The sequence below is a fragment of the Indicator indicator genome, chromosome 9, assembly GCF_027791375.1.
Source record: "Indicator indicator isolate 239-I01 chromosome 9, UM_Iind_1.1, whole genome shotgun sequence".
In the NCBI taxonomy this organism is placed as follows: domain Eukaryota; kingdom Metazoa; phylum Chordata; class Aves; order Piciformes; family Indicatoridae; genus Indicator; species Indicator indicator.
The window spans coordinates 23,603,067-23,891,424 of NC_072018.1; the positions used below are offsets into that span (position 1 = coordinate 23,603,067).

At 41.8% G+C, this 288,358-nt stretch overlaps 4 protein-coding genes across 12 annotated transcripts; 2 read left to right on the top strand and 2 right to left on the bottom strand.

Moving 5' to 3' along the window:
- Window positions 1–34,370: 34,370 nt before the first annotated feature.
- RHOB (ras homolog family member B) lies at window positions 34,371–36,708 on the bottom strand. 4 transcript variants are annotated; one of them, XM_054383765.1, is made up of 2 exons: window positions 36,298–36,600; window positions 34,371–36,045 (listed from the first exon to the last, which is right to left on the bottom strand). In XM_054383765.1, exons 1-2 carry the CDS (start codon window positions 36,451–36,453, stop codon window positions 35,863–35,865), a joined length of 339 nt encoding a protein of 112 aa, XP_054239740.1. In that variant the 5' UTR covers window positions 36,454–36,600; the 3' UTR covers window positions 34,371–35,862. The 4 variants fall into 4 exon arrangements, with proteins under 4 accessions (XP_054239740.1, XP_054239739.1, XP_054239742.1 ...); XM_054383764.1 differs by having other exon boundaries at window positions 34,371–36,264; window positions 36,325–36,597; XM_054383766.1 differs by having other exon boundaries at window positions 36,016–36,185; window positions 36,298–36,599.
- A 25,361-nt stretch (window positions 36,709–62,069) lies between these two features.
- Window positions 62,070–71,392, bottom strand: LOC128969005 (b(0,+)-type amino acid transporter 1-like). The gene is made up of 6 exons (XM_054383676.1): window positions 70,649–71,392; window positions 68,729–68,862; window positions 66,094–66,223; window positions 63,992–64,116; window positions 63,420–63,507; window positions 62,070–62,303 (listed from the first exon to the last, which is right to left on the bottom strand). The coding sequence occupies exons 1-6, from the start codon at window positions 71,390–71,392 to the stop codon at window positions 62,070–62,072; spliced, it is 1,455 nt and encodes a 484-aa protein (XP_054239651.1).
- An 11,722-nt stretch (window positions 71,393–83,114) lies between these two features.
- Window positions 83,115–144,118, top strand: PUM2 (pumilio RNA binding family member 2). 6 transcript variants are annotated; one of them, XM_054383707.1, is made up of 21 exons: window positions 83,115–83,145; window positions 102,191–102,259; window positions 108,402–108,507; window positions 108,791–108,978; window positions 109,609–109,781; window positions 112,957–113,227; window positions 113,502–113,595; window positions 115,501–115,626; window positions 116,743–116,882; window positions 118,540–118,678; window positions 123,578–123,721; window positions 124,753–125,034; window positions 129,752–129,988; window positions 136,615–136,882; window positions 137,415–137,544; window positions 138,809–138,943; window positions 139,199–139,336; window positions 140,981–141,106; window positions 142,080–142,201; window positions 143,429–143,621; window positions 143,929–144,118. In XM_054383707.1, exons 2-21 carry the CDS (start codon window positions 102,209–102,211, stop codon window positions 144,058–144,060), a joined length of 3,195 nt encoding a protein of 1,064 aa, XP_054239682.1. In that variant the 5' UTR covers window positions 83,115–83,145; window positions 102,191–102,208; the 3' UTR covers window positions 144,061–144,118. The 6 variants fall into 6 exon arrangements, with proteins under 6 accessions (XP_054239682.1, XP_054239684.1, XP_054239683.1 ...); XM_054383709.1 differs by having other exon boundaries at window positions 138,809–138,937; XM_054383708.1 differs by having other exon boundaries at window positions 115,504–115,626.
- Window positions 144,119–163,541: 19,423 nt separating this feature from the next.
- Window positions 163,542–181,406, top strand: SDC1 (syndecan 1). Its single transcript, XM_054383356.1, has 5 exons — window positions 163,542–163,584; window positions 178,653–178,814; window positions 179,861–180,351; window positions 180,560–180,689; window positions 181,232–181,406. The coding sequence occupies exons 1-5, from the start codon at window positions 163,542–163,544 to the stop codon at window positions 181,396–181,398; spliced, it is 993 nt and encodes a 330-aa protein (XP_054239331.1). The 3' UTR covers window positions 181,399–181,406.
- The last annotated feature ends 106,952 nt before the right edge of the window (window positions 181,407–288,358 follow it).

Genomic DNA, 288,358 nt, shown 5'->3' on the forward strand with positions numbered 1-288,358 from the left:
GTTGTCTTTAGACTACTGTGTTAGTAGAGGGTAGTCTAAAGATCTAATTCAGCATGAGAAGGTTTTCAAATCACCTGGTTAGGTCTTAGTATAGTATTGCCTAACTTTCTTTCAGTGGTAACGTTTTCTGCAGAAATATCTCTCGGAGAGGTTTCTAGATAAACTCGGTGGCAGGGGCCTTGGAGCAACTGCCTTCACAACAGAGAAGGAAACACAAGTAAAGAAGAGACTGGCTCATTACCCTAGGAGGTTTCAAAAGGGAAACTGGTGTTCTCCAGTTGGTTCCATCTCTTTATGATTCCCTGCATTCTGATGTTCCTCAAGTTCAGAAGCTTCCTGTTTCTCTGCTAATTTAACTTTTGAAGTTGCGTACAGCTGCATACAACCACACTGGAATTTATTCCAGGGCTGACAGGATAAAGCTCCATATTCCTGAAGAGAATGCTGGGGCTCAGAAACACTGAGATTTATTCCAGCAGGAGTGCAATCCCTGCACTGTCAGAGACAGGGAAGAAGCATTACAGATAAAGAACGAATGGAGTTGAGGCAGCGCTATGCTCTGACTGAACACATTAACTTCTACTGCTTTTTTAGCTCTCCTCACATATCCTTATTTTCACTTTATGGCATTTACTACAGAACTATATGTATTCCTCAAGCAGTCAACTAGCACACTGCTCACTGCAACAATTCCTCACATCTCATATCAGATTTATATGTTTGTTTGCATGAGCCACTGTTTTATGTGAGGGGTAGAAACCTGCAGCCCATAACTCACTAGTTTTGTGGTGCAGGCAAATCTGGTTTTTACTTTTAGGATAGCTACCAGTGAATTCATGTTCAGGACACACATGGCATAATTACTAGCAGTAACTCTGGATTTATTAGCAGTAATTCTAGCTGAAGTACATGACCACCAGTTTCAGAGATGTGAATAACAACTTCCAGACTTCTAGAGAGTCTTTCAAAGGATATATAGACCTTAAGCATAGGTTATATTTAAGCTATGCATGGACCATATACTCCAGAAACTTGGCCAGCACATTTGATGATGCTTACCTTGTTATCTGACTGCTAGAGTGTCACAAATACTATACCAGAAAAAAATAATTATTTTGAAGCAAAAATGTTGTCACTGACGGTAGCAGCACAGTACAGCCTTAGGTGTTTTAAGTTTGTCTCATATCTTGAACAGAATCAGTAGGATGCAGCAGACATTCAACACAACAGGAACATTTACTGCTGGAGATGGTAGAGATTTAAGACTAAATGTGGCCTGAGGATTCAGATTTATAGTCTGGTCTTATGGGAGCTTCTGAGCACTCAGTAGCTTTGAAACAAGCCACCAGTTTCTATGAGAGGTATTAAATGAGTACCTCTGGGCCAGTCAGACACTTGGGTTGTGAGTGAAATGTTTCAGGCCAGGAAGTGCCCGGACAGACACTCAGCCAGAGAGCAAGGACTCCTCCTCAAGCAACCTAGCCTCCACCCACCATGGAGTTTGTTGGTGCCATGCCTGCTCTGGGGCTTCGTCACATCCCTCTACACACATACTGCCCCTTGCAGCTCAGTTGGACTAAACCAGCTGAAACTAAACCCAGCTGAAACTAAACCCAGCTGAAAGCCACTTTCAATCCACACCCACTCCATACAGTTTGCAACGCTGTCTTCAAAAAAAAAGAGAGGTGTAGAAAATATTGCATTTGCACTAAGGCGAGGATCATGTAAGCATTTTATCACATCAAAGCATGTATGCACATCCCACTGTAGCTATGGGACTGAAAATTGGGTGTTGCTTTGGGGCCATTTCAGCAGGAAAGACAGCAATGCTTTGATCAGCTGATGCACCACTATCTGAGATGGCCTTGCAGTTCTCTAGAAATACCTGCTGTTAGTGCATGCTATCTTCCTTAATGTCTGATAAGGTGTAGATTTTTAAATCTACATTACCTCACCTAACCCTACCAACTGAGCATATTCTAGAATTACTTAAGCAGTTTATTTGCAAATCACTGAAGAAAGATATATGAAAATTAAAAAATACCTCAGCATAGAGAGTAAAACAAAGGGCACACATGTGCAGCCCAGGGGCACACCATCCTCTGACATAGAGCAAAAACAAGAACAGGTCCTGCATGTGCAGCCCAGGAGCACCTCCACAGCCAGGAAGATTTGTCAAAAGACAATTTGCTCTTCTTTAGCACAATGCAGTCTAGTTAGAAATTAATCTGAGGGACTGCAGCCACAGGTGACCTACACCATAGCAGGGATGCTAAGAAACAGTTCCATGAAAATTAATTAGAAGAAAAGAACAGTAGAGAAAAACCTAAAGAAGCAAATGGTAGCAGATAAAATGAATAAGTAAAAAGCAGCAGCAAGAAACAGTTCCTCATGTGACACCAAGCTTTTCTGCGACCAGAAAAACTGGGAGAGGCTAACTGTAGCATGGAGTGAAAGTCAGGGAAGTTAAGGCTGGGAATGAGGGATGACAAGTGCTTGATTTTAAGGTGAGTCAGGGGAAGAAGGACAAAAGGTGTTAATCTGTGTCCTTTTTTCTCTCAGTTCTCTAAATCAGTCACCAAAAATTGGTGCTGTTTGGAAACAAATTAAGTAAAAATTCCCAAAGTTGAACCTGTTTTGCCTGCAACTTCCCTCTCTATAACAATCAGTCTTTTATCAAGGAGTTTCCCTATCAAACTGGCCTGATGGCAGAGACCACACAAAGCCACTGTTTATGCCTGCAGACTTGTCTGAGAGGCTGACGGGAGCAGAGTTTTGCTGAAGACTGTATGGAGGCCACTGAAGTCTTAGTGTAATTTACTTTTACTTTACACAGGTGCTTGTTCCACATGTGCTAGGAGACCAGGCACCGACATGGAATTAGCCAATTTCCAGTATTTCTTCTGTGTGGTGGCCATGCTTGCTATGCATGCATCCCTTAAACCACTCCAGTCCAGGCTTGTAGCAGCAATGCAGCTGAGTGAGCCAAGGAGAAACTTCCCTGTACAGAGTGGTAAGATCTGACTAAAGGGCTTCTTATTTCAGCTCTTCTTTACTGAAGCCTGGTGGGTGCCTGATTTCCAGGCTTTTAAAAAGATGCACAGCCTTTCAATTAAATTTAAGTTCATAAACACATGGACACAAAAATTAAATTTTAGCTAACCATCTAGCAATGGTATCTCAGAAACATACCCTCACATTTTCCCTAGCTGTTCTCCCATACTCTGCCACCTTAAGAGACTCAGCACTCAGTTCCATTGCAGATATAAAATGCAGACTATAAATGGCAAAAGAACTGTGAAGAACTCCCACTCCAAATCTCACACTTGTCAATATGCACTGGTTGACCTAAGCAAGATGCACACTTGGTGAGCAGATTTGTTGTGTCATCTTCGTAAGGCTTTAAGAAGTCATGTCCTAAACCAGTATGACATAGTCACTGGAAATGGAGCCCAAAATTCCCATGACCAGATGCAACCAACATACACATGACCAGATGCAATTTTGTCCTGTGGCATGGACAAAACAGGTAGCATTTCATGTGTAGCATGATTTATAAATGCTGGAGGGATGTAATGTCCCCAGTAACACTGCAAAGAACAAGGTGCATGCTGATTTCCATTTGTTATGAAAACAAGTTCACTAAAGATCACCCTTGTAACTAATTCAGAAAAGGAACTTGAAATATACTGAAGTTCAAGGTGACAGTGACCAGAAACTGTACCCTGGGAGGATCAAGTCAGACCCTAGGAAACTTTTTAATCAGGACAGCCCTGCTCTCTCTCATACAGAGAGAGGGTGGAGTCTTCATCTTTAGTGTAAATCAGACTAGCCATGGCTTTGTCTGATGCTCACAATAGTCCCATCATCAGCTTGAGGATGGACTAAAGACCTTCAGAGGTCCCTTACAATCATTCCAATGTTCCAATGATTCTGTGAAAACACAAACTGGAATTGACAGCTGTATAGAACTGCTTGATTATTTGCACAATCTCATCTGCTCTCGTTTGTCTGGAAGTTTACTCCCTGCCTACATATTGCAGCATCATGTCTAAATACTTCTCATCTGTTTTTTCTGAAAACACTGACTATGGTACCCACAAGTGGTCTGCTCTTTGAAGGCTCCCTTATGTTAGGCTGAAGCATCTTCTTCCCTGTGCAGGAATAAGTACAACACAAGAAAACTGATAACCCCCTCAGAGAAGGTGAAAACTTAAAGCTAAACTTAACCCTAGCCCCTAACTCTAACCCTAGCCATAATCATAAGGCCTTAACTATAATGCTAAACCCTAGCCCTAAGGCCCTAGCCCTTAGGCCCTAACCCTAAACTTAAAGCTAATCTGCTTAATGAAGTTTGTCATCAGGCACTGCAAATGTATCTGACCTTTCCAAATATGAGCTCTGCATTGCTACACATTGTTGCATGCCTATGTCATTAACCCAGAGCTCATAAACAACATTAGATAGATTCATGTCTGATCATACACTGAATTTAATGCCAGAAATTGCTAACTGAACATTTGCTGTAGCCTCTGGAATATCCCAGACTTTTACACTTGGGGATGCTCACATAAGGATTATAAGGTTGTGCTTGACAAAGTGTATCTTCCAGAAAGACTTTACTCTTGCAGAAGTCAGGAAGAGCAATCTGCTGTGGCCACTGACAGTCAGCATCAATGTTTTTTCACTCTCTCTGAGAAAAAAGGTGCTCTATGACTAGAATTTCTCTGACATCAGCAGTACAGCTCTTGGTTCTTGTTCTGTCTTTTTCTACTAGATCATTTGGCTTATACATATGGAGTATTTTTTCCTTCATTAGGTTTACAGTACTGACCTCAATCTTTTTTCTTTGTAAAACAGAGATTTAACGCTAAAATCTTCTACTGTGTCAGGGTTTTTTACATATGATTCTGGAATTATTTCTGTACCTTGAGTGATTCCTCTGCACCTTCTCAAGGTTTTCAACATCAGTTTTGAAATATGGAGAGTAGGTCTGTTCCAAATTCCACTGTACCAGTCTCACAATTGCTAGGTAAAAAAGGAAGGATTGTGAGGTGCCTAAGCTTACCAACGGAGATTCCATTATATTGTCAGATGTATCTAAATGCTTCCCAGAGATGCATCACAAGGCAATTCCTTTTGCAGGCCTACCATTTACTTTGCATCAGTGTTGATCTCACTACCAAAACAATTGAGAATCTTGTGCAGCAGCTCTGTCCACATTAGTATTTACTATGTCACTAACCTACCTATATGTTTCAGTATTTCTCACCTGCATACTTCAGGAACAGTGATTCTGCTCCTGGTTCGCATTAGTTGCAGAAGTGGGGAGGCATAATGACTTATGCCTGTCGCTAGGTGGTGAATAGAATTGATGCTCACTATGGAAAACAGAGGAAAATACACTTTGTGTTGCAAGTGTAACAGAAAGAGGTGGGCTAATGCTGCACAAATAAACATGTTCCTGTATTACTCTGCCCCTGCTGGATTTTCCCTGAAAAGATCTGTGAAGCACGGTTTCACAGCTCTGCTTCCTTTAATCTGATTTGCTGTCCTTCAGACCCTCCTGATGCAGAATCCACATAAGGAGACTGAAGTGTTGCAGGAAGAGTGACACCACCGTGTCAGATTCGTGCCCTGTTACTCAGCAGTTTCCAGTATGCCCCATTATGATTCTTTACTCTTTATGCAAAGGTCAGCCATTTCTGAGCTGTGTTGACAGGACTGAATTATAGCAAGGCACGCTCTCTAGATTTGCACAGCTATTCTAAAGATTAAATGTGGTTTAGACAGCTGGCAGGCCTTTCAAACTGACTCTCTTTCAAAGGAACAACACTAGCACAACTCCAGGCTCCCTTTCTGTGGTATGAGAGGGAAGATGTCCAGCTCTACATCTACAAGAATCATGAAATAGCTGTCTTGGAAGGCTAATCTAAAGTCAAGTCTCTTTCCCATGTTTCTGAAATACATTTGTGAAGGTATTTCTCTGTTCCCATAATACCAAAACAGAAAAGTACATATAGTCATTTATCTCTCTGATAAAAAAAAATCTAATGCCTTCATGCACATTTGTTTATGGATCAAATTTAATGTTTTCTTTGGGAAAAAAAGAAAAAAAGGAAAGAAAAAAAGAGAATTTTTTGTCTTTCTCCATATCCTCCTTCCTCCTTCCTTAAAATTCATAAATCCTGCCTGATTTCTCTCTCATAGCCAGTACATCACTTGGACATTTAATTAATAACTTTTTGGATTAACTGTTTGGTTAATGCCACAGCTTACACACTTAGTATTCAGTGGTGCCAGGAAGATCTCTATGTTCCTTCTTAGCTATCTCACAAAATAATTGTTCATGGAGTAGAGTTGGGGGGCTTAAGAAATTGCTAATGAAACACAAAGAATTCAGATTAGGTCACTGCTTCAGAAGAGATCAAATTAGGAGTGTATCTGATCATTCTTGTTACCTGAAAATTACTACATTTGGAAGGCATCAGGAAATTGTTTTAATCTGTGTGGCTTCCTGTCTAAAGCCTTCTCTTTTCTAAGTTCTTTAGCTCTTCATTGCCAAAAATGCTACCTGTCCTCATCCATAACTCTATTCTTCCTGGTTTGTAAAGGAAACACCAGGAAATGGTCACAATCACTGTCCTTACAGGCACATGTTGGAAGCAGATGGGGGACCATGGGCTGGCACCTGCCCACTTGTCTTCCCTGTTGGAAGGATCACTGGATATGCTCATGTTGCACAGTGAAGCATACTGCAGAGATTCCCCAGCCTACCATGGCCTTAATCCTTTATACTCTCATGGTATGACACAGCAATGAAGCTTTCACCATGGGCACCCACAGTACTTCTGCATCACTCTTCCCCAGAGCCAGGCATAGCCAGTATGAGTCTCCCAGCTCTTCTCTAGGTTTACATATTACACAAAAATCTCCCCATACCTTCATTCAGCAAGTCTCCCACAGTCTGCCTACGGGACCTCACTAGTCTGTCTATGACTTGAGTCGTTCTCATTCTGTCACCTTAAAGATACCTTAAGTCTGTCTTATTACCTTAAGCCTGCATGTCAAAGACCAGGCCTGATGCCTGTCTGCATTTCAAAGAGCAATACTGAGCAGGACTTCATTTTTTTTTTTCTTCTTTCCTTTATTTTTCAGAGAACCTTGACTTTCCCATTACGTTAGCTAGTCCCAAGATGTTTTTCTCATGGTTTAGTGCACGTTTTGGAATATATTGGTTTTGTTACAAGGCATAGTGTTTTTGTTACAAGTTTTTTTAGAACTTTATCCTTTGCTTCCTAATCAGTAGAGAGAGTTCAAGCATGTAAACTAATCATAGATAAGAAAAACAGTTTATGGTACAAATTGTTTATCAGGAACTAAAGGTGTGTGAGAAAAACACCAAGGACAGGGCGTACTTGGTGCCATAAGAGGCAATTTGAAGAGGGGGTTTGGGAGACCCCAGACCACTTGCACAGGTGCAGACACACGAGTATTTTGCTAAACTGTGCCCCATGAGTATGTAATAGGTAGGAGGAATAATTATATTAGATAAGCATGACTTTGTAAACACTTGTGTACAAATAGCCACAAGGCTCAAGGGCTGTGGAGCGATCCCCCATGAAGCCCAGTGCTAATGTTTTGTGGTGCAGGTACACTCTATCAGTCCTAAACCCAAAAGATGCAAAGTGGAAGTGACAGCAGCTGAAGCTGCAGCAGAGCACATCCACCTCTGTATGCATCCTTCACTGCTGTGGTAGCTGGACTTCCTGTGAGCTACTGATTTGTATCGTTTGTCCCAGGCTTTCATTTCCAACATACGCAGTTAATCTCACTAAGTCTAACACATGCAATGGCTCTTGGGTTTCCTGAGCTGACAAACAGCCTCAGTGCTCTGCCCAGACCTGGCATTTCCCAGCAGGCTGGCAGACCACAATCAATGACGTCAGCATAATGATCCCATTCCACAGGGAAAATGTTGTAGAGGTCACCCATGCAGAATGATCTTACTGTCCAGAAGCTATGCCTGCATTTTCACCTCAGCCTGGCAAATCCTTCTGGAACCCTGCCAAAAGCCTTCCAAAACAACTGCTTGCTCATTTGCCTGGAAAGCAGCTCTCAGAAGAGTGGAGTGAGGGTTGGCAAAGACAGCTTTTTTGCTCGAGGATCAATTTCATTTCAGGCAAAGTATTCATTCAGGACAGGCCTGAAGGCAAACTGTGGGAGAAATATCCCATTTCAAGGACTGGCCTTAAGGAACAGACAGCTGCACTGCTGGTGGGCAGAGCACTTGCACAGATAAGGGACTATGCTGCCAGCATGTAAGCTGCCAACACCTCTGGGTCTCTGGCATTAGAACCAGCTCCACCAAGGAGGGCAAACAACTTGTGTTGATCACCAGTGCTTGTGTATACATGTTCAGCGGAAGGATCTCTTACCACGTGAGAGAAAGGCAGCACAAATACTTCTGAGGCTGCTGGCAAGCTGAAGATAGCAAGCTAATCCAATCCTGGACATTTCTTAAAGCCAGATTTCCCCATGTGCTTAGAACTGCATGGCGTTCAGCATGTGGCAAGAATTAGTTAAAATTCTTGTCTGTGATCTATCAGTAGTGCCCAATAAAATAGCCAGAGCACAAGAAATGGGACATGGAAGTAGGACTAAGGATCTGATAGTTCCAAAAGGGAAAACAAACATGGTCTTCTGTCAGAGGAGTTGAACCAGGAAATGGGAGAATCATGCCAGGGTATGGGTGTTACACCACTCTCCAGCTCACTGAAAAAAGTAAGTCTGCTCTACAGCTAAATTACCCTCAGAAAAAAAAAAAAAAAGAGAGAGAGAGAGAAATCTACCCTGTCCCTATCTCTGCCTTCTCAGTACTCTCTATTTAAGTCTATAAAAGTATTGTAGAGAAGCTTTCTTGCAATAGCTGAGGTGGATTTCATCTCACCAAATGTATCCACTTTAGCCACCCAGGAATTTGTTTGTGGCATGTTAAGGATTGTTCAGCTCATCTTAAAGGAGTAACCAAAACTGGGTCAGAAGAATTGTTCCCCTTTCTCTCTGGCAAAGAGAGAACCCAGGGTAGTATCTCAAATCAGGCAAAAGGAATCACATTCATTTTCTAGCTTTTCCAATTCTCAGACTGTAAAAGTAGCAAAGGTTCTCATTTCACAGAGAACTGAATGGTCATGAGGAGTAAGTTGCAATCCAGTAGATAAATGCCCAGTGAGAAAGAAAACTTTGCCACCAATTATGATTTAGCAAAACAATTAGCCCTCATGGCAAAGAGACACAAATGCTGCATTTCCTCTCTGGATAAAGAAAAGGAGGAGCCATCTCCTGCAAGACCCAAAGAGTCCATACCAAGTGAGATGGACAAGATGAGCTTCAGCCTTCAACCACCCTGTGGCATGGATAAAAGAAGTTCTGATCAAGCTCTGCCATGTTGATCTGAGAGATTTCATGTCACATTATGGCAAATATAAAAGGTTCTCCTGCAGCTCTGAAAACTTGGCTATGATTGCTTACAAAAGATGTGACTTTTCTCACAAAATCCTTCCCTACCCCTGAGATATGTCACTGCACCAGAAAAGCAGAGCTTGCTTCTAGAAGAATGATATGACTGAAAAACAAACATTTCCCACTAAAGAAAGCCACAAATATCCTTGGGTTGGCACAGAAGAAACAAGATGCTGAATGGGGACAGGATGATGATGGACAAGATGAATGGTGTCATCATGGTCTGGCACCACTATGGTTCATTAAAAGGCACTAAAGAGGGGTGGAACAAAAATACAACACTTTCCCAGTGATTTCATCTCACTGTTAAATGAATAAGGGCATCTTTCATATTCTCAGGCTTTTAACTGTCTGCAAAAATATCAGAAGAGCAAGATGACAATGGTGAAAGATGGCTGGCTTCAATGGATATTAGGAAAAAGCAGGGAGTCCCTCAGGAATGGAAAAAAAAGGGACTTGCAGAGTCTAAAACAGCACCCAACAACCTGGGCCAGACCTCATAAACAAAAAGGGGCAAAAGGGAAAGAATGGGTGTATAGTAACATCAACCCATGACAAGATAACATAGGCAAAGCTTGAAAGCAAAGCTAATACTTTATCATACTTTAAGCAGGATGCTATCATTTGCTGTGTGAACAAAGCAAGGTGGCTAAACAGAAATAAGCACACAAGGCTGGAAAGGGCAGCATCTGAAGGGAAAAGAAGTCAAGGAATCTGATGCATTTGAACCAGGGACTAAGCAATCACTACCCCAAATATTATAGGTATTCATACCATATGAGAAGCTAGGTCTAGTAGCAAGTTTGTCTGAATACATCTGTCAAGGAAGGATGCCTTTTTGAATAGCATCCAGAGCTTGGCTTTCTGAGCCTAGGAAACCAGAGGCTAAACAGGTCTGTAAACTTCTTTCTATAAATACAACAGGGAGGAAAGGGGAAGCAAACAGGAGAGGAAAGGATCCATTTAACCTAAAGCACCACATTGGCAGAAGAACAAATAGGTACACACTGTCCACAAATATATTTAGGCTGAAAATTAGAAGGTTGTTTGCCTCTAAAGTGATCAGGATCTCTTCCAAGGGCAAAAAATACCTTTTCTTGGAAAACAGACCTTCAAACTGAATTCTTTCAAAAGTTTATAAAAGAAATTTCTGTGATAGCAGGGAATTGACTAGTAAACTGAAAAGTCTCCTGCTTCTAAAACCAGCTGTCTAGACCAATAGTTGTACGAAGGTAGTTTGAAAGTATTTATTTTGCATTATTAACTAGAAATCGTTCAGCAATTTTACAAAACCCCATGGATCCCTCCATTGCCTTCAGTGAAATCAAGCCCTGTTTGTGAAACTTCAACTCATCTATAGCCACTTCAACTCCCCGAGAACAAAGGAAACAGGGAGAAGGGCTGACATGAAACCCAGCAGACATATTTATTCCTTCCCCAAGACCACATGGAACAAGACAGAAAAAAGATGTGGCCTTCATATGCTCTACTGTGGAGCAGTAAAGCTGTTCTGAGAGCACTGTATGCACGTTGATTCTTCCACAGTCAGTGCCTGCACAATTACTTCCAGTGCAGTTTTTGGTGCTCCAGGTTTACACTGCACCTTGCTCTGCAACAACTTTGCTGCTGCATTCAGAAGTTTACTAGAGCTGGTCAGAGCATTTGCTAGTCAGGTGCCTCTGACTACTGTCTGAGTATTAGTGCTGCACTGAGATATACAGAACAAAAGCAGAGAGGGACACATCACATGCAAATCTCTGAAGATGCAAATGACTTTGAAACAAAACCACTAGTGGTTAATTTGCCAGCTGACAGCAGTCCTTGAATTTCCTGTGGAGCCCAAATTCTTCCCAAAGGCAGCAGCTTTGCAATGGAATATAGATGAATATTTGGCACATGCACTAGTTTGGGCATTAAGAGTACTTAATAGCTTTTAGAAAAACAGTCCACCAAGTTTGCTCCCTGTTACTTTCCAGCCATTTTCACTGCATCATTTGCTGGCACATTTTATTATGATAGAACACTCATGTGGCTCATTCTGTGTTGTGATATTTTGGTACATTGTTCAAGACACAGCACTTTGCATTTGAAATAAACACTGTGGTCTACTTTTCTGGATTTTTCTTGAACTGTGGCAGATGACTGTCCAGGGCCAAGCTGACCTACACTTCTCAGAGCATTCGTATTTCTTAGATGTGTACAGAACAAGATGTGGTGGCATGTGGGTAGCCCTTCCAGCCATGGACAGATATATCCCCTTCTTTGGTAGAAATTCAGAAATACATTTCTTTAAATGGGGATTTCCCTTGTTCTCAACATCACTGAAGCAGTGCCAACATTGGGGCCTACTATAAGCAGCAGAAGCTGCAATTTGCTCTGGAGCAGTTTTTCCTGCCATACAAGGTTCCACTCTCTTGATCTACACCAGCCACCTGTCCTCAAAGAGCTATGCCTTTTGCTGAACACTGTACTGGAGCTGGGACAAATCTTCAGCACAAAACCCTATAGCAAGAAATGTACCAAAACCAGAACTACTTTGGAGATCTTGCCCAGGGGAAGCAATGGGCAGAACAGTCAGAACACCACTTCTGAGGAGAAAGAAAGCATTCCAGATTGGAAGTTATTCCAGATTAGTTAAGGGTGTTCTAAGTGCAGCCCTTATGTGAGTCCAGACTCGTTTCCCCATTTAAACAAAACAGACTGAGCTCTCACCAACAGCTTTCAGTCCTGGACACTTCTGTATGGGAACCCTAGGTGGTGGACATTCATTCAGACCTGCTGTCCTGGCTAGGGTGAGGGGATAGGTCAGGGCTAGGTGGTAGAGCAAGAAAAAGCCACAAAGAGGCTTTTCAGGATCTGAAGTAGAGACTTCCTGTTCTCAAATCCACATGATCTCTTTCTTTCCTGCTTTTAAAGACAGATGCTACATCTGTCCTTTCCCAAGCTGCAAAGGTTGTCCATGTACTCCAGGAGATCTATAAAATAAAACAAAACATAACAGTTTAGAATTACAGCTTGCTGGCCCTTAGGAATCCTAGACTGCATTTCATCAGAACCTTTCTCATTTGAATCCATCTAACCTGCCTGAATTTAAAGCCTTATAGCTGGTCTCTTAGATCCCTTTCAAAAGCAGAAAGCTTTCTGTTCCTACGCAGAGCACCACTGACTTCGATCTAGTTACCATAAATCTGTATTTCTTATTACCATCAAATTGAGATAGAGAACAATTTCATAGTCATACCAGCATTTGAAAGAGCCTGAAGATCCTGAGCAGAAAGGAAGAATTATCGTTCCGAGTAAGAATTTTCACTTTTGTAATGTTTAATAGACTTTATTGAATCAGATGCTCCAAATCTGTCCTATTTTTTACTAGAAATTACTATTTCTTTTCCTGTAAATTCCTGATTTATTATTACTGCCTATTTGCCTTTAGCATACCAGTCCAAAAGCTGTTTATTGTGGGAAGCATGTACAAGACTCTTCCACTTTCAAAGTGAGTATTTTGGAGTACTGTTTACAAGCGTTATGCAGCAGATTTTTGCCATCTCATGTAGTATCACAAACACCTCTGTGTTCAAAGCCTGTGAGAATTTATTGTAACACTCAATGCACTACTAGAAGATGCTCAAAACAGAGCAGGTGAGCCTGGTATGAAAGTCAGCATACAGCAGAATCAGCAGTATAACTCTGCTTAAGAAATCATGACTTGTTTCTGTTTCAGTAGGTCACAGAAAAGTTACTTACTCAGCTTTGAAGTAACTTTTAAGTCATTGTGCCTGCTTTCACGTGACAGAAATTAATAAAAACACAAGCAAATATCTGATGCTTTGTAGTGTAAGATGCTTTCCATTAAGCCAGGGCAAAATTATATCGTGTGAGCCATAATGCTGAGGACCCTTGGCCATGGCTCAGTATCCCATCACATTACATGATGCACAAAGAAAGCAAACCCACCATCATCCTGCAGCTCACCATTCACTTCAGGACACTTACTTACATTTCTTCTGGTGTTCTCCTGCATCCCCTCAGAAAATTTACCGTGGCAGTGTACCAAGGAAGGAGCCATGGGATCAGACTTGGCTGCAATATGGGATGAGCAGCACAAGGGATTCAACTGAGGCACTGTCCAGAGCACACACTGGATTTCACAAGATGAACAGGGCTGCTATCTTTCATAGTAAAAAATGTCACCTACCTATTAGTTTTCTTTCACAGTCTTTTTTAAAACCCTTTTTTACTCTCTTAACCTTAAAGGCTTAAAACTTGAAGGTTTCCATTATATAAAAAGGGCAATACTGAGTTATTCCTCAGGCAAAGTGGGAGAAAGTAAAAACAAAATTCTCTTTGCAGAAAAAGAAAGGTGGGTAGATTATTGTGTACCTATAGAGGTGTAGACCCCTTGATGCAAATAGATGGACTAGATATGCTTAATCCTATGTCAGTACTATTTATGCTTAATCCTATTCACAGGGAGTTGCACTGCTGGGGCTATATCATATCTGAGCCTACACTGAGCACAACATCCTGAGCAGACAGTTAGTGCCGGACAGAGTTAGTGCTGGACAGAGTTGGTGCTGGACAGCCTAGAGGGACCAGAAGTGAAAAGCTGCAGTGATCTGCACTGGATGTGTGTAATCCTCTGCTCTGCTAAAAGAAAAGCTCCAGTGTGGCCTTATCTAAATCTTGTACATGATGGTGAAGGAAGGAGAGTATGTGCCATGCTGGAGCTGTCCTGGTGACTCACAGGGAGGTTACTTGCCTGTACTTCTGTGAAGGGAAAGTATTTTGTTGTGGGATAGGCAAGTGAAAAAAAAAGAAGGGGAAGTTCTTTAAACCAATGAGATTGCTGTACCGTGTAGACAAATCTTGGTTTTGTAATGCAAGTAGCCATTTGAAACAAGGCCAGACCTCTTAGTAATACTGGCATATTTCTACAGCAAATAGTTACTACCAGCAGTATACATTGTTGTGGCATAGCCAAAGCACAACACAGAGCAGTATTGCTTGAATTTCTGTCCCAATAATGCCCAAGAGCCTAAAATCTTCCAGGATAAGAGTTTATTAATACCTGCAACACACTCCTACTATTGCTGAAGAGAGTTTAAAAGACTGAATCAAATCCACCCCATAAGGCAGCAGATATAACTTGCCTTTTTGCTGGAGTTCCAGCCAACTGTGCTGCACCTTAGTGTGAGAGTTCTCTCTGTCCTGCATTGCTCTGTTCCGTACGATAGCAGAAAACTCAGACCAAAACCTTTCAACCAAGCTGAGGGATCAGCTTCTGCAAAACAGTTATTTCTAGCAGTAGCCTTGTTCTCAGTGAGCTGTTGGCATAAGAAAGATTTGGGTGTGTGAAAAGGTATAACAAAACAAGTCTTTAAATTATCTGTCTGAAACAACCTGGGAACGTTGCTCCATGCTGTGAGCAACTCAGCACTCAACCATCTGAAGTAGCTGCTCTGACAAGATTTTAAGTCCCCATAATTAGGTCTTTCACATAAAAATCTAAAGCACAGCCTTTCAGTTTTAAATAGTTCTTGCATGTGTTCATCCTGCTGCCTGGGTTTTGTGCTGCTCTGCCTTGTGTCTGTAGAGGCTGTGTCATTATCCACCCACAACAGTAGCAGAAAATTTTCTTGGGCTTGAACCTAGCTTTTGTTTTAGTTCAGTTTCCGACACCTAGCTCCCACTCCTGCCCTTGGCAACAACTCCCAGAGAGAATGAGTCATTTCACAGGGTTGTGAAGATGGAAATGAGAAGCTAGGTCTGGTTCCAGCACCTTCCTAAACCTTAGTTTTGTGCAGTCTCAGGGCATATGCAGGTGCAGTCCCAGGAGAACTGCAGCCACCAGACATTCCCTGTCTCTGACTGGGGAGCCCCAAAGTAAACAGGCTTTGCAGAAGTCTCTTTTCCCAACACACACACACAAAGACAGACTGGATTCACTCTTCCCTACCCTCTTCCAGCTAATGTGTGCCTGCAAACAGAAAGGCATAAGCCTGTGGGGATGGGCAGCAGGCAAAGTGACCACTGATGGCTGCAGAAGCTGTTGAAGCTTTCTGGTCTGGTTTTCACAGAGCTCCATCCCTCTCCCTTACCCAAGCTTGCTCAGGTGGCTTCATCCTCTATCTCTGACATAGAGGTCTCCTTACTGCCATACTCCACGTTGCTTTCCTGGCAGCATTCCAATCAAAGAGATGTTGTAACATACAAGTACCTGGGAAGGTGGCAATGGTGCTGTTGACCACGTCCAAGCCCCTGGAATAGTGAGAGGATAGTGGGAAAGTCTCTGGATAGAAGCTGTCAGCTAGGAACTTGCTGTGGACAGAGAAGGCAGAGAACTGGGAGCTAATACCTCCATAAACAGAAGTAAAACGTTTTTAGAGACTTTTTAAAGACTAGAGAAAGATAGTGATGAGGCCTAAACACAATTTGCAGTTCAAGGGAGAACTCAGGTTCAAACCAGATACTTGGACAACTTCAGTGGCAGATGATCACAACTCTCATCCCTAAAACAAAAATTGTTATGTATTTGTATGAGCTTTAGTGTGCTTCAAAGAGAGGTGAGAATTTAAATGTTCTAAATACACATGCAAACAAGGATTATTCACAGAAAAGTGACATAAGGATAACCTAATTGGCTTATTATGCCTGCAAGATATTCTGTCTAGCGATGGATAATTTAGAATTTTAATCACTAAATTAAAAAATTTAGAACTTTAATCACTAAATTAAAATATTTAGAATTAGGGTCTGGACATCATTCTGAACCCTGTCTTTGGAAATGAAGGCTGGCTGCCTCACACAACAGGGCTCTCCTGTTGAGTCTCCTGTCACTACTGTGTGTGTTCTTGGCTAGACATAGCATGAGTGAAACCTGTCTTGTGTGAACATGGTGGCTGTGCTTGCAGTCTTAGCCAGGAAGGCAAACAAAACCAAAATGTATCTGACCACTTTTAAACTTCAAAAAGCATCTGAGGTTAAGCCGTGATGTTAGGATATAGATACACGTTTTAAAATAGCAGCAGTTGGAAGGAATGAGCAAAGAAGCTTCCTGTGGTTGGTTTTTTGTTTGTTTGTTTGTTGGGTTTTTTTCCCCAGACTGGATTTCCTGTCCAAGTACATCCAGTATCAGGAGAAAGACATAGCTGTGTAGACCAGAAGTAAGAAAGTCAAATATGATCCCTGATGAGGAAGGAACAAATAAGTGCTGTGGGTATGACTGAACTCCAGGACTCCTTTTGCAACCTCAGCCTTGAACTGAACTCACTCCAAGTGCTCTGTGGCACAAATGATGTTTGTCATTGAGCCCTCTGACATACAGGCATTTCCTCACAGGCACTTCCCCAAGCGTCCTCTGTGCAACCAGAATCTGCCCATACCTTAAAGTTATACATAATGAAGTAGGAGAGACTGAAAAAAAGCACAGTGAAATTAGACACAAGTGTTCAAATTACCATGTCAAACTATAACATGACATAGATATTGAAGTTAATTATAGAAGTTTCTTTCTTTTTTTTTTTTTTAACGCACCTACTTGCTTATTTTCTTGCTAAGCCCATAACTCAGGTATTCTTTGTCCAGTGAAGCATTATGCCACTTTTTAATTAAAGTAGGTAGAGACTGTAGTCTTAAATTCTACCTGACAGATTCCTTAAGAAGCACATCTACTCAGAGTCTCCTGAAAGCTCACCTGGGGTGTTGGTGACTCAATTTGGTGGCAACAGCCTCATCTCCAAACTAAGCAGCACACAATGTGGCTGGCCATAACTATTGTTGGGAAGGTAGATACCCTCCTTCATCACTGCACCAAGCAGTCTCCATCCTCAGAACAAGCTCTTGGCAAAGCTCTCATCATGTGTTACCTGTGCTTACAGACAGGGCTCAAGTAAGCACAAATAAATCAGTGTAAATTCAGCAGTTCACAGAGCTGTGGAAGGCATCTGTTGGCCCACTTGAGAGGCATATTGACTGCAAGCAACAGCAGAAAAGTGCTTTGGCTGGGAGAAGACTGCTACAACAGATCCAGATGGCAGAGGATCCATGGACTAGGACAGCCAGGAGTCCTCTAAAGCCTGGAGGAACCCTGAGATGGGGACAATCCTGTGTAATGGTGACCATGTGGCAACTCTGCCTTTCCTTGACATAGCTATCTGCCTGCTGAGTCCACCATGGCAGCAGGCAAAATCATCCATTACAGGTGTACCTACAACCAGTATTGAACTCAGTGGTCATGTGGCCACCCAAAGATGGACATTCAGCCCTGAATGCATGAACACAGATGTTGCCTTGAAAATGAAGCCATTCCCCCTTCTTAGGAGAGATGTGAGCTTTGCTATGGCTGACAGCACTGTCTTGTCAGAGGGCACCTGCTTCTCATTTTTAGGGCTGAGAGACTCATCTCTGTCCTATTTCCTTGAATGAGTGCTCCTTGAAGGCTCATGGAGAGGTGAGCCCAGAGACATGGATGGTTTCACCTCCAGCCTAGAAATGCCAGGACTAATAGTGAGGCTGACAGATCAGCAGGCAATAGAAGCACTGAAAATCAGCTCTGTGGGTTTTCAGGAGGAGGCATGAAGGAAAGGACATGTTTTAGGATTGCTGTCAGAGAGGGAAAGGCTGCTTGCAGGTCACCTTAATGTCGCAGGAGCCTGACCAGGTTTCATCATTGCTTTCAACACAGCACAAAGTCTGCTGCCTTGGTGAGGGATGGTTATTCAGACACTAAACTATAAATGCTAGAGGAAGGTCATTTAGTGCCTGAGCACAGGCACATAAATCATCATTCATGTCAAAGAGTCTGAAGAGTTTTAAAAGCCACCTCGTCTCCTCACACAGCCCCCCTTGTGCACCAGTAGAGGCACCACCAGCCTTTGATAATGGAAGCAAAGAAACCAATGACTGGCTCAGGCCAAAAGCTAATTTTTGGCTACCAGCTTCAGCTCCACCTCACAACACAGCTTCCTCCTTCGGCCTGTGGAAGTGGACAAAAGATAAAAACAAAGCATTATCCCAATTATAATGACTCATTCCTTCAAGCCATACTTTGGGGGAATCAACAGTCTGAAGGTAAAGCACATGGAAAATGCAAAGTGTGTCTTTGGGACAAGGTCTCCACCAAATGAGTCTTTAAGAGTGTCCATTCTTGGCTCATTTGGCACTTAGATGCTAAGGCTACTCATGCTTTGTCTTCTGTACCACAGAAAATGAGGATGGTCTGGCACAATGAAGGTCACAGCTGAGTAGCAGATATCTCTGCCACTTAAAGGCTTTAGAGATGGGAGTGAGAATGGCAGGGGTAGGGAGAGCTACAGCGTTACACTGTCCTTTATGCAACACAGAATTTATCAATCAGAATAGCATTACAGCTCCCTTTGCCTGCTGGGAGAAGAAGCTCTGCTAAGAAGGATCATTTTTGCAAGGGTCAGCTGCACCAGTACTGTCCCTGTGTTGGACAGCCTTGAAACAAGGAACCAAGTCAGCACCAAGAGAAAATTGTTCTATAGCTACGCAATTGCTAAAGGCCACTGCTGAAAGTTGGGAATCTCGAAAAAGTTTTCTGCAGGTTTGAAATAAGGCATTCATGAGATGGAGGAAAGGGGATGTTACGTGAGCAAAAGGTGAAGTATAAATCACTACTTATTGTAAAACTGCCTCCTGAGCATGCCCTCTCTGACTAGAAAATCAGCCCTTAAGGGGTTTTGATTGACCAGTGGTTGAGAAGAAAATGACATCGAAGCACAGTAGGATGGTGCTGCCTTACAGCAGCCCAGGGCTATTGCAGAAGATGAGGGCTTTGTGGATCAAATCAAATCCTGTTCCTTCTTACTGAATGTAACAAACCCTACACAGAACAATGGAGAGGAAAACACCCAGATGGGCAACTCTTGAGCTTCTAGGGGAAATCTTGCCTATCCAAGCTCTTTTTCCTCCACAATTAAACTTGTCTACTTTTTAGTTTAGATATCATTCCCTGTAAATATTTCAGAGGACTGAAGAGGAGAGGAGATTAAAATAAAATTAATCCCTCAGGCTGAGAAGGCAGCCTTAAATTCACTCACAACCATGGCTGTGTGACCGCAACTTTCTTGGCACAGCCACTTCAGTCTTGAGGAAAGTCCTCTAGAGAGAAGGAAAAGAAGTACTCTAATGAGTGTAAGGCTCTGGTCTCTCCAGCCTCCCCCTGGCAAACCCCAGCTCTTCCAGATGGCAAACAGGGGGCTCATCCCCCAGGCAGTGAATATAAAACAGGCAGCAAAGCACACCCTTCCTGAGGTTAGATAAGGCTGTCTGCAGTGTCTCTTTCCCTTCTGTTATCACCCATTGCAGTGGGTTGAAAATTCCTCCCCCGATATTAAATTTGCCCAACCAGCCCAGTTGGAAGCAAATGGAAGCTGTATTGGCAGGCAAAACTACAATCTACAATGAAATACAATGAATATGTACAAATATACAGTATTTACAATATTTACAAGTATTTACAATATTTACAAGTATTTACAATTAACAAACAGCACGGAGAACCTCCTGGCCAAAAGACCAGGGGACCTGCAACAACTTCCCTTTCCCTGCCTCCTCCATATCCCCCTGTACACAAGGGAAGAGAGAGAGAAGCAGAGATATTAGATTTAGCCAAAAAAAGCAATGCAGCCAAGGTCAGCAAAGCCAGTTAGTATCTCCCCAGTGAAGAAGCAAGAAAAGAGAGAAATTATTTTGGGAACCAAATCTTATGGAAAATATCTCTCCAATGGAGTTTTTTAGAATAATCATTATTTTCCTTTTTACACCCAATTATGATTTACTTACATTTTACTACTTCCTACTCAAGATCTGTGAAAATTTTTAAAGGCATAGTCTAAAACTACCACAGCCATCCAACCTCATAAAGAATGTGTATTTGTGGTATATTGTTTCTAGATGTCCACCAAGTGACTGCATGTTGCATCACCACTGGTCCATCACAGTGTTCATCAGGACATGGCAATATGTCAAAGCAATGGCAAGCCTGCAAGTCCTTGCTGTGAGAGTGCAAGGCACTGTAGGCAAAGGTGACATGGTGTATATAGGAATAGGACAGGGCTGAGAGAATTAGGTGAGAGCTGCAGAGGCTGAGCTGTGTTGGATAGTCATGAAGCAGAGATACACTGCTGTATGAGCCCCTGCAGAACAAGGCTGCCTGGTCAAGGCTTGAGCCAGCCTGGCCAGGAGACACTACCTTCTGTGCTCAGGCTGCAGTCACAGGTGGTCTGGGCTGGCCATCAGGCTCTGTAATCACACTGTTGAATGCTCACAATAATATTTGCAGCCAGCCACCACAGTCTTGTTTCCATGACTTTCCTGTTTATTATCTAAATATCTCAGCTGAAGAGAGGTTTTTCTTCCTGTCTGGCTGCTATGTACATTAGCAAAGGAAAGCTTAACTAGGCCTTTACAGATCTTCATTTTTCTGTTACACTTGCCGTATCACAAGTTTCATCACTAAAGTGAAAACCAAGGCATTCTTGTGGCATCGAAGCTGCAAATTGGAATGTCAAGTAAAATGAAGACTTATAGGGTTGTGATTCCCCAGGAGAAAAGAGGGGCTGCTTCCATAAAACACTTCTGTCATCTCCTTGGAAATCTTTCCAGCAGGTTCAGCCTCTGAAGGAGGAATTTACAAGCTGTCAATTATTAAAATCCATAATTGTGAAAACACGTAGCAGCCCTTGCCTAAAGGGCTACTTTGGTCCAAGTTGGTAATAGCACAGCTGATGGAAGGCAGTATGTACTCAATACCTAATTTTGTCCACTGTCACAAATGCAGATAAGACTCCATGACAATTCTGGATATTCACTCTGATTGCAAGTTATAGATCTGTCACTTTGCATCAGCACCTAAAACCTCTCAGATTCCATTCCAACAAACATTTGAGATCTAGCACAGATCTAGTTAAATGCACAAAAATGGAGGGCAATACAAAAGGAATGACCAGATTTTGCCTTTCTTGCTCTCATGTCAGGTTTCAGCACTAAATAAATGCGGCAGAATCTGGCTCTTAGGTCCCAAGGATATTCTGAGTTGAGGCAGAAGAGGCTGCTCCTGCTCTGCTCACTGCCAGTTTCCTTCTCCTGTGACTCCAGTCATGCAGTATTCCCCAAATAGAAGTTCCTACCTTTTCACCTTCAGAGCTGGCCTATTTCTGCTCTCTGGTACTCAGAAATAAGTCTCCCTCCCAGGAAGGATTCATGCTATAAATATCTCCATGCAAGTTTCCTGAGTCCTAATGTTTCCTACAGAAGTGTATGGCTCCTTGTCCAGCAGTGACAAGCCTGGCTGGGTTTTGCAATGCTCTTCATGTCTTTGTGCTGGTACAGCTGCATAGAAGAAACAGAGACACATGCAGTAGAATTGCCGTAGTCATGGTGGTCTAGACACCAGCAAGACAAAGTCAGGAAAATCTCTTCTAGCATTAATATTATCACTTTCTTGTTCTGAGCAGTTTTCACACTAAACTAATCCCAGCAGTGTGTGTGACAGGCCTGCCAAAGAGGATGAAGAGCAGAGAAGATGTTCAAGGCAGCTGAGGGTACTAGGCACAAGTAATGAGAAAAGTTTATAAGGAACTTTCACGCCCTCCAGTTTCAAGGCATGAAAAGATGGAGGGGGTATCTTGTGCCTAGCTTATTTCTCCTAAGAAAAAGGTTTTTCACCACAAAACCCCTTCTGAAACGTAAAACCCTCCCACTGACAGCCCAGAGCAACCTATGGCAGAGCCCAAAACCAGCTGCTGGATTAAATGGACGGTGTAGTAACCCATTCCCAAGAAATGTGAGCTCTATGACTAAAAAAAAATATTCGGTCAGAGTATTAAATATTAAACTTCCAGATGGGATTACTAGAGAGAGAGATGGTTCTGTATGTGTTGTCTGCAGTAAGAAACACTGAGGGCAAGATTTAAAGAGCCTGAAAGGGGGAAAACCAGCCAAGACAACAGTGTAAGTATAAGATGGACATCACCTATTCACCTAATGAACATGGTGGCATCCCCTTTGCCTCACGTTTTCAGAGTCCTGTAAACAGCAGGCACTTGCTCATCAAAACGAGAAGAAACACTGAGAGCGGAAAAAAAATTCCTTTGTGAGTCAGATATAAATGAACATGAGGAGAGGGAGGAGAGTCAGATGTCTCTGGGACCTCCTTAGCATCATTTACAATGGAGAAAACACGAACAGGGAGAGATGAGAGTTTCCTCAGCTGTCCAAATATGACATGAGTGGAAAGCAAGCATAATGCAGTTAATGTCTGCAGCCAGATAAGAGCTGTGCAGAGATGCAGATAAAGTTGACATTCCTTATCCAGTTATTAGGCAGTTTGGGAATTTGTCAGGTGTGCCACATGTCTGATGTGAAAGGAGGGGGACAACCTCTCTGCAGTGCCTGGCTGATAATCCTCTCCAGCCTGGGAGGAATAATCTCTGGGAAGGCATAGGCATTTTTCTCTGCTTAAAACAAACAAACAAACAAACAAACAAAAAAACCCACAAACGACAATTAAAAATCATAATGATAATAATAAATTCATACAAACTGCTTCTAGAGACAGTTAAACTGCAAGCTTGAAAAGCAAGGAGAGTCCTGCACACAGTTAATCCATGAACTCACCTAGGAAGCACCCCTTCATTAGGCTAGTGACTACAGCCTAAGTGGAGAAAAAATATGCACCTCAGGTTTGATGGTGCGTTTTGTAACAGGAACTTGTTGATCTCACAATGTGGAGCTGAGATACTCAGGGTGTAGGAGGAATAAATGTTCTGCAGACAGAGTCTAGTTCCATGAGACCTAATCAGTAATAGGCGGTTGCAGGCTTTCACCACTGCTTTTCCTTCCTCATTTAAAACAGAAAAACAAAGCTGTGTTCCGTGACTGACAGCTATGGAAAATAAAATCAGTTGGTTTGGCCACAAAACCAGGCCAAGCATGAGAATTGGCAGTGACTCAGCTCCCTCTCACTTTCCCCTCTTCTGCTTTGGCCTCACTGATTGTGAGAAGTACTCACTTAGGTGGTGGCAAAGAAGGGGGCTCAGGAGTGTGGTTACACCCTGGGATACAGATGATGACACTCAGAGGAGCCCCTGGAACTGCACTCACTGGTGCTGCATCCTCCTCTGCACGTGTCCCTGTATATGGTAGGAGGACAACCTGCAGCTCCCTGTGCTTCAGCTGCCTCAATTGTCCCTCAAAACCATGTCTAAGCTTAGTTACCTTCACTGGCAGTGGAGGAATGTGCTATATTTGTGTCTGTACTGTGCACACATGACAAAAGCTTCATCAAATGATGCTAAGATTGTTCCACCTGAAGAAAAAAAGAAAGGCTGGAGGTGATACAATTAATAGTCCTTGCCTGCTTAACTTACACTGGGAAATGTTGCACACATGCTGCTGCATCAGAGGGATGAGGAATCTCTCCTAGAGATGTTCAAGAGAAAAACAAGGACTAAAATATCTCCACAGGAGAAAGTCCAGCTGAATATTTTCCACCTGTGAAAGTGGAAGCATCCATCAGGCTCCAGTTCTTCCAAAAAACATTTAGGAAAGGACCAAAACTCAGGTGCTTGACAGAACAAAGAATATTTACCTTCTTTCTAAAATCATCAGGTTCCTATACAAAGAGTGACATAAGGGACAGTAGTCAGAGTCACACAGGAATGACTGAGAAGTGCACAAGAAAGATATGAATCACTGCGACAAGCACAGCCTTTTGAGCACAGACTTAAATGCTTCCCACTTAAAAACTGATTTGACCAAACAGCTCCTGCCTGTATAGAGAGGAAATACATGTATTCAGCAATTTAGTAATATGGTTTTCTTATGCCTGGAAAAAGATTCATTAATCTTGGCATATTAAAAAATGGGCAGCTGTTAGTAATAAATAGGCTGGTGATCAGATTCAAGTGCAAGGTGGTGATGCTCAGAACAGCTTTCTGATGGCAGAAGTAGAGGTCAGGGGAGAAAGAAAAAAAATGAAATCTGACAGACTTCCAAAGAGATTTTGATATTGTGAGACAGTCACAGGGGATTAGCATGCCTGGAGTGGAGACAGCATAGAAACTTCAGCTGGGATCCAGCCAGGGTCTGCAGACAGGAATAGAGCTCTCAGGTGCAGCACTGGCTGTGAATGCCCATGCAAAGGGGCAGCGCCTGGGACACCAGGGTCAGCTGTAGCTAGATGGAAATGGGCTCCTGGGCTGGCATGTGTCCACCTGTATTGTGGGTGGGCTGGGGGCAGTTCTAACCTCCATGTCTGCTGAATGACTGATATCTTGTGTGGTCCTGTCCTGCCAAAGGGCAGCGGAAGAGCAGGAGACACAGCTCAAGCACGTGGATCCCTGCTCAGATACAGATGACAGCTGGGATACTGTCAGCCCTGCATGCTGCATGGGGGAATGTGAGGAAAACAGCACTACGTGAGATTTCACTGGCTGCTCAGTTGCCATCCAGAAGACAAAATCATCATGCAGCACGTCTCAGTTTGCCAGCAACCTAAGCTGTATTTATGCATTGGTAATAGGGAGTCACCCAGGCTCTGCTTACACCAGAAATCAGCGTGCTGTGAGGGGCCTGAGCAGCTCAGTGGGTTCCTGACTGCTGGCAGGGCACTGTCAGCTGCACGGACTGTGGAAGAGGTTCTGGCCACAGACATGGACCTTCCTGCTTCACCTCTCTTGCAAACACCTGCAAACTTCTCCTGGAAGTCATGTCTGACTAATGTGATAATCTTCTCCAAGGGCATGGATGGATAGATGAGGGGAGGGCAGTGAACATTGTCTACCCTGACTTCACCAAGGCTTTCAAAAACACCTCCTGCAGGAAGTAACAGGTGGAAGTTGAGGTTGACTCTTCTAACTTTGAGTGACAACTAACACTGGAGTTGGACTCGATGATCTCTTTGGGTCCCTTCCAACCCCTGACATCCTGTGATCCTGTGTGATCAATGTACAGAACTAGAATAATTTAGGTTGGAAGGTACCTCAGGAGGTCACCTGGTCCAAGGGTGGGCTAACAATGATATTAATTCAGGTGAAACACTGGCATAAATTGCTTCTACATTCACAGACAGCTTCTGGTTGATTAGGTCTCTCCTTGGTGGAAAATAATACATCCAGCAAATGCAAAGAAAAAAAACAACAACCCTGGCTCTCGCCACGGGCTGAGCATTGCCATTCAGTGTTCTGCTCCCCAGAGACACAGCCCACCATCTCAGTGAAAGAGTTTCAGAGCTTCAGAGGAAATATCATTAGAAAAAGCAGGACTGATACTTTCTAGGATCTACAGCCCTTAGCCAAGGGACTCTACTTGCTGGAATCAGTCCCAGGGCACTGTGGTAGCCCAGACAGTGCAGCTGAGTGCTGGCATGACTCCTTTCACACTGGGAGATTTTTGCTGAAAACATCTAACAGTTTCTTGAGAGCTCCTAGTTTTTGTGGGTTGGTTTGTATTTTGTTTTGCTTTGTTTTTTACTTCAGGGCTATTATTTTCATAACATCATTTTCAAGCACAACAGGAGTTGTCTAATCAGGCTTGTTTAAAACAGAACAAAACAAAAAATAAAAAAGCTGAAGAATTTTATGAGAGGTACCAAGAAATGCTGCAGAACAGTTCTGAGAGTCATAAATTCTGGAAAATTTAATTCCTGCTGATATTATGAATGAAATCCCATTAAATCTTTCACTGTGAGGATGTTGAGACACTGGAACAGGTTGCCCAGAGAAGCTGTGGATGCCCAATCCCTGGAAACATTCAAGGCCATGTTGAGTGGGGCTATGAGTAAACTCTTCTGCTGGAAGGTGTCCCTGTCCACAGCAGTGCGGGGTGGAACTAGATGATTTTTAAGGTCCCTTCCAACCCCAAACATTCTAGGATTCAATGAAAACAGATATTTCAGCAGGGTTTTGCAGACCTACCTTGTGTCCAAAAAAAAAAAATCCTCATCTGTGTTATCTACAGTTGTGCTGCTGAGACAAAAGACAAAAATAGCCATCTGGGAATGCCTAATAAACAATTTCTTTTTATTTTAAACATCTATATCTTCAATAATAAAAGCAGCTGATGTGGCCCTCTATCAGTCCTGGGCTTTAGTTGAATAAGGACTGGCTGCAGCCTGAAACCTATCTTGTCTTGCCCTGCTTCTTTGCATACCGGTAATTCAAGCCCTCTGTGGCCTGTCCTGGCTGATTTTGCCCTGAAACTTGATGCTTTTTCAACGGATCAAAGGAGCAACAGGAGAAACAAGAAACTTTTGTAGTGAAATTTCAGCCACTGCAGTTTAAGCTGTCTCCAGTCTACGTGTCACTACCAACCAGCTGACTGCTGCTGCCTGCAGAGGAGCCTGCTGGTGTTCCTACTCTCATGTCCTCAGCCTGTTGGCACAGTTTGCCACACTGACACTTGTTATCCCTTGATGAGAGTTTAGGTTTGTGCCCAGTGTGCAGGAACCAATGAGCACACAGAGTTGAGATCCACCTTCTAACCTTTAATGCAGTTCTGTGCACAAAGAGGTGCCAGGCCATAGTTTGCAAACCTAGTACATCTCTTCAGAGGAGTTACAGGGCTTTATGCAGTTTGCAACAAAGTTGAACAATACTTTTCAATGGCCACCTTTTGCTTATAAAAATAATGTTCTTCTACACATAGCTCCCATTAGTGGCTGGTTCATTATACAGATGTGGTCTCATATAAGCATCTAGGGTCTCCTCCTAGGGGTGTGATTTTTACCATGCTCATTAGTTTTAGTTTACTTTAGGTTACCTTCAGGAGATCTCACTTCTCCCTTTCCCATCCCCCTGGTCAGGAGGTGATTCATCTAATTGGTATTAGCCCATCCCCGTGTTATCTGGTGTTATCTTACTGTGAAGCATTACTTTGAACACCACAATTTCCACAGTATGTTTCTTTACTTTGAGGACCATACACTCCTATTTGAAGAAGGATAACCTGCAAAAGGGCAGCTTTTCTCCTGATTGCATGAGGAGTTTTGCCAGTGCAAAAACATAGAATCACAGAATCATTAAAGTTGGAAAAGATGTTTTAAGATCATCAAGTCCAACCATTAACCCAGCACTGCCAAGTCCATCAGTAAAGCATGTCCCTAAATGCCACATCTACACATCTTTCAAATACCTGCTGGGATGGTGACTCAACCACTTCTGTGGGCAGCCTGTTTCAGTGCTTGACAACCTTTTTGGTGACGAAATTTTTCCTCACATCCAATCTAAACCTTCCCTGGGTACACAGTTGTGCTGATAATGTGACTATTATGCTGCTAAACTGACCTTCTGAGATAAACCAATAACCCCAGTGTTTAACAAAGAGTTTGTGAGTTTACCATCATCAGCAGAGTGAATCAATACATTATTTATATTTTGTCTGCTCTGTGGTATAGGGGAACTCTGCCTCCCTAGGAGGCCTTGTGCACCAGTCCCCCCAGCCCTGCATGCCCTGCCAGCCAAGAAGGGGCAGGTGCTGGCACCAAATGCACCCACCATCAGCTGCCCAGAGGCAAGAGCATGTCAGCTACTGCAGCCTCCAGTACAGTGCAGGTAGCAGCCAGTTAGGGGGCAAGCTAGGAAAGAAACTTTAAATGGGCATTTCTTCGGGGGTATGAAAAGAAATGGGTGTCCCTAAACCTGTCAGATACCCTCAAGCTCAAGGAACTCCTTTAAATAACTGCAGACACCAGTTTCTCATGATCAGATGGCAGAAATATGTCCAGCTAATTCTTTTTCCTAGTATGTGACATGTCAAATATCAGAAGTTTACATTTCAAACACATGCTTATGCTAAGTGGATGAAACTGATGTCATAATCCATAGTAGTCCTGCTATAGCCATGTCGCTTTACACATGCAAGTGAAGTATCCTGTCCTCCTTAGCTGCTTCCCTGGCACAAAGAATTAAGAATATTCTTAAATAAAGAATGTGCAGAGGAAGAATGGCTTTTTATTAAACCCAGAGGTACAACTGGAAAGACAGAGAAGCCTTCAGGCACCAAAGCCCTTCTTCCAGTCTGAAATCTTCCCAGATAAATACAGGCTGAGAACAGTTGCTCTGAATTTCACACACCAGTGTTAAATCAGTGAGCCCACCCACAAGCAGAGGCCACCAGGGTGTGGGAGCGGAGGTGGGCTGTTAGCAAGGAGTCCAGGCATTAGACACACCTTTGCTAAATTCCTATCTGCAAGGTAATGATCACAATTTGCTTCTGTTTTTAGCATTTTATTAGTATATGTGTGTCTTTGTCATTCTAGCATCTCATTCTGTTTAATTCTTAGGCATGTTTTGAGCGAAACACAGCAATTGCCATGAGTGCCAAGTGTTCTATTACCATCACGAGGGACTGAGCTCATTTCTGTCCCCAGCTGAAGGACACCTTCTTTTGGAACATTTCTACAGAGAGCAAACATGGGAGCAGTGACATGCATCTCCCTACCCATCACCCCACCATGGGAAGGCAGGTTGGTACAACACTGTTTTGACACAAGCTCTCTCCTGTTTGGTTTCCTTGGTCCTCTATCTAGATGTTGGCAGCTTTAGTGCCCCTCCCACCTGTCTGCCTGAGAAAATAAAAATTAATTATGAGTACTTAATTAAGAGTGATCTGCCATTGGAACGTGCTGCCCAGAGAGGTGTTCAAAAAAGGATCGGACGTGGCACTTGAAGCCATGGTTTAGTTAGTCATGAGGTGCTGCGTGATAGGTTGGACTTGATGATCTCTGGGGTCTTTTCCAACCTTGTTGATTCTATGATTCTACTTTTAGAGTAGCCTGAAATTTGGAGGTTTTTTCATGATGCTTATGAAGGCATGTATGGTTTAAGCATATTACACAGATTATAGTTTCCCCTCATAAAACAAAGAATAAACAAAATCCTCACCTTCCATCACTGACGTTGCGTTACTCTTGCACACCATGCAGTGATGTTCCTCAGGCCCAGTCAGCATGGGTTTATGAAGGGCAGGTCCTGCTTGACCAACCTGATCTCCTTCTGTGACAAGATGACCCAACTATTGGATGAGGGAAAGGCTGTGGATATTGTCTGCCTAGACTTTTGAAAAGCCTTTGACACTATTTCCCACAGAATTCTTGTGGCCAAACTGGCTGCTCATGGCTTGGATGAGTACAGCTGTGCTGGATAAAGCACTGGCTGAGTGAACAGGCCCAAAGAGTGGTGGTCAATGGAGGTAAATCCAGCTGGCAGCCAGTCACAAGTGGTGTTCCTCAGGGCTCAGTGTTGGGACCACTTCTGTTTAACATCTTTATTGATAACCTTGATGAAGACACAGAGTGTGTCAGCAGTAAGTTTGCAGATGACACCAAGTTAGGTGGGAGTGTTGATCTGCACGAGGCTAGGGAAGGTCTACAGAAGGACTTGGATAGATTTGATCCATGGGCCAGCATTAACGGGATGAGCTTCAACAAGGCTAAATGCCAGGTCCTGCACTTGGGTCACAACAACCCAAAGCAATGCTACAGGCTTGGGGCAGTGTGGCTGCAAAACTATCTGGCAGAAAGGGACCTGGAGGTTCTAATCAACAAGCAGCTGAATATGAGCCAGCAGTGGGCTCAGGTGGCCAAGAAAGCCAATGGCATCCTGGCTTGTATTAGAAATGCTGTGTCTCCAACAGGAGTAAGGAGGTGATTGTCCCCTTGTACTCAGCTCTGGTGAGGCCACACCTTCAGTATTGTGTCAAGTTTTGGGCACCTCAATACAGGAGAGGTGTGGAGGTGCTGGAGTGAGTGCAGAGGAGGGCAAAGAAGCTGGGAAAGGGCACAGAGAATAAATCTTACAAAGATCGACTGCAGGAGCTGGGGCTGTTTAGTTTGGAAAAGAGAAAGCTGAGGGGAGACCTCATTGCTCTCTACAACTACCTGAAAGGACATTGTAGAGAGGCTGGTGCTGGTTTCTTCTCACAGGTAACTAGTGATAGAACAAGGAGGAATGGCCTCAAGCTATGACTGGGTAGATTTAGACTAGACATTAGGAAAATTTTTTTTACAGGAAGAGTGGTCAGGAATCAGAATGGGCTGCCCAGGAAGGTGATTGAGTTGACAACCCTGGATGAGTTTAAAGGTCATTTAGATGTGGTGCTTGAGGATATGGTTTAGGGTGAACCTTGTACAGTAGGGTTATCAGTTGGACTTGGTGATCCTGAGGGTCTTTTCCCACCTGAATGTTTCTGTGATTCTGTGATTCAGTATCTTCTGGGCTGATAAGGCTGAAAATGCAAGATGTCTGTTTACTTCTATAAGAATCTTGAATGCAGATGTTTGATTTTTGCACAGACAGTGGTGACTACATCTAGCTATGCACAAACCTTATAAATGGCCCTGGTCTGAAACTCACTCAGCTGGCTCCAGAAAAGGTCAGACTGCCAGTCATCAAACCTCAAAGAACCCTGCAAAGCAGGACCCAATTCTGCAGTCCCGGCTTGTTCTTCTGTAGTCAGAGGAAGGAGTCCCACAGAGCAATGACTATAGGGTCAAACCTCGTTGTATAAAAAAAATCCCAATGAACAAAAGCTTAGGAGCCGGAGAAAAGGCTCTTCCAGGGCTATCCCCTGCCAGTGCCTCCCTCCCCACCTCCCGGGAGCCCCAAGATGCCACCACCCTCCTCTTGCTGGGAGCCAGGAGGGGACATTATCATGCAAATGAGCCCACCAGGAAACTCAGTTTGTTTTCAAATTCCTATCTCCCATCCTGCCACATTAAGCTTTGAATGCAGAAGAGGATGAATGGCCTAAAAGCAAACAGAATTATGCATTTAGTGCAAAATCCCACTCACTGGTCCCCTTTACTTGGAAGCAAGATTTAGCACACACACAAAACCCACACAGACTAGCAGGCTAGGGAAAAAATGTAGACATACATATAGTACATGCTGTAGACACCAATCCAATATTCCCCTTGCTATCCATCTCCAGTTCAGCATAGGTACAGCATCAGTGCCTCAGGTTTTAAACTCCACTCTTACAGCCCCACCTTTTAGTGTGAACTTGATATTTCAATAATGTAAGAAAAGCACATATGCCCTTAGTTATTATTATACCAAATACTATGTCCTGCTGACTTATGGATGGATAACACACTGCTGACACATATAGGCATCTCTTGCAAGCAACCACAAAGCCTCTCACTTCACGAACCCTGTGAAGAACTGGAGAGAGGTGTGCCCTTCTGCACAGAGCATGGGTGCCAGGCCACCAAACTTCATCTATCTGGCTGCTGCTTATCACAGACTGTGGCTTACTGCTCTCACTGGAAGCAAACTCCTGACTCTCAACATGAACTTGGAAAAAATCAAGGGGGTGGGAAAAAAGGAGGAAGAGTAACTCATTCCCTTCCTCTAGTGGCACTGAAAAAATAGTTATTCATTACAGCAGGCTACTCAAATCTGGTGCAGAGAAAAACGAGTTGTGGCTTTGATCCCATCATGTGACCCTGATGGGTGGACTCCCACACAGTGATCTCACTCTGTAGGCTTACTCAGAGCTTCACAAGTAGCAGAAAAAGGTCACACTCACTTAAAACTGAAATGTGTTTTCTTGCAGTTTTTTCCCCCTAGGGCCAGATGCTCTAGCCCTGACTTGGGCAAAGATCCAATTGGAAATAATGAATGTAATTACCTTGTAAGCACCTTAGTGGAAAATACTGGTATAGTTAATTATGCAGGGATTCAATGCTAACCCATTTCCCAGTGTTTAACATACAAATATTAATGCTTTCTCCTTCAGGGTTTGGAGAAGATTAGCTATTGCTGCAGAATTTATACTTTTTGCAGCTATTGCAATCAGTTCAAGCAAGAATGTTCCAATGATGATTTTACCATCTCTGGCTGATACTGCACACAACGGAATGTTTTGAGAGCCTTTGCACGATTGAGGTCTTTGGCCATGTCCCTTTAAACATCCAAAACCAATTTTTTTTCTTTTTTTTTTTTTAAGGATGTTTTAGAAACAAAAAGTGATTTCAGGGTTCTCATACTGAAGATAAGGAACTCACTGTTGGAGTGTCAGTAGAATTGAAATTCTCGGAATTGGATATCCAAAACCCAGGACTTAGGTGTCTTTTAAGAACTCCTGGGTAAATCATCTAACTGAGAATGCCATTACATTTAATTAAGGATCATGTGAAACAGCACAGTAAACACATGGACTGAGCCTGTACTTCAGCCTTTGAATCTTCAGAATGCAAAGCCAGGTACTCCCACATTATTTCTGACTGGCTTTCCAGTTGTCAAATAAGGAGCCAGCTTGTTCTATGTTAGTCTGTCAAATAATCCCCATTGCTTTCATTCTGCAGCTGGCAGAGTCTTCTGTAAATGAATGAGCAAAAGCCACTCAATATGTTTTCTCTGCCTTGGCATTTGCTGACATCTCTGACCAATCCAGTGCACCCTGGCAAATTTTCATAGTCTAAAAAAACAAAAGGCTCAACTTCTTTCTCACATCTCTGCAAAAGCTGTTGAGAGGATTTATGAAAATATAAAACTGTCCTGAGATTTCCCTTATAGGCACCTAAGGGAGTTTTTCTAGAGGGAAAAAAAAAAAAAAAGGGTGGGGAAGACATCAGCACTTTGGGAATATGCCTTTTTGTTCAGTGAAAATCGTGTAATGCATTTTCATAGAATCATATAATGTTTTGGGTTGGAAGGGAACTTTAAAGGTCATCTAGTCCAACACCCCTGCAATGAACATCTTTAATGAGGTCAGGTTGCTCAGAGCCCCATCCAACCTGACCTTGGGATGGGGCTTATACTACCTCTCTGGGGAAACTGTGCCAGTGTTTCACCACCCTCACTGTACAAAATTTCTTCCTTATATCTCATGTTAAATTCCCCCTTTTTATTAGTTTAAAACTATCACCCCTTGACCAGTCACTGCAGGCCCTATTAAAACTTTTGTCCTTCTCTTTCTGTTAGGCTCCCTTTATATACTGAAAGGCCACTATAAGGTCTTGCTGGGGCCTTCTCATCTCTGGGCTGAACAACCCCAGCTCTCTCAGCCTTTCTTCATAGGAGAGATGTTCCACACATTTTTCACCAGGCCACCTCTTCTGCCAGGAGCTGTTGCTGTAGGTAGCACCACCCAGGCCTCCTGCTGCTGCCTGCGCTTGCCCCAGCAGTAGAGCTGCAGCAGGGATCACACCTCAAAGCTCAGACAGTGAGGGCTGTGCTAGGCATGCCACCCTTCTGTGGATCCCTGACACAGAAAGACCCAGACTTTGTACATTGCTTTGGGAATTAATGAGGCCAGCAATTAGGAAATCCAGCTGGGCAGCTTAGGAGACTGCCGTAGCACAAGCATAGCCTCCTGCTTTTGATTCAACAGCTAGCAAAACCTGTTCACATGCTCTGTTGCAGCAAGTGAAGGGGAGATCAGTTATAAAAAACACTTTTATTTAAATATTTTCCCTGAAAAATCAGCCCTATTGCCCCTGCTGCTTTTCACTTTTCTATTTGCTTGCTATAGAAGTCTAAACCTCACCTCAGCCACCAACAGGCAGCAAGGGCATAAGATGAAGGAGCAGCAGGAACCTGAGCTGAAGCTCGCCCTGCACAAGGCACAGAGGCTTCTTGTGCTCTGCAGCAACAAGGATGGATTACTCAACCACCTTGAATTTTGAATATACTTTCATATGCCAGCTCTAAGGAAAACTTAAGGAAGGAGATCCCCAGCAAAGGAAAATGTCTGAAAGCTGCCATACAGGTTTTTTGGCCAGCAGGGAAAATAAACAGAAGCATTTGCAGGCAGGGGGCAAACTCTGGTCTAGTTCAACACCATCCAGGTTTATTTTTGCAAACCAAGGACAGCCTCCATAAATCAAAACACTGCTCTCACAAGTGTCAGCATAGAATCTTTTAATACTTTACATAAAAAAACCTGCATACACAGTCTATAATTTTCTGTAAACATCATATACATCTCAGGTTTTGCCATGTCAGTTTATTAAAAACAAAAACAGTCTCAGTACCACTGTTGAGGGAAGAGGGAGAAAAGTAAACATAATGGATACATTTGTTCTCTGAACCAGAGAAACATAAGATTCTTTTCACCTGGGTTGGCGACCCTGTGAAAGTAAGTTTTAAATAAACCTAGTTTCTTTAAACTGCCCTTTAGTACTAAAGTCTGATGTAATCACTGCATAAGGAACAATGCTTTCACTCTTTTTTTCCATGGCAAAATGATACAGTGGTTTTATTTTGTCTTGTGTTGAAATCAGTTTAAAACAAGACCCAGATGAGGTTTATTGACTATTTCCAATGCTACAGTGTTGTATGCAGATGGCAAGTGCATTGAGTATTTAAAAACAAACCCCCAAAAAATCCACCAAGTTGTGCAAAGTAATTTCTTCTGAAAATAAACTTTTAAATAAAGCCAAATCAACATACTTGCAGAAGACAACACTAAAGGAAGGAGCAGGATCATAATATGGCATATCATCCCCTTCCCCTTTGCTCATCCTGACCCATCCATCAGCGAGGACAGAGCAGTTCATCTTTACTTTCCAGCCTGGTTGCTTCTGCAGCTGGAGGCAGTTCAAGGCTCGCATTATCAGCAGGCATGTCACTCAGGGCAAGTCCCTTTGCACAACACAAGTCTCAGCTGGGTGCCCCCTCCCCACGTCACTTTAAATAAGCACCCCCCGTACTACCCCAGTTTGCACAAGACAGAAAAGGCAAGATATATACAGGCTTTACTTGGGATGACCTTCTTCTCCCAGTCTTGGTCTTCAGGGCACTGACTTCCACAGCAAGTCAGGCTCAGGCCAACACATCTGCAGGAGAGACAAGGATGCTGCAGGCAGCCCAAGAGGTGCAGCTCCTTCTCCAGCCTGCCTGAAGGGGAGGCACATGCAGGCAGGGGGCAGAAGTCCCTTCGAGCAGCTCAACTCCACCATTCTCCTCTTGCAAAAGAGAGGAAGATGTCTGGGAGCTGGGTGCAGCAGGTGGTAGGCAAAGGCGAGGGGCTGGGTGCAATGTTTGGTCAGTCCAGTCTCAGCAGCTTTTTGTCACTGACAGTCTACAATTAACTCACAGGGGTCAGTGGTAGGAGAAGGCTTCTCCCCACTTTATTCCTAAGACTCAGGGCATGCAATCCCCCCCCTCCCTCTGTCCCCGGCTGAGCCAGCACAACCCTTTTCAGCCAAGGCTAAGGGAGCGTGCACCCTCCCTTAGCCCCCACCCCAATTCATCACCAGCCCCCAGCTGAGGGGACAGGCAGATGCCATGTTCGTGCATAACCCAGCTGCTCTCCACCTGCCAACAGGTGACCCAGGCGCTGTGCCCAGCACCATGCTCCAGCCACATCCTATAGGACCTTGCAGCAGTTGATGCAGCCATTCTGGGTGCCATAGCGCTTCTGCAAGGCTGCCCGGGTGGCAGTCTCAAAGACTTCCCGGACACCCTCCTTTGTCTTGGCTGAGCACTCCAGGTAGTCATAGGCCTGGATGCGAATGGCCATGGCGCGGCCATCCTCGGTGCGCACTGGCTCCTGTTTCATGCGGGCCAGCTCGTTGCGCACATGCTCATCATTACGCAGGTCTTTCTTGTTGGCCACCAGAATGATGGGGACGTTGGGGCAGAAGTGCTTGACTTCAGGCACCCACTTCTCTGGGATGTTCTCCAGGGAGTCTGGGCTGTCCACAGAGAAGCACATGAGAATCACGTCAGTGTCTGGGTAGGAAAGAGGGCGTAGGCGGTCATAGTCCTCCTGGCCAGCCGTGTCCCACAGGGCCAGCTCTACCTGCTTGCCATCCACCTCGATGTCAGCCACGTAGTTCTCGAAGACAGTAGGCACGTAGACCTCGGGGAACTCATCCTTACTGAAGACGATAAGGAGGCAAGTCTTGCCACAGGCACCGTCCCCCACCACCACCAACTTCTTGCGGATGGCTGCCATGGCCAGGCTCGCCAAGCTGGCCTTGCCGTGCAGCAGGACGATGGCAGCGCCCTCCTCCCCGCGGCCGCTGCCTCCCCCTTCTTCTCGCTTCTCACAGGGCACCGTGGCGAGCCGGGCCCGCGCAGGCAGGCGGGCGCGCTCGCTCCTCTCTCCTCGCACCGGCACAACGCCCTCGACCCCTGCCTCAGGGGAACGCCACGGCTTCAGGTCAGCACCGCCGGTGCCACCGAGCTCGGCTCTTCGCTGGCAAACGCTGCTGCCACTGCCCTCCACACCGTATCAGAACGCCACCACCCCGCGTTGCCACTGCCGCAAGCTGCCGGCCGGCGCCGCTATTTAAAGGCGCTCGCGACTTTCTTAATATAGCCGACCAATGGCAAGGCAAGGAGTGAGGTCATCCCGGCGGAGAGTGTCGCGATTGGAGGGAGGTTGCGGACGGGAGGCGGGACGAGAGGAGGATGAGGGAAGAACGGGGTGCGAGCGGCGCCCGGCCTGCGGGTGACCGGGCGTGACCGGGCTGGGCTGGACTGGGGCAGCGGGGCCGGTGGTTGTAGGGAGGCTGGAGACGGGCGGGGGGCGGCAGGGCTGGTGGTTGTGGGGCGGAGGGAGCGAGCATACAGGGCCGTGAGGCGGGTGAGGCCGGGCTGCAAGGGGACTCCGCAGGGGCCTCACGGCGCACGGTCGGCAGCGGTGCCGCACCTCTGGAGAAGCCCGAGGCAGGTCCCCCGGGCGCGCTCTGCTGGTGGTGCGTGCTACCCTCCTACCCCGGGGTGGCGGTTTTGCGGCAGGACAGCCCCGCCGCCCAGGATGGCCGGTCTTAGAGGCTGGGCGAGCTCGGGGAAAACGGCGTCTCAGATGCAGTCTTTAAAGCCCAAGCAAAGTGGAACGAAGATTATTACAGGCAGTTAAAACAAAGCTTTCACTGGATATTGGTGGATAAACGCAGGACGCGACCACTTCCCTTCCTTAAAGGAAAAAATTAATCATGTTTGAGTCTCTCTCTTGCAAGCTCTTGGCCAAAAAGCAATGGAGGAACTAGAAGACATGAACTGAAATGTCCTTTTAATCTCAATTTACACAGCAATCAGGAGCCACAGTAATGAAAAAAAATAATGTGGAAAATAAATAAGGGCAAGACTGGAGTTTCAGATTGCTTGGGGGATAGGGTCTTCTAAGTACCTTAATATAAACAGATGGCTCATGCTGGGTGCATTAATAAAGCCATACATTGTGAAGGCTCACACTGTGAAACTGCTGGTAGCGATTTGCTGTGTAGCTATCACTGTGCAACCAGGTGTTGTCTCAAGCTTTTTCGTTGCAAGCGCTTTGACCTAAACGGTGTCCTGTGGGTTGGACAGGGCTGGATCCTAAGTGTCCTCTTTTGCTAACCAGCACTTGCATTAGTGAATAGAACAAAAATGAGTGACTTGGAAAAGGTAGTTATTAAAAATTGTATTGAAAAATATCCACTTGAAGACCAACAGCATCACTGAGTGTCGATCTGCCTGACAAGATAGTTGCAGCAGACTGTTACAGAAGTATGAGTCAATAGGGCAAATCATTCACTTATGGTTCACTTAATCCTAAACACTGAAATATAATTAATCTTCTGTGAGACTTCTGTAATTCCCATTTCTCCCTGTCAAAAAACCATGTGCCTGGATGGTGATGGCTGGATTTGTACCTTGATCTTACATGGTTTATACAGTATATATTTAAGGGATGTTAGTGTAATACATTCAAAGTGATGTCTGGGGAGAAAAAAAAAAGGAGTCATAGACATTGATGTTCTGCAGTCCCCGTGGACTTTTGATGGGCTAAGTTTCTGATTTGCCTTGTCTCCTTACATTTGTTGTCAGTACTGAGTTTTAAATTCTTCATGAAATGGGAAAAGTTGCCCATGTGCAAGTGTTCCCCATGCTGGCATGTCCTTCAGGAAATGAAGCACTGGCAGCTTGTAGCTATTTTCTCTATAAATGTAATCACAAGCATGCAGAGCCGTTCTGATAGGCAGATAGAGCTAATTTGCTGTATAATGTAAGTCTGTCTTCTAAATGCATTTGCTGTTGTAAACCTCTCGAAGCGCCTCAGCGGAATTAAACCGACGTTGTATTTTTCACTGGAGCTCAGTGCCACCTTGTGGCAGTCTGGCCGACGTGGGTGCCCGCCTTCCTTAACGGCTCCCACGCTGGAAAACTGCACCTCAGGAGTGGCAGCAGGAGGAAGCACAAGTGCTTGACAGATCGTGAGAAGTGCTGCTTAAGCATGCTTTCGAGTCCCTTTTTATTTTGCTTTTGGGTGGCACAAAGAATCATGCCTGGATATTTCATTTTGCACTTTCATGCACAAAAAAACCAGAATCACCCAAGCGAGCAGCTGTGCTGATCATCTCATCGGTGCTGTGCCATGAAAGGTAGGGAAATACGCAGATTACTCATTTCAAAGCACACAACTCTCTTGTTCACTCAGAGCGCTGCTAGCAGTTGTCTGTGGTTCTACGTGTAGAGAAAGCAAACCAAGCATTCCACTTCCAAACTAACACTTTCAGATTTCAAAGCAGGGTGGCGTCATCTAAGCAGTCTACTGGTCCCTACTTCTAAGCTATGCTAAGGAAATATTCTAAAAGGTTCAGCTAACCCAAGTCAAACCCACAGCAGACACTCTTCTTGTAACTAGAACAGCACAGACATATTTTAAGTACCCAGTTAGGGTCTAAGCCATAGCTCCCTAATTTTCTGGAGAAGTCTTACATCTGTAGTCTTCCACAAAATCACACTGAAAGCAGAGGCCCTGATGTTTCATATCTCATCTTGGAAGAAAGACTGCAGCAAAGTGTGTGTAATTCCTTGGACTGGGCTTTCAAATACTTTTTTTTTTTTTTTTTTTTTACAGAGGCTTTGTATCAGGAGACCCAGCACTGTGACTCACTTAGACCGAAACCACATTCCACTCCAGCAATGATCTCTAGAGGGGGCATCTAAGTCACTATGGTTATCAGACATTTATTTTTAAATGTGTAAAACTTGGGAGTTGATCATGGCCTGGGTGTCATACTTAGTGTAAAATTGCCACACACCACCTTCCTCCTGCAGTGGATTTAGCCCATAAATATTAGTGCATTATGGGGTACCTGCCCTGAGCTGTGTGAGTGGAAGTGAGGAGGCCCTTAATTTATATTATCTTTTTCCGTTATATATTATTACTTCTCTGGAGCATTCTTTCTTCAGCCCATATATGAAAGCATGAACTGAGCCAGTTTCACAAACAGTAGAAATCCAGAGTAGAGTTGTACATAAGAATCCTTTTCTTCCTGCTTGGATCAATGTATCAGGAATGGTGGGAATCTGAGCATCATGGCAGTGCTGCCAGTGCAGCAGAAAGAGACATGGCCATGGTACTGTAAATGAGCACAGTGAAAGTGCTTCCATCTTGGGGTGGTGTCTGAGAGCAGAGGTGAAAAAATTGGAAACAAAACAGTGAAAAGAGTCTCAGCAATGAGTGGGCTTTTGCCTCTTCTTAGGGAATTTTGTACAGGAACAGTTCTGTATTCAAGCATGGTCATGGTCTGGATGACACTGGGGAGTGTAGCCAGCTCATGCTTTAGGGATGAATTTGAAATTTCTGTTGTAACTTTTATATTTTCTGGTCAAATCTGTATGATATGTCAAACTGCACTTCTTTAAGTAAGCTGAAACTTCACTTCCAGTAATCCCTAACTGTGCATGCTCTAAGCAGAGCATTTGTTCTGCTGTGCCACATACAGATGTATGAGTGATGAAAAAAGTATGAAGTAGAAAAGAAGGCACCACTTTGCTTTCATTGCTTGTGCTGGTGGTTTTGAGATTACAACTTGGCCTTTTGTTTTTCACTTGACTTAATCTAATTTGCATTTTTTTGTTGCTGAGAAGACAATTCTGGTAAATTACTGGTACTAGATTGTTTCTAGATTGTATTCCCCCCTCCATGGCCCTGTTCCTTTTTGCTAAACAGATTTTCTAAAGGGCATGTCTGTAACTCAGATAATTTGTGTTCAAGCATAAATCTGTACCAAAAGCATGAAGGCTCAGTAGGGGAGGTAATCTTTCTTCTTTTTGTCAATAAGTAGGCAAGTAACTACATTGCCTGCTGTGGCATAATGTGCTGAGGGAGCCATATGTGCCAGTAATAGCATACTGAGTCCTGCATGCTAACTTGTTCTATAACACTAGCAACAAGCATCCTGCAGCCCTCATGCAGGCAAAGCTTCTCAGTGAAGTAAGGAAAGCAAGAGCTAGCTAAATATGAGCAGTTCAGAGTCTAGTGTGAAAAATCTCTGAGTAAATGTGGGAGGACAGACAGAAATGGTAAGTATCTGTCTCTCTAATCTGCTAAGATTCTCTGGCATGTATAGAAATCAGACCACTTGTTGTGTGACACAGCAAGTCTGTTGCCTTTCAGTGTCCCCAAAGAAAATTGGAATTTAACTCTCAGATCCCCTGTGATCATGGTCTCAGCAGAACAGCCAGACTAAGCTGCCTAGAAACCAGAATGGCAAGGCACAAAAAAACAAGGTGAAAAAAACCTCTGTATTTTCATATAGAGGTTTAGGCTAAGTAGACTGCAAGTGAAACCACATCATGTCAAACAAGAAATGCCTTCATGATTCTAAAGAGACATATGGAACCCAGTGGCATTGTTCCTCCAGGTAATGAGCACAGTCTGTCAGAAGCCAATGACTTTAGCTTTCTCATGTTTCTGTGGCAAGACTATCAGACTTATACTTGATTGGGGACTCAGGAAATATGGTCTGGCAGAGTAAAGTTAGAACAACACAAAACACTAAAGTGGCCTCAGGTGACCAGCCGACTTCAAAGTAAGCAAAAACAAGTACCTCATCCTTAGGCTAAAATTTTTGTGCCTAAATCCCCCTATCTCAGTTGAAGAACTCTTCTGTAGCTGTATGAAATAAATGGGATGACCACATAACTATATTAATCAGAAGTTAAATATCCACACCGCCAATAATGCCTTTGGAAACAGCTCTCTCTGCAGAAAACCCAACTTAATTTACCTTCAGTTCCCTTTGTTTTCAACTTTTAGTGGCTGTGGGCACCTTTCAGTGTCTGTCTACAAGAAAACTGAGACAGAGAAAGTAGAAGCTACTTGTTCAATGCCAGTAAGTTAGCAGGAAATTTAGTCTTCCTCTGTGGAGTTCAAGATAGTATTCTTAACTCTGAACAGTTCTTTCTCTTTAGATTGTCCACTTGATAGTCTTCATTTCACTACTTTGAGGATGACCAAACACCAGAAAAGGTTGCTAAGAGATGCTGTGGAGTCTCCATCCTTGGAGATATTCACAACCCAACTGGACACAGTGCTGAGCAGTCTGCTGTAGTTGATGCTGCTCCGAGCAGGGTAGGGTAGACTAGATGATCCCTTACCACTTCATCCATTCTTTAATTCTGCAATTCTTTTCTCTATAATGCCTCAGCAGATCTGGAAGGGGATGTTTGATGGTGTGTCTGGCACTCCCAAATTTTGTAAGAGAAATTTTGTTGTTGGATTTCGTCATGTGGAAAGGCAAATATATGTCTTTGTTGCTCTTGTGTGAGTACTATAAGGGCTACGTTTATGTAAAAGGAGGGAAAAAAAATCCCTTTAATCTGCAAAGTGGCACACTTTAAAAAGTTGGATTTGTTTCCTTCTCCACCTCCAAACAGACTGAGCACAGTTCCAGGTTTGAGCCAAGTTCTGGTCTTGAGAAAGGGAAGTGACCAAGCTACAGTTTTTCACAGAAGCTTTATGGTCCAGGGAGGTACAAACAAACTAGGACAGGAACCTCAACCAGCACTACTGGGACAAACACAAAAATGTGTTGTTCAGTGACTCTTACCCCAGCTTCCTGCTAGCAAGGCTTAGTGGCAAGCAGCTGTGCTGTCAAAGTTTCTTAGCATACATTCCCTTCCATACACTTCCTTGAAGGATGTCCTTAGGGAAGGGTGTCTCCACACATGTACCCAACAGTCTGCTGTGCTAATAGCTGTGGGGTTTTGACTAGCAGAACAGGTCTGACTTTATTCAGGACTCGTTTGTAGAGTTGGCCTTGGCTTGGTTCTATAAATCCATCAGGAATGCAAAGTGTAATGTAGGGTACAATGAAAGTAGTACTGTCTCTTCTTCAGGCACAGATAAATAAACTGGAGTAAAACAGGCTGGCTCTGGGGTAGGGTAATCCAGTTCTTGGTAGCAGTTCTTGAAAGCAGAGAATTTAAAAGACCAGACTTCAGTTTCTAAACCTCTGTCCTTATGGTCTGAATATATCTTTAATCTTTCTGTCTTTCCTTAGCACTTACAGGCAGAAGACGTGAAGTAAATGGAATGCCAACAACCACACTCTCAGTTTTGCAAGTCATTAACAATCTGGAAGGAGACATGCTGTCAACCTAAGCAGAAAGATCTCAGAGAATCACAGAGATGGACTAAAATGGAAAGACTTTGGGTGCATCTCCATATTCCTTCCTTCTGTGAAGCACTGATTGCTGGCAGCCCAGGGAACTGAGTTATGCATTAACATTAAAGACACAAGTCTAGAAGTAGGTAAATATTTTGTGACTTCAAGATACAAAGGCATATTCTGTAACACAGTAAATGCACAGAGAAACATTTTAAGGCAAATCCCTTCTGATCCTAAAGTAAAGGTACAGGACTGAGTATAACTGTCATGAACTAGGAGAACATGTAAATCTATTATTTTCTTTTTCTGACTTCCTCGGTGATGATTTCGTCACTCTCGCAGCTTGGTTACAGTTTCCCAGGGAGAAATAAGAGAATAAACGCGAGTTTCTAAACTGATTATGCTGCCTGGAGCTGTACGCTTAGCGAACATTACATCTCCAAAAGTACCCTTCTTCCAGGAATCTCTGAGCACTTTTCAGCATGAATTACCAGCCCACCTCTTGGTGATAAGTAGGTGTTATTTCCATTTTCAAAATGGAGGAATTTAAACTGCGGCCTAAAGTAACCGTGAACCATCTACCTCTTGCAGCTTTTGTTTTCTTGACTTATTTTCCATGCCCTTTCTTCTTTTGCCTTCTGAACCACTCTTAACCTCAATTTTCTCTCCTCTGTCTATAGTAATGCCCTCACTGCAACCTGATATTGTACCCAAACTTTGAAACTTTTCTCCCCATGCAGCTTGAATGTGAGTGTGTGCTTGTACCCAAGTGCTCTCCTCATTCAGGTAATAACCTATCTGCACTGAGCTGTATTTCTGTACATAGGTTTAAATTATTATTTCCATTTTATATGGGGGGGAGGGAGGTAAGATTAGACTGCAGATAAGTTAAAGAACACAGGTGTCTCAGGTGCCTCTGATATGGGGATTGCAGAGAGGTAGTTTTGCAAAGATGTTAAGCACTTACTGCTCCCACCGTTTGGAATGTTCAATCCACTTTGGCAAACCTGATCTTACACTGCCTGTTGCTTAGTAGGTCACTGGTCAGCATATTTGCTGTACCCTCTATTCAAGATAAATAAACATGTGTTTTTCTCCAGAAGGGTGCTTTATTCAAGATAAAGGTAACTCGTTTTGCTCCCAGTACTCACTGTATGTATATCTAAACTAAACTGTTATTACACTGATCTTAGTTTCTGTTTCTTAACATTAACCTTTTAATTGTTCTTGTGTGAAATAAAAAGTTGATGATCTGTTTCCACCACATGCTCCTCTGCAAATGGAAAAAAAGAAATCCATGGGACATTTTTCATCATCCCTTTGCTAAAACTATATATCTTTTCCCCCTCCCCCCACTTCTTTCAAAAACCCCAAATGCTTTTCTTCTTTTTCTCTCTCAGAGCACTTTTTCAGGAGCAGTTTACTATGTGGTTGTTCAAGAAATCCATTGAAGAGTTGTTCATACTTTAGGTCATCTGGCTTCCATGAGAAATATGCAGACAGGACAGTTTCCTTTTTGTTATTTTAGCATTGGCCTGTGATTCAGAAAGAAGGGGATATAGCCCAGTCATCAGGACATTAGCCTTAGACTTAAGTGTCTGGGATTTCTTCTGTATTCCACCACAACCTACTGTCTGTATGGCCGTAGAGAAGAGACTGCATGTCTGGACTGCAAAGTAGCTAGAACAAAGCAGTTCCCTCATAGCAGTATAGAGCTCATCCAGTACTAGTCCATCCTTCCCATTTAAGTTGTGTCTTCAGTAGCATCTGCAGTCTGCAGCACACATATACCCTTCAGCTGATGTTAGACTTCCTACCCTGAGGCCTGCTGGGATAGCGATTGTACTCATGCATGTGAAAAGCTCAGATATTAGCCATGGGAGAGCTAGAAAGTGTGTGATAAGACTAATATGGGGACAATGATACATGCCCATATCTTAAACGTGCAACAAAAATCGATGATAGTGATGAATCTATACAGAAGAAAACTGCCAGCAGTCAATATCCAGGCTAGACTTGAGCCAGAACTGCTCTTCTCTGATGCAAGAAAGCTTCCAGTGTTGGAGAGGAGGGGAGGAGAGGGGAGGGAACAGGAGAAGAAGAAGAGGAAGAAATTATTTAACATTCACATGTCATTCATCAGGACCATTTCTAAGATGAAATATGCTGTTTACTCCCCACCACAACAGTTTAAGGCAGACGTCCAGCTGAGACAGCAGTAGAATTTATACCACATTAGGTGAATACGGTGATATGCATTACAAGTAAATAAGACTTTCTTCAGGATTTCAGTGAGGCAAATATGCAAATAAATGATATTTGTGTCTTTCAGTAGAAATAAAGAAAAAAGAAAGAAATCAAGAAAACATCAGTACATAATAATAAGCCAATATGTGAGAGCCATTTTCCATTTTCAGTGCAAAGAGTTTCTGTATTTCATGCAGCAGTGTTATAGTAGCCTGCATGCCTAATAATATTGTGAAGACAAGGTTTGTAGACAAGGTTTGCTGACTGTTGAGAAAAAAAACACACAAGCTCTTGGATGCTCATGTCTTCAAACACATTTTCCAGATCTCATCTGGCAAAGAACCTGACTTCTCCCTATAAAGCTCTTTGTATAGCCACCATAGCCATGGCTAATTAGGGTGTGTTTTATACAGAGATTTAGGCAGAACCTGTAAGCTTCAGTAACATCTACAAAGTGACTATCAGTATGTTCTTTAGCAAAAGCACGTATCAGTATGTTTTAGCAAAAAACATGCTCTTCCAGAACACAGCACAGGACTTTGAAAGAAGCGAAGTTTGAATCAAAAAACAGCCCCATGTGTTATTTCCTTTTCATTGCCTGTTTCACAGGCAGAAAAGAGAGAGGGTAATACATCTTGCTTAGTAAGGCCATTCTCCATTTTGTGTTAGTTGCCTGTGTAAATGTGTCTTCCTAGTGGACAGTTTATCAGACTACCTACTAATTGGTCTGTTTACTCAAAATTATCATCAGACAGGAAGCATGTTATATTTTATGAAAATAGATTCTCTCAGGCTTTTGTATCCGTTTTCTTCTTAGTACCTTGCCACCTAATCAAACTCATTTTATGAGATGTACTACATCTGTTTTAAATAATTATCAGCTTAGAGTGTATCTCTGCCGTCACTTGGAGAATGACAAACTGATACAAGAGCCTGCAATTTGCTATCATGTTTTGATGGAAATATGGGGCCATATCATGGTATTCCTCCACAGGAGCCCAGAGAAGAGTATGAAAAACAGAAGGACTGCAATTTTATTTGCCAAAACTAAATTTTATGTGTCTCTAAGGCCTTGAAGGCCTCTTTGTTCAGCTTCATTTGTGCTACTGGACTTGTCTATCATTGAAAGTACCTGCACACAGTTGGCATTTCGATCTGCTCAGTTCCCAAACACATTCTTTATGTCAGCTACTTTCTGTGTCAGAGTGAGACAGCTTCTGGAGGGGACTTGTCTCAGCACACCCCTTGAACTGTGCCTGATGAGGATATAGACTGGTAGAGGTAATTTATGAATCACACCAATGACTGGTTTCTGAGCAGTTTGATGCCATTGGAGGCAACTTTGTCAGCTCAGGTGTATATAAACCAAGCACTGTCACAAGATGGATATGCCTAGGTGCTGGTATTTAGCTGCCTGTCATCATCCAACTTTGGTTGAGAGAGTTTGCAGGCTTGAAGGCATTAAAATGAGCAATCTTCTCCCTTTCAATCCTTTTGCTCAGGCAGTAGGATAGTCTTTGCAGAGGCTATCCTTAGCTCAAACACAACTTCTAGCCCAAATGAATAGGTCATTGGGACAAGCTGCTAAATCCAGTGGCCCAGTAGACTCAAGGCTGACTCAGCTCCCTGGCCCTGGGCCCAGCTGACAGTGGAGCTAAGCATGTATTCCCAGTACACATGTGAGCACAAACACAGACAGTACAATCTCCCCAGTAGCTGGACAGGACCTCCTAGTCCCTCTAGTAGTCTTTGCACAGATTTCTGGTACCTCTGTCATCCAGCCCAGACTTCCAGTTGCTTTGATACCTGGTTCCCAAAGCCCCTTATTGTACTGACCAGCTAGTCCAGCTTGGCATTCACCAGTGATTCACCTAGGCCCCCAATCACACATCTGCACTCCAAGTAGACAGTCCCTCACACAGCAAAAACATCTGGAGATCGATGAGAAGACAAGCTTTGCTGACCAAGTGCAGGGCATGGCATCCCATAGTAAGTCCATCCCAAAATGCTTCTTCTCTGTATCCCATGTGTCCTATGACCCTGAGGTAGTAACTTGGCCCCCTCAATTCATAAGAGAATTTCTCTTTAGCTCAGGGTGCTGGTGCCCCCCTGAACCCTGGGCTGAGGCTCCCCTGGGAGAATCTGCGTCAGAAGCTCATATTCCCCACCGAGTTATTTAAGTTCCCTCTCCTGCCCTGTACCGCCACACTCCCAAGCCACCATGGGAAAACACTTTGGGGTTTGCCTGCTGATGCTGGCCTACAGGATCTGCCCACCACTAACCATTGTTTGCCACCACTTACGCCTGTAAAGAGATGAAATGTGGCTGTGTTTAAAGCCTTTGGCAGGGCAAATCTAAATAAATGTTTTTCAGCAGCCAAATGTAGAAGAGAGAGCTAATAAAAATGCATCTTTTGGAAGGCTCCCTCTCCACCAGTTTTCTGTAGGAAGGTAAATTTAAATTAACGTTGCACTGAAGTACTGTTTTGCAGCTAAGAACAATGGACAGGTCTAGGTACGTTTCCAGTGACCTGCTGTAAACACGGTATGTGCGGCATTAGGAGTAAATTACCAACACGATGGTCTTCTGAAATATGATGGAGGCAGCTCAGAATTTGCCTCTCTTCATCCCAGTTTTGTTGGGAAGGGCACACTGGCTTCTTACCCAACAACTGGAGCTCAAGGCCTATAGGACATGGTCAGCCTGTTCTCTGGTTGTCAGAACATTGTCGTGGTCCCTTTCACTGCTTTGCCCTTGAGCAGAGGCAGCAGAAGCCACAGAGGGAAAGCTGAGGGCTTGGGAATGAACAGCATCTAACATCTCAAAACCAAAATCATTATTTTCCTCTGCTACTATCCAGATAGCTGGATTCCCATTACAAGCCAACCTTGGATTTGTGATTAGATGGATATGTAAGACTCTCATGGCAACATCTATCAGGCTTTTCTGACATATTTCTATGACAATAGGCATATGGATCAAAAGATGAGATTGCAAACTCAGGATCATCTTTTTGTTATGTATTTGTACAGTGACTAAACCACACCAGAGGAGGAGGAGCTCCCAGCAGAGGTGCATGGGAGCAGATCCCATGAGATCCCTTGTTGCTATTAAGCCACAACCCAAATGCTTTAAGACAAGAGTAAATCATGTCTGGTTAACTGATAATCAGAGATCTTTCCAGATTCTCAATCTGTGAAATAAAGAGACTAATACAGTACCAGCACCACAGTCACTTCTCTACGTGATCATACATTCAATCTCAAAGACCCCTGAGGAGGAGAAGAGCCTAGGGTCAGTCCTTACTCACTGTGACTCATTGGGAAGCTGCTTACCCAGCACAGGACCTGATCTTGGCACTCAGTCTGCAGCTCTAAATTAGTGTTAAACATAAATGTTTTTTATTTCTAATTAATTATTAAGGCAGTGTCTAACAGCACTCAAGAAAGATCATATTGGTATATGTCTGGACGTAACACGGCCTTCCCTAAATCACGCTGAAGGCTGATTTCTCTCCGCTCTATAGCAGATTACTTCAGGCTGGGTGCTGGTACATAAGGAGAAAATTTGTTACCCTTCTGGAAAATCAATACACACTTGGCAAACTGATTGGTGCTGTTAATCATCTTGATGGCACCATCTGCCTATGTACAAAGCACAGCACGAGAAACACCTCACTGCCTATTAGAAGGCTCTGCCACGGGCAGCTGCACAGGGACCCACGCAGTGGCTGCAAACCCCTGTCATAGCTGGGCTTGCACCTCTTGCTGCAGCTGAAACACTTCTAAGCCCAGCTGAAGTTGCAGGAAGATCTGGGGAGTTCAGAGCTTGTGCCATGCCCCCACCAGGACTCTGCTCCATGAACAGGGCAGTGCCTCTATGTGGTGACCAAAAAGCAGATGAATACTCAGAAGAAATGCAGCTGAGTCAAAAACACTGAAAAAAATCAAGCTGCCTGAGGCATTGCTGCTGCTGCATGCAGCTTCTCAACACCTCACCAGTATGTGGAGGACATAAAAAACCCTGCTGCAGAGCTCGCTGGCTGCGGACCATGGCTTGTCACCATATGAGGCTCTGGTATGAGGTGTGTCCATTGAGGCAAGGTCTTCTCCCTCCTAAAGAAGTTCAGTGTTTCTCCAGAAGGCAAAAGCAAAAAGCTGCAGAAGGACCTTTCCTGCAGGTCCAGAAAGGGCTGAAGAGGATGTAGCTGAACCCCAGGGATGGATGAAGCTTTTGACATGATGTAGCATGAACAAAGAAATAGGCCAGGCTTAAAGGGGCCAGAGCTGCAGCAGAAGTCCTGGCTGCAGCCTCTGGAGATGTGTTTTAGAGCAGCTGCTGACAGCTACTGAGATGGGGAAAGGGCATTCACTGCAAAATGGAGCTTTCTTATTCCATCTACTGGGTCTCTGCCTTCCTCCAGCACTGGCCGTCATCATACAGGACCTGCAGAAAGCCAGGCTGACTCCAAGGAGCTCGGAGGAAAAGGGCAGCAGTGAACAGTGGTGCCTGGCTTCCACCCGCTTGGTATTAATCAGTGCTTTTCTGAATCATAGACTTGGCTTTGTCTCTGGGATGCCAACTATGAGATTCAAAAATTAATTCAGCTTGGGAGCTTTGGATGATTCAGCCTGCTATGAAAACACCCCAGGGCAGAAATGTGATGTAAGATGAATTTGTCCTAGAGGTATCTCTCATTGGACTTTAACTGAGGATAAATTTAATTTGCAGAACTGAAACATGTTTTATTTACTCTAAGTAGCATTTTAAATTGAAATATTCAAATAAAGAATCAAGAGGCTCTTAATGGGTTGCATTTATTGAAAGAGAGTTTGATTTAAATTCCTTAACCTCAGAATCCTATGCGTATTTTTTGTTTCCCCAAGTGAATTATCTGATTCATTTCTTTACTGCACTAATATATGAAAATATAAATTCACCAAATAGACAAGATGACACAATGCTGATATTGGGTTGCCCACAATCCACCCAGCGATTATGCTCGAAGATGTCTGGAAGTCTCAGTGGAAAAGGGGGATGCAGTAGTCATATATGCTTTCAGTAGTTTGTAAAGTCAGAGCTCTTTCTTGTGCATCACTGGGCTCCCAAGGATGGGTCTAAGTTGTAACAGCCCTTGGGGTTCATTTAACTCTACTGCTGAATGTCTGCCTGGGAGAATCACAGAATCTCAGAAAAAAAGAAAAAAAATGCATTTTGGTAGTTGGAAAAATATTGAGGCAAAATATTTGAAATGCTGAGCCACATGGACTCTGCTTCAGCTCTCAGAGCAACAATACTTCACTGCAACCAATAAACACTCCATCAGGCTCAATGCTTGTCTCTACTCTCTACTCCATGTGTGCTTTGAAGCATCATTTCAGGTCAATAAAGCAGGACTGCAGTGCCCTGTTGGTTTCACCACAGGCAGCCTGTGTGCTGGGGACTCCCAAATAACACGGAATCATAGAATGTTTTGGGTTGGAAAGGACTCTTAAAGGTCATCTAGTCCAATCTCCCTGCCATGGGCAGGGACACCTCTCAACTAGACTCGGTTGCTCAAGACCTGGCCTTGAACGCTTCCAGTGAGAGGGCATCCACTATTACTCTGGGCAACCTATTCCAGAGTTTCACCACCCTTGTATTGAAGGACTTCTTCCTAAGATCTAGTGTAAAACTACTCTCCCTCAGGTTAAAACTATTCCCCCTTGTCCTGTCTCTAGATACTCTCACAAAAAGTCCCTTTCCATCCTTCTTGTAGGCTCCTTTCAGGCATTGGAAGGCAAGCTATAAGGTTGCCCCAGAGTCTTCTCCAAGCTGAACAACCCCAGCTCCCTCAGCCTGTCCTCATAGCAGAGGTGTTCCAACCCTTGGATCATCTTTGTGGCCCTCCACTGGGCTCAATCCAACATTTCAATGTCCTTCTTATGATGGGGACACCAGAACTGGATGCAGTGTTTGAAAGCAGAGTGAAGTAGGAGACTTAGTTCTCCTGCCCTGCTGATCACAGCCCTCTTGGTGCAGCCTAAGATATGGACGCAGGTAGAAAGATTACCACCAGTTCAACAAACTTCTGATATTCATATTTTTAAGTCTGGTGTAGAATAACAGCAACTGACTCTCTTCAAAGTCCTGGTAGAGTGCTTTACAGTGGCTTAGTCTTCCCAACACAAACAAAACATTAACTCCTCTTTTTTGACATCACATGGTGTTGGTTTGGTGGAGCTCAGAGGGAAAGTTGGAACGTGAAGGTTTATAATCTCATCACTCAAGAGCTGCATTTCAAGTGGTGTAACTACAATTCATCAAAATTCAAAAGCCTCTCTGTGAAGGATGCCGGGTAGAGGGGCAGTGGGTAGGGCTGCACAGGGAGGGAGTCATCACTGTGACATCACAGGGCCACCACCTGGTAACAGAGGTCACATGCCCCTGGACACTATAAAAGGGAGCATCCTCCTGTGCCTGCTGCCAGATCTGGCCCAGGGGTAGCCTGAAGACATCCCAGAGTAGGTCCTTGAGGAGCAAGTGGAATTACTTGGTGAGGGCTGAGAGAGGAAAACCAGAGGCTAGACCAAAGGTGATGGAGATGAGAACAATCACCAATTCCAGGAAGTGCCTGAGGCTTATTCACCTGGATAGCAATGAGATCAAGGGAACATGTTCTTCAGGAACCCTGCAGAGTTCACCACCTTCATCCCCTGCAGAGGCAATGGAAGCAGCAGCAGTAGCTGTAAGAAATGGGAAGCAGAGATGTTGCCAGGGGTCCCAGTGCTTTGGAGCACCCATTGGTGTCCTGTCAGGCACAGGAAGGATTCTTGTCCTCAAGGTATATCAGGCCAGGGGCATTTACCTACTCTGTGAAGCCACTGAGATAATATCTCCAGGCTGAGGGAGAACAGGGCTTGGGCATCTCCTGGGAAGCATGACAAGTGTGGGAGGACGGAGAAGGTCTTGCTCACATGCTCAGGGAGTAGCCGATCGCCAGTAGCTGATTGCCAGCACTGGGGTCAGGAAGGAATTTTTTTCCCCCGGGGCAGATTGGCATTGGTCCCCGGGGGTTTTTTGCCTTCCTCTGCAGCACTGAGCATGGCCACTTGTTAGAAATCCTCTGGTCCTTTTTGGCTGAATTACTGCCTGCTGTTCATGCACCAAGAAGATGGCTTCTCACACCCTACAGCTAGGGAAAGGAAGGCTTTTTTTCCCTCACAATGGACTATTAAATGTCCCCGGGGGTTTTTTGCCTTCCTCTGCAGCACTGAGCACAGCCCTTTGCCCAGGTCTTCTTTGGGCCATTATGGCCAGGTGCCTGCTGCTCCTGCTACACAAAGGTGGCCTTTGGGCTGCACATTCAGGGACAGAAAGCTTTCTAGACACCCAGGATGGGGAAGATTTTTTTACTTCCTCAGGAGTTGATTTTCCTCTGTAACACTGAGCACAAAGCCCCTTCCTTGTCAAGGCTTCTCCAGGCCACTCTAGCTAGCCAGGTTCCTGTTGCTTGTCCTCCACAAAGGTGGCCTTCGGGCCACCCATCCAGAGGGAGCAAGATTTTTACACTGGCAGGACAGGGAACTCTTGTGCTCCACAAAGTGGCCTTCGGGCCATCCATCCAGGAGGAGGCAAGCTTTCCAGACCATCAGGAGAGTGGAGTTTTCACTTACACTGCACAAAGTGGCCTTTGCCCCATCCATCCAGAGGCAGCAAACTTTCTACACTCTCAGGAGACATAATTGTCACTTGTGCTCCACAGAGGTGGCCTTTGGGCCACACTCCACAAAAGTGGACTTCGGGCCACACACTCAGGAAGAGGAAGCTTTCTAGGCTCTTAGGATGGGGAAGCTTTCTCGGCTTCCTCAGGAGTTGATTTTCTTCTCTGTAGCACTGAGCACAACCCTTTGTCAGAGCTTCTCTGAGCCCTTTTGCCTCAGTTCTTGCTGCTACTCTGGCACCTCTGAGAACTCTGCTCTTGTGTTAGTGCTTCTATGACCACTGTCTCTGAAACAGGTTTGAAAAATAACATAATATAAAATAAAGTTCTGTTTCCACTTGCATCCTTTGTGTTTTGTGTTGTTTAGAGTGTTTGTAGAGCTGGAAGTCCCCTGGCATTTCAGGTAGATAACAGGCTCATGGTTCCTCAACTCATTGTGAGCACAGAGAACAGAAGAGCATTGTTCTGCTGTGTGATGCCAATGTCTGCACCACCAGTTCTGACACAGGGCTGAGGGGTCTATCCAGGAGAGCAGCTTTTTCCAGTGCAGGTCCCCACCCTATCCAGGACACAGAGTCAGGGACAGGCTACAATACAGCTCACACAGGGACTGAAAGCTCCAGACTGAACTGAGACACACCTCTTGGGCCCTTGGCAGGAGATGGAGGGCGTGGGAATCCCATGGGAAGCTGGTTCCAGACATGGAGACCTATGAGCACCCCAGAACCCTGACTGAAGAAGACTTGCACTGCTCATATACTTTCTTTCATTTATGGTTGGCCACTTTGGAAACAGTACTAGACCTTCTCTGTGATGGAGTACTTGTTGTTTTCATGCTCTTGTGGTTTAGTATGTTTGTCCAAGGGAAACAGCTCAGTCACATGTAAATCCCCCTGCAATGAGCAGAGACATCTTCAACTAGATCAGGTTACTCAGAGTCCCATCCAACCTCATTTCTTCCTTATCTCTAGTCTAAATCTTCCCTCTTTTAGTTTAAAACCATCATCCCTTGCCCTGTCATAACAGTCCATATTAAAAAGCTTGTCCCTGTCTTCCTTATAGGCCCCTTTAAGCACTGGAAGGCCACAATAAGGTCTCCCTGGGGCCTTATTTCCAGGCTGAACATCCCCGGTTCTCTCAGCCTTTCTTCATACGAGAGATATTCCAGCCCTCTGATCATTTTTGTGGCCCGCTCTGGACCAACTCCAACAAGTTTGTGTCTTTTTTGTACTGAGGATCCCAGAGCTGGATGTAGTACTGCAGGTGGTATCTTACCAGAGCAAAGCAGATCAGAATCTCCTCCTTTGATGCAACCCAGGGTATGGTTGGCTTTCTGAAGTGGGATGAGGGTTCTGGGTGCCTGGGAGGACCAGGCATCCACTCCCTGAGCTGGAAGAACGGACAAGGAGCAAGCTGCAATGGTGGAGGGGAGCAAGCAGTATTTTGGCCACACTTTCACTTTCTGGGAAGACAATGCTGATAGATCTGGAGGCAAGCCAGGTGGCTGTATATTGTAAGAGAAACCCCAACAGCAAGATCTGGGAAAAGATCTGGGAAAATTCCTTCTGAAAGAAAAGCCTCATGCTGGAGGACACATCTGGATCCCATTTGCTGTCTGCCGTCTCTGGCAATGTATCAGACTGTTCAAAACCTTCCACCAACCTACTCAGCCCATGAGAGACAGGGAGCTGGAGCTGGCTGCATTTCTGTAGACTAAAGTCTGGAACAGGACCAGGGTCTTAAATTCATTTGGGGGGAAAAAGTCAGAGAGGCTTGTCTGTCCTTCAGAAGGAGCTTCACTGGCCTTTGAGAGAAGTTCAGCTGAGGGGCATTTTGGCCTTATATGCCCCCAGAATGACACTGTTACAACAGAGGTGTGCTTTTAAGGCTTTGTGATTAAAATGACATGGTTTTTTTTATCAGGGCTGGGGGTTTTTGCATCACTGCTTATTGTTCCTATTTTCCTCTACCCGTCAGCCAGGGATAGTGCAGTGTGTGGCTGTGTTAAAGGAACTGGTTAGGCCACACCTTGAGTACTGTGTCCAGTTCTGGGCCCCTCAGTTTAGGAAAGATGTTGAATTGCTGGAGCATGTCCAGAGAAGGGCAACGAGGCTGGTGAGAGGCCTTGAGCACAAGCCCTATGAGGAGAGGCTGAGGGAGCTGGGACTGTTTAGCCTGGAGAAGAGGGGGCTCAGGGGAGACCTCATTGCTGTCTACAACTACCTGAAGGGAGGTTGTAGCCAGGAGGGGTTTGGTCTCTTCTCCCAGGCAACCAGCACCAGAACAAGACGACACAGTCTCAAGCTGTGCCAGGGGAGGTTTAGGCTGGAGGTGAGGAGAAAGTTCTTCACAGAGAGAGTGGTTGGCCATTGGAATGTGCTGCCCAGGGAGGTGGTGGAGTCACCATTCCTGGAGGTGTTCAAGAGGGGATTGGACGTGGCACTTGGTGCCGTGGTTTAGATAGTCATGAGGTTTAGGGTGACAGGTTGGACTTGATGATCTTTGAGGTCTCTTCCAACCTTCTTGATTCTTGATTCTTAACCAGACCAGGTGGCAGAGAGGACAACACAAACCTTAAGGTCAGACTCCTGCAGGAAACCAAGAGACTTGCAGCGTGCCCATCGCTCAGTGGAGAAACACAAGCATACATGGGTCTATTGCAGTGCCCTGTGCAGGGCTTTAGTGGCATAGTAGGTGCACAGGGGGCACTTGAGGGACAGTGACAACTTCCCTCTGAGAAATAGACAGAGCAGCTTGGTCACCTAAGCACAGCACTGATTCCTGGTAGACTCTGCCACCCACCTATAGGACTGGAAGAAGAGCTGGGACTGGGGGGTCTACCAGGGGACATCATTAGTGTCATGGTGGAGAGAAGTGAGATTTCCACCCATGAAGCAGCAGATCACTCCAGTGTTGGTACAGCACCATCTGTCTCATTGCTTTGGGAACTGCAGGCACTTTAGGGCACAACTCCCACCATGATGGAGCCACTTCACAGTGGCACTATCTCTACCTACTGTTCACCAAGCACATATGAAATCATACAAAATACTGCAATGTCTGCCTTCTTTAGTCCATAATACGAAGATGCAAGACACTACATGTCATTAGTACACTGAGTTAATCTTCCCCCTTTGTTCTACTCCTTCAACGTTGGTTTTCACCAAATACTTTTTCTCCTTCTATTTGGTAGCTTTAAAACTGAGCTCTTCCCAGCTGATGGTATTGTAGGCTGTGGAATTTTCTCTGCTCTGCCAAACTGTTGGTTCTTTCATCTCTTGGTCCCTCTCTTCCAGTGACTCCAAAAAGCCATACAGGTTCACCCTCTTGTTCTGTTCTCATTTCTCCCTTCTTTTCCTGACTGTTTCTTTGGGCCATGCATTCACCACCAGGCAAAATCCCTGTAGTTTTTCAGCAAACTTCAAGACAGAACCCAAGTGTAAGACAAAAGCACTCACACAAAATGCTGGGATAGTGTCCTGGATGACAGATCCTCCCAGGGATAGTACGCTTAGTGTCCCCAGTGCAACACCAGTCCCAGGCCAGTGGCTTCAGAAAAGCCAGATAATGCACTGTAACCCTGGAGAATTTGCTGCTCAGAGTAGTAACAACGAAACAGTGTCATTACCAGCTCGAAGTAACCTGCTGATGTTCAAAGTGCTTTTAACAAGTTAATTAGCTATAGCTAATGCATTTCATGACTGGCTCACTACATCTGCCCAGGACATTTTCAGAACAGAAAGCCAAAGTTTTTGCCCTTTCTGCACCTTCTTTTCTATGTTCTCTTACAAAATAAGGCAGGTACGTTGGTTTTGCATGTGTTCGTTGCTTTGCAAGCTTTATGATGCCGGTTACATATCTCCATTTCTGCTTGAAGCTGTACCAATACAAGGCATCTCTATGGCTGCTCGTATGTCATGAGCATGGATTCAGGTATTCCCTACAATAGAGACAGGAGATGGAGATACATCCTTCGGGGCAAGCCAAGCTGGTGGACTGATAAATCTTTCTTCTGCCCCAGGAAGAATACCCCAGGAGGGAATGCTGGAAAAGGGAACTGGGTTTGTTTCCCAGACCCGTCTCTTTTAAGAAAACACTCCTGGAGGAAATATCACCCTAAAAAGCATTTCCATGGGTCATGCTTTGCATGTACATTGAATTGCACAGTAAGTGGGACTCCAGGATGTAAACTGCATCCAAAGAAAGCACGAGTGCATTTCTTCCGCACAGTTCACTCATTGTATAGTGCAGTTATGCTGAGATGGTCTCTGTCAAGAGGTTTCACTCTTGAGGGGGCTTCTGCATATGCACAGCACATAGCAAAATGCAGATGCTAATTCGCAGCTATAGCTTCTCTGTGTTATGGACCAACCATAATAAAGAGATGCTAGCTTTCTTCTGTCAGAACACTGAGATAAGAAAAAATTATATCTAAGCAACCTGCTGCAAATATCTCATGTGTTTATTGGCTTTCACTCACCTTGGACAATGCAACGATGAAATCAGATTCACTTTGTGCACAGCTGCACAACTTGAGTGTGGAGTTTTACCCTGTGGGTTTCCAACAAGCCCTGAGCTCAGCTGGGCAAGGTCCTGCATGCTCAAGAAGGTGGTTCCTGCCTCCCAAACAGCTTTGATCTCAAGACAAGGCAGAGCTGGGTTTTTAAAGTGCACTACAAAAGTACCTCTGAGGGTATCCAGCTCCAGCACAAAAGCATTTCATCTGGATTTCCAGCATGGCAAGGGAATGGTTATGTTTCAAACACAGGTATGAATAATTCAGTGTTCATTAATTTGCCTGACTTCAGAAGGACTCCTGCTGATTTCAGCCTGATAAGCTGTCTTCCTTTCTTTTCAGAGAAAAAGCAATGGCCCTTAGGAGAATCCTCCGTCCCGGGGCATGGAGAGGGTGCTGCAGGGCAGGGAAATGGTGCTGCAGGGCAGTAGTTGCAGCCCCCAAGGGAAGTCTCCCCAGTGCTGTACACCGGGTGTTCTGGTGGGTGCTCGATCGCGGGTGCCTGGGGTATAGCCATGTGTGCAGATGGGCACAGGGACAGGAAGCATCACTGCTGAGGAGGGCAGGATCTGTTTCCTCTCCCCAGCTCGCTTCCAGACACAGGATCCCTTCCCTCCCTTGCATGATACCTGACATTTGCCTGACCACGAGCAAAGCTGGTTGATCTCATTCACCTATCCCCAAAACGATGTTTTTTGCTATTTCAGGTAATCGAACCATAGCGCGATACCCCCGAGTGGGCTCTAGGTGAGCAGTGGGCGGCCCACTGGCTGCCTGCGGCTGGCGCTATGAAGTACCTCCCATGGTACAGTAACTAATTTCTTCCTCGGGCTCTTCTGCACAGCCGAACTGTCTGTCCTGCTTCGCTGTCTGCCGCAGCCGCCGGGGAAGAGGCTGATGCGATCGAGCTCTTCATCAGATGGCTGCCACCGCCCTCTGCCGGCATCTCTTTCCTCTGCAAAATCATCTCCATGGCCTGGAGATGCTAGGCTGATGCCCTCAGCTCCAACAGCTTCCTATGCTCCTCACCCATGCTTTGGGGACAATGGCATGGGAGATGTGCACACCCCCGTGATTGAGCTAAGGTTTCAGCCCAAGGCTATGCATCGCCACCATTTTCACCTCCCTCCCTCTCCCACCCTACCTATCCCCCCTGACTGTCAGCCTCACCTGTGTTGTGGGTATTCCCAACTGCCCTTATCCCACCTTCAGGTCCTCTGAGAAAAGTGTTTTCCTGTTGCCTAGGGTTTTTTTTCTGTTTGTTTGGTTTGGTTTGGTTTAGGCGTTTTGTTTTTTGGGTTTGTTTTTTGTTTGGTTTGGTTTTTTTTGGGGGGGAGGGGTTTGATTGGTTGGGTTTTGATTTTTTGGATTTTTTTTTTTTTATTGCATTGCAAATCTGAGGAATGGTAATTTTTTGCACAAATTCAACTAAATGAAAGTGGAAAAACAGGCAGGAGGTTGCTGGGCAGGTTGACAGGATAGCCCCTGGGGTCAGAGAATAAAAAAGACTTGGTGCTGGGGGAGACCAAGGTGAAGTATGGCAGCTACAGACTGAGCAAGGGGAAAGTGCAAAATACTGAACCATTGCTCTGCTTTGTCTGTTAATGGCACAGATGCACCATGGAAAATTCAGATTATGCACTAACAAATAGGTCCAGAATATATGAACAGAAAGGAAAGGATTCACTGCTGAACAAACAACCTTTATTCTGTCATTTCTGAACTTCTGAGCATGTGTGTTTGCTGCTTAGGTGTTGTCCATGCCTGGAATTTACATATATAATTCAGACACACGAGTCAAGCCTTGCCAATACAGAAATTCTCTTTCATTCACTTTTCATTTTCCCGTATCTCAACTCACTCATTTTCTGTCATCTCACTGCATGAAAAGCAGGACATAATCCATGAAATTATACAATAAGAATTAATGACCAACCTTTAGAAGAAAAAGATGATCTCAACCCACAGGGTTTACTGCCTCCAAGGACAAATCTGACATGGTAGCTCAGTTCTAAAAATAAATGGACTCTTTCACTGCCCGTTAGTCTCACTGCTAGTTCACAAGCCCAGGACCACCCTTTTTTTTATTGCATGGGCTTGGGTCTACATCCTTCTGAGGGATCAGTCACATACACAAAGGCCATGATGATATTCAACTAGTCAGTAACTGATAAAGTTCAAGGTACAGATCCTTCTAAGCTGCTAGACTGAGTCTTCCTGATGGGTAGATTTATCACAGCACATCCAAACTTTCTAATACTAGCAGTAACTGCATGAAATAAGGGTTTGCCATTGCCTTCCACTCAAGTCAGATGAAGCTCTTAGACGTGTATACCTCACATAGCAAGCTAAAGCTACATCAATGACTTGACATCTGGTCAGCAGCTGGTAGTTAGTGCCACAAGAGTTGAAACTGAGGCCAGCATTGTTCAGTATCTTCCTGGGCAACCTGGATCATGTGACATAATGTGCTCTCAGCAAATTTGTGAGTGGTACTAAATTAGGGGAAGCGGCTGACATGCTAAATGGTGGAGCTTCAATTCAGAGGTATCTGGAGAAACTTGAGGATTAGGCCAGCAGGATGCATTCTGCAGATCAGCAATGAGAAGCATGAGTCCTTTATTCCATCTGGGGTGGAATAACCATATGAGTCAGCACAGGCTGGAAACTGACTGGCTGAAAGGAGCTGGAGTTCTACATAGTGGCCCACATAAAGAGAACTGCGGTCAGCAGATAAGGGACGTTAGCTATCCTCTATATTGGACACCTGTGAGGGCACACTTAGAATGTTGTATCCAATTTTCTGACCCCTCCCAAGTTCAAAAAGGAAGCGGAGGAACTGGGGAGGATCTGAAAAAGAGTTCCTAAGATGGTCAGGGCCCATGTCACCTACATGAAGAAGCTGAGGAAATTTGGCTTACTGATTCTGGCAAAAAGGATAAGAGGAAATATAGTAGCAACCTACAACTCTGTGAAGACAAATTACAAAATGATGGACCTAACCCCATTGGCAGTAGCAGAGGATACAATGAAGGGCAACAGTCACAAGGTGTGACTTGAGAGGCTGGACTTCAGGCAAATTTCTTTATCGGGAAGGCAGCACAAAGAGCTGGTGGGCTCTCCATCCTTAGTGTTTTTGAAGACTTGGTGAGACAGAGTCACTGGTGATCTGATCTAGTGTGGAAATAGCCTGGCTCCAACCAAGGAGTTGGACTAGAGACCTCCAGAGGCCAGTTCCAACCCACACTTTAATGGTCTATGATTCTCAGAGTTGGTTGTACTTATTTCACCTCTGAAAACAAGTCTACAATCCCCTCAGCATAATGACCTGGAAAGCAAGTTAGCACTGCTGAGAGGATCCCATGAGGCCGGGATTACTCCCTGTGTCCCAGGAAAGAGCAGGAGAGACTGAAGGGCAAACCCCTGTGCACAGGTAGTGAACTGATAAGATAAACCCTGCCAACAAGCAGGTGAGCTGTATTTCCGCAACAGAGAAAAAATAAAATCATTACAGATTCTGGTATGTCTCACCCAAGAGGGAGTTTCTCCTCAGATGATGGTCACTTGAACTTGGGTATATAAGCAAGCCTTATCAGCAGATTGCCAAAGAAGGATTTTCTTTACCCTCTGACACACTGGACTGTCCTTGACTGTCCCCAGGTGTAGCTTACCTCTGACACTTCTGAGGAAGTCAGGAAAAGATCCAGAATACATTCAGCTTTGTGTACCAAGCTGGTCATGTTTCTGACTGGTGGTTGAAGGTTAGCAGCTGAAGTATGGAATTCAATTATACTCAGAGTCTTGAGGTGAAGTATAGATCTTATGATTAACTTGAGGGCAACGCTTGTAGTCTAGTTGTCCTCAGAGCCCATGAAGAAAGGGACTAAGCAGATGTCACAGGGATCTGGAGCTTCAGAGACAGACAGGACCGACATGATCATACAGTGCAACCTGCACACGCAATGGCAGCTATAGAGCTCTGCCTACCGTCACATTAGTTACTGTGCTGTAGTTATGGACAGTAAGGACATGCTGCCTCTTCCTGACACTTGTTTATTATCTTCACAAGTGATCTGGATGATGGGATCAAGTATACCCTGATGAAGTTTGGTGATTACACCAAACCAAATGGGCAAGTGGACACCTCAAAATGGAGAGCCACCCTTCAGGAAGACCTAGATAGATTGGTAGAGTGGGCTAACAAGAGCCATATGAAGTTCAACAAGGACAAGTATAGGGTCTTTCACCTTGGAAAATATAATCCAGGAGTGCAACACAGCCTGGACATAGTATTCCAGATGTGGCCTGACAAGTGCTGAGCAGACTGAGATAATGATGTCTTTATCTCTGCTGGTGATGCCTTTGTTAATGTAACCTAGCATCCTGTTGCCTTTCCTTGCCACAAGAGTACTGGTCACTCATATTGAACTTGTTGTCCACCAGGACCCAGGACCCCTGCATCCCTTTCTACAGAGCTGCTTTCTAGCCAGGTAGATCCCAGGCTGTGCTGCACAGCCTGAAAATGAGGAAAACATGTCCTCAGAATGTTAAGAAAATATGAGGAGTCATGGGCTCTAGTCCCTTTCAGCTAGACATTTTAGTGACACTTTCATTCTACTCATTCTCCCTCACAGAAAAATATTTTCTGAGCCTTGAAAACAAAGGTGCTGGGATAAACTATGAGAGGCAGGCAGCCATAGGCCAGGAGGATGTTATCTCAATTTGCTTCCCTGGTGGTGGGAACAACTTCCAGGAACAGCTGGAGATGTAAAGTTAGTGTCTGTAAAAAGCGAGGGTGCCACTTGAAGTGAATCAGTGGGAAATAAAGAATGACACCACTGAAAATGAACAGGACAATGTAGAGGATCTCCATTTGTGGTTGATCAATGATGGGAGCAAACACCAGGTACACAGCTGCCATCAGCACAATTATTGGGATGATAATTGGGACCTGTGAAAACAAAACATCAGTGTAAAGACTCACATAATCCTGGGCCACTGTGGGCCTGGACAACCCTAAAACTTCTGCAGAAGGCTTTTTAGATGAAACCCCGCTACAACCTGGCATATTATCTAAAAATCCCAATTAATCCAGACATCCTGTTTCCCAGCCCACTCCCACTACAAGGCTGAACCACTGCCACACATGCTAACCCCTGGTCTCCCCTATCCTCTTAGACCTGAAGATTCAAACTACTACTTTTAGTGCCAAGTGCATTCTTGCTATTCCTATTGCCTTGGATCTAAAAGCTGAGCTGTAGACAAAACACACAGCAATGAATGAGTTTACATAAGTGAACCTTAGCACCCTGGGCCAAAACCTTCATTCATGTGTTGCAATCTCAGAGTCTATTCCTGTAAACTTACTCAGTGAGCATTTTAATTTAAATTTGAAGCCATTCTCCCTCAAAGGCTAGTGATTGCACAAGACAAAAGATTTCACAACAAGGTGAAAGTCACCGTTCTGCATTCTCATAGGTCTGCTGTTCCCAGAATCTTTTCCATAAAAATAGTTCCCTCACTCATTGAGCAAGTGCTGCAGCTCATCTGGTTCATGGCACTGGGAAAAGAGCAGGTAATTCCTGATTTTTCTTCCATTCATCTGTTTTGTGGGGAACAAAGCTTCCTTTAGCGATCTCAAAGGACATGGGATATTCTGGCTGAGCTTTTTTTCCTCTGAAAGGTTCTTACACCAGGGCTACCCTCTGAGGAGTGCGACCAAGCTCTGAGAGCATAAACACGATTGCATTGTTGATCAGAATCATCCTTCATTTTCCTCTTAGATCTCTCAGAAAGAATGAAGGTATGGTAGATATATTTTCCACAGTGAGGGGTCAGTGCATTATTAGCTTATCAAGACAGAGAATTCAGCCTTGACATGCCTATATATTCACACTATCTTGCCTCTTGTTGACTTTGCTGAGACAAAACATTGAATTAAAAAAGGAAGGACAACTACACTAAATTTGTAAGTAGCCAGCCCCAGTGCTCTCTTTCTTCATAATACTCTCTTGGTCATTTAGGAAATACAGAAAAATGGTTTAAGGGATTACTATTATTACTTCACCTTGTAAGATCTTGGAAGTTCTGGTTTCTTGATTTTTAAATACAGGAGACCAGAAATAGTCATGCCATAGAAAAGCCATGCTATAAAACTGGAAGAAAACAACAGGGGGAAAAAAAACCAACAGCATTACATTTGCATTTCATTTGGGGTGAGATCTCCAAAGAATGTCAGGCTTGCCTTCAAGATCCCAGATGTTCCAATCTCCAATTAAAAAAGGACAATATCGATACAAACTTAGTATTTCTTCTATTTGTTTCCTTTACAGCACAAACAATGAGAACTTTACAATTATCTAAATATTATAGATTCCTCTCAATACAACGATTAAGTATATAGTGACAGAAGCATTCATGCATTGCAAAGATGATGGTTCCTGAGCTCTTTCTTTCCCCCACCTTCTCCCCTCCACAGTATTGGTTAGAAAGCAATGGCCCAGGCTCAAAAAAAATTACAATAAAATACTTTTAAAAAGAATATACTTCAAAAATAATATACTTCTGAAACAATTTTAAAAGTCAGGATCACAGGGGATGCAAACTGAAACACTATACAGAAATGCTATGCATACATACCTGAAGAAGTTCACGATACTGGTGAAGGTTCCTGATATTATCATAATTAAAGACATAGCAGATGTAAACAGCAGAGCAGGGGAAGGCGTGAGACATCGTACATGAGCCATAGACAGAATGTCTGGCTGAAAGCCAAAGTGAAACAATATACCATCATATCACGTACTCAGACATCCTTAGTCACCCACCTCAGCTGCTGGTGGGCTCTCTGCCCACAGCCAGAGACACATTTTTAATCATCAAACAAGTATTGAACAAAAGCAATTCAACTCTGAGGATTGTAAACCTCTCGCAAGGATATTTTTATTTTGTCTCACTGATATCCTATCAAATATGCTCAGTTTAGGCAGGCAAGATGAGATTTTTCAAAGCACTAGTGCAACAGTCTAAGGAAGTCTGAGGCAAATTAGCATTCCTGATCATCATCAGGACCTTGTGCTTGGGCCTTTTGTCATGTCCCTCCGGGACTTGACTTCTCTTGGGCTGACTGGAAAATGAGACAAGGAGTAGTCCTGAAACGCTTATGCAACTAAACGCAAAGCAAACCAGAACACAGAAAGAATTATTATCTTTTTTATTGTTTGGTTCATTAGGAAAGTTTAATGAGAAAGGATTTTTTTTCTTTTTTCTTCCAACCAAAATATGATGCAAAGATTTCTGCTACAGATGAGTGTTTGGGAAGTGTCATAAATGTTCAGCTTTTAGTCCAGTATGGTCAAATTCAGACTATCTGTGAACTGCTTAGAGCTTTCCACAACACAGCAGATACTGTCATCTGTAAGAGGAGCTGTGAAACCAGCAACCATCAAAACCAGTAACCACCAACCTAGTCATCTCCACCAGCCTGGTCATTCATATACATAAAAGATTCCCTCCTGTGTACAAGGAGTGAAGCTGGTGCAGAGTGGAATCCTTCACACCTGTGATCAGAACTGCCAGATGGCATTGGGAGGAAGGACCAAGAAGTAACAAAGGTCCAGCAGGAACACAACATGCCTGCTCAAAACAAAGGAGGGCAAATGCACCTCAGCCCAAGCACTAAGAGGGAGAACAAGTGTGGGTAGACGTGGAGGGATGTGCCTGTGAGTAGGGGGGTCTGCACCAGCACTTGTAGTGGAGCAGTGGCCTCGGGAACTTGTATGCCCAGATACCAGCAACTGGGGAGATTGAGATCCAGGGCAGTTACTGGGCTGACTGTGTCTGAGCCCAGCTGCTGGAGGGACCCACACTACACATATGTTTGTATACGTTTCCCACTAACAGGCCCCTGATCAGCCAGAGAGGGAACAAGATGAGGCCCTCAGTGGTGTTTGTGTGAGCACTGAGTGTGTCTGTATGTGCAGATCTGTGTAGCCTACTACCTGTACCTGTATATATACATATAAATATGTATGTGTCCGTGTGCATACACATTATATACTTGTGTGTGTTTTGGGAATACATGCTGAACTTAGCAGTTGGCCCAGGGAGCACAGGGCTGCAGCAGCCTGATCTCTGCTTTTCTACCAGTTTTGGCACCATCTAACAAAACCAGTTGAAAATTCCAGCTAGGGAAGATGTAAAGCTTCATGTCACCTTGTAATTGCTATGAATATTGAAGAGCAGAGATATCCTATGCTGTATTTGAACTGAACTACCCCATGGGAAGGCTGAAACACCCCTGAGACCAGCTTGCATATGCAGAACTGTGTGCAAAGGCAGCTCGCCAGTACTGGGATACCTTCCCTGTGTGAGCAAGGTGCCTTATAGTATGCAAGCGTGGCCAGGTTTACCCCCTCTGGCAGGTTTATTAGCTAGGTCACCCCAGAACCTGTGCCAGGTGCTCTAATACAGCAGTATTTCACTTCATTTCATTAAAATTTGAGCTAATTGTAGTTATGTGTTTTCCCAAAATTACACAACAGAAGAAGAAATTCAGGAGAGAAGATAGACAATGTATTTTAAAAAAGATGGGTACAAAAGTCTTTGGGCAAGAAACAAAGTGGCACTAAAAAGCTATCACTCTACCGGTTGAACATACACAGTGTTTTTCTCTCTGTTTTAGTGTCACGAGAAGATAAAGTTGCTCAAGGCGAGACAGTCACCTTTTTTTACGTCCTTACCATATGGCCTTCCCTGGCAGCAGCGTAGCACACGCGACCTCCGCTAAAGAATGTGCCGTTTGATGAACCAAATGTAGAGAGTGCCACCGACAGGGAGATGAGCCATGCCCAACTGCCCAGGACTCTGTCTCTGAGGTAGGAAAAGAGTTCACAGTGTAACATCCAAGCTTGCAGATGCCTCACATACTAATCATAGCACCAGAGAGGTTTCTTCCCTCCATTATTCTCAATTATTTTTTTCCAAAGTCTTTCTAATGATTTAAAGCCTTCTTCTAGTTCCCTTAATATTTAGTCACTCCTAACTTTGTCTTGTACAGAAGAAGCAGCTTTTTGTCCTGCCTGGTATATATATCTACATCTGTATACCTTGTAACGGTGTACAAAGCTGTCACAACAGAAAAACTCCCTATTTTTTTGTGTACAGACGTTGTGATGTGAAACCTGGAGATATTGCTATTACAGACAACAATATTAGCTTGGAAATTGATGGAAAATTGTTCCCACCAGACCTGAAGAAATGTCCTGCATTATAGCCTTTTTCCCCAATATACATAAGAATGTAACCCTGTTAGCCCCCATATGCACATACTTTTGCTACTCTATGAATCATGCTCAAGCCAAAACAATCGTTTGAATTCCAGAAGTCTGTTTCTACAACATGTTCAGACATTTATAGTTTCCTTTCTCCACAACAGAAGAAGCAGCTGGGTTGCAAATAGAGTTTTAAGTAAATATTTGAAAGATCTGATACATTTTTCAGCAAAGTGAAGCTTGTGTTTTGGAATGAAGCAATATGAAGAATAATAGTTGAGTAATAAATGCTGGTGTTTGGGGTAATTATCACATGCATGTGCACACAGATACAAAACCAAACACACTGTTCATCCAATTCGCAAAAATCCAGAGTTCAAAAAGGTTTTCAGAACACTTTATATTTCTGTCCATACAGAATGTCTTTAAGACATGTATCACCTATCCCAAATGTTCAAAATCAAGAGATAAGCTTTCCAAAATCACGGCAAATGCTTATCTACCACAATAATTTAAAAAATGTAGTTTAGAAGCCTAATATCTGGTTTATAGTCCTTCAGGCTTTGATTTATTAAGCTACTTGCAATAACCAGAACAAGGCATTTTCCCGTTTTTCAAAATGATGGAATCTAGGCATTTCCTATGGTCATGAGGCTCCACAACCACAGGATGTCAAGGGAAAACAACATATATCACAAAATTAATAATAAAATCTTTAGCAATCGTGTATTTTGCATTTATGAGATTGGTGCTTTGCCATTTTCAACCTGAAAGTGACACACACTACTGGGCTACTGCAAGTTACTTCTTATAAGCAAACAGATCAGTAGTTGTTAAATCACTGGCATCAAAGAAATGCTGGGGAGAGCTCCTTCTGTGGCTGCACCTCTCACTACTGAACAACGTTTCTCTCTGGCAGTTTTCTTATACATTGAATGCATTTAAATGTCATCTGTCCTGTTCTGGTTTCTTTATACCCTTCCCATCCTTTCTCAATGATGTGTATAGCTTCATCTCTTGCTTGGGAACCACAGCCACTACACCCTCCTCAGCCTGTGGTTATCTACCTGTGGTCCACCCAGGCTTTTGAATGCCCAGCTTTCTGGTTGCTAGCTCAGTGTATTTTCCTGAATTGCACTCTCAGGGTGAAAAGGTTAATCGTGCAGGAAAAGGAGATGTGTTAAAAAGCAGGAAGCTTACAAATAACTAGCTAATCAAGAATGAAGGGAAAGGAAGTGCAGGGAAAGTTCATGACACTGAAGCTTAGTGAGGCTTTGTAACCTGTTCAAACAAAGCACTAGACCTTTAAAAGCTCCTACTTGTAATGACATGAAAGGCTATTAGAGAACACATCCAGCAAGAGCTCAGTCAGATCTTCAAACTGGAGATCTTGTGAAATGCACACAGAAGGAAAGCTGCTGCTGACTTTTTAGGAAGAGGATGAGCAACAACATAATCTCTGAATACAATGTGTCATCATTTCTGCCAGACAACTCATTTAGGGCTATCACGGATTCTGTGTCTTTGGTAATATTTAGACTAAGGCTGGATGTTCTGGTGGAAGATCATCTGGTTAGGAGTCAGTGGTGCTGCATCTCTCATGATGGTCCCTCCCTTCTCTTCCCAGAATCTTTGCCTTGCACAGAACCTATTTAATATCACCAGACACTTCATCTCCCAGTCCTCAGGGATGGATATGAAGCCTCACTGTATCCTCACTGCCTGTGGGGAGATGTTTCTGGTGTGAACTTCACTCCCTCTTTATGACCACTCTCCATGGGGAAAATCATGAGCTGGAGGGAAGCCACAGGCTCATAGTGGGAATGGGGAGTAAGAGGCAAATGGTGAGTAAGAGGCATGCTGTAGCCTAGGTGCACCTTGGAGACCATAGGGGTGCGGGCAGCCTGGGTCTTTGGTTGGGGAATGCTATACACTTCCCTCAAGGTGACAGAGCAGAGACCAGCAATATGCTTTCCTGTAACAGAACCTGACAAGTGCAGCGCCTCCGTTCTTAATGGGAATAGCATCTAAATCTCCTGAAACACACAAGAAAACTCATATTTCACTGGACTTCATTGACTGTGTTGCCACATGCAGAGCTCACCCCCAAGTGACTGCCACAGCTCCTGAAGACAGCAGTTCAGATGGAGTCATGGCTGCTAAGTAGCTCACATTTACCAGCAAATACAGACATGTCACCAAAGGAATGGCAATCATCACAGCTCTGGGAAGTGTCACCTGGAAAAGGGATTGCAAGAGTGTTAGGTGCAGCATATTTATGCCTGCACTGGGATTTTTTTGTTGTTAGTTCTCTGTTTTGTTGTCTTTGCCACCATTCACATCTCTCACTCAAACTCCTTCCTTCACTAAGCTTCTCCACAGAACAAAACTAAGATCCAGATTCCCATGACAGGTTTTACACCAGTTTCTCAAAGATGTCGGGCAAACAGTAAATTTGTACATTTCAAAAGTTAGGTTTTTAGAAAGAAAAGAAACAACAGCAACAAAGCAAACAAAAATCTGAAAATATTTTGGTTAAAAAATAGTGGGTTCGAAATGTCTGTTGATTTATTTTTTGTCAGTGTATTATGTCTCCTGCAGTGTTGCATCTTCCTACAAATGGAAGGCGCATCCACTGACATGGATGAGGTATCAGTGTGTGTTGCATCACATTTAACTCCTCTACAGGCAAGATCAAAGCATGGCTCAGCAATGGATTGGCTCCAGGAAGGAATTATTTTTATTTTTTTTAAGCAACAGGATGCTATCTTGGAACACTACAGATCACATCAAGGATCAGAAAAATCAACAAATACTACTATCTGGAAGATGGGAAAAAACCAACTGGTGCAGTAACCATAAACTCCTAGAATTGTTTAAGGCTGGAAAAGACCTTTAAGATCATTGAGGTCAACCATTACCCTAACACTACAAGTCTGCTGCTAAACCATGTCCCTAAGCACCATGACTATGTGTCTTTTAAACAGCCCCAGGGATGACAGTTCAGCCACTTCCCTGAGCAGCCTGTTCTAGTGCTTGACAACCCTTTCAGTGAAGAAATTTTTCCAAATGTCTGAACAAATTTTTCCTAATGTCCAAAATAGAAAGACTATATATCTACAGGCCTGAAATATGAGCCTTTGTATTCACCATTTCCACCACAGGACAAGATACAGCAGTTCCTTTACTCTGATGCCTCCACTCTGCAAGGGTCTTAATATCAGCATTTAGGACCCTGTGGCAGAGAGTCCCACATGATCCTAGGATCTTTTTTGCACTGAGGTTAATATTTAACTGTGTTCATTTTTTCTGTAAAACGTTGTGTGCTGTACTGCTAGAAATCATAGTCTATAGACTCTTCACTCACACAACTCTAAAAAGGGATGTTCACTGCTGTAGCATCTGATCTGTGAAAAGAGGCAATAGGACACAGAGAGGGCTGATGTGAGATGCAAGTGAGATACTTCAGTGTGTATAGCATATAGAACAATGCCTAAAAAGTAGATATTTAAAGATAAGGGTCATTCAGAGAGTTAGATTCCCTCCCCAGTGCGGTTTGGTTTGCTCTGAAGTTCTCCCTTCATGCAGTGAGGGGAGGTTAGTGGGGTTTTGATACATGCATGGTTCAAGTCTTTCAGGGAATATATGGTGTTAAGAAACCTTTATGGATCATAGAAGTGAGTTCTTTTCTGCATAAATCTAGGTGTCTACAGTGAGATCCTCTAAACACTAAGACAAAACTTAATCCCAAAATAAACCAAGTGCTGCCTAAGCTTTTTGCTAGTCAATGGGGTACTTCAGTGCTTTCTTGTAGATTGGCTATTATTTTGCTTCAACATTCATTTTTATCCTTTCTGGTCACATCCACAGGTTGTCCTGCCCCAGAAGACAGAACAAACCAGAAGGAAAGCTCAGTAGTCTTTCCTCAATGCTCCAATTCTTCGATTACCCATCTTAACACAGTCATAGATGGAATCAAACATACTAGCAGCAGAATGAAGTAAGTAAAACCTAGCTCACTCACCTCAGGCTTCTTCAGCTCCTCAGTTACATAGTTCAGATTGTTCCACCCATCGTAGGACCAGAGTCCCTGGTAAAATGCCACTCCAACTGCCCCAATACCTGCCGTTGTGTTTTGAAAGGCATTTTGAAAATTCTGAGTTTGTCCTTTGGCAAGCAGCACCAGTCCACCCACCACAATCACCAACAAAGCCAAGAGTTTGGCAGCTGTAAAAATGTTCATAATAGACGTTGCCAGCCTCACGTTGAGACAGTTGATGATAGTTAAAAGCAGGATGCAGGCAGCAGCCGTACATTTAATGACAACCTGTGGAGATGAGCATCCTGGGTAGAACGGCGCAACAGCATATTCAGCAAAGCTCAGACTGACAGCTGCCAAACCAGCTGGTCTCACCAGGATAACAGAAGTGTAGGCAAAAAGGAAAGCAGGAAAAGAACCAAAAATCCTCAAGATGTAAATATATTCTCCTCCAGACTCTTTAATTATGGTTCCAAGCTCAGCGTATGACAAAGCTCCAAACATGGCCAGGACACCACACGCTGCCCATATAAGCAGGCTGCTGGCAGGGCTCCCCATATGATGTAGTACCCACTCAGGGGACATAAAGATCCCTGAGCCTATCATGGTGCCTGCAATTAATGACACTCCACTAATCAGGCCAACCTCTTGCTTCAGTCTTAATTTCTCCTTCCCTTCACTCAGATCTGTGGATGAATGAGGTGAATCTATTGTCTGTCTTCTCTTCATTGTGGAAATGTTTGGAGATGTTGCTGTTAGGAGATCATGTGGAATAAGACTGAGGCATTTGAATAAGGACAATCTCAGGCTTTTAGGGTTGAGTTAATAATTACAATAGTCACACTGAACACTGTCAAGAAATATAAACCTACCTTTTGCATTTCACGTTTTCATGACCTGTCTTATCTTGAGAATTTATTGTGGTTCATATTCTTCCAAGGCTGATATCTTTGAGTCTCACTGCCAGTAACCATAATGGAAAACATTCATCCCCACCTCAGAATTACTCTACACCTTACTGGACTGTGTCCCCACTTACCTCACATTTAAATTGTTTTTTGAATGGTGCCTGAAATAAGGATCAAGGAAGCAAAACCCCCATGCAAATCCATACTTTATTCTTTGATTAAAAGGCAATGTCCAAGCACGTGCTTTAGTACTCAATCATTTTTGTCGTTTCCCACTAAAAGTGAACAAACAAACCTGTCACCCAGCATGTTATGGCTTTGCTTGACAAGAAACTTTTCCAGTGTCTTACACAAAGAGACTGTTTTTCTGCACAATAGTAGGGGACAATCGTGACTTTTTCAAATTTTATAAAACGGAGGAGGAGAAGAATAAAAAGGCTTTACAGTTCTTTTTTCACAATGTACATGAGGCATATGCAATTTCACCAGACTATGATCTTCAGAGGACTTTGTCACTGCTCTTCCTACACATATCATGCAAAGGCAAGATAAACATATCACAAGCTTTTGGAAACACCAATAACCACTACACAGATATCTAACACCTAAAATTTCTGATTTTGGAGAGGGTTCTGCTATAAATCTGAGCAAAAGGGAATTTCCATGTGGATTCCTTTGAACTTTAAATAAACTTTACTGTCTGCAGCTGTAAAGAAGGAATCTTACTGCAGTCTTTTGTAGACTGCTGTTGTGATAGCTACCCAGAAGCATGAGTGATACTTTCCTCAGCTCTTTATGGAAACAGCAGACCTTGAATCTTCAAAACTATCTCTCCTCCTCAACTAAAAAAATCATGCGTACAAACAGAGAAGTATTTTTACTGTTTGTCTAAAAATTCATTCTCTTCTCAATAATTTTAATTTCTCTTTACTTTTAAAAACAAAACAAAGCCAAACAAAACATCTCACTGGTTTTGCAGGTACATGCAAGAGTCCAAGAGTTATCTTTGCAAAACCCGTTGGCCCATAAAAATAAACAAACCTACCTATAACAGTAACATAATTTTTTATGCTAAAGCAAATGAGGTTGCACAAATTTTAGCATTTGGTCAGAAGCCTTTAATTTCTTCAAGGAAACAAACAAAAAATTCAAATCTCACTAACAACAAAAAGTTTTTTATAGTGTAAATCTTATTATTAGATGAATGATGAGTTGGACTAGATGGCCTCTAAAGGTCCCTTCCACCAAAGCTGTTATAATTCTATGGAAGATATAATGATAATGGTTTGGGTTTTGTTGTTTTGGTTTGATTGTGGGGTGTGTTGTTTTCTGGGGGGGTGGGGTGTATAAGATATATTAGAAGCTGTCGATAATACCAACTCATAATACTCCCTAGGAAATTGATCCCAGCTGGATTCCTCCTAATTTCAAAGTAATTTACAAAAATTCAGAGTTGATCAAGCTGTAGCTTAACAAAAGCAAACTGTTACTTTATCAGGTAGGTTCTTAAGCCTTCCTGGCAGAGACATGAGATTTGAGATTAAACATGTGCACCTTGTACTGTGAGGGCACAAGTTTAATGCATTTCAAGTTAATGGTTTGCAAAGTACTTGAGAACTTGCAGGGAGGCATCCCAGTAATGCAGAGTATTTCTTTTCACTTGTGCTAAGTTATAGTGCTTTTCTTGTTAGCTGGGTTAGCTATTTGTAGCGTACTGTCTTTAAAATTCCTAATCACAGTGTTAGGTGATGCTGGAATCCTTCAGAAGCCTAAAGGTCTGATTTCTTCTGCACTGTAAACACTCTACTTCTGTGTGCATCCATACATGTATTATGTATACCAAAACCAGTTGACAATGTATTCTCTTGACGTGATTAATCTTAAAGAAAACTTAATCTGATTGCAGGCAGTTAAGGTTACTTCCAGTTAAGGTTACTTCCAGTAAGGTTACAAATATACTTCCATAAGTGCTCTCCTAATGGAGAAGCTTCTTTTCTAAAGTGCAAATGCAAAGTTGTTGGAGGGCTTGAGAGGGTATTTTCAAACCTTTACAGTTCTTGCTCCTAGAAATGAGGAACTTTTAATGTAATGTTGTAGAAACAATCAGAATTTCTTCAAATTTGATCATGTCAAAAAAATATCTGTAGGACAACTCAGATCGCCAGGGTTAATTAACTGGTGAATCAGTAGTCGCAGTCAGTTCCTAAAGGGAGATTTGTTTCCAAATCCAGGATCATTGTTACTCAGTTCTAACTGCTTCTACCTAAAGTAATAATGACTCTAATTAATCATGATAAGAACTTGAGGCTATTCCCCTGGAAGCTAAGATAGTCTGATTGCTTTGGATTTTCTTGACTTGTTCTTTTTTTTTTTTTTTTTTACTGATATTAGCAGTAAGGAGCAGCCATAAGACATTTCAGTCAAAGATATTGTCACCATTTAGAACTTGTCAAAACTGGGTATGTCAAAGGGCATCTCACTGATTCCCTTCAAAGGATGAGTATAAGCAGGCGTAAAAATTAGAGTACTATTTTGTCCTTACGGGAGTAGTAGAGCTTTGTTCTTCAGGCTGTCACATAATAAATCCACTAAACAACTCTCTTTTTTCTTTTACCTTTGACAAGGGTTGCAATGGGTGGTTGCCATCTGCTGGTGTCTGAAGAGTAAGGCAGCCTTGTCCAGCGAAACGCGGCTCAGCCTGCTTTTGGCTTTGATATTTTGCATTGCTGATTAAAAAGAAACCCTACAATAGGTACTAGTTCTTTAATATTAAGGCAACACAAATAGATTATATTCGAGTTATGAATGCAAATTCTCCTTAATGTCCTTAGGACTATTTTTGTATCAGTGGTAGTAGCTCCAAGGACTAAAGAAAACTAATTTAAGGTAAAGGTCAATGTCGGAGGTAAGAACTAGACAAAACATGTGGGCAAATATTTTGCAATATTTATTTTGGGTCCCAGGAGTTGTCTTTGGAAGACAGTTATGGGCCTGGCTTCCCTGCCTCATGTTTGGGAAATAGTTACAAATCTCAGAATGAGGATTAAAAATTACACACAATTTGAGGATGGAGTAGCCAAAGCTGACCAGATTTGCCATAACTTTCTTTGAAAGTAGACACCAATATTCTACTTACAAAATTGTGCAAGGATCAAGACTTTTTTATTCCTATTAAAAACACACAAACAAGCAAAACTACAAACAAACAAAAATGAAACAAACCAAACAAGCAAACAAAAAAACTACCAAACAAAACAACATCAAGAAGTTGTCTGAGATGTTCTAATGGTTAGAGAACTAACCCAGGACATCAGATGTGGGTTCGATGGCCTTCTCTACTTGAGGACAGGGAAAACAACAAATTGAAGTTGAATACCCTCGCCTCCAAAAATGCAGGACTTGAACTGCAATTGCAGACAGATTTGGAGCCTACATTCGTGATATAAGTAGAGATGCCTGCTTGAAAACAGGGAAGAAATAAAGGCTAGGAAAGTGCAGCTCTGAAATAAGTCTTGAGCCTAGAAGAAAAATTGAGAGGCAGAGGGAAAATTCACCCCAGGTGCCCTGTGTGAAAACAGGAAGAAAAGAAGACTCATTAGAGGTATGTGTTGGTTTTGGCTGGGAGAGAGTCAATTTTCTGCATAGTAGCTGGTGTGGGGCTATGTTTTGGATTTGTGCTGAAAAGTGTTGATAACGCAGGAATGTTTTTGTTACTGCTGAGCAGTGCTTACATAGAGTCAAGACTGCTTCTCACAGGGAGTAAACTGTGAGCGCAGGCAAAGCTGGGAGGGGGCACAGCTGAGACAGCTGACTTCAACTGACCAAAGGGATATTCCATTTCATGTGACATCATGATCAGCATATAAAGCTGGGGGGAAAAGGAGGAACAGGGGGATGTTCAGACTTACAGCATTTGTCTTTCTAAGTGAATATTACACATGATGGAGCCCTGCTTTCCTGGAGATGGCTGAACACCTGCATGCTGATGGGAAGTTGTGAATTAATTCCTTGGTTTGCTTTGGTTTTGTGTATGGCTTTTGCTGCACCTATTAAATTGCCTTTATTTCAGTCCATGTTTTTTTTTCTCACTTTCACTCTCACTCTTCTGATTCTCTCCCCCAACCCACTGCAGAGGAATGAGCAAGCAACTGCATGAGGCTGACCTGCAGGCCAGGACTATGCCATGACAAAGAATCTGCCTGGGGAGTGGGTGCCCTATAGAGTCTGACTCTAAGCTTCTATCTTTCCAGTGCATTCTGGCTCTTCTCACATCTGAGCCCTGAAACTGTGCAGCTTTAGGCCTTCACCCCATTGGAGATGACCTGGATCCAGAGGTCCCTTCCAACCCCTATTATTCCATGATTCTGTGACCCACCAGTTCCACTTGTGGCACTGTCAGTTCCTGTGCACCCAGGGGCCAGCAGTGATTGGTTGCCCCCAAGGGACCAGTGCCTCCAGCATTCCTTGCAGCAAAGAACACTGGCTGTGATTGTAAAATTGTAAATGAGAGCTGCAGCTAGCAAAAAACCCAGCTTGGGCTACTGGGAGTAGGCTGGGAGGGGGCGGCAGGGGCGGTATGTGCACAGGGAGCAGGGGTGTGGGAAGGCATGTGTGAGAGCTTCACAAAAAAGGATCATCACTAAAACAGAGCTTGTTTAAGTTTGGACAGTAACTGCTTTTCCCTGTCATGTTACAAGAGTAGACCTGAGCCCAGGGGATTAAGAGGGAATCTCAAAACCAAGAATTTACCATCAACTGGATTAGTGCTTCCTCCCTGGGTCTGCGGATAGCCTGAAGCAGAGTTGCAGAGGTGAGACTGAGAATTCAAGGCTCCCTGGTCTTGCTCAGTAAGGGCTCAGCACATTCTGGTTCTGCAACTTTTAAACTTTGAAAGATTTGATTTTGTTTTACACATGTTCTGCATGAAAATGTATTTGGTATCTCACAAGTTGCCAATCAGATACTGAATATTTTGTTTAGTTATCTTACTCTATTCAAGAGGAATCTACTGGTGTTGTACTGCATGTTCTCTGGGCTGCTCTACTGACCTGGACATAGGGCAGCAACAGTCCCACTCATATGTTGCATTGGTGGGTGCATGCTCAAATAAAAGACCTGTTACAGAAAACAGTGGTGGAATAGTACAAAATGAGAACCACAACTGAAAAGAAAATGACAGCTTTCACGAGTATTGATCCCACTGCTACTTGCAAAGGTTGAGAGTTGTGACAAAGTTCAGTTTACAAAAATTTTATTTTTATTGGAAATAAATAATTATTAGAAATGTTTACAATAAAACTAGAAAATATAATGTTACTTCTGATATGATCAGAATAGCATTCAGGTGCTAAGGAAGCAAGTGATTGCATTTTTACCACTAGACACTGCAAACATTAGAAACCAATACAATCACAGAAGATCCTTCCACCACGGAAGATCCTGCCACCCATTGAGAGCCACAGGAGAGTATCTGTATGAGGGTTCATTCCCAAGACTGCTGGAGCAGTGACTTCAGTTTTCTTAGAAACCAAACCAAACAACAAACTACAAAAATCAACAGTCTCAGATGGATGCTAGCTCCAGGATTCCTCACTTTGGTACGACAGGCAATTACCGTATCAAATGCCATTGCTATATTTTATTTCACCCACTGAGGGAATATCAGACAAATTTCTTTCTTTGTTCATCTTTGTAGCCACATTTCCTGATTTTATTCGGATAGATATATATACACACTATATCTATCTATCTATCTATCTATCTATCTACACACTATATCTATATCTATATATATACACATTATATATATATCTGTATATGTATATATACACAGAGCATTCCCAACCTGTTTTCTTTTTCTTTTCTTAGCAGTACTTTAAATTAACCTCAACAAGTTCTTTGCATTTGTTGTACTTCAAGAACTACATTTACATTTTGGAATTAGTTTTTCCTTTATTTATTAAATCAAGATTAGATTATCTTGTCCAGTATGAAGTCTGGTTTGCAGGACTATTATCAAATGAATGCTGTCAGAATACAAATAAATATTTTCATTAAAACTTTCTACCATGCAAGATTAAAAGCAGAATTAAAACATGGCTATATTTTCAACTCCGAAACTGTTTAATCAGTGAAAGACATTCCTATGTTTATGAGTAGATACTTTCAGTAATACCAAATTATTTTATTATTTTTAAACAAACTTTACAACAAATGCTTAGATCTTATTGTATAACTTTACATTCACTGTTAGTATTTTTCTATAATAAAAATATCTACTGTATGATTCTTGTCAGACATCACATAGTAATACTGGCCCAAATCATTCCAGTTTTCCTTTGGTGAAGAGGGGCTGTAGTAACTGAAAATACTAAACTCAATGTCTTGAAGGATTTCACCAAAACTATTGCCTATGGTTTAATGAAACCCTGGACCAGAAGTGACATTTAAGGCCCACAGAAGGCAACTGAATTCCCCCACTTGCCCCACTGCTGCCACAAAAGCACTTTCATCCTGAAACCCAAAAGACCAAAGGGCTGTTTGCGTGCCTGCCTCTTTCCTTAATTGCTGGGGCAAAAAAGAGGGAACATCCAACTTTGATAGCATAGCAGAGCTCTACAGCGAGGGCACTAGAGGAAGCACTCAGAGGACAACAACCAGAAAGAAAAACAGGGTAACATTGCATGCAGCAGCTCATGAAAATTTTGTAGGCTGCCTCTGCCCGTTTGCTTTCTCTGGGTCACAGTATGGAGTGCAGGGTGGGGCTGGGTAAGCTGGTCCTGCATTGAACTGACACTTGTCAACACGTGTAGGGCAGATCGCTCTTCCACTGCTCTTCCCCCACACTGGGGTAGGATGTGCTTCAGCAGGCAGCCAGGTCCAGTATGAGATCAGGCTTTGTCCCTGCATGCCCAAAACATTTTATTTGTGGTGTAGGTATAGGCTGTACAATTGACTCTGGGACATATTTAGAGCACTGTGAAGTGGATCTCCTGGGATAAGCTTAGTCAGGGTCAAGGAGGCTCAGCCTGTCTCTGTGGCAGTTACTGCCTAGCTTCTCAAAAAGGTAAGACAAGAGATTAATTTTAACACTGTTTAAATACAATCTCACTTTGACTCTGCCAAATAGCAAGGAAAAAAAAAAGCTTTTCTGGAAAAATCACATAGGTTATGACGGTCTTTCACATCTCTGAACGGTGCTTTATGAATTCGTAAAAAATAAGTATTTTGAGGTTAATGATTCATCTTGTACAATGTTACCAATGGGAAAACTAATCATCTCAGTAAGACAGTGATGTGTTGAGATTGTAACTACTCCCATATGTATGCTTTGGTTAAAGTTATAAATAGATATGAATAAAAGGAAGGATGAAATGTATTACATATCTTTTCTTGGTCTTACAGGGGAAGTATGTGTGGGGGCTGGGGACCAGGTTTTAATTCCATTTGGTAAATTTTGATTTGAGATTGTTTGCATAAAAGAATTGCACTTAAAGGCTTGGAAGACTCTGGTCCCAAATCATCATTTCCCAATTGGTCTTGTCAGTGATGTAGTCGGCTGATAAATTCATGGCATAATGAGGATGTCCAAAAATCACTGTGAAGTAGTACTGTTCTCTCACATGCAAATTTGATCAAGCTACAGGTGTTGCCTTCTAATTCTTAGCCTTTAGCTGAAGTGGGTGGAAAGACTCTTATGTACACACACAAACTTCCTGTTTTGCAGTCCACTAACAGGATGCATTACGAGGGAAGAAGTTTCCAGACGAACTGGATTTCTGTCTGGAGCCAGCTCAAGCCAGCAGGCAAAGCAAAGCCCCAGGCTGTGGGGTGTGGTCTGGTGCCTACTTTTCCTGTACCAGGGAAATGGGAATTAATTATTCTCATTGGAGTTAACATGGCTGTGCTGCATTTTGCTATTCAGATTATGTGTCCACTCATGGACATATCTTGTTGCTTGTGGTTGGTCCCCTTGATACTATGTAAGCAATTGACTATTCCTATGTGGACAGCTAATCTCTGCTTCCCACTTGCAAAGCTCTTTGCTCCTAGTGTTACAAGAACATGAAAGGTATAGCCAAGGGAGCAGTGGGTTGCTCCCCAACAGCTCCTGCAGAAAAATGAAGAGTTGCTCTTTCTTCTCACCCTGCCTTTTCCATTTTCAGCTACAGGCTTACCCTTGGGCCCCTATCCAGCACTGGGGCGTGTGGATGCACAAACGGCTGTTGGGCCCTGATAGGAGATTAGCTGAAGACAGGGGTTCTGTATGGCAAAAAAAGGAGAGCAGGCTCAGAAGGAGAACATTAAAAAACCATTACCTCAGCTCAATTAATTTGTCTGTTTTGCTCCAAGCTTGACTAACTGCCTAGGAAGAAAGATGCGTTGGAAACCAAAGAGGTACTTCAGAAGTGTGTAAAACCTGAAGATATAATTAAAGGTAAGCCCACATATGTATGATTACAGTCACTATTTATGTAATACTTTATGCAATACATGCATAACATTGACACCTACTTTTCAGTATTACAGCGCTCAACCGTTTTGTTTATGCTCAGAAAGCAAGTTAGGATTTCCTTTCCCAAATATATCTCTGGCACTGTACATTCACTGTGCTATGCCTTGTTGCTCTGATGGGATGACTGGCACAGAATAAAGCTTGGGTTCTCCACGTGGAAGTGGGGGTACCAGGTATGTCTCCATGCTATAATGGTGGGTCAGAAAGGGGGTCTTAATTAGCTCCAAGCTAATACGGCTGTGCTGCGTTTTGGTGTTCAAATGATGTGTCTACTCTTGTAGACATATCTTGTTACTTGAGGCTGGTCTCCTTGGTACTATGTAAGAAACTCTGGGGAGCTTCAGGTATGGGTAAGACAGAAGAAAATGTTATAGATTACAAGAGCAAAGATGACTTCAGATGTTCAGCATTATCCTACACAAAGTCCACTTGGCACTGGGCTGCTTGTTCAGAGCTCTATGAGAAGAACCTACTGCAGCTGGATGGATCCTTTTTAGGAACAAGTTCTTTACCATGAGGATAGTGGAACACTGGAACAGGATGCCCAGGGAGGTGGTTGGGGTCCCATCCCTGGAGATAATCAAAGTGAGGCTTGACAGGGCTCTGGGCAACCTGATCTAAGCTGAGGATGCCCCTGCTTACTGCAGAGGGGTTTCGACCAGATGACCTTTGGAGGTCCCTTCCAACACAGACCATTCTATGATTCTATGATTCTATGATAGCAATAGGTAGAAGGGTGTTGATGAAACAGATGCAAGATAAATTATATAAGCTGAAGTACTGTCACAGATCTTTCTTATACTCCATAACTGTGTTAATGGAGTTTATCTGAAATGGCTGGAGTGTAAGCAGAGCTCAGCCAGCTGTTAGCACCTCCTTAAAAATAGGAATAGCTAAGAAAAGCATTTTATAATGGAGTGCCACCAAGTTAAACTATCAAAAGTATTGTGTACTCCTAAAGTTTCCACTCAGGACAAAGGTAAGAGAGAAGGACATTTCTTGCACTATTTCAGCCTGAACTTTAATAGCATTATTAAATTATGAGGCATGTGGTGGTGGATTTTTGTTTTTCTTGTTTTAGAATAACACTTTAGAAAATAATTGTATTTCTCAGCTCAAATCCCAAACTGATGGCATTTCTCTTTCATAATGAGGGTGTTTTTTTCAATATTGTGAAACAGGTTGATGTAGATGTCATTCAGGCTTATGTTTATCAAATGCGTGTTAAGTTCTTTCTGGACATGTAATGGTTCATACAGACACCAATTTAGAATAACCCAGGACAAACAGGGATCCCAAAAACGTCTGAGCTGGAGAGCTGGTATAATGCAGACCAGCTGCTTGAAGTGTTCAGGATGCCAAGAGCATACCAGGGTTTTCTTCAGTTCCAGCCAGTTTGTGTGAAGGGAAGGGCTGAATTGGAGGTTGTGACCTAAGACAGTCTCTGAAGGCTTTCTCTCCTCAAGTAAGCAAAGGAATTGGCTTTTCATCCCTGCAGCCTCCCTGGAGACAGCCCAAAGGTGGCAGTGAGGCAGGACACCGGAGATCACAGGGATTAGCCATGCGAGCAGCAGCAGACTGCAGGAATCTGGGTACTTAGATGACTAGTACTAAACCAAAGAAATAATTTTCATTTCTTGAGAAAACGTTTCTATCTTTATCAAGAGCTGGGAACTTTCATGTTTTTAATTATGTCTATAAATACTGAAAACAGTGAGAGGTTTTTGCTTTGAGACATGTCTATTTTTAAGAATGCAGTTGGTAGTCACAGACATTTCAACCCCACAACTGCAGCCACCAGCAAGCAATAGCACCAGCACACATGGTATTCCTGCACCCTAACTTGCCTGCTTTCACCCTACTTGTACCCAGAACGAGTCACTGGCAGAGCCTCCTTTCTGCCTCCAGAAACATGGCCAGTGGCACCATTCTGAATGGCCATTGCAGGACTGATAACCAGATTTCATCTGAAGGTTTCATCTGTGGACGGCATCTGCATGCTGTTTCCTGAAATGGGGTACTCCCCAGCCAGACTTAAGAACTGGTTAGAAAAGGCAAAATAGCAGATTTTCTTGTGAAATCCGTGTTTTAAAATGTCACTAACACGCAGAGGTCTTTTTCAGGAGCTGTTAAGTAAGCAGAATTTACACTCACACTGAACTATCACTAGCAGTGTTTACTAGCTAGTAAATACCGTATTTACCAACAGCAGCCACCCAGCTATACGGGACATCCTGTATTTAACTCGCTCTCCCTCTCTTTGTCTCTCAGGAAATAACTGACTCTTTCCCAAAATCATCACGCAGCAACTACCGGCACAGTAGTTAATCAATAACAACGGCGATGAGTCTGTTTATTGTAAAAACACGGTATCCTGCCCTGCGAGGTCCCCAGGAGCTATCGGGCACCTCTCAAAACGGGCCTCGCCTTCTCCTTTGTCTCCTAACCCCCGGCACTAGGGGTGGGCGCCGCCTCCGGCCGCCACCTCTCCCCAAAAGCGAAAAATGAAAGTGAGGAAAAAAAACCCACACTAACAAAAGCCCCCAAAACCCCAACAGCCAACAAAAGCCGTGTTTTGCCCGAGTTGTTTGATGGAAGGGAAGGGGATGTTTCATTCGCAGTGTGCCCCGCCGGTACGGTAGCATTGAGGGACGGCGGGAGGAACGCAGGGGAGGGGACGCACCGGCCTGCTGGTAGCGCATGCGCGGCGGAAGGGGCCGGGGGTTGCCGTTTCGCTCGTGCTCTCTGCCTCTCTCCTGGGCTAGGAAGCGCATGCGCTGTGGCGGTGGCAGGGGCGAGCGGCGGCGGCGGGGGGAGGTTAGCCGCGCTCTCGCTGTCCCTCTCCCTCCGTGCGCGCCGGGCTCGCCCTCCCGCCATGTTGTTGTGAGCCCCTCGCGGTCCAAGGGGGGGAGGGGAGGCAGGAAGGAGAGGCGCCAAGAGGGAGGAGGAGGAGGAGGAGGAGGAAGAGGAAGGAGAGGGGCGGCGGGCCAGCGGGCAGGCAGGGGTGTCCCAGGGCCCGCTCCGGCTCCATCGCAGCGAGCAGCGCCGCCAGCCAGCCCGTGAGTATTCGCTGGGGCCGGGGCCGTGCTGACTAGGCCGCGGGCGGGCGGAGCGGGCAGGAGGGCCCCCCTTCCTCCAGCCCCCTTTTGTCTCGGGCTTCGGCTGCGCGCCGAGGGAGGGGAGGAAAGAGGGAGGGGAGGAGGAGGGCGGGAGGGGGCCATGTTGTGGCAGGTCACCGGGCGGCACGGGGCCTGCTCGGCGGCCGCCCGCGCCTCGCCGCCTTTGTGTCCTCCCGGCTCACCGGGGAGCGGCGCCGAGGTGGGGAGGGAGCGCCGTGAGGGAAGGCGGCGGTGGTGTGAGGGGGACGGGCGGTGGCAGTGCTGCGGGTGGGGGGCAGCATTGTGTTCTAGGCGAGCCGAGGGGAACGGGGGCATGGGGAGCAGTTTGCATCTCAGTGGGGTTTAGGAAGCGAAGTTGTTGCCTAAGAGAAGTCCGAGGTAGGAACGGGGACGGACAGAGCCCTCGGACGCGGTCGAGGGTTCAAGTAGGAAGAGGGTACTGGGGCGCGTACAACGCGTGAGGGTGACGGGAGTTTGGGGCAGGCCCGGGGAGGCGGACACACGGCGCCGGCTGTTACAATAGGTTTCGGTACGAAGTGCTGTGGGGCGCTGGAGGAACCGTGAGACATGGGGCCGTCGTTTCGGCTACGCCACGGACAATTGCGTGCGTACAGAATTTGGATAAAATGGTCTTTGTTTAAATGTATCGAAAACGTGAGAAATTATATTTTTTATATATATATTTTAGTACTGTACTTCTTAGTACCGTTTTCTGGTGGAGCAAGAAGGCCAAATGCTTTTGGTAGTTAATACTAAACAATGAAGTGTTAGGTTTTAATTTTTCTTCAAACGTGTCTGCACAGACTACAATAACAAAAGTTGAGAAAAATGCCAGCTGCCCTGCGTGGATCGTGCTTACAACTAACAGTTTGGGTTTTAATCTCCTTGGCAGTCATTTTGCAAAGATAAATGGTTTTTAATTTTTTTTTTTTTATTTTATTTTTTTGGCATTGTTTTCCTGTATTTCATAACCTCATACTCTCATTCCTTGAGAGAAAATGAATATACTGGAGATGCTCTCTTTTTTTCCGATTTGCTGTTTTAAGCAAGATTACTTAACACCAAAATGTGTAGCAAGTTTCATATGTAATGTGATAAAGAGGTTATATCAGCTGATTTTTCTGAGTGATGTAGGCGTGTATGAGCTATATAGGTCATTGCAAATGAGAATCAGTAAAACGTCACTTAATTGTTTGTCACATATATGCTACATGTTAACAAAATACTTTCAAATTTATTTTAATTTCTCTTTTACTGGAGTCTTTATTGCATCTCAACTGAGAGTTCAGATCTTTTTAGTTACCTTGAAGTTGATGGTATAGCTCTTCAGGTATGTGGGATATGAATGAATTTGAAATAAAATTACTATCCCATGTTACCATTTTTTACATATGAAACATAGTCTTTTGTTATATTTAGTCATGTCTAGCTTTAAAAACAAATGTTAATAGCAGCTGCAGTTGTGTTGAGAAGCTGAGAGAATTACTTACTGTCTACCTTTCCATGGTCTACAATTTAATTTGTGCCAGTGTGAATATAAATATGTTAGGTAGGTGGGAGAAGGAAACTCGAATAAAAACGGAAATTATAAAATTATCATAAAACTATCAGTGTAGTTTGGGTTATATGCATAGAAATGACACTAAATGACCTAACAAGTTTTCTGAAGTGTTCAGAGTTAAAATCTGGATTTTTTTTTTTTCCCAGCAGAATGGTTAATAGGCAAATGCCTGTGTGAAACTGCTTGAAAGTGAAGATTCTTCACTTCATTAAATAAATATTGCATGTAGGGAAAGTCATTATTAATTTTTTTGTTTTCATAGAGAGTGGTCCTTCTATAGCATCATTATATAGTACTTAATGTTTTTCTTTGATGTTGGGGATATTGGTACAATGCTGAGGTAATTATAATCTTACCTGGTGTCTTGATTGAGCTATTAGTTCATGAAGCAGCTGGCTGAAAAAGTTGGACTCGCTTGTCTTTTGATGAGAAGATCCCTGTTATTATGACAGTATATATTTAGTCTTATGTAGGTGCATGTTAAAAGTTTTATGTACATGTTTTCCTCAAGATTTATGTTTTCAAGTGTTTCTCTGCAGTATTCTCATTTGGCCAGGTATTGCAGATGTTTGGGGCAAGTATGTTAAAAAGACATCATCTTGTCCAGTGTCTGCGAACCAGATCTGATTTCAACAGCATTTTCTAGTTCAGTTTTAGATATTTGCCCCACCACCTTCATTTAATGACGTGTGTGTGCATTGAATAATCACATTTTTTTCTAAAAGCATTCACCTTGATAACTTTTATCTTTTTTTTCCCTTTGTACAGTGTTTTCTATACTCTCCAAATGATTAGACCAAGTTTTGATACACAGAGACAACTAATCCAGTAGATGGTTTGAATTCCTGCTTCTGTGACTTTGTGCTTCTTTTTCAATGTGAAATTATTAAAACATTCAGTCCATTTGCAGTAAAAGGAAACCAAAATTCTCTTGAACTTTGAATTCTTTGAAGTTCATCTCCCTTGAAACAAGTGTTAGTACATTGTACTTTCTAAAGTTTCTAATAGAAATCCTACAAAGGAAACAACGTAAAATTGTAGAGTAGACATGCTTTGTAAGTACTTCTCAGTGTGTGTTTTATATGTATAGGTGAGAGAGTTATCAATCTTCTTTCTTTCCAGTAAATGTAGTTGACAATGCTTACTTCGTTTAATGTGAGTTTTCCCCACCCATAATATAGCTCTTGTCTTGATTATTGCACACAATGCAGCCTTTCCAGTGTTGTCACAAAGCCAGTGCCGCAGCTCTTGTCTCAGAAGTGGGACTAGAAATCATTCCTTTAAAAGCTTGCTTTCTGCCTTTATAACGATAAATGACCAGTTATGTTGGAGTCATACAGTGGAAAAGAGTTTTAAGTGAACATGTAAACTTACTCAGTTGAAGTTACTTGGGTATAGTTTCAAACGAGTTGCATGGAATTATGAAATTTATTTTATAGTAACAGCTTGCATGCCAAAACTTTATAGCAAGATTTAGTTTGAATCCCACTCAGAATACCTGCTGTAGCTTTTAGAATAGTAGGCAAGAGCATTTTCAAGCTGGTATGTGAAATGTTTAGCTTACAAATAAAGACCAGATGTCATCTCTAGTAATATCTTTAAAGATTATATTTCATTATTGGGCAACAGATTTTTTTTAATTTTTTTTCCCCCTAAACATGGCTTTTTAAGAACAGTTGTAGGAATGTAGAAGAAATATGTCTACTATCTTAGGAATTGAGAAAGAAATGTCAAATTCTGATATGTAGCAAATGTATCCCAGTAATTATACACACTTGACTTTTTTTCCTAGCTACTCTGTATATGTATCTATTTCCACTAAACTTCAGAGTGGTGATATGATCCTCTGCCCTCCACTGGCTGTGCTAAATATTATCCCATCTGCAACCTTTCCACAGGGAAGTGTTTGCATCATGTATTGTGTGCATTGGGCTAAGTAATGTGGTGTACATTTTGTGATGTAAATTATTTTCAGTTTTAATTTTTCATACAATTCCAAGGTTATCTCTTGCTTAATCCATGCTACTGAGGTGTTGGCAGAACTCTCAGTTACAGATCATAGGTCTAGTCGTATACTTTTTTTTTTTTCTCTTCGTGTGGCTGGTCTGAAGTTTCATACAGAATTTGTTCACAAATCTCTTCAGTGTTAATTTTTAAAATCTGGGCTGGTGTGTTTAGTTCCCTAAGTTTTTACATGTGTTTACTGATACACACTAGCTGAATACAAAGCTAGATTTCCTGGAGGTGACTTTGTGTAGTTGAGCTAACAGTAGCAAGTCTGTTTGGACACATTTTTCAAGTATCTTACTGTTATTGCTATTATGTTACATGTTGCTTAAACTTGAGTTCTGGGCATGCTACAATGTCAGTCACCTAGTCTGAAGAAGTTGCAGAACGGATGTTAGTAGGGTATTTTTGACAAAAAGCAAGTATCTACTGTAACACTACTAATAAGACAAAGTAACTTTTAGATGTTAGTCATAAACCCAAGACTGCTCAAGGTTATAAAAAAATCCTCCTACCATATAGCTATCTAAGGTTGGACATTCAATAATTGGTAATACTAGATGAAGAAAATGAAATTGTGTAGAGGGATTAGATAACTGTGGGTTTTGGGTTTTTCTACATCTTCAGACCTAAGTGTTCTGTTCTGATTGAATATCTTTCTATATCTGTCAGTTTTTATAATTTGGACCTAACACTTTTGTTTAGAGTGAAAAGAGACATTTTTTTACTTAAAAATTAAATACTTGGGGTTTTTTACTCAGTACTTAGTTAAGATTGCAGGTAGTATTTGGGGGTTTATATATGTATATTTTCATAACAATCTGATAATATATTTGCATAATATAACTGATAGTACATCAGTTATAGTAGATTAAGAATGTGTGGAGATAAAGTGTGTATGGAGGGACAGGTATTTTTTCCTGCAAAAGATTTTGTCAGTATGAGAGAGAGAATTTCACTGTTGTTGTTTCTACTTGTTTCAAGCCAAGACTTAAATGTTTCAAGAATGAGTTGGCAAACTTCATATTAATCCAAGCCTGAAGTCTTTATTTTGTGAAAACCCCAAAATGTACTGTCACGTGGGTTAGAGAAGCTTGATGTCAGTTGCTATGTTGGAACTTTGCATAGCTTAACAGATTTGAAAGAAAAACTGAGGCTGCTGTATAAGAATGATATGTAGTTCAGACAGAGGACTTAGTTTTCTCTGCTACTTTCTATGATTCTATGAAATATATAAAATCTGACATAGTGTGTAACAGAATTAGTGGTTTTACGCATCATGCTGAGTGATGATGTAAAAGAAACTATTCCTGTTATGATTAAAATCACCTTTTTTTTAGTGTTTTTTTTCCTCCCCCAGGGAAATATGTGGGCAAACATTTAGAATCTATGAAACTCTACCATATATTGCCTTGTAAAAAAAAATAAATCTGCAGTTTGTTATTTGTTTGTCTTAAAGGGCTAGCTTGGTAATGATGTTTAAATTTTAAAGCTGCAATCAATCAACATTTTGACAATGAATATTGTTCTTCTATAGCTTGGACTTAAAAAATCCAAATTATAGGAGCTGCAGATTTAAGAGATGTGGGAAAGCCTTTTATCTTATCAAGACTTAATTTTTTTAGGTTGCTATGTGGAATGAGCATTCCACATGTCCTAGGCATTAATGAAGTGGCGTTGTCGAAGACCAGAGGAATGACCTATGTTAACATTGGTCAGGAAGCCAGTGGTGTTGGAATAGGAGTTACCCTAGCTGGAACAGTACCTTGATCAACATCAGGACCAAATTCATCTGGAAACACTCCTCATGCCATCTTTGCAACTTCACAAGTCCTTCCAAAGTCCAAGTACCTCTCAGTTTGCTCACAGTTGGGTGTTCCTTCCAGAGGCAGGCTAGAGGGCAGTTGAGTGGCTACTCCAGCAAACATTGCTGGTCCACATGATTATGTTCATATAGATCATTTGGTAGGTAGTTTATCTCTTTTTCATTGAAATGATTTTTGTGTCTTGTGTTGAATTCACATCTTTATGAAAAAGATGAGTGAGTTAAGCTATTTTTTTCAAAATCTGTAGTAACCTAAATTATAAAACTTCCACTTAATTTTCTTAAAGCAATTATAAATATAAAATAATTTTGAATGTTCAGTTTGAACCGTTCCTTTAACTTAGACAAATGTTTCAGATTTCAGTGAATATCTATTTTTTTATCAGGATTCCATCAAATCATTAGATTTGAATTTATGCAGAACAGTTGGTTTAGTTTGAGAAAAGACTAGTTTCTGGTAGGCTTTATGAGGAAGTAGTATAAATTTAACACATCATCTTACTTGTTATTTGTTCAAGTAAAATAGGAGTAGTAGAGTTAAGCACAGATGAAAACTTTTTCCTTTTGCAGATAATACCCTAGGAGAAAAGAAAAAAATTCCTGTTTTAAGCTTTTCCAAAGTGTTTAATTGATACAGCTTCCTAATTTTTCTTTTTAAAACTTCATTCTGAATTTCAAAGGAATGGATTTTTTTTTTCTTTTTCCCGGGACTCTTGCAGTGTGCCACACTTTAATCCACGAGGGACTTTTTGGACCTTCTCAAGGACTTAAGGAATGTGTGCAAAAAATGTAGTAAATATAGTATCAAATGTGAGTAAATTAAATTTGCTGACCTGAAACGTGGGAATATCTGTTGTGTCTTTTGGGATTTTTTTTTTATGCATCTGTTTTTTCTCATGCCTTAGTCTTACCCCACCCCACCCACTGTTTTTACTGTTTTGTGTGGCTTTTCTTCCTATTACATTGATCTGCATAGCAAAAAAAAAAAAAATATTTGTTTTCCATGGCATCCTGCTTTGTGCTGTATCACATTCTGTATTATACTTGAACAGAAAATGTAAAGAAGTTCCATAAAATCCTGTAATACTCTATTTGTCCACTTGAACACACTTTCTGAATATGAAAATGTTGGGGTTTTCCTTGCCAGTGTTCAGTCTGTTAAACAACCACTGGTGCAAATTTTCACTAGCATTTCCCAAGGCTGATGCATTGTATGGATAGAATTATTCACAGCTAAGTAAATGCTAAGTTACAGTTGTATCTCCCTTCTGCCACCGGCTTTCCATCCCCGGTGGGAAGCAGAGCCACATCTTAATCAGCAGCTTTGTTTTAATTCAGTTAAGTCAATCAAAATATTTCTGCATTCCTCCAGCAGGTCAATGTCATGAATGTCATGTATGTTTTCTGGTAATTTGAGTGGAGGATGCAGGCAAAGTACTCCTGATTTTTGTAAAGTGCTTTGATGTTATTACACATTATGAAGATTTATTAAAGGGGAAGGTGCTCTTTGCTGTGCATTGCTACCCATGTGAAAATAGTGTTTTCCGACTTATTGTAATCAGTACTGCCTTTAATGTTCTGCCATTTTTCACTCTTCCCATTTTTCCGTAGCAGTGTCAACTAATGGAAATCAAGTATAGATCAGGAGACTTTTCCACGTCATTTATGTGATTTGAGTACTCTGTCTTTATCTTTTCTTTTTTTTTTTTAATTAAGACAGAAATAGCTGTTCTGGTCTTGAGTTAGATGTACTGAAGAAATGGGTTTTCTAAAAATTAAATTTGTGCAAAGCGTGGAAAGAGTTGTGACTCTGTTCTCTGTGGATTAATACATGAAAGAAAATTTTTATGCATTTAGAGAGAAGTTGAAAAGAAAAATAGTAGAAGCAAATACAGTGGATAAGTATCACAGAATGGTTGAAGTTGGAAGGATCCTCTGGAGGTTATCTAGTCCAACACCCCTACTCAAGCAGTATGACATAGAGCCAATTGCCCAGATGGTTGTATAGATAGATACAAGAAGACATGAAGGTGCTGAAAGCTTTGATTCAGTGTACATATGTATGTTTCAAACTGTGGATTTTTACATAAATTTTAACATCTCATTATACAGTCCAAGAATGTTAAGACAATGCCAAAACAATAAAAAGGCATTTTAGATAAGCATGGCAAGACTGAACCTTTTTTTGAAGACAATGAAGTGTGAATTTTTTCATGCAAATATAGTAGCAAAAGCAGGTAATTTTCGTATATTGAAAATAAGGATTGCTTAAATTACATCAGGGAAGCCCTGCTAATCTTCTGGCAAGAAACTCACTTAAGCCTGAGACCTTAACAGGTGGATTCAAGTAGAAATGCGAAACATGGAAAAAAATTTGTATTCACTTCCTTACCAGAAGATACCTGATACTTCTGGCTGACTCTCCAATGTTCTGTGGAAGCGAGTTGAAAGAGGAGTTGCTGTGAACTATTTTATTACAAGATGAACATATCAACTTGGCTGGAATCACTCTTGGATTTTGAAGAATCTAGAAATTAGTCTAAGTAAAAGAATAAGCTAATAAATATAGTTGATTAATTCCAAGAAACAAATCCGTGAGAAGACTGAGGAAATATTATTGGCTCCTCTGAAAGCCATCTGAAATGTCTTCAAATGTACGAACCTCTTATTAGGCATATGCCAAGACAAGGTCTTTAGTAAAGATAATTGTCTAGTAGGATATTTAATTTTTACTCTGCTTAAAAGACTGAAGAATTGCCTGTGTGCCTCATAAGGGGTTATTGAGAAATGGACTATGGGAATTATCAGTGAAGTGTCAATACTTGGAAGGCAGTTTCAGCTGTTAATAGCTTGGCTTAACTTTTGTTCAGTCACCAAGTACTCAAGCAGCTGGACTAGAAGGACCCTTCAAACTGGAATATTCTATTCTACATTCATACACAGTAGCATTAGAGGCCATTGAGAACACATGGAAAATCAAGGGGGTTATTCTGGAGTTTCATGGTGGCACTGATTTGGAAATTACTGAGACTTTAGTGGAAAAACTTCAGATACCACACACATTTGAGGGAAGAGCAGGAAGTTCAAACAGCATAGTTGAATGGGGTTCAACACATAATTGAGATGGAAAAGCTTTTTTGGTAAGCGTACATTTGACAGTGGTGTCTAAATGAACTAGCCACTCTGACTCAGGACTAGTGTAACTGACTGTTTCAGAGTGCAAGGCCCAGAAATGTGTGATATTGCTAAGTCCATTCTGTGTTCTGTGGTTGCTTCAGCTGTAGCAACAAATTTCAAGTGATGGACAGCAGTTAATTATATGGCAACAACTTTGGAAAGTTGAACTGGCAGACAAAGACACTACAGAATAATTGGCAGCATAAGGGAAGGCAGAGGCTACAGAGATACTCATTTGCATGGGAGATAATACTCAAAAAAATCTTTGGACACTCAGCTGAAAGAATGTGTGCACAGCTCCTCGGTATAAGACAGGAAAGCCAGAATTGTTGAGTCCAGAGACTGCCATTGTCACCTTTCATATTAAAATAGCAGCAAACATCTAGTCATTGACTTTACAGGATTAAGTGTAAACTACTTAATCTGGAATTAACTGTCCCTGAGTTTCACTCATCCTTTATTGGAAAGAGTTATAAAGGATAATGAGCGTAAGAACTACCTCACTTGGGGTTCTGACTTTTTTCAGGCTCTTTGGTAGCACAGTATCTGAGGAAGACCACTGTCCGTTGTGGCATCATCCTTTTGTTAACATCCCTGTGGGGCTGCAGATAGGCTAGTGATCTGTTCATCATTAATTCTCATAGCTTCTGTAATTAAGAATTGTCTAGGATACAAAGGCTTAGTGATCAGAAGTAACTCCATAATATGAGGCATTACAGAGATGAGGTTTTTGGGAAGCTCAGGATATATTTTCTTGAATGTCAGAATATTTGCAAATGTTCTTTCCATGTGCTGAAGAGCCCAAGATATGTGTCGTCCTTGCCCTATCTACTTCCCTTCCTCATGACAAAGGTACTTGAGCACTTCATCAGTTTAAGCTATATACATCATGTTATTAATTTAAACATCTTTGCTGCTTCTGCTTTTTCTGCCTCCAGTAGAAGGGGAAAGGTAGGAACTGATGGTAAAAAACATTGGAGTCCTGCAGCTAGGTCTACCAGAGCATTTGTCAGACTCTGAAGAAGCAAGAATTTACAAGCAAAATGATGCCAGATTGTAGCAGTCTTGTCAAAGCATCCCAAGGATAGTTGTGCTATAAACAAAAGAATATAGATTATGACTTTGTGCAAAGCTTTGGTTGAGCTGCAGTGACTATAACTCATTTGTGTTAGAATGTGCAAACTTTTGGAGAAGTTTTGTAGAACAGCTGTAACACAGAAATTTTTTTTGCGGGTGGGGGATGTGTGTGTGGTCAGAACAAACAAAAGGGTCTAAGTTCAAGAACTTTAGCACTTCTGTGATATGGTATGGAGGAGAAGCTAAGCATGACTTCCATGGGGATCTATTAGAACTGTAATACAGCCACAAGAAAATATGTGGATGTTCTTAAGCTATTAAAATGTGCAAATGTTTAACATTGTTGCCTCCAAAATAAAATGGAAAATTCCTAGCAGAAATTTTGCCTTGATTTTAAAGACCGAGATTTCATTGGTTTGTTCGGATAAGATATGCTAATGTTTGTGCATGGAAATTGGGAAGTTTCCCATATGAGACCTCACAGTCATGTAGCCATCACTTGGAGCAATGAACATAATCTCAGCATTCAAACTGAGAACAGTGTAATTTGTTTCCTGACCATATAGTGGGAGATGCATTTCCTGAATCATTAATTCTTTCTTTTATAGATTCTACTTTAAATGGCCCCTAGAGATCTAAGTAAGCTTGCAGTCCTTAATTTTTTATTTCCTAACTTTGTTTTCAACTTTTACTTAGGTTCACAATTTTTATTTTTAACCTCTTTAACTTTCATGTTCAGATACTTTTTTCAAGTGCTAAGTGACTATGCAGCATATAAATACTTCCTAGTCTGTCATAGTAAAAGCTCAAGTTTTATCTTAGCTGATGGATTGCTCCTCCTCCCTGTAAAGTTAAAGTCTATCTGAAGCTGTTCTGAAGATAATTTGTCTCTGCAATCAACAGGTTCAATAATTACTTTGTGTTGTCTTTCTGTGTTTCCTTGAAGTGGTTTTAAATTTTTCTATTTTGCTATTTTCTTCAATTACATCAGTGTTTAGCTTTGCTTAACTAAACCCCCAGATTATGAATGTCAAGTGTATGGTTTAAGCAGCTTTTCAAAAACACACTTTTCAAGCCTCACAAAGTAGGAAAAGAACTGTTAGACTGCAAAGATTTTTCCATTGTGTTTAGGGGAGGGCATTTGATTCCTGTTTTGGAAAATGTTGTATGTCTTGTTTAAAACCACCTTGTTTAATAAGTTGCTGGTGAGATTTTTCTGTTTTACTAGTGTTGTGTGATTTGGAAGAAGGATCAGAAGATTTTTCTGGTGAATTTTAAGGTTGTGCTTTTCTGTGTGTTTAAAAAAATCTATCTTATAACCTGCATGCTATAGGGATCACCTTGTTACCAGAAGTAACTTCTCTTTCTCCTTTCTCTGATATGAAGTAGCTAAAAAAGACTATTCTGTGACATATTGCAAGGTGTTTTCGTGTAATTCAACTGAAAGAAAAGCACTGAGAAATTTTCTGTGATATACTTAAATCACTTTCCCGGATGGAGAGAAGAAAACTACAGCATTAAGCTTTGCAGGGACTTGATTTGTATATTTAGTAATTCCAAGCACGAGGGGTGTGGAGTAGATGTTTTAAAGTAAGTGTTGTTAGGACAAGGAGAGTAATTGTAATCACCTGAGTTGCACAAACAATTTTATTCTATGTAACTTCAGTTCTTCAGAGACTCTAATCACCCCTTCCAGTCACATTTGCTGGTTTTATGCATCTGCATACTTTATGACCTTTTCACCAGCATTTGGAACTGCAGCTGATAGTTCAGGCTGGTGAGATAATTGACTAACTCCCATCCACTGCATATTGTTTATTGTGCTATCAATCTGTGAGCTGCTACCCCTTTGTGGATTGTAGCATTAGTTGTGTGTTTATTAAATGTGTTCCCAAGTGTGTTTGTGCTTTCTTCATCTTTTTCGTGTTTTTGGCATATTCCTTGTGATAATCTTTACGTTTTCACATGCCTTAGTGTCTCCTGATACCTCATACTTGTGCATTGGTGAGTGTGTTGATGTGAATGACTACTTTGTCCTTACTTTTCCAGTTCAGTTTCTGATTGCATTAGTCTTTGTAATTTGTCTAACACTTAAACTGAAAGCTCTTTGAAGTAGAGTCCTTCATACTTCAGTGCTTATTCAGTAATTAGCATAAAGAGACTCTGGTTTGATACTACAGCAAAAGAAATAGCATGTGGTCAGCTATGCATTATCTTTAATTTACATATAGATAAATTATTCCATATACTTGTGCAACAGTAGCTCTGTGCTGCATCAGTTCAGATCTGTGAGGAATTATTTCCAGGAGCATGGATGTGAATGGTAGCACTGCTTCTGAAAGTAACCTGGGCTGGAAGCAGCTAGTTCATATTCATGCACCTTAGAGCCTGTCATAATGGGAACCAGAGTCCTGAGCTGGCTGCTCATGGAGACAGTTGAAGTTTCTTCACGTTTTATTCCCGTAGGCTCCATGATTATTATATGGTTCTGGAGTTTTGTCCCAAAGCAAAAACTTGTTTTAAGTGTTCTAGGAGAGTTTTGTATAAACACAGGGTAAGGTGATGGGAGCCAGTAAACTTGGGGAAAAATGACTGCGAATAGTCATTTTCTTCTATTATTCAAGGTGTCACGAAAATAGCAATACTGTAAAATTGGTCAGTGTTATTTATTTTGTTTAATCTAAATTCTAATCTGCAGGTGTAGAATGTAATTTGCTTTCTCTTTTCAGGTGATTAAAATTTAGGCTTATGAAAATGTGTGTCCACTGTTTATTGCATGGAGGAGCTACATGTAGTTTTCTGAGCTACCTTGGTTTGGTACAGTTTACATTAAAGTCAGGGTGATGAGATCCCTTGCATGTCTCTGTGAAGAGTTATGTGAAAGCTTTTTCTGTTCAGTGAAAAGAATGGAGATTAGAATTCACAGGGAGCAAAAGAATGGAGATCAGAATTCACAGGGAGAATTTAAGCGGGGATTAAATACATGAAAAGAAGCAGCAGGGACAACACATAGATAAATAAAATTTGAGGGAATCCTTTGTTTTGGATGTTCTGGAATTCATACATCTAATCAGAAATTTTGCTTGTAAGGTGGCATTTTTATATTTTGTTAGATGGTAATTCAAACATGGGGTGGGGTGAGAGAGAGTGGAAGTGTGGTGTCCACAGTTACTCTTTCTGCCTATCATATATTGTGCTGTTTATGTGCTGATAACTACTTTTAGATATAAGTGCTCTTAAGTTTTTGGCTTTTTAAGTGAAAAGGTTGAAAAATTTGGCTTTAAATGCATCATTGTATTAATGCTAGTCTTTGAACTAATTTTTGTTACAAAGTTTTAATTCAATTTGAATTGTGAACAGCCTACTTTATTTCCAGTAGCTTAATTATCATCAGTATAAAGTCTTCAGTGTTGTTTTAAACTTTTTTTAGTTCCTTTGAAGACTTGTGCTGGCCAACATTTAATGATATATTAATGTCCAAGGCTAAGCTGCTGCTCCTACTGAATTCTAAATGAGCTTTACTGAATTAGAAGTTGTCTCTCTAGCTTTTTTTACAATTTACTGGGTTTTTTTTCCATCTTTTAGGCAATTGTAGAAATCTATGGTTAGTTTAAATACAAATATTATTCAAGGAGGACATTTTTGGGAAACATCTGAAAAAAAATGATAGCAGTGTCTGTAAGTGTCCATTCTTCTGCTGTAGACAGATAAAGTAGAAAACATGCATACTTCCCCATAGTAATTCTTCTAAAATACATTAAAAGAATCACTCTTTACTGTTTTCTGGCTGTCCTTAAGGTCATGCATTGTTTAAAGGTTCAAAGAATCAAGGTAGATTTTGAGACAGACTGGCATATATTTGAAACGTTTTTAATGGCATTTTATGGTGGGGATACAGAGAAGTTGTATGCTTTATCAGCAGCTTTCTTTGAACAACGAGTTACTTATAGTGGAGTGAGACATCTAAAACTTCTTAATTTCTTTTTTGTACTTCTTGTGATTGAGTTCATTGCCTTAAGACTAGGTAGTTCCATTTCTTCATCTCTGATTTTAGCAACCAGTTTGATAAGACCACACTGTTGGAATTCCCTGGTTTCCTCTTGCCTGCTGGAGGAGAATTAAAAAAAAAAGAAACCACAACTAAACAAGAGAGCTTGTTAAAAGTGTACTGGACTATTAAGGGAGAAGTCGTGATGCTAGAAACTTCTAGGCAGGAGAATGACTGGTGCAACTTCAGTTTTTGGGCATTCTTGAAAAGTATGTGCTTGGAACATGAATGGTGGGGTAAACACATCTGCTACATTCAGGAGTAAAGAAAAAGAAAGTAAATGGTCTGAAGAAGGGGCTCACTGTATATCCAGAATTTCTGGGGGTGGGAGAAACTTTTGTGATACCAGTGCTGTAATAGCACCAAGTAGTTTCCTGGAAATTCTGTCTGAGTGACTTTTGTAATTTTCTTTTAATGAGGGGGAGGTGTGGATGTACGTATACATATGTGCAGAATCCTTTTCTTAGTATAACTTACATTGCTTACAAATCAGTTATGTTCCATGGGATTGCTTAAAGTTACATTCTTTTCAAGTAGTATAAAATGCATACTTTTTGAAACAAAAATTAAAAGCTCGGTTCTTTTCAAGTGGGAGGGGGAAAAAGAAAAGTGAAAATTTAAGTATCTAGAGAAAACACATCAGTAAAAACACGGTCTTGATTGCAATGTAGAAAGTTAATTTATGGTGATTTTTACTTGATTCTAGGCCTGTACATTCATATTGTTCAAGTTTTTGTTAACACATTTAACAAACGGTTGTTGACTATTAGAATGAAAGTTAAATGTTGCATTAATCATTGCAGTATGTATTGAGACAAACTGTCCCTAGTTCCTGTTTGTGAGTAGATAAATTTTGGGGTTTTACAGACTTTGATCTTCAGAAAAAGGCAGAGTGTTAAGCCTTTTTTAAAAATAGCATATTGCCTAGAGAGCACTCAAGTTTTCAAAGTTTTTAAATCTAGTAAGTAAAGGTGTTTTGGTTTTTGTTTTTAATGAGAGATAATGATGAAGTAATGAAGGCTGGTGTCTCAAAACAGCTGTGCAGCAAATTAGTGTCACACTTCCTTTTAGAAGTAGCTGTATGGTTTTACTACTGGCAAAGCCTTTCAGTATAGAGTGGAACAATAATGGTTAGAAATTTGTCTCATGAATTCCTTTAAACTTCTGTTACGTCACTGGTAGCACTGTTATAGGGAGGTGATGCTGACTGACAAGCTTAACTAGAAAAGCGCAGATATTTAAAAATAGAAGAGATTAGTTATGTGTATATATATAAAGTAATTGACAGCAATTAAAAAGTAAGCATGTTCAGACAAGAACTGCAATTCAGATTTTATTTCATAGCCTTGTTTTCAAGCTTCTGAATATGTTAGCGTCTCCTTTTTTGTTTGTGTTATATTTGTGCAGGAACATTGGAGTGAGAGATGCAAAATAATATACATATATGAGTAGAGGAGAGGGAAGATTAAGAGACTCACCAAACTAGGTGGGATTTACACCTAAACTATTTCGTGTTGAAGATTAAACCTATGGATTTTCTTTTGTGACTGTTCTTCAGCTTGATTTACAAAGAGTAAATGAGCGGTCAACCCTTTTATAAAAAGGGTTGCTCATTTAAATAATCTTTTAATCGACTGTTTTAATGTTGGGTTTCTTTTAATAATTTCCTGTTTAAAAAAGCTCCAATGGGGCAAGTTTTTAATGGGATTTTTCTTGTTCTATATAATTATATATTGTCAGCTGTCTCTTCTAGACTTCTATTTTACTTCTGCAACATGTCACCCTGATTTGCTGTGTATTTCTTAGAAACATTGAGTGGATAATTTCTTACATGATTAAAAGACTTTGAGAAAACTTTGAGAAGCCTGCAAAGTTTAAACTATATGCCCTACTTACGTTGGAATATGTCACTTGAGCTCTTGAAGTGGAGCAAACACAATACAGAAACATTATTAGTAATTTATGTGAGGCTGATAGTTCTGCCAGTATTGGATTTTAGGGATTAAAATCCTGAGGTTGAGGACACCTGACAGTAAGTACAGAAACACCTGCACTAACAGTTTTGTCCACTCTTTGGGTAAAGCTTGAGCTTGATTAGATGTGCTTAGTTCTGACATTAACTCAGTTTATGGGTTAAACATTGCAGCATTCATGATTGACAATTGTCTTGTGGACATATTGTGCAGTAGTAGTGAAAGTACAGTAGAAGTGAGATTACTCTTACTAGGAGTATTGACAAACAAAGGCTTTTGCATAGGCCTTCAGATTTAAAATAAATTATTTTGTAAATTTCAGGGGGAGAGAGGAAAAGAGTATAAACATTAGGAAGAAGTAGTCTAGTAAAAAAATACATAATTTTGTTATTCCCATGTGTTGAAATGTCTTTCCTAATGCTTTGATGAAAAGTGGACTAACACATGCTACTACATTGCATCCAGTTTCTGTGTAAGACAAAAAAGATCCAAATTATCTATCAGTATTTCTAGGAGAAAAAGTTCATGGATACAGTTAAGATGTTCTATCTGTGTGTGAGAAAACTATTGCCACCTTCTCTTAGTTGGAAAGGCTTATTGGTGTTCAATGCCTGAAAACTTAAGTTTAGGTCAAGCAACTAATCCCCAAAGCAGGTAGGTGGAGAAAGAGGAGTTTTCGGAGTGATTGTACGGGAGAAAACAAAACAAAAACCCAACCAAACAGAACAACAAAAAATGTTATCAACCAGGAAAAAAATTGTAAGTGTTGAGCAGTATATTTCGTAGCCTTCTTTTTGATTTATGAGCTATCCCAGATGACAGAGAATGACTAAAAATAGACATGTATTTTTTAAATGTAATGAATAATTTGGTATAAGAAAGGGGTGTATTGTTTATTTCTGGAGCAGCTTATGAATTAGGTGAATATAGGCATTGAATTGGAGAACATAAGACTTCCTGGAGATGCAGATGATCCTAACCAAAGTTTTTCCTTTTGGAGGCCACTTTCTATGTAGGACATCGAGCATGATGTTTCCGTCTGTTGTTGTAGTGATAGGACTAGCAGTGCAGAAAGCAGATCTTCTGAAGACTTCAGTGCTGCTTGTATTTTCTCCAGTCTGTAAACTGATCTGTGAAAAATGTAATTCATGATATGGGACAGGATTTTGTGGGCTGCTGTTTCAGATGGGAACAGAAATGGAGACTTTATTTGCCACAGTAGGAGGATGGTATTGTTTTTCTTGTTGCTGCTAGCAATAGATAACGCAAACTGAAATTTTATGTGTTTAAGGAAGGGGCCAGTGAGTAAAGTCAAATGTTCAGAGTACTAAAGCTTATCTACAGTTTCTGAAAACATAAGTTTCTTAGAGTTGGCTCTGAACTGCTCAGGAAAAACAGGAGTTAGCTGTGCTGTTACTCTGATTCTTGGCTTGTTTTTTCTTGGGTCTTGGAAGTTTGCATGGCTATGGTTTTGAACTTTACTGGACTGTGGGGGAAAAAAAGCATTTGGAATTGGCACCAAAAGAAGCCAAACCACAAAACCACCACCAATACAAAACAAAACAAAACCAATCCAAAACAAACAAAAAACTCCTCCAAACAAGCAATACCCACCCCTGCCCCCCCTCCCTTCCAACCAACAGCCCCCACTCCCAATAAGCAACAACAAAACCCACAAAAGACATACACATTTTTCAAGCATGGTGAATTCTTACTTGCCACTGATTTGGGTAGTATTTATGATAAATATCATTTGGTGAGCTTTATCTACAAGTTTTGTTTTGGAGATGCTGCTGAGACAGAACCATCTAACTTATTGTTTGATTATAATTGAAATAAAGCTGCATGATTTCAGCATGGGCAGTGGGTTAGGGTAAGATAATGAACTCTCTCAGCCATCTCTGGAAGAAATTCTGTTTCCAGGGACTGCAATATCCACATTCAGCAGTCTTCAATATTTAAATTTATGATTTTTTTTCCTAAAAAATTCCTCTTCTGCAGTTAAATTTTAATATGTGCATGCACAAAGATTTTATTATCCCTTGGAGATGATAAAAATAAGTCTCATATAAATTATAAATATTTTTCATTAATTTGAAAATTACTTTAGCTTCTTTTAAGAATACATGAAATCTACTTTCAGCTTTTAAAAGAATAATATCAACCTAATTGACTTAAATGTCAGCATCAGTAGAAAAAAGGTCCAGGTTCTAATTTGCACACACAACCACCTCCCGCCCCCATCATTCACTGTGAAACTAAATTTGCTTTTCAGTAGCTCACTGAAATTGTTGGGAATTGCTTTCAGAAGTCATCTAAATTAAAATATTGTTCTTTTTGAGGGAGTATTTCTTTGAGCTGTGAAATACCTTCCTCGAAAGTACAGAGTCACTCAACCTTAGAAGTTAATGGCTTAAAAGTGGCAATAACAATATTTTGAGAGTAGAATTTTGAGAATAAAGCATCTCTTGACAGGTTATTAATACTTTTACAATGCTAAGAAAGAATTGGAAACGTTTGTGCCAGAATATTAAAAGCCCAAGATTGTTTCTTTGCCAAGCTTTGAGTACGTATTTATTCAAAAGTGATCTTAATGTGTTATCAGCTGCTTTCTGTTACTTGGCTTTGTTTTATTTGTAACATAAATAGAATGACTTACTAGGTGAAGTTAACTTCTCCAGCAAGACTGGTATTGGGAGGGAAACTTTAACTTTGAACTTTAATGACTTAACCATTTTATCCTGCTGCACTTCACTCTGAAGAGCAGGAAAAAATGCACCCAGTGCATTGCATCTGCATGCTGTAAAAAAAGAGGTGGTTTGTGGCAGCAGCAACTCTTTCTTTAGTGATGTACCTTTTGTATTTGCATCAAACGAAAAAAAAAGACAACACACAGAGAAGGAAGAGTGCTGTTTCCTGGGAGAAAGCATGGGAAATTATGATAATTCAGTCAGTTACTAGTTTTTAAAAGCAATGCATTGCTTGTAGCTTTTGTGAGATGTCTTCTGAGCTTTTCTTTGTTTGCTGCTAAGTGTACTCAGCAAAATTGTGGGCAACAGCTCATATCCTTTTCAAAGTACATCCTATGTTGAGATCTTTAATTTGACTTTTCTTTACATTTGTTGCAAATGTAATATTGGTCATTGTTTCCATTGTAAGTGGTATCCATCCAGACATACAAAGATGAAAATTTTAAGTCTCTTCTCTTGCATGTTATTATATTGGTATGGGTCATTAAATTGGTTTATAACAAACTCAGCTTTTGAAAGTACATTTGACCAATGAATCACTCTTTTTTTTTTTTTTTCCCCCTACAGGTTCGATCTGTGGATGAGATGAATCATGAGTTTCAAGCTCTTGCCCTAGAATCTCGGGGAATGGGAGAGGTAATTATACAGAGATGTGTTGATACATCTTAAAAAGTCTTAAATTATATGACATGAAACAAAGAGCTTCTCTTAAGACCAAATTGATTTTTTCTGGCAGCTGAAGATTTTCTGGTAGGTGAAGATAAGCTAAGTACTTTGCAAGAACACTGGGATGGTTGTTGACTGGATCTACTATGTTACTATGTCAGTCATTAGATGACCGCTAATCTTAGGGAAGTGATGGGGTAATTTATTTGAAAGTTTGTGTAGCTGTATAAAATGAGACACGTTTTCATTGTCATTGTATCTGAGATAGTTAAACAATTGCTTACTACTTTTGAGAAGCAAAGGAGATCTGAAAATAATTTAGCTCCAGAAAAAATGAAACTGGCATACCCTAGCAGAAATGTATGCTATTTTGCTGGTAATTATTCCTTGGAGGATTTTAAACAGGGTGAAGAGTGCTGCTGTATGATTCAGGTAGAGTGGGGGGAAAGGACTTCTTGGATTGGTTTGCTTTGGTTTTTTTTGAAGTCACTGTACTATGTAGTTGGGGAAGTGAGATCATGGAGGATGACTTAACTCCTTCAAGGCAGTTTTGTGACCTGCTTAGACAGTTTAGAGAGTGCTGGCTTATGAGGCACTCAAGATGACCTAGCAATTTGCACTTCCCGCCCAGAATGCCAACTGTATCCTGGGTTGCATCAAAAGCAGTGTAGCCAGTAGGTTGAGGAGGGGATTCTTCCCCTCTGCTGTGGTGAATACTCGGCCTGAAGTGCCGTGTCCAGCTCTGGAGCCCTCAACACAAGAAGGACATGCAAGTGTTAGACTGGGTCCAGAGGAGCTCCATGAAGATCAGCACAGATGGAGCACCTCTCCTGTGAAGAGAGGCTTAGAGACGTGGGGTTCTTCAGCCTGGAGAAGAGAAGGCTCCAGGGAGACCTCAGAGCAGCCTTCCAGTATTTGAAGGGTGCCTACAGCCTAGATGGAGAAGGACTTTTTAAAAAGACATGTAGTGATACGATGAGGGGTAATGGCTTCAAACTGGAAGAATCTAAATTTAGAGTAGACATTAGGAAGAAACCATGAGTGTGGTGAGCCACTGGAGCAGGTTACCCAAAGAAGCTGTGGAGGCTCCAGCCCTAGAAGTGTTCAAAGCCAGGCTGGATGGGACCTTGGGCAACCAGGTCTAGCAGGAGTTGTTCCTGACCACATCAGGGGGATTGGAACTAGATGATCTTTATGTCCCTTCCAACTCAAACTATTCTATGATAATCAGTATGCATTTAGAGTTACTTGCCCTGACAGGACATAGTAATGAAATAAATTCATGTTGAACAAAGATTTCAAATACTGATCTTTTTGTCTTGCTGACTATTTACCTAGTTCAGTTACTAATTGAACCAGTGACAATATTTTGTTTATTTTTTCTTAAAGCAATGATAGGACTGTGATCTTTACAGAAACCATAACTTATTGCTGAAAAACAAATGCCATCTTCCAGTTGCTGAATGTTTCTGGGATGAGACATGGCTGTTATTACTTGCTTTTCTTCTTTAATGAAGCATTTAACCAATCTGTTGGCTTGTCAGCCCTGCTTTGGCCAGGGCTCCATGTTGACTTTCTTGAAGGGTGTTAATAGATGAAACTGTTCTCTAGAAAGCTGAGCAGCCACATTGGTTATACTTGCTTATCCCCACTATCCCCACCCTCACCCAGGTCTTAAAACTCTTTTTGAAAGGTGTTAGTATGGTATCTGCGATAGTACCAACAGTCTGATAGAGTAGATGAGTTTCATATTATTTTGCCACCCACTAAGTACTCTTAAAGACTGAAATCAGTGAATATGAAGGATGACATAAGTGCCTGGAAATGAAATTGAGAGAGAGGTCTGCTCATACAGATCTTTGGTTTAGGTTATCTCAGATTGAGTGAGATGTTTATGTGTTACTATGTTTTTTGTTTGTTTTCATGGTATTCTGTGGGTCTGTGAAAATCTTTGAAAAACCCACCCCAAAACAAAACAAACCCACACACTCAAAAAACCCCAAACAACCAAAACAAACCAATCAACCCAACAAAAACAAACCAAATAAAACAGCAAACCCCAAACACAACACTATATGCAAAGCCATAGTCCTGGTTCAGCAGTATAGCACCAGAAATTGATACTGTATTGTGACTCCATGCTTTTAAAGTTATGTTGCCAGAAACCTGGTGTCTTCCAGTTATCTTGGTCTTCCCCCCTGCCCCATTTGTCAACCAGTATTTGGCATTAGGAGGCTGTTCAATTCTCACTTTTCACATCATTATTAAAATCAAGACTGCCTAAATCCTCAGGCAAATCTTTCTTCCATGTGCTAATGTAAAGGAATATAGAATGAAATCTGTTTTCATTGTACCATAGCACGTTTTGGAATAATATATGCTGGACATCCTTCTGTTAAGTCATCTGTCCGAGCTGCCTTCAGATGGAGTGTGCTATCAATCAGTATTGGGAACAGGAAAGCATAACATAAGCCAGACTTGTTGCTCTCTTTCTCCCTTGCAGTTCTTTGTTAATTTGTTGTAAAAGAAAAAGACCAAAGTTTTATTGTCCAGAGATCTGCTGTATTGCAGGTATCCTTGTGTAAAATTTTGGCTGTCTCCTAAAATTTTATCTGTTAGATTGATTAAACACAGATGATACTTCTGGTCCGGCTTCCAAAAGCTCTTATCACAACTCTTAAGGTCGTGATAGTATTCTGAAAAAATGCTGATGCATGGTGCTATTTCTTTTCTGTAGGCATATGTTGTTTGCTATTTCAGGGCCAGTATAGCAGGTTTCAGGACCCTTTAGCGTAACCTGATACAGGCATACATAAAATTAATTGCCAAACAATATAAAACTAAAACTTACTTTGATAATGTCTATTCTTACAGAAACTTAAAAGGTCGAAGCACGCACAAATCTCATTGTAGAGACTATGTGACCACCGTTTTTGTGGTCAACACTTCAGACAAATTGTAGAAGGCTCTCTAGGGAATAACCTCTGATCTTAAAAAAATAAAAGAATCCTTAATTCAAGGGGCAGTAAATCTAGATGGTGCAGTTACTTATCAGAGCTGGTTAAGAGGCAGCTTTAGCATGATTAGTTATTGTCTATGCATAGAAAAGGGCTTTGTTCATCTGGGAGAGACACACCAGAGATCAGTGCTAACACTGAAAAAGACACTTTTTAGCATACTGTTGGTTGGTTTTTTTTTTTTAGCATACTGTTGTTATTAAGAAATATGACTATCTCCGTTATTTTGAACTAGGATTGTATGAATCTTTAAAGTTTCTTTTTTATTGGATTAAATGCAAGAAATACTGATCAAAATGAATGTTACCAAAGAGTAAAGTATGATGATTTTAGCTACTTATATTAATTTATGATGACTTTTAAGGCCTTTTCGGTAGAACTAATCAAGTGGGGTTATTTTCCTTGTCTGTTAAAAAGGACCACACTTATTTTATTTGTCTGAAAAATACATTTTTTTTTTTCTTTAGTTCCATAATGAAATAGTCGACAGCTGCTAGGGCTGTTCATTTATATGATAATCCAATAGCTAAAACATCTCTTTTAAAGAGCTTAGTGTATGTCATATCCATCATCTGTCAAAAATAAGTAAATAATAATTCTAAATCATTTGCCCTCATGAAGGTGCAAAATTGTAAACTTAAGTAATTTTATTTAAATATTTGAGAGACTTCTTTGTGTGAAATTTTTTTTTCTGTTAAATCTGTTTGATCTTCAATAGGATGTAGTTTGAACTTAGCCTGCTGAAGTATAGATGATGCATTATGTTCTGTGGTAAAAATACTCTGTATTGTTAGAATCAGAATGCTTTAGGTTGGAAGGGACATTTAAAGGTCATGTAGTCCAACCTCAATTTTCTGTGTACCAGAGTACATGAAGACCATGAGTAAGTGAATATATCTTTGGAATTTGAGAGTATGTAGTTAAAAAACAACAACAATCAACCAACCAAAGAAAACACCAAACAAAGAAAACCTACAAACCTCCTCTGAACAACAACAGAAAACCTCACAAACAACAAAAATAATAAAATCACCCCCAAAAAACCTGCACTTTTGCAGTGAGAATTATTGCTGTTTTATCTACCGATGCACAGTTGGATTTTTTCTTGTGACAGAAATCCTGAGAATGAGTTTTAAAATCAAAACCAGTATTACAGTGTGCTCTGCTCTAAATTTGCATATCGTTCTAAACATTGTATTGTCGGAACACCTGTGTGGTAGTGGAATTTACTAAATTTCAGGGTAAGCACACTTTAAAATGATGCTCGTTTTATGATACCCAAGATAGTACTTGTCTTACTCTGATACAGCTGTGTTAGGTTGCGACACTTACACTTTTCTGTTTCTCGTAGCTTTCATTTAAGCTGGACACATTTAAAGTTGTAATAAAATGTAAGTCTCTTTGCGAAACCAGGGTTTCACAGATACCATGAAACGCTTGCATTCTGTTCTGCACTATTCTACAAAAGAAAAAATAGTCAGCGTTGCAAACTTGTTACAATATAAAGCTAAACAGAGGCTGATCTGAAATCTGTACTATTTTAGGTGAATCACAGTTGTAAGACTCCGTTAATTCTTTTCTCCATCCTCCGATGGCTAACTTTATCCCCTAAATTCAGGCTAAAAGTAGTATCTTGGTGCTCCCAAACTATATTTGGTTGACGTCTGGTAATGATTCTCCCATGCATGAGGGAAAATGGGCTTCTCTGTAAGAGCAGGTCACAACAGTCTTAACACTCCTACCAGCACAATCCTATAGTATCATCAATTCTTAAGTTATTTCAGAAGAGCTTGTCACCTCTAGTTCAGTGGTCTGTGAGTGGCAATCTTATCCTCTTTAAGAAGTTTTCACAAGTTCTCTCAGTGTTTTATTAAGAAATACCTAAGAAACTCCCTCGTTAGTTTCATCAAGGCTTGTACTAAGCAGCTGTGAAGTTTAGAAGGAGTTTTTTAAGCCACTTAAGAGGAGACTCAAAACTCCAAAACATGTTTGTTTATTGCAAGCAAAGCTTTATCAGATGACTTTTTCTCCTAAGTTCCCAAAATTTTAACTTGAATGTTACATGTTGCAAAATGAGAGGGATTATGACCCTACTGTCAGATCTCTTCCCTGTGATTGTTTGCAATTTGTTTTCTTTGTAGTTTTCAGTTCACAGATCTTGTAAAGTATGTACTATATAGTCTGGGAATACAGGGTTTTAATTACATGTTCAAGAGTGTGATGCATGTGATATGTAGAGTTTGGTATAGCAGTTGTACTGCTACCAACGGGGAAAGTTAGGAATTAATTACAAGTAGTAAAATAAGAGTGCCAAAGGGGTATTTTTGTTTGTGCAGTATTTCTGTCATGTTGTGCTAAGTCTTCTGTCTTTGAAGTCAGTGAAAGAAATTGTACCGCTTTAGAAGTAGCAATGAAAAAAATTATCATACAAAATCATTAGTGTATGGAACTCAGATCTCAATGTCATGGATTTGTAACCAGCATTGACTTGCCACTGTGGTGGGTTGAAAATTAGTTAGTGTTAGTCCCTTTCTAAAGTTTGGAACACAATGCAGTTCTAAGTGAAGAGAACTTTACAGTGTTCTATTGCTGCTGTCGATTATCATGATCATAGAATGGTTTGAGTTGGAAAGGACCTTAAAGACCATCTTGTTCCAAACCCCTGTTGGGGGTAAGGACACATCCTACTAGACTGGGTTGCTCAAGGCCTCATCCATCCTGTCTTTGATAGTTAAAGGCTAAGCTTTTGAGCAAACGTGGGAAGAAGGCAGTGTTAAAGTTTCCAAGAGGACTGACTAGTTTTGACACAGCTATTCATTTGATTAGCTGCTTTCACAGCTGTTTCTATTTTCTGTATCTCTCTCTTATAAATTCAGAATGTCAGTCTTGTTGGGGCACATTTTCTTTTTACAGCATCATTTTCAGAAACAAAACATAACATGTTTATAATTATTCCTTGGCAATGTGTGCTTCCTTGTGTAAAGCTAGCTTTAGTCTCTAAAATTTATTACTTGCATATCATCTTAATAATATTGCTAAATTTTTTTCCCAGTTATAAGCATATTTTAAATAAAGCCCTTTTCTATTTTGAACAGCTTTTACCTGCCAAAAAGTTTTGGGAACCTGATGATTCAGCAAAAGATGGACAAAAAGGGATATTCCTTGGTGATGAGTGGAGAGAGACTGCATGGGGAACTCCTCGTAAGTGATTGATGTATATACAATGACAGATCAGTCATGTTTACTAAACGTTATTTCAAATTAAATTGATATAAATTGTGTACTAAATTACATTTTGCTTTAATTTTAATTGTGGGAATGTATATTGTGCTGGTGGTTGTGGTGATAATGCTTTTTAAAAGTAGGATTTTTTTTTTTTGGATGTTGGTTCTGTTTAATATTGCCTCTATAATGAAATTAAAAAATGTTACAAGTAGTATTAAAAAACCCACAATAGTTCTGTTTATTTGTTTGTTTTTAACAGACCATTCTATGTCCCAACCTATTATGGTACAGAGAAAGCCTGGACAGGGTTTTCATGGAAACAGTGAAGTAAATGCTGTATTGTCTCCACGATCAGAAAGTGGTGGCCTTGGAGTGAGCATGGTAGAATATGTGTTAAGTTCCTCTCCAGCTGATAAATTGGATTCCCGGTTTAGGAAAGGAGCTTTTGTAAGTAATGCAGTGTGCTAAGCTTGCCTGGTTACCTGCTATGGTCATTCTGTCTTCCATGGTTGTGTTTCCTACTATATTTGTCCATTATCCTTTTTTAATTCTTTGCTTTAGAAGGGAGTGTGTAGCTGCTATCTGTCTGTCGTCCTTGGCTGGAGGGGGCAGAAGAGGGAAGTGGTTTGGGAATCTTGACTAAATGGTTTTGAAAGTACCTTTCTAATACCTTTAAGTAGACAGGAAAAAGATTGCAAATAGCTCAGTATAAAATGTGATGGGCTTTATGCTAGTTCTTCCTATTCTGTCTTTCCATTCGGGTTTGTGTTGTGCTAGATGTTTTTAAGTGTGAAAAATAAACTTACCTAATTCAGTGTTACTGCTTTAACAGCACGGCTATAGTTAAGGTTGAGTTAGCTCTTCCATTATAAATCTTGGCATTCCTTTTCACATTTTGGCAGTTATTAATTGCTTGTGGTTGAAACTTGATGACCAAGTTACCCACCAAATGCAATTTCATTGAAAACAAACTGTTTGTATTGTGTACGTGCACTGTAGTGTAGAATTAGGTCACCTTGTGGTGCTCCTATTGTGTTCTGTTCAATATTCAGAATCAAACAGATTCTTTTTCCTCAGGGCACTAGAGATGCTGAAACAGATGGACCTGAGAAAGGAGATCAGAAAGGCAAGGCTTCTCCATTTGAGGAGGACAAAAACAGAGATCTTAAACAAGGAGATGATGAGGATGTTACTAAAATAAATGGCAGAGGTTTGCCAAATGGAATGGATGCCGATTGCAAAGATTTTAAGTAAGCTTTTAACTGTTTCTCAAGAAGACAAGCATGTCTCCTAAGGGCATTTTTTACAGTTCTGGTTTGTGTGTCAGCTTTAAACATTACCCAGCTGCAGACTGATTCTTCCTATTTCACGTCTTCCCTTTCTCACTGTGCCACATCTTTCTTAGGATGTCATTAATATGTGTGTCACTTTTCATGAAACAAATTCATCTTAATATAATAATTATTCAAAGTAAATGAGTACCTTCAAAATATGGGGAATTAAAGAGGGGTGAAAACTAACCCTTTGAATTTCAAACTAAATTGCTTTTTCACTCTGCTTCTTTTTAATACTCTATGACTTTTGCATCTGATTGTTGTAGAGAGTAAGTCCTACAGAATTTTGATTTTTTCCTTCTAATTTTGCCAGCGGACACCATAGCCTAACACAGCTATTTCCCCACAAAACTCTTTATAGAAATTATGTGAAGAGAAACAATGTATCTCCCAGTTCACACAGTTAAATGTCACCTCATCACAGTATGAAATGACATGGTTTGGTTGGTTTCTTAGGGGAAAATCTGACCAAGCTTGAGCTCTTGAAATGTACACTCCTATGTGACAGCACAACCAGCCTGTTTTTCCTAAACTGTATTTTAAATTGGGTATTTTTAAATGACTAATCTTTGTTTTTAAATGACTGTGGTGCATTTGTAAGTGTCATGCAGAAGAATTAACAGGATCAGAAAACTAGAGTGCTACTCATAATTTTGTATTAACGTGATGAACATGACCTGATAGTTGTGGTTTCATTAGTTCGTAATTGAACAAGTATATTAAAATGCATGTTTGAATCTATATGTAAGTATTTCATACCCTTAAAAAGAAATGTATTTACATGAGGCCAAAGAGGGATTCAGCAAGACTATTTTTCAAGACATATTTTTGAAAAGAGTATTAAGCATGTTAGAGAGCTCCTACAAGTTCTTTTTGGATGCATGCTGCAGTACCTACAGTAGCCAAAGTTACGTTCAATATTACATGTAGAAAATGCAGAATGAATTTTGTCCAGCTTTTTTTTGCCGGTATCTATTTCAAATTTTAAATTGTTGTTTGCAAAGTACATTTTGTATTATTTAAACAGAAAAGTTACTAAAATATACACAAATGCAGAAAAAGCATCCAAAACCAGTAAACCTCTCACACACACACAAAAAAAAAAAAAAAAAGGCCATCTAATTTAAATGGGCCATATGAAGTGGTGGTATAAAGCCCTCCAGAGGTTTATAATTGAAGTTTTGACACAACTTTAACTATAGCAACAGAACAGCACCAATGTAAGGAGCAACCAATGTTAGGTAAATATAAGTATTAATAAAAACCCCTTTGTCCTGTCCTCCTGCTTGTATTTTTATTGTACTTTAAAAAAACCTGAAATATGGACAGAAATAAATGCTTTTTTTTTTGTTCTTCACTTTGTTGATACTGTATGTCACTTGGGAAGAATAAGGAATATTAAGTGGCTTCAAACTCATTTTGTATGTTGAGGGAAGTTGATTGCTGCATTAAAAAAATCTAGTGTAACTGCTTTATTTTAAGTATTTTGTCCAAAGTAGTAGACCATACAGTATTGTTGAGTAAACTCACTAAAAGAGTGCTTTCCAACTGTACAGTCTTTGGATATCAGCAAATATGTAAGTACTAGCAGATTTCTTTGCATTAATCACAAGATTAATGCTTCAGTAAGGAATATATAGTTCAGCTTTGGAGTCTTGAAGACGGAGGAGAAAAGGTAGCACTAAGGCTGTATCTCTATCCTAGAATTATCAGTATACCATAGGCTGTCAGTGTACTGTTGGAAGAAATGTGGGTTCATCCTGCAAGACAGCATTTGGAATTTGAGCCTGGTTTTAACAAATAAAGCAAACTTAACTGGAAGCAAAATATTTCCTGTGAAACAATATGTAATTATTGAGTTCTACAGGCACAATAATGCTGCTAAGGGATCATAGATTCTCTCACAAAACTCTTTTCTAGTAGTTGACTTAGATTTTTGCCTGCAAAGATTGGTAGTCTAAACAGTATGGCCTGACAGAGAAGATGGAGTACCACTCCAAACTAAGGTGCCCTAGATCTAACCATGTAGGCATCTGTTTAGGATGCGGATCTGGTGACATCTCACTTCAGGTGTTTACCTGTAGGTCTTTATAGATGTACAGAAATTCCCCTGTAGTCAGTGGGGATGTAGTCAATACATCTGGAGAAAATGAGAAAACAATTCAGCTTTTATCCTAAAGTAAATACTAGTGGCCAGCTGAGTTGCTTTCTAGGCTCTGTCAATGATATTGATTGGGTTTTCATCCCCTCTGATGGGAATTTACTAGTGCACATAGAGATGTGTAAGTGTAGCTCTGTCTACATCTCAATTGCCACCAGCCCTTCGTATTTGCAAAACAAACTTTCAGATATTTGGCATAATAAACAATTTCCATTTCTATATCTCTCTCTTGCTGTCATCAGAAATCAAACTCCTACATTTGGCTTCATCCTAAACATATCTTCTGGGACAACAGGCTATATTTCTTCTTAGGTAAACTGAAATGAAAGCAATGGGGTTGTATTAGGAACATTTATTCCCTTGACCAATCATCTAATGTAGTGTAGTCTATAAAATGAATTATGTAGGATAAGGCAGTTATTAGTCCATTTTACTGAAGGTAAAAAAAAAATACTGTTTGCCTTTGAAATGTGAAATATACTTGCCATTTTGTATGTTTGTCTTTTCCAGTTGAAGTTTTATTCTCTTCCCTTTGCATGAGATGCACTTAGCTATTTCCTTTTTTCCCTAAGTTTCTCTTCAATATGTTTTCTAATAATTTCTGTTGAATTAAAGAGCTCTCCCAAAAGTTACAGGTGACTACAGTTCAGTCCACTTCGTTCCAAACAGCCTCAAAGATCAGTTTGATTTTCCTCCAAGTGATTTGAAGAGCTGTAGTGTTGGTATTTTCATCAAAAAAAAAAATTATGCTTTGAAATAAAATGTCCCCTTTATCTTGATTCATCAGTGCATGCTGGTTAAAATTCTTAAAATCACTTCCCTTTGTAATGTCTCAGAATTCAGAGATCCTTTTGAAATAAAAATTCTGACTCTGTCCAGGGACAACTGTTTTTAAGCCTGAAGAGTTTGTCTTGAATTATTTCTGAACAGTCGTACCCCTGGAAGTCGACAAGCCTCCCCAACAGAAGTAGCTGAACGCTTGGGCCCCAATCCCAGCACCACAGAAGGATTAGGTCCACTTCCTAATCCTACAGCCCACAAGCCTCTGGTAGAAGAATTTTCAAATCCAGAAAATCAGAACCTAGATGCCATGGAACAAGTTGGTCTTGATTCTCTACAGTTTGACTACCCTGGCAATCAGGTACAAATGGACTCTTCAGGAGCTACTGTAGGACTTTTTGACTACAATTCTCAGCAGCAGGTTAGTACTGGGCTTGAAACACCAGACTGGTCCTTTAAATTGTGCATTATATTCTTTGATAACCAGTCATTTAAGCATATAATGCATTTAATTTTTTTTCATTTATGACATAGTTGAATAAATGTATATTTAATCTTGAAGAATATTGGTGCAAAATTTCCTTCTTTAACTTACGAAGATAGGAGTTTGGATTAAAATCTTTTTTAATAAGTAAATCCCAATATATCATAGCCCTGACTATTAAAATGCATTTTTTTTTTTTCTTTCCCCATAGCTTTTCCAGAGGACTAATGCTCTGACTGTTCAGCAGTTAACTGCGGCGCAGCAGCAGCAATACGCACTGGCTGCAGCTCAGCAGCCACACATAGGTGAGGTTTTCGGTGAAGTACAGCAGGTTCCCCTGGCAAAAGTTGGTGTGTTGCTTTGCTATAATCCATTCAGTTTTACCTAGAGTATTCTAAATAAAATAGACTCTGATCAGTTGACCCATTTTAGCAATTCTGTAAACTGCTCAGAATGACTGTATAAAACTGTCCTGCCCTTAGATTTTTTCATTGTATAAATTTTCACTTACTTTAAACTGTTGTATACAAAGAAAAAGAAAGATATTTTTGCTTGTGTACCACAGTCATTGAATTTTGATGGGAGAAAAAGTTAAAACCCCTGACTTTTCTGCTCTAAGTAATGATAGAAACACTAGCTTTCTTTACTAAAATAGCAGGCTATTCTGTTACTCTGTTGCTGTTTAGTATTCTTGACAATCCAGTTAAGCTATTGTGCAGTAGGATTTTGAAATGAAACTTTTGTGTTGATTAATTCATTCTTCCTTGTTAATGACACCTTTTAAACACCTCTTTGTTCTTGTAGGTATCTTTTTTTGTGCTGGAATTAATTCTTTAGCAGGTTTTTTTTTTATTTCTGTCCCTTAAATTCAGTAAATTAATTAAAAGCATAAAGTTCTTACTGTGCTCACAACTCAACAAGGAGGCTCTATTTCAGTGACAAGGCTTATCTGCCACTGTGGGGAAGCCTTGTGTTTAGGGAGATGGAGGTTGTCATGCACATAGAAGCAATTGGTTATTTGTGAAAGGGAAATCCTCAAATTTTGACACTGTGAGGCAGCATTCCTGTCTTTCCCGTTCTCCTCCACTAGGCTGTTGAGGTCTGCTTCCTCTGCCAGGGAAAACATTCCCTGAATTAGGAGGGCAGGCAGAAATAGGAAGCAAAGGAGCATCGCCAAAGGGGTGTGTCGATGTTATCCTGCAATACGGTGACAGCCGAGTTTTCCTGCTGGCGTGGTGTTCAGCTAGATTGTGAAGTCTATTCGGACTGGGATCAGTAGCCTGTAGCTAGCGTTTAAAAGTGTCAGCTTCTTCGTGTTGCGTAGCTAAATAACAGTTGTAGAACTGAGAATATGGCAGATTAGGATATTTGTTTGTATAAGTTTACTTCTGCCTGTCCTTGACTTCTAAACTGCAGAGAAGTCCCTACTTTGTATAAAGTGCTGACTGAACAGTCAGCTGTATCTTTCTGCTTTGAAATGCAACCTTTTCTGATTTGCATAGTAATAGAAATTTGGCAGGAAACCTCCTATTGGAAGGAGGACATACTTTGATGCACTGGGCTAGTCGCTGCCATGGTGTTGAAGAAAATATGTGAACCTGACTGAGAGGGGAAATTTTTTGATGTTTTGTTTCATGACTGAGTTTCTTCAGTCATCTCCTTCCATTACAATTCTTACATGAAATTTGGATTCTTGAAAATAAGATTAGCATCTCATTTATGACTGGCCATTTAAAATCCATGTATCTGATTGAAACTACCTGGTTAGGTATTTTTAAGTTTTTTTCCTAATGTCAGTGAAAAGAGATTTGTAGCACTAGCAGGTGATTCTTTGGCTGGCTGATTCACTTCAGACACCAGATGATTTGTCTGATACAGATTTAGTTATAAGACTAGTGTAACTTTTAGGTAAAGTTGGTCAAGGTAACTTCCACTTTCAATACACTTCCGTGTAAGGGTGGACATGAACTAAATTTCCTTGGTGTCTGTAGATCCAGCAAAACAAAGCTGTTAGGCCTTGGGATTAGTAAGAGAGAACTGGTGAGAAGACATAGAAGTGTTTATTTCTCTAATGGTGTACCTGCCCTTCAAAAATTCCAAGGTACAAGCAGTTCTGATTTTAGCAGATATGCTTTGCAATTTGATTGGTTTGAATGTGGTGATGCTTGCTAAGTATGTTAGCTATAATTAAACTCTGTTTATTACTGTAGCAGGCGTATTCTCAGCAGGCTTGGCTCCAGCTGCTTTTGTGCCAAACCCATACATTATCAGTGCTGCTCCTCCAGGTACTGACCCATACACTGCAGCTGGATTAGCTGCAGCAGCTACCCTAGCAGGTAACTGAACACTTTCTAGTGTTTTGTCTTGATAATTTTACTGAATGAAATTAGAAAAAAGCTGACATCTATCATGCTTGTTCTCTGTGAACGTATTCCTAGGAAGGAAGGACTTGTAGGAAAATTAATATTGCTCTTTTGAAAGTTTTCACTAAAATGTAAAGGGATTCAGTTTCTGTTATGTATGTATCTAAGTTTCTTTACACTGGATTTTTATATGCAACAGTTAGGTTTCTTCCATTCTGAAAACGCTTGTCCTTGATAAAGTTTCATCTGACATTAGTAGGAGTATTATTTTCAAAAGACAAGACAGCTAGCCAGACTTTCCTTGTATGTTTTCACTTGGTGCCTTAATTTTCTAATTTCAGATTTTTTCACTCCCAGTGGGCATGAGAATAAAGGTGATCTCCAGCATGCTAAAAGGCCCAGAGAAATAGATATCACTGTGAAGCAGCACTGCTGGGGATTCAAGTCCCAGCTAGTGTTCACACCTGAGCATAACATTTAGGAAAAACTCCTCTATCTCCTCTTGATGGTTTCACAGGAAAGGCAGTAGAAAGAACGAAAGTGTATGTGTACATAATGCATTATGTGCACAATACAGTGGTTTAGAAAGTTCATTCTTCCTTTGGTTCATTACCAATAGACTGGTAAAGGTAAGTGTGCCCTTTAAAAGGTGTGATGTAGTAGGTGGGGGAGGCAGAGATGAGCCAAAGAAGCAAACAGAAAGGAGGAGTACTAGTGATATACTGAGACTTGGATCATCTATCAGGAGAATGAATCGTGTTCATTCTGTCACATTCTGAAGTGATCTCTTTTTTCCAACCACTGAAACAGATTTTGGTGTGATTTGGTATACAAGCTTTGATTACTTTAAGGTTTTTCTTTGTCACTGAGTGTCACAAGGGTATTTGTGTTTTCATAGAAAAGTCTGGTTTGATGTGAATCCTTTAAGGCATTTGCATTCGTGTATCACTTCAGCTCATGTAGGAATTCATTTCTTTTTAATTCTAATTTCTGTTTGGCCATGTAGAAGATATATCAATGAGAGATGCTACAAACAATATGAACAGTTATTTTAACTATGAATTGAGTAATCATGTTTTCTGGTTTTAGGTCCTGCTGTGGTTCCACCTCAATATTACGGTGTTCCATGGGGAGTGTATCCAGCCAATTTATTTCAGCAGCAAGCTGCAGCGGCAAATACTACAGCAAATCAGCAAGCAGCTTCACAGGCACAGCAGGGACAGCAACCGGTACGTTCTACACAGAAAGGAGCTGTGCACTCGAAGCCTTACTTTAACATTCCCAGTATATAAGGGTCAGCTTCTAAAAAAATGTTGCCCGATTTAGAAGTTGTGTTGTTAAAACAATGAATACTAAAAATTCCTCCTCAATTTCCTCACGTCACTGATTATCATTATATTTAAAAATTAACTTACTACATACTAAATATTCTGCAGTCTGAATTTTTTAAAAGATGAACAAAAAAACCACCAGCATTAAAAGTAATTCCTTTAATCCAGGTTACTGTGTTATAGTGTTTGTCTAGATAATGCTGCCTGTATAACTTAATTAATCACACTTAATCACAAATTAATGTCTAGTTAAAAACTAATCTGGGAAGCTAACATAAGGATATGAAAGGGGATGTTTTAGTAATTTTAGGAGGATTTTTTTTTTCTTTTAAGCTTGGAAAAAATTGATTTGCATGTTTATTAATTAGCCGGGAAATGGAAGAATACTCAGTTTTCTTTATCTCTTTAGAGAAATGTTACCAGTAGTTTTGTTGTTTCATGAAGAAGGAGGATCACAAAACATATTTTTCTCTAATACTTGTATTGCATCATCAACATGTGCCATATGTTATTTTTGCCTTGATATATCAAAAACAAGCAATTGCTACAAGAACTTGTTGACATTTCCATTTCTTTGTAATTTCAAATGAAGTGCTGATTTTCTATTGTTACTCCAGATGCGTTTATAAAACCATTACATGATCTTTCAGTATAAACAAATGGCATTTTTCCACAAGGGAAGAACTCAAATCTTATAATAATCTTATGCTTGAATGCCTGTAAATACTTTCTGTTTTTTTAACTAGTGATGTGGTTAATTTCAATACCATTTTAATAAATTTAATATGAGAAATGAGTTTCAGTTACCATGAAGTTCTAGAGTAGCTTTGTCACTGCTTGGATATTCAGGTGGATCTTTCCTCTTACTGATTGTTGATTATTAGTGAACTGAATATTTATCATATCTCCAGTATTTTCTCTATAAAATTAATATCCAATTTATACAGATCACATGTAAAATATGTTGTGGCAATATATTGTAAATTGTTTATCTCTTATTTTAGACCTGCTTTTCAATCAGATTCCTAGAGAAATGCTGTCAGAATGTGATAAAATAAGGCTGTGCCTCGTGGTGATGCAGTGTTTTGTGAATTTTTAAACCTTAGTTGGGTGCATTTTTTACAGCAGTGTTGGCAATGTGTTGTTAATTGTCTAGATTAGTTACTACAGGCTCTGAAGTAGTCAGACTTGCATCATTTAATTGCCTAAAAATGTAAACAAATACATTTATCATGGAAGGACAGTTGTTCAGTTAATAACTAATGCAGATCATAAATGTGTCACTCTTAAAGATTTTCTTCCTTACTATTCTATTCATTGCCATGGTTCTGCTGTCCAGAGCAGGTTAGATATATCAAATTCATCAGTAAAATAGTTTATACCTTTTATTTGGTTTTAGATGTCCTTGATAACCAATAAGGTTGAGTACTTCCGAAGTGAAATTCACAGTTAAGTGGCTTCAAATATGCAAAACAACTGCTCTAGACCTTTTTTAGCATATAATGGCTTGCTTTTTTACCTTTTAAGGAAAGGCTGTTGTATTGGTCATTTTCAGGTTCTGCGTGCTGGAGCAACTCAGCGCCCACTTACTCCCAATCAGGGTCAGCAAGGACAGCAGGCAGAGTCACTTGCAGCAGCTGCAGCAGCAAATCCTGCTTTGGCTTTTGGTCAGGGCCTTGCTACGGGCATGCCAGGTACGTGTGTTATCAGTGGATTACAAAATCATAGAAACTAAAATCCTGTTAAGTTTATAATAAGCTGCTTTGAATTGAGTTTTTTATATTTGGGGTGTTTTTTTGTTCTGTTGGATTGAAATACTGGCACAGGATTCTCGAAGCACAAGAAATTCTTCTTGCATTTTTCAATTTGGAGCATTTTCTCTGTATTTGTTGTTACAAATGTATGGAAAAGGACCATCATAGATTTTTGCAGGATAATTTCACATATAATGAAGCACAAGTTGTATTAATTTGTCTTTCTGAAGGTGTTTTTTTGCTTGTAGCATATAATGAAATCTAAAATTCAGAATCCAAAATTAAGAACTCTGAAAGAAAATTTCTTCTTAATCATCTCTGAGGATCACAACATGCTTGGAAGCACTCCAAAGCTTGGAGCCTCAAATCTTTTTAGCATTCATGGCTTCTGACTTAGCCAGGGAGTAGTTATTCTGTCAGTACATGACATTAAACACAGCGTGTTAGCTTGAAGGTCAACATCACTTCTAAGTGGTACAATTTTTTAAGTATACTTGGCCATTCTTCAGTATGAAAGTTAAAATTTTGCATAGTTAAGTCAGATAATGTTGATGGTAGCTGCAAATGCATTTTTCTTGTACAGGCTCTCTCTGTTAGTGCTACGGTGAAATGCCTCACAACCTGTAGAAGTCAAGGTAGAGTATCCAGCGTCAGTTGCTGGATGCTCTGGGACTGCATTGTGTGCTTTGCTGCACATGATCAGATTTTACACCTCTAGCTGCAGAACAAACTGGCTCTTGTGTTTTCCTTGTCTGTTTTGGTTTATAAGGGCCATTTTTATTTTTTCTCGTGCAGTAGTATCTTCATGTTTTAGCATCTTTCGACTAAAAGGAGGAATTAGCAAAGTGTGCTGTCACAGCACCTGTCAAGTGGTGTCTCTGCACCTCATCAGAGCAGTGGAGAAATGCCTCACTGTTTGCAGGCTATCAGAGGTGCTATGACTAACTATATTTGCAAAAGCCTCAGAGGCTTAGCCATATCTGGCTTTGTATGTTTTGGGGTGGATGGGTGTGTTTATTTATAGTTACTTAATAATTCTTGCTTTGGATATGGAGAGCTTGAGACTGTGGAGTGGTCCACGCCTTTTAAAAAGCTTATGACATTTAGCTTGAGTCAGATCAACATCTGAGACCTCGACCCTAAATTTCTCACTTAATTGTGTCTTGCAGTTTGAAGGCATTACCCCTTGTCCTGTCACTACATGCCTTTTTAAAAAGTCCCTCTCCAGATATTCTGTAGACCCCCTTTGAATACAGGAAGGCTGCTGTAAGGTCTTCCTGGAGACTTCTCCAGGCTGAACAACCCCAACTCTCAGGCTTTTCATGGGAGAGGTGCTCTAAGGGCCTGAGAGGGTGTTTCTCAGCTCATCCATATGGCTGTCTTTAAATTGTTTCAGCTGCTTTCTTCTTGCAACAGCCTTCCTGTTGGATTAAATTAATGAGATATACCAATTAAGGGATTGCTTTACTTTTCAAATTGATATTTCAAGTATTTCTGCTTTAATTATTTAGGGAGGTATATTCATGTAGCTCTTAAGACTTCACATCTAATTCTAAGTGCAAAGAGAAAATGTCTGAATTCCAGCTTACTTTTCATGAAATGTTTTTTTTAAGTCTCTTTCCAGAAAAATTCAGGTTCTTTTTTGAAAGCACCAGAAATGAAATATATATTGCACTGGAGTTGTGTGGTTACACTTCACATTCTTCCTTTCAAGTAACAAGGATTCTTAAAACACTGACTATTTCTGATTGAATAAATGTGCAAGAGAAAGTCAGAGGGTACTTCCCATTTCATCATAGTATGATCAATATACATTCTTTTCTGAAGATAAAATCAGTTCTTCTCACAGACAACAGCTAGACTTGGCTTAGTCATCCCAATTCAGGAATCTGCCCCTCACCTCAGTTGTCTTAAAGAGCTGTTGTGCTCAGTGGATGTCTCCTTGGTGCGGTGGCCATACAGAGGCTGCAGAGCTGCTCAGCTTACTCTAAAATAAATAGGAACAGGTGAGCTGAATCCCTCTGGAGGCCTCATTGACTGCACTGGCTGAAACATGCCATGACATACTTTTATTGAATTTATACAAGTGAAGCTGTTAACACTGAGTGTGTCTAGTGTGCAGGTGGGTGTGTAAATTGAATTTTCTGAAAAACATGTACAAAACATTAAAATCAACAATTTCTGTCTTATTTGCATTGTGTTTTTTATTACCTAGAGGAATTAGAACTGTGACTTTGCAATGGGTTGTGCATTCTGTGCCTCCAGGTAGTATGAAATGAAAATCAAATTTGTGGCATGCATACATGGAGTTACAGCATTGGCAAAGTTCCAGTGGTTATAGAAAGTGTTAACGATTTACTGGTAGGATAATTTTGAATATGATTTGTTGGGAGAAGCACAGTGATAAAGCTGTGTGTATCTTCATCAGAACAAAGAAAAGGTTATAGTGGTTCAGGTTATGGTGATCTTGGGAGACAAACAAAGACAGCATCATTTAAGGAAAGATGGAAGGTTAAGACCTGAATAAATTTTCCAGTCTGTATGCAGAGGAAAATAGTTGGATCTTGGGAATGTTGAAAAGGGAGAAGCTGTACACTTCCTACATAGGGAGAGAGTGCTCTACAGTGACTTGTAGGTTGTGCTCCTGAGAGAGAGGTGTCAGAGTGTTAGTGTTAAAAGGGGCAGATAATCAAGTTGGCAGCAAGAAGTGTCACATCTGTTAACTTAAACTGAGTAGAGAGAAGTGACAAACTCTGACATCTGTTTAGGTGTCATCAGGAAGGGAACTTGCATAGAGGGAATGGAGTACGAGATGTGGGCAGAGCTTTGTGCTGTTACGTACTAAAATGTGAGAAGAGAGCGTGAAGTATCTAGGGAAAGACACTGAAGAAATTACTGGATGGATTAGAGCAACACTAAGAATAGGCTGCATGAGCCAAGAGAACAGATTTCCTCTTGTTCTTCATGAACATTTAAGGTTTATGTGAAAAGAATCCAGAAAGTTTCCAGAACCTATGATTTTGGAGACATTTAGAAAAATAATTTCAGCAAAGTACAGTAGTGATTCCCCACTGATCTAGAAACACTAAGTGTACATAGAGCAGTTGAATTCTAAAACAAAAGGAATTATTAGGAACTGATTAGGAAGCAAAAATTATGGTTTGATTGGTTTGGGGTTTTTGGTTATAGTGAAAGACCATAGTTAAGCTTGAATGTGAAGGCACTGAAATGAGCTTTAATAGTTGTTAATTTGGAGGAAACCGCACAGCCACAATGAGGAGATGATGTGATGGAGAGGTAATAAATTCTGAAACATGCAGGAGGGAATTAGGACAAGGTCTGGCAAGTCACCATATTTTTTACGAGAGAAGGATAGGAAACAGGTTTTATCTCTGTGCTCACCTATCTGGGGTGGAGTGCGAAGCTTGTAGAGTAGTGTGGGGGAAGGGAAAGCAGAAGACAAGTTTTGCTGTGACAGCCATTCTTAAATTACTTACTCTGATCTCAGATGGTCTCTCTGAAATTGTATTTTTGATGTCAAAGCAAATAATTTTTTACCTTTGCGGCTGCAGATGCACTTGGCAAGGTCTCAGCAATTTCACAAATAGTCCTACATTGCTTTGTTTTAGTAGATTTGAGTAGAAAGCCAAGCGGCCTCCTATTTTAGGTCAGAATGTATTCATTTCAGAAACTAGAAGCACCCATCAGTTCTCATGTATAGCCTGAACCCTCTGTGATGGACATTATCTTGATGCTTATGACCTATTTTATTATTACTAATTTCAAATGGCCTGTCTGTGGATGCTATCACAGATAGTACCAAAGAAGTATCAAAAGAAATTAGGCATTTTGTGATGCTAAAAGGTAAGTGCTTGTTGCTTCCATTTTTTAATTCAGCAGTCATACTAGTCAATTATTTTAGAAAATCTAAAACTAAGGTATTAAACTGCACTAGTATTAATTCCAGTAAATTTAATTTATGCAATACTGTGCAAGTTATCCTTGGGGAGTTTTTTCCCCCAGATGTTTCACCTTGGAAAATAGGCTTGTTTTCATTGTAGGCAGATCTGCCTGGAAAGCAAAATGAGTAGTTAGCAGTGAGAACAAAGAGTTTTGGAACAATAGTAATAACAAGATTCTATAACTAGAGTAGTGTGTTCATTTCCAGAATCATGAATTAAACCTAGAGATCTGATTTGCATTGCTCCTTTCATGTTCAGTTGTCGAATCCCTTTCATTTCAGAAATTTTTCTTAGTGTGAGGTAATTTGGACCTTGTCTCCAGCTTTCCTGCAGAGCACCCTAACTACTCGATCAGTAGGCAGATGGTATTTCTGCCTCTGTTTTTGGATCAAGGCATCTAGAAGAGATTACACAGATGTTTTTGAAATTGGACAGGAGAAAAAAATTACTTGGAAGTCTGGTGAGGTACTCACCTGGAACTAGAGGCCCAGGTCTTTATGAGAGCTCTGCTAATTCTTGTTCTGAATGCACATGGAAAGTTGACTTAATAGGCAAATCTCAGTTCTTAGACCTGCAAAAATAGATACATGATTTTTTCAACCTTGACTTTTTTTTTCCCCCCTGTCATTAGTATAGAGAACCTTAGTTAACCTTGAAAATAATAACTATAATAATAATAGCATTCCTAAATAACATTTTGTCACACAGTGTTAAAATCTTCACTGTTTTTCCTGCTGATGTCCTGTTGCTGTTCTAAGGCAATGTTGCAGAAATGCTGTTTTCACTTTTGTTTGTTTTCAGATATTTCAAAGAGAGAAGAAATGCTGACTGTATGAAACTCTCTGTACTACTAATTCTTGCATTCTGTGTTGTGCAGGCTATCAAGTACTAGCTCCTACTGCGTATTATGATCAGACTGGTGCCTTAGTAGTAGGCCCTGGAGCAAGAACTGGCCTTGGAGCACCAGTCAGATTGGTGGCCTCAACTCCTGTTATAATCAGTTCTGCAGCAGCACAAGCAGGTAAGTACTTGATTCTGCATGCAGATTTCTTCCACTTTTGTACTGAATCTTAACAATAATGATGTTTGATTAGTATTTGATATTGTTGATGTGGGGTTTTTGTGCACTTGTGAAGTTTTCTAGTTGTGAAGGATATACCATACATGGTCTCTTTCATATTGTCACCTTCTTTCCTCTGAGAGAGACTGTTTCTCAGACATGTAGTTTCCCTTTTTTAATTCAAATGCGCAGTCCTCTCCCATACATATGCAGGCATGTTTCTGCAATTGCTGTTTGTCAGGAACATTTTCCCGTTTCCTCTCCCCATGCATATAACATGCACTTCTCATCAGTCCCCTAAACAGTGTCCTCTAGAAAGCATCATTTCACTGCTTCGGCCTGGCAGAAGATGATGGAGTGCTCTGGGGCCTTGCTGTGCTTTTCTCCTGAAAGTATTTTTTCCTAAAAAGTGTGCAAAAGAAAAAAAAAAACTATAGAATGGACAGCAGAGGAGGAGTATTAGTTAAATTTTTTTTTTTTTTTCTTATTTAGCAGGGGTCTGGTACTTCTTTGCTGAACCATTATATTTATTGCATTTGTTAAATTTAAAACTCAAATTACTAACACCAGATATTAATGAAGTTAATCTGCTCATAAAATCTTTTAACTTAATCTATAGGATTCTTTCTCTATGCATACATTAGTTGACATTAGTAGCCAAAGATGTCTTTGAATGACTCATAGCTGAAACTTTGCTATTGCAACTTTGGGTATAAAAGCACAGTTCAGTAAACAGTAATACCTTACTGAACTCACACTGGAAATTCCCTCAGTTACAAGAACAGTTCTACAGCCTCAATTAGCCTACAACATATGCTGTCATCTTCCTGTTCTCCCCCTCAGGTAATTAAGAATGTGTAATGCTATAAAGACTCTTACAGTCCTTTATTATGTGAATTTCTGCTTGAAGAAAATACAATTTAGATCTGAATAGTCCATTTTCAGTCAGAAATGTTTGAGAGAGTAATTATGATTGAAAACGTGTTTTACAGCTGCAGCTGCTTCAGCTGGAGGAACAGCAAACAATCTCGCGGGAGCCACGAACGGTCTATTTCGGCCACTTGGTGCCCAGCCACAGCAACAGCAACAGCAAACAAATAGTAGCCTACAATCCAATTCATTTTATGGCAGTAACTCTTTGACCAATAACTCCCAGAGCAGTTCCCTTTTTTCACATGGTCCTGGCCAACCAGGAAGCACATCTCTTGGCTTTGGAAGTAGCAGCTCCTTAGGAGCAGCTATCGGCTCTGCACTTGGTGGATTTGGCTCATCAGGTAGGTTGTTAATATAGTGAGGAAATTGTGAGACATCTGTGTTAATCCAAAAACTGTACCTGTATCCAGATATATTTTATATACATGCATTTCTAAAAAGAATGCAAAAATAGGGTACTCATGTTTAAACATATTGTAGGGGAGAAAAGAAATGTTTAAAATTCACTTGGACTATGTATACAAGATGCAGTTGTTTTTTTAAAGAATACCCTGTAGTCATAGATATCTCCAAAACACCTTTCCATATTAAGCATTGTAATCTGCCCCAGAAATTTATTCATTTTTTAGTAAGCTTTTTTAAAATTTATTTTCAAGGCAGACTTCTTTCACTGTTTAAAAATAACAATTGATGACAGTTGACACATGCATTCTTTTGTTGTAAGTTTTGTCAGGAAAAATTCTGATTTAAAAAATAAGAGTAAATACCTTATAACTTTCTAAATTTGAGTTATTATTGAATTGCTGGTTTCTATAACATTTTTAATAAGATTTGTAAAACATTAAAGCTTAATACCAAAGTTAAGACTAAATACTTCTGTGCAAATTTGGGACCTTAAATTGGTTTAACAGATGCTCCTAAATATTATCAACCTAGTTGTATTAAAAAAAAATTAAAATAAAATTGCTGTCATGTTTCTGCTCTACAGCAGAAATTAAATATTCACAATGTTTTGAAACATGCAAGGTAGGTTTTCTTATATTTCAGAGCCAGTATTAGAAAAGCAAGGAAAATAGATTTTCTAAATATTTCCTTCAGCTATGAACATCTATTATTATTATTATTATTATTATTATTATTATTATTATTATTATTATTATTATTATTATTATTATTACATCTGAGCATATTTATAATCTCAAGTATCTGCAGATAGGTAGAAATTGGGGAAATATATGAACTCTTGCAATATTCTTTACAAAAATTAAATTCCCCAAGGGAAATTAAAAAAAAAAAAACTAGAAACGTAAAAAGGGAAGATTATTACAAGATAGCTGAATATGTAGGAAAAGTCACACCCTTCAGTGTTAAAACCTGATACCTGTTCTTTGGTAATAAAGTGGAGGCGAATAGTGGCATCAAATATACTGCATATCAATGCAGCTGTTTTTCATAAAATAATCTGGAAAATTATTTACATTAACAAAACTAATGCTAGGAATTTTTATGCTGATCCACTCTAAAATCTGATTTTTAAAGAGTGTAGTAGGAGACTGTAAACAGACCATTTTTAATTTGGGGGTGGAGGGGGGAAAAGTCAAATTTAAGGCTACTCAGTTGTGTAGGAGTTTCAATTTTTCATTATGTCACAACAGTTAAATCTTAACAAAGTAACTGTGTTATCCAGGTGCTGTATTTTGCAATATAATTTGTCCTGAGCTACTTTAGGATTTCAGTGAATTATTAGCAGCTATGTTTCTATATAACATTTCACTGACAGCTAGTAAGGATATCTGCATATTTAATGCAGAGCACCCATTTTAAGTGTCTAGTTAGAATAGTTTTAAAAGTCTTTATCCAGCATTATCACAAGAACCTCCATACAATAAAAATTTTAGCTGTGTATCTATTTAAGAAGATTCAGCGTAGTTCTTTCAGGCACAGGAGATTAAGCCCTTTTTTTGTAGCAAAGGTCAGTTCCAGAGCTTTGTACAAAGCCTTCAGCGTAGACAGCATATGCTGAAATCTTGCAGCTGTATCCTAGGTGATTTAATTAAATTAGCATGGTAGTTTTCACAGGGAAGCAGGAAGCCTGTGCTTTTGCAGTTTGAGAAGTGCTGATGAAAGGTGCTTATCAGAATAAAAGTGTATGGAAAGTGCCCTTCTGCCAAGTGTAAGTTGTACTTGCCATAATAGTCACTTTAAAAAATGCTTCCTGATTTTTTTTTTTTTTTCTTTTCAAGAGTTCCTGAGCTGTATGTATATATATGAATTGATTTACCCAGAGGAGTTAATGCATGTTCAGGCAAATTGAAACCTAGTTTAATTTTTTTATCTGCCAAAGTTTCAGCTTCTTTGTAACTCCCCACAGTATGTTGTAAAGGTTAAATTTCAGTTAAAGCATAGCCAGACTGACAGCTGACAATATAAATCTTGCCCTTATGTTTTTAGTTGTTGCAGACGAAAAACAGTGCTCTCCAAAAAATGCAAAGGTGAACATATTCTAGCTGAATGAACAGCAAAGTAAGGGCAGGCACAGATAAGCATACCATATAAATGGCTCTATATACTTTACAATCAGGGCTTTTGTATGTTAAAGTTATTGATGCTCCATTTTAAACGTGTAGGTACATTATAAGTTACTGCAGTTTAATAAGTAGCTAAAAATAAGATTCACTACAGTGGCTTTCCAGGTGCCTACTTGTGGCTTACAACAAGTGTAATTGCATTAGCTTAGTGATGGAGGGGGATAGTAAGCAAATTCAAATTATCTTCTTGCTTTTGTGAGCTTTGCTTGTGTGTGAGTGAAAATGCAACTCAGCTGGCTCACGGTAACTTGTTAAGCTGCAGTAATTTATCTAATAAATCCCGAAAGAAACCTAAAGTTTGCTTAGCTTTTTTCATAGTTGGAAAAATAACAACCTGTCATGTATCACTGTATTAACATTCACATGGTTCTCTAGATGAGCCAGAACTTGTAGAGCTAGTCTCAAATTTTGAGGTTTCTTTCAACTGTTGACTTGATTTGCTTTTTTTTTATTTCTTATTCTCAATCTCCTTGCCTAGATAGTCCATAATCTTTCCCTTCTAGCTTCTCCTCTAGTATGTCTTCCTTCCCAGTTTCCAGGCAACATTTATCTCCTTTTCCTCCCCCTCCCAAATATGTTTCTGTTTCTGCTTGTACTATGTGATGTTCCCATCATCAGCTTACTATTCCGGTCTTTTTCCTCCACAGTCACATACACCTTCTACAGCCTAACATTTCTTCAGATCTGCTTTCCTTTCATTCTCAGTCCCACTGGTTTTGAAAATGCTTTTTCTTGCAGTCTCCTTGTTGGCTCCTTTGTCTGGCCTTTCTCTCCTGGTTCTGGTTTGGTTTGGTTTATTTTTTCCTTTTTCCTTGGTCTATTTCTTGTGTTTGGATTTTGTCTCCTCTGCATTCAAAATAGAAAACTTCCTTCCCATACTGCCTGATGGGCTTTCTGAACACAAGGTGGGATCTTGGACAACAGTTTTAGAGCCCGTTTTTGGCATGGCACACAGATGCCTAGAAGCTCAATTGCAGGGAAAACTTTTATCAGCCATATCAGATGTTCTGTGTGTGGACAGGAGCTTATGTCTTCAGCTATGAGTCTGTAACAGACCTGTGCTGAACTTGTATGAGCTGTGATTTTGCTAAGACTTCTAGCTCAATGAAAGAGCATGAAAATAAAGGTCTCCTTGTGATATCATATTGGTCTGAGTACATGAAAGCATTAACTTCTCAAATAATAGGTAGCCAGATTATTTTCTTAAGGATAAAACATCTTTCCATGCCTGCTCTTCTGAAATGGCAGTGTTGTTTGGGCAGAACATCTTTGAAAAAAATGGTGCAAGCCGGTACCTGCCATGAAAATTATTAGCCAAGTTGCTGATGTTGTAAGAAAACAAATTAGCATCTTAAAATTTTTGAGAAGTATGAGGTGACCTTTCTATTGGGCCATGTTGCCAGCTTTAGCAAGAAAGTACCTGACAAGGATAAAGATTATGGAAATAAAAATTCTGGCCTTTTCCCTTTTAAGCTGAAATAGAACTCAGTTTCCCAAACTGACTTTAAGGTGATGGATTTGTATAAAAATATCCATAAGCTTGGTTTTCTTCATGAGTATAATCATTTTTCAGTGTTTAAAATAGGTATTCTAGTTTAATATTCTACTAATACACAACAGATGCTAGAATTTAACATTCCTAAAGGTTTTTTATTGTTCTCCTGATTTATCCTAGACTGCTCATCACCCTGCTGAATGATGCTGTGCAGGATAACCAATCCTTCACTGATATACTGTTATCCTTATCCAAAGCTTCTCGTCTAAATTGACTTTCAGAAATACTGCAAGCAGTAAAATTACATTTTCAGTTTCTCACCTTAATTTTCCTCTCTCTGCTCTGCTTCTCATCTTCTTCTTAGCCTATTCCTTCTTTATAATATCCTTTCAAAACACTTCTTTGAGAAACATGCTTCTCATAGGGAACTTTAAGTAGTCATTTTTTTTTCTACAGGTGAGGGGTTCACAAACAAGGAAGTTCAGAAACTGCTGAACAGCAACATAGCCTATTTTCTGACCCCTTAAACAACAACTACTGATTGTAACTAGCCATTTTTCTGAAATTAAGTATCACTGTCAGGCAAATAATTTATGGTGGAACAAATTTTATCAGAGACTTTAGTGGAAATATTTATAGAATCATTCTATGAAGTGACAGTGTAATCTTATCTCATAAATTTCATAGTTATCCAAAGCCCGAAGGCAGGCGGTTAAAACGGAGTACTGCAATATTACTGTGAGAAGTCTAGAATGAAATGTTGAAAGACATGGGCATTGGTGAAATTTCTTATCAGTGGTATGTTTATACCCACTTAGATTTACTGAAAAGCATGTATGGTTATCACAGTAATTGTCTTTGTCATAACGATTGCTGTAATTGTTGTGATCACATCTGTTATTGCCCAGCTGTAGTTGGGGATAGGTTTTATTCAGTTGACACTGTGTAATTAGGGTCTTTTTATTTCTTCTTCAGTTGGCAGTTCTGCAAGTAGTAGTGCCACAAGGAGAGATTCTCTATCTACTAGCTCTGACTTGTACAAAAGATCTAGTAGCAGCCTAGCACCCATAGGGCAGCCATTTTACAATAGTCTGGGATTTTCCTCCTCTCCAAGTCCAATAGGCATGCCTCTGCCAAGCCAAACGCCAGGACATTCACTTACGCCACCGCCATCACTTTCATCACATGGATCCTCATCCAGTTTGCATTTAGGTAAAAACAAAAACAAAAACAAAAAACCAAAAAAACACTTTTTGTTTGTATGTGTGTATGTATTTCTATGTGTAAAATATATGTTGCATAAGAGATGTCACATTACCTTTGCTGTTAAACAATTTTGAAATGAAGAGGGGCCATTCCTGAAAGTTGAAGAGCATGTTCAAATGCTCATTGATTTGACAGTGGAGGGCACTCAGCTTTTTGCAGTATTGGGCCAACAACTGATTTTTCTTCCCTTGCAGAAGCCCAGTAGAGCCCAGTAAGACTAACTGGTCCTTTTTTTGTTATGCTTCAATAGTATGACAAGCAAAGGTTAATTGTCTTGGTTTCTACTTCTGTATATTACTGCCTTAAGGACATTTTAAGATAATAGTATGTTTTAACAGTGAAGTGATTTTTTTACTACTGTCCCTTACCACGATAAAATAGAAAAATGAGTAAAGCTCACAATGCAAAATGTATTGAAAGGTTATTTTTTTTAATCAGTGAGCCAACTACTTCATGGCCCAGACACTTTGCCAGGAAGACAACAGTTTATCACCAGGCTGGTGGATAAAAAGAAAATGTATTTGTGAAAGTAGAAAAGGCTTTGTCAGTGGTGGCTCTCTGTTATCAGATTTTTATTAGGAGTGATGATGGTAATCTGTTAGAAATTTTTTTGCTAGTTAGATGACATGGGAGCTCAGCCTTAAAAAAAAAAAAGTAAAATAAAATGTAAAAAAAAAATAAAGAAACCCACCACAGCCTACATAATATGTTTAGAAATCAAAGCCTCTAACCTGAGGCTAATTGATAAATTTTCCCCTTTTTCACTGCAAATATTTGTGGTCATTTAATTTGAGTGCAAAAATCATTAAATGAAACTGGATGGTATTTCAAGATTAAGTTGCCTGTTGCTTCGGTAACTATTCAGTGAACAGTTTTGTGCACGAAATAGGCAACATAATCCCCTGTACATCAATTAGTGCGAGTAAAACAGGAAAAAAATGTAAAAGTGCTTACCAAAATAACACTTCAAGTGAAAAATGTGTGACTGATTTGTTTAACAAGGTTAAAAGTTATTAAAATATATTATATTTACAGTTCAGTATCCCCTTCATGGTTAAGTGCTGAATACCCAAAATAAACTGGGCATGGGGATATTTCAGCACGTCTTATTTTTTTTTACTTACCTTTTTTCCTTTTTCAGGTCTACAAAGTGCACCTTTGGGCTGAGACCAAGCATGGAAAGTTTCAGCCCAAATGGAGGCTTTTGAGAAAGTTCTGAACATCTGACAATGGGGTTATCATGGAAATCTTTGTCTTTCTTTCTTACCAAAGTACTCTTGCAATAGTTTTCATATCATTGAAAACTATAAACCAAATTTTGGAAGGCATTATCTAAAATTCAAAACATTTAAAGTTTTGTGTTGTTTCACATTCGATAAATGTTAAAAGACTTTTTTTTCAGTTCTGAGAAAATAAGCTGTGAGCAATATAGAGAATTACCTCTTTCAGCAGACATTTTAAATAATGATTTTTTAATCCATTTTGGACTGTTTGGCAGTGTGAACTAAACATAGTAGTTTGTTAAAGTTGTGTACTAGATCAGTGTGTAAAGGTTGGAATGTTCAGTTGTACTCTGAAAATTGACACAATCTTGTTGGCTTCCATATGTACTACCTACCTTCATCTTCCAGATGAAGTGGACCTTGATTATGGGTAAACTTCTTGCTACCTTACCAAATCAATCTGAAATTTGGAAATGGAAGTCTTAGATTTTTGCTACAAAAATGTAGTTTTTTGGGGTTTGGTGGTTTGGGTTTTGTTATTGGTGGGGGGGGGGTGTTGGGGTGGGTTTGGGGTTTTTTTGTTTGTTTTTTGTTTTTGTTTTTTTTGTTTTGTTTTATGTTTTCATATCTGCACTCTACCTTGTGTCATATCTTTGTGCAGTAACATACACGGTGCACCACTGCAAAAATTTCAAGACTTTCTGCAGTTAATTGTCCTTCAAAATTTATCCTAGTGTGTTGTTCAACCACTCTTGGAAGCATTTGTTTTTTTTTTCTCTCATATAACAAATACAAAGGCAAAACTTTCTTGCCAAATGAGAATTTAAACCTGAAATGTTGTTAAAGTGGGTATCTCAAGAAGGATATGATTATCATGTAGTCACTTTTCAGAGTAGAACAACATTGTAAGTTCATGTCTGCATGCAGTTTCCATTGGTATTCTGATAATGCCTGTCAAATGCAGCTCTCCCTCCACCTTCAAAACTTCTTGTCCTCCCTGCTTATATCAACAGGTTCAGCTAAACGTAACTACTATTTATTTTATATGGACATCAAACTGGGTTGCTCCTGTTTCAACCACGAGAATACTAGAGCACAATACTGGGAAAGGGTGCATGATTTATAACCCCTTTGTCAGACACCACTGCAATTTGTAGCTTAAAAGACCAATTTCCCTTTTACAAGAAATTCATGGTATTTTACTGTTTTTCTCTCTTCTCGCCACTGCTTTTCCCACATCCTAAAACAGGAATGTGCTAATTACTTTTAGTGTCAGTTTTCCTGTATTTGAAGGGATTTGTCAGTTTTCTATAACCGCTTCTGTACCGTAATCGGTTGGAGCAGAAAGGTCATGAATTTGAACTACCCTTTCACTCCCAGGAACAAAAAACTTCAAGAGAAAGTATTTTTCTTATGTTAGCAAAAATCCTTTTAAATTGGTAGTGTTTGCATTGTTTGGTACCTTGCAGCATTTTAAGGGTTTGATGTAGGGTAGGATTTTTAAAATCTGGGCTTTTGGAGGTAATTTCTGTGCATTGCAAGACAAGCTTGTTGTTAGTTTAGATTGATGTTGGTTTATCTTTAGAAGTAGTTGTTCTTGGTAAGCATAAAGGCCTCTTGTCAAGGCAGTATGGGGAACTTTGCATTGCCTTTGCTGTGTACCTGCTCTGTAGGGCTTAAGTAAACCAGGCATAATAAGCACTTGCATTAATGTGTAAAATATACATACATAATGTGCATATGTGTGTGATTCTTTTTCCCATACAAAGATTGGACTTTTCTCAGCTGAGGATGAGATGGATCTACTTCTTTACAGATGAGCAAATACTTTGTAGAAAGCAAATTTAAAGTGTTCATATGCTCCTGCATGCTAGGAAATAGTAATGCTGAGTGATTCAAACAACAGTCACGGTGCAGTAGGTCTCTTTTATGTCCAGGTTAGAAACAATTGGAGAAATACTTTAGTAATAAGTACTAACAGACTAATGATATCTAAATAAATATGTCTAGAGCAGTTTGTAATATTTTTGCATGTTTTCCATCAAGTATGCTATCCATGTTGAAGAGTTGGTAATACAACATGCTTGGTGTCCTTGAAGCTTAGTAAGGCTCTGCTGCAGATGGTCTATATCCACTTTATACCTCTGTGCCCCTTCTTCCCTGTAGAGTAGCCACAGGGATTTAGGTTCAATTAAACTGTAAAACAGTTTAATATTATCCGTTGCATCAGAGATCTTTGTTTTACAAGATCAGAATGATAGCTAAGTGATTATTTGAAGAACGAACTGCATACTTTATTCCCAATGGTTTGAAATTATGTGGCTACACTATACTGATGCCTGGTAACGATTTTAAAACTTCAGTGTTGCACTGAAACTTCAATTTAGATTAGGTACTTCACTCGGTAGGGTATGTTGCCCAAATCATTTATAAGACCTAGGCTGTTACCTTTCTAGGTTGTAATCAGAATCTGTAAAATTGATGTCCTTAGCTGTTGAAGAGTCATGTGGATGCTGTAGGCTATCCAGGAGGATTTGGGTTAACTGGACATAATTCAGATTTCAGTATTTCATTTCAAAAGTTTCCATGAATGGGACCAGGTATCCTTAGTGTTCATACTAATCCACTGATGGTTTTGGACTGAAAAAGTAATGACTACAACATTTAAGAAAATAGTCAATTGTATGCAAAAGTAAGTCTGCATATAGTCAGCACCTGTAACAATGTGCATTTATTTGGGGCATCTTAACTGTTTTTCAGATCTGCAAAGTTGCCACTGGGCTGTAACACTGCTGCTGAAATAAAAGATTACATGAGAAGAAAAGCTAGTTACCTATTCAAATACTTTTTTTTTTTTTTAAGTATATATCTAATAGTGTTCAGGGTTTTATAAGGTTAAGCTTGCCGTGCACTTTTGAACCATGACAGGTTCTTCTAGGCACAGTGGATATGTTTGCAGCCTTGCTGTGTCATGATCTGCTTAACATGATTGTCTGAAGTAGTTTCACAGGCTAGACAGGAGTCTCCCAGGTGCAGCACAGTCATCTTAAAAAGGGATAGTTCCCAAATTAAAATTCAGACAGGCTTGATAATCCTGAGGGTGAAATGTATATGTGCAGTTCTACTACTACACATGTATAGCATGTTTGTTAAAAGCTACCAAGTTTCCATTTTAATTACTGAAGAAATTGTCACATTTAATTTACACTTGCATGAAGACTTAGTTACCACCACCAACCAAAAAAACCCAAAACCTCTACCAAAAAAACCACCAAAAAACAACACCACAAACCTGAAGTAATTCCTGAAGTAAAACCTGAAGTAATTCACATGTATAAGTACATTGCTGTGTTTGCTAGTTAGAGCCGTGCAGTTTGTGAGCATGCAATCGATACTGTCCTGTTAGTTGCTGGCACAGAATTGTTGCTGTGGTCAGTGGAGCCATAGAGGTGCTAAAACAGAGGAAAGCAGCCTGCAAGCCTTCTCTGGAAACACAGGCTTTGCTGCCCTCTGGTGGCAGCAGTGTTACAGGGAGGCCAGGATTTCAGTCCTGTATGTAAACAGTCTAGAATGAGAAGTACCATCACTTCTAGTACATAACTTGTTCTTTAGAAGGCCGTTTCTAGAAGAGGAATGGTTGTAGAGCATCACTCCGCATGCTGCTTCACCTACAGAATGTTTGGGTTCTTCTTCCTTTTTGTCTTAGTATCATGGCTCTGTTGGCTCTTTCCAGGAAATAGCAATTGTCCACGAGAACTAAAAGTGATAATTAAAAAAACCCTTGCTTTTTCTGGTTGTAAAAAATTAAGAGGCTTTAACTTAAAAGGAAACCTAGTGATTTTTAAAGGCTATTGCATGACATAAAGTATTTCCTCAACCTTCTAGTGCTTCTTACCACTGAATTTTGAAAGCCAATTGTAAAACAAATGATAATTGTTTGTATTTTAGGACACAGTTCTACACAGTGCAATAAATGTGATGCTTGGTATGTCTTGCGGAGCATTAGTGTCTCAGATTCTGCTATTGCAATTTGACGTTTCCAACAGGATGCTTCGCCATTAATACATTACCAGCCCACTGTAATACTGTTGTTGCCTGGCCTTGTAAATACTTGGAACCAAAGTAAGGCTTGGCTGGGGCACTTGCAGATGATTTTTTTTTTTTAATTAATTAATTTTGTAAGAGAGCACCATTCAAACAGCACATACTGCAACTTTTTTTCCCCCTTAATTCAGATGTAGGTATTTCTTCTGCTGACTCTGAAAGGGCTTTCAGTTACTGTGTCACTTTCTAGACAGGGAAACTGAAAATACTTTCCTTTTCTAATTGATACTTAATCATTTTAAGGGGTTGGGGTCTTTTTAAGTAGTAAGTGTTAAGTTTTCTAGGTGAGAATTGTCTTACTGTAGTTGGGAAAGATGCTTTGTCTGCATGCTGCTTGTGGTAATTGCTGCCTGTTGTAAAGTGGAGGGGAGAGAAGCCTACTGGAGGAGTTCAGAATCACATGAACTGATTAGAGAGCAGTGTATGAGGAGAAATTCATGGGACTGTGAGACAATGAAGGCTGTAGGTAGGATCACTGGCGAAAAGGAGTAGGGCCTAAACATAGGAAGGCAATTCAGTTTGTAAAAAGGAAAGACCAAGTGTAATGAGTGATGAATGTTTACACAGCAAGGAGAGACCTTTATGTTTCTGAAAGAAACTTTAGTTTGCTATATCTTTGGTTGTTTTAGAGTAGAACATTCTTAGTTACCTTGTTTTGGAATTTGACATACTTAGTGCTTACAAGAGGTGTAGCAGATTAAAAGCATTCAATGCTGAAGTCACCAAGTATCCTGCAGACAGGTACAGCATGACAAGAGACACCATATGTGCCTCTACAAAAATGCCCTTTCACACTGTAAATTGGAAAGGTACCTCAGTAGGGACTGAAGGGTAGTTCAGATCTCATGGTCTATTTTGAAACAATTGGCTAACTTCAAGACTACTAACAAGAGTTTGTCAGTATTACTTGTGAAGTGGAAATCTGCCCACTAAGCTAAGGCCCACCCAGTTCTAAAGTTTCTGTAAATCTGAGTGGGTCCTCACTTTACCTGCTTTGTTATGTTCTTCTAATGACATTTCTTTTCCTGGTGCCCTTCACATAAAAATAAAAATGAGGAAAATGGTTTTATTTACTGGAAGATAAACTATCTAGTTCCTCCAACTGTAATGAGGTAAATATAAATAACAAGACAACCCTGTTGTTTTCTTTGGCTCCGAGGTGTATCTGTAGTTCTAGTACACTTACTGTTTTGCTGTCACTTCATTTCCCTTATGGCTTTTACTGACAGAACTGCTTCCTTGTAGGAGGACTGACAAATGGTAGTGGTCGCTATATTTCTGCAGCACCTGGAGCCGAAGCAAAGTATCGCAGTGCAGCAAACACCTCCAGTCTTTTTAGCTCCACCAGCCAGCTCTTCCCTCCTTCACGCCTCCGTTACAGTAGGTCTGACATTATGCCTTCTGGACGTAGTCGTTTGCTGGAAGATTTCAGAAACAATCGTTTCCCTAATCTTCAACTAAGAGACCTTATTGGACATATTGTTGAATTTTCCCAGGACCAGCATGGTTCTAGGTAATTATTACAGTAAAGTTAATAATATTTCACTGTTTCAATATTAGATTGACATCAAACATTTGAATGTGCTGCTAGTCGTCTTGATATAAAGCATGCCATTAATTGGAGTCTGTGCTCGTGCACTGACCTTTTTCTGTTGTAGGAAATTTCATTATTAAAGTAGTATAAATTCAGCTGCTTGCAGAACTTCTCAGTGTAGAAATAGCCTAATAACTAGACTTGTAAACTCTAGGTATCAAAAAGGCGTTGATAAACAAAACAAAATATCTGGCATCTGGAAAGTAAAACCATTTTTCATTAATACATCATCAGGTACTTACTGTTATTTTCATCTGTAATCCTTTTGAAAGTTTTTTTATTTATTTTTACTAAAATGTATCCTTTTATATGCAAAGGCACTAGTTTCATTTTAATACCTTTTATAAATGTTGAATACTTGCTTTAAAATTTTGAGGTGTCTCATTGAAACAGTAGTTGAAAGGTTTTGCTATCATTTATGTAAAGCATAACTTGCCCTTTTTGCACTTAGGTTTATACAGCAAAAGCTGGAGCGAGCTACTCCAGCTGAGCGCCAGATGGTATTTAATGAGATCCTGCAAGCAGCATATCAATTGATGACTGATGTGTTTGGAAACTATGTAATACAGAAGTTCTTTGAGGTAAGCATAACGCTAAGAGTATGAACAGAAATGCAAATGAAATGCTGTAAAATCTGATTAAATTCAATTGTTTTTTTCTCAAGAACACAGCACAATTCTACTGGGCTTTTACCACAGAACCCAACCTTATAACACTGTGCATGTGTCTGGTGCTGTGTATCCCTTGCTTTTTTTATTCATAGCAGTCACAGTTTCTCTACACTGGTGCATACGCTGGTGAACATTGGTGAATGCACAGGCTGCATGCTTAGGCTTTGCAGGTCTTTTAGTGTAATTTTCAGAGATTTTCAGCAGATTATAGTGATAGGACAAGGGGTAGTGGTTTCAAACTGAAAGGAAACCTAGATTTAGATTAGATATTAGGAAGAACTTCTTCACCACAAGGGTAGTGAGACAATGGAACAGATTGCCCAGAGAAGTTGTGGAGACTCCAACCCTGTCAGCCTTTAGGTGGCCACAGCTGTGGGGTTTGACAGTTCTCTGTGATGCTGCATAGTTACTGGTTCCACCCGGCTGATTGTGCAGGTGATCATTTCTATGTGGTTTCTTGTAGTGTGCCATCTCAGGAGCTTGTGTGGGCATCTGGAAACAGAGTTATATGTATTGTTATGAAGTTTGACTGGCTTCTACTCTGCTCATATGGAGAAGCACAGAAAGTTGTCGTGGTACCATGGAGGGAATAATATGGGCAGGACTTGGCTACTGCTCAGAAACATTGGTGGAATTATACTCTACTATAGCCAGTGTGCAAAACTATTTTGTTTTTACTCTGCAAAGCCCAAGTATTTCTAGATTTCCCAAAGTGCTTATGATAAGAACAATTCTTTAAGCCACATGAAGTTAAGAAGAATCCACTTCAGCTGTTGAAAATTCCTTCCTCCTGTTACCAGTTTGTTTATTGTATACAAGATGTAAGACACACTAACCCATACAAATTTGAGATATCAGGAAAAAATCTGCTTTGAATTAATAAATTACAGTAATTTCTAATTACTTCATGTTAGCATAATTTGTCTAAATAAGTGGAATATTGCACTGATATATTCCCACAGTCAGTCAAGTATAAACTACTTAGATCTTCTCTTTTGTCTTTCAAGGTCGTGCATTTGATAGCAGTTATGTGACTAGAATGTGGAATATTACAAAATGTTGTATTTAGAATACCATTCAAGGCACACAGTGAACCTTATGGAAGTACTTTGGTGTGGTAATTCCATGCTATAATACGTCTTCATTTGTTAACAGCATATTTATTTTCTTTTAGTTTGGAAGCCTGGATCAAAAGCTAGCCCTAGCAACACGCATTCGTGGTCATGTTCTGCCGTTAGCCCTTCAGATGTATGGTTGTCGTGTTATTCAGAAAGCACTTGAGTCAATCGCACCTGACCAGCAGGTAATTGTAAGTTAGAGCAACACTTTTTTTTGTTATTTCTTTTTATTGCATCCATCTTTTTACTTGCTTAAAATTTTGACTGTACCTTCCATCATGAAATGCTCTAAGGACTAAAAAATTGAATTAAGTTGGTGAGATACATAAGTAAACCACTAGTGAATGTGAAGATTGGGCAGGATGAAATGGAACATTTTCTTCCCCCCTTTGATGGGGAAGAAAAAGAAATTGTAGTAAAAGACAAGGATAATCTTTTTTTTCCAGAATGAAATGGTGAAAGAGTTGGATGGTCATGTTCTGAAATGTGTGAAAGATCAAAATGGAAACCACGTTGTACAAAAATGTATTGAGTGCGTTCAACCCCAGTCACTCCAGTTCATCATCGACGCGTTCAAAGGACAGGTAGTGTCAGTTCATTTCCTCTTCTGTGGGGCTGGTTTGATTTGCAGATCTTTTTCCATCATTTGCATAGACAGGATAGTTTTTGACAGCCTGTTTTTAAGTAGAAAAAAGAAGGGATGATAAAATGGAAAAGCTGTTGAAAAAATAGTTCAGATGCTGTAGAAAGATTAATCTGTTGCAGGTGAGGCTCTAGAAAGACTTGTTTGGGTGTATTATAAATACCAGTAGAGGTGTTTGACTTGAGACCAGGCTTTCTGTTTCAGTTTTGTGGTAGGTTGCTTTTTTGTTTAGTTTAGGGGTTTTTTGAGATTTCCTTTATAATTTTGCCATTGTTGATACAGAAATATAAAATATCTGTTCTCTAGTGTATATTTTTCATTAAAATTGCCATTTTCTTTTCTGTTGCAAGTCTTTTTTTCAGTGTTTCCCAATTTATGTCCATCATTAAGGAAATACTTTGAAGAAATACACTAATCTGTTCCTTACATACAAACTAGTGTTAAGTGAAGAGGGGAGGTATTTGTTTAAGGTTGGGGGAGTTTGTTTTGTTTCCAAAAAAGCTGTTGATACAGGATTGATACTGTGCTGCAGGCTTGAGAATATGCTGCAGCTAAATAAGATTTTAATACCCTGAGACAAACTGATATTTTTATAGTCTTGAGAAGAATTGTAAAAATCTTAGTAACTTGGCTGTGTTACTAAATTTTACTTTAATGCCTGGCCAAACGTATTTCTTAACAAAATCTACAATATTTTTCTCTCACATTTTACACAACAGTAATACCTGAATTACTGTTGTATGTAATAGTAAATGGCATACCAATGTTTCTAGGGTCAAGTCCTTTTACATCAAAAAGTGTGTTTGGGTAGATGAGATTTAGTTTCTAAACTGTAAGTAGATCCCCTTGGCTAAAATGTGACTGCTTATTTATTGCACATCTATACTCAGCTCCAAGTAATTATATATAAAATGTATCAGCTAATCTGAAATGGCATATGAAAAATGCCACACTTCAGTCACATCATGTCACAGTATGTATATTTTCCAGCTGCCTGCATGGTTTGGGTCAGTGTCTAAGCAGACATGGTTCTGTGTTCAGTTCTGACCAACACTGACTCGTAAATTTTCTGAACTGATCCCCAAAATACAAACCTGGCTTCTGGAGAAGCAAGCAGAAGAAATAAGCAAGATTTTTAATAATTACTTGCAAACTTTTTATCTGTAACAGGGAGCATGTTGTATGTGCCACCATGTGAAATTAGTGAAAAATCAGCCATAGTAATTGAATTCCTTTGTCAAAATATCAAAATCTCAACATTTGAAAAATAAGCGCAAAGTTTAAAGGTTGAAGGGTGAACAGTGCTTAACAGTGTCATACTGTCAGGCTTTCCTTTACAGCAAAATAGGCCAAAAATACTGTGATGAAAACTTGGGTTCTTAGTTGTATAATAACTGTAGTTCTTGACACACAATCTCTGCATTTTCATCTTTTTCTGACAACTTCTGGAGATGAAATTCTGATACTGGCAGGCAAAATTTTTTATAAAAGTAGTTGGCATGTTCAGTTCCATTTTGAACATGATAATATTCCTGCATCTGTTAACTTCAGTTGGTCTAACTTGAGTTTGCAATCTTCTTTTAAGGTATTTGTACTTTCAACTCATCCATATGGTTGTAGAGTAATTCAGCGTATTCTGGAACATTGCACTGCTGAGCAGACTTTGCCAATCTTAGAAGAACTGCATCAGCACACAGAGCAGCTAGTGCAGGTGAGTGTGCATTCCCATTGTTTTAAACACAGTTTGCACCTTTTTTTTGTTGTCATAATTGATTCCTATTTCTTACTTTAAGAAATAGTTTGAATGCATTTGCCTCTTTTTAGTTTTCTACACATTGATTATTTTGGTTTTTTTTCCTTCCATAGTTTTAATGAAAATGAATTTGGAAGTTGGGAGGCAAAGAAGATATAAAAAGCCATTTTCTTAGGCTTTTGATTGCAGCTTTACTGTAGTTCTAAATGCACAGATTTAGTATTTTTTTATTTATTACAAAGGTTACCTTTTTGCAGATTATCTTGATTCACTCAGATGTCCTTCAGATGGTTTCTGATAATGTCTAAACACAAATACATTGTTGAAAATATAAATGTTGCATATTCTTACACAAAAAGAGCATCTTTTCTAAAAGAAGGCAAAAGACTTTATGCAACATAATTTTCCTGTCTTGGTCTCAGAGAGCAAAAAGAGTGCTACAAATGGCTTTGAAATTGAATCAGTTAAAATGCTGGAAGGGACTTAGTGTTCAATAGGAATTTCCACACAGTAAAAGGCAAGAACTGCCTTTTATTGCATATTCCGAGTCTAATTTTTCACAGTGATTTCTTGTATATCGAAGTCTCCAATCAAAACACAACTGTCTTGGGGAACCAAACTTTAGGAAGATGTTACAACTGTTAAAGAGCAATAATCTTAAATTTTGAGCATTTCTTTCTTTAAGAGGATAAGAGGTACTCTAGCAAAACTCTGGTTTTGCAGATTATTTACATTTTGCATGTAAATTTTGTGGTCCATGAAGTAATTTCTTATGCCATTTCTTGCATTGCTTTGTTTCAATAATGTTGACATTATAGTATGTTTCCTTAAGTGCACAAATAGTAATTTGAAAGTGTACACAAATATACAAAAAGCTGTGTGGATTACCTGATATGAACACAAAAGAAATTTGAAGTCATCTTATTTTCAGGATCAGTATGGAAATTACGTTATTCAACACGTACTGGAGCATGGTCGTCCTGAAGACAAGAGTAAAATAGTTTCAGAAATACGAGGAAAAGTTCTAGCTCTGAGTCAACACAAATTTGCAAGGTACTGCACAGCCTTCATTTGTTTTAAAGTTGTGGTATTGGATTTTTATTTATTGTGTTACAAAAAAGGATATTATAGGGTTTCTTCTGCTGTGTAACTTGCCTTCTGATATGTCGTGTTTTTATAGCGGTGAATGATAGTAGTATTTTTATACTATACTGGGGAAGGGAAAGGGAAAATGCAGTTCTGTAGCAAAAGAAAGAAGATTCCACCAGTTTACTGGGTGGTTTTTGTTCATCATGTACAAGGGCAGGGAATGGACTCTTAAGTTTCCATGTGAGGATCCCCAGAGCCGGGTGAAAAGCTGTCCTAGGACTTGCTTAATACACTGTTAATGATGAGCTGAGATTCCTGACTGTCTTATCTGTCCAGCCAAGCAATTGACAAGTATAAAAAGCCTTAGCTTTAAAAAGCAGTAGTTCATCCTGACAAGGATTTTATGTGTTAAGAAGTCTCAGAGACTATTGTAGGAGTCCGTAACTACTCTAAAATTAGAACCTTAAACTCATTCTTAGGTGCTTTTTGCTAAAGTACAGATTATGTGCCTTTTGCTAAGAAAAACACACCTCAGAATTCTTCTTGGATGATTTATTGAGACTAATCTTGTCATTAAGTACAAGTGGCACTGTAACATCATGGGGGCATTTATTTTGAAAATTGATTGCATGCAGACTAGCAAGGTTTTATCTTTCATTGCCTAAATAGAACTATGCATAATCCTCTCAATAGAACTTGCATAATTTCTAAAGAACAAACTTAGGACCAGTATCACTTTGTTGTCTTACGGTCATTGATTGCCTTTTCAGCCTCTGAGATATCTGGAAAGTCAGATACTTCCTCTACAGAAAAAAATATTTGATGCCATCTCTAATATAGGCCTGCTTCTAGAAAACACCTTTATTCAACAAGCAGGAAGCCTCAGATGTAGCTTGCTCTGTTGTGTCTTAAAAGGGCCCACAACCAAAATAGACATGCTAGAATGCATCTGTAGCCTGAGGTCCAGGGTATTTACTCTAGGCCCAGCAAAAAATCTCTCCTGCAAGAGAAAAAGTATCAGAAAATTAGTTTTATAATCCTTTAATTCCCTCAATCATTACAGACTAACAATTTGGAAATCAGGATTTGATGTGTTTACGGTGTGCTTTTTAGCAGTGTTAAGACACGAACTGCTCAGATAAATGTAAAATTGCTGCTTAAGTCCCAAGATGCATTTGGTTTATTTTTCAGCAATGTGGTAGAAAAATGTGTAACTCACGCTTCTCGTGGTGAAAGAGCTTTACTTATTGATGAGGTCTGTTGCCAGAATGATGGTCCTCACAGTGCCTTATACACCATGATGAAGGACCAGTATGCCAACTATGTTGTTCAGAAGATGATTGATATGGCTGAACCTGCTCAGAGGAAGATAATAATGCACAAGGTATACTTCTATATTGTTTTGTTGGGTCAGAATATACTCTCTGTAGTAATTTTTCTGCTAGGATAACCTTTCCTTCCAGAGTAAAACTCACCACTTCTATAGCCTAGAGCATGACATATAAACACTAAATTCAGGAACACCTGATAAAGCAGAATATATTCAGGTTCAGAAATTGGGTTTCTTATCCTCTTTGTGCCAGCTTGTCAGTGAAAATAGAGTATCTGCCATCTTTATAATTGAAGAAATACGGGTTTCTCTTTTTATTTGGTGGTTGCTGGTGTAAATCCATTCTGTTTTTTTCTTACAGATTCGACCCCACATCACAACTCTGCGTAAATATACCTATGGCAAACACATTTTGGCCAAGCTGGAAAAGTATTACCTGAAGAACACTGCTGATCTGGGGCCAATTGGTGGACCACCGAATGGGATGCTGTAAAAGAGGAAAAGAAATGGAAGACAAAAATTGCATTGTGAATGATCAAAACATACAACTTAACTATAAATGTTCTGATTTTTTTTAAATCTATTTATTGACTTTGTTCATCCATTTGTAAAATTTTTATTCTTGTGTATATTTTTGGGGAGTGAATTGTTAAAAAAAAAAAAGCAGAAAAAAATATCTCCAGCCCTGATCCGGAGACCTATCAGATTGGATGGCTGGCAAAGCACAGAATGCCTGTATATGATGTAATTGTATCAAAATAGCTGTCACATATTTTGTAAATTTTTACCTTGTAAAGTCACTGAAATAGTTTTTAAGGGGAAAAAGTACAGTATTCTTTTAATACACTGGCTTGCAATCTGGTAGGTCTGCCCAGCATCACAGCACAACAGGTTTATAGAGTTGTATATAGAATTAATCTTTATTTTTTTCCCTTTTGTGTGAAGTCTTTTATACCAGATTACAATCGATCAGCTGCATAAACCTTATTTAACATGTTGAAAAGTTAAGTTGTGTTTTGGTGGTTCACAACATACTATCCAAATAACAAAACAGCAGATTGAAGCAGGGAGTGACGCAAGGAGAGAAACTGTAAAAGCCTCGCGTTCGTCCCTTGCTGTGGAGACAGGTTTTTTTAAACGGTGCCCTAAGGTTTTCTCTAGCAATGTATTAAAAAAAGTGCTGTATATACTTATATATTTAATTGTTGTACAAGGCAGAGGGAATAAAATGACAGTGGCATTTCCACACAGTAAAGTACACTGTTGGAAAAGGAGTGAAACCTGTATTAACTGTATTAACTTTACAGTCAGTTTTACCACGCAGGAAGAGTAGAGATTTGTATTTTTTTATTTTGCATATAGAATTGTAAGGGTTTGAAAGTGTTGAGCCTTTATTTTGCTTTCTCACTGTAGATGCAAAAAAATAGGTATTGATGAAAAGGGGCCACTGAAAAGTAAACTTGATAGCTCAACATTTAAGCATGATTGACTAAATATTCAGATAGCCTTTTTTTTGTTTTTTTGCTTCCTATAAATATATGCATTGTATACGTGTAGTTAATAGGTGTAAGTTTACAGTTTGAAAACAGATCTCTTGTTTCGATGTTTATTACAAGCCTTGCTAATTTAGTAGTGATGCTTACCTTGGTTGTACAGATGTACATTTGTAAACCTTCATGCTGTAAATGTAATTTGTTTTACCCCTTTTTGGGACAAAAATTTGCATTTTAGTGTATATTCATATCCCCAGTTCCCTTTTCTCCCTCTGGCATATAGTGTTGTATAATGTAAATTTATTTCAGCAAATCAAGAGTGATTTTTTTAAATTCTATCTTTATATGGTTTCAGAAATATGAACCGGCTTTCTTTTTATCTATTGTGAGAAATGTTATGTTTTGTTTATAACATAGCTGTTGATTCTGTTAATATGGACACTTTGGGAAATCAATCTGTTCAAATTTTAAGTCGGGATAATGAGCATAGTAAGAAATGGACTGAAATATTTGGTTATCACAGAAACCAATGCTTCTTCCATCTTAATAAACGTGGCATGATTTTTTTTTTGTACAGAAGAGTACTGTATTTTTGAATAGCCTTCTCCCAGCGTAAAGCAAATATGTATGATACTGTCAATTTTTTTCTCTGGACATATGACATTGTAACAGTAACATAAAGATGATGTACATTTACAAGCGGCCTTATGTACATTTCCCAATGATCTTTTTAAGGCAGAATTGTGACCATATGTGTATAATTAAAATCCTTTTTAATCCTTTGCCTATGGAAATATTTTGGAAAAAGCTTACTTTGTATATTCAGTTTCTGAAAGATAAAGAAAGTGCTTTGTATGTTGTTGAAGCAAGTATTTTGTGTAAAGCATTCATTTAGATGGCTTTAACCTGAAGTTTTGATCAACAAGATGGTTTGAAAAGAACATCTTGAGCATTGATCAGATAGAAGGCTGTTGTGGTAGGGCTCTGATCAAGAGGAAGGAAAACAGTAGCGATGTAAACGTGTGTAAGGAATTCTGTCTGTTGCTCTTTATACCAGGTATACATAAATCATGTTAAAGCATACATCTGAGGGCTGCTTGTTTGTGTGGCAGTGTGAGCTCATCAACAGGCAAATGGGAAAGCTTGTTCTGGCCTACTTGCTGTTTCTGAATCTCATTTAGTGTCTGCACTAAGTGGTGTAGTAGGCCTAATTATTTTTAGTAAGCACAATTCTAATTGACAAATAGTTTTTGTATGGCAGTTCACAAAATTCTTCTTGCAGGTATAAGTTTTGTCACTGGAGCTAGAGTTTTTCCATAGTCACATAAAGGAGGAATTTTGACCCACTTGCTGGGATGCATGATTTCTCCTCAGTGACTCTCTTTGCCCTGTGTACAGATGCCCTGTGTTGTAACCACAGAGGTGACAATGTGTAAGACAGTAAGTGAGGCTTTTGGGGGATGTCCAGACAGAAGCTAGTAGTGTCCCAGTATTTTGTCCCTGTAGCACTCATGCCATGGTTGAATTTCAACAGTCCTATAACTGTCATCCTTAGTGTTTTCAGTATCTTGAACATGATCTTCCACTTGCTCTCCTAAAATTTGCACATATTTTTTCCAGGAACATGAAAATCACTGGTTTTCCTTTCAACTATTTCAGACTTTGGGTAGAACCACTAGACCTTTTGCTCAAGTATTGCTTTTTGATATAGATTGTTTATGGACCAGTTTGATTAGGTTTGTCTCCAGGTGGCTCATATTGAATAATGTAATGTTCACATGTGTATATACTGTAAAAATCAAAATGAAAATGTGTGAATAACACTGTGTGAAATACATCTGGTCTTGTGTTTTTCCTGTAGGAAACCAGCCGTTCCTTTACATTCTCAGTTACATGATTCGTCTGCTCCCTGTGGAGCTCAGCTCTGAAAATGTAATTCATTTCTAGAGATCTGATGGGCATCAGTCTATTATTGAAGAATCCTGTATTGGATCCTTAAGTTTCCAGAGGCTGATTTTGAGCAGCTAAACCTTTATCTTGTCTTCCAAAAAAAAACCAACTTTATCAGTGTATAGTTAAGGCCTACAGCCTGTTGATAGTTTCTTTGTACACCACCAGATCTAGGATGAGCCCTTGAGCATTTGAGAGGGCTGAGATGTCAGCTGTCTGCAGCATCCTTGGATCCACATTCATTTCTGTAACTGCCTGGGATTTTTCTCAAAGAACCACTTTTAGCTGAAGGTGTGAAGCAAAGTGGTTTGTCTGTCTGCAGGGCAAGTGAGTCTGCTTTAGGGTGTTAAAATAACTCACCTAAGTGGCCCCTTATGGACAGAACAATCTTAACACTATTGCCTCCATTGCTGCCTGCTAGATCCACTGATATGTTTTCATCAGAGTGGGGGGAAGATTGAGGTTTCTGGGATCATTACGACTAGATGCTTTAGAGTGCTGGTGGAGATCCAGAAACCAGCTTAGTCACTTTTCCTCCCTCTGCTCTAAGGAACAAGCATCTGAGGAGATGCTTGTGCGTTCACTGGGTAGTGGCATGGTAATTGATCTATCAATCAGTTCTGTTCCATGAGAATGTTTGATGTTCAGCATATGAGTAGACAGTGGGGAAGTAAAGCTGGGAGAAGAGACTGGTGATCCTGTATCCTAAGAGTGGCAGATGGTTCTGAAGGTTTGTTCAGTGATGATGTAGTTCTGTGTTGCTCCTTAAGGAAGGAACCACATGCTGTAAATTATCTTGGCTGTCCCAGCCCTGGTCCACAGCCCAGGACAGGGTGGCAGGAGCAGCTGTCAGTTTGTTAAAACCGCATACACTGTGGTAGCACTTGATGTGATCCCAAGATCTCATTTGTCTACAGGCAACACTGATGTTTTGGTGAGTGTATGCTACAGGCAATGCTTGGCTCTGCTCAAAGAGCTTCAATTTGAAGTACTTCCTGTGGCTGTAAATGTCAGAAACGCTCACAGCCATTGTCTGTGCCCAAAGATTGCCAATTCAAGCACCTCTTGGCTTAAGGATGAGGAAACTTGGTTCCTGTCAGGGCTCTGCTTTGTTCCCCAAGGCATAGAGTGCAAAATTGAGATAGAAATATTTGGAAGAACTTAGCAAATATAAATCCTGCCACCCAGGAAGAGGCAATTTGAGTGATTCTGCAGGATAAGCCTGGGGTATCAGCACTCCTGTGTGGCAGAGCAGCCCAGACCTCCCTCACTCCATTAAAAGAAAGGGTTAGAAACCAGCAGTGTTGTCATGGAAAGACCAGATCACCTCCTCCCACGTGGAAAAGATGGATGGGTATCGAGTGCCGTTGGCACTCCGGAGTCAGTACAGAATATGGGCTTTTCCCTGCTAGTGCAGTGCTCATATTAAGAAGAGGAGGCAACTGCTTTATCCAATAGAGTGAACCAAAGCCCAATGTGACATGTTATGTTTGAGAACATGGAGGCTACTGGGAAGCTACCACCCTCCAGCAGGGAAGACCAAGCTTAACCAAACTGCTCATATTCCTCAGTGAGGTGGTGCAGGAGCGTTTCCTCCAGCAGCCCTTTGGAAAGAGCCTGCCCCTTTTGTGTGCTGGTTCTGTGGTTAGGGAACTCGGCCAGCAAATTGGATGCTTGAATTAGTTTCCTTCATCAGCCTCAGGGTTTTGAACCCACCTCCCTCACTTCACAGGAGTATGTCCTAACCACAAGGAGCTGGGCGGATTCACTTTCTACTCCTGAATCTGGGCTGGGCTTTTAGCACAGCTTGAGCCATTCCTTGCATCACAAACAGCACAAGATGGAGCATGACTCTTAAAGCACGCAGGTGGGAGGGGATAGTTCTGCTCTCAAGATCCTCGTCTCCAATTCTCCCAGACTCACTTAATGCAAAGTATATCTTGGGAGCAGCATTTCCCCATCATTAAAAAATTGGAAATGCTCCAAGGCCTTTTATATAGCAGCTGCAATGTAGGGAAACCTATTCTAAAGCCTCACATCATTCCATTAGAATGAACACAGAAATAAAATGGTCACACTTTCACCAGCATTAGTAGTCTGGGCACAAGAGGCCTTCTGCCTCTTCCTCCTTTTCTTGCTCAGCACACCCCTCAAGCCCTAAAGCATATATCTGCAAAGAAGTATCAGGGGTAGGTGACACAGCTGATGTACTAGATCATAGGACAGGGACAAACCCCTTACTAAGCTGAGCAGCCCTGGCAAACTTAGTTTGAGCTTAAGACCTGCCTGGAGGGTTCAGATTTCCTGGCAGCTGCATAGGACCACAACCCTTGCCCAGCTCAGCTGTGGATCTTCTTCCAGCCAAGCCTAAGAGAGAGAAGGGAGGGAGACAAACCTTCTCCAGCACAGCAGTGCTCAAGTGGTGGAAGCTGCTCAGGGAACCCAGCCTGCTGATCTCAAGGCAGGTTCACACACCATGGTTTCAGTTGCTGGCTACAGAGAGTATCCACAGCAGTGCAGAGCTGCCATGGTACACAACCACTGAGAAATGTCACCAGTAGGGACTGGTGAGGAATCAGCCAAGCCTGCTGAGTTCTCTCTCCTTTCAAGCTGCAAGCCCACAGTCTGCTCCTGTCAGAGGGCTTTTCATGGTGTTAGGGAACCAGAGCCATTTCAGAGGTCACTTAAAGTAGGTCCCAAAATAAATGTAGATCCCCAAAGATACACAATTGAGAGACAATGGAAACTGCAAGAAGGGGGAGTGTTATGGCAAGGGCAACACACAGGAAAGTGGTAGCAAAAAGCACCAGCCAGCCTGACCTACAAGGAAGACAATGTTCAGAGCACTGGAAGAGGCTGCCCTCTTCCAGAAAGGTTGTGGAGTCCCTTTCTCCAGATGCCTTCAAAACCTGCCTGGATGTGTTCCTGTGTGACATTGCCCTAAGTGATCCTGCTTTGCAGGGGAGGTTGGATTCAATGATCTCTGGAAGTCCCTTCTAACCCCTACCATTCTATGATTCTACAATTCTATGATTCTAAGATTCTATGACTGAAAGGACATTCACAGCTGTATTTCCTTCCCCCATGAGTACCAATATAGGCACCCTATTCCTTGTCTGTCTCAGGAGGAGCAGGAGTTAGATGTTCCCTAGTGGGAATGAAGACGTACCCTTCCTCAAACATATAATCTTTATCTCCCTTTCTCAAGGAAGCTGAAATGCAGTATCAGGAAGTATTTGCAATTCACCCCTCATCAGGATCAATACAGAAAAAGAGGTTTCAGGAGACCATCTGCTCATACAAGCTAGGATCCTGGGGAAGGATTCAGCCTAGTTACTTCTCTGTCAGGCTCAAGTCTGACGGGTCTGACTCAGTGCTGTTCCCTGCTCCACACCTTTATATATAAACTGGCTTCCAGAGGCTGGTACAATAACCAGAGCAATCACTTGTTAAGCAGGGATTACAGAGGGCTGAAGCTGGGCTGAATTGCTGAGGACAGACAAACGTAATGCAAGACACAGTCAATCCCAAACCCTCCACATGGAGAAATGGGACGAATAGAGCAGAGTTCACCCATCAGAGCTCCAGGCTATACACTTATCTCGTTCAAGTAGGCCATCTGGCTCTTCAAAAGCCTTTTTGTTTTAAAAGTAACTATCAGAAGTACTCCAAAATTCACATGATTTCTCCTATTTCCTTGAAATGTCATGTGCCTCATGAGAACCAAGGGTTTGATTATTCATCCAGGTTTGGGAGTCATAGGAGTTTGCATCCTGCTGGGAAAGGGTCTCTCGTCCAGCTCTACCCCGTGTGCCACTCCCTCCACATGTGAGGAACCAAAAGCCCAGAGATCCTATCAGGGCATTAAAGGTCACCCTCTCTACACTTCTGTGAAGTGCTGAACAGCTCTTGCTATCCACTTGAAGAAGGGATACTCGCATGAGGGTGCATCTATAACTCCATCAGCAAGGCTATGGGGAAGACACCATCCCAGTTTAAACACACTTCTGTTTATTGTAGATACTTAGATGCAGACACATGCACTGAGAAGAGATCTTGTTGCCTACTTAGCTATCTGTTGTCATTTGAGCGACCCATGAGCATCCAAGACACTTGGACAGGGCAGGTGAACATCCTCTAGGTGCTTACCTCAGTCTGGCCTCTACCTTCTACTCACTGGGCACCTTCATATAGACAACGAGTCTCTTCACCCAGAAGGTACCAGAAACCCATAAGCAACTTCTTATAAATCAGTGGTTAAAAGGGTCAGGGAAGGAATAGAAGACAGGAATAGCCCCAAAGGGTTTGTTGGGGGTGAAAGTGAGGATGGCTTTGTATTGCAGAACAGATGCAAGATGGGATGAGAGATGGAGAAACAAAACAGACACACACACACACACACACACACATGCTCAAAGGTACTGTAACCACCATGTAATAAACAACCATAATAACTCTTTGAATTATAAATACTGGAGAAAGGGAAGGGAGGAGGAGGAGCACCTTGGGAACCCAATGCTATCTTTAAAAAAACAATAATAGTAGTAGTAAGACATCATTATGCACAACAAACTTTCATTCCAGGCCTCCCATTACAGTGTAGCTATTTTCACAATCATCTAAAAAAACCCAAAACAACAAACTTCCAAAAAGATGATACAAAAAAGCAGGAAAAAAAAAAAACAATTAAAACATCTGTGTTCACTGTGGCAAAGTTAGGGCTGTGCAGAGTGGGGTAGGCAGCATGCACATAAGTCAGACAGAGCTTAAGTGCAAGGTTCTCTTTCTCCCCCATAGTCATGGAGGTCAGCACTGCAGAAACCTGCTCCACAACCCAACCTGAGTTACAGACCTGGCTACCCCCATTAATACACCATACCCTCCTTTATTCCAGATCCTTATCTATGTGTGTCCCTTCTTGTGGGCCCTGCTCTCCTCCTTCTGGCCATGCACCCTGTCTCCCACGTGGGCAGATATTCCCATGGTGGTGCTTAATCAGTAGTAACATTGATGGGCAGACAGCTCAAGCACAGCTTGGTATCTGCTCCAGCCTTTTACCAGCTCCTTCCTTGTGGCACAGAATCATAAACCTGCCTGAAGCAGGGGTTACACCAACCCCACTCCCAGGTGGGAAACAATAGGAGCTGGGCAAAGATGTTCTCCTAATGAATGCATGAGAAGGTCCAGAATGAAGGATGAGGCAGGATGGGTGGAGAATCAATAGATGAATCAACACTATGACAACAAGGGCCAAGAAACACTTGTTCTGCCTAGAGGGATGTGGCAAGTGAAGTGAGACAGCCCTGAGACAGCTAATATCTGCGGAAATGGGTAAGTGGCCTCAAAATGCTAAATGAAGGATGATAATTACAGCAAGATGCACCCTTTTGGTTAATCAGGAAGAAAGCCTGTATGTTATATCATATCAAATTCACACCATAATCGTGGCTGATAGCAAGAGTAAATGATAAAACCTGAAGTTAACCCAAGAGCAGCACTCCTCAGACCTGCAGTGAGTCTGGACTCCAGATCACATCAGCTTGATTAAAAAAAAAAAAAAATCTGTATTTTTCACAATGCTGCTAATATTTGTACCAACGATCAGTTACTGAAATTGAACTAAAACCTCTAATGCAGCCTAACCCTGCTCTCACGACTGATCTGCCACAGCATCTGCTTCTCCCAAGACCACAGCTCTTTTGCATATGTAGGCGTATGAAACCTGCTTTGGCAGAATTCCTGGAGCTATACGTGCTTACTCAAATTCTCCATCTAGCAGAAACACCTAACCCAAGTCACCAGGCTGCTTAAAAGTCACGTTGTTGAAGGACAGAGTTAACACATTTCATGTGGACTGAATGCTTATATGAATTAGAACTCGTGTTTTCTCCTTCATTTGGAACTTTTTAACCAGGAGTACAGCACTGGTTCATGCAAAAACTGATAGCTAACTTCAAGAGCACATTGTTTATATGGGCAGAAACAGGCACTGCATCCCACAAGGACAGCTTTTATTAAAGTTTTATGTGAGTTATTTGAGCATCCAGGAGCCTCTATCACAAACTAGGAGAGTAAAGGACTACACAGAGAAAATACAGGAGTCCTTTGATAAGAGATTATATCTCATTTAACCCGGAGTCTTCACCTCTCCAAGGCAAATAATGGGTCTCTGTGGCACTGCCAGAGCCAGCTGTGGGATTAAAACTATAAATATTTTTATTCTCACAGCAGTCACCAACACGCTGAAAAGGCACTGAGTATTATGGCCTCTATTTTGCAGGACAGCAGGCAGCTATAAACGGTCCAACATCTCACCCACAGCTGGAGGGTTTGCATCTTAAACATCCAACCTGCACGTCTTGGTGTCAGCAGTCCCTGGTGAATGCACTGAAGAAAGCTCCTGTCCCGTGTGGGATCACAGGACTGATAGAGCCCCCATCAGAAGAGCCAGGATCACTGCCAGACAGAAAGTCGGCACATACCAAGCAGGGGTTGCTGTGGAAATAGGGAGACTGTCATCCCTGTGCTTCTTCCCTTTCCTCTGAAGCTCCCAGCAGCAGCAGCAGCCTGTCTGTGTTCCTGGGAATTGTCATACCCCTCTCTCTACATTCATTTTCATTCCAGGGCAAACCCCATTCTGTGTTCAAATTATTTAGGGTCACAAAGGTTGAAGGATCCCACACTGCAAACCAGTGTTAGTCACTGCAAGTGAGTAGTCCTGAGTTAACCACATGGGTAAGTGAATCACAGAAACGCAGGAGAGTCTCTCCCTGGGCAAGGCAAAAAAAACCAAACCAACAAAAGTGGTTATTCAGATGAGTGCTTTGAGAAATACCTGCCTAGTCCATAAGTCCTGAGACTAGTGGGCCAGAACTGTTGAACAGTGAAAGTACCAGCAAAATACCTCATCAAGAGAGAGTGAGTCCATTTTTTCCTTGTGGGCAACATTCATGTAATTTCAGCCAAATCCCACAGAGGCTAATGGGAAATTCCTCTGTAGATTTTGATGCACCACCCCCTGAAATCCTGTTCTGAGGCTCTCTGTAATGAGTGTGCAGAATCTTGCAAGGCCCTCACATGTAGCATCAAAGAAATGCAGCTGGTTTTATTACAGCCATATATGAAAACTATTACAGAAGTGGCACATCGCTGCCAGCTGGGCTTTGCCAAAGGAAGCTCTGCTAAATTAGGTTGAGAAATACTTGGTTAGTGGCACAGACACATTTATATATAGTTTTCAATGTCTCAGTAATGAGAACCAGAAGTTCTCATTAGGACACAAGGAAATGGGATGGAAGAGAAGAAATAAAGCTACCAAATTCTTGGGAGAGGCAGCCAAGTTGATTTGGTTGGTATCCATAAAGCCAACACTGCAGCTGACACTTGAACCATTCAACATTGCATTGTTGAAGCTGACAAAAAACTCAGTGTTTTTGTGAGAAGGCTTAATTCATGTTCAAATAAGCAAGGTCATCCCTTCCATCAGAGCATTGCATGGGGGAGAAGGAGGGAGATCAGAGCAGACATCCCCCCAGGCTGACTTCTCTCTCCACATCTGACATGGGCCATGGGGTTTGAGGTGGGGTGGGTGGTGGGGAGGGGGCCTTCCTCAGTCTCTCACTTCCTGGGAGGGAAAGCCATGAGGCAGATGAAGTTACTCAGAGATGTCTGACTCATTGCAAAGGTGGCTGGACAAAACAAGCAAAATCAGGCATCATTGTGCAAGCCATACTGGGTGGGTCCAGGTGATCCTGCTGTAAATCACAGTTGTCATTTCAAAGGGTCAGAATCAATTATTTCTACATCAGTGCAAAAGGACTTCCAAAGCAAAGCAAAAGGACTCCCCAGGATTCGCCAAGGCAAGGGAAGAGGAGGGAAGAACGAAGAATGACAGTCTTGGGAAACAGGGACCACAGTGTCTAGGTTCCCAGAAGATGAGCTGACATGACTGGATGCCAAATGCACACTGGCAGACAAACTTTGGTAATGCAAGGTTGAAGGTCCAGGCTGCTTCCTCTGCAAACTTCTCATTTTTGGTATTGATTTAAGGAATGAACGGATTGCTCTTCTGTTACTGCATGGAGTCAGAAAAAGGAGGATGTGCTGTGAGCCATGGCTAAGAGAGGCACTGGACAGAGTGACTTTAAATGGAAAGGAGATGCTCTAAGATAGCAGGGAATGAAACTTTGTAAACCTTTCTGGTCTCTGCAGTTTCCAAAGAGACGGCCTCATAACCTCCTCCTGACCCTCTCAGGAGAAACAATTCTTCCTCTTCCATCTCCAGGTTTAATGCCGATGATCAAGAATTCTCATTGCCAGCTCACTGTTCTGAGGCACCATTCACAGGAAAAAAACAGATGCCAAAAGGAATGTCAGTGACAGTACTTCAAGACCTCACCACTTGTTTCAGGTGAATTTCCCACCACACTCTGGGTCAGACTCAATCTGAATGTATTTAAATGTATTTACCATCCTTTAGCTGTTTCATGTGTCTGAAAGGCACCATCTTTCCTCTATGTCCTGTGCAGGAACTCCCATACAGATTCAGGACTTCCACTCACAGCTTTGTCTACACATTATAGCTGAGACATGAAATGTATAAGAAGCTGTGAGTTTCCCACCCTTATAAGCCCCCTTTAATTGTCTGAGTTAATAAACAGGAAAAAAAAAAGAGAGTTTGCTCTTTGGCACAAAAGCAACAACTGAGAAAACAATCATCATCAGGGAAGCCAACTATCTGAAGTCAGCCAGAGATAGCACCCATTAGCAGTGAGCTGTTGATTCCAAGGCCTGAAGAAGTGGGTGGGCATTGTCTATACACTTAAAATATCCTCAATATTTGCATATACTCTAAACTCCCACTGTGTATTAGGGAATACACTCCCCTTCTCCATCCCAAAGTGTTAAGCTATAATATCTTCAAGTAAGTTTTTCAGCAGATGATGTCACTGAGATGTGGTGTATGAACTTATGCTGCTTGATGCCACAGGTACAATCCAGTCCATGTTAAGGAACTCAGAACAGAATTAGCTTTTTCTAACTCCACTCCATCTGGTCACAGTCCATTATTTAACCATCTAAGGACACAAGGCATCAAACTTGAGGAGAAGAGGCAGTCATCTGCTCTGAAAGCTCCACTGCTGCTGGTGGGCAAATGCAAAGTCGGGACACAATGACAGTGGCCACACCCTCACAGACTACTATGGGTAGGTCCAACACCTGGAAAGCCAGGCAGGCACTTCCTGCTTCTGTGTGATGCTCACATTCACTAGGAGTAAGGAATGATGGCTTCTGCTGCAGAACACTGAAGAATGGTGGCAGTTGCCCAAAAGCAATGGTTGTCATCCTTGCTTCCCCCTTACTTGTGGTGGTGGAGGAAGCAGCAGGCTGGATTCCTCCACCAGCTGTGTTTCCCCTCTTCCCATGACAGGACACAGTTCAAACCAGCCCCTTATCCCCAGGGAGGCTGAGTTCAATTGGGCTACACTGCTGGAAGCCCTTGATCCAATTCCGGGAAATCCCCACAGCTCCACTGTACTGGGCAGAGGCAACTAACTCCTATCATCCCCTGAGCTCAGGGCTGCCAAGAAACTTCTTTCCATACAAGTCTCATCTGGCTTTTCAGCATGGAGCTCTTTTGACTGAAACCACAATTCTTAGCATGCTTCAATGATCAAGAAGAGGGCACGGGAATGTCACTGAAAACACTTGGCTTCCACATGCAGCATTGTTCTTCCCTTTCCCCATTCACAGATCCCAACTAGAACATCCCGATCGAGCTCTAAATGTTTTCTAGCAAATCCAGTGACAAGTACCACAGCACTATTTGATCTGCCATCTTCCCCAAGCACACATGCACCCATACTTGCATGAAACCCATACACCACACAACTCCACTGGTGCATCACCACTGCTCCCAGGAGCAGCCCTTGTAAAAGTGTTTCCTCCCTCTTCCATGGCTGCAAGGGTGCAACACATGCAGCCTTGGCCAAACTTGCCTCTGCTACACCACAATCAGCTGAGAAGGCTGACTGTGCATGTCCTAATTCCCAGTGATACCACCACAGCTGAATGTCACAACCTGCCCATCAAGCCTGGGTGACATTTTCAGCCTCGCATTCTGCAGGCCCCAGCACCAACCGTTTCTGTTGCAAGCTGCATCCCAAAAGCCTCATCTCCAGCATTTTGGTTGTGCCAGGTTCAAGATGTGGCTCAAAAAGGCTGCTCCTGCACCATCCCTCAGCAAGACGCTCTCTTGCCCAGGGGCTGCTGCTCTGGCACAACCACTCACCAGGCACCTGTATGCCACCATGAATTTTATTGTGCATCCTTTCCTCAACCTCACCTCACATGCCAGCAGCCATCTTGGCTATGGGACCTCATGGATGTCCACCTTCTCCCTGTCAGCCTCATCATGGGGAGCGGAACATGGTGGTCATGGCTCATCTGAGGGAAAAGCATCATTGTAGAATTCTTTCCTAGGAAGGCTGCATGACTGATTTAAGAGAGAGAAAGAAAGCAAGCTAATTAAAGACATGATAAAATCATAGTGGTTTTAGCCACATTGAATATTCAATTAGGTCTATTAAGCCTTTGGGTCACAGCAGTGGGAAGTGATCCTATGTCTGGCAGAGATGGGTCAAGACCCACCAAGAGCCTCCCAAGTGACCAGGAAACACAAGTTATGGCTCTTTTTTGGATCCCCTCCACAAGCAGTCTGGGGGCAGCATGGTTGCATGCCTGCGGGCTTGGCCACATCCCTCATCCATCCAGCTGCAATGTGAGCATGTGGTGCCCATTGGCCATGCAGGGTAATTCTTAAAAACTGCCTTAATAAAAATTACTAATGTTTGTGCAGACATCCAGTTGCATTGTTTATAGCAAACACTTCAGCATACTCTGGCACAGACACAGGAGAGTTAAAGAAAACCACAACTGAATGGATTGGAAGTGAATGGGAACACAGGAACTCCAGCCCCGACCCTGTAAGCAGCACCATAAAATTCAGCCCCTGGTATATTTTTTGGTGGGATTTTTGACTGTCCCACTTTTGCTATCTACAGTGAGCTGTGCAAAGACCAACCTGCAGCAGTTGCAGAAGTTGCTTTTAACTCAAGAAAGGGTGATTGGCAAGAGGGAGCTCCTTTCAAAGCAGTGCTTTTTGCTACACGCCTCTGGGAGCACTTTTACGCTACCAGAAAACTTGTTCCGAGCAGCAGAAACCGGGTGCTATTGAACCACGGATGGAGGGTGCGGGGCTAGCCCTGAGGACTCTCCAGCAGGAGGGAGGATATCCCCTCCCCTAAATCCTTATTTTTGGGGGGAGAAAGCACCACTGGAGGTGATGGGGAGCCTCGACGCAGCCGGGGTGTCCCGAGAACGCTGCCTCCCCGACCGAAGCGCTCCCTCCACGGTGCCTGGAGCGGCGTCGGGGCACGGGGAGAAGACAGTGCACCCCCATGATTTTCCCACATTGGAAAGGGAAGGGAGGACTTTTAACATTATTACTATTATTAATAATTATTATTATTTTTAGCGAAAAGGAAGGAAGCTCGGCGGGAGCAATGTCGGTGCCGCAGAGGAAATCTGGGAATGCAAAGGGAGGGGAGCTGCGACTGTCGCCAACCGTGCCGAGTACCCGCGTCCCGCGCAGGTAGCGCAGCGGCAGGAAGCGGAGGCGGGCAGCGGGGCGGGGCGGGCCGGCCGGGCCGGGGCTGGGGAGCTGAAGAGTGGAGTCGAGGGGAGGGGAGCGGAGGCGGAGCCGGCCGGGGGGTGGCCGTAAGGTGAAGGTTGTTGCAGTGGCTTCATTAAAAGACGGAGTTGAACTCCTAGCTGCTGCAGAGGGCTGCTGGGAGGCTGTTTTGGTGGCTGGCGAAAGGGGGAAAGAAAAAAAAAAAAAGGACAAAAAAGAAAAATAAATATTAAAAGCGAAAAAGAAGAAGCCCCACAGCCGCTTAAAAGAAAGAGAAAAGGAGAGGGGCAGGAGGAGACAGAAAGTATAGGCTGCGCGCTCCTGAGGCCCGGCGAGGAGGAAGGATGAAGAACGTGGTAGCCGTGTGGCTGATGGCCCTTTGCTTCCAGGCTGCTGTCCCGGTGAGCCTGCTGCGGGCGGGGCGCGACGCACGTGGGGCGGCGGGGCCCGTGTGGCGGTATAGGGCCGGGGCGTTAGCGGGGTACAGTGAGAGGGGCTGAGGATTGGCGCGCCCCGTGAGCCGCCCGATTCCCTCCTTCCGACAGGTTTTGGCAGGGGAGCGGAACTCTGCCCTGCCTTGCAGGGAGTGCTTCGGTGGCCTTTTGTGCTGTCGGCGGGCTCCATCCCGGTCTGCCCCGGCAGCCTTAATTCAAACCAGAATGTGGCTGTTCTCGACCTGCCGGCGGCTCCGCCCCAGTGCGCTGTGGGGCGGGCGGCGCTACCCGGTAACCCCCCCACCGGGCACGGGAGTCCGTCCGTGCGCCCGGAAAAGGGGCCGAATAGGGGGGGATGCTCCCGCCCTCCCTCCGGCGTGGTGCGCCCTGAAGGAGGGCGACCGGTAATGTTTGGGTGAGCGCTCGCATGTGGTCCTTTGTAGTTCAGCTGTGGCGGGGGAGCCTTCCCCGTGGTCACGGGTTACTTACGAAACGGGGGTATTCCTGCGTGCCCCGGCACAACCCGGCGCCAAAGAGAGCTCGAGGTCGGCTGCTCCCCGTCCGTCTTTGTGCCCAGAGAACTTGGCCAGCAGAGGGTACGCTTCGGTGCCTTTTATTTCTGACCACGAAAGCAAAAATCGTAGTGGTCGACTCAGCGCACGACCCGTCCCTCGAGACTCGTGCCGCGCTCCCCCTCCCAGGCGGTGGCCGGCGCGCCCCACCGCTGTCTTCAACCACCCCGGGGCAGCCGAGGGGCTGGTGTGGCTTCTCCGTTTTTCCCCTCGTTAGCACCTTGCTCAGCTCCGCGCTCGTCCTCCTGAGCACGGTCGCACCGCGACAGGGAGGCTCGCACTTTCTCAAAGCCCCGATGTTTCGGGAATAGCTTTCCGGGGATCGTGCGGAGAGCGGCCTGGGCGCTGCGGAAGCCTCTCGGACATGGGAAGCAGCAGCAGCAGCCACCAGATGTCATCCACGGACAGCGGATGGTCCTGCCGCTCCCCGCCGCCGCTCTCGCCGTGCAGATCCTTGTCGCAGGAATCCGGCACCACAGCCTTGTAAAAGCGCTGTGCTGGTGCTCCTGGGCTCTCCCGGGGGCCTGGGCTCGGCATCGGCCCCGAGCCTCTGTTTGGGGTTAGCAAGCTTGGGCTAGGAAGCCTTGCGGCCACTTCCCAAGGGACACAAAGCCGAGTCGCCATCCCTTTCTCCAGTGGTGAGGAAGCTTGTTCGCTGCTTCCCATGTGCATGTGCCAGAGCTTTGGAGCCTTTTTGTTTGGATGAGTTAGAAGGAAAAAGTCGAATGTGAGGCTCTGCATGAGCAGGCAGGATCATCAAAGCCAAAACTGGTGTGAAGGGGAATAATTGATTTGAAACTTGTCTGGAGATGAACTGCAGCAGCAGTTGGATAAGGAGTGGCAGAACAAAGTGCATGGCAAGATCTAAGCTGCTCAAAATACCTCCAGTTTTGCTATACCATTCTGCCTCTGAACTCTAGCTGTAGATCTGGACATGCATCCTTCTGGCCTGCATGGTAATAAGTAGTTCTGAGGTGGCTAAAAAATGACAAGCGTGTGAGTGTAATCGGCCCTGTCTCATGGGGAGAGGGCTCTGCTCATAACTTCTGAATAAGGTTTCTGCTGAATAAAGTGGAAGAACTGCAGTTAATTTGCAGCTTCTGTAGTGCATTTAGGTACAATTCTCCTATGATAAATATTCCTTACCAGAAATGATAAGGACATGAAGTAAATGCTTGTCTGGTGTTTTCCCATGTGTAAGAGACGTGTGGGATGTAGGATGATATTTCATATGGAGGGGTTCCCTGGGTGGGCACATAGAGGAACAGAAGTCCTTGGGGCTCTCTCTTGTGACTCAGCACTGAGGCTGTTTCCCTTCTGGTGATCATGTGCCTTTTCTCCCCATGTTGAAATGTCAGTGACATGGACTAAGCTGCCTTTCCCACTCGTCTGGAAGAATTATGTTTTTGCATCAGGTGGGCACAGAAAGCAGCGTGACCTTAAATAAGAGGTTTGCAGATGCCAAATCACAGTGCTATCAACACTGGCATGGCCTTGTTGGGTTCTTGGTGGTTGGAAAGTGTGCCACCGCTTTTGGCACAATACTTGACCCTTGACTATTGCTGCATGACTTGACTTGTCGATGTGTATTGTCATAGAAGTAATAACCAGGAACAAGAAAGTGGCCAAATGATAAGTTTCCTTTCTGAGTATGCTTACCCACAGGAATGGTTGGGGAGGTGCATATTCTTCTTCAAGGTGACACTTTATTGCTCAAAACACCTCATGTAAGAGTAATTGCTCTCTGTTCTTACGATAGAGGAATTGACTTCCTTGAAATAAGAATGCATCTTGATGGATTAACTTAGTTATTCTCTGAAATGGAAATTTTTACAGCATATAACCCTTTCATGAAGCCAGCTGAGCCAAGATGCATAGCCTGCTGCAGGAGGGCAGTGGACATTCCTGCTTATATCACGAGGGAAAACAGGGGTTTGTTTCATCTGGTGTAGGTGCATGCTGGCAGTTAACACAAACTTAGCAGAGCAGACAGAACCTTCCAAGGGTGATGTCATTGCTATCTGAATGTAAACTAATTAGAAGAAATTAGGCAGCCCATCTTGCTTATTAAACATGTAGACAGTGGATAAGGAGGAAACACTTTCTTCTGTAGAACATGCAGAGCAGTGTCACGTTATTTATCAAGCACTACAAACAGTGCTTCTCCATCTGAACACCCCCTTGCTGGTGGCTGCCTTCCAGTAAAATGGTGCCTCTGTTGTGTCTGGTCAACTCTGATTTGAGCAGAAACAAATAAATTGTGGCTTGTGTCATGTAAGGAGGCTCTTGTGCAAGTTGGTAGTCTTCTGTTCCAGGTTTCTCTTGGTTTCAAGTGTCTAGAAGAGCTAACATTTTTAATGGATGCACTCTGAAACTTCTAGAAACCGAACAATCCTCTGTAACAACCCAAGACAAGTTACAGCAAGCGTGAGAAACCTGTAAGCCTTCTAAAATTGAGCTAGTGCACTAACCTGAAATGTAAGCTGTTGTTTTAGCAGCAAAATTGGTCCATTTTAAATACGTGTTTTGCATTGCTAGAGCTTGGATGTCTCCAGGTGGCCTATGTCCTGCTTTGTCCTAACCTTGTTGGAAGTGGTTCCTGTGCCAGGAACCATACTAATTCCTCTGAGAGGGACATTCCACACTTGTTTGTATCATGTGACATGTAGGGAGCTGGGATTTTATTAGGCCTACTACAGGGATGAGGGAGCTTCTTGGGAGAGAGAAGATAGGACTCCTTTTCTAGGGAGGTGCTGTCAATGATAAAATTGCAGTGCTTCAGCATTGCAGCATTAGTATTCTCATCTTAGGTGTTTCCTACTCTTTATTCACAGATACGGTGCTCCAGAACAGCTGGAGGTTGATGCATTCACTGAGACATAGGGTATTTCAAATGGCACTAGTCACAACATTTGTTCAGTTGATGTTCACCTAAATGTAGGGGGGTGTGTGTGTGTGCTAGGTGCCTAAGCTCTCATTATAGTCCTGGTGATGTAACCAGTGGAGCCAAAGACAGTGATTATCTGACCAGCCCCTGCACATCTACTTCAAGGTGAGTTGCTTTATCGGGGCTGCTTTGACGAGATCTTATTTTGCATATAAGGAGAGCACAGATACTTTTAGTGTCTTTTTCTGCAAGCAATTTAGCTCAAAGTGATAGTCTCTTTATTTGTGAAACTTTATTTTAACCATCTCCACAAACAGACTGGACAGATGCTGTTTCTGTGCCAAGAGAACTAGCAAAGCAGTAGGAATCAACAGCTTTCATGTAGAACAACAGCTTGCTTCTGTTCTAGTGCAGCTGCATCAGTGCCTTCAAATAATACTCTAGTCTTGCTCTGCTAAAGGCTGTGAGAGAAATTAGGGTGTGTAGCTGGGTCCTGTATCAGCATTCTGAAGCAAGGAGTATGAACAGAAATGTAAGTGGATGTGTTAGAGGAGAATTGTAAGGTATTGAGATGTTACAGCATTTTAGTGTGTAAAGGCACTGGTTATTTGTGGATTAGAAATGAGGAACCTTTGTTATTCTCTAGAGTTTGATACAGGCAGTGGATTCACAAAGTGGAAGTTGTTTTAGTCACCAGTGTAAGGACTTCTGATGTTTCTTTCAGGCTCATTTGTCTTCTGAGCTGAGAAGATACTCTAAAACATAGAGAGCATGTTGTGTATCCTTAGGAATGCTGAGTGTCAATTTGGTTAACAAGTCTCTGAAGTTAGAGTTGACAAGCTTACTCCATTTGAACCACTGCTCTGCTGGGCTACTGGTGTACCACAGAAATGAGCTTTATCTGGCTCAGCTGGAAACCTGGGCTAGTGTACTTTCTGCTGTGGAGATGCTAGTGGAAAAGTTGCTGCACTATGAAGCCTTACCTCAAGGTGAGATAACATTTGGACCTCCTATGAGCAACTCTTGTGGAGCAACATCTGCTAATGTGGTGGTTTCCCAACCTCTCAGTTTCTCAAGCAGTGCTTGGCTGCAGCTGACATTCTGGGTCTTGTGGAACCGGCATGGGTCCAACGGAGTCTGTTAGCTTGGGCTTCTTGCCATGCTTGATTGTAATGTTTGTATCTCACCACTGAGACCAGTCCCACCAGTGAGGCTTGCTTTGCTGGATGGGAACCAGTGTGTTAGTGGATTTGGATGGAGTTGGTAATAGAACTTCCCGTTGAGTCACTGGAGCTGCAGTTACAACTGAGTCATGGAGGTGTTGGAAGTCATGGCTTTTCCTCCTAGGCTTCTAGTCTGAAACTCCTTTGGGTATTGGTCAATTGAATTGCTCTTGCTGCTTCACTTGCATGTCTGGCTGCTGTGCTCTCTGGCAGAACCATTTTCTCCATAGCCCTTGTTTTTGCAGCATGGTTCTCTTTAATATCTCATTTTGACTCATTTTGACTCAGTGTTTGGAGCTTTTCTGATAACTGAAGGTTCTTCAGTGTGAGAAGCAAGCTTCAGGATTACTGTTGCAGAATGACTCCTGGCTAAATCAAAGGCAGTGATAAAAGATAGAGAACTGCCTGCCAACCAGCTTAAAATACTCATGGGTATCTTGCCATTCATGGAGGCTCTGTGTCCTTGTCGTATTCTACCTTGTAACTTTTCTGCACTTCCTGTCTTGCATGCCAGTCACGAGAACAAGAGCTGACAGTCTTGATTTTTTTTTTTTTTTTGTCTGTAGGCAGTCACAGGCACACACTTCTGTCAACCAGCCTCCTGTGAAGTACAGCCAGTTCATGCAGTAACCTCTCTGAGTGTCCCAGCTTCATCACCTGCTCATACACAAGCGTAGCTAGAGAACAGGGGCTGCTCTTTGTCTGCCTGTGCCATGTGAGGAGGAGCTTACTGCCTTTTAAATGGAAGGAAGTTTGAACCCCATTCCGGTTGTAAGGGGAATGTTTTCTGGGCAGTGTTGCAGACCATGACTGTCTTGTACTGTGCACAGGAAAGCTCTTCTAATTAGTTTCTAATGCTGGTGGCAGTACACATCCTGGTCAGAGCCAGTCAGCAGCTTCAGCCCAGCCCCTTGCATCTAGGGATTACTTGATGAGCAGACCATATATTGAAGCCAGAGGTGATCAGGGGAGAGTGGAACCAGTCTCTCATCTGGAGAGCAACCGATGATTAACATAACAATTTCCAGATGAGAGCTCTTGTGAAGCTTCGTCTCATAGCAGTGGTACTGTTGTGGCTGTGTTAGTGGGGAGCCTTTGTATGTTCTCTGGGGATTAGTGCTGTAGGAAGAAGCTACCTGGCTCTTTCCCAGAACAGGACCCTATTGCTACCTTACTGTATGCTTTGGGACCAGCAGAGTGGAGAAATACAAAAATAGATACATGTATTTATAGACATCTGCTCTTGTCATTGCTATTAATTGACCATCTCAGAGCACAGGTTGGAGGCTATATGCCCTGACCCTGGGATGGTGATCTGGGAGATTGGATGCCTGTGCTCTGCACAACCAGAGGAGCTTGGAGCAGCCTATCTACCAAAACATCAGTCTTGGGTGAAAGCATCTCTGGAGAGATCTGTTACCCACTGACGAGCTAATAGGTACCTTATTTAGGGACAGAGCCCAGGCTTTCTTTGGTCAAGAAATTGAAAGGAAAGAGGAGTAAACCCACAAAGCTTACTTGAATTCATATCTAACAAAACTACCAGTAGATGCAGTATTTTTTCGTTCTTCTGCTGTGCTTTTGCTTATGAATCTGTAATAGTCTCACACTGGCAGATTTGATGGCCAGTTGAGATTTGTCCACCTCACTGGCTCTGACAGGGTGTAACTGGCACCTTCTTGCAGTTGAAAAGTGGTAGTGAGGCTTGGATTGAAACCTGCCTAACAGCCTGCAGCTAGACAGCTTTGACTTCTGAATCTCTTTCTGTCCTAACGGAGGAATCATCTAGATCGTGACTACTTTCCCATCAGTGAACAAAACGCCTAACAAAAGAGGCTGATTCTGGCATGTCTGGGCAGTGGCAAAGGAGTGCTCTGCTATCAGGTGCTTACATCAACTGACTCATGGCCTCGAAGAGGAGAGCTGCTAGCTTAATCCTCCAGCAGCATCGGCTCTGCTCTCCAGCATGTTTAACTTGCAGAAAGTTCCTCAGTCTGTATCTGTATTTGCACTGAGCTATGAAATGGTGGTGAGCTTCTTGCTACAGATACAATTATGAGTAATTAGAAGTTATTACTGTAGTAGCTGGAAAGTGCTAAATGCTCACTATGTCCCCACCTCCCCAGAGAAAAAGAATTTAAAAGATCCACCAAACCTCCTTACACTGTTTCCAGCAAGTAAAACAGACTGGGCACTGGTGGTGCTGTGGGCAATTTAAATGCTAGAGGCCCAGTTGCACAGCAAATCTTGATATCTGATCTATCCTTAACACTCCCCCCGCACCAGCCTGCCTGCAGGAAACATTCACATGCATTATTTGGGGGCATACCAGTTGGCAAGGCTCAAAACTGTGTCAGAGATCATTCTCGTAGCCTGATGGTATAGATTGTGTTCCAGTGCCTGGGGATGTTCCCTGATGTTGTTTAATTTACTAGTATGGATGTAGCCAGTGGGTCTCTGGCAGCAAGCCCAGAATATTATGAAATTGTGAAAACTGTAGCATCCAGTAAAAGAAAGTGAAAGTTTGTAATGGGAGATCATGACTCTTATTGAAAACTGAACCTTTTCGTATGCTTCAGAAGGATAAGCAACTGCAGTTGCGTGAGAAATTCTGTGTGATCAATCAGCTGAGGTTTGTGAGGTGAATACTACAAACCTGGAGCAGAAAAACATTCAGTGTTGTAGTTGGAGTGCTGGAATGTGCTTTCAGAACTGGCCCATAAGGTGGTTCTTCAGCATTTTATACTCCTCTAATCTTTAGAGATAGATTGTGCTGTCTAGAGTTGGTAGTCAGTGAATAGATCCAGAAGTTTATTTACATATGAAATATCTTTGAACTTAGTGATGTTTGAACAATGTCTTACAAGTTTGATCTCGTTGTGTAGCATTGAGGTGTCCCAATGGTACTCCTCGCCGGAAGCTTGTCTGAACTAAGTGACATGGTGACAGGAGTAACTTGGACCTGAAGCACTTAACCTTGCCTTACAATTTTCAGTACTGTTTTACTGATTGTCTTAGTGTTTGACAATCCATCCAAGGTGGATGTCTTGTCTTCACAGTATAGATGTGTAAAACACAGCAATGTCCAAATCACAACATAAATCTTAGTTGCCATGAGAGCATCTAGACTCCACAAATGTGGTAGCATCTTTGCTAAACTAATGTCTTCAGTTGATTCAGTGACTGCTCTGAAACAAGGCCATGGGGAAGACAGGTGAACAAGTGATATACCTAAAAGAGGAGGCATGAGGTAGCTGAAGTTAGTGAGACTTGGATCAAAGGGAGGCTCTGGTGATTTATCCTGCCTTTGTAACAGTTCCTCTCTCAGGGCTCTGCTGTACAGATGTGATACTAAACAGTGCAACTGAGTGACTCTAGGTCAGAGTCAGTCTAGTCCTCTAGGTGTTTGGTCAAGAAATGCCTAATCCTAATTTCTGAAATGAGTAGAACTATAGGTGACTAGAGTGTGGTTGCAGCAGCAGGGTTTTAAAAAGTACTTTATTTGGTGCTTCAGCTTTGAAATGATACTTCGACACCCTCATGACTCAGCCTGGAAGTACACCAGCCAGTTTCCATAATCTCATTGGGATGTTCCATTATTTAACTGTAAATGGGGCAGTAGTAAGCAACTGCTGTCAAAACTTTCTCTTGCATGCAGGATTATGAGCTCTTGCAAACCTGGATGCAGAGATTCTTAGTGTCCTAGGAAGAGGCACTGAGAGCTTCATCTCTGCATCATTGTATAAGGGCAGATCACTTGCTGGTTATGAGCATGCATATTTCTCAAAGGGGGTTTGTTCAGTCTGAACTGTGCTATGTTCAAGTAATACCATGCAATGTGGTCCAGCCTGTGCCCAAGACCATCTGGCTTGCTGATTATTCTAGGGAGACTAGTAGTTCCTGAAACACATGCTGGTTTTCTTTGGCTCCTGCATTCAGGAACTGCTAAAACTATGTGGAATGAAGGGGTTATGGTGAAAGTGCCTCTTTGAGGAGACCTCTGAGATGGGGGAACAGTGTATTCCTCATCCAAGATGTGGTTCCTGCATCTTGTGGTTATGTTTTAGTCCTTTCACACATAGCTTAGTCATGCTGGTCTGACTGCATCTGTTTGGCCTGGATGGCTTTTGCATTATAAGCAGTCTAGACCTAGTCAACACTGTAAGAGCATGTGGATAGAAGAGATGTGATAGTATGCCTCAATGTAAAGAGAGACTTGATTTCTTCACATCCATGGTGGTTTGCATGAAATTTGTAATGGTGAGGCATAGAAGCAAATGTAAAAAAGTGTATTTAACCTTGTGTGTTAGTGTAAGACCCACCAAGGCAGAGAAGCTGCCCTGCACATGATCAAAACCAAAATCTACAGCTGCGTGCAGGGTCTGTATGAGTTCAGCAACTGGCTTCTGCTGAAGACTTGCAAGTTCCTTATTAACAGACTGGTGGCTGACTGGTGTGAGTCATAGTGTGCAAGAACACAGTTCCTTAGAACTGGTTAGAGCTTAGTTATAGGGAACATGACCAAATCAGAAGTGAGCTGCTGAATGCCATTGACTCATTTTGCAGCCCAACTCTAACTCGCTTCTGTAGCTCCCTTGCAAATAGTCAAGGGCTTCTGTAGCAGACTGACAAGAGCACTAAGGGATCAGATTGTGGGGTGTGACTGGTCCTGCCATCTGGTGTGCACATGTGAGATGGAGACTAGGACAGCGTCTGTTCAAGCTAGACAGCTCTTTCTGGATGCTTCCATTTCCCTGATCAATCAGTTCATCAGTGGGGAGTGTGTCTGAAAAGGGTTGATACTGCTGCTGCAACTGAGATGGAGATGAAATTTATAATGAAATACAACATTCATAGGTCACAGATATCTGGGATGTGTGTACAGAAAATAGATCTTATTAGCAAAAAAGAAAAAACAAACTAACAAAAAACCCCACAACAACAACAAAATATTGCAGGAAATGTATGTGGTGTTTTCCAAAAGTGATCAAGAAGGCCTTGTCTTGGACTGCTGAGTCTCAGGCTGGTTGTAATGATACGAAGGACTTGATGTATGTCCTGCAGCTATGAGCAGATCAGCTGGGAAGCTAAAGCAGAATTTGATAACAACAGCCTTACAGCTGACAGATGTTTCTGCCACTGAAGTGTAAGCAAATAGAAACTAATTTTTGTTGTCTTGTGCTTAGGCAGTTGCTGTAGAATATATCCAGTTGCTATAGGACATATCCTTCTATAAAACTTTAAGTGTGGGTGGTTCCACTGTAACTTTAACTGATCACAATACCTTGTTCTGCACTTTTGTTGTTATAAAGCTAATTATTTGTAGGATAAAGTAGTCTCATTAAGTTTTTACCAACTAATCTGCTTTAGCTGAGACCCTTAGTACTCCAGGGTGCTGAGTTCACCTTTCTGTTGAAGTTTAAGTAACTTCCTAGCTGCTAGGAACCAGAAGTACTGCCAGTAAGCCCTTAGTTAGATGGTATACTAGCGAGTTTTATCAGAAACCTGGATTTCACTGACCTACTGTAGCACTGCAAGCAGTTTGCTCAAATGAGAAACATATATGCATGTCACTAATAGAGTAAAAATGCTTCTGTGATCCTTCAAGAAGATCTTACAGCTTTATATTCTGGCTCCTAGGCATATCTTGCACTAGGTAATTACTAGGCTTCAAGGAGAAGCAGCAAGCTCCAGGAACTGAGATAAGCACTTGGGTCTTCTCCTAGCCATGTGTCTGGATACTGAAGGCTGTTGCACTTACTCTTGCCTGATAATTCATGGAGGCAGGAAGCGCAGGAAGCATTCGTGGCTGCATGTTGGCTCCCTTCCTCAGGTGAAATAGAACAGCTTCCTCCTTTTCCCTCCCCCTTGGCTCTGAATACTGTGTAGCATGGTGATGAGCTCACTTCTGACTTCTGGGAACACATTTGATCATGTCAGAGCACTCTTGCAGCTGTAATGTTGCTTGTGATAGTTTGGTGATCACACAAAAGCTGGCATGAACCTCATTTGAAATGGGTAGTAGTTCCACAAACCAAGTTGTATGGCATTTGTCTCCAGGAAACAGGCTTCCCTAGGACAGAAGCATAGCTCTGTTTTCTTGGGGATGCAGGGAGGCATCAGTGATTCTTATTGTGCATGAGATGCATGTCATGCATTCCTATGGACACTGGTCTCTGGGTTCTGAGCTGGGTCTTCCTGAGCTGAGTGGCTGAAGATGAGAAGAGAATGTTGTGCTCCTGTGGGACCAAAGTCATCGAACTGCTTCTCTTCTGTCCTGGTGTTGGTGTGCTGCACCAACTATTCTGCAGTGATGGCCTTAGCAGGAGAACCATACAGGCTTAATCCTCTTGGCATATTGGCACATGGCCTACAGCTGAGTGCTGACCAGTTTGAGCTGCCAGATCTACTAGAAGATAATCTCATGGGATTAATGGAGACCCTTTGCAGCTCTTCCCTCAAACCTGATCTTGAACTACATTCTTCAGTCTCAGGGCTGTAATGCTAACTGGTCTGCTTTACTGGGAGCTGGGTTATTTCTTAGCTTTATGGGGAGAGTAGGCTGGCTTCTCCAACCCATGCATGCTGTCAAGGAGCAATCAGGTGACCTGAAATGTATTACTGCACTTGCCAGGAAGTCTCTGGTTTTGTAGTGAGTTTCACTCTAGTGACAGTCCTCAGTGCTGGTTCCATAAGACAGGGTGAGTGGTGGCAAGATATGAGGCAAAAGAAAGGATTTTGCACCCAGATGCAGGTGAGACTGTTTGTTCATGGCAAGAGGTTAACATGTAGATGGGAATAATTGACTAAGGACTGGTTTTGCTGGGACCACTGTTGAAGGCACAGTGTCAGTGTGTTGACAGGTGTTGGCTTTCTTGTGCTGTCTTAAGAAATGAATGCCTGAACCATCAAGTATGTTAAAGAGCTGCAGGGAGTCTCTTTAAATAAAAGTAGTTGCAGTGTAAAACTGAACTGGCTGCATCTCATGAGATTAGCTGCAGGGAAAAGGTTTCTCATTAATCTGCATCTTCAGAACACAGGCTGCCTTGAACACAGGGAACAGAAGGCACCCTGCTTTCGGCTATGTTGTGACAACCTGCACTTGCCACCAATACAGAGTTGAGTGCTTGTATGCCACGTCTATGTATGTGTTGACCTATCACTGAGATTCGTAGAATCGTGGAGTCATAGAATCATTAAGGCTGGAAAAGGCAGAGTCCAACAGTAACCCAACTACCAGGACCACTGAACTATAGGCTGAAGCACCACATCTACATGCTTCTTGAACATCTCCAGGGATGGTGACTCCACCACCTCCCTAGGCAGCCTGTTCCAGCACCTCATCACTTTTTTCCTAATATCCAATCTAATCATCCTGGGGCATGACTTAAACCCATTTCCTCTCATCCTATCGCTAATTAATTGGGAGAAGAGAACACTGGCCTCACTACAGCTGCCTTTCAGGTAGTTGTAGAGAGCAATAACTTGTTCACTGGCCTGGGCTGTATTGCTTGGCTGGAAGAAGCAGACTGGCATGAATGAATGAGCAGTAATTTATTTGTTTGATAAGTCCTCAAGGTGAAAATGCAGGAGCACAGACTTGAGTCACTGCTCTGTATTGCTGAAGGACTAACCAGACTTTTAGTGGAGCTAGCTGAGAGAGAACTGGGAGGCAGCTCAGCTCTTCCACATGGGAACTGGTGTGCTCTATACCTCTACCAGCAAGCACAAGTGATAGATTCTCACTGATGCTGTGTGTTGCATAGCCACATGCTTCTCCTGTTGTGATGGCTATAGCTCTGTAGGACTTCAGCTACCCCTGGCTTTGCTCAGCCCTCTCTGTTAAAGACTTGCAATATTCTCCTTATCCTGTATTAAACTGCGGTTGTGTTGGACCTCCTGTAAAGTTCAAGTGGTCCAAGAGAGAAGTAAAAGCTACTATCTTTCTGAATCAGCCTTTGCTGCTGTGTTTAGGAGATCAGGGAATACTTAGAAGTGCTGCTGTCAGACTTCAGAACAAACCTTGCCTATGGTGAACAAACAGCAGAAGTGTGTTCACTGCCTACAACTCCTCTCCATGCTCCTTTTTTTCATAAACTTGTGCAGCCCTTTGAGTCAGACGCTGGTTTGCATGCTGCCTGCAGTCTGCGGGTAGTGGTGTGCATTTCCATAATGCATGGCACTGGCAGGGTATTTTACTGCCCCTCTGCCAGAGGGTAGGTGAATGTGTTTCAGCATCCCAGGAACCCAAGCTCTGCTTCTCTATGAATTGCTCAAGCAGACCTGGCTGCTGCACTCTGCTCTGTGCCAATATAAACACTTGTGCATTCATGCACCGAGCAGGATTGGGGAACTGGTCCTGCTGGAATATTCTTTGCATGATGTTTTCTCCCCCTCCTCCCCAATCTAGTTTGCCGTGAGATTGCAGGGGATGGACCAGGAAGCATGAAGTGACATGCTCTCGTGGGAGGTGGTAGTTTAAAGGGCCCTACTGCTGAGTGTGAAATGCAACCTGATGGTGACAGGCTGGTTCCTTTTTGTTCTTGGCATATTGATTGCTGTGTTTCAGCCCTACTTAATTAAAAAAAGTTGCCCTGTCACAGTAGGAAGAAAATGTAATGCTGATTAGGCAATAGTGTGGTACTTACCAGGTGAGCCTCTGGAAGTATTGAGACTATATCTCCCATACATACAAAATAGTTGAATGTTTTTAAAAGTTCCTTAGCTACTGCATCTTGTTCAAAGGATCAGAGCATACTTTAATAGCTGTGACCACAAAACTTGACAGAAAAGGAGGATCAAAGCCTGGTGGACAGTGGGCAGAGTTTATAGCCTGATCCCTTTTGCCCATAGGGGAACAGATCCTAAAAGCTCTCATCCTGTTTTGTGTAGGCATTGGAAGGTGCTTCACTGCTTGGAGAGCCTGAGTGCCAAGAGGTAGCTTGTGTGTGAATGATCATGCTTCAAACAAAAGCAACTGCTGTTGAAGTTAGTGCCTCTCCCTCAAAGACAGTCTCTTTCTCAAGTCACTATCCAGAAATAGACCAGTAAGAACTTAATTTTTCAGCTTTCTTTTACTCATGATGAGCTTGTAGAGAAGCAGCCAGATTAACTGACATACTTACCTCTTGCTGCTAAAATGGTGCTTTTCTTGTTGAGAAAAAGAACATCCACCTGAGACTGCTTCTCTTTGGAAAGAGAACACTGTAAGCCACCAAGCAGCTTACAGTGGATAGAAACTGGTGGATGCAAGGGTGGAGATGGTGAAACCAGTTGGTGCACAGCAAAAGCTCATTGAGGGAGGGGGGAAAACACCTTCTGAAATAGGAAGGACAGATAAGTGTAATGCTTCAAAGAGCCTTGACTGGAACTCCATCCAGGGATAGAAGTACTGCTGAAATCTAGACTATCCAGTCCATGGGCTGTTTGTGGGACAGTCTGTGGCTGTTTTTCTGCTCTTTGTCTTGTGCTGTTAGTCTGTGTCTTTGGCTGCTCTAGGAAGATAACTACTTCATTAACCTATGGGGTCACCAAACAGCTTAAGCAGTGGAGTAACATGAGAAACAACTAGAAGAGACGTTAACTGAGGTGATGCCACACCGATGTTGATTTCTGATACAGGAGACTTGCATACAAGCTTCACTTCTGAATTGCAACTGTCAGATCTGTTTCAGCGACTCCAGAATTCCTGGCTAACTTAAAACTGAAGGCATGCGTGGTCAGCTTAATGCTAGCAGTCTGTATGCTTGCAAAAGGAGGAGGATAGGTCGGGATGCTGGTGTTTACTGGGTTTCTGTTCCTGTAATCTAAGTTGTCTGATGACTGTGGGCATCTGGGACTGGGATTAATCTTGTGTGTGCTGTTAACTGCAGAATATCAAGGTTTAAAAAAGCTAAAATTTCTTTCAGCAGGTGATTTTTGTCTTCCCACATGCTAATATTAATATTTTGATGTTAGAAGCTCTTCAGGCTCCTCTGGTTCAGATAGCGTTTCTGTTAGAGGGACTAGCCCAGCTCATCACTACACAGAAAAAGGTTAGAGACAAACCTCTGAGTATATTGCAGAGCTGTTCAAACCCTTGTAAAAGTCTTTTTCTGGATGTTCCAGTGCCATATTTAGTAGACAAACCAGAGAGCAAATGCTTGTCTTGTTGTTGTATGTCTCTAGTGCAGAGCAAGCCATTGGTTTTGATTCCCATAAAGCTGGAAGAATTTTGCAGAATGCTCTCTGCAGCCTTTTTGGCTGAGTAAGAAGGATTTATGGGGAGAAACAAATGTGCTGTTTCAACAGCATTACTCAGATAATGGAAGATTTCAAATGTTTGTGAGACTGCTGTAACAGGTTGATCATTAACTCAAATTAATAAGTGGGATACAAATCATCCTTAGCCTATATTAGGGCTTGTGGCAAAGCCAGTGTTTTTGCTTACCTCTGAGAGCGATGTGAAAAAAGCTGCTTTGTTTTACATACACCATGGCTCCAAATTAAAGAAATGTGGTCCCAGTTTGGGTGGGGTGAGACTAGCTAATAAACTGCAAATCTCCCCTTCATCATGAGAGAGGAGTACAGATCTGTGCTCTAGCATGGAGGGAACTCCGTGGCAGCTGATGGGATAAGCACAGACAGATTCATGTATTAAGACTATGATTGAGATGAAGACTGAGGAATAATTAGAAAAAGTTGAGTTTGGCAGCCTTCTGGAGCCAACAATATTGTTAATGAGTTGTGAAAGCCTGTACCATGCTTGATTAAATTGAAGATGCCACTAAGCAGCTTTCTGGTTGTCCCAGCAGAACTGAATGACTATTGTTCTGCAACAATACAGTGCTCAGCAAGAGCAGAGGCTAAAAGTCTCCCTGGCATTTCCCCTAACCAGGCTGCTTTGATACTTGGAGAAGGGAGTCTTCCACTGGTTAATAGGGACTGGTTAATGTATATAGAAAATGCTGTTAACAGTTTTACCCCTTGGGTGCAACTGAATTCAGTGACACCAAATCAAGACAGCTAGACAAGCATTTCTAATCTGTTGCCTGAGCTGCTAATTAAAAGGGGAGGTGGGGGGGAGGGGGGAAAGGTACCTAAAAGGGTAAAAAACCCAACATATCTTAGGTCCAGTATAAGACTTGAAAGGTTTTTGACTAGAATACACAAAATACCATCAGAGCTTCTTCAAAGGATTGACTGCCTGAATGTAAGTGTTCAAGCCTCACTGATATCAATTACAATGTGAATGGTCCACAGATAATCTCAATGGACTGAAGAATAAACTGGGTTGTGGTAGAAGTAATATCTAGAAGTACTTCCACATTAACTGATTATATCTAACAGTCTGATAATAAAATTTTAAGCTGAATTAATGCAAAGTTGTTGGTAGATTAATCTCACTTCAAGCTGGAATTTATTTGCAATTCTTTCATATGATAACCCAGCCTGGTGTTCAGTCTGTTCTGTGCCCCTAATCCTCTTGACTAATCAAAACCTTTCTCATTGGTTTAACTCAGTTGCAATAAAAGATCATGGAATAACCTCGACTCTGAGGTGTTTGTTATCTGAACAGCACAGACTGTCTTCCTAATGCAAACCCACACTAGTTCAATCCATTCCAATGCTGTCCTGAGTCAGTGCTTTATGTTAACCTTTCTGTGTCTGAAATACTTCAGCAGCAGATCATTTCAGAAGCATGACCTTTCTGCAGTACTTGTGTTTTGTGGTGTCACAAGGAAAGGTTACTGTCTTTCATGCTGACTGAGGCTATAGAGTATGGAGCAAGAAGTGTAGTCTTTATATAAATGTAGTTACATAAATGAGGCAAACATTCCTTAATTTTCATGTGTCACAAAACTGGGTGATGTCACAAAGTTACATCATTTGTTGGGTATTCACATTTGCGTAATCCTATACTGTCTCTTGAGTTATTTAGGGCAAAAAAAAAAAAAAGTCAGTCACATCTGAAACTACTGAGTCAAAAGGAGATGCTGTACCTCCCAGAGGAGCAGCTTGGGAAAAGACCTTTTGGGACAGCTAAGCAGAACGACACATTTAGTGTACCTTCGTTAAGAACTCAAGTTAAGCCTTGGAAAGCAGACTTTATTAATCCTGAAACTTGTTTTTTATTTTCTTGAAGTACAGTAGCCAGTCTTGGGGAACAGGAGCTGGTCTGAATCTGCCTTCATGTCTGCAGGATGGCTGCTGAGCAGCAGCTGGGCAACTTTATGCTGGAATAGTGGGAGTCTCTTAGCTTAGACTGGGCTGCACTGGACTTTCTTTCTCTGGGGAGGACATAGCTATCTAAGACACAGAAATCAAACTAGGATTCAAAGAAACACATGACAGAGGCTATGGAGAGGCAGAAGGTGCAGCAGCCTGGAAAGAGGCTGAAAGCTCAGGTGTGAGGAGAAATACGAGGGTAGGCTGGCTGAACATGATGGATAATAAGAGAGGAAGCATGGCATGACTGAACAAGCCTCATTCATTAACACCACAGGGGAAGGAGTGCTGGCTGGGTAGTCACGATCAAGAGTTGCTATTTTGTTTCCTGACAGTCTGTGATCTTTTCAGGAGTGTTGCTAAGATTTGCAGACCATCAAATCAGTCCAGGTGTTCTTGGAATCCTGGAAGGGCGATCCTTGAAGATTAGGATTAGAAGGGAAGTTAGTCTTGATTCTTGATAATGGTGTGTGGTGATATCTTGAACAGTCTCTTCAATGAAACGCTGGAGGAGTAACTTTCTAACTGCTTCAAGGTTGAGTCTTCCCACTGGGAGGAAAATGCACCCCTTTTTGTAATGTTTCCTCCTTTTGTGTTCCAAACCAAGCCAAGTAGGAGAACAAAGGACTGTATTGCCACTGCTAGTGCAAGAAAGGAGGGAGAGAGTCCCCAGCATCCCCCCACCCTCCATCAACCATAATGCAATTTCTGAACTCTGACTTCACTTATGAATGTACTGGAAAGGACACTCAAGGCAGCAGAGTTTGGGAATTTTGGCAGTTCTTCCTGAATTCTGTATGTACCAACAGTTCGTACTCCATGAGACTGTGAGTCACTGACCTTTGACATGAAAAGGAAAATATACAGGAAGTATTCATCCAACCTCCTTTTCCATGGATGAGTGCAAAAGAACAATGCAAACAAGCAGGGGCAAATCTGAAAATCCAAATTACCTCATGACATGAAGCTAAAGAAGAAATTGAAGGTTGATTTCTTCTTAGAATCTCCTCTAGAAATATACTTGCTGAATCCTGAGAGAAAAGCAGTTTGGCTTGGATTTTTTTTTTTCCAGTAGAGAAGGAAAATGCTAAAAAGTTTAATGTCTATTCTTTCTTTCTTGTTATTATTTAAAAAAAAAAATCACCTACCTAAAATGATTGCCTAGGAGGGGTAAAATCTTGGGCCTGATAAGGTTGCTGGCAGCTTGCATACTTGGTCTTCAGAGAAGTTGAGTCTAATGGGCTAGTTGTTCACCTTGGAAACTAGTTGTTCTGTGGAAATGTGGGGAATAGATAAGGGTGAAAGAGAGAACTGCCTAAGCCTGGTATCTTAAAGGAATGAAATGGAGAGGGCAAATAAATACAGCCATGAAGGTAATACATGACAATGAGAGAGCTCAATTGCATTGTTTGACAGATCATACTAGTACTGGCTAACTTCTTCCTGGGATGAAAATAAGTAATTTTTAGATGAAACTGTGTTACTGCAAGCTGGAGAAATGCAGTGGGCTTGGTTGCAAATCTGGTGAGACTGTATGTTCTTCTTTTGGTTGGACTGGATGATCTTTGAGGTCTCTTCCAGTCAGGTATATTCTGTGATCACATCACAGTCCTGATAAAATTCCTGATCAGCTTGGATGATTGTGCAGTGCTGGATAAGGGTGATGGGGTCATCCTGAGGATGGGATAGAAGTCAAAATTATGGAAAACTGGGAATATAGTTAGATGGGGTAGGATCCTCCCTGAGAAGGAAGGGTAATGGTAGCCTTGCAGAAACAAACCTGAGGCTAGTCATGAGCTGAGAGTCAAGTATATTGTACTGACAGGAACAGTAAACATGTAGAGGCAAAAAAGATGCAAGAAGTAATCACTCTGCTGTGTTCAGAGTAATCACTCTGCTGTTGTCTTCGGATATTCTGAACAGCTTTGAACATTGTGTGTTGTGACAAAAGGTGCAACAGAACAGGGGTTTGGCCTCTTGTTTCGGCAACTGAATTTCTGTGCTGTTTAGCATACTCCTCAGCACTTAGAGAGAGGTAGAGCTGTGTTCTCCTACTTGGAAGACTGGCTGCTATCTCAGGACTTAGTCTGAGTGCCCACACTTAGAAAAAAGGAATCTCATTCTACTTCCAGTTAGATGCTGTGGTTTCAAATATGTGAACGATGCTGGAAGGGCTGAAAAAGGCAGAGAAGCCAAATTGTTTTCTCTCACTTTTTTCCCTGCTTCTAAGAAATAATGCAGTAATTCACAGATCATAGATAGAATTGTGGTTGGAAAAGGCCTTCAAGATCATCAAGTCCAACCATTATCCAACCCTAACAAGTTTGGTAGAGACTAAGTGGTTGGTAATCAGCAAAGACCTAAGCTGTCAGATCCTGAATCAGAATGGTAATGTTGTGTAAAGACTGAGCATGACCTGCTACCAGGATGCAGCTCTGAACAGATTCCTTGCTCGCTTCTTTCCCAAAGCGAGCGCAGCCTGGAAGCAGTACACAGAAGGGAGACAGCAAGACTGATCTTTCTAATGCTGAATGGACTAACCAGAACTACTGTTTTGGGGAGGGGGGATGGAATGAAGAAAGATGAGAAAACACAATCTGAACAAAGAAAGCTTGTGTAACCTTCAGGAACCCTTAGAAGACTTCATGCAAGCAATGTGATAGCTTTAATCTCATCACTGACGTACCTTTTCTCCTTCTCTTTAAAGCAAACTACAAATCTGAACCTTCCTCCTGAAGATCTTGATTCTTCTGGTGATGATGAGGATGCATTCTCTGGTTCAGGTGCAGGTGAGTTATTAGCACTTGCACTGTTAGTGCTTGATCCGTCCAGAACGTGGCAATCGAGATCCTGATGATCATCCAAGTTAAAAGGGGGGAAAAGAGGAATCATACACATGCCTGCCCCAGAATGTAAGAGTTTGGAACAGAGAGCCTAACCTATTCATATCATATTGCTTCAGATGCTAGCAGGCAGTGAGATGCAGGAGACTTGAAAGTGAGCAGAAGAAGGTATAAACTATGTGACTGCTAATGTGAGATATTGTGTGAAGAATGTTATGAAACTGCAGTAATTCTTTGCTCATGGAGAAGAGAGAGACCGTAAGGGAGCTTGACCTCCCTTACAAACTGGTAGGAGATACCATTTGAGGGTGTGTAAGCCCCAACGTATCACCATGAATCAAGTGCAAATTTTATCTGTCATCAGATACGCAAGTTCCCATGGGCCATAATTTTTTTTTTTTTTGAAGAGCAGAATAAAGGGCTTATAGGGTGTGGAAAAGGTCTGTTGGGAAGATTACTAAACTGCATGAGATAAACCTTTGGTGTTCACTGCTGAAGTTTAGGAGATGCTGCTGAGGAACGAGCAAGCTATCGAAAGCTAAAGTATGGCATCCTTCTGCTTCTTTTCAGCCATATGCATGTATTATGGCTAAAATTCTGCAGGAATAAGACTCTGAAATCAGCACCAAACGTACCACTGACTAAAGGTGTGAATATATGGGTGACTGCTCTGAACTGAACAAAAAATACTCGTGGGAAAAGTGTCAGATAACAGTCCTGAGCAACTAGGGTACTAGAAACGTCTTTCCCTCTTGTTGATCTGTCCACAAACAGACTATCACTTGTGCCTTGGGGAGAAGTGTATGACTAACAAAGTACTGCTGAACAGCACATCTGTCCCTTCCCTATTCCACTGAAAATACAAGAAATTACAAACTGAACTGCTGTTATGAATGGCTATGCAGTTTAGGCATCCTCCTTAGCGCAGCATCCTGTAGATACTGTTAATAGGTCTCTGAACTGTAAGGATAATATGGTTTTTGGTTTTGTAGGTCCCCTGACTGACCACTCTCACACCTGGAGAATCTCAGGAGAACCAACTAATTCCTCACTAGTGGCAATACCAACAGATTTTGATGAACAACCATTTCCTGGGACTGAGGGCCGAACTGAAAAGGAAGCAGTATCTCCTTTTGCAACTAGTTATGTAGTGACAGAGGAGCCAGTTGTGGCTGTGAAGGATGAAGGAACTGTCCTGGGTTCGCCCGATGAAAAACCAAGCGATGTGGTTACAACAACAGTGAGAAGCCCCACTACTCACTTCCCTTCAGTGGTTCATGTAGATCCTTCAGAAGCCTCAGGCACAGTCCATAATCTCGAACCTAAAATCCCAAGCTCTGATATGCCAGACACTAAAGATGTGCCTGAGCCCCACCCTACCATCCATCATGAGGGAGACGTCGCTGCCATCCTCACGACAGCAGCTCCGAAGGATGTTGTTCCTACGCACGCAGAGGTTTCTGAAGATGGTTCTGGAGACCCGGTGAGGACTAATAGCTTTGACACCCTTTCTGGGAGGTTAAATTAGTAGTTGATTTTGCAGGAAAGGGTGGTAATTGGTTAAAAAAAAAAAAAAAATTAATAGATTACATTGGTGGAGAGTTTTAGATGTGAAGAAACAAAGCTGTGGAAAGTATCCAGTAACAGACATGATGAAAAATGTGAGTAACCTGCCTTTTGTGTTCTAACAGGGAGACTTCATCTTGACTAAAGATGAGGATTTGGTCCCCACCCAGAACTCAGAAGTATTACCTGACTCTGGGAGGAATGCCAAAGCAGCAGGAGCCTCGGGAATTATGGACAGAAAAGAAGTTCTTGGAGGTACCTGGTATTCTGGATTTCTAGCTGGTAAAAGCAGACTCTTGTAGCAGTCTTGCAGGCAGCAGAAGCTGGAGCTCTGCAAGTACATCTCTGAATGTGAAAGCTGATTTTTTATGTTAGATCTCTGGGGGTGAGAATTCATGGTTCTGCATTGTGAAAGCCCTAGTAGGGGCAATTCTTAGTCTGCTAAGAGCAAAGCAGCCACTGCGAGTTATTTGGAATTTTATTTTTAAACCTGTTCATTCACTCCTCTCAAATTAAGTAAAACTGTACTAGTGCTGCCTGGATCAACTTGCTAGAGTTGAACAACACAGCCTTGCATGTTTTGCAGTGTGGCCCAGTGGGAGATCTGCTTCTGTAGGCTTACCTTATGTAGATGAGCAGGCTCTTGGTAATTGGAGGCTGATCAGTTTGGGAGGGGACAAAGGGACAAATTAGTTTCTGGAAGTCATTGGGTGATCCCCAACTTTATAAGAAGCAGTCTGGAACCTAGAGTCGTACTGTGGTGTCTAGAGTAATTTATGGCTTTTTTCCCCTTCTAGGTGTTATTGCTGGAGGACTGGTAGGCTTGGTGTTTGCAGTGTTTCTAGTTGCATTTATGCTGTATAGAATGAAGAAAAAAGATGAAGGCAGCTATTCACTGGATGAACCAAAACAGTCTAATGGAGGATACCAAAAACCACACAAACAAGAAGAATTCTATGCATAAACATTTATCTTCAGGACACTTCTTATTCCATCTTTCTTGGACTCTTCTCTCCCTGCACGTGGACCTCCTAGTGTGCTTTGCATTAAACTTAAGCCATATGATCACTGGGTTATTTGCCCTTACCACTTTGCCATTGGAAAGTTTATAACTACAAAGTAGATCTGGATTCATTGAACATTCCCTGCTTTCTTGCACAACTTTTTTTTTTTTTTTTTTTTTTTTTTTTAACAGAAGTAGGACTGCAAGTTCCTAGACTCACTTCAATTTATCTAAAGACTGCTGGGCAGGCAGTGGGGAGAAGATAAGGGAGCACTGTATGTATAAACTTCTTGATATTTAGGGAAAGGGCTAGCAAGAATAAACAACTATCAGTGCTCAAATTCTGTACAGCAAGAATCCTTCATATTTAACTCATAGATATGTTTTAAGTGTAACTAATGGCTGCTCTGGGCAGACGTTTGGTACATTGCAATCCTTTATCTCTTTTTAACTGCCATATTTGGAGCACTTAATGCCTATGAAACATCAAGCTGAACATGATTTCTGGTGCAAGGAGGTGTAAAGGGCAGGGTGTAAGCAAATGACATTCACATGATTTAAAATAGCTTAGATTTTGGAAGCGTTATGCCATACTGAGAACCAGCTCCTAAGCAGCAAGGTGCATGTGCTAATACAAAACAAACCCAAAAGACCCCAAAACAAAGAGTTAATTTTACCAGTAGCATTGGACTGTCCCACTGCCCTTTTGCTCTTTCTAGGCTTAGGTAAGAAATAGATTTGATTTGATTTTTTTTTTTTTCTCTAAGCAGTTTCATCTTGGACATTCCCTTCTCTTTGGTGCCAAATCTAGACTGGGCTGTCCTGCTGCACATACTCTTATCCCACACTACTGTGTAGTGGCCAGGTGGCTGATGGCATGTTGTAGCACCTACCTCTCTGTGCACTGTTTACGGTGGTTGTCTTGGAACGTGGTCTGCCGTCTATGCCACAGGATACCTTGGCGCACAGGAGTGGAAGGTAGAAAGCAGCATATCATGGCTTTGCAGTGAGGAGCAGAGAAGTCTAGCTCCTGAAACAAGCCTAATGAAGGCTAAGTGTAAGATGGCCTTAAATATATACAACAGTTTGTGTGCTTAACTCTATGGAATGGCTCTTCAGAAGCTGTTCCTGCACTTTGGAGAGAAGCAACTCTAGGGATGTCAGACTAGTAAGGGCTGAAAACACCTGAGGAAAGTCCAGATGCCTGAAGCTGTTGGTGGTCAGTGTGCTGTTAGATAGAAGGCACTGAGGCCTCATTGAGGGTCTGGAGTTCTCCACAGTATCTCAGACCAAGTGAGAGGAAAAGTGTGGTCTTCTGCACAAGCCTTACTTCTGCTTTGCCTTTGGTTAGCTTCTTGGAGTTCAATTCCTCATAACTCAGTGCAGAAAGTGTGAGGTAGATGGAGGAGTGTTTACAGCTGATGTAAATATTTGTGCTGTTGAGCCAGAAGGAATGATTGGAGAATATTGGAGAACATGGCAACAGTTGGTATAAATGTTGCAAGCTAACAGTCAAACTTAAACCTGTGTAGTTCAAATGAAGTATAAAACACTCCTGAGCTGCTATGCAGCTAAAATTGGTGCCTTCTCTGAAAATCCAAGGGGAAAAAAACAACCAACCAAAAAAACAAACACAACACTTCTTGATTCTAAACTCTTTTTTTTTATGCACAAGGACAACCTGTGCATATGTGTAGCTGGCTGCTTTTAAGTAAAGCTGCAAAGTCCATTATGTCTTTTTTTTTTTAAACTGAATTAATTTTTATAGGTTAATGCAATGACCAGATGGTGTTAATTTCAGCTGTAATTCTTTGCTTTGTATAGGAATGTAGAAATGTTGTTTGATAGGTTTATCTATAAAAAGGTTCTTGTAAAGCACAGGAAGATAAAGCAGTAAACTTCAGTTGTACCTCACAACCTTGCTAGGGGGAAAGGAAAAAACTGTATATTTTGGTAATCTAAACTGACAGTTTGTGAAACAAACGTGACAGTCTGTTATTTAAGTGGTACAAATGAAATATGAATTCTAACAGAAGATCCAGAATTTGGCTATCTGTATGCCATGTAAAGGTATACTGCAATAAATGGCATTTTGGCAAGAATGTGTCTGATCTGTGAGCACTGCTCTAGGTAATACTTCACAAAGTAGATGTTGTTTTTAAGACTGCCCAGCTCATTAAGGAATTTGTATTCCAAGCAAGAAATATGAATTTTTGGTGCCGAACATACAGAGATTCAGCTCAGAATTTGAAGGCTCTGAGCGTGGCCAACTTCCCTCTTAGCCTGCCCTGGCTGGCTGGGTTGAGGTGTGCTCCTGTGCCCTGGCGCAGTGGTGTGGGGCGTGAACAGACTGTAGTGGAGATGAACGAAATCTTTGTTGGAACCCTCTAGCATCTCATGCTGGCTCTGATTTTTGGGAGATCTTCTTACTTGTGCACCCAAAAAAAAGTGACAAAAAGTTGTAAGTCTTCCACAAGGATTCCTCTTGGACCTGTTTTATGCCTCCAGGAGTTTGAGAGCAGGGAGGGCTGTAGCAGGAGCAGGCTCAAGTCCTCTTAAAACATCCTTCCCAAGACATATTTGGAGATTACCTCCAAGGAGGGAGGCCATTGTGGGCCTGTCCTAAGTATTCTGCTGTACAACATGAGTTTCTCCGTGGTGCAATGGCTGGAAGAGAAGATGGAGCACATCAGAAGTAGAGGAAAAGGCCCTTCACAAAATAAGGATGTCAAAAGCTGCTGCCTGTCAGGGTGGGTCTTGCTGCAACTTACACAATTACTATCTTTTACCAGGCTTTGATCTGCAAGAAACTTTTTTTTATGTTCTGTGAACTAACCATCACTTTTTTAGTTTGTCATTTCCTCTTGCTTACACTGGATCCATATGGGCTATGTGTATCCCATTAGAAAATATTTGCAGGAATATTGCTAATCAGAATGTTTTGAGATGGGGAAAAAGGAGTGAAGGGTTGAGTTCAGGAGATTTTGTTTCCATATCCAAGATAAAGCTGGAAAGTGCTTTCTATCTCCATGCCAATTTTGCCACTCCCTTAAACTGGGTAAAAGTCTTGTGTAAGATCAGAGTTGACTGTTTTGCATAGCAGTGTCTTACCTCCTATGAACTGTCTTCCTTGGGGGTTCCCAAGGCTTTTGCTTCCACTTTTCTAGTCAGTGATAGAGTGGGAAGTTAAGGTAGCAGGGAGAGAAAAAACTTAATTGCTGAGGGGAGCAGGAATTGTCTGTGTTAAAATTCTTAGAAGTGAAACACTGTCTCAGTCTGCACTTCAGAGAAACTTCGTTGTACTAAGAATCTGCAGAAGGGACAGTCTGACTCTCTTCTGGCACAGACTAGTATGGGTTTCCCTGAGTCAGTTTCTGTATGCTGTGCTTCCTGACTTTCTTCATCCATGCTGGAGCAATTATCACATTTGCTCTCGTTCACAAGTGAGATGCAAAGAATGTGGCTGGCAGAAAATCTGACCTCTTCTTTGTTCTGGAAAAACGAGCTGGAGAGTGTAAATGCACTGAGTATCAAAGAAGGCAAACTACTAGAGGAGGAGGAGGGCTTTTCACAATTCTTGTTTTGTCAGGTTGCATTAAACCCTGTAAAAGAAGCTAAAGCGAGTCTAAAAGGCTGTATAATCTTCTAATTTTAAGTAGAGAACAGGGAAAAAAATGAGGGCCACTCTACAGGGGTGCTAAGAAAAAAGCTATTTCAGACATTTCATCAATGCCTTACCTGAATCCTTATCAGGACTAGTGATGGAGATAAGTAGGGCAATAAAGGTACAGGGTGAAATTTGCTTCATTTGAGGTAGCATGAAAACTAAACAAACAAACAGAACCAAACTTACTTTAAATATGCAGGAGACGAGATAGAAGTTCAAAACTAAATGATTGGCATTCTGGGGTAGTGTTTAGCTCATAAAGCTGGAAGTCTGATGGATAGTATTTTAAATAAACTTGTCAAATTAGAGGATGGCCATTCTAGAGCGCTACAGAAAGGGGGGAGAAAATGTTTGGCCTCAGCAGTATGCAGGATCTTATAAAAGGACTTGAAGGATAAAAAAGTTTTACAGATAGGATGCTGATATGTGTGATAAAATATAAAATAGAGTCACCAAAAGTAGATTGTGCCAAACTGATCAGATCTCTTGCCTTTTAATAGCAGGGTTTTTTTCAGTCAATGTCAATCTAATCTATTTGAACCTCAGTGAAGCGCTTTATCAGCACCACACAGAAAATGAATAATCAGAAGGAGGAAGCTGGGGATTACTGGAAGAATTGTAAAATTATGAGGAAAGGGCTAAAGAGGAGCCTGCAGCAAGTTGTGCAAGACAGGAAGTTAGTGTGAATAAAAGACCTCATTTTGGGGACATCTTTCTAAATATTGTCTGAAATGAAAGGAAATACATGGAACGATACTTGCTGTTGGGAATTTGGGCAGCCTCAACAGTGTGGAATATCAAGAGTAGAATATTTTAATGTTCTGACCAGTAACAACTAGGATCAACTTCAACTGGACAAGGTCAGGCATTGGAGTAACAACAGGAATTTCTGCTCTGACCTGGGAATAAGAGAGGAGGAGAAAGGTCTAGGTGAATAATTGTGTGATGCAGCTGTAAGAAATGGAGGACAAAAAATGCAACAACACAACATGTAGAGGCCAAGGCATTTCCAGCAAGTAGAAGGACCTTTCAGCATCATGGGTATCATTATACAAAGAGCTAGGGAACCCTTCACTTAACATCACCTACATGCTCTAGGTTTAATTCATGCTGGGAAGGAACGAAGGAAAAACATTAAAATTATGTGGGAGTAGAATTTTTCCCCACAATAAACTAATGTGCAGTGTCTGGAGTTCTGGTCCCTAAATCAATTCCTTCACTAATGGTGTTTGGTTTTTTCAGCTTGGAAAAACACAGACTGACCAATTCTACAGTTGCTCTCTGCATGCCTGATGTAGTACAGGACAATGCAAAATATGGAGATGAGCAAAAAAAGAAAAGCTGGCAAGTATAAACACCGAAATAATAAAAATTCTTGAGAATCCTTCCATTAATGATGGGGACAAAAAGTCAAAATGGATTGAAGGGTAAGTTTGATGTTCAGGAAGATTATGCTATGAAAGGATCCTGAGCTAGCAGGATGTCTTTTAGCCAAGAGTCTGTACAAAGAACACAAAAAGCAGTAAAAAAATCCATTCCTCTTAGGTTTTTCCTCCTAAAATCTCTGGATCAAGACTGAAGTTTTTCAGGCTACTTCACTATGAGTTGAGAAGAAAATTTTTTTAATGCAAGATGAGCTGAGCCATATTTCCAGGTGGAGGTTTTCTGAAAGCCACTTCTGTTAAAGGACTAGACTTATTAGGCAAGTCAGTGTCACTTCCAGTAGGCAAAAATGTGTCCTGGGTTTTGCACCAGAAGCTGGGAGGGTGTAAAGGTTTTGACTCAGCCAGCAGCTGAGCTTTCAACACAGCTACTCACATGATTCCCCTCTACCTGCCTCCTGATGGAATGGGAAGGAGGATCAGGAGCAAAAGAACAAACAATAGCTCTGTGTTAAAAAGAGTTTAATGGACTAATACCGCAACTACTGGATTTTTTCAGAAGGAGAGCGAAGTGAGGCAAAGTGAAGGTGAGGCAAGAGAGAGCACAAAATCCAGAAGTGGAAGAAAGAAGAATGAATCCTGGAAACAGGAGGCATCTCACGTCACAGTCTGAACTCCAAGCCCCATCATCTTTTGCCCCAGCCAGCCCCTTCCTTATGCAGTGGGCCTGACATTGGCATGGTAACAAATATCCATTCGCTGCCTCAGCTGCCTGTCTTGGTTGGTATTGCCCCACAGCTGAACCCTGTTCAGAGGGGACACAGCCAGGATGGCTGAACCAAACTAGCCCAGGGGATATTTGATCCCATCCTGATGTCACACCCAGTATACAAGGAGGAAGCTGGGTGGGGAAGGCATGAGCATCTCAGGAAGGTTAGTGGAAGGGTAGGGTGGGGAGTAGTTTGTATTGTGCATCACTCACTTTTCATTAGTATTATTGTTACTACTGTTATTCTTTGTGTTGTTTCACTAAACTTTCCATTATCTCAACCATGGGTATTTACCTTTTTCTCCCATTCTCTCTCCAGTCCTGCTGGGGGAATGTGGTAAGCAATCAGTCATGTGGGGCTCAGTTGCTGGCTGGGTCTAAGCTAGAACAAAATATGAAATAGGTCTTCCTCACCCTGTTTCTTCACACTGTCTATCATTAAGCTTTCTAAGTTACACCTCTCTGCAAACACTGCTGCCAAAAAAATTCCACATCAAACTTTGACCCATCATGTTTCCACACTTGCCATTGCTTATAGCATAGTGCAGGTGAGCTAGGGTTGGATTCTAATAAGATTTAGCCCCAGTAGCATAAGAACAACAAATACAAGAGGAAAGTGTGGGGACAGAGAGGCTGACCCAACACGTAGCCATCTGGAATTGCTTCAGGTATCAGTACTGCTGGGTTAACGAATCGCCCTTTAGTCTGCTCTGTGGTTACACACACAGACTGCCTCATCTTACCCTCATGCAAATGGTCTGCTCTTATTTATCACTTGTTTTGCTTACTCTGGTTTAGTACTCTCCTTCCTCTAGTTTGCTTTAGCAGGGGAAAGGCAGATGGGCAGCCTTCTGGACTACTCTTCCCAAAGCATAACTGGGACTAATGTACTCTGTACATATGTACATGTGCTTACATGTGGGAACATGGATGCACACATCAATATGTGCTAACTAGAAATCAAACCAACAGCTAATGTAAAGGAAATCACTGCATTTTAGTAAGTCAGAAGACCTTATTTCAGAATGTCATAAAGTGAAGAATAAATAGACACTATTTAAAAGCAAAGGTTAGCATTTGTATAGATAGTGGATCCAGTTGAACTAAAGCCATGTGACTTTGTGGTAGAGGTAAGCCCTCAGCAAGAGCTATTTGGCTGAGCCAGCCATCAAAGCATTCCTGGCCCTCAAGAGTCTGGGTGGGGAAAGAACTGTATGCTCAAGCTGTCCCATCAGTCTAGGGGTCCCCAAACTGTGGTACATGTACCAGTGTGGTATGCAATATATTTCCAAATGTTATAAAAATAATTCCAAACAAACTTCCAAAAACAAAACTGAAAATTAACACCTTCCAAAATCTGCCTTGAAACTTCTAACACCTGCTTTATCTCTGGAAGTGATAGGAGCCAGCTAGAACTTGCCTTCTGTACACAGAGCATGCTGCAGGTGATTAAAGTGTGGGGGGACACTGAGGAAAGTACTAGGACAACATGAAAGAAAGTCCTACTGATGCCACCAGTGTATTTCTCTCTCTAAACAAAGCCTGAAAACTCATGTCTCCAGTGACTGGGTAACTGTTTTTCTAGGGTGGTAAAACAGGTTTAATGTCTTTCTGAAAGGAGAGGGTTTAAGTGCCAGCAGAAACTCAGCAGTAGCTGAGAAATGCAACTTCTGAACAAGATATCTTGCTTTTCTGCAGGGCAGTGGCTCTTGACTGCCATCAGATTTGGAATTAATAGGTGCTGAGAGCAAAGGGTTGTTCTTCTGGGAGATGCTCAAGGTTGTTGTGACTCCCTAAACATGAACACATACTGTTTATAAACCTGCTGCTGCCCTGCTTGGGCTGTGTGTTAGATGTTGTTCCCTGCTGCAATGTGTGACCTAAAGGAATCATAGGTTTTTGGTTATTCAAACTGATATACCCAGACTCTTTCACACAAAGCCTTGAGGAGAAAAGTTTAAAAGTGTTAATATATTCTCTGTGCAGAACAAAATCAAACTGACTGGAATTAAGTCTGAAATTATTTCAAGAGGCCATAAAAGCACAGTATTATCTTAAAACAAAAACAGAAGCAAAAAACCAGATTAGAAGCCCTCAAAATAGAGATTGCATAAAAAAGAAGAGAAAGTGTTCATGTATCACAATCAAACAAGCAGATGGCCCTTATAATTACTTATCCATGTATACCTGAAGGATATCTGAAAAACTACCTTTGCTGAGGATCAGAAATCATCTTAATCATCCTCTGTGGCAGAGGTCTTCACAGTCCCGATCAGAATGGACACCAGGGGTTAGCCAGCCCTTCAGGGACTGGCACATAAAGTGAGTGGGACTGTACATGCAGCTACATGAAGCACACAGCCCTGCAGATGGAGGAATCAGTTCCTTCTCATCTAGTACCTCCACACCTCAAGTTGACTTTATAAATAACTTAAAACAGCAGTTCAGTCTTCATGACCCAGAGCAATGGCTCAAGAAGGTCTTCTTGGACTTTGATTGTTCTCAGGGAGGCATAGGGGGAAATTCAGTTGCTTTGCAGCTACATCAGCTGCCTTTTATGTAGACTGAAATTGTGGCTTTCTTATTATTGCTATTAACATACTACTGGTGGAAAAGACAGTTTGCATATGTTCATGAAAATGTTGGTTGAGTCTTCTTTTCCCACTCAAATAGTTAATGTTTGATAGCAGCTGACTGAAAACCGAAAGCCTTTGAACTGTTGTTCTTGGGAGGTGGTTTGTCTTTTTGTTATATATGTATAAACTGGAGTCTCACTGCAGGTTTCTTGTGCATGGCATAAACGATTTGAGTCCTGTTCAGAAGTGTCGTTGGTTTCAAGTATTCTTTTCAGTTGTTACCATTTCTGCTTTCAAACAAAGCCCCTACTGCAGGAGCACAGCTCTGTGAGCTCACACAGCTCTAAGGAGTGGTTGTGTGGTTACTCCACAGTAAGGATTAGTCACACATTAACCACAGCTGTAAAAACATGTCTATGGGAAATTCACATCCAAACACTGAGGGCCTTTGAGCCTGATGCTTATTACTGAAGAGGTGGGTTTCTGTTCCATTTTTCTTCAGCATTGTGCAACATACATGTGACCTGTTTACTTTGCTGTCATGATCACAGCTTTTGCTCTGTCAGCTTTCTACCTCCCCCACTTCCATGGATGAAGGTCTCCTGAGATCTTACAGGTAGAACTGAGTCAGCCAATGTTTCTAAACCAGCAGGTCTTGGCAGGGGGTGACAACTAACACTGTTACAGTATTTAGCCACACTATTTCATTGCTACCTGAGGCAAAGCAGGTGGTGCCAAATGATGACTTAGGGCTCTGTGATTATGACAACTTTATGTCGTAAGGAGCAAGGACACCCTTGCTTACTGTCAAGATGACAGCTAAAGGCTGTATCAAGTTCCTTTGCTTTTTACTCAGTAGAAAAACAACATCCATTACTGTTGTCCTTCTCTCTATGTGTCGCTACACCTTATTCTGCATAAGCCTTCAGCTGAGTATGGATCACACAATCAATTTTCAAGTCCTGCTCTCCAGATCATCTCAGAGGTAATAAATCTAAAGAGCTTAGAGGTGCAGCAGAGGGAGGACAGCAAGCCTCTGACAACTGTTGGCGCTGCAGTATACACTTCAGCGCTTCCAGGAGAGGATCACAGATCATCATCCACTAACCACAGATTCTGTTTTCCCCCCACTGCTGTTGAACTCTCTTGGAAGAATTATAGACCCTCTTAATGTATTTGTTGTAGGGGGAAAAGGTAGTGCAAATGTGAAACACACAAATAGGAATGCTTTCTCCAAAGCTGCTTTGGGCAAAAGCAGTACTCATGAAGAACATGTAATTACTATGTCCTCTGCCCCACCCTTGCCTTCTCAAGAGAAAATTCTCTCTTTATACATTAGTCTGGCTTCTGAATGTACTGATTTGCTCTAGGCTTGTGTCACATGGCCCATTGCAAGTCAGCAACTGACAAAGTCTTCTTCATATAAATAAGTAAGACTCTTTTCAAGCTGCCTGCTGAAAACATCAAGGAGAACTGAGCACTGGGAAGAAGGCAATGCAGCTTTCTGGTATTGTTTGAAGTGATGTCTCCATATTTGGGGACTGAAGCGACTTTTGTGGTCCCATTCTGCTTTCTGAAGCCATGTTCTCACTCTGACTCCTGCCTGGTGAAGGCAGTTCAGGCTGGAATACAAACTTATGTATAACCATAACGTGAGAATCTGAATTGCTCTGAGAAAATGCATGGTTTCTGTGCACTGAGCTTATTTCCCTTCTTACCAAGCACTGTTGCCCTTAATGCTTGCTCCAGCTTGTTTTCCTGTTACCCCAATGGCACATGTTTCAGACCATCCTTCCCTGCCTGCAATGAGTAATAGAAGGTTGCCTAAGGCTCCTCACGTTTTCTTTGCATGGGGCAACGTAAACTCCAACTTTTCTTTGAGCAAGGAGCCCTTACTATTTATCTAGAAAACCCCTTAGAGAAAAAGGAGCTCTGATTATCCTGTGCAGTGGGTTCCTACACTGATCCCCAGTTTCATAAATGGGAAAATAAATGCTGCACAACAAAATTCCTCTGGACAGCTAGGATGCTTTGCATGTTATTTCACAACTGCCTCTTGACAGTTTTGCTTTTGTTTCCATCAATCCTCTAGCACCTTTCTGTTGCATTCATCCATGTGAAATGAGGTAAGACAAATGAGAAGCACCATGGTACAATCTTTATATGGCACTGCTACCTCTTTCCCTCCAAAGGCCAGTTACACAGCCTTCTGTGCTGTGGTTAATGTCCAGCCCTTGCTGCATCTTCTTCAGGTACAGAGGGACTGTGTCACAGCTGGGAAGGCAGAAAGTGTCATGATATTTTAGGAATGAGTGTTTAAACCTTTCTCCCCTCTCCCCTGGCCTCCCCCATTAACATTAGTGACATTCCTGGAACTAAATATTCCCTTGACTATTCCAGAAAGCAAATGTCCTTGTACTGTATGTAGGTGGGGTCACTGGCCCAGCACAAGCAGGCAGTGCCACAGTCCCATGCCAGGGCAGGCCTGACCCTGGACCTGCCCACAGACACTGTTTCAGGACAGCTTTAGCTTGGGGCAGAGACAGGCACTGGGCCTTTCCCAGTTTGGGCCCAAGTTGGAGGGGTAGATATCCAGCTAGGTGCTGATTGGGGTGTACAGTGCCCAACTGGCAGCATAAAGGTCATAATGGATAAAGGCCTGCGACAAGGGCCAATGGTTTTAAACTAGAGCAGGGTAGATTTAGATTAGACATTAGGAAGTTCTTTACTAGGAGAATGTTGAGACACTGGAACAGGTTGCCCATAGATGTTGTGGATGCCTCATCCCTGGAAATGTTTAAAACCAGCCTGGATGAGGCTTTGAGCATTCTGGTCTAATGGGAGGTGTCCCTGCCCATGGCAGGAGTGTTGGAACTAGATGGTCTTTATGGTCTCTTCAAACTCAAATCATTCTATGATTCTACATTTGCGACACCTCAGGCTACCCTTCTGGAATGAGCATTGCTACCCAGCCCCATTCCAGGCGTGAGGGTAGCCCCAGGTCACAGTGGAAATGGTTTTCTGTGACTGTCCCCAGTGTTCCCACCCAGCACAGGCTCCTTTCTAGGTTCTGTGACAGTGCACCATGCTTGTATTACACTAGTAAATACAGACTATGAGGTTCCTTGCAGTTAAGTTGTATCTAAATGCATTCCTCATTCTCAGTAGAAAACTCCCTATACAGCTGTAACAATGATAGCTTGATTGACCAGATTAAAAGAACAAAATGAGCTAATTTCAGTCTGACTTCACTGACTGAAAGGGTTTCATTCAATACACAGAACATGAGCAACATGATCCTTCAGTGTTAGTTAGAAATACTAGTCAATAGCAAGAGTCAGGTAGTAAGTATGACCTGGCTCCTATAGGAAACAACTAGGCATCTTGTCACCAGGGTGACTTTAGTTGGGAAAGCAAGACAACCAAAGATATCTAACAATTCTCCATTATCTGCAGAATACACCAGGTGGTATAGGAGGGACTTACAGCTCCTACTTTACTGTAAACAAGTTTAGATCTACAAACTCAACCTGATGTAATGACAGCTGTCATAGAAAAGCTCTCATATTTGAACAGACAGGTGAATGACCTCTCTGTAACTTGGAGAGCTTGCACTGTGCCCACAAAGTGCATAAATGGTATTAACACCTCAAGGACAACCTCTGCACATATCATCCTCTTAACTTACTGCACAAAGTAATAGAGTCTGGAAGAAGATCTCCACCCTGTCCTTTTGCCTTGGGCCGTCTTACTCTGCTAAAACAAGGCTGGTTTTACATTTTTTTTTCCTTGGCAGCTGTTTTGAACAGTAAATACAAAAGATGGTGTAATATTCACCATCTACTCTGCCTCTTTATTCCCAAAGGATAGTTGGATTAGCAATTAACCATCCACCCTACCCCACTGATATTTGAAGCTTTAATCATAAAACCTCAAGGTGGAGCCTGGCCATGCTGTTGTGGACTGTGAGATTTTGATCCTTGATGTTCAGTCACCCCAGTACTGTCAAATATGAATTCCTTCTCAGCATCTGTGTCCTGGTTTAGGCCCAAGTGGCAGCTGAACCCCACACAGTTGCTCTCTCACTCCCCATCCCACCTCTAATGAGATGGGGAGGGGAATTAGAAGAGAAATGAGATGAGGACAGTGTAATAAAACAACCCAACAAGAGAAGAACCAACAGGAATACTAATGAGATTACCTATGAAGTGAGTGTAGTGCAGCACAACTGCTCCCCACCCAGAACCCACCCACCACCCCCTGCCCCCCTTCCAGAGCTGCACACACCTCCCCTGCCCAGCAACCCTTTAGGTATTGGGCATGATGTCACTACAGGATTCAATATCCCCTGGTTAGTTTAGTTCTGGTATCCTGGCTGTGCCTCCTCCCAGCTTATGGTGAAAATTAATCCTGTCCTAGCCAAACCCAGGACATATTCTGGCAAGTTCCCAAGTGAAAAAGAAGAAAGAGAAGAGCTGTGTGATTCTGCAAGAAGTACCATAAAGCAGTGAGAATACACTTTGTGCACTGGATACTGTGCTTTAAATGGCTAATTGCACAGTGCCCAGTTCTGTTTCAGAGGAACTTCAGTCATGTTATAAATAATTTTTCAGGCTGAGCAAGAGGAATTCACAAAAGACGAGTTGTTTACAGCCCTGTCTCTTCCCTTGTAAGAAAGTTTAAATGGTCACACTGGAGTATTCTGTTCCTTAACAGGTCTGTAAATACTCAATACAACAAATTCAGGCTAAAATAGGTTTCAGTAGAGACTTAGTTTATTTATGGAATGTGGTCAAAGGAAACTAGTCGTGTCTGACACCCTGTAGTCTAGAAATGTGCATAAACATCATTAGGTAAGGGACAATATGAAGTAACTCAACAGTGCCTTTTCCTAATAATCAGACTTTAGGCCCCTCTACTCAAGAAGCTGGTGGCTATTGCTGATCCCAAAAGCATATTTGTCAACCAGTTTGGAGTGGAGTATAATGACAGCAGAGCCTCCCTGCCCAGCACAGCCATTAAAAGTTTGGTGGTGTTGTGCAAAACATCACAACTACTTCTGGTTTTCCCTTACAGTAAAAAGCAGGCCTTTGTAAAACTCTAATGTTTAAAACTCAAATCACCATTAAATTTAAATATCCACACAGTCTAATGGTCAAATCATCCCATATCTTAAAAGAATTTTAGGGCTCATCTAGCTAGTAATCAATTAAACAAGTTTAATAGAATCTGTGATTTGTAAAGGTGTTCATTAACATGAATCAGACAGATATCTTTTCTGGGCAGTACAGACTAACCTATTTTGGATCTCACATGTGGCAATGCTGTTCTCCACCAAGGTCATCATCTGCACATGTAAGATCTTTTCCAGCTCAGGGTAAAACATACAAACCTATGCCTTACAGTAATCATTTCAGAGTACAGACGGGGCTAAAAATTTTTATTAACACATAGTGAAAGTCTTTATAAGCATATAGTTGAGAGAAGACTTTTGTTTGAAAGAATCTGTGCTCAGTCTTCAATATAGTCTCAGCAGTTGACTTCACTGCTGAAGTAAACAAGTGGATGAGTGCCTGTTCCTACAAAGATTATTGTTTAGTTACCACTCTCACATCTGTGGTTGCTGTGAAACCAACATCTGGGTTTTGGTGAAGTCATCTTCCTGCCTTGTCTCTCCTGTCAACAACAGAGCTGAGGTGCTTGGCCATCCCTGGAGATGGCTGGCTTTGTCCAGAATGGGGCAACTCAGAGACATCTGTGTGTCCTCAGAGCATGAAAGTTTCTAAGGGGTTTGAATATCATACCTCTTTTGAAGTAAAAAAAAAAACAAAACAAAAACAACCAAACCCCAACGTGCTATAAATACATAGATGGAAGTATCCACATGTCAAGGGTTAAGGCAGGGCCAGCCACTAGACAACTGACAGATGCTCTCTATTAATCCCTCTACCCTCCCAAAACAGAACAGAAAGGGAATAAGAGAGAGAGGCTTATGGATTGGAAAAGGAAACTAAACCAGCTTTAATGAAGATAATAGACATAAACCAAAATATGTACAAATATATACAAACCCAATATTGAACACAACCACCCTGATGGCAATTATGTCACCATGATGATGTGGACAGGCACTAGGAAAGTCTCAGACTGGACTCAGCAGCAAATAGGAACCACATTTTGAACTGTATTCAGGAGTGCATGGATCAGGATCAAAGGCAGAATGGATGAAATCCTCCTTGGATGATGGCCATTGAAGAAGAGAGATTATAGTCATGACTCTCATCACTGAATGTGATGTCCATGGAATGCAATACCTTTCTGGTCAGTTTAGGGTCACCTGAATTGTTCACTCCTCCCTGCAGGTGTGGCCTCTTACTGTACCACATTGGGTACTGTACCCCCAATGTGGTACACAAGATTTAGCAGTCACCCTGGTCTGCACAGGAGTGAGTATAAGCAAGAGCCTTTCTGCATGCCAGTCCTTGGTACCAACTATTAACATCAAACATTGTTGCTTTCACAAGCAGACACTTTCTGCTAAAATATGCCATTAACTTCAGAAAGTGCTGTTACTTAGAGGAGGCTGAACTGAAAAGTAAAATCACTGAACAGAATTAGGTCTATTCTAGCTCAAATCAGGACACCACACCAGGACACAAAGTTTCATGCAACTTACTGAACCTGAACCAAATGCCATTTTCTTTTCTTCAGCAATAAGCAAATGATCGCGATGGGCCATAACCCATGGAAAGGATTGCAAAGCCTCAGACCAGTCATGCTCTGCTTGCAGTATTTTCCTTTGTCATCTTTGGTTGGAGTCTTCTGCTGTTTCATGCAGTCTGTGTGCATCACCTGTGAATGAAGAACACAGGAAGGAATCTGCTGAGGGGGCCGAACAGCAACCCCATGCCAGCAACCACCACACATTTCCCGTCTGTCTGCCCTGTGGTTTCTGTGTAGCACATGGCTTTTGAAGTTCAGAGAGCTGAGACTGATGGAGCCTGTCCTATGCAGGTTATCATGCTCCTATCGTTCTTGCATGGCTCTGGTTACGCAAGGGAGGAAAGCCAAAAAGCCGTCCAGATTCTTCTGGAGCAAGTATCATGGTGAAATACAACAGCAGCACTGCATGTCTTGATTGCTGAAACCCTTGGTTTTGTCTCTGGAGGCAAAACCTGGCTAGTGGAGCCATATGCATGTCTTCCTTCTTTCCTTCCTGCGAGAAAGCCAGGCTAGGTGGTAGAACCAGTTAGACTCTCAGCATCTGTAGAACAGGGTGTATTTTTTTTATTACTTACACTACCAGATCTCAGTGGTGTTGATTTGCAGGAGAGCTGTACCCATTTCAGAATTCTTGTATGGTCTAGCAGCTCTTCTATATTCCTGGCTCACAACATCAGATGAAGGCTTAGCATGCTTGTTATGTACAGAAGCACTTTGAGAAGTCCTCCTACACTGACTATGACTAGAAGTACAACAAAGCAGATTAAATTAACATCATTAAGAAATACTGCCTTCCTAGGGAATATACCCTGACTGTTGTGGTAGCCTGGTGTTGATAAGCTCAGTCAAGTACAATAGCTACACAAACCCCTGCATTTGGATAGACAGTTAGGAGCCAGTGGTAGGTAGCAGTTACAGCTGCTATGGGTTTCATAGCAATAGGAAAAGAAATCAGACTCCAATAGTGCCTGTACTGAGGGAGAGGCTACAGTCAGAGATCAGCCTGTGTTAGATAACTGAATGAAGAAGGAAAGATCTTTGTAATGAATGCTTCAAACACATGAAAAGACTGATGAATCCCAGTGCTCACAGGATGACTTGTTTTTCCTGTCAATGATCAGAAGACCTTTAAAACACAGAGAGTGGAATCATTTGCAAATGATCAGATAAAGCCAGCAAGAAGACTCTACCAACAGACACAGCTCTGTTGCTGACCTGCTGATGGCCAGTATCAATCAATGCACATGGTCCCAGATATGTTCTACACTGTGTTTTGCATCACAGGTGAACTGGTCTCTGACATCAGTGAGCAATGTCTGTGTTTATGGAGAGTATGGCAGCACACAGAGCTCCTGAAGCCCCTGGCTGTTTTATGACCACCTGGTAGAGAAAACAGGAGCTCAACAGGGGATGCAGCTCCTGGGGAACCCATCTGAGGAACTGAGGGGCAGCCTAACTTTGAGCTCCTCTGGCAGATGTGGTAGATGCCATTTTAACTAATACAGAAAATGTTTAAAAGCTGATTTCTAAGACTAAAATTGTGACATCCAGCAGCTGAGGATAGTGTGACCAGGCTAAAGATGCTCCTATTTTTCATTGGCACAGGCAGGGCCTTGTATGGGATGCTCAGAAATCAATGGTGTAGGCTATGAATTACATGACTTGTAATCTGTCTTTTCATTCCTTTTAGCAATCAAATAAATAAACTGCTTTAAAACCTGCTTCTGCTGCCAATATGTAATCCATTTGCTCTGTGGGATGCCAGCCTATTATAAACATGAAAATTCAATAAGGCACTTTTTTCTTTTGGCGAATGAGTATTATGCAATTCATGACAGACTTACATCTCCAGGCTTCCAGTCTTAGTAATTCCTGAGTTCTAAAAATGATTTCAGCTAAGAACTGATAGAGATACACTTAACACTTGAAGTATCTATCGCTTGCCTCAGGAGAATTGCAGCCTGTTAACTGCTTGCCAGGCTACAGGTGAATGAATCCGCTGGAAAAACGTTTTGAGAAGAATAGAATTTCCTTCCTGCTTTGCTAAGTGCTTCCTAAGAGCCAAGCAAAAAGCCTTACCATGCTCAATCACCATGGGAACCTGCCCGTGGGCTTCAGCTGTCTGGGACTGTCTGGCAAAACCTGGCCAATGTCACCTGCCCACATCCACATTCACACCAAGGTCGAAGCTATCTAATATGTGAAGGTGTTTAGTGAAGAACAAATGGAAAAATAATGGTCTTTGTGGGATTTATGTCCTCCTGACAATATATCAAGCTCATTTAATCCTATTAAAGAAACCTTTCTGGTCCTTGACCATTGGAGGATTCTGATTAGCTTTCTCGTGCTTGAAGATGCAACAAGATCCCAAATTAAAATTAAAAAATGTGGTTTATGATTCTACAGGGCAAAAGTATCTTTGTCTACGTGTGTCACATTTCCTTGGTCAGGTTTTCCTTGACCTTGTACTCTGAGTGTGCTCTGTCCCCTAAGCCATCTGCCTATGTATTTTTTCTGACCTTTCTCACCTTTGCAGATGCAGTTCTTAAGTTTTTCCAGGCAAAGCTGGCAGAACTTGACACCTTTATTGACCATAGTTACGAAGTATATAAATTGAGAATTAATCAGATAAATCATGACATAAATTTAAAAAAAAAGATCAAAACCATCAACCCATGTTACTTAGGAACACATACTGCAAGTATCTACAGTGTGGCAGGGTTCAGAGAACTAAAACTAAACAAAGTAACTCTCACCATGCCCATCCATCCAGGTGTAAAAAAAAAAAGAGAGGCTGTAGTGGGTGGTCAGCTCTGGGCACACAATTGCAGTTACTAACATGCTCCCATTACTGTTGGCTTGTACCAACCATCACTGTCCCAACAATATCCTGGCACCATCTGGGTTACACCACAGGCCAGTGACTGCTCCCAGTGGTTAGTTTTCACTCAGCCACTGTGTATAGGGCCAGAAAGAGAGTTCAGCCATATGGACGTGAGCTGTGCTATGCCACTTCGCCTCAGGGATATCAAATGGTCCCTGGCCTATTTAATTTATTAAAAAAGATGAAGAGATAAGCTAAAACTGGATGCAGTCTGTTGAGAGATTTTTTAAATCAAAGTAATATGTAAATGTGAAATGGGCATTTAAAAAATACTAAGTGTAAATTATTTCTGCCCTATAGACCTGATGAAGGAATGGGAGGGTACACACTAGTGCACATGTTTTGGCAGAGGACAAGCACAGTTAAGAGTGCAAAGCTCCACTCATCCTTTCATTTTGTGACTCAGTTCATGAAAGATGCATAACCTGGTGGAGCAGAGCAAGGTGCACTTACGTGGGCAGATGGGGCAGACAGCTGGATAGTAGCACTGTTCCTCAGTGGGGTCCCCACTGCCCAATCTTCCTGTGGAAACCAGGATATTTCCAGGACACTTTCACCTGAGCCCAGGAATTCAGGGGAATTAATAGCTTCATCAGCCAACCTGAAGCCAGTGTGAGCAAGGGAGCATTAAGTGAATTTTTAAAGTGATGATATATTTTCCTTTTTACAAAAAGATTGTCCACTGGCTTTTGTGGTGCCTGTGGAGGGGCTTTTTCATCATATTTTAATATGGTAGCCAAGCTGAAAAAACATGCTGGGCCTGCTTATCAGCTGTTATATCTTCTATAATAAATGCAAGGCTCATCTTTCCAGAAGCATTGTTCAGGAGAGGATTCTCTTTCACAAAACTCAGCTCAAAATCTTTCAGTTAAGCATCTTTCAACAAAGTTTCTTTTCCTCAGTATGAGCAACTACAAAAAGATGTGTGAGCAGTCTGCAATATGCCAGCAGATAGATAGGTGTTTGGCAGGTGGGAAGAATAAGAACATCAGAAAAGGAGTGACAAAAGGCCTGAGGGATGAAACGTTAGCCCAGGCAATTTTACTGATGCAGTGAAGAGAAAATAAAATAATTTATTCCTTTTTTCTCATGCACTTCCACCCATCTCTTCACAATTCCCTCTCTGCAGCACCTGCTTGAATTGTGCCCTAGTGAGGAACAGTTTCCTTGGATCACCCTTCCACCTTTCTCTCTTGCTGGGAGCTTACCCATGAGGACAGGGTAGTGCCTCCAGGTGGAAGGGGAGAAGCTAGTTCCCCAAAGGGGTTTTCATGTTCCATGAAGTGGGGAGCAGGAAGGCTTGGGGCAGGCAATGGGCCCTATGGATTACTACATGTGAGGCCTGGAACATACAGGCACCTTCTACCTTTCTACTCTGCCCTGGTGAGACCACACCTGCAATACTGTGTCCAGTTTTGGGCTCCCCAGTTCAAGAAAGACAGAGAACTGCTGGAGAGAATTCAACAGAGAGCCAGGAGGATGATTAGGGGACTTGAGCATCTCCCCTATGAAGAGAGACTGAGATCCCTGGGGCTATTTAGTCTTGAGAAGAGAAGACTGAGAGGGGATCTCATCAATGTGTATAAATATCTGAGGGGTGGGTGCCAAGTGGAGGGGGCCAGGCTCTTTTTAGTGGTTCACAGTGATAAGACAAGGAACAATGGATTCTAACTTGAACATAGAGGAGAAACTTCTTTACAGTGAGGGTGACAGAGCACTGGAACAGGCTCTCCAGGGAGGTTGTGAAGTCTCCTTCTCTGGAGACTTTCAAAACCCACCTGGATGCATTCCTGTGCAGACTACCCTAAGTGATCCTGCTTTGGCAGGGAGGTTGGACCCAATGATCTCTTGAGGTCCCTTCCAACCTCTGATATACTGTGAGACTGTGAGACTGTGAAGTCCAGGTTGGGGTTTCAAAGCAGAAGGGAGGGAGACTGCAGATCTGAGATAACCTTGGGTGTCACATCTTGTACCATTTGCTGTCCCAAGTCATAGATATTTGACTGTTTGTCAACAGTGGGATTCAGGCTTCTTGGGGTGCTTGTGCTGCAGCCAAGACTGTCTGCACAAATACAGCCCAAAGGGCTTCCAGTCTTGGCAGAGTTTTGTTCCTAGGAAGCTGCAAAACCTGTCTGAGAAGACAGGTGTGTACCCAGGCCCAAGGCAGCCCAAGTGCTTCCTTAAAAGGCTTTTGGAGACATCCAGGAGTGGATTAACAGATGGGATTTTGCAGAGTGCTCATCTCCATCCTTAAATCTGCTCCTTTTGCAGTCACTAGTGAGTTCTCACTGAGGGTATGTCAGTTCCTGAGAGTGAATCACACAAAAACCTTCTGCACAAAACTTCATAGTCTATGGGTTATTATCTCACTGTGCCATCACTGCCAGCCCAGACAACCATGCAGCCTGAGGCAGCCTCACAGTTCCCTGGAGGGCTCCTTGACTTGGCCCTCAAAGGCAGAGCAGAGGGAAAGTCCTCCTCTTGCCTAAGGCACTGAGCACAGCACTAAGTGAACAGCTCTTAGAAATGATATCTGGTGTCAAAACAGCAAATAACAGCATGATATTTATTACCTATTTATTGCTAACCTACTGTTTCTCTAGGATAGTGTGATAATGAGCTAACAGATTTGGTCAGTGAATTTTAGTTAGCACAGGTTTACTCAGTGATTTTTTCAAAGACCTCAGAGAGTAAACAATGCTAGGTGTATAATTCATTGCATTCTGTCAATGTATGGACTACATTATTTTATACACCATGTAACAGAACATAAAGGATACTGTATTTGGTGGTATGCCTGAGGACAGGATTGAGTAGGACTTCCAAGCTCCTCATCTCATTTTCACATCAAGAAATCTCTACCTCACTGCTGCATGGTTTCTAGCTGTGTATAAAGATTGACCACAGAAATAATTTTGACCATTAAGAAACAGAATCTCTTTCTGAAATGCAGCCAAATCCTAAAATAACTTAAAAAAAAAAATTAGAATCTTCAGCCAGGCTCCCAGCAGTTCAGGAGACAAAGTAATAAACATCTCATTTGCCTGTAACTGCAGGAGAAACAGAGCATGCTGCATGCAATGACCCATCTGGGCATCAGGAAGGAAGCTCAAGCTAGGCCTCCCAGTGCAAAAAGCAAGCATAGTTGTTCCTACAACCACAGCACTTGAGTGTAATTTTCATGTTCCATTCCTAAAACTTTCCCTTTGGCAAAATAATGCATTTCGTGGTTCATCTGTTCATTAGCGATGAAGCCAAATTGCCCCCTACAGTTTTGTGAAGCCAGATTTACTTGGGTAAGTTTTGATGAAATCAAGCAGATATTTTTCCCAAGAATCATTCACCAAGAGACCTGTGCTGAGTCCAGGTGTGGAGTCACTTGATGCATATGACTACGAAAGCTACAGAGTCTAGTAGAAAGGCTGGGGTGTTTTGCAGGAGCAAAGGAGACACCACCATCACAGACCATTCTGGTGATCAAGCTCCAAATTCAGGACGAATTTACTCAGGAAATCTCACACCCCAGGACTGTGTATCTGAATGACATGTTTCAAAAAGACTTCACTGCCTACCTAATGGAGTCGGAAATCAACAATGGGAGTTTGCTACTCCCAAATTCAAATCCCAACTCTGCTTTATACAAACGTTACCTCAGTTTAATTCCTCATTTAATGCGTTACACTTATTTGTTGCTTCAACTTTAATAAAATATTTATTGATTATCACAGAATGGTAAGGATTAGAAGGGACCTATGGAGATCATCTAGTCCAATTCACCCTGCTAAAGCAGGTTCACCTAGAGCAGGTTGCACAGGATTGTGTCCAGGTGGGTTATAATACTGAGTCTGTAACGTAAATAATCATTACATGACTGTTTTATTTCTAACTTTAAATAATGGTGAGCCATTTTTCATAAGATGTATATATTACACTCCCATATACTATTCTCAACTTTAGCCTATATTTTAATGTATTAGAAGACACATTTTACAATTATTAAAGAGGCTCCAGATTTGTAGTTGGTACAAATTGGTAGAATTGCTTGTGTTCAACGTCTCTGGTCTTCAGAGATCATGCAGTGTATTTGTGAAATGATCATCAAATATTGGTCTCCTCTTGTTCCTTTTAAATTCAATGGAAACATGATTGACATTAGTATAGTCAAGTGTCAGTACATTTCTTTGATAAAAAACATTATTTTCAAAACTCCTTCCTTATTTGTGGCCAGGAACAGTTTCTCTATTGTTTGCATAGCTGAAAAGCAGTATAGTGTCAGAGTGACTCATGAATGGAAGTTAAATACATTACAGTAGGCAATAATGCAACCTGAAAAGGCTGGGTAAATATAATCTCCAGAAGAGAAATTTACTGTATTTTCTCCATGAAAGATCAGCTGAACTTTGTGTTTATCAGTCAGGAACAAAACAGGTTCTGGCTAGTTCCTATGATCTAGAAACTTTTCACCCTGCAATTTTGATATCTTGTTTCCAAGCTTCCTGGGAGAACTTCATTTAGAAGTTTTACTTAATCTGGACCCTGTTAAGTTTCTTTGAATAGAACAAAAGTAGAACATTTATTTCAATGTGGTGCTTTTTTTTTTTTTTAATGAAGAAATCAGATTATGAAAGTGTAACTCCAAAGTGCTACTTCTCAAAGCACTTCACATCTGTCCTGACTTGCATAACCTACTCTATGAATCGAACAACCACCTTTCATGAGGGAGCTGTTAAAATGTGCTCTATTTCTGTAGTGAGATGTGTGTTCAAGAAAAGGAAACATTTTCAATTCCCATGACTTACTATTGTCTTTCTTTGTCTTCTAAATTTCCTTTAAAAATATCTTTTAGAGCCGTTTGGCTGCTTTTAGGGGAACAGAACACATAGCCATCCCCCTCTTTCTATTTCCATATATCTCCCTGACTGCCTGCTTGCAAACATCCTCTGTAGGGGGGAATAAAAGAAACAAGTAGATTCGTGCACCATGGTCACTTTCGGTTTGTGCTTTGTCTCAACCAGAATGTACCTGCACACATTTATTTTCCGGTATGTGCTGTGGTATTGTATATGTTTATTCAGGTAGTGGCATGTTGTCCACAGAAACACTCTTCCCAGGAGAACGCTTCCACTCTTCAGAGTAAAAGGACACCTGGATTATCTAAGTGCATCTCTAAAAACTGTTGCATTCATTCTCCCTTTCTGTTGCAGTCAGCCTTCTGTAATACCTCTTGAATCCTCTATGGAAGGTGAAGAGGAATGGAATGGAAGAGGCTGGGAAATTGGCATTATTTACAACTCACCAGACATGATGCACATGAAAATAAAAAGAAAAAAGATCATAATGGGCAAGTAATTACACTTGTTGCTCCTGTATATTCAACTACAAATAATAAAAATGCCCATAAATGGCTAATCACACCCAGGAAAGGTAAAATGCCACTGTTTGTCCTTCCTCATACATTACACTGAGCTTTACATGAATACAGATATAATAGACACAATTCACACTCCAAAAAGCTTTTTTCCCCTTTTGGGGGAACTAACAGTGCTATAACAGAGCACACTGTATATTGTGGCATGAACGTTGTCTGTGTATCAGATGTCAGTTTTGTAATCAGATTTTCAGGAAATTATAGGAAAAAAATACCGGAAGAAAGCTGTGGAAGTATCTAGCCTCCTGCTCAGAGCAGGGCTAACTTCAGAGTTACATGAGATTGTTCAGAGGGTTTGTGCAGGCATGTTTGGATGGCAGACCACAATACCTCCTAGTCTGTGAGTTTTGTAGGAAAAATGATGATTGTGAACTGATCCCAGAGAAATATTTGGAAAATATGTAATTAATTAACTCTCATTACTACTAAGTGTGCATTTCTGGTATAATGTGGGGGATTTACTTTAAATTATTGTTATTGTGCCTTTACCAAACTGGGTTGTATTGTTCTCTGTTGATGCATAAAGGTAAATGCATGAAAAACACAAAGAGGTGTGATGAGTGGTTGAGATAAACTAGGAGATTAGAAGGCACCTGAGAACTTCACCCCCACCCAGCAGATGGATGATGCAGGAGAGAGGTCTATTTCTTCTTCCTTTCCTCTCTGCTGAGCAAGGTTAGATTTAGATCTTACCTGAATGCAGACATGTGCCTGTCATTGCTTTAATGACAGGCACAATCCCGAGCTTCGAACACAGTTATAAAAAGCATTTATTTATTTGTACATTAAAAATCAGCAGGAAAGGGAGTCAACTTTGATGCTATGTAGTCTTTTAATACTGAGGGTAATATAGGTATATTCAATGAAAAATGATACATATATGTGGCATTATGACAGCAGATGAAAAGAAATGCTGAGTGAGAACACGGCTATATAATTATTCATTTATTATTCTCTATTCAAGTAGATATCTACATTAATATTGAACAGGTAACAGACCCGTTTCAGCCAGAAAGGTTGAGGGAGGATCATTCCAACTGCATAAGCTGATGGTGTACTTATCTGAGCAGAAGAGAACTGTGAAAGAAGTTTCCCTGTTCCTTGAAGAGAGACATTTCCCTCATCACTGCAGAAGAGGCAGGCACAGAGCTGTTTGGAGAGCTTGGGGAAAGCAGTAAATAGCTGCCACCTCAGCATTCCCACAAAGAGTGCACCTCCAATCCATATATATATATACACACACACACATATATGTAAATATGTATTTATTTTATATATGCTCTCTAACCAGACTTCACATCCTCCCTTTCACAGAGTCCATCAAAGGTTACCTGAATAATCTTGATATCTTTTATGATAACAAAAAATTCCATTTGGTCCCAGATCCCAATCCATGGCAAACACTTCTCATAATCTCTGAATACTCAAACCCCTTTAAGTACTGAAAGTACATACCAACCACTGTAAGTTATCCTTAAATATCACATGCAAATGTTTACATTTGTGGAAACTAAGTTTCTATTTCTTCCTTCCCATCTTGGTCTCCAAGCCACCAAATTCTTGTGCAGTTATTGATAGCACACATTAGCATCAACAGTTTTATTGTCAGCCCATTATTAGAAAACCCATGACAAATGCTGTGTTGATCTCTTCCTGTTTTCTGTGCTTTAACATGGGCAAGAAGTGTGAAGTTAAGCTCAGCCCACCTGCCCAAGCTGGGCAGGACATCTGTGGTTTCGTGTGGTTATTCATAGCGTGGGGTGCAGCTTCAGTGGGCAGCTTTTTAAATAATGTAATACAAAAGTAAAAGGGCAATGTTTACCAGACCTGTTTCAGAACGGCTGATTAATCAAATAAATGGGCGTTTATTGAGGCTGTTGCTAGGTACTCACTGTTATTGAGATAATTGTATGACTCAGCTAAGACAGACAAAGAGCTCTACTGTTGCTCTAAAGTACCGACTGGCAAAGTTTAGATCATGACACCAGAGTAAAGGGGAGAAATTTTGCTGCTTCTTCTCAGCTTTTTCACAAGACTAATCACTTAGCTCATTTATTGTCACATCATCCATGTTTACAACCAGCTTCAAATGCCTTCCTCTCATAAAACCAAGAAATAAACACTGACACTCATGCAGAACCTGTTCATCCTCAGCACAATGGTGATGGATTTTCATTAAGACACAAAATTTTGGGGACAAACCTTTCTTTTCCATCTTTCCTATATTATCATATAATTATATTATTATATTAATGCCTTTTCCTGTTAAATATCTGCATAAACCATGAGATTCTAGCCAATCAAAGCACTTGTTTAGTAAATAATTGGGCTAACACTTGTAGGGAGAGGCAATCTTTTATTAGACCAAGTGATAAACATGGAAACAGCTGACAGGCTTTCAGGCACACTTATTAGGTCATGCTTTTTTCTGGAAAACCTCTCTTCTTTTCCAACTAGGTATGTGGGGTTTTTAATAAAAGCTACTGCCTCTCCCTGAAATTCTCACTGCAGATACCTTTGATTCTCGTGGCTACAAAGACGAGACTGCTAATATACAACAAACAGTGCTTGATTAGGCAGGCTCTTAATGGAGATCTTATGATAGAAATTACATCATCCAACTCATGCTTCATATATTGCGTCTATAAAACTGGAAGCATTTTTAAAAGTCAGCTACTAATGAGTATAATTATAGGAAACTCTCCTTGTTTCTCAGAAGAAAGCATGAAGTACGTGAAGCCTGATTTACAGAAAGAGATCTATATCTGTAGATTGAGGGGGGACACTGAGAATACATACCTGACATCCAATCAATCTCCCTCCTGCATTTTATTATTTTAATGTAATGGGGTTTTTTTCATTTCAAAGTAGCATGTCTGTATTCTGCTGAATGCAGTTTGGATAGATGAGTGATAAATGTTATTTGGAATCACTGGGATATATTTACTTCAAATGTTTCCAATCCATCAGTCTCAAGTTGTACCAGTCCAATTTTGAAATAACCCTATCAGCAATAGTGTCATTATTAGATTTAAACCAATATATATATGAGAGTAGAATTTAACCCTGGCTTGTCATATGCTATAGAAGGTTGTCTGGTTGCTTTTATTTTTAATCTTCAGTGAAATAAATGATATATTGTAGTGAAGCAGTATTTCACTTGTTCAAGATTGTATTTTGATCAGAAAGTCTTTTGGGGTATATCAGAGAGATCACTGCTTTTTAGCAACAAACATGTTTGCTGCCTGGAAATGCTCATTTATTCAAAACATTCCACCAATACTTGTATTGTAACATCCAGTCATAACTGATAAAATAAAGACTACCCTTTTAAGAGATTCTGGAGGCTTATAGATTAAGGTCTGAACTAGGCTTCAAACCAGGAAGTGGGCTTTGTTTGAACTGCCTAGCCCTTACATTTGATTTCATGCATTAATGTTTTACCTATAACTAGAAGTGTTTTCATTGAACGAAGAGAGTAATCCTGCTGCAGATTTAACACCTGTTACAGTCACAAATATGTTGTTGGGGAAAAACCCAAACCAACCAACCAACCAACAACAACAAAAAACTATAATGCCTAAGGTATCTTTTGGCTTTTACTGGTCATGAGAATAAATCATGCTAAGCATGTATTGGAGTCTGGACTCAGCCTTGCAGACACGATGCTTTACTCATGGGTCTTTGTGAATATCCAGAGTGTGAAAGATGGAAGAAACATCACAGAATCATTTTGGTTGGAAAAGATGGACCTTATCCATCTATTATCTGACTCTGCCAAATCTAATGCTAAACCATGTCCTCATAGCACCAAGAAAAAGCCACTCTAGAGAGTCAGGTTTAGGAGTGATTTGTCAGCATTAAAGTAAGTGAAGAATGGGGCAGAAATCCCCTCCCAAATTCTGCAGATGGATCAGGGGGAAACAAATGACCCTTACCTTCTCTGTCAACCCCCTCCAAAATCTAGGATATCGTCTCAGACTGCTACACTGGTGCAATCAAGAGGCAGTATCACCACTTTGTGAGGTTGAGGTGGTATTGCTCCACCCCTTGGGAAAGGGGAGGATTGTTTCTGTTGAGATTGTTGCTGACAGTGAGGCATGAAACGCAGTGGGAAAATGACAAGTGGGTCAAGATTCAAGGTTTGATATTTCTCTGATTTTCTCCAGAAGGCAGAAGGACTTTTCAAGCTGTGATTCAAGAGACACTTTTGCAAGTATATGTAAAGTGGCCACCACTGGAGGATGATAATGGTGTTAATTGGAAAAATATTTTTAATGTTGGAAAAGGTTAAAAGGCAGCATCTCTTCATCAGGATGTCCCTTAATATGTCTCAGAATTGAGCCAGTTCACCTCCCTGTTGAGAGGCCAGCAAGAGCCTTTTCAAGGTCCCTTATCCCCCCTTCCTGCTCCGAAGAGTAGAAATCATTAGCACTTTTCTCCCCTGTAGCTTTTGGCAAGAGAGAAAACTGTCAGCCTTTTTGCAACCAAATTATTTTACAGGCTAGATTGTAAGTATACATAACTTTTCCCCATGTCCACTAACAAGATTTTTTGACAATGTAATTTACTAGCAAATCCAGTAGCAACAACATCCCCTCAAGACACTTCTCTTCAGGTTGAAAATGTGATTTATAATTATTTTTTTTTCCTTAGAAAAATCTGGTTTTGATTATACTACATTTTCACTGAAAACAGTGTGAAACACCTTTGGTGAAGGAGGTCTAAATACCGAACATAGTCTTTCAGTCTCTTAAGGCTTGGGGAAAAAACGTCATACTTCAATACATAGCTAAATCTTGGTTTAAATTACCAAGGTAAATATCTTTTTTCCTTCTCATAATTGAGCTTTCATTTTTCTGTTTGTGAGTAAATAGAATGAAATAAGCTTTTTCTTTTTTATTTTTTTAAAACAAAAAGTTTCAGTTCTCTCAGCTAAACACTTGCATTTGCCTCCTACATGGCCCAGCCAGACCTTGCTTACAGACTAGAAATCCTCAAGGGATTAATTCTACCAGAGGACACTGATTCCTTTCATTCTTTTGCTGTTACCAGTTCCTTGGACACTGCTGAACAGACCAGGAATGTGGCTACACACCCTTGGTCCTCCTGCTCTACCATTTTCCCAAAGGCGAAGCAGCAGCCTGTTTGCAAGTTGTAGAAATGCTGCCACCTTCGATATGAGCAAGCACAACTGGCTGAACTGGTGAAATTGTTATGGATTTTGGCTCTCTTGGAGGAGCCTTATTATGCCACACCTAGATCATCTACAATATGAACTGTCTTGATGAAGAACAAACTGTTTATTTTTGTTTTAACTCTGTAGTCCCTTAATGCATTTGCACAATTTCAAAAAGTGGGTGGGAAGGAGGGGGTGTAATGAAAGGAAAGCTGCACCAGAACTTTACCATTGCTGAATGGCTTGTCTGTTGAATGTATTTACCAGAAATATCAGGAGTCACAGGAATACAAACCCCAAAATATCTGGTATTTGGTGCCATCTGATCCATCAACCAAATTGGAAAGGTGATTTCCTATTTGTTTCTCAAGGTAGTGTACGTATTCATGTTGTTTGGATTATACTCAAACCATTAACCACCCTGTCCTGGAGCACAGACCATCTCTCAGCTGTTTAGACACCTCTGTGCTGCAGGGAGCACCTACACATGCACTGGGACACATTACTGGGACAGGATCACTGCCTGGAAACAGGCTTGCGAAGGTTGAGGGTTGTGCGCTTCTGACCGTACATGATGAGCCTGTCCAGATCTTCCTCTGGACAGAGAAGGCAAGCACATAGTCTTGATAGCATTAGAGAGTTTCCTTACCTGCAACAGTTAATTTTAGGTGTATTCCTTACTTAACCACAGTGCAAAAGGATGCACTGAGCTAACATATTTCACAAGAGACATGTCCTTCACTGGGCCAGTAACTTTGTTTATAGCTCTAAGCTGCTCTATCTGGCCATATCCTCGTATGTCCTTCTGCAGTTGCATCAGTTCATAATTTTTAACCCTCACCTATGATTAGCTGTCTGAGGTGCTGTGTGTAGTTTATAGCACAGTGAACTGTGGGGTAAAGTTTGCAATATGTCCTCATTTCAACTTTCAGAATACTAACCTCTTAAATAAAAACAGCTGCACAGAGCAATTAACAAGCATTAAAAAAATTAGCTAAACAATCTGATGCAGCAATTCTCTGAAAAGTGTCTGTCCATGCTTGTCTCCCTGTGAACTACAGCCATTAAAAGTTCACTAAACAAATGGCCTCTTGTTTTTTTCCACATCCAGACACAAAATACTTTTTTTTTTCATATAGGAAGATTTAAAAATAAATTTTAGAGACCCATGTATGCATTGCACAAAAATACACAGCTGTGCACTAACCCTAATTAATCTGCTACAGCTCTAGGAAGCTACATTTAGAAAATGGAGACTGTTTTGCTTAAGAGTTATGCTTTGGCACAGTGGTAAACAGTGCATGTGTTGCATGCTGGAGCAATGCAATGCCAAGGCACTGCTCCTGTAGCAGAATTAGTGTCACTTGCATTTATAGTGGCAGTGTTTGCAGCTTGCATTAAAGAAACTAGGGGTATTTTTTAGGTAAATTGAAGGAGTGATGAAAAGCAAGCCCCTCTGGGAATTACACTAGATCTCTTATTCCCATAACAGAGGCAAACACTATCTCCTGATGCCTCTAGTTAGCAATGAAGCAGCATGATGAGACATCCTTAGCACCTTTCAAATGATTTCTCCTCACTTTGCATAATTAAAAATAAGAATGGTGGTCTCAAGCAGACAGCTAGGGTAGAGCCAAAACTACATAGCTACAGCTCTTCTCCACATACTTTCCCAGCCTCCAGCTACTCTAAACCAAGGCGTTTTCTGAGCTTGTTCGTCAAAGCTCTTTTCCAAGACTCTCCATGAAGTCCTGCAACCTTCTTGATTTCACAGCAACTTTTGGCATGAGATGCTGCACAACTGCTATTCTGTGAGTCCAAAAATAGTCTCTTTTTACCTGTTTTGAACCTGGCTCCTGTGGATTAGGTGTCCTGCTTGTTGCTTGAAGATGCTGCCAGCTCTCCATCCTTGCTTGCCCCATAAGCTGTACATGGCTTTGCAGACCTCCAGTATGTCCCTTAGGAGCCCTCTAGAGTCCCTGTCTCATTGGATGGCCTGGGGACCATGTCACCCCCTAGAGATCTATGTCAGATCTTCCTGGCCTCTTTCTAACAAGGCTGGCCACACCAGTTCATGGTACCAGTCTGTCTCCAAGCCCACATGTCTGGGGAGGTCAGGGGACAATATATGCCAGTAGCCCAACAGAAGACATGACTTCTGGCAGCAGACCAGTCCAAAGCATTGGGGACTGTACCAGTGTCTCATGGCAGAGCTGCTTGCAACAGGAGCTAGTGCCTGTGATTTCACTGCTGAACCAGAAAGGGCTGAATTGAAGCAGTGTTGGCACATCGGCACATCAAACTAACTCAACATGATGAAATCCTCCTGGCAGGAGCTCAACTGCCTAGAGCTTCCTCATACAGATATGCAGACACCTGGGAAATGAAATGACATGTCCATCTTGGTGGTGACTGGCACTTACCCACACACATGCAATGAAGGTTGAAAACAAGTGAGAATCTTTTGGAGAATGTCCAGTCTGCTGCCTGGCCCTAGTAGAGGCACCAGAGCTTTTCCTCTGCCTCAGCAGAAGCAACCACAGAAGGCTCTCAGCTGCTGCTTCTACAGCTCTGGGTCCTCTGAGCTCTCCAAAGCTGCCATTTACTCTTCTAAACCGCCCCCAGCATCTCAGTTTACTCCTGGTGGCTCAGGATGAACCTGCATCACCTCCTGCCAGACCTCCTGCCAGTCGCAGTGATCACAGCTCTGGGTACAACCACAGATAAGTCTGCAATGTCTCTGCAGAGAGGGAATGAACCATGTTTCAGCAGCAGCCATCTTGCAGCACAGACTCCTGACAAGAGCCCTTTCCTCTCTACCTCTTCCCGTGTTTTATTACTCCCCTGTGCTCCTTTGCCTCATAGCTGCAGGCTACAATCACTAATAGTAACTAATAAAGAAGCAGAACACCACCAGATGAACCCAGACAGGTCAACCTAAAAGCAACAGTTTAAGAGCAGTCAATAAGCAACTGTCCAAAAGTATTCTGAAAGCAATTATTCTCCAGTTAACATTACCCCTCAGCACAAATAATGCCTCCTGACCTCTCCAAGCCTTTGATTTGCTGCATTTGAGAAGCTCTGCTGTTGCTGTCTGCTTGGCAGGTCTCCCCTTTTTCTGAGCAGCTGACTGGGCTGGCACAGCACATCTGCCAGCACCAGCTCTCCTGAAGTGGGTGACCTGAACGGTGTCTGCTCTTCCATGAGCTCCTGGCAGCTTCATGTGGTAGCGTGTGGAGACTTTCAAGACCCATCTGGATGTATTCCTGTGCAGCCTGTGTTAGATTCTATGGTCCTGCTCTGGCAGGGGGGTTGGACTCGATGATCTCTGGAGGTCCCTTCCAGCCGCTGACATCCTGTGATCCTGTGATCTAGCACGCTTCTTACAGTGTCTGCAGTCTCCCTCCAATACTTTTTGAATTATTTTTACCTTTTCCATTGGGCTCATAAATGTATAAATTGTGCCTTGAAAATTTAAAAAAAATCCCTTTTGGTATTCACAAGAAGAGCTGTCTTGAATTTCTCCAGAAACACTGTAGAAGTTGAAGGAGCCCCTCAGCAGGTCATTGAACAAGGTCCATTTAAGCCAAAAATATCCCTTTTGCTTGGGACATTATGGATGCTAAGCCTTCCTATGATTCCCAAAAAGTAGCCAAAACAATTCTTTACAAGAAAAAAGTCCACAGTGAGTATTAAATTCAAAGTCACTACCTTTGGTGCAGGACACCTCATGCCATGAGCAAGATGAACTAGGAGAGCACTGTGTTTAGACTGGATGAATGTTTGCCCTGGTCACCTTGCCTGCCTACACCAGACAGGGACAGTGACAGCAACGGGACACTGCACTGGGTGGATGTCTGATCTGATGTGGTTGGTGAAGCCATCCTTACACTCTCTTGTAGTGTGCCAGTATGACTGCAGGGGCAAAACCTAGTTGATCTTAACATGATAATGAATACATTTGCAAGGAGACTTGCATAATGTGGTGATGACAATGCAGCATCTTGGACTTGCTCATCTTTTAGACTCTTTCCTGCCGTCGTTTTTCCAGGAGCAGGGCCAAAAAGTGAACTTCTGTGTTTTGTTTGGGTTCAACCCCAGTCTCTCAAAGAGATTAGAGATACCTGAATTTGGGTCCCCACTTGTCCATGTGGTTTACATCTCTCAGGAACCCTGAGGCAAGTGGGGTGGCAGTGTCTGATTTTTGACAAAAGCCTATGGTAGGGAAAACCCTTCTGGTTTTAGCTTAACTCCATATAGTTATCCCTATTCTGAATGGATATCAGTGAATCCTTTAGCTTAATTGTACCAAGTGTTTCATCACAGAGCTCTCTGCAGAGATTATGACATAAGAGGAAATGACAGTGGTTGCAAAAAATGGGAAGTGCAAAAGAGACTTTTAAATACACTTCTGCTCTGTAACAATGGACTGTCATTGTCTAGGTCCCCAGTAGATATTCAGTGCAGTGGTTGCCTACATTTTATAAAAACAAGAAGGTCAGGGAATTAATGAGGGCACAATAGCTGGGTGTTGCAAAGCATTTGTGCTGATTAGATGGGCATCCTCTACTCAAACATAAGGATGAAATGTCACATATGGGAAGCAGCAATGCAAATTTTCCAAATTAATGCCTAAATACAGGAGTTTGGTCTGTAGTAAGAACCTAAATCTGTTGTTTGACCTTCAGAAAAGATGTCAATAAGCAATGCTGTTGTCCAGCATTTTTGAAACTCAAACCACTGTTTAAATACCTCACTGTGGAATTAAGAGCCTATTTAAGGTCTTGTTTTTGATGTCTCACCTGGTAAATATTTGAGGAATTTGCTATAACTTTTTTTTCCCAACTTTTTTTCTCAGTTGAGTATAAGTCAACAAGTCCTGTGAATTGTTAAAGGCAGATGTGTTACTCCCTGCAGAGAAGTGTAGAGGAACTTCAGGTATTTTATAGAACTATTCAGTAACTACAGAGACTCGTATATGAGTTTTTGCTACTTTTTTTCCCTTAAACACATTAGTTAGGTGTTAATGTTCTGATCTTGCAAATATTTATGCCAATAAATAACTGGAGTCAAAGGGGAAATATTGCTTACATGTGTTGCATTAGTTACAAACACAAAAATGTGCAGGACTGGGGTTTCATCTTGTAAATGTTCACTTGGTGAAATTAAAATCAGAAGAGGTCACGATTCTATTAACAGTGTACATTTTGGTGATGTCATTGGGGATATTTTATCTCATTAGGCATGATTAGTAACTTAATGGCTTATTATTGAAGTGGCTCCACTGCAACCAGGTGGCAGAACTATTTGTACCTTCTGCATGAAAGAATACAGGATAACCCGTCTAACTTAGCCTCCCTTGTGTTTTGCTGTAGTTGTCCAGAACTGATCTGGCATCTCCACAACAAAAGCCTGTTTACCAGCAAACATCAAAACTCAACATCCAGTATTTTTTAGAAAAGAGCTGGCTTTGAGCAAACACGTTTTGCCATCTCCTTTAAATTGTCAAAAAACAAACAAACAAAATATTAAATGTAAAGAGGCCTGCTACAGACTTGCAGAGCAGACAAGCACTTGCCAGCTTTCAAGAGCCCTATTTCCATTAACTGGTTTGTCTCATGTACGTCCCTCATAAGGCATGTCCCAAGCCCTATGAGGAGAGGCTGAGGGAGCTGGGGTTGTTTAGCCTGGTAAAGAGCAGGCTGAGGGGTGACCAATGGCATCCTGGCCTGTATCAGGAATAGTGTAGCCAGCAGGGCAAGGGAGGTTATTCTTCCTATGTACGCAGCATTGGTCAGGCCACACCTTGAGTATTGTGTCGAGTTCTGGGCTCCTCAATTCAAGAGATGTTGAGGTACTGGAACATGTCCAGAGAAGGGCAACGAAACTCGTGAGGGGCCTGGAACACAAACCCTATGAGGAAAGCTGAGGTTGTTTAGCCTGGAGAAGAAGAGGCTCAGGGGTGACCTCATTGCTGTCTGCAACTACCTGAAGGGAGGTTGTAGCCAGGTGGGGGTTGGTCTCTTCTCCCAGGCAACCAGCAGCAGAAGAGGACACAGTCTCAAGTTCTGCCAAGGGAGGTATAGGCTGGATATTAGGAGGGAGTTCTTCACAGAGAGGGTGATTGCCCATTGGAATGGGCTGCCCAGGGAGGTGGTGGAGTCGCCATCCCTGGAGATGTTCAAGAGAAGCCTGGATGAGGCACTTAATGCCATGGTCTAGTTGATTGGATAGGGCTGGGTGATAGGTTGGACTGGATGATCTTGGAGGTCTCTTCCAACCTGGTTGATTTTATGATTCTATTCTTACATATACAAGAACAGCCTGACCTTGCTCTTCACTCCCCACATTTTCTAGCTAGTCCCAAGGATATTTTGTACTCCTGACATATTAGTACAAGCTGGGAACTAAGGCAAAAGCATCCAGTACTGTAATGTCTTTAGAAGGGCAGCAGCACTGCACAGCCAGCACATCCATGCACTGGTATCATATCCATAGGTATATGTATGTAGCTAACGAACAAAATCATGCAAAATGCAAGCAATCAATAGACATGCTTTCATGCAAGGAACTCTTCCTGAGATGGTGACTGTTTTTTTAAAGGGAATATAGCTATCTGCCTACCAGGTTATTACAGCATCAGAGTTGCATCATTCCTAAGTACAGTACAAGAGATCACCAAGGTAAAGGCATTAGAACAATGAAAAATGACTGTGAAAAATATTATGTGGGATGCAACTCTTGCCACACTAAGCAATTTGTTTCACATTTCTTTAGGGCAACCTGAGAATGCTCTTCATTCTCATGTAATGTTGCTTCATTATCTAGCAAGATACAGATTACAAGGCTTTTAGAAAACAGCATGAGATGGCAGAAGTATTTTTAATCTATTTAGGGAATATTTCAGTCCCCGGTGAAAATTTGGTTTAGGTAAAGACCACATAAAACCAGATCAGCAGGAAATTCCTGTCAAGGACTTAGAAACAAACAAGTGCTGTACAAAGCATCCCAACTTCAAACACCTTAATGCAGTAATTTGTTTTTAATCATCCATGAGATGGAAAACATGAGGAAAATGTGATATAAATGTCCAAGAATAACAGCAGTTAGTTGTTTGGATTTGAAATAGAAGGAAGTCTCCATGCTGTTGAAGGTTTCCATACCAATGGGTCTGGGTGAACTTGGGATGCAGCAGGTTTCCTTTTGCAGAGATCAGGAATGTGTTGCACTTCTCCTAATCTCCTCCTGCAGCTCTGTGTGCCAGGGCAGCACTGCATGGAGCCATGTTAATGGGGCAGCGTGGCTTCGTATGCTGCAGCAGACACTCCTTGAGGCGAGTGAGCCTGGTTTGAATCATTCATCTTGTCGAGATCATTACCTACTCCCAAAGTTTCACCCCAGCTAAGCCTTGCAGCAGTCTTACCCATGCCCTCATAGGTCTCAGCAGGTGCTGGCATGGTGCTACCCCAGGCCACATGAGCTTGTAGCCTGCTGAGCACTGAGAGAAGTAGTAAGTCTAGGGACAAAGTAATTAGAGATCCACCTTGGAAAAATATCTCTTATTTCCATGATGATAAAAATAAAATGTCTCTTCCCAGTCACTCTGGGCAAGCAGTTTCTCCCCTTTTGCAGGGACTCTCAAGCCTGGTTTGGGATAGAAAAGAATAATTTTTTATCACGGGGAGATGAAACACAGAAAATCTCATATGCACCTGTCTGCTTCTTTTGGTGCCTAAATACTTTTGAAAGTCCTGTCTTGAGTGCCAAAGCTATGATGGATCACACAGTATTTCCTTTTTATTATTGCACAGCATCCTTTGGGCCTCACATTAACATAATTAGGGCCATATGGCGCCAGAATCTCTGTTGGTTCAAACTGATGCAGCTCCTTTGAAGTCAAAGAGCCTGTGCCAGTTTATACCTGCTGAAGATTTGGTTTATGATCTGGGAAATAAGAGGCAAAGGGGAGGGAAACAAAAAAAAAAAAAAAAAAAAGGACCCATCCACTTTTTGTAGTTAATTAAGAATTACATAGATATATTTTTGTCCTGCTTCTGCTGTCCACAAGGACTTGTGCCTAAAGTGCCTTCATGGTTGCAATATCCTTTGCGTGATTATCTCTCATAGTCAGCTGCTATGCCTCTCCCTGTGACTCAGAGTGTTTCAGTGCCTCTAAGTAAAACTGCATGCAGCGAGTCAGAGCCAGCCACCTCTGGGCAGCAATCAAAAACATCCCATTCCCATTCACTGGGTCATGAGGAGACAAAGAATTGCCTGAGCAACTGCAATCTCCGTGGAAAGAAATTAAACTCACAATTTCATTTTACTTGACTTTGTGGTGAAAATACTTGATAGTTATAACAAAGTTAAAATCTTATAAAAATATCTGCAGGGTAGCTCCAAAAAGATATCAAAACTCAATCTGCTTAGAAAGTAAGTAATGTAAGGCCAAAGTATAAGGCTTTGGAATGAGAGCCAGGCAGCAAGGAAATATTGTGACCGAATGAAATTCCTAACTTCAGGAGCAAACATTTACATATCTGAATTCCTGTTCAGGGCACCCAGACAAAAGAGATTTAACTGTCAGAAATGTTGTTAACACATGCACCTACAGTCACTGACATCTCCTAGCTGTGGGCACCTGGAAAACCTGGATAACTGGCACCCTGAGAAATAGGTTTGTGTCTTTTGGGCAACTTAAAACCTGGGTTCGTGTACCCATATCTGCCCAGTTCCTGTAATAAACTTAAATCTGAAACACTTCCTAACTTTGAGGTAGTTCGTATTCACATCTAGCCAAGGATTAGAGCATTTGCAGTTAAGAGCAGCAAACACTACAGGAAGGACTGACTGTCGGCTTCTCCCCTTGCAACAACAGGGCTGTCCATGACAGTAGCAGAAAAACAGCTCACAACAGGATTTCTGGATGTTGCTGGAAGTAATTGAAAGTTAGCAGCTTTCACGTGGGTACTGGAACCCCTCACTGAGAGAGATCAAAATTCATCTGCTCCATTTGGAGCTGAAGACAAAAGTGCAAGGCCTCTTTGGCATGGATCAGATGGCACTTGGCCACAGGCTGAGCTGGGAGACTGTCTGTCCCCTTTTCACTTCTTCAACCAGCACCCCGTACTCAGACCCATCCAGCAGCCCAGATGATCACTACCCACATGAAATGCATCCCTAGGAGTCTCACAACATCCTGAGCTAGTCCCAGTAAGAGTAGGGGCCAAAATTACATAAATAAAACCTTTCTTGTTTTGCAGTGCTATAGCTCATGTGGAGGGTAGGATAATCTGAGTACTCAGCTGTGAACAGCAAATATACAAGCTAAGTCTGGAGCCTAAACATGCCTTGGCCACTCTGTATCTGTTAGCTGAGTCCTCCATGGTGTCTGCCTTTCAAATAACCCCATTCAACAAGCAAGGAAGGCAAACTTTCCATCTCAGAGACTCCTCAGGAGGTGTAGCAAAGCAGGTCTGAGACTGCACTGCCTGTTCTTTCCAGCTCTATCACCTTGTTAAGAACACATACTACGTCTCCATGCAACACATGCTCTTCCTGTATCCTTGGGTGGCAATAGCCACAACAGTGTGTCTCCTGCAGGATTGTCACCTCTCTGCATTGCCAAGCACTATGACTTGATTGAGAGTGCTTATACCACAGGCAATCAGATATAAAGGCATCTCCCAAGAAATGGTTGAATGCCAGCTCTTCCTGTATGCCAGCAGGGAGAGAGCACCAAGGACATGAAGGTTCTGGCTGGCCAGCTCCAGGCACCACAGAGCCCTTGAAGCCAGACATGGGTGTGCCAGATACTGTTGGAGGCAGGGATGCTGTACAGAGGTTTGTGTTTACTCTAGGTGTAGCTGATTTTTCTAGACCACATCTGTTCCTAATCTTCTGCTACTATGTACAGCTAAGTATTTCCCAGCACTTTTATCAGCCAGCTCTCAGCTGGGATTGGGAGCTGGTTATTCTGAGGAATTTTCTGCTTCCAAATTAGACTATCTCAGGGCAGAAAGGGCTTATGTCCACTCCTTCCATATCTCACTGCATGGCAAATTGATTTTGTATGGCTATTGCCCTTTTTTTTAGTGATGATGAAAATCAGCAGTCTTTTGTAGGAAGATATTCAGGTGAAAAAAACAACCAACAGTGTTAAGCTCTGGTTGGACTAAAGAATGGGGATTTAGACAATGAGACCAAAATGTGCACTATTTCCTGCGTAAGAAAGTAATTTCCCAAAAGAAAATTTTAGAAATCTCCACATTTCATATCTCATCAATGCAAATCAGTGTAATCCAAAGAGAGAAAAATTATACCATTGATATGAACAAATTGCAAAAGGGATTTGGTCTGTTGGGAGGGCTTCTAATTAGGGGAGAAGTGAAGGTCATCTGGCACAGCTGTTTGGAGTCACTGGTATGGTATGGGGGTCATTCAGTCCCTCATTCACAGGAAAAGGGGAAGATGTTTCTCAGACAGGTTGGTGGGATGAGGGGCAGTAGCTTCCTCCATTCTCTTGCTCCTTTCTGTGATGCAGAAAACTTGGAGAATCATGCTCCAGGGAGTCTGGTGCACCTTGACGAGGTAAAAAGCAACACAAAAAGTAATTACCAAACTGTAGTGACTGTTTTACAGTAAAATCAACAACTGATTCCTTATAATGTGGGTGATGAGGTTGAATTCATAAGACTTTTTGGACTATCCTAGCTTGGAAAATCCTAGCTTCTGTCCCATGTTTGGTGTTGATGCTACTGTTTTAATGTGGTTACATAACTCAGAGCAATTTAAAGCATTTCATTAAACTTGTTCTGCAGGTTACATATCACTTTAAACTCTCAAATATCTTCCATCAAACCGTCTTTGTACTTTTTTTGTAAGCATTCATTACATCCTGTGCCACTCCAGCAAGGTCAGGCAGCAACGGAATCAGTGATTTGTCAGAGCAGAGAGTCAACTCCTTACGGATTCTCAAAGAGACACAGAAGATTGTTCAGGGTCTCAAAAATGAATAATTCAGACCTGTTCCAAACCAGCATAGAGCTGGAATATTGGAACATATTGAGCTTTGACCTTCAAAAGCCTTTGTGCATTGAGGTTTCAAACCAAGGCACTCCCCTGGACATGGATAACTAGCAGAAGAGTGATAACACTACTTAAAATGTAGGCGTTGGAGAAACTGGGAGTGAGAGTTGTTTTGATTGACTGCAACAGGCCAGAAGACTGGAGATCAACCCTCCCTTCTCCTCCCTGAAGGAGTCTCAAACTTGCAGCAACCCACTGTTGTCAGGCTGGAGATATTCTGTTGGGTGGAGGAAGAAATGAGTTAGCAGTAGCTGGATGTTGTAGAACACAGCTGCAGGTGAGGAGACATGGTCTAGTATTCTGCCTAATGCTGGGATGATATAAACTGCTCCTACAAGGGAAAAACATGAGTTTCCATCTGCCCATGGTTGAGGACAAGGTCATAAACAGAATGGTTTGCCTTTTGCTGAGAGCACTGCTGACTCCTCCCCAAGGTGTGGTGCTTTTGCACTCACTCACTCAAGCGTTGAGGAAGTCATCAATGCTGTGACATGGTTTTCCTGGACTGTCTCCTGGCCTTTGTGCCTTGTGTTAGGACTGCAGACAAATGGCCAGACCCTTAAGTAGACCTTGGAGGCTAACTGAACAAGATGAGGGAAACCACAGAACATGGCATGAGAAATTGTTGAAGATAACAAATAATAGAGTACCTAGGGAACCGTATTCATAATCCAATACAAAGCTTTTTTTGTCTGGTAAGGGAACAGGTGTATTGAAAGGTGCAGCATGGTGGGGCATATCACTCTGTTGATGGCCATGCCAGGCTGGCATAATTGGCAGTTTCCTGCCAGTTTGTAGCACCTAGGTTCTGCCCAAGCTCATCACAGACATCAATGCCAGTGTGTACTCTGCCCTGTGCTTTTTGATCTTGCTCCCATTCCCTTTTTATATCTTACACCAGTTAGAAATAAATACCCAAGTGTTTCTGAAATACATCGGAGTCCCATCAGTGTCCACCTGCAGGTGACAGGACTTCCCAACATAACTGTCCCAAACTATTTCTTGCTTGAGTTCAAGCACACCAAGCTTGTAATCATCACCTCTTTTATCATAATTTGGGCACCTTAAGCCTGGGCCCAGTTCCCTGTCACCTAACTGTCAGCACCAGGAAGAGGTAGAAAAGGTTGGAGCACAGCTTCCTTGGCTTCCTCAGGAAATCATGATGGAAGGGGAAAAACATCAAACCCCTTTGGACCTCATATCACTGGTATAACACTATTAACTGTCTTGGCAGGAGTACCATGAGGCCTAATCAACTGCTGTTTGTAAAGAGCATAAAGATAATTTGGAGTGCAAGTCGATCTATTAACCTGAAGAACTAGTCTAATTAAATGCTTGAAATTGCTAGTAGATATCTCACATTCTTAGAGCAGAAGCTTTATATCAATATTTTAATGTGACCATAGTCAAGGTTTGATTGCCAGTTTTGAAAAATGTTACCATAAAGTTAATAATGGGCTGGTTAATTATCCCCCATCAATTTAAGAATAGTCATATGATAACATAAGGTTGGTTTCTCTGTGTCTTCCATGAAGATATGACTCACAATGGTCTTTGTTTCTAAGAATGAATGCCCAAGCTGAGAACATAGGAAAAGATCCATCTGCTCTTCAAAATTATCTTTCAAAGGACTGTATTAAGCAAACTTCACTCCACAGCAAAGTGGTATGGACAGAGATTTTAATTCCCTATCCAGACAGATTCAATTTTCTGGTATGAGGGTTCATGATGCAAAGCCAAATTAGCAACAACAGCTCATGAAAACCATAGTCCTGTTCCCCTTTCCCATCCCCTTCCCCTGTTTCTCTTGAATCAGTAACAGCAACATTGCCTTCATTGTAAACCAGCTAGTGGTGCTAGCCCATGGGATCAATAACCCCACAAAAAGGGAATAATTTCTGGGGTACTGAATCCCTGAGTCAGCTTACTGTGGAACAAGGTAAGTGCCAGAGCAGTCCCTGATGAGGAGACAGTGTGCAGACAAGGACAGAGAAGACAGCAAAGCAGGAACGTATTTTAAATACCATCTACTTCTGAAAATGGTTTATTTACAACATGAAGCTATGCAGTAAGAAATGCAGCAGCCACCATGCCACACTACCATCAAGCAAAGAGAAAGTAATTAATGGCAATATAAACTGGTTGTGAACAAAAATGCAACTGGTCTCAGCGACCTGCTGCAATATTGATTTGCCATGGACAGGAGCCAGGCACAACAATGGCTCAGCAGAAACCTCCCTCATGCTTCTCTGTTCACACAGCACTCTAAGGAAGTAGGTCAACAGCTTGTGTTTGATTGTAGCACAGCCAAAGCCAAGCAGGCATGCACCTACACCAAACAAGAACAGTAAACATGCATGCCAGCTCCAACCAAAGGTTCAGCTAGCCTATGATCACATTTCCAACAGGGACCAGAAATGGACACCTAGGGAAAAATATAAGGAAAATGCAAGTGTACAGTGACACTTGCCCCACATACTCTATCAGCCTACATGTGCCTATAGCTTAGGGACTCCGCAATAAAGTATTTCACTCTGTGTGTTTTGAATTTACATCTCTTGGCAGCAGAAGCACACTATTCTTTGAAGCTGACCCTCTTTATTCATGATTTTACAGACATGTACCTCAAAGCCCTCAGTTGCCTCCCCTGGGAGATTAATTGAGGCATACACAAGTCATCTCCATGCAGTGACTGTCCTCTGCCTCCCCTCTTCCCTGATAGCCTACTGTGTATTCCCTTTCTTTTGAGGAACCATAATCTTTGCCAAATGGGAGAAAGGACAATTTTCTGCAAGGTGTAAGATGATAAGCATGAAAAAAAAAAAAAGGATCTCAACTCCCAGAGTAGATACAGGTGAGAATACCAAGGATGCTATACATGTCCCTTTACTGGGTCAAGATCTGTCAGTGAGCTACCCTTCAGTCTTCAGTGGAAAACTCCTGTTAGCTTTTCCCTGGGACAAGGCTAATTAAGGAAAATGCTACTATTGCTTTTATTAGTCAAATACCTTGAAAACTTTCCATACAGTCATGATTAGTCACTGCCGATACACTGCATTTACAATGCTCTTAGACCTGTACACCATGGCCGCTCTATGACCTCTTAGGATGTTGTTTGACAAATGTTTAAGAAGTGACCTACAAGCCAAAGTTCTTTTTAAGAGATGCTCCATGTGCTTAAGGTCACATGTTCTCAGGACATGAAGTGCAGGTAGGGCCTTATAAGAATTTGAATGTAAGGGCCACATGTACATCACATGCCTAAGTACTACGGAAAACTGCACTAGAGCTGAAGCATCCATGAGAGTGAAATTAGACTCCTAAGATACCAGGGAAATTTTGGAAATCACAATCTGTGATTTATTTATAAGTATTTGTATTTTAGTTTTCTTGTCATCTCCTTAGTGCCTCCAGCCCATAAGAAGACATAAGAATACATGTAACAGGGCATTTAATAGAGAGAAGTGGGAAGCACTGAGTGAGCATTGCCAGGGGAAAAAAAAAAAAAACAAAAAAACAAAAAAACAAACAGTACTGTTATGCAAAGCCTTGATAAGACGTTGTTTGATCACCCCAAGGTCAGGAAAGAAGAATTCAAACTGGAACAATTTCAGGGAAGAATAGCTTGAATGTCTGGAAAAACAGGGAGTCTATTAGACATGGAGAAATCAAAACACCTTGGCTCTTTAACCAATCACATCAGAGAGTGTGTTGTATAATATGGCTGCAATACAATACAGGAGTACAAGCAAGGGATTGAAAGGATGCTTAAGGAAAACGAAAATGTTGATGTAGTAAAATATTTATAAGCTAGCCATGTATAAGATTAGGCTGGAAATTGGAAGGAAGTTTCTTCCAGAGAAATTATGTTCCCTGAGCCTTTCCCATAGAAACAAACAATCCAGTCACTTTCAAACTTAAATAGTTTGTGAAAAGGATTATATCTTAAGACCACAAGATTATATCACAGCAAGTCTCTGCCAGTCATATTTGCCAACTTACTTATATCCTGATAGAGCTGAGCCAGACAAAAACACTCTGCATGAACAGGGAACTTGGCACAGGGATCAGACTTCATAACTTCCTTGTAAAACTGCAATCAGAAACCTCCTTTTGGGAGCTCCACAGAAGAAAGTGAAAACATTCAATAAATACTTCTGTATTGGGCAGAAAGAGAACAGTGGGTTTCTGTGGCTTCCCAGACCATTACCAGCACAATGGTGAACATATCTGAGAATCAGCAGGTCCAGGTAACTTGAACTCAAAAGCCACAAAGGAGTTAGAGGAGGGAGACTTGGCGCACTGATGATAAACACTGGAAAAGCTGGAAAGTTCAAGAAGGCTGGAAATAGGCCCATATGAAGGCAACAGCACATGGAAATCAAGACTATTTGCATAACTACAGGCCAGCTACCCTGCCACTCTTGGACAAGATAATGGGAATGCTTCCATTAGCAAGACTCAACAAAGAAGGAAACAAAAAGAACATAATGAATGGCAGATGATTCCCTGTCTTTTTTCAGGCTAGATTGATTTAATTATCGAAGAGACTGCAGAATTGAGTGATGATGGTAAACACAGCTTTTTAGAGCTCAGTACTCCTGTAGCATTGCAATTAAAAAGAACAGCATGCAACATCAGTAAATCACACATTATTGGATCATGAACATGCTAATTTATAGGTCTCCAAAAGTGGCTGTCAAGGGGAATCACCTAATGACAAACTGCAGGGATCAGTATATGCTTGATGCTATCCAACATTTTCTGTACTGTTCTGAAAGCAAATACAAGAAACATTGCTGAGATAATTTGCTGTAGGTGACACAAAGTTTGACAGAATGATAGATAATGATGAAGATATGGCTGTCATCTAGAATCATTTGGAGAGAGAACTAAACTGAGCTCATTCAAACAACCTGTGTTTTAAATCAGAGAGATGGAAGATTACAGATTTCATAGCAAAGAGAGCTGACCATCTGTTTAATGAGGCTGCCTCTGAAAAGCAGCAACATTGGAAGGATTTAGGGGGCCTCTCAGACAACATGAGCTCCCTAGCTGATGGAAGAGGATAATGCAATTTTTGTCTGTACAAGCAAGGAAGTTGTTTAGTAGGAGCAGAAAAGACATTTTTCCTCACTAATTGCCTAAAGCTGATCCTGGAAAAACTGTTGCAGTTCTGGTGTCAAAAGTTAAAGTATTCTGGCAAACTGGACAAGTCAAGAAATGTGTCATGGGAATTAGTTAGCAGTGGACAAAAAAAAAATATGAGCTCAATCTCAACAAGCTATCAAAAACAAGTGTGAAAGGACTGATTACAGTACATGCATTTGTTTTTACAAAAACGTAATGTGAAAAAAAAAAACAAAACCAAACAAAACAAAGCAATAGTAAAAGGTAAAAGCCGTGGCTGCACACTGTATCCAGGTGAATTTTGATGAAACAAAAGGTGCCTTTCTAACAGTGTGTGTGCTACAGCCTTGGAAATAAGCCTTGGACACTATGCACCTTCAGCCTCCACCGAGGAGGGATAAGTTAGTGATACTGTGGGATACGCATGACTTGTGGTGTGCATGATACCTTCGAGCGTGCGCCCTTCACGTGCTCATGACACCTGACTTATTTCTAGCTGCAGATCATTGTGGGATGGAAAGAATCAATTTGTAAGTTAAGTCAAATCACAGGATGATGTATAACAGTGCTAATTGAGCCTGGCAGCAGAACACACTCCAAGTGTTGATGAATTCAAGCTCTTTAAAGCACAGGCCATTATCCTCATTACAGTCACAGTTCATGTCTGACTGAAATCTGGTGTTTTCCACTCCCTGAGTTCTCAGGGCTGTGGGCATCCCCGCTACACACCACAGTGGCTACAGAAACTGTTTTGCCCCAGCCCTCTCATAGTGTCTTTGTGTAAGACCTACCTCATGTGAGTGGTCTATGCCCCCTTTCAGCACCACAAAAGTCATAAATAGAAAGTGTAACTTCAGGGGAAAGACCAGGAGAGGCAGGTACAGGAGAGCCTGCTCTGGCAGGTCTGGGAGGGTTGGCACCAATCATGAAGTAATGGGATACTAGAACAGACTTTGCTGCTTCCTCTCCAGTGGGTTCCCAGCATGGGGAACGAGATGGCACTGCACAGCTTGACTGTGACACCAGAAAGTTGTAATGGAGGCTTAGTAAAAACTCCTGGCCAGCATGTCCTCCCCAGCCATTGTTTATTTTAACCATGAGATGCCACTAGATCCTTTAGAAAACCAGGACCCTCAAAAGCCCAATATAAGCACAGAGAAAGACAATGCTCACATGGGAATTTAACAGATCACAGTGAAGAAATTTTTCCATGAATTGTTTGGACTCTGGTTGTGCAAACAGAGCAAAGGACAAGCCTGAGACTAAGCAGCAGAGAGTTCCAGCTCTGAAATTGCAGGAAGGGCAGGCGGACAACCTGAGAAATCATAGTCAAGTGTTGCTGGGGAAAGGGCTCAGTAGAGAAAACCTGGCAAGAGCTCACATAGTTTGGGACCATGATTAAAATAAAGCCAGTTATGCATGAGCAGTAACTTACTGCTCCTGTTTCAGGGAAGTAGGATTTTGTACTTTCTTGCGGCAAACCAGCTGGTACAAAAATATTTGAGCCCATTTTCAGTTTTCTCCCTCTAAGTGAAATTTTTTATGAGATCTTGAAGTTTAGTGAGCTGCTTGAATTAAAAAGATCAGTGTAAGTTTGAAAGCTTTAACTCTGTGCCTGTGTGTAAATCTGAGTTTAGACACCTCAAATTATTTCAGATTCCAACTGAGGGCAGTAACTTTCTCGGCAACATCAGCAGCTTAACTGAAAGAGCACGTTTCTAATGAGAGAAATGCAAAGCATAGAGAGAATGCAAGCAAAGAGAGAATTTAGGAGATACACTAGGAAAAGACAGCTTCAAAATATTGTTAGAAATGAGCTCATTAAATGTGCTTGTTTTGATCTCTGCAGCCCACACAGTACAAAGGGTCCACTGGCTGCATATCAAGGTGGGTGGAAAGATCAATTCCTATGAAGGACATCAGCAGAAGTAAGCAAGGATATAGGTGTCTGGTTTCACTTGTGTATTTTTTTATCTTCTGCTTATGACTACATTTCATTTTAAACTTTGAACTGGAGCAAAAGTGCACAGAGCGACAGATGTTGGAAGACAAAAACATGACCAGGCATCAGGGCCTCGGATGTCACAGGATACAAATACAGGCCAGAGAATATAAACAAGGGGGAGTGGCAGGGTCACAGACAATAAACATGGGCTGTGCAAGGAGGTTCTGTGTAAACATGGTATCCCTAGGGGGAGATGCTACAGAGACTTTTTGCAGAGAGACTGAAGGAGTTAGGTCCCTTTTCCATAGGGAAGAGAAGGCCCAGGGGGCACCTCACCACATCACTCTAATACTTGGGTGGTTATAAAGAGCTCTCTCTTCACAAGGGGCCAAGTGGAAAAGAAAAGGGTCAAAAAACATAGACTCATAGAATACTCGGGGTTGGAAGGGAACCATCAAGTTCAACCTCCCTGCAAAGAAGAACTACTAAGGGCAGATCACACAGGAATGTGTCCAGGTGGATTTTGAAGATCTGTAAAGAAGGAGACTCCACAACTTCTCTGGGCAGCCTGTTGCATTGCTCCATCACCCTGACAATAAGAAAGGTCCACCAGGAGAGTTTTCATCACAACATAGGAAAAGATTTTTTTTACAGTGAGAACAATCAATTGATGGAACAACCTTCTTAGGGATATGGTAGAGCCCCCATTGCTGGAGGTTTTTCAAGATGTTATTGGACAGAGTGCTAGACTTTCATCTAGATTCACTTTCATACACAAGGTTGCACTAGAGGATCTTTTGAGATCCCCTCCAACCTGGGCTTTTCTATAATTCAATGAACTACACCAGTTGCAAAACAAACACTTGCAAGGTCATGGGCTAGTCAAAGAGAGGGTGGGGGAAGGAGGATGTTCATAGATGTGGGAACAGAGCAGGTCAGGACACAGAACAACAGCAGAACTCCAGAAGGAAGAGTTTTGAGAGAGTAGCCACCCCTAATTATAAACACAGCAGTACTGTGTCATGGATGTAACGTGCATCATAAGCACAGGGAGGAGGCTTCAGTAAGGGTAAAGAACTTGTGAGGAGCATAAACTCCATCTCAAGGATGTGTGTATTATTGACTAACAAACAGCACAAGACAGGTTGCCTTTTCACAGGGAGAGAGACATTTTGGAAGCAAAGTCATTGTGGCCATAAAGGAGATCATCTTTTGGAGGAAAATGTTCTGTGAAGAAAACTGAACACTGTTAACATAGTTAACTGATACTTTACTGGTAAAACTAGAATGAATCTCATGTGCTTCTACTCCTAATCTCATTGATTCCGCTGGATCTTATTGGGCTGAGTATGGGAATCTCACTTCTGTTACCACACCCATGAGGATGACCCATAATGTGAAGATCATCCCATATACGGTACCTTTGCTCTGGTCATCCCATATACTGTACCTTTGCTCTGGTCACCACATTTACAGTGAAGCTGTTCTTGTGCCAAAATTGTAGGGAGTGACATGGGAAAAACAAATATGTCCCTCTGACAGAAGGAAAGAACTAGGTTAAACAGTGTTTTGAGAAAGACAGTGGGTAATTAAGGTTATATAGAGAGCACCACAGTTAGGTGGCATGAATTCCCTTTCATCCTCTCCTGTCTTACAGCACATGACACAAACCCATGAGCTCCACACTCATGGCTTGCCTGCACCCCTTCCATGGAAAACACTGAGTAAGAGACTATGTGGCCTGTGTTAAATAAGGGCAGAGCTGCTAGTGGGGTGCAAAAAGCCATTATGGTAATTTCACTGCTCCACACATGAAGGACTACAGTATATATTTCTATTTATATAACAAGGAAAAAAAGTTATCAAATTCAATTTCATCTGCAGATGTACTTGTTTGAAATTACATCTGTGACATAACAGAGGTCATTGACATGTAGCTGAAGCAAGGAAGATGACCAAGCTTTTAAGAAATTTGGGCATGTATTATTTATGGAAAGAGAGGCTCAGAAAGGAGCTGTGTGACAATTCCTAGGGGTGGAAAGACTCATGGTGTCTGGGTAAGGAATAGGTTGTGTAATCTGTCTAGGAAGGGGGAAGTCATCTCATTCAGGAGGAAACCAATACCGATAATTAAAACAACCACAGGAGGCTGCTGCACGAAGTCTCCCAGGGAGGTACAGAAGGGACATTAGGACACATTTTGGTAAATACAAAAGCTCTGCAAACTGGGAACACAGATGAGAGTGAGATTTCTTTTTAAAAGTGTGTTTGCCACAGCAGAAGGCAAAGCCCAGTAAAAACATGAGACATCATCAAAAAATCCAGTCAAACGGCATGAAAAACGCAGCTGTTATGCAGTAGATAAAAACAATCTCAGACTGTAGCCTGTCAGATCCTGAAAAGGCAATTGCTTAAAATGGTGGGGAAGCTGTTTTGGTAGGAAAACAGATAGGTGGGCTCCAGACTGGTTTACAATGAGATTTCCTCCTGACCAATGGGTTAGTTTCCTATCAATGCTGTGGGCATGATAGCAAATCTAAAATCCGAACTGCTAAATAATGTGGTTTCTTATAAATCTTCAGGGCTTTTTTTTTTTCTCCATGTTTCTAAGGACCTGGGCTCTTAGGTCAGCTTGCTCATGTGCCTTGATATTTACACCTCAGAGGGTTTTAGCATCAGCAGTCTAAAGAGTTTAAACCATGGGACTGCAGTGAGTTGGTTCATTTTGACCAAATAATTTCAGGGACGAAGCACATGTTGCACAGAGGTGAGTGCAGGCATAGGCCAGGGCAGCCAAGCCAGCCCCATCCTCAGCAGTACCAAGAGGCCTAAGAGTGAACCCTGAAACAGCAGAGAAGTTCTGAAATACAAGGACTGGCAAAGGCTTGGAGAACAAAGTATCTTCTATGTGTCTGGGGCAGCAGTCCCTTTGAGACTGTACTGTTCCTTCTGTGCCTTCCTGTTATTAGGGTGGAAAACCCATTTTGCAGAGCCCTGTTTTCTCTCCTGCTCTTTCAGTGTCACCCCACCTATTCCAGGTCCTCGATTCTTCCCACAGCCTTCAGCTTGCCATTGCCTTACCCCTGGCAGCCATTCAGTGCTGCTATCAACCCCAACTGAATTTGATGGATTTGTACCCACTCTGCCCTTCACAGTGATTTCATACAAACACACATATCCATTTTAATGCAAAATTGAGTAGAAACTTTAAACACTTTTTGGAGGAGACTTGGTCTAGAACAAGTCTGAATCTGTGCAATTTTTATGGCTGAAATGTAAATGCCTTTAAGGGAAAAAAAAAAAAAAAAAGAAAAGAAAGAGCCAATAAACAAAAGAGATAATGTAATGGAAACAGTGTTTCCCTGCCCAGGGTAGAGCTGCTGGCCTGAGCCCTGGCTGGCATTCACATAGATGTGCTGGCAGCAGGAAAGTTACCTTCTAGGTGAGGATCGGGCCCCACTGTCACATTTTATTGAGACGTTGATGTAGTGCAAATAAAGCAGAGTTAAGGCTGTGGCTGCTACAGGCAAGAGAAAATAAAATGAGCCAAGTATGATGTCTTCATACATTTGCAGGCTATAGGAATGTGTTTCGCTGGCCTTGTGGTAATCCGGACTTTGAAATCCTGTTCATTTCTATTTCCCTCTCCCACGACATAAAATCAGTCCTCCAGACTGTCTGTAACCCCCAAACTCCTTGGAGCTTGTTCCGTGCAATGTTACATGACTGGTGCTCCTAAAACTATTGTGTAATGTAGTGAGATCACAGACTAGCTCGGTCCGTGCGGCTTGCGCTATCTTGCCTGCCTGATGGTTAGATGAAGTTAAAACACTAAAAAACAATTCATGCAGGATTACAGCCACAATTCTTCATAGCACTAGGAAATCCAGACATGCCAGTGATCTCCTATAAGCAAGAAATCCATTGATGTGGAGAAATTTTCCACTGATGTTTATAAATTGATTGAACTCTGCTGTGGCTGCAGTTTGAGAAACGCAGCCTCTATTTGTCTTAGGCACTGTACAAACACATATGGATGTCTTAATTGTGTAAACTGGTACAGGAGCAAGGACACAGGCAGTGTCATGTTTTCAGACGTGATGTTTGTCCTCTGAATGTTCAGTAGAAACCTGGACAGTATTCATGGATTTAACCTCTCAGCAGATGCACCATGATGTTCAGATTAAAGAATCTCTGACAGTCAGGAACTATCAACCCATGGTGGGATTATCCTTTGAAGTGAGTCATTGGCCTTTTCAGAATCTTCAGGCTATCAACATGTGAGGCATAGAGAACAAGCACTCCAGATTCCTGGGTTTTGCCCTCATGAAAGTGCTGGGAACAGGCAGGGGGCTTTTACACCCCTTTTATGTACACAGCCTCCAGAGGGGATACTTTCAGTGATGCTGTGGATAAGCATAGCCTTGCAGCTGGGCTGCTACCCTGAAGAAGATAACAAATACGAACAAGCAGAAGCCAGAAGATGGTGGGCCAGGAACTTTTACACCTGGTTTGCTGCTGAAGGAAGCACGCCAGAAAATGAATATTCCATTTTTTTTTTTTCTCTTGTAAACTGGGTATAAAACCAGGCATGGGTTGATGATGGGTTGATGCTGTGTTAAGGGGATTTTTAGTCACTAATGTGCTCACTCACCCTTTTTGCGGAGGGCAGTGCCCATTGCTGCAGGTGACACAGCTGCTTATTGAGATAAAGCACAACACAATCCAATGTGAAGACCACAGTCTAGCCTACAGTAGTGAAGTTGTTTTACAGTAGTGGAGTTGTTTTACAGTAGTGGAGTTTTTACAGTAGTAGAGTTGTTTTGGACAGTGATTGCTCAGCCATCAGGAACAGAAGTCAACAAAACTCTGCACCAGCTCCAGCTCTGCTACCCTGTGGGACTAGCAAGGCCCCAGGAAAAGCATGTACAGGGGAAATAGTAAATCCCTTTCAAAAATCCTTCCCTTTCTCAGAAATGCTTTATTACACATCTATATATAAAGTTGGGATAATAATATTGACCCACCTCAAAGAGTAGTGGTTTCAGCAAGGAAATTTGTCCCAGTTCCTGACTTAAACTTGCATTCCATGTTCATTACCAATGTGTGCAGAATAAAACACCTCCCATTTCCGTTACCTCCCCATCCTGTTAGTAAGAAGCAAAGTGGCTTTTTAGGAAAGCTATGTAATTCCTGCCTAAAAATATCTAGTTCTTTTGGGTTCCTCCAAGCTATATATATTTTTTTTTAACAGTTTCTTAAGCCATAGATGAGAAGGAAAAAAAAAAACAAAAGGCACAGCAAAAATCCAATTAAGGAAAAGTCTTGGGAAAGTGAAAGTTCTTGCTGTTTAAATGTGAGCTGTAAAGAGAACAGGAAAAGTGGGTTAAATGCAGAACCTAGATATCCAGCAGCCATAGGTGTTATCTGAGCCTCTGTGCTATTAGCAATACTGGTTTGGGTTTTCCCCTCCATTCTCCAGGTTCAGCATGTGAGCAGGTCTCCACAAGCTTGTGGATTTGATATAAAAAATATAGTCTGTTAAGAAAAGAAAATGTATCAAGAGGCACTGCAGTGATCTCAGAGCTCTGGAAAAAAGTCTTGGCTCCAAATTATTCTACATGGGGCCAAATTCATCAGGTGCCAAGGAAAAAAAATTACCTAAAACCAAAACCCTTGTTTTTATTTTTTACCCAGTCCAGCTGATCACTAGTCTCCAGGCTGAGCTTGTCATTTTAAGGAGAGTTTCTTATTCAGTGAGCTACAAACAGCAACTGCAGGGAGAAAGCACAGCCTCACTTTATTTGGAATGTTTCAGCTGTCAATAAAATGATGCTTCCATCCTTCAATGTCACAAAACCTGACAACCAAAATGGACCATAAGTGATATGTATAGCAACAGGATTTCCTCATAACTCTGTTAGACACAGATGATACCCACTCACCCCTTTCCCATGGAAATGAAAATGAGACGAACAGTTAGAAGAAGGAGCAAGAGGATGAATAGGAAAGATGATGGCATCTGCTGTTCGTTCCTCACTTGCCTTTTGTTGCAGGCTCTTTCTCTGGCTCTTCGACCTGTAAATTTAAAACCACGCTGGAGGGCTTCAGCCTTTTTCAATTCACTGACCTTGGTGGAAGGAAAAATTCTGCTTTAGTAATTTAAACTGACTGGTAATAGGCTAGTTTTTCTCAGATGCTTGCATAGGTGCTGAAGGCCACAGACTGAGAACTGCTGACCTACTAAGTAAAATGCAGCCATAGTTCTATGGGAAGAAGAAGAGGTTTATGTTCATAAATGTCTGAGTCTAGAACTAGAAAAGACAAGAAGAAAATACACAAACTCACTCTATGAAATAAACTCTGCCACTAACACTAAAAGAGAATAAAGCTCTACTGAGGCCTACACTGTATGTATATTTGCTTAAGTAGATTTTTCCCTCATTCTTAAGCAATTAGGATGGTTTTATTTTCTGTCTGCACCTCTCTCTGGTCTGTCCAGCCCCAACATGATGGAAATGCCTGTTTCCTGCTGCTCAAAGACACAAGACATGGAGGTTTGGGAAGAGAAAACAGGGAAAGTTGATGCATGTATGTGTATGTGTGTGTGTATGTGTACACATATATCACCTCTACTGGAAGCTATGAGGCACTGACAGCTCTTACTTCAAACTAAAGTATCGCAGGTATATGCAGGGATTGGTTTATATATATTGATCACATAAATATACATTTATATATATATAAAGTATGCACATACAGCTGTGTATTCAAGGTGATGTATTTCCATATGAACTCATTTATCTTGAGAGGCAGGCAAGAAGCAGTCTCTGGAGTGGCTTTGTGCTGGAAAGACTTGACCAAAAGTGATCTCCCTTCAGTCATTTAACAAGCAGTGGGGTCAGACTGAGACATCTGACACTGAAAATTCAGCCTTCTGCTTTCTCCAACCTGTTTGCCTTTCTTATATTATGCAAGAGATGAGATACTCTGATAAAAACATTGTCTTATGGGAGAACATGACTCAGTTTTCACAAGTGGATACCCCATAAAACTCAGCTGACATCTCCTCATAACTCTTCATACAACCAAAATAATATCAGAAGTGGAGGCAGGAGAGAAGCAGGGTCAGAGGGGTGAAGTGAAGGAGGAAGTTATAAACTTCCTTTTGTATTATCTGCACTCAACTCCCACAGCTTCTGAATCACAACTGTGTGCACAAATAACTCAGTCATCTGAAGGAAATCACCACAATTGTAATTGTTGTCCTTTTTATTTAAGAGTTTGCAGGATTAAACTATTAGTGGCATAATATATTTGTACACATTCAAATCACACCTATACCTTCGGGTATGGTTCCTCTAGTCTAATTTAACTGTTAACATCTCATGAATGCAGCTGTACAGAAAATATAATGCAACAAACCAGGCCTTTATCTACCAGGGGAGATGAAAACTCATCATTGCTCCCGACCCGTGACCAAATATACCTAATTCAACCACAAATTGCTGGGCAGAGCAGAGTTCACAGCGCAGCCAGGAAGACAAATTCCTTCCCTTGCAGGAATTACCATGTTAAACTCTCTGACCTGGGTTATACAGGAGGTCAGATTAGATTATTGCTGTCCCAAATTCTGGTTTTGGAAACCAGTTTGCACTGCCCATCTGGCTGCAATCCCAGGTAAACATCAAGAGAAAAATTCAAGCATGCGGTTGGCGTATCTTGTGTCTGTGTGCTGTGGTGGAAGGACTCTCATTGCTGTCGGTAAACAGGCAGCAGCCCTTCCTGAAAACAGGAGAACAAGAAACACTTTAAGTACACATCAGGGGGGCTTTTTAGGGTAAGTGCTGGTTGGTCAACATGGGACTTTCCCAGCATTGCCTGTGTATGCATGTGGGCAGTTCCCACTGCTGAAACAGGGTTCCCGAATGCCTCAAACTTGGTTAAATACAATGAAACTGTCCACGGCAGGATGAGTCCCAGAGATGTAAACCACTTGCAATGGGCAACGCTGCCTGTTTTATCCATTCTCAGACTCTCCTCTGGGCAATGTGGCTCCTGCTGGAGAAGGGATTCCATCTTGCCCAATGTGCCCATTCAAGCCTCCCGGAGAAACCAAACAAGTCTTACTGCCTGTCTTGTCTGCCTGCAGCCAGCGGTCCCTCAGCAATCAGACCAGGAATGGTGTCTACCCATGCTGTGAATACTGTGGACCTTGAATCTGAAGGTCACAGCAGCTGCTCTCTCCAATCAGCCAAAGAAGCAGAACTTTATTTCTCTAACAGTTCTGTGAATATTTCCTGCTCAGTAATCCCTCACCTTCCAGCACAACTAGTAGAGCCTGTTTCCTTGATGTGCTGGTGCTCACTTATAACTTAAGCTTGTGCCTAAAGCTTCTTGATTCCTTTTTAGCACCTCCTGTGTGAAATGCCTAGGCAGATGGCACCAGCAGGGCTTGAGATGCCATGAAATCACACGGTGCTTGACTCCCCACAAATCAACTTGCCCATCCTTGATTACCAAACACTCAGTCTCTGTCTGCTTGTCCTTTCTCCACCCCTGGAAGGATGGTGGATTAACAGCAGGACTGTGACTAACAGTGGCGGTGAGCAAGCAAAGAAGCCATCAGCCATCTAAATCAGCTGAATCAGAAGCAAGGGAAAGAAAAAAAACCTGAACAAACACTAATCACCTACAAGCCACAACATGAACAGCCATGTGCATTAGTGACTCACAGGTGAAAGGTGTGACAGCGACTTTGGTGAGTGCTGGGCAGGGCTTCATGCCTGGGCGGTGTGAGGGTGTGCAGCAGAGCCAGGGGTGCTGCCAGTCCAATGTTTCCCACGCACATTCCTCTACTCCATGCACTAGGAAATTTGCTCAGAAGATAAAGCATGGAAGCAGAAATTCCTAGGAGGAAAGTGAAACAGAAAAAAACCAAAACAACATGGTAATTTCTTGCTTGCAAAGAACAACATTCCCATGTGCAGGCTTGCTCCACCTGCAATTTTACATGTGTATAGTGATTGCTGATATATGCCTCTGGTGAAAGGCTTGATCTATCTCAGGAAAATCCCTTCCTTGTTAATTTATTATTTGATATATATGTAAAGCAGCATACAATATAGCCTCAGTCTGCAGAGACTCATGCCTTCAGGGTTTCAGGTAAAAGAAAGAGCACAAGAGGGATGAGCTAGAGAGAGAAAAGGCTAACAACTAAGCACCTCAGTTTCAGAGCAGTACCTGATGTTATTTCTGCCGTGGTTACCAGTACTGTGGTAGCACCCACAGGCTCAGCTGTGCGTGGTGCTATAGCTACACACAGAAGGTACCTGTGGTGTCTTGCCATGGCAGTGCGGCCCTGCTGCTGGACAAACATACAAAAATCCAGCCTGGGGATTTTCAGAGAAAGAGAACAGGAGCCAGATCCTTCAGTGGCACTGAATGGGGTAAGTTCTGTGAGTTCCTCCTTCTAGATCCTTTGCATCAGGAGACCACTTCTGAAGGATTGGTGTCTAAGTGTCTGTATGCTCCAGACCTCACCTTAGTAAAGCATCTCTGCATGATGGATACATAGCTAAAAATAAACTACTCTGTATTGAAGGACCTATTCTTTTCAAGCAGTAAGCACACAGCCTGCCATACATGCTGTGCCATGTTCTCATGATGAGTTTTCAGTCAGCTGCACTGACCTGCAGGTACCCACTGGGACGCTGACCCTGTGCCCGTCCTCAGGGTGCTTAGTCTCTGTGAAAACAGAGCAAAGGCCTTGGGGATGAACTGAAGAGCCAAACTGAGATTACAAAAGAGATGGCAGGTGCAAAGGCTGCAATAATACAGTAGCATTCTAAACAGCAGCCCAGAGCTCCCCCAGCCAAATCTCTTGTGCAAGGCAAGAGTTTGGAAAAGCTTGCTCTCAACCAGCTGCTGCAGGGGAGACATGGCCCCCATCCCAGCTTTTCAGAGCATGCAGCCTTTCTGCCAGCGTCGGCACATGTGAAAAGCTTTACATACAGCAAGCTGTGGTTGCAACACAATGACTTGCAGTGTATTGAAATTTAGCAAGTAGTTAAACTATTTGTAGAATCAGGTCCTAACTTGAGACATGATGCAAAATCAGTCTAGAAAAGGAAGCAAAGAGAGCAGAGAATAAAGGGAACAGCACTCTGGATGTGTTGTAAAATAAGCCAACAGCATGCCCAACTTGCTGGTTACCCATCTGGGTGGTGTTTTCAGACATGCCAGATAGAGGAGGTACATGCCAGATGCCCACAGGGTGACAAATTCTCATGCATCTGCAATCTCTTCTCTGCTTCAGCACATGGTGTGCAGCAATGCCTCATGATGGCAGGACCCCATGGGTTTTGCATGGTGACCCATCCTAGAAGCCTGAATGTGCTGTGCTGTCCTACACATCTGGAGACTGCCAAGATAAACATATGGCGCCTGCAGCCCGCTGCTCCTCTACTCTATGCCTGCCTGTGATATTTTCCAGTGGTTCAGCACATCTTCTGTTGTTTATCCTGCTGACCTTTGCACCAAAAACAGTCTCTGTCTTTTGCAGAAAAGAGAGCATTAACACAAAGCTAACATTTTGAGTCAGGTACCTCGCCAGCTCCTGCAGTACCTTTGGGTGCTAAGACAGTGCTAAACAGCCTTGTGCACACCTTGCGCATGAGTGACTGGCTGCAGGGGAATTTTTCTGTGGATGTGAGTTTTAGTCCACACTATCAAATGCATATGCCCTCGAGGGATTGCAGGGGATTTGTAACAACCCTTCACAGACCCTTTCATTATGTGTTAATGAGTTACCATGACCCTGGTTTCCAGGTCTCTGCTCAATCCACACCAGTTCCTCTGATGCAGCATAATTTGCGTCCCTCCATCATTAGTAACAGCACCTCTACCACAAGCTATATTTGTTTTAATAGCAAAGAGATCAAGCCTTCTTCCACCCTACTATGAAGGTGAAAAGTATCCATCATCCTTCTCACTTTTGCCTCTGACCTCTCCACCATTATCATATGGCAACAAGAACCTCTCTGACCATAGCTCCAGTGCTCTGAAATGTCTTTTGCTCCCCCAAGTGTGTGCTCTTCTAATTTTCCCTCTCTCAAAAGATTCTCTTTGTTTATTTATATTGTGGGTTTGAGTGAGGCTGACCCTGAGGCAGATGAGCAGGACAATACTGAGAAGGTGCAAGGCTCTTCCTTGCCATAGTTTCCACGGGGCAGATGACAGTTACAATCCCGACCTGACACCAAACTTAACTGCACAAATAAGATTGGAGCAGAGAGCCTGGCCAACACCTGCTGCCATGCTGTCATGTCTGGCTGATGTTGGAGAGGCTTGGGAAGAAGAGGAACACCATATCATTCAGCACCCTTTTCACAATGAAATTAGATTGTAAGATCCTATGTCAAATGAAGCTGTTGCTAATGCAAGCTGTATCTGGGGCCACTGTAATGAAAACTGCACTGAGCACTGAGCTTCTGGTGCCACTGAAGTGCTCTGCCTTCCCCGAACTTCCTGGGAAGTGTTTTGAACTTTATTTTTTAAAGTGCAATTAATCACAGAGCAGAGCTTGAAATGAATCCAAGTGCAATAAAAGCACCCAAGCAGAGCCTGCTCAGCCCAGTGAGCATTGTTTGCCACAGCCTGACTTCAGGCATCAAGAAACTTCCAGATGTGTTAACTTTGCAGCTCCTGGCTCCTGCAGGAATCTTAACTGCTACCATCTGTTTTGGGGAAAGGCTTTGGAAAAGCAGTTCTGCCTCTTCCTTTACTTATGTTCCTCCAAGCAGCAAGAGTTATTACACCATGGCCTTTACAATCTCTGCTGGCATCGCCCTCATTGCCTGAAGACTGCACCCTGCAAAGATGCTGTTTCTTTCTGCTTCCATCCTTCATCAAGGAGCATCTCAGTGGAGCCCCTCAGCCAGGCAGAGGACAGGCACCCTCCATCTGCTCCCGTTCTGCATGTGGTTTACAACACGCTACAGGAAGGCATTTTCTCACGCTATTAAGTTTTCACTGGATGCGGAGGGGGCTCAGGAATGCCTTGCATGGCGTACAAATTCCCTTCTCGGGTCGGTTATTAGGATCTAGCGGCGGCAGCAGGCAATATTACAGCCTCCATGAAATCTGAGTCTGCTGCTCTGCCACAGGCAAGTGGTTCATGCTGTCCCCCTTCCAGGTACACTTGGACACCTCCTGGGCCAGCTCCAGAGCCTCTTCAGTCACTCCTCAGGCTTCTAGCCACAGGGGTGTTTTGTACCTGTGCAAGCTCCCATGTTTGCATGGAGCCTGTGGATCAGGCAGCTTTGGGGTAGAAAGGTCTAAAATGGCACTTCCAGTTTAGTTGCTGCCCTGGGAAAGTTCTTTTTCCCTCAGTTTGCCTTTTTTCTTTTTTTTTTTTTTTCCACCCAAGAAAATGTTGCTTTTTGTTTTGTGTTAATGACCTTTTTCCTAAAGACTCTCAAGTAACAACCTCATGCACAAGTTCCATTGATGGTCCTAATCATCCTAATCACACTTAGCACTTATAAAGCACTCTTCATCAAAGCTCCTGACAAATGTAAATTAATCAGCCTTTTCAACAGCCATAGGATGAGGGTAGGCAGGAGGTACAAAGTCCATTTTGCAGATGGAGAGGCTGGCACAGCGAGATGTTCATTGCTTTACCCAGAGCCACACAAAGAGTTAGTACCACAGCTGGAATCAGAAAGCTCTGGCTCTTAAACTGTGTTGAAACCACCAAACCTCATGGCAGAGGCAAACTGGAAGGATAAGGTCCAAACCAAAAGCAAGGAGTGCCCAGGACAATGAATAATTTCATCTGACATGGTTTTTATGAAACATGCAAAATACCGAAAGGGCTGGTGTTATCCTGGACTGGGTTTCCTTCAGAAACTCTGCAGGCCATTCAGCAGATGAGTCCTAGAAATGAAAAACCAGTGAAGTAGTTTGTGAGAGCGGAGACCTTGTCTGTGGCCAGGAGTTTGGGTGCTATCATAACAAAACCAGTAACAAAGTGCAGCTGCTTGAAAGAAAACCCCTGTGCAAGGGCTTGAAATAGCTGAGCAGTGACTGGAAAAGCAGGACGAGCAGGGGAGAGCTTTGGGGTGGAAGCTGAAAGGAGGTACTAGTTACCTGCCCTGTTGCAATATAACTGGGTAAGTTTACATCCAAATACAAAGTTGAACCTACGTGCTCAAGGTATAACTTTGCCTGCTTCATACTCCTGGCTGGGAAGGAACCAAATAGCATGTGGCTGTATGATCTTAAGAGATGATCACTGTTTCCCATATTTCACCTTGACACCCTGCTCTAAAATGCTTCCTCTTATGTGGTGTGGGTTCAACTTCTTGTTCTGCTGCTTGGAGGTCAGGGAACATGACTCAGCCACATTGACACAGAGGAGCTCCAGTTATCCTGCCAGCATGTCAGACTTGCTGTCCTCAGGCTCTGCATGCCCCAGGGCAATGTTTTCTGAGAGGAGGGATGTTTCTATAAACATTGCACCAAAGCAGAGGCAGGATGCAGAGACATCCGAGTTACTGATCCTGGCTTGAACCCCACAGGATGTCTCAAGTGATTGAAGTGTAGGCTGAAATACATGCTTAAACTACAAATTTTGGGATTTTGGCACTAGGTGACTGGCCACAGAGTGGTCCAACACAAGATGACCAAGCAGATAACCTTGAATGACAGCTGAAAAGCTGCCAGATGAAGTTGTCTGTTCCCAAGGGATTTTGGCATCCCTAGTGGCAGACAATGACTAGACTACATTATGGCAATATCAGGGCAGAGAAATTATGGTCTTAGGGGGAACAACACCTCTTTGTGGATTTTTTGTTTTGGTTGGGTGGTTGGTTGGTTTTTTTCCCCCTAGCTGTTCATGAAATTTTGAAATTAGGATCTTTCTGTCTTTATTTTTCTGCCAGTGCAGCTCCTATTTCCGAGAACAGTTCCCAAAGGGGGAGCACTGGAAATGAGATGTGAAATGAGAATTCAGATTTCACATTAGAATTAGAAATTGTGAAGGGCAGTTAGCTCACTCTCTCCACTTTCTATTCATGACAAATTCAGTCCCTCCATTTTCCAGTACTGCTTGTTTAAGCTGATGAAAGGGATCTTTTACCAGGAGATAAAAAACATTGTAGTGTGATTTCTCAGGAAGCAGATCAAATATATTTAGGAAATATAGATATGTCTAAATGTGTTAAATAAAGCAAGAGTTTTAGTATCCAATTGTAACAGTGTGAGAGCTGAAATCCCTGTCCCACACCAACAATAACCAGGCTAGCTCAGTCTGGAAGCAAATGAAAGCTGTATTTACAAGCAAATCTACAATCTATGATGAAATGCAATGAATATGTACAAATATACACTATTCACAACATTTACAAATATGTACAATCAAAAGAAAAGCACAACCAAACCCCCTTTGCTTCCCCCAAGGGGCCTTCCCTAAGGGGCCCCAGCCAGAAGGAATCCCCCGAGACCCTCCTGGCAGAAGGCAGAGAGTCAAGAAGCAGAGAGGCTGTTAGATTTAGCTTGTCAAGGTCAGTGTGTTATCTTCAGCCAGAAAAGAAGAAGCAGCAGACAGAAACCGAGCAAGCCGAGAACTGCCCAACTCCCCAACCTTGTTCTGAGTAGTAGTTCTTAAACATTTCTACCTGTCCAATGGAAGTAGTTAGAATAATAATTATTTTGCTTTCTTACACCCCATAGAGACTTATTTACATTCTTTCACTTTCTCTGCTTGAACTTTGTGAAGAAAAATTAAAAAGACAGTCTTAAAACCATCACACCAATCTGTACAGAAGGTTGCAAGATATTTATCTGAGCAACCATTCTAATGCATGTTAGTAGTGGGTATAATAATAGGTATGAGAAGCAAACTAGAAGACATTTTATGTGACAATTGTGACGTGGTGGAAATAATTCAGAATCGCTCATGAAAGCTGAGGAAAGGGAAAGGAAACAGAGAAATCAGGAAGAAGATGATATAGCAGAAAAAGAGAAAGAGCTGTTGTTCCTTCAGAATCAGGCAGTTTCTGTTGTCTTTGTTGTTTCTTAGCTCATTACCCCTAAAACATGCTCCAGCTCTACTTCATTGGCACAGCAGAGTCAGCTATTGCTATTTCATGATGATCTTCTCACCAAGTCTTTCACTAAAAACAAAATCAAGAGCCTTGGTTCAACTGACTTCCTGTGATAGCTATGTAACCCCCGATGATCTGTTGACCAGATTTGGAAGCCATCACCCTCACACACCTTCGTGGTTGGAAGGTTTTCCTCCTGTTTGCTCTTTTCCTCGTGTTCTCGCTTTGTTTTCTTCCCTATGTCCAGTAGTAGCACAGACATCAGCTCCTCCACAGTTGCACAGACTGCTGTCCCAAGTGGTTTCTTCCTGTACAGAAGTCAGGTTCCCAATATGTTTTTATAAGTGAGAGTAAAACAAAAATGTGACCCACACAGTACCTTGTATAAATGTGGCCCTGTGGCCAAGGTTCAGGACCTGTATCTGCCTTGCATGGGGTTAAACCAAATGGCATGCAGGCGCCTCTTTCTCTGCTAGGCTACATCCCGAAAACCTGGATCAAAACTTAGAAATACTCTATTTTTCTCTATTCCACAGGCTGGTTCCTGTGAATTACTGAGCAATTCATTGGCTTGGACAATCTAACACAATGCTAGAGCCACACATCCCTGAGGTAACTGAGCAAAGAGTCATTCGTCTGTTCAGCTGCTCCTGGTTTGAGAAGACAGACGTTGTGCTGTTGCCTAATCTTACTTTCATTAAGTCTGTTATCTGCATGTATCTGATTGCCCAAACCATCAAGGTACTCAGGCTACACATAATTCAGGTTGCATCAAGGACTCATGGCATCCTTCCCCTGTCAATGTAAGTGAGGAGGTGCTGGTGGAGTAGCAAAGAGGAGGAGAAGGCACCTCTTTGCTTAGAGACCTCAAAAGGGACCCAAAGGTGTATAGCATGACAAGTGCTGAGGATGCAGGTAGGAGTAAACAAAAGAGCTTAACTCTGTAACCTAGGACTCTACTATGATAGCACAAATAATAACAGCAACCATAATGAAAGCTGTGCACAGGATAAGGGTGTCGATTCGTGCAAACATCCTCAGAATATGTACATATACATGTGCATACCCACAGACTTAAGCCTACAGGTGCCAAGGTTGCATAGATAAATATCTAGATAGTTGTCATATACATTTTGTTTATGTACCACTTTCCTTTCAAGGGTCTCAGGAATCCTTGCAGACATCAGTGAACTGCCAAAACAAATGAATATTGAGCTTGAAGCTCTGATGGGGAAATCCCGACGCTGTTCTGAGCAGGGATGTTGGACCAGATAGTCTCCAGAGGTCCCTTCTAGGCTCAGTGATTCTGTGAAACAGCCTAAAACAGCATGGGACATCTGGGGTAAGATCACCTGAACTTAATTTAAGTGTCATGTATTTTGTCTAGCCTCTCACATCTTGTAAGGGATTGCTTTAAGGGCAGAATGGAGATCACAGAACACATCAGTGCATACTGCAGTTCTTTACAGTTGTCTACATTTGCTAGCATGTCTCTTATTGAAATGATGGTTTGCAACTTTAGATATGTAACATCTGAACAGTCCTTGTGTTATGATACAGAAAGTACTTCACATTTCCATCTCACAGAAGATCAAGTCACTAATTTGTTCTTGACTGCATTTTCTGAAACAGCTGAAGAAAAGTACATCTGAACTGTGCTGCTCTAAATGTCAGAAATAAGATTTTGCTCATATGAAAAGGTCTATGCCTTCCTTGCATTGATTTACGGACCAGAGTTTCCCAGAAGACAGAAATCCATGCAGCATCCCGGAACAAAGAATTCTGCATGTGATCCTCTGTTAACTGACATACACTAATTGTAAATTCATGTATTTGACATGCAGAGAACTACCTACTGACTTTGAGCCTGAGGGGGTTCATGTGTGGCACATACTCTGGAAAAATGAAATATCTAATGCCCATTAGTGAGCAGGAATGTGGGGTGAAGTCAAAATCTGCTATGTGTTAAGTCTCACCAATCAATTTGTGATACACAGACAAAGAGAGAGACTAACTCTGTAAGTAAACAGTTCCAGGGAATATTTCTTCATGAAACTGTTTAAAAGGTCTTTGGCCCAGCTTTGACCAGGCCCATAACTCAGTAGTCTGTCTGGACTAAGGACCATTCTCAGCAGACACTTTGATTGTGACACCTTGGTTTAGTGGCTACCAGAGCCTAATATGATGAATATTCCATGCTGTTGATCTTGTGGCATTGAATGGTCCTAGGCATTTACTATCTTAATATGCCTAATTAGATATGAACACTCTCATTTATTTGCACAGAAGTAGAATGAGCCGTGGCTCTTCTCTCCCTGAAAATTAACAGTATTTTCATCCATTTTCTCCAAAATTTTTAATACGGGGATAATACAGGTTGTTGTGGTTTCATAATAACCAAGGAGTTCCCTGTCATCACCTTTCCTCTCTTTTCTGAAGATGATTCCAAACCAAACTCCCCAAAGACCACCATCCTGTACCAGAATAATACAAGCTTAGAAACAACCTAACCATCTTGCACAGAATGGGCTTGGCCTTCCTGCTCCTTACTGGTCTTCACAGGGCTTTCTTTGGTCTCTTCTTGGCCTCAGTCATAGAAAATGCCTTGAGGAAGATTTTGTGAAGCTAGAAAGAAGAAAGGATAGTTGGAAATGCACATTTAGACACAGCATGTCAAAGCGACTTTAGCCCTCTCTGCTCCACACTAAACTTTCAGGTTATGGTAATTAAAAATGTCTGAGTTCTTTATCTGATCACTTTGTTGCTCACAAGCTACTTATTAAGATTTACTGTAACTGCAAGTTTCCAGAATATATTTTCCAGCAATATAATTCAAAAACTACCAAAACGTTGTTTGCAAGTGGTTTTCCGTTAATATCAGTTGAACTGAAAACAACCAAACAAAAACAACAGAGTAAAGGTGTGAAATAAAAGAGGAGAAAAGTGACTGGAAAAAATAACCATTGAGAAAAAAAAATCCTACTGTGAAATGGCTGTCAGGTTTTCTGCTCTGCTACATCAACTTGAAGTCAGTGTAGCCTTGTAATTGCAAAGGGGAAAGCATTGCAGGGTAGGATCTGAAATGAGTCACACAGCCAAAGTTTCTCTTGGGATTAAAATGATGCTGAGCACAGAGTTTGACAGACCACTTCTTTGGACTTGAATGGAAGAAGACCTCGGGAGTGCTGGCATCAAGAGTTTTATGTTGATCCTATCAATTTCCTTCTGAGGCTGCTAAAGCTTCATCATTTACTAAAGCCTTAGAAAAATTATGCTCCACAATGCAAAGCTTCCTTCTTTGGCTTGGTGTTTCCAAATGTCTCAGGCCTTGATTTACTTCTAGTTGAATCCATGGGGAAAAAAATAGTTCATTGATTCAACAGAGGTTGAGTTAGGCTGGTGCATGGAAAATTACTCCACATAGCTTTTAGTGAATAATGAATCTAGTTAATAATAATCACTTTTCCTTTTTTTTTTTTTTTTGGTATAATGATGTACTCAGGAGAAATAATTACTACTCATTACATGAACAGTTATAACAAAGGTATATTCAGTGCTAGGTGAAGTGGCACTAGAGCATCATCTATTTTTCCTTTATACTCCAAATGGCCTCCCACAAATCCCTTCCACGTTGGACAGTCATTCACATGCATGTAACCCAAAATTGCTTGAGCCCATCAACACCCAAACCAGCACTGGTCAATGTTGTTGTATGAGATTAATGTTCTCCTTTCTCTCTTCTTTGCTGTTCTTGTGAGGGCTCCCTCACTGTAACCTGTTTTTCTTTGTACATTGTATATCTTGTTCAGATAAGATAACTTAGATTCAGATATCTTAGTCAGCTTTTATGGCACTTAGCTTCATAGGAACTTCTGGTGAGGCAAATCAAGTTGCTTGCCTTAGTGGTTTATTTTATTCTTGTGAAAAATGTTAGGCCTAGTGTGAAGGATGTGCATAGGGGGTACTGGGACAAGCCAGCTAGGAACATGCAGAGTGGGAGAAAGATACCACAGATGAGAATAATTCATTCTCTATTCCTGGGAAAAAAGGTCACCAAGAGCGAGTCATAAAGTCAATGAATTGCCCAGGCAAGATATACAGGTGCCAAAGTCATACATTATCTCTGGTCTGAACAGACAACACAACAGACAAGACAATCCACCTGAAGGCTGTGTGGCCTTTCAGCGAGCCTTGGACAAACTGGAGAGCTGGGCAAAGAGGAACCTAATGAGGTTCAACAGGGATAAGTTCAGAGTCCTTCATATAGGAAGGAATAATAAACTGCACCAGTACAGGTTAGGAGGTGATCTCCTAGAAAGAAGCCCTGAGGAGAAGGACCTGGGAGTCCTGCTGGACAACAAGTTATCCATGGGACTGCAATGTGCCCTTGTGGCCGAGAATGCCAATGGGATCCTGGGGTGCATTAAGAAGAATGTGTCCAGCAGATCAAGGGAGATTCTCCTCCCCCTCTACTCTGCCCTAGTGAAACCTCACCTCGAATATTGCACCCAGTTTTGGGGTCCCCAGATCAGGAGGGACAGGGATCTATTTGAGAGAGTATGACAGAGGGCTACAAAGATGATTAAAGGAGTGGAGCACTGCCTTATGAGGAAAGGCTGAGAGACCTGGGGCTGTTTAGTCTGAAAAAGAGAAGACTGAGAGGGGATTTAGTAAATGTTCATAAACAGATGAGGGCTAGGAGTCAAGAAGGAAGGGACAGCCTCTTCTCACTTGATAGGACAAGGGGCAATGGATGTAAACTACAGGACAGATAGGTCCACCTCAACGTGAGGAAGAACTTCTTTACCGTAAGGGTCACGGAAGAGGTTTCCCAGAGAGGTTGTGGAGTCTCCTTCTCTGGAGACTTTTAAGACTCATCTGGATGCATTCCTGTGCAACCTGCACTAGATTATATGGTTCTGCTCTGGCAGGAGGGTTGGATGCAAAGATCTCCAGAGGTGCCTTCCAGCCCCTAACATCCTGTGATCCTGTGAAATCACTCTGAAAGCTTTTTGCAGAGGCTGCTCAGAGAGATAGGTGCTGCACATTTTGTTTGATGGATCTGCCCTAGCACGTTTGGTGGGATCTACATGCTGGGTGAGGTTTACTTTCCAGGGCTGGCTGTATTTCCAAGCAGAAGAGTAACATGGAAGAAAAGTTTTAGGAGGAGAGTAAGAGAAAGGTGCAACGTATGCAGAACAGAGGCAGAACAAATGAAGGTGTAGGAAGGAGGGAGTACAGGGAAATGGAACCCAAATGAGTACAGAGATGAAAATGTAGAGAGCCCTGAAGGGAAGAGGAGAAGGGTAGAGGAGATCAACAAAGTGCTCCAAATAAAGGAGCAATAAACACTCTGTAGCAGATAAGGACAATATGATTCTGTCATTGTTTTCAGCCTCTTTCCCCTCCAAACACGGATGTCTATACAACTATGTGCAAGTTTGTAGGCATCTATATATCTATGTCCATACATGTATATGTAAATAAAATACTCTTTTTATGAAACTTATTTAATAGGGGGTTCTGTATATCCTAAATTTTATTTTACTTCTGACACAGGAAAACTCCCTTAGGCTACCAACATCAGCTGCTTTCTGTTATGCTGCCATCTGTTATGTAAAATAACTAGAATTCCTTTTTTTTTTTTCTCTTTCCCTAGTGGCTTTCCTGTTTTTCAGCTTTGGTCAGCTTTGGTTAGCTTTTGTCTTTTTAGCTGTCTTTTATGATGCAAAATAGCCTTTTACTTGTAAAATAAAATATTGCAAAACATACAAAGTGCATCAAGTATATGTATGTTAGTAACCTGAGGAATACCATCTGCTTTGCTTTCTAGTTGCTGATTTAAATCACAGTATCTTCCATGGTGCATGTGGTATGTATGCTGGGAGCTGTAGCAAGTCCACCATGGTGGTGTAGTGATACACTTCAGATCTGAATACAGGTTTGGATTTTAAACACCATTCAAATGTGATTGAATTAAGGGTTTCAGTCTAGAATTTTCATTCATTTATGATCCAATATGAAAATTATTGTGCCAGGAACTAAATATTCATAATATTTACACTGCCAGTACCTAGCAGATTACACAGATTGAAGTCTTTGGAGGATTGTTAGCTTGATGGGGACTTTAAAAATAAATAAAATGCACTGTACATCAGACTGCATAGTTGTATTATTATCTTACTTCAATTCCTTTCTTAAAACTAGAATTTTTCTCCTTTTTTTTTTTTTTGGCGATCCTCAGGTAGGTTTTTAGGGTAATGCCTCTGCACATCTTCCCTTGTAGCCTCTACACTCACAGTATCTTTAAACTGATGAAACATACGCTATACATTTAGAAAATTCAATTTATATCTGACCAAAGGGGTTTTACAGCAAAATTACTTTTTTACAAGTTTTCAGATGATTGTATTAAAACCAAGATTCAATAATCTATATTGTCTTCAGAAAACAACAAATGCTGTGATGAGATTTATAACTCAGCTCCCTCTGTTCCCTCTGCTGGTGGAAACACTCTTGGAGTCTACAAACTCTCTCCATCACACATGTCACTTTTATAAGTCTTAGGGGCCATGAGAGTTTTGCCTTTTTTTTGTCCTCAGTTTTGAGCCACTTTTACAGGAGGAGAGAAAATGTGAAGCCACAGGACCAGCCATTGGGGACTGCTGATCCTCTGCTGTTTTAGAATAAGGGGGAATGAGAGAAAAAGTGTTCATTGCTTGATGCAAACTGGTTATTCAGATGTGAATTTCTGTGGGAGAACTGGAAGAGAAAGGGCTGTGGTTGCCTCTTGGAGATGATCGAGGAGAAGCAGAGAGGGAATGAAAGGAATTACTCTCATCTGGGACTGTTGTATCTGCTGGCCTAAACTCTCTGAATCTCTTTGTTTCAGTCTTTGAGGTGAAAAGTCACAAAATCCATGCAAAGCCTGCCTGTGTTGGTGTGTTAAGTGGTAACTTGCTGTGTACTCCTGTAGATGGATGCTGTGGCTCCACAAACTCATCGCCTTCCTCAGATAGCTCTCTGTATTTAAATGATTAAGATGTCCTCACTGGGAGCTGTGAGTGTTCTAAGGGCCAACAGCAATGTGATTGTGGACTTCTTGTTCCGTGATGGACTAAGAGACAGAGATGATCACAGAATCATAGAATCAACCAGGTTGGAAGAGACCTCCAACATCATCCAGTCCAACCAATCACCCAGCCCTAAGCAATCAACTAGACCATGGCACTAAGTGCCTCATCCAGTCTCCTCTTGAATGTCTCCAGCGAGGGCAACTCCACCACCTCCCTGGGCAGCCCATTCCAATGGGCAATCACCCTCTCTGTGAAGAACTTTCTCCTCACCTCCAGCCTAAACCTCCCCTGGCACAACTTGAGACTGTGTCCCCTCGTTCTGCTGCTGGGTGCCTGGGAGAAGAGACCAAACCCCTCCTGGCTACAACCTCCGTTCAAGTAGTTGTAGACAGCAATGAGGTCACCCCTGAGCCTCCTCTTCTCCAGGCTAAACAACCCCAGCTCCCTCAGCCTCTCCTCATAGGGTTTGTGTTCCAGGCCCCTCACGAGTTTCGTTGCCCTTCTCTGGACACGTTCCAGTACCTCAAAATCTCTCTTGAATTGGGGAGCCCAGAACTGGACACAGTACTCAAGGTGTGGCCTGACCAGTGCTGAATGATGGATCTCATACCACTAAAATTCAGATATGTAAAATTTATCAGCCAAGCCTCAGCTGTATTTCTGGGTGTCACTTAAAGCCATTAGTGATTGGCAGAGAGAGCCTAAAATTAGCTTTTATACATTGAAATTTAGATGAAGCTGATTGCACATAGTCTGTGTCTGATGTGTTCCAGAAGGAATCCTAGTGAGATGCAGCAAAGCTGAAATCTGGTAAGCAGTGAGCTGAGACTCAGGGCTGCAAAGTGTTTGAATGTGGGGATGCTGACCAGATCAGTGGCACCATCACAGACTCAAGCAAACTTGTTTAAATTCACTGTCATTCAGTGACTGCACTGAACAAACTAAATGCAGCTCCACAGAGATGTCAATCAGTAAAGTCCCTTGGAGCAAATAAGCAGTGTGTTTTAAAGGTTCCTCTGCAAAAATATTTAGCATGGAGCTGCCCTTCTTGTGCAGGGAATTACTCAAACTTCAGTCTTGTAGCAACATGATGGTATACTGAAGACATTTCCCTCTCTTGTAAGAAATTATGCTTTTTTGGATCACTTGAGGAATTTGGCAATAAGTAATGGTTTTAAACCTCTTTAAGGCTACTAAACACAGGGGGGGAATTGCAAACACACAGTTTTTGCTCTGTGCAAGACCTCTGAGAAGGGGTTACATATCACATATTTATCAAACGATTTTACAGGAATCTTCTAGTTAGGAAACTGCAGGAAAGATGCAACTAGTAAGTCACCCAAGCCACGGAACAGTGGAGTCCACTCCATGAGATGTTCCTTTTTGGGATGTTAAAGGGAGTTTAGAGAGGTGTGTATCTTAGGAAATCTGAGCTGAGACAGGAAGGGAAACCTTTCTGTTATGTGACAGTCATAGTGGGTACTACAATGAGTTGCTGAAACTCTTCAGTCACGACAGCATATTCGGTATCACTAACAGAAATGGGGGATTTATCAGTGGGGGAAAAAAATCAAAGCAATAACTCATTCTGCCTGTCACTTTAGAATTATATATACTTGGATTGCTTCCTCCTCCACTGACTTGCAGCCACCTTCAGGGATGGGACAAGTGCAGCTGTTCAAACAGCATGCAGCAACCCTAAACCATGCACGGAAGTGGAGACATTTATCATTACTCCCCATCTACAAGGAATTCTAGGAAGACAGTTGAAATTACTTTGCACCTCCAAAGTACTATGTCTCTTCTGACATAAATATGCCAAGCATATTTGACTTCTTTGTTTTAATGATCACCAAAGCAAGGGCACACCACTCCAAGTCTCATGGAAGGAGCAATATTTACTTTTCATCTCAGATTTGACAAACTGAGAACAAGTGAGAAAGCATCATTCAATGATATGGGACTACTGAAAAAAAAGTAACATTCTGAATTTTATTTTTTTCTTAATCTCTCTAAAAGTGTAGAGAAGATTTAAATGTTTTTATGGAGATCTGGGCAAAGCTCCTTTTGTTCATGGCCATTTCTAACTCTACTGTCAACACATTTCTTGAATGCCTTCTCTGCAGTCAATTTCTTTTCTCCCAGAAGAAGGCGGAATGGCAGTTCTCATGTGATTATTTTCAAGCAAATATTCCCAGCTTGAAGATACTTTAGGACTATTTATGTAACAAGGAAAAGAAGCTGTTCTTCCAGTTGCATTAAAGAGTCAGAATTATGCTGAGAATTGCACTACAAAGGAGATCTACATGATTATACAGATAACACGTTTAGCATTGTACTGGAAAATTTTGCAATTGATTTAGTTGAAGCTCAGACACTGGCCTGGGCTCTCAGTGCTTCCTGGATTTGTTCAGGGTGCAGGGCCAGCTCCACAGCCCTCAAAGCATGAAGATCACAAGCAGAGTGGCTCTTTGCTGCATCTGCATGACCTAGACATGCTAGTGATACCTATTGTATGTATTACACAAGTAAAGGGAACGATCCCACAAGTAGGCTTTATATCTCTCACGCTGGTTCTCCATCACCAAAGCAGACCAACTGAAAGTGAAAACTCCATGAAACTTTTTGAAACGCCATGCATCCTTAATTTTGGACAATGAAGCCTCACTTCCTGGATGACAGATCCAGTGCTGCTCCTGGCAAGGATTTGAGCTGTTGTAATGCCAAGAATTTATAAAAATTCAAGCAGTGGAGTATAGCCCAGGGCTCTGTAAAGCACAGTTTAAATGGTATATTTAGGGATTTACTGAGATGTTTCTTTCTGCAAATTACAAGCCCTGTTTTTCACACATTTGCAGCCTCTGTTAGTGGAGGCATAAGCCCTATTGAAATATTCAATCTACATTTTAACTGCAGGATTATTAAAGCCAGTAATTCACACATTGATTAGAAATGCAATTCTCAGACCTCTACGTGCATTACTATCCAGGTCCATTGGACTTCACATGGACTTCAGGCATGACCTATAAAAGACCAATCTGAAAGTGCAAAATAGGAGGGCTGCCCTGGCTGACAGGCACATCACTTTGCTGGTGACTTTGCTTCCTCCATTAGCCTTCATCCCTCTTGTTACCTGGACTACAAGCTCTCCAGAGAAGGGACTCCACTCACTGACACAAAAGTAATCTCAGTGTAGACTGAGGTCTGTGAGCAGTGCTGTAATATATACAAATATAACATTTCCAGAGGGATAACAAGACATTTGGAAGCAGGAATTACCTGCTTTTCTTCTTAAAGCTTCCTGCAATGAGAGCTGCTTGCCAATCTGCCAAGAGCCAATAGGCCTTGTCACCCATTTTTTTCCCTCTCACCTTGCTGCAGCTCTAAAATGTCAAGATGTGATATTTGTAATTGTGCTGAACCTTACTTTCCGAGAAATACGAATCTGGGTACTCTGAAAGCATGACTCACTGCCAGAGACAAAACCTCACAGGAGGTCTATACTTTCAGATTAATTCCTCTTAATTCTTCAGGTCAGGAAATTATATAACACAAACAAAACATAGTTTAAAGGAGAGACTGAAACTGAACAAATATCTTTCCTGTCGGGTTGCTCATGATGAAAATGGCAAATGGTTGTCAAGGGCAGCCCTTCACTCAGGGATGAAATTTCTTTCCTGGCCTGAGTACTCTTCTCCTAAGAAGAAGTTTACCTACACCTTACAAAATATTCTAAAACTGAGGTAGGAAGGAAATAGCTGCTATACAAATGTGCCATGTGATATTTACAACAACCACTGATAATTCTAAAGAGAACTGAAGGTATGATGGAAGTTAATGTAAACAAAAGCACCCTGTGGATTAGAAGCATTTTCACTTCCGTTATCAGGGGAACAAGAAGTAAATGACTTTGCTACAATATTTACCAGTACCTACCACATACATGTAAAAGTGGATGCTTGGGCTAGCTAGGTTGTATCAATTTTCTTCAGGTAAATTTTCAAGCAAGCCTTTCAGATGCACCTTAAGGTGTGGCTGAGCACTGCTGGTTCATGTCCAGGCTCTCAGCCTGTCCTCAACCCTGGTCAGGATGCCAGCATCAAAGAGTTTGATTCTTGGTCCCTCTGAAACAGCCACAGGCTGTTTATCACTTGCAGTCTCCCACCTCTGCGCAACGTATGCTGCTCTCTGTGTCTGCAGAATGCCTAAGTCAAGAATAACTTATCCTCAGTTATTGTGGCAGCCAAACGATGCTAGAAAGGAGATCTAAGCTGTTTCAATTCTTCCTGTGCAATATGTTCAGTTTGAGAAAGGAGAGAAACATGCATCAACAAGTCTAACTGTGAATGGTTTTAGGGAGGGTGAATCTGTGGGTGTAACTATGTCATCCAGTGTACCCAAATGCAGAAAACAGGACTATAAGCCTGAGAAAAGAGAGCAGAGGAACCAAGATACAGAAAGAGACAAGAAAAGAGTGAGTGAGAGAAAGTGAGAGGGAGAGAGAGGAGAGAGAAAGAGGGAAGGAAATAAAGACAGGGAAAGGAAAGGAAAGGAAAGGAAAGGAAAGGAAAGGAAAGGAAAGGAAAGGAAAGGAAAGGAAAGGAAAGGAAAGGAAAGGAAAGGAAAGGAAAGGAAAGGAAAGGAAAGGAAAGGAAAGGAAAGGAAAGGAAAGGAAAGGAAAGGAAAGGAAAGGAAAGGAAAGGAAAGGAAAGGAAAGGAAAGGAAAGGAAAGGAAAGGAAAGGAAAGGAAAGGAAAGGAAAGGAAAGGAAAGGAAAGGAAAGGAAAGGAAAGGAAAGGAAAGGAAAGGAAAGGAAAGGAAAGGAAAGGAAAGGAAAGGAAAGGAAAGGAAAGGAAAGGAAAGGAAAGGAAAACATGTTTATAAATGATGACGTTCCACTTAGCCTAATTTTCATTGCTAAGGCAAAATATGAGATTTCAGATTAAAAATATTCTTAGGAAGTGAAACACAGCAAATACCAAAATGATGGAAATATAATCACAGACAGCAGTAAACTGAAGTGGGTCAAGAGCAGACAGACCATCTCTGCACACTAGCACCAAGCAGCAACAAAGAGACAACGTCAACCTAAATTAATATTTCTGAACAATTTTTGCTCTCAAACTCTTCAAATCTCTATCTGACCTCTGCTGGCCAGGTTTTTCTAGCCTCTTTACATGATGCATTTACAGAACACCGCATGCCAGCTTCACAGGCATGGCTGAGGCTGGTAGATGATATTTTGTATATGGCTGATTCCTCTCTCTGCACCAAGTGTTTAAGCAACTGAGGCATCCAGACACTATTTCTAACTTTTCCCCCAAACCCTGAGCAGACATCAGTACTTTGGAAGATGCTATATGGTGGAGTGAGTATATGACTGTTCTCCCAACAGATACCCAGTCGGCATGGCCTCGTTTCACTCGTGTGCTTGGGAACCACCTAGGCCAGGTTTCCCACGGGCTAACACACCTTCCTGCCACCCAGCCACTGGGACAGCTATGACTGCACTGACAGAACAAAAAACACCCTTTGATTATAGAATACTTTGTGGCCAGACTATTATTAACACATATTTTCATGTTCATGTTCTCTCTGTGTTTATATAAACCAGAATAGACTTTATTTCTTTTTTAAAAAACTTTTAGGAAGTGCAGAGAGAATGTGATTCTGTGGGAGCATGTTGGACTGGCAGTCAAAGAAGCCCTTCTCTTTGACAGCAGAACTGCATGTGGCAGGTAGTTGATTAGCACAATATATCACTGAGAGGCATTCATATCCTGGATGTGCTACGGGGACCTGGGACAGCATAAAGAAACCACAGTGGGATGCATACTGCAGAGATACAAGACTCAAAAAACATCTCATCCTTGTGCTCAGCCACAGAGAGCCATCTCCTCATGGGGCTTGGGGAAGCATTCCTCCTCCCAGGTACTGCTGGAATCATCCCTGCTATTCAGAAATAATAACCATATAGTTTCATGTGACCTTTTAACAATGGCAGCTCTAGTAGTCTCCAAAAGTAGCTTCAGACACAAGTTGCAGTATTCCTCAGAATTACCAAGTTCTGTTTTATGGCAGAGGTTGTGAGCTCTTGCACTCTAAGTGTATGGTGCACAGGAATCAACATCTATGCATAAACTTAAATGTATTTTCTTCTTTCAGCCAAGCATTAATATATATTACCGTTGAGTTTACACTGTTACCTTTGGCTGCTTACTAAAACCTGTAGACTTTTAGATGCTTGTTCTGTGTTAATGAGCCTACAAAACATATTTCTTGATGTTATGATATCAGTGCAATGTCATATTTACATGAAAAAAAAAGGCAGAAAATATCACTATAAGTCAAATAATGAAATGATTTCCTGAGCAGGAACTCTCATCTAAACCAGTAGGACCAAAGAAAAGTTTAAGAGCTGTTTTTTCAATCTACATATCTAAAAAAAAACAAAACAAAACAAAAAAAACCCCCCAACCTGTTAAAATGCATCAGATGGGTTTGCTTTGTGTCTTTCCTTGCCAGCATGAAAAATGCCTTGATGACTGCACAATCACACTCCTTCAAAGAATAACTCTGATTTGACTTAAAAAAAAACTTCATTACACTGGCTTTGCCACAGAGACTATACTTGCCTCTGGGATGAATGAGATACTTTCTACCTATCAAACTGAAATCCATACAGTAGTTCTCAGATTTTAATGAGCAGAAAATCTTTGTTGGAAAGACAGGTTAGACTTGATTTTTTTTTTTTTTAAGATGAGAAAATACAGTCAGTAACAGTGGGAAGAGTCAACATGTTCAAGGGCTGCAGCACTTGCAAGATCTTATGTATGAGAAAAGGATTAGAGCAGCATGGATTTCACCTTTTGTAGACCTGGAAACTTTAGTTACATGTTTATATTGGTGAAAAAATGCCATGAACTGATCCTACTTCTATTGTCATTAGGAGGAATTCTGTCATTCATTTTCTAAGGAATAATTCTTGTTTTTTTTTTTTTTTATTCCATACCCAAGAATTTTACCAGAACAGCACAGGGATTTACCTTTGCAAAATGCTTCTGGGACATTATAACAAACCTCATTTTAAAGATCTGTCTTAGTATAGGCACTCCTGAAGGAACAGGGGAATAGGGAATAGAGACTATTGTGTAGATAGCAGGCAGCCTGCAGACTAAATCTAAGGGCAGTAACATGAACTTCTTAGTGTAAAGCAAAGGGTATAATGCAATTCATGAACAAGGAAGCAGTGAGCAGCAGTTTCTCCCCACTGCTCTAGTGAGACTAATATTGGCACAGTGTAAAAAGTTCTGGTGCTTGTATTTTAAGTGGGAAAAGTTGGAAACAAGTCAGAAAGCGAAAGAGAGAAAATGTCTCTCTCTAGTGAAAGCCTGGAAGGGATCTCTCTGCTTACTTTATCAAAAAGATGGAGACATGACTTGTCTAAAGTGTACAAGTACCACCACAAGAAGATAATACTATATGCAAAAGATCTCCTTCATCTAGTGGAGAAAACATAGCAGGAATCAACTAGAAGCTGAAGCCAAACAAATTCATACAAAGAAACCCAGGCATGCATTACTAATAGTAAGGGCAATTAATCCTGGGAACTACTTACCAAAAGTAGGGTTGGATTCTCTGTCTCTTGATGTTTTCAGATCAAGATTGGATGTCTTCCTAGTAGAGATGCCCTAGGCAAACCCCTATGAAAGGGAAGCAAAGCTAGACATAATAGTCCATGATATACCAGTTGACTGGATGATCCTGTTGTTACACTGGCTCTATCTCTGCTAGTAAATTAAAGTGTCAGGACTAGGCCTAGACTCTAGAATGTGATTACCTATGCTATTAAATTGTTAGGATTGCCTCTCAAGTGCTGTTGGCCTGGATAAACTAGCCTTCTCCCAGATACACTTAGCACAGTTTGGGAATAAGCATAGTCCAGGGCTACAAGAAATTGGAACATGGACACCTATTTTGGAAAGGAAAGAATGTAATGGTGGTACATGCTGACCAGGCCACCCCTGGGTTGGCAAAATCCTTTTTTGTCTGCATTACTTGCAAAGTTTTGAGTTGTCTATGGCTTCTCAAGGTTCAACACTCAGCAAGAGAATCAATCACCTGTGAATCAGATATTCCAGAGCTGCCTCCCAGTAGGTGGAATGATGTTGACACACTCACAGCTTTGATGAGCTCTAAAAGGAAAAAGGAAGAATGTTTTGACATATTTTGAATATTCAGAAAGGATAATTGTTTCCTGCAGTAACTGACATTCCACAGGAGTAGTGTATTCCTGCCAGTCATGTCTGTACTAGATAGAGCCGTTGAAGCAGTGCTTCCCACACAATCCTTGCAATTAGACAACATGGATCCTCATAACTGGGATCTTTTGAATGTCAGTGTAGCTTCCTATTCCAAGCATCAACTCCTCACTTGGTGCTCGTTAGCAACACTGACTTAATGTGTTTGTTGCTGATGGTGATGATGTGCAGGGACCCAACTGCAATCCCTCCATGTATGCTGCAATAGGAAAACAAGGAGTTCAACTTCATGACAAGATTTAGTACCTCATCTCAGAGATCCCAGAAGGATGCTCTTCACTGTTTCCAAATGCTGGAATTTTTTGCCTCCTGAATGCTAAAGAAAAACTAACCCTCAAGCTTTTCATAGAAGAAAAAAATCTCGTATACTCTAAAGATTTAGCTGGCTCTAAACAATTTTTTACAGTGAAATTGCATCTACAGTGCAGGTTTTCCAGCACTGTTGAGCCTAGCAGCATAGTAAATATTGTATGGGACATCAAGAGAGTTGGGCAGTAGTTGCTGAGCTACCACTGTGCTGTGCTCTTAATGCGTGAGAGACGTGACAAAAGACTGACATCACAGTAAACCTCTATGTAAAGACTTCCAAACTTCATGTTCATTCATAAACCAACCAACACAGAGTGCCTAGGAGTAAACAAAATAGCATTATCCTTTCTTCTGGTTGAGGAAATCAAGACAGAAATGTGTTTTTGAGCCACAAGACATCCAAAAAGAACTGAAGGGCAGGTCTCTATTGCAGGTTGCTGTGCAAAGACACCATACAACTTTATGAGCACTGCATAACCCCAAAACAGATGTTTTCATCCACACTGAGTACCTCAGTGTCAGGAATAACTTAACAGATAGTATCTGAATGAGGAAGCTTAGTGTTAGTTCACATCTCCACACCCCATGCTCTGTCTGCATTACAAGACTCTTGCCGAGAAAATTGAACAGTTCTGAGTCTCTCTGAAAGAGCACGACAGCTGCAGCAAGAGAATGCAGAAAGACACTTTCCAGTTCTCTTCTGACAGCCTAAAGATTCTATGCTAACAACAAGGTCATCTATCTCAAATCAAGGTTTATTATTTTTGTGAAAGTCAGATCACTCAACACCTGCAGGCAATTTCCTAAGCATCTGCATTTTTACAATGTGAAGCTAAAGTGGGATGAAAGGGCAAAACCCAGTCAGCTCTGAGAAAACCTGGCACTCCTGCCTCTGCAAGTTTGCCTTAGTTGGGTAAAGTTGTCATTTGCAAGGTATCAGTGAAAAGCTTCTGGTTTAAGTGAAGCAACATTGTGGTTATGATTTTCTCTTCATTATGCAGAACACCTATATTTTAGAAAATTTCAGTCACATTACATCCTGGCCTTAAAAAAAAAACAGTTTGTCATAAAAGTGCATATAACACTGAAAAGCAGAGCTTTGAAAAGACGATACAAATATGCTAGCAAAATGTAAAGAGGCCCCTGGGCCAGCCATCACTCATCCCCAGCCCAGGCCAGCTTGCATGCTTGCAGTCACAGTTCAGGAGCTGGACAAGAGGCATTTTGGATGTGGCCACTCAATTCTGAGGGAGAAGGTTGCTTACCCACATTGCCATGAGGCATGCCACAACTCTAGATCAGGGGACAGAAAGCAGTCCTTGATTTAATTTTTTATTCATAGAAGTGCCATCTTAGGATTTATCTTGCCAGGACATGAGAGAATAAGAGCAAATGGTGCTCTCATCAGCATTTCAGACATCCATCAGGACTTAGCAGGAGGCAGTGAGTTACTGCAAAAAGAACCCCAAGATCAAGTTAGGATGCTAAGTTGAGGTGCCTATATCTAGGCTTCAAGACATGACACAAATGCACAATTTAGTCACCTGAGACCCTCTTGGTGTGCTCTCTAGCTTCTGGACAGCAGTGCAAAAGGTCTCTTCTGTGCTGTGGCATTTCTCACAGCATCACGTAAGACTCTTGCACATCTGAGGACATGTGTCTGGTCAACCAAGCTGAGCTCATAGCCTTGAGGACTAGTGACCTCAGTTGCTTTCTGGGCTTCACTGGCTGTACTGATAGGCTCTCCACTGACCATCATGGTCTTATATGTAAAACGCATACTAGGTGTGGACACCAAAGTTCAGGAATCTTAAAACAGATTTGAAACCTCCCTCAGCTTTCTAAAGGATTCATCTTTACACTAACCATAAATTTCATGATTTTAAAAAGACAGACATATGAAATCATATATTACTTAATTAAGATTATTCTAAACAAAAAGATTAGAATACTACTCTTATTTGTTCTAATCAAGGCATAGAAAGGTATAGATATACCTTTATATACCTTTATAGAGCCTTTATACCTATATAGAGCTACCAATGTTGATTTCTATACTTTATGTTACTCATCATTCTACCATTGAAGGTACTGAAACTTTGTGTGGGGTGGTAGTGCATTTTTGGAGAAGGTCATTGATTATGTCTGTGGATGAAGCACTGGTCCCTAATGTTTTTTAATATTTTTACAGAGCATAGAAAGCAAAGATCATAAGGAATTCCCCTGTCATATCTACCCTGCTACTGCCCCCTTTATGACAGTGACACTCAGTCTTCTCAGATGGAGGTGCTGCAATGTGAGAACCTCCAACAGAACAAAGAGGCAATAGCAAGAAGAGAGAAGCTTTTCAAATTGCTGAGTAAGAGACTTCACTGACCGTAATCAGACTTGCCAACCTGAGCCCAAACACATGAACTGGCTTCTGTCAGGACATGTACATGTCCACTATATGCTCAGCCTTGTGATGGACATGTCAGGCAGAGAAGTCTGACTCTGCTGTTAAGTGGAGAAAAGATCCCAATCTATATTTGTACTTCTCCAAACCATCCCACCAGGTCCCAGGATATATTCTCCTTCTCACTGCGTGTGAAATGAACTCTCTCACTCCCTTCAAGCCATCTTTCCTCCCCCTACACACAGACCAGCACACAAAGGGTTAACTGAAGTCTTCATAGCATTCAAATTTTTGAAAAATGGGGCATGGACACTGTAGCTTTCAGCATGCTTCCTCCTGTGTGGAGGCACGGAGCTGGAGCACACAGTGGGTGGCGGACATGAGTGACATGGTGCAATGTTCAGGCTGGTCTGACTAAGCTGAAGCTGCAGCTGAGCTATAGGCAGCGGCTGGCTCAGCCTGGGAGTGGAAGTGTCTCTGCTGAATATGCTAATGGAGTGTGAGTGGTGTTGGAAGTGAAAGCCATAAAAGACCAAATGGGCAGCAGGACCCTCAAACCCTCAAACACTCCCAGTGCGTGCCCCCTGCCTGCTCCCCTGCCAGGCTGCCTTGCTCTAGAGGATGTGATTGAGGAAGATACAGTAATCAAGGCCAACACGAAATATTTGACGTTCTCCCCAGCCTCTCACAGCAAAAAAGGTGTTGGCTTTCATGTCCTGCACACAGCTTGCTCACATACATCATGTGTTCCTGAGAGCAAAGAAAACTATCAGTGACTTCACCAGAGAAGAAAAACACCTGAGTGGTGTTGTGGACAATGTGATCAGATTTTAGGACTTTGCAGTATCGCTCTGGCAGTTTGGAATCCTGTTTCAATAGATCTTCTTCATTAAATAAATCCTACTTAAATCTGCTTTCTATCACCAGAAGAACCACTCTGGGCAAATTCTACTTCTCTTTCTTCTGTAAATGACTTGGATGAGCTCACTCATGTGCACTGGTTCTGTATTGCTTAAAGTTAATGGCAAACAATTCAGTGAAATCAAATTAGCATTTTAGATATTTCTTTCTCAGATTCTCATTTCCTGATTTCTTTGTTAACTACATAGGAGAAAAGCAAGTGAGATCTTCTTCTTCCTTTCTGTCTGTGAGACAATTAATTCCTGTTTTAATTTGTGCACCTTAAATGGTTTAACTTCTACACAGGCTGTCTTCTGCATCTCCCACTGTTTCTCAAAACCTCTAATCAATATAACGTGTTATCATTGCATGAGCTCCCTAACTCCCACATTGTGCTACCTTTGGAAAACACTCCCATGGGGATACCTATTACATTAAGCATTTTTTTTAGTCATAGGGGCTTCAAGAAATTCTGTTCCTTGATGGTCCTGATTACATTGCTGTGAGGACAGATAGATGGCTGGTATGTTACCATTCCCGAGGCTGCCCCTCGTTCCCCTTCCCATGGGGCCAGGGTGAGTTGAATCCGTGCCTGCCCCAGCAAGGCTGCTTTTTGAGGAGCAATTTCTTACGACCTCTGAGACAGCTTCTCCTCTTGGTGAAACATTGTAGGGAAAAAAAATGAAAAACCTTGCAAGTACTTTGGCAGCTAGAGAGGGTTAAAAGTTTCCAGCAGAAACCTTCTGTATCTGAAGATTTTGATTAGTATGAACCAAAATTGTTTGTTAGGGAACACATATCCACTCTGGAGGGGAAGAAAAAATGAGAGATTCTTTGCTTAAAACAGGAGAAATGTATTCCTCCAAGGTAGCTAACAGGTCAGTGTCAAGGACCTTTGCTTAGACCAAAGTTCAAATATCCTCTCTACAAATAGCTGGACATGAGGACAGGGATTCAACCTTTGGTCTGTCATCCAGATCTGAGTATTAAAAAAAACAGTTCCTGTTTAGTCAGAGGTTGAATGAACAGTTAAAAGGCACAATTTTGGCTTGCACTGAGCCAAGAAACATAAGTTCGGGAGTTCTGGAGAAGAGGAATACTTTTGTTACCATCTAACATATATTTTTATATAAACCAAAACATTTTAAGACTCTTGAGTGAGAGATAGAACTTAACCCTTCAAAGACTTTCTTTTGTAAATTTAGGATGATTTTAAAATTCAAGATGCCTTTCTGCTATGAAAATTGAAAAGTTATGTTTGGCTAATGCCAGGAAGAAATATCAAAGTAACAACTGAAAAAAAAAAATGCCACCATTTTGGGGGTCAATATTTTTTATCAAACTTAACCCTAATCTATAAATAAATTTGTTCCTTCTAAAGCTTTTGGTGGGGGGGCGGGTAGGGAGCTGTTTGTTTGGTTCTTCAGGAAAAACAAGTACTGTGCAGAACTGAGTACAAGATGCTTCCACATTCCCTCACCACACCTGGAACAAGGACATTGCCCATGTGGCAATGCTGGAGTAAGTGAAGCACTTCTCCCTAACTCAGGTTCTTTTTCCATCTCTAAAAATAGTGGTTTCCTCCTCTAGTGAAACAAAGAATCAGTTTTCTGGTCAGAGTTCTTGCTAGGGCTGTGCCTTACTTCCCAGGGGGTGTGAACTCTACTCCGACCTACTTTCCCATTAAGTGCCTGACTAAAGCAAAGCAGCAGTTTATGAACAGGAAGGCTGTCACCAAGTCCACGTGCACTTCCCAGTCCTCTGGCATCTCACCAGGCTGCTGACAGAGAAAAAGGTGGCAGAGGAATTATGCAAGGCAGCGGCACAGTCTCTTGTGGACTAATTTCAGAGAGAAGCAAGATAAAATTATCTTCCAGGTCTGAGGGTGGTACTGTCCAAGAGAAAAAACCCACTAACAAATGACTTTTGGTGAGCTAAATATCAGGGTATATACCTGTAGTTGAACACATGTTTAATTTCTTGAGCTGGGTATCAGGTACAGTATTGTGAGTAATATCAACTGGATTATGACTATTTTGCCACTCCTACCGACTCATCATGGCAAGCTGAAATTGTTGCCCTTATCTGTTCTGCCTGATTGCTCTTGTGAGAAGAGAGGGACACGTTTGCAAGTGGGACAGGTTTTTGAGGGCTCATTGTCAAGAGTCATAACTGCTTTTGGCACAGTCCACACCCAAAGGCAGGTCAGTGAGCATTGTTTTCACTTCCCTTGGAAATGCACTGAGAAACGCCAGGGATGAGATTTTATGTAACAAAGCAATGTGATACAGCACTCTATGGGCAATTTACTGGACCTCGGGATTTAGACCAGCATGAAGAAGCAAGGTTACTTTATTAAAAACTCACTCCTGCCTCTACAAAACTTCCTGAGATAAAAACTTTTATGCAATCTCAGCATCAGGCATGCTGGTTTTCAACAGCAGCACGATGCACTCAAGCACGTGGGAATTCCAGTTTCGCAGCCAATGCATATGCCATTAATTCACACCAAAAAAATAAGTTTTCCCTATATTTATAGGGCCAAGATGTTGCCAGGTACACCATTCTGTTTTCAGGTTTTATAACAAATCCCTTCTGGGAGAAGAAACCTTATGGCCCCAAAATAAATACTATGAGACCAAAATAAATAATACCAAGGCAGTACTGTCTTCACTATAAACTGCCTACATTCTGGCTCCTTAACTGGTACCTTGCTTGTATAATAACTACTGAGTCAGAGTATGACCCTGAATGCTCAGTCATTACCTCCCCAGGTGTCATGGGGAAAGTGGAGGCTCATCTTCCCAGCTGCTAGGTTTCAAAAATGGGTAGTGAAGCAAAAGTTATGAAAGGGCAGGACTAAGCTTTACAACATTTTTGAATTCAGCGACTCACTCGTTCAAATAAGGTATGGGAAGACATTAACACAATTCCGCTGCACGCAGTCATGAGGGGCGTGTAATGAACATCTAATTCACAGGCTGAGAGATTTCATTGGTCATAGACCATCTTATGACCATGGCCAGAAAACAAACAGGGACTCTGCACCAAATGAGCTTATAATAAAACGTGTTGAAGTCTGTGACTCAGTTGTTGTCTTATATAAAAGAGATGTTATAAATGTTAGAGAATTGTGAAACCATGTGAATTATGCAAGGAGAGAGTTTAATTACATTTATTGCATTTATGGATTTTTTTTTTTCTTTTACACTGCTAGTAGCTTTTACTTATTAGATTTTAACTGCTTGAAAATCAGAAATAAGAACTTCAGGTAAACTTGTCCTTGTTAGCGCTTTTAGGGTAACGAAAAATCAAACCTATCTGTACAGGTTATCTTATGGTGATATTTTCGTTCATGTATAATATAATGGAGAAAAACAAAGGAACAAACAAAATCATTATAAATTAATTTCTTCTGAAGAATTTGTCAAAAATATTAAACACCCATTTCTCATCAATCTTGTTATAGCATTTTTGCTTCCTCACACTTTGAAAAACTCCAAAAGTATTTATTCATGTTACCAAAGAGCATTTCAGAAAGATGTCTCGCATACACATCTATTTTCCAACCTGCAGTTTACTGGGAATACTGACATAATTTCTTGCAAATAAAGGAGGGGAAAAGATAAAAATACAACATTTATTGTTAAATGTATAAAAATCTAATAATAAGAGCTTGATACATGGATTAGCTGAAAGAAAAAAACTAATTTTTTTTTTAATATTTAAAAATTCTAAAGGTATCATCAAGAGGCAAATCATGTCTTCCAAAGCTGTTCAATGTTAATGGAGTGAAAGACACAATTATTTGAATTTCTTTACATGGACATCTGCAACCATTCATTTTATAGAAAGCACCAGAAGGAAAACAAGTGAAAGTGTATTTGCTAATGACTCATACTTCCATTTGTAAACATGGCATAAGCACTTGACACAAGGAAATGGATGTCAGATTGGAGGAGTTATGGAAAGAAACAGAAAACTGTTAATTATTTCAAGTAGTGCTGACCTCAGCCTCCCTCATCCCTTAGTGTAGTCACCTTGCCCATGGTAATGACAGTCATTGGACTTAACTGAATTCTGAATTACATTTGTGTTGCTTCCATTTGGTTTAATGTACTTCTTTGGTTTATTAAGTAGTCAACTAATTGTGTGGAACTAGGAGTGGAATTGAGGTGTCTGTGATTGTCAATACTAGTGTTGCTCAGTACTTGGGATTGCATCTTCATTGACTTTATTGACCACTAGGGATTACAGAGACTAAATGGTGGTAATAGGGAAAAAAGTGTCACATTGGTGTCCCTGTATTTTTTACAATTACCATTTTCCACTTAGTCTGCACTCTGTACAGCCTCAGACTGCAGCAATTCTTGCTGATGGCTGATCTCAATTTAATAACTTCATTTCTCCACTTTTCAAGCAGCACAGTGATGGCACATGTAAACCAAGCATGTCAATTTGATTTTTTTTATATGTCCTCTAATGTCTTTACATCATGAGCACAACAATAATAAATCACTATGATTAGTTTTTATTTGCACCCAAAAGACTTGGCCAAGCTCGGGAGATGACTGTAGTAGCCTATTTCTGCATAAAAGTGATGATTAGGTCTCTGCCTCCAAGGTGCAAGATGACTATAAAAAATAATTAGTATAACTTCAAGTTATGTAGCCAAGTTCTTCTGGTAGCCAAGAGGAGCTGACAGGACACAGAGGATGTTTTGGGCTGGATGCACCCAGGTGCCATGTGGGATGGCACAGCAATCCAGGCAACACCACAACATGGGTACTGGCACCGATGCTTGCATCTGCACCCTGCAAGCATGGAATCTGCTAGTGCAAACATGTCCAATGAAGCCAGGCTTTCAGTCTGGCCACCTACTCCTAGTAGTTTGCAAATCAAGCCCAAAATTACACAAAGCTCACTCATCCCACCAACCTATATTTCTTGCCACTCTCAAGTAATGTTTTCAGCCAAGTGGTGAGGAATTTGATGGTAAATGCTGTAGGAATGAAAATAAAGGATAAGAGCCAGTGGGGAAGAGGTGCAAATCCCAGCACTCTGCAGTGCCTCTTGCTTGTTGCTCCAGCTCTGAGTTACACCACAGGTGTGACTTGGAGGGTGCTTGGAGGGGTCAGAAATGAGTATATTTGGAGGAGGAAACTGAAGGAAGAAGTCTTTCTGTAGGAGACTAGAACAATATGTAGGACTGCGTGGTGGAAATCCAGTATAAACCTCCTGCAAATCTAACTGCTATGATCCCCCATGACTGTCTTCTCATTCCTTAAGTAATTGAGACTTCAGTCCAGCAAAGCATTTAAGATCAGGCTTCATTTTATGCTGTCAGTAAGTGCTGTGCTGAACAGGGGCTTAAAGTATCAAGCTTGCTCTATGAGATTTATCCCTCCCTAATTTTGGACATTTGCACTGCGGATACCCACACCAGACCTAGTTACCCCAGGCTGTCATCATTATTAATGGGGAGGAATAAGTATTTCTGGGTTGCTGTTAATGAGGCCTGCTTTACCTCAGAATGAGAAATACCGTTCAGTAGAAGTGTTTGCAAGCAGATCTTAAAATAACCTACCTGCACATACCTGAACCACGACCTCTGATGACAGCTAAGTAGAAAAACCCATACCAACTGGAGGGTATCAGGCAAATGCAAACAAAAGTTTGCAGACAACTGAGACTGAAAAGTATTTTTGTTTTTCAGTGAGAAAGTTACAGTTCTAATTGCTTTTAAGACAAACAGCAAAAGAAAAGAATAGACCATTGTGATTCCCTTGTTTAAAGCATTATTTCTTTCATGCTTTCATTGTTTGAAATTGCTCCTCTGCCTCAACTAATTACCAGGGTTCCTGCTCACCATCCAACTTTTAGAAAGCTGCAGCTAGGTAAGATTAATCTCCTCTTGTGTCAGACAGATATTTTTTGAGGAGGAATCTCAAATATTCAAGACATTTCTGCAGAGTTCTTCGACTCAGAACTCATGTTTCTCTGAATGTTCAAGATAACTTCTTTCCCTGTGTAGGCAACTGGGATGTAAACTTCTGGGAATTGCTGCAAATACGGGAATGCCTGGAATCCCTGTGGGAAATAACTGCAAAACCTTTAATCCTTGTTATCTCTGAGAGCACATAGTTTTGTTGGCTTGATTAGCAGTGGGAAAGGATGACCAATCACTGTGTTGGGCAGTAAAACATTGCACTGTTCCTCTGTGGGGAGAAACTGTCTGGATGCATTCCTGTGTGACCTGCCCTAGGTGATCCTGCTTTGGCAGGGGGGGTTGAACTCAATGATCTCTGGAGGTCCCTTCCAATCTCTACCACTCTATGATTCTATGTTCGCCCACTGCAGACTGCCTTTGGAAAAATGCTGGTTCCTGGGCAAACACTACTGAGCCCAACAGCAGCACCAGTCCTTGGAGTGCAGTGGTGGTGGTGGGACTCAGGGAATGCGTGGCAACTACAAAAACAGCAGCAGCAACTGTAGCTGTTGAAAGTACAACACAGCAGCAAGCACACTTCTGTAAAACTGGTGCCTAACGTGGTCTGGTGGCTATAGCACGAGTCAAGGACACCCATTAACGCACTGAACTGAGGCAGTAAGATAGGAATAAAATTGCTTGACATGCTCATCCATGAATAGTGGAGACAGACAACTCCAGAAAACAATTCACCTATCCCAAGGAAAAGATTTAAAATTTGTGGGTTGAATTGCTCAATGAATACAGAAACCTCTAACTGCAAGAAAGTCACCAGATCCTTAACCAAGGTGCATAGCCCAGTCCTTACATGTTACTAATATAAATTGCGTGCTTTTTAGCACAGTAGAAGTAGTTTTCTCTGCTCCTCTATAACATCTATGAAAATGAGGACTGTACTGAGATTGCTGCTTCTATGTGCTATCACAGGGCAGCTGATAACGGAGATCTGGACTCTACGAAACCCACAGGGGGAAAATTCACATACAGGACAAGACATCTCTTTTCACATTTAAAACTCTTCAACCCTAACATGTTAAAGCTCCTACCACAAGCACTATTGTGGGAGCTCCATGGGGATTGAATCTGGTAAAGAGTTTATTTCACTTGGGGACAGATTCTGTCTGGGTGTTTTGTGGGACTTGAAATAGAGGAAATGATTCACTGACAAAGGGGGGAACTGATGCCTTGACTCACAGTTTCCTGACCTAACCACTAGACAATTCCTCTAGCAACTTCTTAGTGCATCAAAAGGATGGATTAGTTTCTTAATTTTTTAAGCATCATAAAATGCCTACCTGGATTATACATCCAGGTTTACCATGCTGCCTGTTGAGGGAAGATCTCTACATTTTTTTTTCTGTGAGGTTGTAGGAAAAGTACCAAAATAAGTGTATTTGCCCAACAATCCCATTGATGCTAATGCAACCAATGTGTCAAGTCTGCTGCACTGCTTTTCTCATATGTACAGGGCTGGGGGTTTTGGGGTTGATGTACTCACGTATCACTCAGTTCATAAAATTCCAAACATAACAGAATATGCTTTTTAAATGCTTAATTCTATTAGATTCTGGATGATGGCTAAGAAACACAAAATAATTAGGTCTCCATGAAACCAAATTTAACACATTATTACTCAATTAAATCATTCTGGAGTTTCACTTCCCTTCCATTAAATAGAATTTATTTGTATCTCTGGCCACTATAGTATGTTTCTGGATCACACAAGGATAATTAAAAGAGTGCTTTATGAGGCATAGGTGCCAAAAACCTTTAATTACATTTAAGCTGTCAGCTGTACTTGAGAGCCTTAAACTAAACTGCACTGTTACAAGTTTGGCTCATATATGCAGTTTCTTTAAAAAAATTGTTTCTCTTAAAGAGAAAATACACTATTTTCAAGCCAGTTATGTTGACAAATCAGAGGACTCACTCCACAGGATTCTCTCAAAAGGACTGTCAGGTTCGTAGCCCAGGCAGTGTGTTCCATGGCTGCCTTGAGGTTGATTTTAGTTTTAGGACTGTGCCATCTGCTGTTGGAATTGCAGATTTCCCTGGGATTGCACAGTTGCGATCAACAGCTTGGAGAGCCTGGCTGTGAATGTCTGTGATGTGTTCCCATGTAAGCAACCCTGTCTGCCGTCCCCGTTGGAGGCTTCAACCTTCCCAGGACCGTTTATTCCACTGTTTTGAAGGGTTTTGCTTTGGCACAGACAGGTAAGGGCTGCCCTTTGTCCCTGTTGCTCAGAAGTAATTTTATTAAAAGGTAGTAAGACACACACAAGATAGATGTAGGGCCATATTGTGCAACATTTAAGTTTTAACAGAAAAATGAACCTCCTTTCTGATCTCCAGTTCCATGAGCAGAGAAGGTACACAGACAGCTAAGGAATGGGCAATTTTGCCTTCCCAGCATATTTGCTAGCTCTAGCTACCAATGCAATTGCTATTGAGTGAGGCTGTAGCTCCTGGTGAATCGAGCAGGAAGGAAGAAGTATGTTGGAGATTGCCCCACAAAACAAGGGGTAAAGGACACCACAGCTTCTCAAAGACAATGGGGAGCATCCCTCAGCAAAGTGAAGACACCGAGTCTCAAAAAGCAGTTTAAATCCAAATTTCTTCTTAGGATGTTCCATGGCTTAGTCTGTCAGTGCCTCTGCCTGATCCTCATGATAGGGATACTGCTGTTCCTGAGACTCAAGAAATTCACTTGCTCACAGAAGTGTTTTCCTAACGTGAGGAAAATATGATCCTCTGGATTTCTCTAGCCCCATCTCCTTTTGTCTGGAATCTGTCTTGCTATATGAGTTAGTAACAGTTATTTCAGCTGCATTTCTAATCACCCAGATGGACTCCATTAGGTCACACACAGCAGTCCTCTGCTCAGGACTCTAAAACTTTCATCTGACTTAAGGCTGTTATTTGGGCCATGGTGGGATTGTGGCTGCAGGAGATGCTCTGCTTTCAAGATCTGATCTTGCAAAGAGTTATTTCCACACTCTTCCAATGTGCATCCACACAGAGCCATGTAATGAATGTATTACATGGCCAGACCCCGAGGGACATGTTGTAAGTACTGTCTGCTGGTGGCTTCACATAGCACTAAGCTCTCTTCAACCAGTCCTTACTAGTACCAGACAAGCCATTTCTTGCTGTGTAAACTGCACGGGCACATCACCATAGGACTACAAACAACCTAATTGGTCCTGTGGGAAGGCAGATTGAATTAGGGTTTATACAGTGTGCAGGCTGGTGCAGTTGTACAGTAAGGACTACCAGTGCAGTATCTCAGGTCAGCATTTTACCCTCTGGCATAGACCCCACATCAGTGCATTTGGAGCAATCTATGATAGTAAAGTTCAAAATGCCATCAGTTTTATATAAAATTAGGTCTTGGGAAAAAGGCTGTGCTCAGGTGAGTATTACTATAGTTGGGGCTTAGATTAGTGCCATCTCTAACCACATTCAGGTGCACTCCCCTAAGTGCTAACTTGGCAGTGGTGGTTTGGTCAGCAGTGTGATAAATGTGTCTGAAAATCAGCTGCTGAGAATTGAAATAAAGTACTGGTGTCTGTTCTTGGAGCTTGTTAAAGACTCTCATTATTGATGGATAGGCCTCTCAAAGGGGCTGCTTGTGCTTGGGAATGAAAGGATTGAAACAAAGGAAGGAGCTCCAACCACATTCTCATATTCTACTTTAGTTCCTGTTTATATAATACTAGGATTAGAGGGCTATTAAAAACTAGACTTAAAATTAGAAATGTTTATTACTGAAACTGCATCACACCCTTAGCTGCAAGTGTCTCTTATGTGGCAACATGAAAGCACTACCACTTTGAGAAAACTGAAAACAACCATGTATTTGGGTAGATGGATCCCTCACAAGAGTAACCCACATCCTCTGCAGGAGCACCTCTGAGTTCAAAGGTCCACCTCCCACCAGGGAGGACTGGTCAGAGAAATCATCCCAAACATATTTTCAAATAAAAAATTTCAATGAGAAGCATCTTCCCGGCAGATACCGAGAACAGGCACACTCTGCCCCATCCCTGTCTATGGCAGCTCAGGATATCAGGTGGTCAGTATACCGATGAGCTCTGCAGAGGGACAAAGTATTATTTCAAGAGACACAACTGACATGGAAATTGTTTATCCCTCTCCTGCCTCTTGTTAAAATTACATCCAACTGCTTCACATCAGTAGCTTATATATCTACTGATAGGAAAGGAAATGTCTTACATTTCAGACATGGAGTTATGTCAGCAGATAGATAATGGAATTTTGTTACCAAGAGTGGTAGAACCTGGCATCCTTGGCATTTGGATTGTACAATAAGGGGCAGGTACTTGCCTAGGCATCAAACCGAGAATGGCCAGCACATCATGCAAGAAGCTGTTTAAACAAGCCAGTTAGGAGATACATGCCTTAAATCCCATTTTGCATCAGGATTTACGCAGTTTAAGGTGTTTAAGGCTTGTTTTTCTCTCTACAGCATGAAGAATTCCCAGCTCAATGAGCATCATTAATACTGATGGCATTGCACTAGAGCTTTGCCAAGTACCTGGCCCTAAGGCTTTTGTTGTCCACCATAACATCAACAGCTCGTGCACTGAAATGTCAGCCCACTGACTGCACTAGCCCACAGGTTGTGGGAACCTATGATAATGCCACTGAGAGAAAATTCAGAAGTTAAACTGAGGATCACAGGGAGAGCAAGAGTGACATGGCCTGGAAAATATGTTGCCTATTTGTGGCCCATGGGCTAGTGAAGTTTGGGGAATGATGATACCAGGAGAAAGCAGATGAAAGATGTGAGTGCAAATCCATTAACTCCTGATCTGAAATAGCTTGGCCAGAGCTGCCCAGCAGAACAGGGAGGTGAATGTGGCCCCCAAGGGGCATGTAAGCCAGAATAGTATGCTTTCTTGTTGAGAAGTAAAGCAGAAATTATCAAGAACAGTAAAAAAATGCCTTTTGCAGACTGAAAACGTGGCTAATATTGCTGTCCTTCTTCCGCTTCATTTAAACATCTTGTAACTTGCTTGTAACAGCAAATTATTCATCTTCAGACAGAAACATGACGAAGTGTCAGCTGAGATCCTTGACATAATTTCCTTCCAGGATTTGAGCTTTTCCCACAGGACATGCCTTCCACTCCAACCCTTTTTTCTATGGAATCTGCCTTCTCCAGTGCTGCCTGTAACCTGAGGCTAATTAGTGGAGAGTTGTTGAGAGGTTACATGAAGCTGAAGACCTTTCCCAGTTTCTCCCAGTTTCAGGAGGTATCAGAGTGGGCCTTGGATCAACGGTGGGACTACAAATGAAACGGAAGGGCTGAAAACAGGAGGAGGAATTAGCAGTGACTTTTTGACCATAAGGGCTTCAGGCAGAGCAAGCCACAATTGAAAGAAAGCTCCTCCTGAAGAGAGGTTTTGAAGTCCAGTTATTGATGCTACTTTCTTCTCAACTGGTGGACCCTGGCAGAGAGCCACCTGCTCCTCTCCTGCCTGCCCTAAGGCCACCAGAGCTCTGCCCAGCTGCAATATGGGTCAGGCAAAAAGCTTGTCCTGCCTTGCTGTGGCTGCCTACAATCTCCAGCATGGATTTCCTCCCCCTGAGACATTTTGATACCCATATTTGCAAGCTAGACTTAAAAATAGGACTGCCTCTGATCTATGCTGGGTAAACAGATTTTAGCTCCCTGTTTCGCATGTGTTGTATTGCACGTTTTGCAGAGTACCTAAAGATCACAGGTTTTGGTAGCACAGTTTTTGGTAGCTGAGAAAAAAGTCATATCATCTCTGGAGATGCTTGTACAGTGTATTTAAGCCCAGTACCCTAAAATAAGGAAAAAGTTACATGAAAGGAACCTAGGGTGTAGGGAACAGCTACAGGACTTCGGCTTGGCTGGAACACACACTCCTGCTGCTACAGAATCTTGGAAAATTACAAGAAACACCCCTCTGAAAAACACTTGCCAAATGCAGCCCTCCCTTCTGAAATGTTTCATTATTTGGAAATGTGGAGGAATTACTAACCCTACACACGAGAATCTCCAATAATACTGCCACAACAAAAGGCTGTATACAGCAACTGGCAGGGTGGTGCAAGAACAGGGTAGTGGGATGGCTTTGAATGCTGAATTATGTTTTAAGAGAGACAACCCCAGAAATTAAAAGTTGCTAGTCTAAGTTATAATATAGTTGCCATGGCAATTATAAAATGGGAAACCATTGCCATCACTGCTTGCAGTTCCACATGCCTTATGATAAAATCACAGCTGTCTGGGTTATAAAAGGAAACAAAAATTGTTGGGTTCATCCCAACCAAGAGGCTGTGTTTTTTTGGGGAGGCTCAGCAGAGGAACAGCAAGACCAAAAAATCCTGCAGGTTGCTCTGACTGGCTGGATTCTTGGGGCACAACTCAGGGATGCAAGGCTGAGATCTGGACAAAACAGGAGCATGAAAATCACAGAACCACAGAAACATTCAGATTGGAAAAGATCCTCAGGATCACCAAGTCCAACCCTACTCTACAAAGTTCACCCCTAAACCATATCCCCAAGTACCACATCTAAGCAAATCCTCAGAGCTTAGTCATTAACAGAGATTTCTTCTGCAGAGCCACATCCAGAAGCTTCATTGTGATGACTCCAGGCCTTCAGTCTGGTTGTTCATAGGACAGAGCCTTCAGTAAACCAAACCTTTGTGCTAATTCTCACATCCCAAGCCCTTTGCTGTAACTTGTTCTTTGAAGGAACCAAGGTCAGGTGTTTTGTCTTATGCAAAGGACAGCAAGCTCCCTGAGCTCACAGGTTCACTCAAAGGACGCTTAGGAACTGGGCACTCCATTCTGCACATCCAGTTGACCGCAGGACTCTACAATGTCTGAATTTTTGGGGCTTGTTTCAACAGCGGTGACCAAGAAGGATGGTCTCCTTCAGGTATAAGGATACCTGGGATTAAAGAAAAAGAAGACAGTGCAATCCATCTTCTACAAAAAAATTACATGTGGGGCACAGGTGCCCCATAAGTCTCAGGTATGACTACCCATGCCGAGACAATTCGCCCCGACTCTCCTGGTCATCCCTCTGGAGGATGAGCTCTGGTGATGGGCCAGCTCTGACTACACTGCTGTAATCTTTTGCAGCCAGATTCAACAACTTCTTTGCCTCTAATGTGAAACAAATCAGGTCTGAGCAACCAGCTGCACCAGCAACCACCAACTATGGACAGAGCAAATAGGCATGTACCTACAGAGCACCATGTAAATACAGCCTCTGTAAGCTACTTTTATTCTCAGGAGGCATGCCAAGAATATAAGAAATCAAATGCACTCGTAATAATCCTTCTTTATAGAAAGTGATGCTGTAAACAGTGCAGACAAATTTTAACTCACTGACCACAGCTGCTCTATAGAGGCAATGTGGCAGACCATCTGAATGCAACACTAATGCATGTTTTGTCTGCTGATGTCATATTGACCAAGGCTACCAGCCTATGCAATAACTGCAGATCTCTTTGGTATGCTCAGAAAGATCTATCTGCATGTGTTCCAGATTCCCTGTTAATCACAAAAATATTAAACTTCTTCTTCTTCCCAACATTGTGATGAGATTAGTCTGAGCTGACAAGATAGACTAAGTGCTGTAGAAACATTATTCCTCCTTTACAGAGGAAGGAACCAAGTAAAGGGCAGTTACCAGCTGGCAACCAACAAGCCCTGCTAGTTTGTAGATGTCATTTAGTCTGGTAAACAAATAAGCATTTTTTAATTGAAATTAGTAAACTGGTTAGGAAGCAGGAAAAACTTATGTAGCAGCTCCTCTGGAGCTGGTGCAGAAAAGAGAGCTAAAATGATCCCATGATGCATATGCTAAAAGTAAGTGAAGAGGTTCAGGGGGCTGAATATTACCTCTCCATGTGACAACACAGAAAAAGGATGTCAAGTGGATAGGCAAAATAAGACTCTCCAAAAATATCATGAGGCCTGGTGGAAACGGGTTTTTGGTGAGAGCTATAGAGATTTAATACATTTTCTTTATCAGAAGTGAGTTTAAGAGGTAACGTACTTGTGGCATTGAAGCACTTTCTCAGGAAGAATGCAACAGCTATGAGAAGAATATCTCTGCCAGAAAGTCACAGGAATTAGTGCTGGGAAACCAAAACTAGAAAACATTAAGTTGGCAACAAGATGTAGGTTTTTTCACATGGACAGTGACTAAACATGAGAAGAAGCCATAAAGGATGTGGTGGATATGGTACATTTTCCAGACCTTCATGTCTCCAGATCAAAGTGGAAGATCCTCTTCAGACACAGAGGCTATGTGAGCATATTTAGGGAAAATTTTATGGCTTTTGGTACCCAGGTCACATGGGAATATAATATTGTGTGAGCACTGCAGCCTAAGCCACACTTTTATCAATGGATACACATTCATACATTTTTCACACTAAAACCTGAGGGCAATGATGACTTCCCTCCAGTGTGTCAGCCACATTCCTCTGAATGCTGTTTTTGAAAGCAATAAACTGTGTGTTATCACTAATTTATTCTGTGGTCACTGTGTCATGTGTCAGTTCAGAAGAAAGCAGGACAGACACTTATGTTGATTTTAGGAGACTTCCTTGTAGTCATCATTATCTTGAAAAAATGCATGCTTGCTGCTGATCTCTGATGAAAGGACTAGGAAATGTTTAAAACAAGAGCTTGAACTGCCTATCAAAAGAAGCAGAAAAGTACCAGCTGGTTTCCCAGACAGCTGATCAAACACACAGGCTCAACAGTACCAAGAACAAACATGAATGTGAAGAACATAACGACAGTTCTGCCTTCTGCTGCTGGACAAATCCCTTTCTTAATTGTATAAAATATTTATAATAGTATATAGGTTGTGCATGGCTTTATTTCCTGGAGAGGGAAAGAATAAATTCTCCTACCAGGTTTCCAGACTTCTACCACTGATAGGATGTGCAGAAAACCTACCAGTGCTGCTGTATATTCATGCAGCTCTGCACAGGCTTTATTCAGGGCAAGAGCGGGTGCTAAGGGTGCAAGAGTGACCTGGGGCACTTAACATCTTCTTTTTGAATCATTTGACAGGGAGGCAAACCTCTTTGCCTTTAGGAAAGCCAACTATGCACATTTTGATGTCGGATTCTGCTTTGCTCTCAAGGCCTTTGATTTTATCTTTAAACCAGCAGCATTTATAGTTCTCAAGACGATTGTGTTCTGCTAAACAAGCTCCTTTGTCCCGTGATGTTGCTGACAAATGTGCTAGTGAAACAATTTTACTATTCAGTAACTTCAGTTTTGCCTCCAACTTTTTCGCTGTACCCTTTGAACTGACATTGTTGCATTAATGCCTGCTATGACTTTGTCTACCATGCATGTCATGGCTATAGTCTATTAAAAGCAGTTGCAGCCATGCTTACCACTGGCTTCCTCCTTCCTTTTGAAGCAGTTTTCTTTGACTGGTCTTAATTAATGCATATACACTGGGAAAGTGTTTTCTTTCCTCCTTTCAAGATGTCTTTGTTTAATTTCAAGTCTTTGGCTGAATAGATGTTTCCAGTATGTTCTTTATGAAAATGAAAGGGAAATTGAATCTTACACAACTTTTTTTTTTATTGGTGAAAGCCAAGCCATGGTTATTCTTTGACTGCATTACCATTGTGTGCTTATTTGACTCTATTTCTTTCCCTGTTCAGGAAAGCCAAGTAAGATGATTAAAGTCCTCTTCCAGCTCAAAGACTGTGACAGCAAACAAAGATGGATCACTTACCAACCAAATGAATCATGTACAGGAAACCAAGGCAAGTGTTAAACATATTTACTAGGGGAATCAGTTAAGAATGGTATGCTGAAGATCTGCAATTAATTAACACTGGTTCCATGTACTGAAACAAGGGATTGAAAAGCTATTAAATAATTAGTAAAAATCAACCAATCTGCATTCTTCAAAGCAGCCATGGATACCAAAAGGAAATGACAGACTGTGAGGCCAGATATCAACTTGTCAAAGAATTAATCATCTTATCTGATGGCAAATACCTGGCCATGTGGGCAGCCATGCAAAGAGCTTAACAGATGGAGTACTCCTCTCTTGTTACTGGTTATTGTCACGCTTTTGCCAGGCGTGGAGCTTGCACGTTCCTCAACTTCCTCATCGACAGGCTAAGCAAACTTGGTAGTTTATCAGCTTCTTGTGTCACCAATGCATCAGGGCTTTAGTCAGCAGAGAAGAAAATGGAGAAATTCTCTGAATTACATACACACATTACAAATCCATCCTTAGCACAACAGCAGATGAGCCTCAGGATTCGGTGCGAGTGCCCTTTTGAGCCTGTAAACCACCCATGCGTTGGGAGATCATCTCAGCCTGTAAATTAGCTTAATTACAGCAGAACAAGCTGGTTGCAGCCAGGAGCAGGGCCCCACGGCAGGAGGCTCTGCTCAGGGGGACACAGCCTTGCTCTGCATTTCATTACCCACAAATGCCTGAAATGGAGACCTGTGCTTTGATCTTGGCCATGTCTGAGCATCCCCTGGCCTGCGTCTGCACAGTGCTTGCCAGAAACAGCTCCCGACTGAGGGTTCAGAAACCGGATACAAAAAAGAGAGCTGCTCTCTGTTGCTTAAACTGGTGCAAAACACCACTCATTTCCGTGTAGATACCCTGAATCCCCATAGTCTCAGAGAGGAGAGGACGAACCCTTGCAATTTTATGAGAAGGGTCTGCTCTGAACAACTCGTTATGCATCAGTTGCTCCTAGTAGGGAGACACAGATCCTTCTCTCCCTTTACTCAAGGCTCTCTGAGGAGCTGTTACAAACAAAACTCTTCAGCTACAGTTTTCTCAACTGCCAGTTGAGGGAAGCTGATTAAAGAGTATTAAATTCTGCCAAGAGGCCTTCTTGCTGCCTCTCAGAAATTGTTTTTTGCTGAGGTAGTTAAAAAGATTCCTCTTTATATCTTTGACTTGTTTGACATAACTTTTTTTTTATCACATCTGTTGCTGTTGGTTAAACATGAGCAGTGTGAAGGACAGGGACTTCTCTTAGCTGCTATGGATGAATTCTTAAGTCTACTGCTAATACAAGATCTTATAATTTCTGTCAACTGCCATTAAAACAATTATTTTATTCTCTGCTTTTTCAGAAAGAATAGGAAATTGAAATTTCAATAGAAAATGGAAACAAAAGTTTAAGCTTTTATTTCAGCTAGAAAACTCTGGTTTGCTTTTACCATGAAAACTGCCCCAAGGGAGATTTTTAGATGTTTTTGCCTTTTTTTTTTCTTTTTCCCTTCAGTTGTGGTCTGGCTTTGTCAAACTGTTTTCATGAAACATTTAAATATTAATAAGACTGGACTTTCCCCCAGAAAAATTCCCAAAGCCTACCATCATCAGTCAGAAGGTTCAACAATTGCAGTATTTTGTCAGTGTACATTAACTGCATTTTGATCTGCAACAAATAGATGGTTCCAGCTTCTGATTATTGGACTTTCTTTCTGAGTCTGAATGGAGAACAACTCCCCATTGGGTATTTTCAATTAGTTTATGTCACTCATAAACAGACAAAATATATTCTCAAGCTTGCAATAAAATTTTAGGCTTTCCATACAACATGACACCATTATAATTTGTGCTGTTTTCACAGACCAATACTGTAAGTGATATGCTGTTAAAGAAGCCTGTATTAATACTAGAAAAAAGGTTTAATATGGTGATGCTTATCTTTGAAAGTAAACACTGTTACTGGTCATCCACAGTAATTGCCTTTATTCTGTGGAGGTAAAAAAAAAACAACAAAACAATGCTGATTCCTGAAATGTCTTTCAGCTTGTGTTTCCCAGGGAAAAACAAAAGTGAACTAATTTAGATGCACTGAAATTAGTGATTTTTATTTGCTATGTGAGATACAGATTGTATGCTTTTCAACAGCTCAGACCTGGAGAGATGTATCTTCATTTTATGAATAGAGAAATCAAGACAAGGACAATAATCAAATTAAAATGTCATAAAACTAATCATATAAGTGCCATTTTTTAACTTCAGGGGAAGCCTCCCTGTCTCTGACATTTGCACATGACTACTTACCAGTTTAGGGCTTCAAACAGGTAGAAGATAGGCGTGTCATAAGAAATCAGATTAAGGGCTAGGAAGAGAAACTCTGACATTTTTGAGGTTTCAAAGCACAGAATTTCTCAGTGTTGAACTTTAGAAGATAGGCAAGGTGAGACAGATGGACAGAAATTTGTGGATCCATGTTTGGAAGCTTTCCAACACAACTGCATTTGAGGTGCCACCCTATCCCCTTGGTCGTCTCCTATGCATTAAGCATTTCTCCCTTCCAAAAACTGCTTCTCCCAATAAAGTCATTCAGCACATCATTTTATTGACAATCCTGCTGGGTTCTGCCTGGAAATCTCTAGAGTGCAAAAATACCTTATTGTGCTCTCAAAATCTAGAGTTGTTTGGGATGAACTGTAATTTTCAGGACACAAGAACAATAAACCTTTCACCTCTTAAGATCTGGTGATCCAAACGAAGGATGAGCCTTCTCCACTGCTGTCTCTTGCATGGGTATGTGCTTGGGTTTGAGCTCCACATTGAAGACAGCAGGCCCCACTGGGTGTGAAATAAAGCCATGAGAGAAAAGAATCATAGAATGCTTTGGGTTGGAAGGGACCTTCAAATCTCATCTAGTTAAACCCCCCTGCAGTGAGCAGAGACGTATGGGACAAGATGGATAGGATGGGATGGGATGGGATGGGATGGGATTGAATAGAACAAGAGGAAATAGCCTCAGGTTGCACCAGGGAAGGTTTAGATTGGATATTAGGGAAAATATCTTCACCAAAGGTTTGTGAGGCACTGGAATAGTCTACCCAGTGGTGGAGTATCACCTCTGGAGGTATTTAAAAGGTGTATAGATCTGGTGCTGAGGCACATGCTTTAGTGATGGCTTGGTAGTGCTAGGTTAATGGCTGGAATTGATGATCTTAAAGGTCTCTTCCAATTGAAATGATTCTATGATCTTTAACTAGATCAGGTTGCTCAGAACCCCATCTAGACTGGCCTAGAATGTTTACAGAGGTAAGGCATCTACTACCTGCCTGGGCAACCTGTGCCAGTGTTTCCTTCACCCTCATTATAAAAAATCTCTTCCTTATATCTAGTCGGAACCTACTCTCCTTTAGTTTAAAATCATTACCCTTTGTCCTGTCACAACAGTCCCTACTAAAAAGTCTGTCCCTGTCTTTCCTGGAAGCTCCCTTTAAACACAGAATGTTGCTGTAGTGTGTCCCTGGAGACTTCCCTTCTCCAGGCTGAATAAACCCAACTCTCTCAGACTTTCTTCACAGGAGAGGTGTTTTTTGTGGCCCTGCTCTGGACCTGCTCCAACAGGTCTATGTTTTCATTGTGCTGAGGACTCCAGAGCTGGATACGGTACTGTAGGTGGAGTCCTAACAGAACAGAATAGAGCAGCAGAATCACTTCCCTTGACCTGCTGGCCGTGCTTCTTTTGATGTAGCCTTCTTTTGATGCAGCCCTCTTGATACAGTTAGCCTTCTGGGCTGTGAGCACACATTGCTGGCTCACGTTCAGCTTTTCATTCACCTGTACCCCAAAATCCTTCTTCACAGGACTGGTCTCAAACCCTTCAAACCCCAGCCTGCACTGTACCAGAAATTGCCCTGACCCTGGTGCAGGACCTTCACCTTACTGAACCGGTTCATCTTCTCAGTCTTGTCCAGGTTCCTCTGGATGGTATCCTGTCCCTATAAAAGAGTCCATTGCCTTACCAATTCTTTCTCCGTGCTAAATTTACTACAAACATGCTTTTTCTATTTAAACAAGCTTTACTTTCTATCTTCTTTGTATCAATGTCCTCCAGCCCTAGTGAGTCCCACTGAGTTTGTGCCAGGTGTGAGACATGATCACACTGAGAGACATGCTACCGAATTAGGAGATTGTTCCTTCCCTTTGTTGCTATTCACTGCTTATTCTCAGAGGCTGTCCCCCTAGAATGGCCGAGATGAAATCACCTGCACTTACTCATCAGATGGTTGGAGAAATTTTCCATCCAGCAAAGCAAAGAGGTTTGTGGTTTGAGGTGCCCTGTTTAGCCTTCTGCTGGCGGTGACCAACTGTTAGCGGCTCAGCAGCAGATGAGGAAGCGTCAGGCGCTGCATTGCACAGGCTGTTCCTGCCATCAGCGCAGGGATGCTGCTCGATAATGACACATTTGCCACGGCGCCTGCGAACAGAAGCACATTCCTAAAAAGTCTTCTGTCTAGACTGGCGAACTGTGCAACAATGCACCACTTGTGAGCATCCCTGCGTGTCCCCATCCTCCACTAAACACCTGCTCTTCGAGGGATGCTGATGCCCGCAGCTCCGCACCGCGCCGCCGTCGCGTTCCGTGTGCCGCTTGCGTTCTCCCAGAGCGAAGATTCGCTCGGTTCATTAACTCCTTCCTCCGCCCACGGGGCGATCGGCAGCGCCCGCGGCTCCCCACCCCCCGCACCGCGCAACCGCCCTCCTGGCCAAACCCTTCGCAACGAGCCTCCCCGTAAGCAGAGACGTGTCTGCGCCCCCCTGTCGTGTGTGTGTGTGTGTGTCCCCCGCCTCCCCGACCAGCCGGTCCCGCCGCCCGACACGGCTCCGCAGCCGCTGTGGTGCTCTTTCCTAGCTGCGGCAGCCAGCGCGGCTCCGGCACCAACTTTCCGTGCGTGGCGGAGCGGAGCATCCCCCGCCCCAGCCGCGGGAAACGGGGCCGGCCATGCTGGGTCCGGCGGTGCGGCTGGCGCTGGGCGCGGGGGAACTGGTACCGGCGGCCGCGGGGCTGCCGGGCCGGTTGCTGGCCCTGCTCTGGCCGGCGCTGGTGCTGGGGGCGGCCGCGCTGCTCCTTCGGCGCCGGCTGCGACGCGGCCGGGCCGCCGGGCAGGCGCGGGAAGAGGAGGAGGAGGAGGAGGAAGAGGAGGAGGAGGATGGCTCTGCCGGCGCTCGGGCGGCCGGGGCGCTGCCGGCGCGGCAGCTGGAGGAACAAAGGCGCGTGGTGCAGGTAAGGACGACGGGAGGGTTCGCTCCCTGACAGATCTCCCGCATGGGGGTCTCCCCAGGACAAGCATCCTTCATCCTCCCTAGCATTTTTTCCTCCTGCCTGTCTTGCACTCTGCAGCCCCTCCGGGCAGCTACGGGTGCACCCCATGCTCCCAGCTCTGCCGGGCTACAGCCATCCCATTCCATCTCAATTCCATCCCATTCCATCTCAATCCCATCCCATTCCATCTCAATCCCATCCCATCCTTCATGCCCGGGCAGCCTGTCCAGCCTAGAGATGCGGAGTCCCAAACGTCTCTGGGTGATTTAGGGGTTAGGGGGCTCAGCATTCCTGTATGAGCCCCGTGGTGGCATCGAGATTCCAGTGCAAGACAGCAGGTTGCTAGAGCACCTGGCCTGGGATTGCTGGTTTGATTGGGCTTTCTTCTGCCACTTTGTCTAACATCATAACTTCATCTGGGCATGATCTTGTTTGCAGAGAATTAAGAAAACTCCACATAGTGTCCATGTGGAGGGGGACGTGTGTATAGTGTCTCTGCTATGATGTGGATTATTTATGTTTATATTTACACTGAGTCAAAGCTTCATTATTCATTCTTGCATTAGTTTGTGCTAGTAGTGGTGAGCTGATGACCATGGCCACCTTGTTGAATGTTTGTCGTGAGTCTGGTATGAAGCACTGCCATGAAGTTTCTGTTTGACATTGTCATGATTGTGTTGCTGTAAGCCGTCTGTAGCAGAAGAGCTCAGCATAAATTACAGAAAACAATTTTACCCAGGTGTTGCAGTATGGAAAGTAAAAGCTCTCATAAGACCATACTGAACATAAGTGAGCATGTACTTAAAATCAGTACATCAAGCATTTCTGCATTTTTTTTTTATCTGCTACTAATATTTCCTAGGTTTCACTTCTGAGAAAGACAAACTGAATTTGAGCTGTGTTTTGGGTTTGGTTTGGTTTTGGTTTGGTTTTGGTTTTTAGGTAGGCTATAAAATAAGTGGAATTGTTCTTCATGAACACAAATATGTCAGGCTTTCCATCTTAGCACTAGTTTTCAAGGGTTTATTATTTTGCCATGGGAATTTTAACTTCTAGATACATTATAGTTATATATTAATAGGCTATTCCGTTTCAGGGTATTTTTTTTTCTTTTCATCAGTGAGAGCAGAATCTTGACCTGACAGCATTGGTATTTCTGAATTAGTAAAGAACAATGAAGTCAAAAAGCAATCTGAACAGAACTGCCCATGTCAAGGGATGAAGAGGGATTTCAGCAACCATTTTTTTATAGCTTTGTAATCATCAATACTAGATAACCTGACTTGGTTTCACAATGCAGTTAAATTATGCACAGCCACCAATTATTTGAGGCAGTGTGGGACAGAAAGGGGCAAACACCACATTGTTGACAGAGGCAGGCCTGATGCTGTAATGGTGGTGGAGTTATTAGTTCAAGCTAAAAACATCAATTTGAATAGATATTTTCTGGTCAGAGATGCTGTACCTCATAGGCCTGAATAACAGAAACCAAACAAGAGGAGGAAGAGATAAACTGAAGGGATAAATTTGTTTACAGTCATCTGCAATTTCTATCCTTAATCTCATCCTTCGCTGCTCTGAGCAATTCCTACTCTTTAGAGGCTGGACTTTGACAGTCACATTTACACAAAGTAGCATCATCCTCTATATGAGACCCACTGATTATTCTGTAGATCTAGAGGAGGCAAAATATGGCCCTAAGGAGGTGGGGGATGAGAAGAAGGAAAATTACTTAAAAGATCCTAAAGAAAGATAACCCAGGGAAAACATCTTACATGCTGAAATGAAAAAATCAGACACATTCTTCCCTTGACAGTACCCTGCCCTTTCTCTTCTGTATTCGTCTCTTTTGTTTTCTTTTTCCTAACCCCCATTCTCCACTGCTCCTTGTCATTTCCCATCATGTTATCTCTGTCTTTGGAACATCATATCCTTGAGGCAAAAACTTTACCTCCTTACGTAAGTGTAAAATGCTGCATGCTGTTTTGGCACTCAGCCAGTGCAAGGATGCCAGAACGTCAGAACACCTTTCATATGCTGAAATTTGCATATGAAGATCTCTACCAAAGCAGCATCATAGATACTATTGATAACAGTCTTCCATCCATAGACATGGTGAATGCCGTAAGCCAGGATGCACAGATCTCACAGGATGGGAGCCCCTCTCTGCTGCCTGCTGATGTATGAAGCCAAGAGACAAATTGCCCCCAGGGTTCAGGTGTGTTGATACACCCCAGCAGCCAAACATCTGCCTATCCTGAAGTGGTGGAGAATTCAGGATCTTAATTAAAAGAAATCAAGCAGTTAATTATTTTTTATCATTTTGGGAATGCATGTTTGCTGGTGATTCCCAGCCGCTGCCCCATGGGTGGGCTTTAAGACTGACTTCCCTGAGGAATCTGCTTGCACAGGGCTGCAGTTCCAGTGATGTAGGACTGATCTCTCTTCCTGATATCCCATAGCAATAGGCAGTCACTGCCTGCCCAGGGTGCTTTTGCTAGTGCAGTGTGCCCTCAGCAGGGCTCCTCCTGAGCTTGCAGCTCCCAGTCCTCACAGCCACCTCCATCCAAATCCTTCTCAAGTCCATGTCAATAAAATGCATGACTGTGTTGGTCTCTCCCAATGCCAGTGCTGCTGGCAGGCAGCTTTCAAGCCTTTCATCTCACTACTTGCTAACTTTATGTATAGGAGAGTAAAAGGCTGGAGTGATTTCTAGCCTCAGAGCAGGCTGTGCACTGTAAGACCCAATCTGAATTGCTTTGAGAGCCCATGTGAAAGAAACCTGTTGAACAAACTTTGTTCAGGTGGCTGCACGGCTTCAACACAATCATAAAATGCACATTTTGATTGTGATCTCATTAAGCATCACACACAACAAGTTACATTATATCTGTTGCACACACACACAAAACCCCAAACCTCTAGGAACGATGCTGCAGACTGTTTTGTCTTTTTCACGACAGCCTTTTCCCGAATAAAGATTCTTTTAGGAAATTGCTAACAAGACTTCTGGAGGGCAACTGATCTGAACAAGATTACTGTTGAGTTTTAGGGGTTGTTTTTATTCAGAGTTTTTGGGTTGTTCTGGAAACTGGTCAATTCAATCATGTCATTTGCACAAATGCAGTGATACCGTCTTCCTTAGGCTATTTATAAAAGTGAGCATTATCTGATGCATCCCAAAAGAAAGCTTTCTGCTTTTCAGAAGTATCTCTTTAAAACTGGAGACATTTTTCACCTCTTGCAGTGGTGGCTGAACAGCACAAGAATTAAGATCATTCCTTGCAGCACCAGAGGTATAAAGAGAAACCTTTTCTCCTGCCTTTTTGTGTTCTGTGGCACTCTTCATGCCAATGCATTGCAGTCCCATGATTATTTTCATACAGATGTCTTGGATAAGAACTGATTTCAGAAGTATCCTTGAAGTGATGGATTTTGGTAATTGCTTCCTTAAAATCGAGCTATGATCCCTTGTTGTAATGCTGCTCTAATTAGTTAGAACACCAAATCCCAGGTAACTGATGGCTTCCTCTCCACTCATGCTGGGGAAAATCTGTCTTTCCTCAGATGTCTTGTCAGATGGTAGGAGCAGCTGAGCAGAGGCAGGTAGCTGTCTGCTCCCTATGTTCATGGCTTCTGTATATGGCCTCCTGCATATCCTGGGAAGGCTGTCCCACAATGGGAGGATGTGTAATGTTAGCTGCAGCATCTAATTTTTCTCTTGGAATTGCCTTTGGGTAAGAATGTCTGCAACTGCAGTTCTGGCTACTTGTCATTAGCTACTTGCCATCAGCCTGTATTTGCTACCTGTTAGTGCTCAAGGGGTTCTTATGGGCAACTTCATCCCTAGGAATATGTGCAGAGAAACAGGTTTTCCGTGCTGATGGCACAGATCTTTTTCCCCAAGGTTCTCAGAGAACCCATCTGATGAGAGCACCACCACCTCTTTCTTTCCTCTGCTGGGCAACTTAAATGAAGGGACAAATTTCACATATTCCCAGTATGTATTTCCCATATGATTCTCTCTATTCATTGTATGTGTTTCCCATGTAATTTTCCCTCCATTTTCCTACTGGGAACACATTTTTAATTTGTCAGGGGAAATTAATGAAATGGTTAATATCTACAATACTGATCACAAACCAAAATCATGCTCTTTATTCCCTCTCCTTTGCAGGCACGTGTCTTGCAAGAGTGAGCATGACCAAGAGAAGTGCCTGTATGTTCTTCTGCCATGCATGAAGAGCCTGTTTCCTTTGCTAATGAACCCAGCATGTTTTTGTAGCTTCCCATTGTCACCTTAGCAGAAACTGCCATTGTGTCATTAGTTCTCAAGCTATTAGGACTGAGTAATTTTCTTTGAAGCTGGTGCCTTCCTGTCTCTGGTGGACTCTTGATCACTTCAACACCATCTTTTTCCTCTGACATATGCAGGCTTGTCCTTTGCCAGTTCCCATTGGTTTGGAAAGTAAGCTGCCCAGGCTGAAGTCCACCAGGGGCCCATACTGTGACCTGTGCTGTTTAACATTTTTTATCAATAGACAGTGGGATCGAGTGCACCATCAGCAAGTTTGCAGATGACACCAAGCTCAGTGGTACTGTCAATACGTCAGAGGGACAGGATGTCATCCAGAGGGACCTGTTCAAGCTGGAGAGATGGGCCCAGGTGAACCTCATGAGATTCAAGAAGAGCAAGTGCAGGGTTCTGCACCTGGGCCGGAACAATCCTTGCTATCAATACAGGCTTGGGAATGAGGTGATAGAAAGCAGCCCTGTGGAAAAGGAGTTGGGGATGCTGATGGATAAGAAGCATGCAGATGAAGAGGCAGTGTGTGCTTGCAGCCCAGAAGGCAAATCACATCCTGGGCTGCATCAAAAGATGCATTGCCAGAAGATCCAGTGAGGTGATTCTGGTACTTTATTCTGCTCTGGTGAGACCTCAC

Bases quoted from the DNA above. Each gene is read 5' to 3' on its own strand.
- SDC1 (XM_054383356.1), top strand. From the start codon at position 163,542: ATGCTAGTGGAAAAGTTGCTGCACTATGAAGCCTTACCTCAAG. The intron at 163,585-178,652 runs GTGAGATAACAT...TGTAACCTTCAG, and splicing joins CTATGAAGCCTTACCTCAAG to GAACCCTTAGAAGACTTCAT. The intron at 178,815-179,860 runs GTGAGTTATTAG...TTGGTTTTGTAG, and splicing joins ATTCTCTGGTTCAGGTGCAG to GTCCCCTGACTGACCACTCT.
- LOC128969005 (XM_054383676.1), bottom strand. From the start codon at position 71,392: ATGAAGAGAAGACAGACAATAGATTCACCTCATTCATCCACAGATCTG. The intron at 66,224-68,728 runs GTGAGCTCTGCA...TTCCTACCTCAG, and splicing joins GCTGTGGCAGTCACTTGGGG to AGACAGAGTCCTGGGCAGTT. The intron at 64,117-66,093 runs GTAAGGACGTAA...TTTGGCTTTCAG, and splicing joins CTGCCAGGGAAGGCCATATG to CCAGACATTCTGTCTATGGC.
- PUM2 (XM_054383707.1), top strand. From the start codon at position 102,209: ATGAATCATGAGTTTCAAGCTCTTGCCCTAGAATCTCGGGGAATGGGA. The intron at 115,627-116,742 runs GTAACTGAACAC...TTCTGGTTTTAG, and splicing joins TGCAGCAGCTACCCTAGCAG to GTCCTGCTGTGGTTCCACCT. The intron at 116,883-118,539 runs GTACGTTCTACA...GGTCATTTTCAG, and splicing joins CACAGCAGGGACAGCAACCG to GTTCTGCGTGCTGGAGCAAC.
- RHOB (XM_054383767.1), bottom strand. From the start codon at position 36,453: ATGGCAGCCATCCGCAAGAAGTTGGTGGTGGTGGGGGACGGTGCCTGT.